The 288,358-nt window shown below is 36.1% G+C and overlaps 3 protein-coding genes across 7 annotated transcripts; 2 read left to right on the top strand and 1 right to left on the bottom strand.

Moving 5' to 3' along the window:
• The first annotated feature begins 14,219 nt into the window (after positions 1-14,219).
• Positions 14,220-68,439, top strand: LOC134528936 (uncharacterized). The gene is made up of 7 exons (XM_063362605.1): positions 14,220-14,363; positions 14,985-15,149; positions 18,026-18,524; positions 31,404-31,478; positions 36,277-36,455; positions 36,894-37,097; positions 67,881-68,439. Exons 1-7 carry the CDS (start codon positions 14,220-14,222, stop codon positions 68,043-68,045), a joined length of 1,431 nt encoding a protein of 476 aa, XP_063218675.1. The 3' UTR covers positions 68,046-68,439.
• A 3,038-nt stretch (positions 68,440-71,477) lies between these two features.
• Positions 71,478-77,992, bottom strand: LOC134529516 (uncharacterized). Of its 4 annotated transcripts, none has more exons than XM_063363683.1 (6): positions 77,276-77,989; positions 76,607-76,749; positions 74,844-75,242; positions 74,638-74,768; positions 73,326-73,462; positions 71,478-71,869 (listed from the first exon to the last, which is right to left on the bottom strand). In XM_063363683.1, the coding sequence occupies exons 1-6, from the start codon at positions 77,497-77,499 to the stop codon at positions 71,644-71,646; spliced, it is 1,260 nt and encodes a 419-aa protein (XP_063219753.1). In that variant the 5' UTR covers positions 77,500-77,989; the 3' UTR covers positions 71,478-71,643. The 4 variants fall into 4 exon arrangements, with proteins under 4 accessions (XP_063219753.1, XP_063219754.1, XP_063219752.1 ...); XM_063363684.1 differs by having other exon boundaries at positions 74,638-74,909; positions 75,033-75,242; positions 77,276-77,987; XM_063363682.1 differs by having other exon boundaries at positions 74,638-75,242; positions 77,276-77,992.
• A 38,844-nt stretch (positions 77,993-116,836) lies between these two features.
• On the top strand, positions 116,837-237,476 carry LOC134529515 (uncharacterized). Of its 2 annotated transcripts, XM_063363680.1 has the most exons (7): positions 116,837-117,372; positions 145,302-145,580; positions 153,151-153,334; positions 190,251-190,320; positions 195,121-195,270; positions 221,064-221,206; positions 235,041-237,476. In XM_063363680.1, exons 1-7 carry the CDS (start codon positions 117,275-117,277, stop codon positions 236,946-236,948), a joined length of 2,832 nt encoding a protein of 943 aa, XP_063219750.1. In that variant the 5' UTR covers positions 116,837-117,274; the 3' UTR covers positions 236,949-237,476. The 2 variants fall into 2 exon arrangements, with proteins under 2 accessions (XP_063219750.1, XP_063219751.1); XM_063363681.1 differs by lacking the exons at positions 190,251-190,320; positions 195,121-195,270; positions 221,064-221,206; positions 235,041-237,476 and adding an exon at positions 183,879-188,769.
• The last annotated feature ends 50,882 nt before the right edge of the window (positions 237,477-288,358 follow it).

The following is a 288,358-nucleotide window of genomic DNA, read 5'->3' as shown; positions in this document are numbered from 1 at the left end:
CAATCATTATATTTATTGACAATTTATTTAATGAATTTTGAACATGGTTTATTGAAATTATTATTTTTTTCATAAAATTAAACATTATTACATCGATCGAGGATCGAACCAAGGACTGGAGCGGATCGAATCGATATGTAAGTTAATGAGTGATTTTTTTGATGAATTTTGGATTTTTTCCCGCTTTTCTAGCTACATTATTACATGATTTCAAGATGGCGGCCGAATTTCAAGATGGCGGGGGTACCTCCGTAATAAATGATTACTGCACTGTAGCGGGTTAGAATAAAATTATCCAGATGGAAATGTCCTCTATAATACAAGTACACACACAAGATGGTGTACTCCAGCAGGTGGTAGCTCCTGGTAGCATGTACTGATCATAAATTGTCGGATTTATGATGGTCGACAAGGAAAATGTCAAATTTCAAGGACAAAGTCAAATTTCAAGGTCAAGGTCAAATTTCAAGGCCAAGGTCAAATTTCAAGGTCAAGGTTTAATTTCAAGGTCAAAGTTCAGGGTCAAGGTCAAATTTCAAGGTCAAGGTCAAAGTTCAAGTTCAAGGTCAAATGTGTGGTGACCATATAATTATACTAACATGGTATCAGCACACTCTAGCGGACGAAAACAAGATGGTGACCTCCAGCGGGTGATTTCAAGATGGCAGTCATCACGAAAAGTGCAACGGTGGTTTTAAGGATTTTTTTATTATTTAATTAGGTTCATTAATTTTTTTAAATTTTTTCCCGAATCTCTAGCATTAAAATTACGGATTTTCAAGATGGCGGACATGACGTCATGCTCACTGGCGATATATATGCTTTGAAAAAAGTGGTGGGAGACAGTATGCCAGCAGCCACCACGGGGGGAAGGATCGGTCGCCATTTTTATTTTTTTTGCCCTCGTCGGGTTCGAACCGAGGACTCCGAACTCCGTGACGTTAAAGTAAATTTTTAAATATTTTTTTATTCAAATTTTATTAATTGAATTTTTTTATAAATTTTAAAATTTTTTTTCATTAATATCGGATAATAAATAAAGATTTTCAATATGGTGGCCGTAACGGAAATTGCAACGGTGACGACATAATCCAAGATGGCTGTCATAATCCTAGATGACGTCAGAGGCTTAGCGGAGGCTTTAGACATGGATGCTTAAGCCTATTTTAGGAATTAGGGTTCTTTCTAGGGCAAAATGACTTTTGAGGATTTTCGAAATCCTGATTTTTGAATTGAGGAATTTTTTGATATTTTTTGGCGGAATTTTTTTTTACAGAAATGGAAATTTTGGCGAATTTTGAGGAATTTTGGGCAAATTTTGCCCAATTTTGGCGAATTTTGAGGGTCAAAGGTCAATGTCCTACTTGTCCCGTTACGCTGTGTCCCGTTACGCTCATCCAAGATGGCCGCCGTGACGTCACAATCCAAGATGGCTGACCGGCACCTCGCACCTTAGCCAGAAGCCAGTCCCAGCTCCGGCTATCCTATACTTCTTAGATAAATTTACATTTTCATGTCGCCGGCGGGGGAGAGAAGCTCCCCACCAATAAGGTCGGCTAACTGGCATCGCATATGATGTAGTGTCGTGTGGGTGTGCATTTTAGGCATGTTAAAATGTGTGCTGAAACTGCAAGTGACCTAATTAATCTCGGGTGTGGCATATAGTGTAAAGCTGTGCGAGCCGCACCAGCGATACCCATTAGTCAAATGCATGGTTAGAAAGCCCATATATGCATGTCACAGGTGAATCAGGCCGACACTTGCACAGGCATATTATCACGTAGTCGTGTTGGTGTCGAGTGAAATTTACATGGGTTAGTATCAATTGGCTGCACTAGGTACCGAAATTACTGCGTATCTGAGACAGGGCAAGCCAATATGATGTAGGGATGATTCCTTCCAAGAGAGGCTAGTAGTAGACCTGGAACAGAGAATATTTACATTTGAATGTTATTCTTGTGTTTTATGCCACGCCATGCGGTGTATACGCCGCGGGCGACACAGGAGAATGGCAGTGAAACTTTTAAACATATTAGTTTTGTTTAAGTTCATTGATTTTGATTGCGGATGGTAGAGAAAATTAATTCGGCTTGCATGGGTGTTAACTAGTAGGTAATCTTGGGTTTTCGAGATATCTGTAATGTAGGTATGGCTGGTTGTTTGTTTGGCGGGTGAGAGAGCCCTTGTCAACAAACAACAACCATTTTCATTAACACACAAGAAAAAATGAAACATTTTCAATCATTAATATAAATAGCCTATAGTAATTTTATTGTATATTAATATTTGATTACTCTATCAGATTCCAACACAGAGCCCCAGAGTGATTTTTACCTGCTTGAGTGCAGTAGAGTCAACCACCAGATCACCAGCTGTTTTAGTATCCAACATCTTGTCCACAGTCATATAGATAGGTCTGGAAACTTCCTATCCTTTGCCTTGGCGTGTCTCTTCGGCTTAGAGAAGCTTGCGGCGACCTGCGAACTAACGGCGCTAGTAGTATGTGTCATTGGATTAAATGGGAGTTTCATACAAAAGTAGGTATATTTTTAAAAATACTGTTTTGTTTTAAATAGTGGGTAAAGTTTATGGTTTTTAATTTATTTGGAACTTTGTAGGGTTTTAATACATTGCAATGACTTATAACTTTGCAGCAATTGTCAGTTAGTGTTTCAATATAACAAAGAACTATTTAACCGATATTTTTTCTTCAACTATGCGGTCAGTGGCGTGGTGTAGTAGTAAAATGCAGGGCCTGATCATCTGCGAGCACGGGTTCGATACTATCTAGGATTTTTTTTTTTTACATTTTCATTTTAATATTTCGCGCAAAATTAATTACAGGAATTGAATATGTTCAAACAGTTAAATTATAAATAATTACAAAAAGGTGAGGTTTTGAATAAAATAAACATTTACGAAAATTCTAGCAAGTAGCCTAATTATCTAAACTGCTTTTTATTTATTATCATAAGAAACATTACATTTTTTCCATTTTCCAATAAAATAATACATTTTTAACAGAAATTAAATATATGCAAATAGTTAAAAACGTATTAATTTATTGAAAAATGATAAAAAAAATGTAATGTTTCTTTTAATAATAGATAAACAGCAGAGTAGATAATTACTTGCTATAATTTGTTTAAATGTTTATTTTATTAAGAATCTCACCTGATTATTTAATTTAAGTGTTTAAACATATTTAATTTCTGTAATTAATAGTTTAATTTTGCGAGAAATATTAAAATTAAATTGTAAAGAAAACATCCTAGGAGGTTTCGAACCTGTTCCGCAGATTAACAGCCCATGCACGTTACCACTACACCACACCGCTGACCTAACAACTGAAGAAAAAAAATCTATTATCATCTTTGTTAGATTAAAATTTAATTGTCAACTGCGGCAAAGTTACAAGTTATTGCTATGTATTCAAACACTAAAAAGCTTCCAAATAAATTAAAAACCCTCAACTTTACCCGACATTGAAGTAGAAACAGGTTTTTTTTTTAAATTAAACCTACTTTTATGTGAATCTCCAGTTTAATCCAATGTTAATGAAGGGGACACCTACTACTAGCTCCGTTAGTTCGCAGGCTGCCGCGAGCTTCACTAAGCCGATGGAGAATGACAGTAAGTTGCCAGACCAATAGGCCTATATATGACCGTGATCTTGTCAGACATCTAGACCACCATCTTGTCGACCATTTTGGCCGACATCTTGAAAATATGTTATTACAAAAAAAACTGAAAACATTTTCAAAAATCATTAAAAATTTAAATCTTGTATTTTTTATTTATCCGATAGATTTGTAGGATATGTAGGAAAGTTATTAAAAAATAAGCCTAAATTGTTTCGTATTAAAATAATTTATTAGTACTTTTATCAAATATACATCATTTATACAATATGTTATAGTGTTTATTCTATAAATCCTTCTCCCTTAATTCATCAAGTATTTTCCATGTCTCATTGGTGATGGATACATTTTCAGAATGGAAAATTTTACCTCAAAACGGGAATTTTTTCATTGACATAGGGAATTTTTGGATTTTGGGAATTTTTTTACATTTTTTAGCGGAATTTGGTTCTTCAAAACTGAAAATTTTGACGAATTTTGGCAATTTTTGGCAAATTTTGAAGGTAAAAGTTAAGGTCAAAGGTTAAGGTCAATGTCATCCAAGACAGCCGCCGTGACGTCACAATCAAAGATGGCGGACATCGGTTCGAGCTCAACACTTCTACTTCTGTCTCAGAACCGGCTAAGCTATACTACTTGTAACAAATGAAGATTTTAATATTAATGACTTTGAATGAATTATAATTTACTAACATCATTAACGAAGACACTTTCTATCTTGGACGTGAAAATTTGTAAACAGGTTGGTTCTTCAGTAAGTTTAAGTGGAAGAAGAAATGTTGTGATAGGATTTAAGGTGATAGGTATACAACATGAGTAAGTGTTAAGTTTTTTTATTTTATTTTAGTGGCCAACATTACTAAAGACTAATGAACAGGTTTCATTTAGTACACAGTGCTGCATATTATTTTTATATATAGATGTTTATCTGTGGTTTTCTGTTAAAATATGAAATAAAGTTGTACAGAAGTAAACAATTTTGTCACGTATATTTTATTTTTAATATAAGATCAAGAAACTGCAACATATATTATGCTGAATACAGTATTTGCTGTATGCAACTGGTCAGAAAATCTCATTGGAGAAGTCAGTTTATTTTGAAATGGGTTTTCCTAAGATGGTAGTATGTAAACAAAATCATGAAAATCTATTTAAGGACACACGAATATGAAACGTCTACCATGTAAGCAAAATCAATTGATTCACGGATTATATGTGAAAACACCAAGGATTAAAATGTAAATAATGATGATGTGAGAGCATCTAATGCAAATCCTGTTGCATGTATGCGTGCCCTCAAAACAGCGCCGCATACCAGCAATGTATTGCCCCCGGCTAGTTCTAAGTTCACGATCAGTAAAATTAAAAAATTTGAAAACTAAAAATAATTAACTATGTTGAACTTAGTACCTATCGCCGCCGAAGCAATGCCAAAAAAGCTGAAACAAATTAACAAATTAACAAATTAACATATTAAAGGGATTTGAGTCATCTAGGCAAAGAATTCCAAAAATGGGTTTCGCCAAAATATTTATTCATAAAAACCAAATACTTAGTCCACTTGGAAAATCTGTAGGCAGCTAGGCACATATCCTAGCTTATAAACGATAATATACACGAATATCAATATCCAAAATTAACACCATCAAAAATATAAACATAATATTTATATTAGCAATATCGCCTAGAATTAAAACTAAGCTGTAACTATAAAGCTTCGAGTTCCTTATAAAGTTCGGTATACCGGCAATCAAACACTCTACACAAAATTTATGAAATTGTGCGAAAGTCCACGAGCTCATAAATCGCCTGCCCGATAAATTATTGAATAAGTTCTTTTAAAAGTTTATCCGACGCCGTCATTCCAGTTCATTTTAGCCAAAGTCTATTCAACTATACAGCCCGACACAGACGGGTAGAGGATCAATTACAACCAACGAAAATATCTTTCCCTCTTTCCAGGGCCCCTAACAAATTAAAGCTATGTTTAAGTACCAACTTGAGTTCACGAATGGTTAGATGTTAATTTTCGGCACAGGTTTTGCAATTCTTAGGCGAAAATATGCATGATATAAGTCTATTGCACAAAATGTCTGCAGGCTGTACGACCAGTGTAACCTGCCCTGTGCGCGTGACACACAACTCGACTGCCAGGGATTGTAGCATGTCTGCTACAGCTCTGGCCTGGATAAATGGTAGATTTTTTATATTTATTTTTTGGCTCCCCTGGTAATAGAAGTTATTTTGATTTACGTTTGTTATATTTGGTTTAACGTAAAAAAAAATATGAAACTGTAATTTTTATTTAGTCTTCTTAATTTGTTAATTTTAATGGACTTTAGTTATTATATTGGTCTGGAAGGTTCGAGAGCATCATCGATTGTATCGCTCCGCGGCGAACGCACGTGGCGGAAGAGCTGTGTGTCTGACGTCAGCGGACATATGGAGTGGGTCTGACGTCAGGGGACGAGTGATCGGGAGTCGGCCTGTGGGCCTAGCCGGTGGCGAACGTGTCGAAATAAAGCGGGTTGGGCGTGGTGATGCTTCCACTACGAAGCGATTATGAACGGCTTGCCCTTTAAACGGTTGGGGAAGCCGTATACGTAGGACGTGGGGGAGCGATGAAGAGGTTGGTGAATATCGCGAGCATGTTTTAAGGAGGAAATACGTGCGTCGACGACACCTCCGAACCAGCATGACGGGAACTCGTCGCAGCAGAAAATCGCAACTACGGCAACGTCTAATGGTGATGGTTCGCCATCATTTTACGCTCGTGAGTAACTGAGTGTACCAGGTGACCGGACTTCTCGACGTGGAATGCAAGTAAGTGCCAGCCATGCCACCGCCCCATTGACCCTTTTTTAATCACAGCAAGAAATGATAAAGCGTGGATTTTCCAAACTTACTACGCAATCTGATTGTCCAGCAGTTGGTTACATTCCGCGTGCAAAAAAACTATACTCGACAGACGTAGAAGTGAAAAGACCGTCAGCGTTAGACAATGACTTAAACTGTGAAAGGCCTTTTGTTTTAAGCCAAAATTTTGGAACTAGATAAATTTTTAAGATATTTATTGGGATGTTAATATGTGTTAATATGTTGTTACATTACGCTTATCAGATGCAAAAGTTTATCCTTTAATATTTATAGTTGTACTATGCCTGGCGCGTCAGAGGTTGTTTTAATATGTTATATATATATATATCTATAGTTAATATTTTTTTGGGGTAATTATATTAATTCTTCGGAACTCCGAAGTCTAAGATCAGAGTATACCGTTGGTAGTAATTGTTGAAGTATTTTGTGTATAGTTTAATAGAAATTTTTTTTAATATAATACAGTATGTATTGGAAGTGGTTCGCGCCGATTTGTGAGAAATTCTTTTATGATATACTTATCTAACTATTAAATGGTGCCATATAAATATCTCTTTTTTTTATAACTTGCTGTCCCCTCTCACTGTTCATAATCTTACTAATAGTGTTGTTGTGTCTGCTATCTGTTTGGATTCAAATATTTTTTTTGGGGGTTTTCCTGCGCTCGCGGTACGAGTCATTAGAGCCTTTTTACGGTGTGGCGAGGCGCGGGAGTTGTACGTGTTGGCTAGGGTCAGGGCCAAAACGTTACAAAGTGCGCCACTCTGCTTTGAGCAGTGACTGGAGGGCAGCAGGTGTGATGTTATTTCTTGTAGGGGTTATTGTGTTTGGAATAATAAGGGCTAGTATGGCAGTGAATGTGAGTTGGATTTTTAATTTGGAGCGCCCGGACTTGATAAACAACCTGGAAAAGGTGGGGATAACAGTGGAAGGGCAGGAGGACATAGAATTCCTCCAGGTGACGTTTATGGAATACGTTTTGCATGGAGCTGACGGAAATGTTTCAGAGGGAGAGGTTAATAAAAGTGATCATTACTTGAATCAGAAATTGTTTTTCGAGGCAATAAAAAATATTCCCTACTTAAAATATAAAAATCCGGAGGACTTAATCCAGTTTTGAAGGGGGGGAGGAAAAATTGCTGGAAATTAAAGAATGGGCTAGCGATAATAATATTTTGAAGAGTATTGTAGTTAAATGTTCGGGAGTAGCTCGCGCCGTAGTTATTGATGGATTGGTTAATAACCTTAGTTGGTATGAAGTAAATGAGGGTTTATGGGATGCCCTGTGTCCGCGGCGCCGTAAGTTACAACTCGTGCAGGAGAGAGTGTTTAGGTTTCAAAGAGAGGGGGAGAGAATGGGTGATTATGTATATGATATTTTGTTACAATTGAAAGTATTTGGTTTGTGTTTACCGCAGCAGGCCATGGTGGATATAATTGTAGAAAATATGAATCCCGATGTGAGGAGAGAGTGTTGATTTGTGGAAAGACCGAGGGATCTGAATGGACTGCGAAGGTGGTCGGTAGAAATAGAAAACGTGATGTATGCGCGGCAGGAGTACCAAAAAAATATACACGGGGTAAACAAAGTTGTCGAAGAGAGCGTAGTTGAGGAAATGTTCACCCGCGGGAAAAGGAAAGGGAAATGTTATACGTGTGGGGAGAAAGGGCATTATAGAGGAGAGTGTACTCAAAAGGGCAAAGACAAGGTCTTGAGGGTTAAGAAAAGGGGTAATGATTGTTTTTATCGTCACGAAGGGGGACATTTTCAGCGGGGCTGTCAATCAATTTCTAAACAAGGGTGTTTTTATTGTGGGAAGAAATCGCATGTGGTTCGTGTTTGTAGGAAAAAGGGGCGGCTAAATAAATTGCGTTTTGGGAATAAACATTTTTTAGTCGTGATGCGGAACGAAAATAATTTACAGGTAGACCTTAAAATGTATGAGGAGAAGGTGGTGGCTCTTATTGATACTGGGGCTACCCGAAGTTTTGTAAGTGAGGAATTTGTGAATAAGCTATTAAAAAGGGATGGGAAATTAAAAAAAAAATTAGCGGTCGCGAGTGGTATGGAATTTCAACTCGCAGACGGAAAAAATAAAATCTCTAAATTAAAGGCTTACTTACACATTAAAATTGGACCTTTTTCATGGGATCGCGAGTTTTGGGTAATACCTGATCTTATTAAGGAGGTAATTTTAGGAATGGATTTTTTGGTGGACACTCGGGCGGTTATCGATTGTAATAAGAAGAAGTTGAGTTTCTCCTTTGAGCCAAAGGTGAGTGTGAGGTTAACCAAGAATAGGAGTAAGACAGAGGTAGTCTGTGGTGGAATGCAGGGGGCTGAGGGTAGGTTAGATCAAGAAGTGGTAGGTCGAATTCAAGAAATTATCGAGGAGTTTGGAGATGTGATCACTGATAAAGTAGGAAAGTGTGAAATAGATCCTTATTGTATTAAACTAACGGATAACAAAGCAGTGAAGTGTGTACCATACCAGTGCCCCCCACCGAAGATGCAAGCCTTTAGACAGATAATACAGGATTTAATGGAGAAAGGAATTATTTGTGCGTCAAAATCTGTGTATGCGTCACCGGCCTTTTTGGTAAAGAAAAAAAAGGCAGGGGAATATCGTTTAGTCCTGGACTATCGCCTTTTGAATGAAAAAATTAGGCTAGATCCTTTCCCTTTACCTAAGATTGAGGTGTTATTCCAATATTTAGGCAAGGCCAAATATTTCACTATTTTGGATCTGAACGCGGCCTTTCACCAATGTGTGCTCGACCCTGAGAGCCAGCCGTATACTAGTTTTGTGACACCCTGGGGCCAATATGAGTGGAGAAGAGTACCTTTTGGTGTGAACTTTGGGGCGCAATGTTTATCCAGGATTTTAGGGAAAGTTTTACAAGAGTATCAATACAAGTTCTTACTTAGCTTTTTAGACGACATCTGTGTGTTTTCCGATTCCTTGGAAGAACATTTTCAGCATTTACGGAAAGTGCTGGAGAAACTACGAGAAGCTGGGTTTATGGTAAACCCGGAGAAGGTGTGTTGGGTAAAAAGGAAAATCAGTTTTTTAGGATTTATTGTGGGGGATGGATGCTTAGAGATGGATCCTGCGAAAATAGCTCCGATTGTTAATTATGGCCCACCTAAAAATCTGAAAGGGGTTATGCGCTTTTTGGGGATGCTGGGTTTTTTTAGCAGGTTCATACCCGATTATGCCACCTTGTGCGCCCCTTTAAATGAACTAAAAAAGAAGGGAGTAGCCTTTGTTTGGGGTGAAGCTCAGAATAAAGCTTTCCAGGAGTTAAAACGCGCCATTTCAAGCCCTCCGGTGTTGGCCCTTCCAAATTTTGATAAAAAATTTATTGTGCAAGTGGATGCGTCTAGTTTAGCCCTAGGGGCGGTTTTATTGCAAGAAGGAGAGAGGGGTTTACAACCTGTTATGTTTGCTAGTAGGACGCTCAATAAACATGAAAAAGGTTATAGTGTATATGAGAAAGAGGCCCTCGCTTGCGTCTATGCCTTAGAAAGATTTAAGTGTTATTTAGAACACGATGAATTTGAACTACATACGGACAACCAGGCCCTAACTTGGCTCTTTACTCATCCTAAGCAGCTTGGGAAGATTGAGCGGTGGGTGATGAGATTAAGTCGTTTCAGATTTAAGATTCGTCACATCAAAGGGCAGGAAAATAAAGTGGCCGATGCTTTGTCGCGCATGTATAATCCCGAAGAGCATGTTGTAGAAAATGAGGACCAATCAGACGAGAGCGAATGTGAAGAGGAGGACGGGGTGGAAGTTAAAGAATATTTAAATGTTTTAGGAGACTTTCCCGAAAGTTCTATAGGTATAGAGGAATGGCAGGAGAGGGATTGTGCCGTCAGAAATATTCGTAGTAAAGTAGGGGGAAAGGGGTATGAAAATTTCCAACTTTTTAAAGGAATTCTATATTGGGTGAAAGATGGGGTAAAAAAGGTATATGTCCCTGAGGGCTTGACAAGTGTGCTTTTAAGATATTTTCATGATTCTTGTGTAGGAGCCCATGGTGGAAGTGAGAAAACAGAGGAAAGATTAAAGGGGAAGTTTTATTGGCCCACCCTAAAAAAGGATGTGGATGAGTATGTTAAGCAATGTCATTTGTGTCAAGTGTGTAAACAACCCCGCAATAGTAAGGTGGTAAAATACTCGGTGGAGAAGATCGAGAGACCGTGGGAAAGAGCATTTATTGATGTTTTTGGGCCCTTACCACGCACCATGCGAGGAAATAACTGTTTGTTAGTATTAGTAGACGGGTTTAGTAAGTTTTGTATAATGATGGCTTTGCGGGACATGAAGAGTGTGCAGGTGATACGGGCATTGGTGGATAAAGTTTGGAGTTTGTATGGGGGTCCGGAGCTACTGGTTTCCGATAACGCCACTTATTTTATGAGTACCATGTTCCAACAAATGTGTTTCCGATGGGGGGTGAAACATATTACTACGAGCCCTTATTATCCCAAACCCAATTTAGTTGAGAGAGTAAACAAGAATATTAAGGTAGCCTTAAGCATTTTTCACCAAAAAGACCCCCGCCACTGGGATGATTCGGTGCCTTATCTGAACTTGGCGTTTAACAGTAGCAAACACTGTGGAACAGGTTTTACTCCTGGAGAAATTTTTTTGGGTCGAGAACTCTGTCACCCCCTATTAAATGTTTGGGGGATCAATCCGGAATGTTTAGAGGTACATAGTCCTAGACGACTGGAAAATATGTGGAATGAAGTTGCTATCAATTTGGACAAAGCTAGGAGTAAGATCTGCTCACAGTATAACAAAGATCGTATTCCTAATCCTTATCAGATAGGTGAAAAGGTTTTGTGCAGACAATATATACTTAGTAATAAAAAGGATTTTATTTCTGGGAAACTTCAGCACGCTTTTGCGGGGCCCTTTGAAATAACTAGATTTCTAGGTCCAGTCACGGTTTTGCTACGAGATGTTAAGAATGTGTATAAAGTAAAGAATGCGCATGTTTCGCAGTTAAAAAAATATATTATTCCAGGTGGATAATGAGTTGGGTAGGTTAAGAGTGGAATGATTTTTTTTGTTATGGTATTTGATTTATTTTTAAGTACTGTCGGTTATAGCGGTTAGTCTTTGTACCTTTGTTAATTGTTGGTGCTATCTTGTCAATACTTTGTTCCTTTGTTAGGTGACTTTGTGTAGTTTTCTCTCCTTTTTATCTTTATTCTTGTTCTTACTTGCCCTATTAATTGTACTTTAATTGTTACCTTTTATTGTTAGGCTATTTGGTCCTAGGATGATTACCGCTAAAACGATAATGGTTTGGATAAAACCTTTTCTTTAATTGCTTCAACAATGTTTTTTTTTTTTTTGAGCGGGGTGATTTGTAGCATGTCTGCTACAGCTCTGGCCTGGATAAATGGTAGATTTTTTATATTTATTTTTTGGCTCCCCTGGTAATAGAAGTTATTTTGATTTACATTTGTTATATTTGGTTTAACGTAAAAAAAAAATATGAAACTGTAATTTTTATTTAGTCTTCTTAATTTGTTAATTTTAATGGACTTTAGTTATTATATTGGTCTGGAAGGTTCGAGAGCATCATCGATTGTATCGCTCCGCGGCGAACGCACGTGGCGGAAGAGCTGTGTGTCTGACGTCAGCGGACATATGGAGTGGGTCTGACGTCAGGGGACGAGTGATCGGGAGTCGGCCTGTGGGCCTAGCCGGTGGCGAACGTGTCGAAATAAAGCGGGTTGGGCGTGGTGATGCTTCCACTACGAAGCGATTATGAACGGCTTGCCCTTTAAACGGTTGGGGAAGCCGTATACGTAGGACGTGGGGGAGCGATGAAGAGGTTGGTGAATATCGCGAGCATGTTTTAAGGAGGAAATACGTGCGTCGACGACACCTCCGAACCAGCATGACGGGAACTCGTCGCAGCAGAAAATCGCAACTACGGCAACGTCTAATGGTGATGGTTCGCCATCATTTTACGCTCGTGAGTAACTGAGTGTACCAGGTGACCGGACTTCTCGACGTGGAATGCAAGTAAGTGCCAGCCATGCCACCGCCCCATTGACCCTTTTTTAATCACAGCAAGAAATGATAAAGCGTGGATTTTCCAAACTTACTACGCAATCTGATTGTCCAGCAGTTGGTTACATTCCGCGTGCAAAAAAACTATACTCGACAGACGTAGAAGTGAAAAGACCGTCAGCGTTAGACAATGACTTAAACTGTGAAAGGCCTTTTGTTTTAAGCCAAAATTTTGGAACTAGATAAATTTTTAAGATATTTATTGGGATGTTAATATGTGTTAATATGTTGTTACATTACGCTTATCAGATGCAAAAGTTTATCCTTTAATATTTATAGTTGTACTATGCCTGGCGCGTCAGAGGTTGTTTTAATATGTTATATATATATATCTATAGTTAATATTTTTTTTGGGGTAATTATATTAATTCTTCGGAGCTCCGAAGTCTAAGATCAGAGTATACCGTTGGTAGTAATTGTTGAAGTATTTTGTGTATAGTTTAATAGAAATTTTTTTAAATATAATACAGTATGTATTGGAAGTGGTTCGCGCCGATTTGTGAGAAATTCTTTTATGATATACTTATCTAACTATTAAATGGTGCCATATAAATATCTCTTTTTTTTATAACTTGCTGTCCCCTCTCACTGTTCATAATCTTACTAATAGTGTTGTTGTGTCTGCTATCTGTTTGGATTCAAATATTTTTTTTGGGGTTTTCCTGCGCTCGCGGTACGAGTCATTAGAGCCTTTTTACGGTGTGGCGAGGCGCGGGAGTTGTACGTGTTGGCTAGGGTCAGGGCCAAAACGTTACAGGATGTCCAAACAACTCCACGCGCACCCGCGCGAAAAAAAAGGTCACTTTCCACGACAGAAGTGAAACTTCTCGCTTTTTAGGTATAGATAGAGATAAATTATTTTCATTCTCGATCAAATTATCCACATAGAAATTAATGATAATTATAAACTCAGTTGCACAAATCAATAACTCTTTTCCACACGAATAAATAAATTGTTAATTATTTAAGTAAAATAAAATAAAAATGGCAGCATCAATCGTCAGCCTTTACGAAAACTCAGGTGTAGACAAACACAAGCTGCGTTACGAGAGTTCCGTAGCATCACTGCTGCGTCATTTCTACCTCTTCCCTGCAGTCTCTCCTTCCGGCCATTACAACTAGCATGTAGCATGCTACGCTACGTACCTATACCCCTCCCTCCTTGCTGTCTTCCCAATCGACCGCTAGCGCATGCGTTGGAGTGGCGTCGCCGCTGAAACACTCTCCTGCTCTACCGGTTCCCCCACCACGTACATAACTATTCCCCTCATGCGATCGGAATTTTACTAACATTCGAAAATTGTTAACCCCTCAGTCGAGAAGTTTCACTTAAATAATAATACGATGAAAGAACAATATTTTTACGTGAAGATAGCCCGTGGCGCGGTGCACAACAACAAACTCAAACCTCTTTGTGTTGCTCTTTGCCCAAGTCGGGATGGCGTCAGGCGCAGACGGGTCCCTACCGCCGCGACCCGCCTATCCCTGCAGTATGGCGGGGTTACATCTGAGCCGCACGCCGCCACGTGTCACCCGCTCGAGGCTGCTACTGCGTCATCGCAGCTCGACGCGCCAACTCCAAGAAACAACCGCTAATATGCGAGTGCGCGAGTACGCGAGAGCACAAGAGCCCAAGAGTGCGAGGGCGCGAATGTTCAAATGTGCGATTGGGCAAGTGCGCAAGAGCGCGAGTGCGCGAGTGCGCAAGATGGAAAGAGCACAAGTGTGCAAGTGTGCAAAAGTGTGCCAAATTTTCCAAAGATATGCAAGTGTGCAAAAGTGTGCAAAATTTTCTAAAGGCGTGAAAGTGTGAAAAAGTGTGTGTTCAAGTGTGCTCAAGTGACTTCAAGTGTTTTCAAGTGTTTTCAAGTGTGTTCATGTGTGTTCAAGTTGTTCAAGTTGTTCAAGTGTGTTCAAGTGTGTTTAATTGTGTGCAAAAGTGTATACAAGTGGGTACAAAGGTGTATGCAAGTGTGTGAGAAAAGGTATGCAAGTGTGTGTATAAGTGTATGAAAGTGTGTGCAAAACTGTGTGCAAGTGTGTGCAAAAGTCTGTGCCATGCCGTCTCGTCCTCTGCCGGTCCCCCCTCCAACTTTCCAAACTATTTCCCCTCATGCGATCGGAATTTTCGTAACGCTAGAAAATTGTTACCCATTAGGCAAAGAAGTTTCACTCCAAAATTCATTGACTTAATTCCCTTTCGCTCAATGCCTAGGCTTGCAGGGATTCTCAGTCTGTTTCCTCGGCACCGAAAAACACTCGGTAAAGAAAAAATCACCAGTAAATGCGGGATAGTTCCGGGCCTCACGCCCAATCCAGTCGCGGCTCGTAACTTACAGCTCGGTTCCATGTGTCACAGTAGGCCCAGTCCTCGTCGGCCTCCTGGGCTGCCGAAGTGCACCAGCCGCTCGGGTCTCCTGCGTCCGCTCGCCGCCATGGTCAACCGTCAGAGTCCTCGCTCGTTCTCTCGCGCGCCGTCACGACTGAAGCGCTCGCCGCGCACCTGGCGGGGAAGCCTACAACTCACGTAGTTTCGATTCCCTACCAAGTTCGTGCAACTTCGGATTTCTCTCAAAAATTGAAATTTTAAAAAAAATCGAAGGGTTAGGTTAGGTTAGGTCAGTCACAACATGCTTGTTTTCATTGGAAACTTCTGATTTAGCGGCTGAAGTGGCGTTAGTACCAAAACGCAAAACTTCGGAAATCTTCGGAAATTCTTGTAGGGAACCGAAACTACGTGAGTTGTAGGCTTCCCCACCTGACGACATGATCCAGGCGCACCAACACACCCGCGGAGCTCGTTCCCTAACTGTATTAATCTTCCTAAAGTTGTTTCACTACTCCAGATTATAAACTGTACCATATTAAAAAATTAACACGGAAATAAATTTACAGTCAATATTGAAAATAAATTAATTTAACCATTAAGTTTCCAAACAAACATTTACGAATCAGCAAAGTATTCGAAAGCAACTGAGTATATGGAATTATATTTAAAAAAGGTAAAACTAAACTTAAAAAAAAATCAAAATACTAATTTGAACTAGGCAAAAAAAAATAGGCATTTGTGGAGCATAGCGCCACACTATTTTATCGTAATAACTTTATGTTAAAAATAAAACAATTTCTTACTATCGCAAATCGTATCCATTTTATAGCTTTGAAGTTCAATAAACATCTATGGTTAAGTTGACTATATATTATAAACAAAATTCAATACTTAAATTAGCCATTAATCAAAAAGTAATAATCGACAAACTAATAAAGTTCAAAAAATTTAAACAAACAATAAATTCAATTAGAATTTTCCTCTATCTATAAAGAAGTCGTGTACGATAACATATACAGATTACAACCCCAGCATGAGGCTTAAAACTAAAAAAATAATGCATTCACTGGTTTTAAACACATTTAACTGTTAGATGCTTTACTATTTCAAAGAAACAACAATGAATCATACTCCTGGTGAAATGATAACAACCTTTCTTTTACATTTTCTCTTGCAGCAATGCACAACATAATACAAAACAATTTTTATCAAAACTACCGCTATCAGTAGTTGTTTAGTGTTTACATTACTCAGCAGTTTAGTTGTTATTGTCGAGCCTTGGTAAATCATTTTCCCATCTCTATAATGAAGCTGCTTCTTTTACTCCACTGTGAGAAACTGCATTAAGTCCACAAACTTTTCAACAAAGAATGCACCTTAAATAAATGGTGATTCCTCGCAAGCTAGGTAACTGGATCCTTGAGGAGTCTAAGGCGGAAACGCAGATGTTAGTCTCGCTGTTCGGCAAGTTCACATGTAGTGCTTCTGTGAGCGGCGAAGAAACTGTGACTTTATCAGTTTATGTTCACCGCATAGCCATAGGGTACTTTCGTGTGTATTTAATTAGAAGGTTATATACTAGAGTATAGATCGACGCATGAATGTATTTCTTGAAGGTTGTTGATGAAATATTTATCAAACGCTAAATGTCTTCAACATTTGCATCTCGGCTAGCAAGGTCACGATGTTGAATGATCAGATCATTCGCCTCCCAACAAGATGATCCAGGTTCGATTCCTGACGAGGGCCAAACCCGGTGTTTACGCACCTGGGAAGCATGGCTGACGTTGCCGTGCGCCTGTGGCTTTTCTCGTGGGTACTACATAATTTCCCGCGCCAATGAATTCCATCGCTGCTCTATTTCATCGTTTACACGACTACTCCGTCTCTAACGGCCTTGTCATCGACAAGTCATGTGGTCAGCATTTGAATAGTGATGGTCAATAACAACACTGATAAATCTTTTTATCATCATCATCATCATCATCATCATCATCGTCATCATTCAGTGGCGTGAGAGCCTATCAACAACTCGAGCCTCCTCCAGAAGCCTTGCCATCGACCTCGAAGCTGTCGGAGGTGCACTCGGACATCGAAGAAGACCCTTACAGACTCTTGGTTTTGTTTTAGCAACAAATTTAATTTTTGCAGATTTGGGGAAGAGAAGGATCTAGTCACTCCTCCGTCAAACTTGCCGCCCAGTCTGCCGCCACGATTGGGTGCCCGATCTTCTATCAGAACAGGAGGTTACCGCTGGACACCTCAAGAAGCAATGTCTCCCTAAACGCGACTCCAGCAGATGTCTGGCGTATCGTGCCTCATTTGATTAGCATCATAACATTCAGGGGTCAATTAGTATATAGTATATGGTATTTTTGGTATCAGTAACAAAATGCCCATGGTGCCCAGCCATTTGGAATCGAGAACAAGCGAATTACCATTAAAAATATAAACGTAGCTCTCGTCTGTAACTATTGGAAAGTATTGGGATTTTGCAAGAATGTGTTATATTGTTTGGTATGAATTTATATGGTGATCATTGATATGTTGTTAATGAAGCGGGGAGAGCGATTTTTGGTTATGTGGCATGTTGTGAGACATTGGAAATACATTTTCTTGTTGTATTTTATCAAGAGCATCATCTGAAAATATTAAATTTTTAACTCTATGTAGACATGAATAAAAATAAAGCTATCTTGATTTCAACGTGTTTAGCATTTAATTTTTTTTTCTTCCGAAAAACTACATCGGTAATAAAACGGCCTAGATAGTGTAGTTAAAAACATTGTTAAAACTTATTATAAACAATGGCATACAAAGTAATAATTTTAATGCTAACCAGCCGGGTAGCGCGAACACGGCAACAGTGTGCGCTGCTATCTGAGCTCGGGACGGACCTGCCAGGTAGCGCGGGACCACAGCGACACCGAGAGCCCAAGACGTCCTCGGGCTCCCGGCGGCGGTGATGACCTGCCGCTCTCTCTTCCCCGGGCGCGGAGACAAAAGTCCAAGTGCTCGTCGTGCTCGTCGTGTTCGTCGCGATCACATGCTCGCAGCGGTGGTCGGTCTCAAAGGTTACTGGTTTAACTGATAGTGGCGCGGATGTGCGGAGGGGGCGAGGGGTGCCCTGTCCACGGCCGGTTTCCCGCGCGGCCGTCCATTGGCCCGCCGTGCCGGGAGGGCGGGGGCCCGGTGACGAGCTCGCCATAAGAGCGAACACGGCCGGGCCGGCGGCACGAGTGGCATCAGCGCACGTGCACGAGATGTTCCCGGCGGCGTGGCTCGTGCTGCTGGCGGCCTCGGCGGCGGCGGCGGCGGCGGCGGCCTGCCAGGGCTGCGGCGCCCGGCGCGCGGCGCTGGCCGGCGAGCAACTGGCGGCCGCGCGCGTCGAGCTCATCAAGCGCCAGATCCTGGACAAGCTGCGGCTGCAGGAGCCGCCGCGGCCGCGCGCGCCGCCCCCGCAGCTGCCGGCGCCGCTGGCGGGGGGCGGCCCGGCGCCGCCGCCGCAGGGCGACGGAGACGCCGACGCCTTCTACGGCCGGACGGACCAAGTCATATTGTTGCCCAAGGAAGGTGAGAGCCCGCTTCTCCCGGGGATTACCAGCAGTCCCCGGCGCTCGAACCTGACCATGATTTTCAAAACACCTCGGTGGTAAAAATAACATTTGGAACACCTCTGTCAAATATTGGCCATAAAGCAAGTAGCTATTGGTAAACGATATGAGGGACTTTCGAATAAAATACCATGTAGTACTTGTATGACATCAGATGTTATTAGTGTATTTAATATAGTATTTTTCTCAATAAGTTCACGGCTTTTCTTTTTAACACAGAGAGGATATTTGCATATAAATACTTTTTTTTTATTTTTAAAAAAAAATACTTCGTGAGGCTTGAACTAAAGACTTTCCGTTTGAGAATGGACGAATTTTTCTTCCAGCCCTCCTGAAACACGTGTCTATCCATTAACTTGTTATACAGGAACACTAAAATCTACTATTAACGTTTGTAAAATAATCTGGACATAAAAATTTCTCTTTACCGTGTGAAGCGGATGTTGAGTGATAACGCTAGGGAGTGACAGCCTGTAGATGAGTGACCTTGAAATGTGGCTTTTAATCCGAGAACACTAGCCTTCCTAGACGCCCGCAAGATATGCCACCGCACGAACACACACTGCCTGCTTGCGAGGAGTATAACATGGATGCGCATGCGGTGGTTAGAGTTCATTGAAGTTAGATTGAAAACACTTGTAGTGAAGTGTGTCATACTCAGTGAAATTTAATGTTTATTCCTAAAATCTAGCAAGATATGACTGCATAAAGTAATAGCATTTTCATTCTGAGAAATAATTATTCCTATAGCACAGGGTTTGTCAAATCGTGAGAGTATACGAAAATTCTTTAATATTGAAAGTTCTTGTTCTTAAAAAAAAATAAATGACACGATTAAGGAAAAATTAGTTTCATGATTTGGTATTGAAAAACTATGTTCTATAGAACATTTATAAATTTAAGTCTTGTTTTTTAACAACGCAAAATGATGGTTACTGAAAGAGTCTATGCAGTTGTATTTTTAATTGCGGTACACAATTAATTGATAGTAATGGAAATCTTTAAAAGTAATGCAACCATTATTACGACTCTGGTTGGCTTCAAATTGAAGCTCAAATAATATTTTGGGGAGTTTAGTTACATTGAGAAGTTGGACGGTTTAGGGGATTTTTGCTTCCAAGAAAGAGGCTTGAACAGAAGAATAAATGTGAAAATATCTTAGAAAAGAATATTTGTGAGTGGGAAATAATTATTCAAGTCCCGCACACGATGACATTATTTTTGAGGTTACAGTCACGAAATGAAATCACATATTAGGGTATTGTGTTGATTATTGTAATCGTGTTTTTCAATTAATACATGTTCCGATTGATTAGTGAGGAGCTTAAAAGTAGCATGATAAAAAACCTTTACATTTGCAGTAAGAAAACTTGGAATTTGAAAATTAAGAAATGATTCCATACTGTAAACTTTTCAAAATTATAGTCGATATTACTTCGAGCTTCTGACATTTTCGAGGAGACATCTAACGCTACTTATATATTTAACGATAAACTCACGAGCAATCGTAACCAAACTATCATTAGCATAGAGAGAGAAGGATCCAGGGACAGGGGGGTGGGGGTGGTAGGGTTAGAGGAGGCGCAGGATTGGTCGGCGGTTTTATTTTAAAACTACAAAAAGTGTGAAATAAAAGGTGAATAGGAAAAATAACTGCATACCATCTATTAAGATTTTGATTTTACTCAATATCAAAACTCATGTTTCAATGGAGATGTTTTTACTCAGTTTGCTATGAGTTTGCGCGACCTGCTTGCTAGGAGGTCATGGAGGATAAGTAATACGGGCGAAAAAACTACCATGAGGGGTTGCGTCACATTATTACGTCATTATTTTGTATTTAAGTTAAACGCTGGTAAACGTGTAGATTTTTTCAATGGTTTAACTTCCACTGAATGAAAACTATTTACATCGCATACTTACTGTATAGGAAGTTGTCAAAGTTAAATTTTTAACGATTTTGGGGCGTACAAATTAAAAGTATTAACTGGAAAACAGTACTAAAACTGTTTAACTCTAACAGCAATGCTACTGGCTACTTCAAGAAACGGTTTGAATTTATTTTTTAAAATTTTATATAATTTTACCTGGCCTTTCAAAATTCTCAACTATGTTAGGATTTTGACAGCTAAGTTTTATTTATGCAAACAAACCCTCTCATGAAGTGGCCCGTATCATTGCCTTTAAAACTAAAAAGTTGTAGTTCTGAAATCCATTTAATTATTATTATTTGTATCCCCAAAAGTATGTATATATCTTTGACAGCTAAATATACAAAAAGTATGCGATGCATATATTTTTGATTTCGTAAAAGTTAAACCATCTAAAAATTTTACAAGTTTATCTGTCTTTGACATGAATATAAAATCATGACCTAAAAGAGGAGGCATTCCCTTATGATGAGGGGAAGAGGGGTTGGCTCAGGCTCAGGCTAGACAGTGCGTAGTGGTAGGTTTTTATTAATTGGTCCGGGGGGGGGGGGGCCGCAGGGATCTCCATATCCTAGTTTATGCCCCGGGCGAAGGAAAGCGTAGACCCGTCCCTGAGGATACAATTAAATTGCTGCGCAGTGAAGATTCGAGCATAGTTGGCATATTTCAAGTATTTATTTAAGAGTAGTGTTTAAAGAGTTAAAACATCTCACACACGTCCATTATATATATGTGTGTGTATGTTCTTTCGTTTCAAATATTGTCCAACGGACTCGAGAGTTATAATTCCAACTGTTCAAGTGCATCCCCTCGACTTGAAATACAGAGTGTACCCGAACTCGTTTCTCCGCCCGACCATCTTGATTTTTGGTTTCCATGGTGTCTGTAAATCATCCCTGCTGATTTTTGATGGCCGGTAACTGTCTCCGATCACTTCCCAAATTCCCCAATCAACGAGACATTAAACCGGTGTCACATTATGCGATTGAACCGGAGCGGTTGCCAGTTTATACTCGGTGATTTATGCTACTTCAATAGTTCCTCGTGCATTGTTGAGAGACTTGCGTTGTGCTTTTTTAAGACAAGCTGTCGAAAGAATATTCAGCAAAAATAAGTTTCAGCCGCTGAATATTTTTTCGGCGGCTGAAACTTATTTTTTTCTGAATATTCTTTCGGCAGCTTGTCTTAAAATGCACCTAAACGGATAGTTTGACACCGGCCTAAGAGGTGCTTAACTCTGTTGTCTTAGCTTTTAAAATTTACTGACCACGGCTTGCTGTACATACGTATTATTTAATTATTTGGCTGTGCAACCACAGGACCTATATATGTGCCCCGGCCGAATCTAACATTCCTCGGCAAGATAAGTGTTGCATCATCTGCCGTCACCCACGTGGAACAACCAGTTATTTCTAGCTCTCGGCGCGGCGGTTAATGTTGGAGCCTGCGAAACATCACAAGACTGAATCAAAACATTATTTTGGACATACGCCATTACTGGTTTACGCTGTAAGTCATGGAGAAAACCGGAAGAATACGCAGACACACAGAAAACAAGTTAATATCAGCCGACTTCAAAGTTAAATATATAGACAGCACAGAAAATTCCGTGAAAGGAATTAGAATAATATCCCAGCACATATGAACACAGTGGGCTTACAGCGTCGGGACAGTCGTAACAAAAACAGTGAATACAGACAGGCCACAACCTTGGACAACACAATGACAGAGGATTTCAACGATGATACTAAACCGATAATCTAGACGACACAACGACAATACAGCGAAGCAATTACAGCGATTAAATTAAATATAAATTTTGACAAAACAACGACGACAGCTCAGACACCAAAATCGGCTGATTTTGGCTTGTTTTCTGTGTGTTTGTTTATTTGTTTTTTATTTGTCCATTCTTAAGGTTTTCTCTATGGCATACAGTATAAACCAGCAATAGTGTATGTCCAAAATAATGGTTTAATATATCTTCACCCCTGCAAAAATCATTCAAAGACGCCATACAATACTATTACAAAAAAAATTAGGATCACTTTGTTTCAATGGATTAACACAAATTCGAAACTGGAACATAAACTTGTTGGATAAAATATGGTGAAATATGGCCACTCTTAAGACACTACGCGAACTCCTCCGTTAGACATACACGATGGACCCTGGCACATTTCGCAGTGCTAGTTTGAAATATCGCCGCTCGAGGCGTCGACTAAGAGACGAAATCATCAAAGCAAGGTCACGGGTAAAGTATGTGTAACGCCAGGGTTGATAACGATCTCTTTCCAGGGACAGCAACAGCCGATCTTTCCGTGACCACTTGCCTGATAACCCCCCCATCCCCCTCCTTCACCATTCATAAACACACAAAATAACGAACGTGAAAAAAAAATACTATCGATTGAAACTGTGTGCACGCTAAACTATTAATTCATTTTAAACCCAGAAAAAAATTGAATTGAAAGTGAAAATAATACATATATTTTTGTGTTTAAATTAGTACAGTATAAGTAAAACAAATCCTGAATTTCTTATCAACGTGTGATATTGGTTTGATATTGTTTTACAACTCATCTAATTTTTTCATTCGATTTTAATTTTCAATAATTACTTTATATGTACTGTATTTTTAAAATAATAATGTTCAATTTATTAAAAAGTACGCATGTGCTTCTTTGTTTCGAGCTGGGGACTGTTTGTAATTTTGGTATATTAAATAACAAGGCTATTGATTACTTTATTTTTTCTGAGAAGTAATTTTCATATGTGTTTCTTTGTGATTTTTTTCTCGATATTGTAGAGCATTACCATTTTTAATTTAGTTTGTCATATTTTAAGAAGGTTTTTGGTTTACCTTGCAAACATGTATTGCAATTAAATATGCCAAGCATCTTATTATGTTAGAGCACCTTTGTTTTTGCATATATGCCATACGTGCCAACATTGCTGGGTTTGTACCAGACATTGAAAAAGTTATTTCCTTCCTAGTATATGAGTGTAATCTTTGTTACTTTACAATAACCAGAAGTACGTATATATACGCATTTAAAATAAGTACACACGTATTTCTTAGCTAAGTCTGCAAAATGAATCTTACGTTAAAAGAGTAATTAAATTTATTTTACCAAAAATTATAAAGGTTAAGTTTTCTCTTTCTTTAAATCTTAAAGGTTTTTGACATAATTTCGCTCACTTTTTTCATATTTCCGTTAAACGCTATGCTACAAGTAAAAATTTAAACTAATGAAATTTTACAAAATTAAAAAATGTACTTGTATTACCTATATATATATATATATATTACCTAATTAGTTTTCAATGTGTCATATTGGTCACTTGGGAGAATCTAACCATAAGAATATCTCTTTTGATTATAGATCTGAAAAGTTTAGTAAAAATAAAATTGAAAATTATCTCTCGTAACTTTATAAGCATTCAGTTCTCGAATATATAAAAAATTAGTCATAATTTTAATATCAAATCAACATAAAATTAAATTTAAGTGAGAGAAATTATTATGTAATGTGTTTAATCACCATTAGCATTGACTTCTAATTCTAAAAGTTTTGTATGTTTAATCCAGTTTGTCTTGCTATGGGTAAGTTAACAAGTACGTTAAAAATGTGACTTTGACAGACAACCATTTTACAATTTAAGACTTGTGACATAAAACTCCTATAGATTAAACAATATTTCTTGAACCGGTTTAGTAATGAGGTGAAATGTCCAGTGCAGTTCAGGAGAGGTGTTATTGGTGTAATGATTTATGTGAAAAAACATTGTATTTGTGTTTTTAATATAACTCCATTTTATTTTCGCTAGTGCTTCAAATAATTTATTTCATAATCTATTCAAATCCTCCTAAAGCAAAGCATGTTAGTGACACGTCAAATAGGAAGCTCTTGAACAATATTTGCAACGGGGGTAGGTTTCTGAAAGAAACATTTTTGACAAACCACATGTGTGCCGACTGCTCCTGAGTTTTCTGAGATATGAAAATCAACTTTGAAATAGCAAATACATCCATAAATGTCTATTCAGTCCAATAGAACTTAAACTTGTAGAAGGCTCTTTAAGAAAACTTGTTAAATTGTTCGTCCTAGTTTATTGGGCCGGTTTGTGTTGCCTTGCCCTCTGCCGGCGATAAAAGTGTCATAAACTAAGTACATTTTTTTTTTTTTAACTTTATCGTTGAGTATTGGCTTCATGGAATTATTTCCTCTTAAATATTCTTTAAATTACAACTATTTTAATTTTTTCTTATTTAATAAAATTTTTTACTAAAACAATTTAGCTTGTTTATAGTCCCAAGTTCGGAAGTATGAATCTTGCGCTTCTTATATGAAGTTAAGTTAGCAAGCACACTTGGAAACCGATATCCCCTCGACGATATGTGAAACGCTACCTGTCAGTGCCCCTTTATGGTTGTATAGAGAGAGGGAAATAGTCTGATTTCACCAGTTGTCTAGGAAATAGCTGCTGGCATGAAAATAGTTGACGCAATACATTAAACTCCTCCAACAAATTTGGCTCATTTCGTGTTATACTGGACTAACCTGTAATGATATATATATATATATATATATATATATATTTAATTTCATTATTGTTATTGCTTAGGGAGTGGACTTACAGGAAAATTTAGAAGTGGGAGTCCAGAAAAAGTTTCAAAACAAAGGCTTGTATATTTCTAATAACGATCCATTCGTAACCACCAACAATATGTCATTAATATATTATTTTAAATAGCACGAAATGTCAAGTTAAATTGTCCTCGTAAAATACTAAAGATGCCAGGCAAAAAAGGGAAAATCACCTGCTGATATTCCTGCAATGCACTCTTGCACTACTAGGCGAAGCCCCAACATCCACACACCCCTCCTCCTTTTCCCCAAGCAACTGATGGTCAGCGCAATGTTTGTTACACATCCAGTTGCTCCTGACACAGCTCTTCTCTTTGAGACAACATCGCCAGTGCACGACGTACCAACCTACAACTGAGCCTCCACCTGAACTCTGCTACAAGCCCATAGTGTACCTCGACATTGCACACTGCCTTTCACACCAAGTCACATATACAGAATGAGTCTGAATTTGACCGACGAACTTCGGCTGCAGGTTCATCACGGCAAAATAAGTTGAAAACGTCTATAGACTTTTGATCTAAAGTGCTTCCCGAGGTTGGTATACGTCTTTGAAATTGAAGTTGAACAACAAATTTATTGTAAATAATAAAAAAATATTCAAGATGGAACGCTAAGGGTCTGTAATATGTTTCTTTTAAGTATGATTTCATTGAACTTAGGGGGGATAATAACACATCACAAAATTATGTGGAAAATAATGGTGTTACCTTCCCAATTATTTAAATGAAATCATTTTACGAAAGCGACATTTTTTTCTGTGGTTGTAGAACTTTGTTCAATTAAAAACTATCCAGACGCTCATTGTTCTATCTAAAATACTTTCTCTATAATTTACTATATAAATGTTGTTAAACTTTAACTTCAAAGACGTATCCCAGCCTTGGAAAGCACTTTATCATTAGTCGTATTAAACGTTTTCAATCTATTTTGTCGTAATGCAGCCAAAGTTTGTCAGTCGTATTCAGACTCACTTTGTATACTGTGTCTAACGACAGTTGAAGGCTCAAACCAGCGGTATACACATCATAGACCCAGCATGAAATCACAAACTTGAGGCAAACAGGTCTTCACTAAGGGCGCGGTTACACGGGAGTCTGAACTACTTCAGGTGAACTTGTTCAGCTGTTGAGTGCGGTTACACACAGTCTGAACATATTTCGTTCGAGGCCATTTCCCATTTAACTTAAACAGGTTGGCAAAGTAGTTCAGATCGACATATCTTCTACATTAGCCTCTGATTGGCTGTTTAGAATATAAATAGTCTTTTGCAGAAATTCAAGATGGAAAGTGTTTCTGGCACAAGTTCGAGTAATATTTTACCGAATGCAACAAAAAAAATCAACAGATAATTATATATATATTTTTTAATTGATCCTGAACTTAATTTTCTTAAAACTGAGATAGGTACTCTCGCTCAAAAAATAATAAAAAATAAGTTAAAATATTTTACTGTGCATGTTGTTTGAATTCCCGATATGTAAAAAAATATTCAGCAATATGTAAACACATTCCATTTCTGCTGATAATGCTGTATAAACAAGTGAGAAAATCCCGCGTTTTCTGGATACAATTACAAAATAGAGATCAACAACACAGTCATTCGTTGATAGTAGACAATCGGTATTAGAGCTAAACACACTTTTCAGCAACTACAGTGTAACCGTACACTTTCGCGTTTGTAAACGTGTTTACTTAAACATGTTCACCTGAAGTAGTTCAGGGTCCCGTGTAACCGCGCCCTAAGTTACATAAATATCTTCGGTGAAATATGAGAAACGTCTTACTCATGAAATTACAATGATGTCTTTTCAACGGAATTTCGGTTAAAGCATGATCACGCTGAACCGATTTTGGAAAACAATTCTTAATCAACTGTTGAATGTTTACGTTACTCGGCAATGTACGAATAGTAGCCAAAGCATGGCATATTATCTTCCTGATAAAATAAACTATTACCCATTTATAAGAAACACGCAACACAACACTAAATCATATTTAAAAAGATATACTACAAAAGCTTATGAAATGTTAATGTGAACCACTCTAAGAGGCAAGTTGTTGACCTCAAAATGAAGTGTTGGCAACATCAACAAAGCTGGGTATTTGATTGGATCAAACAGATGACGAAAGGAATGACCAATGCTGTCAAAGTGTCAGAACACATAGCCAAATTTAAGCATTTATAGTATATCGAAATACTGAAATTTCCAATGTTTTTTCAAGTGATTTTCAGAAGGGTTTGCAGAGATTTACGGAGTAAGTAACGTATTATTCTGTGTGTAGGCCTACTCGTTTAATACATCCCAAATAATAAACACATCTGAAAATTAGTCAAAAAACACAACGGAAGTATCCCGTGCGGTATTGTGTAAAAAAAACTGTTAAAAGCGGTCAAAATTATCATTGAAGGATATACATTAAAAAAAATCTGTTTCATAATATGTTGCACATATAATTAGTACGTTCTTTGCGTAGCAAGAAATAAGAACTTGAGACAAAATTATGTTCATCAGTCGTGGGCGGGTTGAAGGTCTTCAAACATAAGTTGTGCTAAATCAGTGGTTTAAAAGGCGCAGAGGTTACTTCGCAGAAAACGACCATAAATTTCCTCCCAATCACGCCTGCTGCAGAAGGCAGAAGGCAACGCTTTCTTTGTTCGCCGAGTAAAACACGCAGCGCGCATCGCTGATTACGTTGCCGGCATGTATGAACGAAGGTTCCGACTTATCAGCGAATCTGACGTAACACGCGCGGTCGGTCACGTGCTAGGCGAGTGACCGTGCATCGTCCAACATCGGCCGTCCACTGCGCCCACACAACCCGCGAGCCCGTGGCCGCGCTGCGCGTTCGACGCGCCTGCACTTTTCGACCCTCGGTCGCTGTGCCGTGCACCACATGCAACTGCGTCTCGCAGAGTGCTACAATGCAGGTGCTACGAATTTGTCAAAGGTATTGGAAGAGTCCATATGGAGCGTGTGCTAGCCAAAGTGAGGCCAAACAAACATGGTGTTTCCCGACAACGACGGGACGGTTTAGGTTCCCAGTATGGCGTTCATAATATCCATTCAATAATTTCTTATAAACAAAAAATTAAAAGCAAACTTTTTTTTACATTATAGCGCAGTCAGCTTCTCTTGGCATCTATTACCCGGCTTTATTCTCCTCCGTGCAATTTCGCAGACTGTCAACTTGAACTTGCTTGCTTCAAATCATACTTCACTTATATAGAATATTATTTTATAATGAGCCAAAAAAAGCGCCTTCCTCATTTAAACTGCTTCAAAGTAAGCTTTCTCTCGCGAATATTTAAAAAGGAGTCTAGAATCAAATAAAATCATTACTTTTCCACACGACTTCATGTCTCGTTGGCAGTGAGGCCATGGGGAGAGGAAACACACAACCCAATCCAAGGGAATTTCGGCCAGGGTCTTTGGTAAGAACAATCCCAGCATTTACCAGCGAGTGGTCTCGGGGAAAACAGGGAAGACATTTAAAACCAAACTTCAGGGTGTATGGACGCGATTCCTTGGTGTGCATGTCCAGGAACTTCATAACTTTATGTCCTTGATGTGAAACGTTAAATATCCTTAAAGTGCATGGGCAATTGTGTTTTGCTTGCTCCTTGTCGCCATTTCCAGATGGTTCTATGCTGTTGTTGATTCAGAAGTCTACGTCATTCTGTTTTCTTGTCCTGTGGTTTCGTTCATTTGTGTCGTCCCGTCTTTTATTGTTTCTACCCATATTCGGGAATAGAAAACGTCAATTATATCCAGTCGATCAGTTGTATATAATCCACATTAAGAAACGTGTATTTCACTTGGAATGAATCAAAATTTGTTCCTATGGAATTTATAAGTTACTTTACATTGTTTTTTTTTGTATTTTTAACAGAAACACAAAAATATGACTCCTCTAGTAAAGAGGTAAACTTAATTATGTACCTGCATATTTGAGTCTTTTACAGCTACAGTATATAATAGTTGCTAGTTTGCTAAACAAATCTTGAACTACGATATAAGTTCACAGGCTCATGTCTGTGATAAAAGTAACATATTAAACATACAATAAATGCTATGTTGACACTATCGTTCAGTGCTATTCAGATAAGTGTTTCTTGTTAAAATACCTCCAGGGTGATGAAACAACTTGGCATCACAGAAATGAGAGATAAGGATAATTTGCGATTTTCTTTTTTAGACAGCAAGGAAATCACGTGGCTATCATTATGCATTCAAAGTCCAAGCGAAATCTATTCACCGTGGAAACCCGGAGCAAATCAAGATACGCCCACGAACGAGTTATCTCTTAGTGTAAGAGATAATTTATGAAAAAAAAATACGCTCCTTGACCCTTAAAACATTACTTAGTTGAAGAAACATTCTGTTTCAAACAGCCACATAAAATTTTTATGAAATGATAGACTTTCAGTTAGACGCACTACCCACATAAAGAGCTTCATTCTAATTGGTAACTTCGTGTCTAAATGAACTTCATAAAATTCTTTCTAAAGAACTTAGAAATAAAATGTATTCGAATTTTTTTATTATACCCTTCATTTATGGTAAAGCACAACACCAGTCAATACAACACAACTAAATATTTATATTATTGCTTCGTGGCTTTTACGAGCCAGAAGTGCGAGTATTTTCACAGATCACGGCTCACTAGACTGATTGAACCATCAGTAAGCTTCAAGGCCCGCGTGTGTAGTCCCTACCGTTATTAGCTCTCATGTATTTCCTAGATTAATTTTTAAAATCTTCCTCGCTTCTCTAGCCTATATAGCTTCCCTTACTTTTCTACCTCGTAAAGCTTCCCTTAATTTTCTACCTCGTATAGCTTCCCTTACTTTTCCACCTCATATACCTTCTCTTTTCTAACTTGTATAGCTTTCCTTACTTTTCTACCTTGTAAAGCTTCTCTTGCTGTACTACCTCGTATAGCTTCTCTTACTTTACTACCTGGTATAGCTTATCTTACTTTACTACGTCGTAAAGCTTCCGTCGTTTGAATAGTTAGCTTTCTTTTTGGTTTTATAATGTCTGTTGTTATCTAGTTTACATGACATACTTAGGTTATTCAACTTACCTTGTTTGAATAAATTTCTAGGATGAAGAGCCTTCTTCCCTTGTGTTTATTAAGTCATCCCTTGCTTACAGGAAATTTCATATAAGTATGATTTTTATTACCGTTGTTATGTTGAAATTTATTTGAATCTGTTAAACAAATTGCAAAATGAAATATTTTATCATGGATAGCATACAATTAAGTACATAATTAAAATTTTTGTAGTTGGTGAGCTATTGAAAATAATATGATATAAGTGTCAAAGTACATGCTTTAGTATAGATTTTCTAGACATTATTAATTTTTAAACCATTCATTATTTTAAACACATAGAATAAGTCATCAAAAAGTTTTGATTCTTAAATACATAAAGATCCAACTTGAGACAAACTGCTTAATAAAATGTTTGTGTTAGTTTTTAATGAATGGTTTGATAAACAAATAATCAGTGGCATACTCAACGTTATCAAAAAAGCATAAAGAGCACACAATAAACACTTGCGTACACACACACTTACTCGCGTGCATTTACAGCCACATTTCACTCACTTATACTTCAAAATACTACATTAAGCCTTTTATTTCAAAAGGAAGCATAGTAAAATTATATTTTAAAATACTTGTTTTGTACCGACAGTCTTTTTTTCAAGATACTGGCTGTTTACTGGGAAATTGGGAAGGACCATGACTTATCTTGGTCTCTGAACAGAGATGAAACTCGATTAAAGAATTTGTGTATTTTCTCTAACTAGATCAAGCTAAACTTAGCTCAGAAGACAACTTGTAGTTGATTTTAACTAATCCTTACTGTAAGATTCATTAAATGTACAATATATATATAATTGAATAGTTAGGCCCTACTTTTAGTTTATGTAATTAATTATATTTATGATATTGTGGTTACTGCATGTAAAAAGTATTTGTCAGATGAAATATAAGTACAAAGGTTTTTGTTTAAGATCATTTGAGTTCTGTTATTTAATTCAAATGTTTCTTAACCGAAATTATGGTATTTTTTCTTTCCAGTTAACTTAAAATGTGGTTCAGCGGTACAAAACCCATCTGCTTGTATGCTGTTTCAACTTCCTTCTGAGCTGGGATCAGAAGACGTACAGATAGCAGAATTATGGGTCCACAGAGAAAGAACAAAGACTGAAAGCCCCGACCACGTCTTTCTTGTTTCAGAAGTACCACATTGGAGCAATGAAGGAAGCGAACTGAGCAGAAAGATTTTCGATAGCAGAGAAAGTTATACTGAAGGTAACTATCACTACAGCGAATCTATATTTGTTCAAACAAATAATTTTTTTCATGTAAAATTATTGATATTCATCAATAAGAAAATCAACTTAGTCATTTATCAGCATCTACGTTTAAGTACAGAAAATGTTGAACATTTTGGTCCAGTTCTTGTAACAAAGGGCAATTCAACGGATAAATACGTAACACTACACATCCCCTAGAAACAGTTCTGCCAGCGTTAGCACCACTCAGTTTGTGGACTCTCCGGCACACATGTTAGTGGCTAGGAACGGTTGGGGCATGGATGCATCCCAGCATACATTGTGTCGCGTCTTGGAAAGCGAGGAGGTCATACCGCATCGCGGCTGTTGGCAGGGTTGTCTGGTGCCATGGCTGCAACTGTGTAAAGTGGAAGAGTCCATGGACGAAGGGCATGGAAAACACAGTAGGCCTCCTATTGGGTTGGGTACGGTAATAGTTGTGCGATAGGGTGGGCAGGGATCATGTCTGCACTAATCAGCATCAGTTACATGTTAGGGCATGGATAAAGTAAAAAATTAGTTAGCATCATTACAACGTGAACAAAGCGTGCTGTTGTAAGACTGACACTACACTTACTTACATTTTAAAACACAGCATTTTATATACACCGAAAAATATTTCTTACTGAAATTCTTGTGGGTGCATCTAATTATATTGTAAAAAAAATCAAATGTTAAGAGTGGCATGCCCAAAAGTATGCACTCTAGTAAATGAACTTGCTAATGGCTAGCACAACGCAGGAAAATGTAAAGTTCTTATAACAAAATTTATTTTAGTTTTTTTTTTTTTTGCTTTAGCATGCTTAATCACAGACATAGTTACAAACTCGACATTTGTTACTTATCACGAAAGTGAAGTTCCTTTGTATAGAAACCTTGCATTACTGTCACAAAAATATTAAGGAAGTGTTGATTGATACTATTATAAAATATTTATTGATGTAATTATGAATTAAGCTAATTACTTTTATTTACTTAATCTTTTTAATTTTGGTTCAGTACTCGAATACATTATTAATTTGCAAACTTCTGTTCTTGTGTTTGTGGCTTAAGAGATTGGAAACACGATTTATAACATAATATACAATTTTATGTTTGAGTGTGTCAACATTTAAGAAATTACAGTGATGTTTTTATACTGCGCTGTAATTTATATCATAAAATTATTTTGCTCGCTTGTATACAAGCATTCAATTAATTCTCATTACTGCCATATATTGGCAATAAAAACCAAATCTTCAAAAATTGTAGAACTTTAAATGAACTAGATGGCTTTGTTGCTCGCATGTACTTCCACTGTATGTGTACGTAAAAACACTTACCTGAAACCATATAGTAAATTAATTACAGCAAAGTAACATTTTAAGCTAATATTTTGTGATAAGTAACCCACGCAACAAGCTCGCATTAAGTGTATTTTCAAACTCTCTCAAAACAGGAACGTGGGATTACTTAATAGTTTATAGTACTTGTACTATTTGTGGATATTTCAATTATGAGCATAAAAATGTAAAACAAATTGTATCAGAAACGAAAGTTTTCAAAGACACGTACTGAATTATCTCATTAAGGTTATTGCCCTACTCGTAACTGCCACAATATTGAGCATGCCATAACTATAAAAAAGTTATTTCCCAAGACGGAAAATAAACCAGTAGAGGCAAATCACATCGTAAAAGTACCGACGGACGTATATTTGAGTAAAGACTAATCATATTTATAAGACAGTTTGACGGCGTGGTCGTTACCACAATGGATGTGGCATTGCGATTAGGTGAATAGAGAAGTAATTCAACGCTGTGGCCGCTTGGCTGGATGCACTTCTAGAAGCGTTAAGGGCGACACTGGCTCTCACATCATACACTTCTTCGCCTCTACGCGCAACTGGTGCGCAATTTTCTCGTCAATGCCGTCAGGGTTCAAGTTCTGCGCAAGCCGGCAAACATGGCGGGCGTTGCCGTGTGTCAGTGGATTTTCTCGGGATACTCCCGTTTCCTCCACCAATGCATTCCGTTGCTGCTCCGTCTACTCCTCCAACCCTCGTTCGTCTCCAACGACCTCGATGTCGTTCATTCATTCATTCATCCATCCATTCATTCTTCTCGTCTGCAACCAGCCTACATGAAATTTTGAAATGTGATTTTATAATTTTAATACAAAATAATAAATATGATGGTACATGTTCCCCGCCTGTACAACTTTCAGTATTGAGTACCAGATTTTTCATATATATATATAAAAAAGATTGCATAACACATGTTTAGTCGTTTTCACAGGTACCTAGATACGCATTAAAAATAAAACGAAAAAATAACGCAAAACCATTTTTAGCCGTTTTTGAATGAAACGTTACTTTTTGCAGCTTTGCACGCCGTTAAGAGACCCAGCCAAGCGGCCATCTTGAAAAACAATTAAAAAACTCTTTAACGGGTATACAAATACACTATTGGGTCCACGATTGTCAGTTTTAGGCAAGCATTACTACAGAGAGAAATTTGATGTGACTGTTTGTCGATTTTCTTTATTTGTTGTTGATGTAATAAAATATATTCTTTAGGAAAACATAAACTGTAAATTAATTTACATTAATTCTATTGACACATTCTTCATCATTTAGGTGAGTTTGGATATAACGGATGTAAATGAAAAAAAAGTTTTATATAGAACACGCGTAATTATATTAAAAGTGTATATTGATACACATAAATAATTATTTACCTGATATTATTTTGTTGCATCGGAAAAAGATTGATAACGTAAAAAAAATCTGAAAATATCGTACATATAATTTTAATTCATAGTGAGTTATGAATCGCCGTGGTTTTGCTCACTAAGTCTGAGCTGTTGACATTGACTGTTGGCTAGGTCTATTGAAATGTAAGTTCAATATCATACATGATAGCTGGATGATCTTCATGATGGATTAACCTTATTGCATTGCTTTGACCTTTGACCTAAATCTTGACGGTTAAAGACGTTTATAAAGAACGGTAAAATCTAAAATATTAAAAAAATAATCGACGTTTTAATTCTTGTAATTTATAGTTGATCACTTTCTGACTGATTTGGGAATTAAATGTGACAGTTGCAACAATAATAATGAAAGCTATTTATAACTCAGATTTTTCACTCGTTCTTTATTTCGATAAAGTCGTGCGCACCTTGAATGAAAGTTTTTATGTAAACGAATAATGAAACAAACCAGGAAAATGTAATGGAATTTGAAATATATTTGTGATTAAATAAATAAAGGCAGAGGATTTTTATTCTCAAGTAAGTTACGAAAGTTAAGATTTTTCGGGTGTGAGAATCGAATTATCAGCCATGAACTGTGGAGCGAGATGTCCTACGTACTGCTCAAGGCCATGCAGAAAATTTGCGTTTTCTCTAATTATTGCTTTTTCAGTAGATATTTTGATACCGTCCTTAGGAATAGTTTCTCTCACTCGAACTGAAACGGGTGTCCAGTGGGTTATCAAAAAAATTGTCGAGTTGGGCAATCAATCTGTGGCAGCATGAACGACACATTTTTTTTTATTACTTCTGAAGTGAACAAAGCATTGGATAATGGCGGAATGAACACCATCAACATAGCAGTAGTGGCTACTGACTTCTAAATACGTTGCCATACTGGGCCTACGGAAAAAATATTCGCAAAGGATAGAGAAAATATGTCTCAATTTTTTTTATGTGGATGTGTGTGTGAAAGGTGGTTTATGGACCTAGGTGGAAAGGGGAGGGGGAGTGTGAAATAAGAGACACGAGAAACAGACGTATAAAAAGGAAATGAGTATATGCTGGAAGAAGTGGGAAACGGTTAAGGAAAAATCTCATGTGAATTACGTAACGAAAAATTTAATGCCGAATACAATACAACCAAGGGGGGGGGGGGGGGGGGGGGGAGAACCGTATTTTATAATTTTCATATTTAAAATGTTAACGTTAAAGAATTTTCATCCTTAAACGGGCATTGCTGTTGTTATTATTTGTTTGTAGGCCTAACGTTAACAAAACACCTCAGGGTTTATGTGGGACCTCTCTAGTACTGTATCAAATTGGTAACCCCGAGTGGTGGTATCACTAAGTACCTACCATTTATCATACTACACTATGTCCATTAGTAACACACGTAGGGGCGTAGCCAGGGGGGGGGGGGTTTAGGGGTTCAACCCCCCCCCCCCCCTTAGCACCAAATCTTTAATTAATTTCTTATTCATCACTCAAACAAATTTCATATTAAAATTAATAAAAATTTTACCATTACAATATTTAAATTTAAGAACCGAAAAGTACTAAAATAGCACTATTTTACACCTTAAAACCAAATTTTCCCGGGGGAGGACCCCCGGACCCCCCGCTTTAATACGGGGGGGGGGCATGCTTCTTAACACCCTCCCCATACACAAATCCTGGCTACGCCACTGAACACACGTTATTGGTACACAACTTATGAGAATCAGGTGGCAAATCCGTTCGTATCTGTATTTTCTGATCACTAACCCATGTAACACAAAAGGCATATATTTACGAAATGAAACCCTAGGTTTATATAAACTAAATTTCATGTGGAGCTCAATAGTCTGTGAGTATGTGCCAGGTGCAGCAAAAGTTTCAACTGCCTTCTGGGAAATTGGTATTTAAAAAATAATTATACTTATGTGAGAACTTCATAACTGTGCTTGTATTTCTCTGTGTGTTTTCACAAAAAAAGTAATCGATATAATAAATAATTCATAGTACATAAATTAAAATTAGTGTATTTTTTCCTTCCACAGATGGGTGGATTAAGCTTAAAATGACGAGGATAGTGAAAGACTGGCTTCATTACCAGGAACGCTCTCATAAAATCCACATAGAGTGTACGACTTGCTCTAGAGAATCGAACCAAACGGCAATGTTCACTGATGAAAAACACAAAACTGTTCTTGCTGTTCATGTCAACGCTACGAAAAAGGTAAATAAAATAAAACATTCTATATTTTTTTAACTTCTTGCCATTGATGGTTTTGTATATTAGATTAGGCATAAGAATTTATAAATTAACAAATATTTAAAATATAGAATGATTTCTCAAGATTGTATGCGATTGTCATTTTATTAATACAGACAAATAATGTCATTAAGCAGTATTTTATGAACATGCCTAATAAAAAAATCAAGCTTGCATATTATGTGTCATATTAATATTTTTGTTACGATATTACTTTAAATTTACAAATTCTCTTTCTTGACTGTTTCACTTTCGGGGATGATTTTCTAGTGATGTATGTGTGTAATTCAAAGGCTTGTCGCGTTCTTTAAGCTAAACATTACGATTTATAAAAATTTACACGAACGTAAGGAATTAACGTTTTCAAATTTACGTGAAATATATTTTTTCTTTATAAAACAGAATCATCGCGTGAAAAGGAACATTAACTGCTCTCCTGGAGTGAGCGAGTGCTGCAGGGAAGAGCTGTATGTTTCGTTCGCCGAAATTGGCTGGGGAGACTGGATACTGCAGCCACAGGGGTACCACGCTTACTTCTGCCGCGGCTCATGCTCGAACGCTCCGGCGCTCACTGTCACTGGCTCCTACTACACCACTATCATTCAGGTATGTTGGTGCGTTGTGTTCTTTGCATGGGGAACATTGGAAACTACGTTATTTCCGACATGTGCCTTTGCTGGTTTACAATTTATGTCATAAAGAAAACCTTAAGAATGGACGAAAACAAAATACAAACACAGAAAACAAGCCAAAGCAGCCGATTTCAAATGCTAAACGTTCCTAAGTAGTATATCGATGGCCTAATTAGCAAACCTCGTATCTCACAAAAATGAAATTTTACAGGAGGAATGAAAAACTGTCCACAGTGTTCCAGCTTATAGATTTTTGGTAAATAATCACTTACAACACATTAAAATGCATACTGTAATTATAATGTGGTGAAAAATCCAATATTGTTTAGTTATTTTATTAAATAATGGAGTTAGAAGGTTTGCAAAATTATTTCCGTGGAGATACGAGTTTTTACATGCCACAATTTAACCAATAGCTTTGATGAAATTAAACTAACCATTTGCTTCAAAATATTTTTATTGATTACCATGAACTATAACAATTAGTTGTAGAGTAGTAATATTTACATTTTGTATGATAACATACGAAAAAGTTATTTTTAAACAGTAGAAATCATGATTTAAAATGTGTGCATGTAGGCCACCAAGTTCACAAATGGCTTAGACAAACCATGACGAAGCAGCACTCGTTCCTCGCTATTCGTCAAATGGAATATTATCATAAAAACTATGAAAATCTACCTCCATAGTTGCTTTAAGTGATTGTAGATGTTCGAATTTCAGTTTCTTCACTTTAAGTCGCTCTTTGTATAGCCTAGGAAATGATTCGAATGCCATGGCAGATTGATTTTTTCTTATCCGGTTGGGCAGAAGAGTCCAGTCATCTGAGAATTTCAACTTGTAGAGGATATTTCCATTTGGACAATACCTCAATGCTTTTAAATCAGTAACAGTAGGTTCTCCAGGTTTGCGTCCGGGTCTAATGTTTGAGTACAAGTGGTGTTGGTCGAATCGTCTGAAGTATTCATGGTTTACATACTTGACAACATAAGGTCTTGGATTCTTTCTTGCATTTTTGCACGCATGTACATAATCTGCTGGAACATTTATAGTCTTATGTTTCAGTTGTCGCTCAATTGTAGCATGCATGGAGTCTGCCTCCATTTGTGTGTGTCCCTTCTCCAAATATTTCTGTTCAATGATAACATTGTTTGTCATTGCGATGTGTAGAAGTGCATTCGACAGAGTAGTATTCCTATTTTGATAACAGCAACCGTCGCTGTACAGAATGAGTTTATTTGCATTCTCTGGTAAAGGCAACTGTGATCTTACAAAGCCTGTAATCAGTGTAGAGAATTCATTGGCTGTTAGGCCCCCTTCAGTCTCATTCCATAAGAAACAATATCCATCATGTGTCTTTAGATCAAATACTGTGAAATTGTGGACAGCCAGTTTAGTTTTGTAATATAAACTGGAAACATTTGAACGAGGACAAAGCAGTAACGACTGCAAGTCCATTGTGTAGACACACTCTTCACTAACTTTATCTGAATCCTTTTCCTCTCTTGCCTCTTTCTTTTTTTGCTGATGGATCTCGTACTGATCTTGAGATAAATTACCAGCTTTAAATGCAGCACAAAGATCACATTCATCTTTCTTAGGTGTGTACAGACTTAAATTGTGTTCTTCAAACACTTGTGAGAAAGTGCACGATGAAAGTGGCTCAACTTCTCTACTTATACACCAGTCATCCTTGTAAAACTTGTACAGCTGAATTTTTGACGTCCACATAGGTTCCAAATATTGTTTGCTGGATGATGCACGGCAGTAATGAGATTCAACTTTGCTTAATTTTGACAAAAATTCTTCTAATGATTTCCTTCCTTCTGGTTTGCGGAAGCTGTGAAGTTGGGGCACGTTTCTCTCTTCATCATTGTCTTGTGTTTTTATTTCCTTCTCAGAATCTTTCTGCCAATTTAGGGCTGTCCACTCTCCAATACTAAGTGTATTCAGAAACATCTTTTTACATACTCTTATTTTTTCTGATCCTCTCTTCAAAAAATATTTACAAGAAAATGTTCGTCTGGAAGTTGATGCATCTTTCCTATCTCTGTGCCGTTTAGTTGGGTTCATTTCAGTTAATAACCTTACAAAGTATTTCTTTTCCCCCCACTCCAGTGCCCAGTACTCCTTAAAATTGTGTTCCCTATCAGATTCTGTCAGTGAAAAACACATGTTGCTGCTGTTTTTTTTCCTTATGCAGTTGCACCTAGGCTTAATAGATTTTTCATTCCTTTGAATATCGTAACACCAATAACCATCTAATTTGCGCTTCCCTTTGTATTTTTGACCTAGTTTACGTGCAGTTTTTGACTTGTTTATCTTCCATGAACTACTTTTCACTTGATGACGCTTCCTTCTCTGTTTAGAAATTGTAAGCTTGCCTTCATGAACAGCAACTTCTTCTTCCATTGATGGTGGCATGTAATCTGGGTCTACCATATTACAATTCTCAAGCCTGGAACAATGTGGCGATACACCTTCCAGAGTGTCATTAACTTCCTTCTGTGGCGATGCTTTGGCACTTTCAACATTATTTAATTCTTCATTACTTTCCACAGTTATTTGGCTCCCTATGTTTAGCTCTTCTGTAGTAACACCCAAATCTTTGATTAAATTTTCTGTAACAATTTCATTGTTGCACATTTCTGTGTCAGTCGATGAAAGAAAAACTTTATTAAAAATACTACTTGTATCGATAATTGCAGATGTTAAAGAAATAAAACTTTCATCATGCATAGCTACATCACTTTCTAAGAGACATGAAGTCCTGTTATAATTCTTGTTTTCTAACCCTACATCTGGTGTAATCGGAAATAGAAACTGAATTTCAGAGTCGGTGTCCATCATTTGCTCTTGTGGCATAGTTTGACCAGAATTGCCAATTTTAGCAGCTAACTGTATTTCATTTTTTGTGTCCGTTTCATCGTTCAACAATGCATCAGAGCTTAAATTTGCGCTCATTGACGACAAAGTCCCATCATGGTTAACTTTAAATACTCCACATCCTTGGAAATTGCTCTCGTCTGGTGGCTGTAATGCCATAGCAACAATTTTTTGTGCTCTTGACATTCTGAAAGTAAGAAGAAAAATGTATTTTAGTATGTTGCAATTACCGAAATATCTTGCACTTTACGATTTTCCATGGAAATTAAAAACTAAAATTTGAATATAAATTTTGTTTCTGAAAATATTATCTGAAATAGAAGTCGTAGTAACACTGTAATAATTACTAATAATTATTATTAAAGTAATGCAGGGGTGGGAGAAAATAACACTATTAATACTTCAAGTAAAACCTCTTAACTCCATAATAAACCAATGGCTTTGTTAGTAGCAAACCTCTTAACTCCACACCACTACAAAATAACTCAACGATCATATGTAATAATTTTTGTATAGTACAATCGTAAGCACTAAACAAATCATTAAAACTTACTTGCTTGAAAAGAGTTTTTGTTTAGTGTTGCATTATATAATTGCAACAAACAATAGCAAAGAATGCAAGCATATCGTCACAACTATTCACTAACCATTATGTACTGAGGAGTTAGCAGGTTTGCCAACTCAAATATTTACATGTGGAGTTGAGAGAAATGCAAAAACATAATTTATACATGGATGAATTGTAACTGGAGTTATGAGTTTTGTTGTGCATGTCGGTACCAAGGTTTGTCACTAGATGGCACCAAAATATAGAATTTGACCAAAAGTGGAGTTACGAGGTTTGCTAATTAGGCCATCGATATATTAGTTCCTCCGGCACTAAGTTCAAGGCTGGGGATTGCGGATTGTTGGCGCCATCTTGGATTGTGACATCATGGCGGCCATCTTGGATGATGATGCTACCATTGTATATATTTCGTTACTATCGTCATCTTGAATTCTGATATCATGGTGGCCATCTTGGATGAACTTGACCTTGACCTCGGCAGCCATTTTGGATTCCGCTATTTTGTATTGCAGCCATTTTGAATTCTAGAACATTCCACCATATTGAAATCGAGCGCCCCACTCACTAAAATTGCAATTTTCGTTAAAGCCACCACCCTGAAAATCCGTTATTATTATCCAAATTGGATGGGAAAATTTTTCAAATTAAAAAAAATTAATAAAAAAAATTTAATATAAGTAGTATACGAATGTATTTCCGAGATCAGGCCTCAGGCGGTGGAGCCGAGAGCCGGCTCCGCCATCTTGGATTGTGACGTCACGGCGGCCATCTTGGATGGTTGTGACCTTGACCTTTGACCTTGACCTTGAATTTGATCCTCAAAAATCGCCAAAATCCGCCAAAATTGGGCAAAATTTGCCCAAAATTCCTCAAAAATCGCCAAAATTTCCATTTCTGTGGAAAAAAGTTCCGCCAAAAAATTTCAAAAAATTCCACAAATTAAAAATTTCTCTTTTCGAGGGAAAAATTTCCCGTTTCGAGGGAAAAATTCCCGTTTTTAGTCCTTAAAAATCCCAGCGGCTGAAAATTCCTAAAACTGGCTTAAGCATCCTTAACTCAAGCCTCAGTTAAGCCATTTCTAGGAATAAGGATACCATGACCGACATATTGGATCCTATTAATGCTGCAATTTTTGTTACAGTCGCCATCTTGAAATTTGGACGCCATCTTGAAAATCTTTAATTATTATCCGATTTTAATGAAAAAAATTCCAAAATTCATCAAAAAATTAACTTATTCGAATTCTGATTGATTATATCGATCATCGTCCTCGGTTCGAACCCGGTGAGTGCAAAAAAAACTAAAAATGGCGACAGGCTCCTTCCTCAATGGTGGATGCAGGCAGACTGACTCCTACCACTTTTTTTTCAAAGCATATATATCATCACCTAGTATGACGACATGTACGCCATCTTTTCTTCGTCCGCTGGAGATCACCATCTTATTTTCGTCCGCTAGAGTGTGCTGATACCATGTTAGTATAATTATCTGGTCACCACACCTTACACCTTGACATTGAAATTTGACCTTGACCTTGAAATTTGACCTTGACCTTGAAATTTGACCTTGACCTTGAAATTTGACCTTGACCTTGAAATTTGACCTTGACCTTGAAATTTGACCTTGACCTTGAAATTTGACCTTGACCTTGAAATTTGACCTTGACCTTGAAATTTGACCTTGACCTTGAAATTTGACCTTGACCTTGAAATTTGACCCTGACCTTGAAATTTGACCTTGACCTTGAAATTAGACTTTGTCCTTGAAATTTGACTTTGTCCTTGTCGACCATTATGGATCCGAAATTTTATGTTCAGTACAGGCTACCAGGAGCTACCACCTGCTGGAGTACGCCATCTTGTGTGTGTACTTGTATTATAGAGTACATTTCCATGTGGATAATTTTATTCTAACCCGCTACAGTGCAGTAATCATTTATTACGGAGGTGCCCCCCCGCCATCTTGAAATTCGGCCGCCATCTTGAAATCATGTAATAATGTAGCTAGAAAAGCGGGAAAAATTCCAAAATTCATTAAATAAATCACTCATTAACTTACATAACGATTCGATCCGCTCCAGTCCTTGGTTCGATCCTCGATCGATGCAATAATGTTTAATTTTATGAAAAAAATAATAATTCCAATAAACCATGTTCAACATTCTTAAAGAGACTTTAAATCATCTACTACCATCATCCTATCAGACATCAAGACCACCATATTGGAAATTCGTAATTGTAATGCTAGAGATTCGGGAAAAAGTTAAAAATTCATTAAATAAATTTGTAATCCATATAATGATTGATTGGATCGACTAATGTCCTTGGTTCGATCCCTGGCCGATACAAAACAACTTTAATCTTTTAAAAAAAGTACCACTAAAGTGGCAGGTTTGAGAAAATAAAATACACTACAAGTTCCTTTAAAAAAACTTTTATTACATACATACTACACTACTACAAGTACAAAAAAATACACAGACAAATTACTAAAGCCTTTTGGATTCCTCGATTCAAACAGTCTTCTTATTGTACGGACTAAGCCTTTTACATGACTTTAAATGTCTATCCGATCCGGTCATCACCGCAGCCAGAGACGGACTGAAGTTCATATCACTTATATAGTCTCATTAGCCGGTACAACACATGAGTCAAATCAATAACCATGTTCATTATAGGTCTCGGAGCATTTTTTATAATGACGATGTAAGCTATCGAGACGTGAAATTAGTTTATTGCACTTATTGCACTGAAATTGTATTCTTTGAACATTATTAGAACAACCGCTTCTTTCATGTCTGCGAGCATTTGAGGTGATAGTAAATGATGCACCACAGTATTTGCACTGATGCGAAGTACGCTCTTCATTAATTGAAGTATTCAATGCTGATGAAACTTCAGCTGATGGTGGAACAGCACATATCGAAGTCTCCTTTAGTGTTGTCAGAGGCGTTGCCAACGGGATCTGCTCCAACATCGTCGGCGCTGACGTCATGGTTCCCGTAGTCGATTCTACATCCTCCATCGAGTTCGACGTTAAAGTCGGTAAAGATGCCATCGAAGTCTCAAGAACAGGCAATTACGCGACTTATGCACCAGAAGAAACAAACTAGGTGATCCGTACACCGTCGACGGCAGTAACAAACTGAGCGTCCTGCTGTCTAGGACTCGTTTATATACATGCACCGGATGGAATAATACGCTAGTCAAATCAAGAACAATTTACTAAAATACTAGAGTCAAAACAACATTAAAAAAATAGAAGCACCATCAAAAAAGGAAGCACATTTGGAAGCACCGACAACGAAAAGGCAGCACCGGCATCGAAAATGAAGCACATTTGGAAGCACCGACAACGAAAAGACAGCACCGGCATCGAAAAGGCAGCACATTTAGAAGCACCGACAACGAAAAGGCAGCACATTTGGAAGCACCGACAAAGAAAAGGCAGCACCGCCAACGAAAAGGAAGCACATTCGGAAGCACCGACAAAGAAAAGGCAGCACCGGCATCGAAAAGGAAGCACATTTGGAAGCACCGACAACGAAAAGGCAGCACATTTGGAAGCACATTTGGAAGCACCGACAACGAAAAGGCAGCACATTTGGAAGCACCGACAACGAAAAGACAGCACATTTGGAAGCACCGACAACGAAAAGGCAGCACATTTGGAAGCACCGACTACGAAAAGGCAGCACATTTGGAAGCACCGTCATCGAAAAGGCAGCACATTTGGAAGCACCGACAACGTAAAGGCAGCACATTTGGAAGCACCGACAATGTAAAGGCAGCACATTTGTAGCACCGACTACGAAAAGGCAGCACATTTGGAAGCACCGTCATCGAAAAGGCAGCACATTTGGAAGCACCGACAACGTAAAGGCAGCACATTTGGAAGCACCGACAACGTAAAGGCAGCACATTTGGAAGCACCGACAACGAAAAGGCAGCACATTCGGAAGCACCGACAACTAAAAGGCAATACATTTGGAAGCACCGACTACGAAAAGACAGCACATTTGGAAGCACCGACTACGAAAAGGCAGCACATTTGGAAGCACCGACAACGAAAAGGCAGCACATTTGGAAGCACCGACAACGAAAAGGCAGCACATTTGGAAGCACCGACAACGAAAAGGCAGCACATTTGGAAGCACCGACAACGAAAAGGCAGCACATTTGGAAGCACCGCCAACGAAAAGGCAGCACATTTTGGATGCATCATCGAATAACGAAGCACATTTGGAAGCTCCATCAACTAAAAAAGGCAAAAAGGAAGCACAAGTTACGAGATCTAAGTCTTAGTAAGAAATCATAATACAAGAAATAAAAACATTACATTCTTATAATTTAAATTATTTATTTTATTGCTTTACATTATACAAATGCAAGTAAAACAAGTCAATATTGTATGTAGCCAGCATTCCTCAGTTCCTTGAGTATGAAGGATATTTCTTTGATGCACGAATAGTTTCCTGCACAAAGCGAACCATGTAGAAGTCTTAGCCGGTCAACCAATATGTTTGGATCTTTCCATGATGTGTAATCATTCTCTTTTACCACCATCTTCCTTGCACCTTTATAATAAATATTATGATCTCTGGTGTCTTCCGTTTTACCACCAACCTCAGGGTAACTTTCATGTTTGAGACGGTGATCATCACAAGCTTGATCAGATTTATTTAATATATCACGTCGTTTCCATCGTTTCGGTCTCAGGACACCGCCACATTCTTCGATCTTGGCAGCTTTAGATGCTTCATCATAGTCTATGTCTTTGTCAACAGCCTCAGAGTCACTGTAACAATCACCGTAGAAGGAATCGTCTTCACCCAATTTACCGTAATAATTCGATGTTGATGATGTTGAAGTGTCTTCATCGTCTTCATGCTTACTTTTTAGGAGTCCATCATTTTTACAAAGTAGGAAAGATCTACTTGAATTCGGCTGGAATATATTCTCACTTTTCACGTTAAGGATTCTTCCATTGTCTTCATTTTTCCGTAAATCATCAACCTTCTTCAATTTAAGTTCTTTGTCGAGATCGGAAGAGCCAAGAAAATTATTGTCGTAATGCAGATCACTCTTCCTTAGGCTAGTAGATTCATCGTTGTCCTCTAGCTTGTACGCAGGCTTGGCGCTACAAGTTCTGCCATGTCTTTTTAGGCTCTCTCTCCGCGTAAACGACTTGCTACATCGAACACAACTTATCATATTACGAAGTGGATTTTTAACACAGTCATTCTTCTCGTGTTGTCTTTTATTCTTTCTCAAGATAAACTCTTTACTGCAAAACTTACACCTATGTTCTTTCGATACAGCGTCAGATCCCAAATCGGAATTCATATTAGTTACTGAGACTAATGCCAGATACCAATTGAGTGTTTTAAATTAGATTCAATACTTAAATAGAAATTTTTTCATATTTCATCAGCGAGAATTAATATATCTCATGCAAAAGTACTTTATGCATGTAGTTCTGCTTTTCAACAACAGATGTCGCCACATGTTGCTTGCAGGTAAATAATATTTAGTTATTTTATGCGGGATGCGGGATGCTCACTAACGATCGCAAAAGAAGGATGGCTTCGTTAGACTCCAAGGAAAAGGAAGTTCGTCTTGCATGTTGGTGCTCCACAGATGTCTCATGGCGTAATATTAATTTGACTGAGTAATGATATTTGTTAATTCCACCTGATAAAAATATTGCAAGTTTTGATTTAGTAGCAGAAATTATCGAATTAAATGTAACTCCAAATAAAATGACATGTCTCATTAGAACAAAAAAAAAATCCATGCAGAGAGCGGTTTCTCAGAATAGTCAGAAACACTTGAAGAAACCACAGGAATGATTGCAAGAACACGGGAAAAACCATCAAAATATTGTCAAGAATAATCACGAGCACACTGAGAAAACCGCTATAATATTAACAATAATAATCGGAAGCACACGGAGAAAACCATCATAATATTGACCAGATTAATCGGAAGCACACAGAGAAAACCACCACATGTTTTCTTTGATATCATAAAATTACAAGAAAAAATATTTAAAAATAAAAATAAATTAATAAAAAATTAAAAAAAAAATGCATAAATTTCTGGCTTGTAATTTTATGATATCAAAGAAAACATGTGGTGGTTTTCTCTGTGTGCTTCCGATTAATCTGGTCAATATTATGATGGTTTTCTCCGTGTGCTTCCGATTATTATTGTTAATATTATAGCGGTTTTCTCAGTGTGCTCGTGATTATTCTTGACAATATTTTGATGGTTTTTCCCGTGTTCTTGCAATCATTCCTGTGGTTTCTTCAAGTGTTTCTGACTACTCTGAGAAACCGCTCTCTGCATGGATTTTTTTTTTGTTCTAATGAGACATGTCATTTTATTTGGAGTTACATTTAATTCGATAATTTATGCTTCTAAATCAAAACTTGCAATATTTTTATCAGGTGGAATTAACAAATATCATTACTCAGTCAAATTAATATTACGCCATGAGACATCTGTGGAGCACCAACATGCAAGACGAACTTCCTTTTCCTTGGAGTCTAACGAAGCCATCCTTCTTTTGCGATCGTTAGTGAGCATCCCGCATCCCGCATAAAATAACTAAATATTATTTACCTGCAAGCAACATGTGGCGACATCTGTTGTTGAAAAGCAGAACTACATGCATAAAGTACTTTTGCATGAGATATATTAATTCACGCTGATGAAATATGAAAAAATTTCTATTTAAGTATTGAATCTAATTTAAAACACTAAATTGGTATCTGGCATTAGTCTCAGTAACTAATATGAATTCCAATTTGGGATCTGACGCTGTATCGAAAGAACATAGGTGTAAGTTTTGCAGTAAAGAGTTTATCTTGAGAAAGAATGAAAGACAACACGAGAAGAATGACTGTGTTAAAAATCCACTGCGCAATATGATAAGTTGTGTTCGATGTAGCAAGTCGTTTACGCGGAGAGAGAGCCTAAAAAGACATGGCAGAACTTGTAGCGCCAAGCCTGCGTACAAGCTAGAGGACAACGATGAATCTACTAGCCTAAGGAAGAGTGATCTGCACTACGACAATAATTTTCTTGGCTCTTCCGATCTCGACAAAGAAATTAAATTGAAGAAGGTTGATGATTTACGGAAGAATGAAGACAATGGAAGAATCCTTAACGTGAAAAGTGAGAATATATTCCAGCCGAATTCAAGTAGATCTTTCCTACTTTGTAAAAATGATGGACTCCTAAAAAGGAAGCATGAAGACGATGAAGACACTTCAACATCATCAACATCGAATTATTACGGTAAATTGGGTGAAGACGATTCCTTCTACGGTGATTGTTACAGTGACTCTGAGGCTGTTGACAAAGACATAGACTATGATGAAGCATCTAAAGCTGCCAAGATCGAAGAATGTGGCGGTGTCCTGAGACCGAAACGATGGAAACGACGTGATATATTAAATAAATCTGATCAAGCTTGTGATGATCACCGTCTCAAACATGAAAGTTACCCTGAGGTTGGTGGTAAAACGGAAGACACCAGAGATCATAATATTTATTATAAAGGTGCCAGGAAGATGGTGGTAGAAGAGAATGATTACACATCATGGAAAGATCCAAACATATTGGTTGACCGGCTAAGACTTCTACATGGTTCGCTTTGAGCAGGAAACTATTCGTGCATCAAAGAAATATCCTTCATACTCAAGGAACTGAGGAATGCTGGCTACATACAATATTGACTTGTTTTACTTGCATTTGTATAATGTAAAGCAATAAAATAAATAAATTAAATTATAAGAATGTAATGTTTTTATTTCTTGTATTATGATTTCTTACTAAGACTTAGATCTCGTAACTTGTGCTTCCTTTTTGCCTTTTTTAGTTGATGGAGCTTCCAAATGTGCTTCGTTATTCGATGATGCATCCAAAATGTGCTGCCTTTTCGTTGGCGGTGCTTCCAAATGTGCTGCCTTTTCGTTGTCGGTGCTTCCAAATGTGCTGCCTTTTCGTTGTCGGTGCTTCCAAATGTGCTGCCTTTTCGTTGTCGGTGCTTCCAAATGTTCTGCCTTTTCGTTGTCGGTGCTTCCAAATGTGCTGCCTTTCTGTTGTCGGTGTTTCCAAATGTGCTGCCTTTTCGTTGTCGGTGCTTCCAAATGTGCTGCCTTTTCGTAGTCGGTGCTTCCAAATGTGCTGCATTTTCGTAGTCGGTGCTTCCAAATGTGCTGCCTTTTCGTTGTCGGTGCTTCCAAATGTGCTGCCTTTTCGTTGTCGGTGCTTCCAAATGTGCTGCCTTTTCGTAGTCGGTGCTTCAAAATGTGCTGCCTTTTCGTAGTCGGTGCTTCCAAATGTGCTGTCTTTTCGTAGTCGGTGCTTCCAAATGTGCTGCCTTTTCGTTGTCGGTGCTTCCGAATGTGCTGCCTTTTAGTTGTCGGTGCTTCCGAATGTGCTGCCTTTACGTTGTCGGTGCTTCCGAATGTGCTGCCTTTACGTTGTCGGTGCTTCCAAATGTGCTGCCTTTACGTTGTCGGTGCTTCCAAATGTGCTGCCTTTTCGATGACGGTGCTTCCAAATGTGCTGCCTTTTCGTAGTCGGTGCTTCCAAATGTGCTGCCTTTACGTTGTCGGTGCTTCCAAATGTGCTGCCTTTACGTTGTCGGTGCTTCCAAATGTGCTGCCTTTTCGATGACGGTGCTTCCAAATGTGCTGCCTTTTCGTAGTCGGTGCTTCCAAATGTGCTGCCTTTTCGTTGTCGGTGCTTCCAAATGTGCTGTCTTTTCGTTGTCGGTGCTTCCAAATGTGCTGCCTTTTCGTTGTCGGTGCTTCCAAATGTGCTTCCAAATGTGCTGCCTTTTCGTTGTCGGTGCTTCCAAATGTGCTTCCTTTTCGATGCCGGTGCTGCCTTTTCTTTGTCGGTGCTTCCGAATGTGCTTCCTTTTCGTTGGCGGTGCTGCCTTTTCTTTGTCGGTGCTTCCAAATGTGCTGCCTTTTCGTTGTCGGTGCTTCTAAATGTGCTGCCTTTTCGATGCCGGTGCTGTCTTTTCGTTGTCGGTGCTTCCAAATGTGCTTCCTTTTCGATGCCGGTGCTGCCTTTTCGTTGTCGGTGCTTCCAAATGTGCTTCCTTTTTTGATGGTGCTTCTATTTTTTTAATGTTGTTTTGACTCTAGTATTTTAGTAAATTGTTCTTGATTTGACTAGCGTATTATTCCATCCGGTGCATGTATATAAACGAGTCCTAGACAGCAGGACGCTCAGTTTGTTACTGCCGTCGACGGTGTACGGATCACCTAGTTTGTTTCTTCTGGTGCATAAGTCGCGTAATTGCCTGTTCTTAGGACTTCGATGGCATCTTTACCGACTTTAACGTCGAACTCGATGGTGGATGTAGAATCGACTACGGGAACCATGACGTCAGCGCCGACGATGTTTGGAGCAGATCCCGTTGGCAACGCCTCTGACAACACTAAAGGAGACTTCGATATGTGCTGTTCCACCATCAGCTGAAGTTTCATCAGCATTGAATACTTCAATTAATGAAGAGCGTACTTCGCATCAGTGCAAATACTGTGGTGCATCATTTACTATCACCTCAAATGCTCGCAGACATGAAAGAAGCGGTTGTTCTAATAATGTTCAAAGAATACAATTTCAGTGCAATAAGTGCAATAAACTAATTTCACGTCTCGATAGCTTACATCGTCATTATAAAAAAAATGCTCCGAGACCTATAATGAACATGGTTATTGATTTGACTCATGTGTTGTACCGGCTAATGAGACTATATAAGTGATATGAACTTCAGTCCGTCTCTGGCTGCGGTGATGACCGGATCGGATAGACATTTAAAGTCATGTAAAAGGCTTAGTCCGTACAATAAGAAGACTGTTTGAATCGAGGAATCCAAAAGGCTTTAGTAATTTGTCTGTGTATTTTTTTGTACTTGTAGTAGTGTAGTATGTATGTAATAAAAGTTTTTTTAAAGGAACTTGTGGTGTATTTTATTTTCTCAAACCTGCCACTTTAGTGGTACTTTTTTTAAAAATATTAAAGTTGTTTTGTATCGGCCAGGGATCGAACCAAGGACATTAGTCGATCCAATCAATCATTATATGGATTACAAATTTATTTAATGAATTTTTAACTTTTTCCCGAATCTCTAGCATTACAATTACGAATTTCCAATATGGTGGTCTTGATGTCTGATAGGATGATGGTAGTAGATGATTTAAAGTCTCTTTAAGAATGTTTAACATGGTTTATTGGAATTATTATTTTTTTCATAAAATTAAACATTATTGCATCGATCGAGGATCGAACCAAGGACTGGAGCGGATCGAATCGATATGTAAGTTAATGAGTGATTTATTTAATGAATTTTGGAATTTTTCCCGCTTTTCTAGTTACATTATTACATGATTTCAAGATGGCGGCCGAATTTCAAGATGGCGGGGGGGCACCTCCGTAATAAATGATTACTGCACTGTAGCGGGTTAGAATAAAATTATCCACATGGAAATGTACTCTATAATACAAGTACACACACAAGATGGCGTACTCCAGCAGGTGGTAGCTCCTGGTAGCCTGTACTGAACATAAAATTTCGGATCCATGATGGTCGACAAGGACAAAGTCAAATTTCAAGGACAAAGTCTAATTTCAAGGTCAAGGTCAAATTTCAAGGTCAAGGTCAAATTTCAAGGTCAAGGTCAAATTTCAAGGTCAAGGTCAGATTTCAAGGTCAAGGTCAGATTTCAAGGTCAAGGTCAATTTTCAAGGTCAAGGTCAAATTTCAAGGTCAAGGTCAAATTTCAAGGTCAAGGTCAAATTTCAAGGTCAAGGTCAAATTTCAAGGTCAAGGTCAAATTTCAAGGTCAATGTCAAATTTCAAGGTCAAGGTCAAATTTCAATGTCAAGGTGTAAGGTGTGGTGACCAGATAATTATACTAACATGGTATCAGCACACTCTAGCGGACGAAAATAAGATGGTGATCTCCAGCGGACGAAGAAAAGATGGCGGACATGTCGTCATACTAGGTGATGATATATATGCTTTGAAAAAAAAGTGGTAGGAGTCAGTCTGCCTGCATCCACCATTGAGGAAGGAGCCTGTCGCCATTTTTAGTTTTTTTTGCACTCACCGGGTTCGAACCGAGGACGATGATCGATATAATCAATCAGAATTCGAATAAGTTAATTTTTTGATGAATTTTGGAATTTTTTTCATTAAAATCGGATAATAATTAAAGATTTTCAAGATGGCGTCCAAATTTCAAGATGGCGACTGTAACAAAAATTGCAGCATTAATAGGATCCAATATGTCGGTCATGGTATCCTTATTCCTAGAAATGGCTTAACTGAGGCTTGAGTTAAGGATGCTTAAGCCAGTTTTAGGAATTTTCAGCCGCTGGGTTTTTTAAGGACTAAAAACGGGAATTTTTCCCTCGAAACGGGAAATTTTTCCCTCGAAAAGAGAAATTTTTAATTTGTGGAATTTTTTGAAATTTTTTGGCGGAACTTTTTTCCACAGAAATGGAAATTTTGGCGATTTTTGAGGAATTTTGGGCAAATTTTGCCCAATTTTGGCGGATTTTGGCGATTTTTGAGGATCAAATTCAAGGTCAAGGTCAAAGGTCAAGGTCACAACCATCCAAGATGGCCGCCGTGACGTCACAATCCAAGATGGCGGAGCCGGCTCTCGGCTCCACCGCCTGAGGCCTGATCTCGGAAATACATTCGTATACTACTAATATAAATACTTTTACAATTTTGATAATTGTCCTCCATATTGAAAATCTGTAATTTACATGTTATGAAAATAAGAAAATTTTAAAATTCATAAAAAAATTCACAAAGCCTAATTAAATTTTTATAATAAAATTTATAAAACAGTACTAGGTTAGAACTCGGCGAGGGCAAATTATTGCGTTGGATCCTTCATCCACGGAAGCAATCGGCAGACATACCTCCCACCACTAACTTCAAGGCAGATATTACATCGACTAGTATGACATCATGGCGGCCATCTTGTTTTCGTCTTCTGGAGTCTGTCATCTTGGATCCAACATGTTGTTTTCGTCTGCTATAGGGTGCTGTCGCTATATTAGTTTAACATTTACATGATAGGGTGCGGTAATTATTTATTACCATGGTGTCCATAATCTTGTCGGCCATTTTAGCTGCCATCTTGAAATTCTATAACTCTTTAACTAGTAATTTGGGGAAAATTCTAAAAATCAACAAAAATTCACATGTTAGATAAAGATTGATTATATCGCCTTGGATCGAACCTAGATAAATACAAACCATTGATTTAATTAAAATTACCAAAAAAAATGACAGGTTCGAAAGACAAAACAACAAAAACACAAATAAAAAATTTATAACATAATTTTCATCTACTACAAGGAAATTACTAGCAATTCTCGATTTCAGCAATTACTACCCACGACGAATAAAAACGAGCTGGAGAGCCCCACCAATTAACGTACTATCGTCCATTTCTTCGTTTGAGAATCTTCTCCACCGAGTATGTACCGGGATACATCGTAGGCTGAATCTCTTCGGCATAGAAGCCACCACGAATAGGCTTGTGGTCCAAATCTTCAAGGTAGTAGGTCCTACACTCAGATTCACGCACTTGGGTCACGCAGAAAAGTTCGCGAACCAATTTGCAGTGAAACCTTTCTCGAAGATGCCTTTCTGTTTGGAGATTCGCACAATGTCACCGATGTTAGCTTTAGGCTTTCGTGAATATTTTTTTTCCTTCGTGTTGGAAAACACTGTTCGAAGCAAGTGATCATCCTTTATGTCTTAAGGCTATATTTTGTGGTAGAATGCATCGTGAAATTGTATTTGCTTATACAGCCACTTATAATTTCCATTAGCCATTTACTGTCGCCACAACTTGGTATGCAAAGTTCTGTTAAACCTTTCGATAATTGAGGCTTTGGAATTACTAAACGTAGAGTAGTGTTTTATGCCAAACTTCTTCATCAAAGCCTTGGAGGCCACATTGTAGAAGTCTTTACCGAGATCCGTAAGCATATGCGATGGTACACGTCAATCGCGCGATATGTCTGTCATGGCCTTGGTTACATCGATTGCATTCTTCGATCTCACAGGTCTGGCCCAAGCGAACTTGCTATACACATCGATGACCGTCAACATATAGCTTTATTCATTTGGGAATATGGTATCATCTCAGCAAGGTTTGCCTGGAATAAATCATTAAGTCCACGCACTACGACTTTACGCCACATGTATTTTAATTTTGCAGGATTATGAAGTTCGCGAGCGATTCCGGTTCGACTCATTATATGTAGTTGGCTTCCCTCAGTTCTTTGAGAATGGAGATTATTTCGTCGATGTGCGAATAGTTTCCTGCACCAAGCGAAGGCAGCAGCAGTCTCAACTTGTCATTTAGTTCGTTTGGGTCGTCCCAATACAAATAGTCAAAGGTCTGACTAGTTTCTAGCTTTTTTAAAACCTTCTATGTGTACTGCTAGTTTACTGATAGTTTACTGAAGAGATTGGTGTGATTGTCGATTTTTTCATGAACTTTGTCTTTGTATATGCATATGTGTGTGTGTATATATAACTTTCTGGATCTTTATTACGAAAATGCGCATGAGTTAGTTATAAAAGTTATTTTGTACACTTGCAAAGCTTCGTGGGAATAGCCTTAAGGTTCCCTGTGAAAGTGCAGTTCGTACACACCTGAATTCCTGTGGTTTTGTACTCTTCTACACATGTGATATTTCCAGGATTTCTTGTTTTCGAGTGAGATCGATACTTTTTTTTTTGTATTTTAAGTCAGTCTTTTTGAAAGGCCGTGACATAACAGTAGTCTAGGAATGACGGTCCGGGGACAGGGTCCAGGGGGTGGAGCCGAGAGCCGAGCCACATCTCTGACGTCACGTCCATCTCTGACGTCACGGCGGCAATCTTGGACGAGCGTAACGGGACAAAGCGTAACGGGACAAAGCGTAACGGGACATAACGTAATGGGACAAGTAGATCACGGCGGCCATCTTGGATCCGCCATTTTGGATGACGTCATTGTATTCTAGAAAATTCCGGCGATGTGTTATCCGCCATTTTGAATTATGACGTCACCGTTGCAATTTTTTTCGTTACAGACGCCATCTTTAACTTTTTTTATTTATTATCTAATTTTAATGAAAAAAAATTTAAAAATTATAAAAAAATTCATTTAATAAATTTTTAATAAAATATTTATAAAAAATATACTTTTACGACACGGAGTTCGGAGTCCTCGGTTCGAACCCGACGAGTGCAAAAAAATAAAAATGGCGAAGGATCCTTCCCCCGTGGTGGCTGCTGGCAGACTGACTCCCACCACTTTTTTTTCAAAGCATCTATAACATCATCTAGTATGACGTCATGACCGCCATCTTGTCTTCGATGCTGGAAGCCATCATCGTTGTATCGTCGGCTAGAGTGCACCAACGCCATGTTAGTTTAATTCGTATCCGCTAGAGTGCAGTAATCATTTATTATTGCTGTGACACCCGCCATCTTGTCATTTGGCAGCCATCTTGAAAATCCGTAATTATTTAGCTAGAAATTCGGGAAAAGTTCCAAAATTCATTAAATAAATCACTCATTAATTTACATATTGATTCGATCGATTCCCGTCCTCGGTTCGATACCCGATCGTTGCACTATTGTTTAATTTTATGTAAAAAATAATAATTTCAATAAACCATGTTCATCATTCGTAAAGAGACTCTAAATCCTCTACGACCACCATCCTATCAGACATCAAGAAAACCATATTGGAAATGTGTAATTTTAATGCTAGAGATTCGGGAAAAAGTTCAAAATTCATTAACTAAATTTGTAATATATATACTGATTGATTAGATCGACTTAGGTCCTAGGTTCGATCCCTGGTCGATACAAAACAACTTTAATATTTTAAAAGAGTACCACTAAAGTGGCAGGTTTGAGAAAATAAAAAACACCACAAGTTCCATTAAAAAATTTTTTATTACATACATACTACACTACTACAAGTACAAAAAAATACACAGACAAATTACTTAAGTCTTGTGGATTCCTTGATTTCCGCATCAGCCACCCACGAATTAAAGCGAGGTGGAAAGCCCCACCACTTGACGTAGAACCGTCCTTTTCTTCGTTTTATAATCTTCTCCACCAAGTACGTATCGGGATACAACGTAGGCTGAATCTCTTCGGCATAGAAACCGCCATGGATAGGTTTGTGGTCCAAATCTTCGAGGTAGTATAGGTCCTAGGCTCTGATTCACGAACATGTGTCACACGGAAAAGTTCGGGACTCCAGTTCGCAGTGAAACCTTTCTCGAATTTACCTTTCTGCTTGGAGATTCGCACAATGTCACCGACGTTAGCTTTACGCTTTCGTGGACCTCTCTTCTTCGTGTTGGAAAACACTGTTTGAAGCAGGCGATTGTCTGTTACGTCCTTTGGCTTCATTTTCGTGGTAGAATGCACCGTGGAATTATACTCGCTTATTAGTTTCGGCAAGATGTCAAGCCACTTGTAATTTCCGTTAGCCGTGAACTGTCGCCACATCTTGGAACGCAAAGTTCTGTTAAACCTTTCGACAACGGAGGCTTTGGCGTTACTAAATGTAGAGTACTGTTTGATGCCATACTTCTTCATCAAAGCCTTGAAGGTCGCATTGTAGAATTCTTTCCCGAGGTCCGTTTGCAGGTGCGACGGTACACGTCCATCACGCAAAATATTGTTCATGGCCTTGGCTACGTCAGTTGCAGTCTTTGATTTGACAGGTCTAGCCCAAGCGAACTTGCTATAAACATCGATGACTGTCAACATGTACTTGAAACCTTTATTCAATCGGGAATACGGTATCATCTCAACAAGGTCCGCCTGGAATAAATCGTCAATTCCACGAACTATGACTTTGCGACGAAGGTATTTCCGTCTAGCAGGAGCATGAAGTTCGCGAGCGATTCCGGTTCGACTCATTGTATGTAGCCATCTTCCCTCAGTTCTTCAAGTATGGAGACTATTTCGTTGATGTGCGAATAGTTTCCTACACTAAGCGAAGCATGTAGAATTCTAAGGCGATCAACTAATTCATTAGGGTCGTCCCAATATACATAGTCAAATATCTGACCACTTTCTAGCTTCTTTAAACCTTCGCCATGTATTGTTAGTTCACTGAAGAGATTAGCAAGAATGTCGATTTTTTCATGATCTACGTCTTTATATACACCACTATCTGGATCGTTATCGCGAAAATGTGCATTGGTTAGCTCTAGCAGTTTTTTGTACTCTTGTAAGTCTTTGTGAGAATATCCTTTAGGCTCCCTGCGAAACAGCAATTCGTACAGACCCGGAGTCCCGCGTGTTTTGAACGCTTCTACGCGCACGATATTTCCTGGTAGAAAGTCTATTTCTTTAGCACCGCGGAACCACTTATTATGTTTTCTTTACACTCCGTAGGTCGTGTCTTTATTCCGGCTCGTAAACGATATCAGGTATGGTCGGACCATTGCATTAACTTGATGTCCCTTTTTCGGTATTTTTTTCTTGTGCATGGACTCTGTACTTGTTAAGTCCTCTTCTTCTCGATCTGGTTCATACTTTCTCTTCTTTACAGTTGGCATTTCATCTTCAACTTCTGTCTTCACAATGATGGCTGGTTCTTCCTTGTTTTTAAGTTCGTCGAGGCGACTAGTGATTGGTTTAAATATCTCCTCATTTTCCATCTCACGTGCAAGTCTGGTTCGTCTAGCAAGTAAATATTTTTCACGAACAGACCGTATAGCTCGATGAAGGTCACTGGCCAGGTCCGACATTGTACTGGCTGAAAAATTATTGCAAGACCTCCTTATATACTTTTTTTATTCGTTCGCAGAAACTTCTTTCTTGTGTTTGGCTAAATCTGAATTTGTTGACAAGTGAGATAGTGATGCTTTCAGACTACTTTGAAAAGTTCTCAAATCGTCACGTCTTTGTGCATTCGATACTTCGATCATGTCGCGAATGCGAGAATCCGAGGCTTCCACACGCTGGTCGATGGCAACGAGATACTCTAGTAATTCCTTTTTCACACTGTCTACTTTTTGAGCCAGTAGCGAAATGTATTTGTGGATAACGTCGTCATGAGACTTGAGAGCAGTACGTAAGTCTCGACTGCTACGACCGAATTTCGAAATGCTATGACTCATGTTTGGCGATAAACTGATCGAAACCTCGTCTGTACCTGCCCTTATATAGAGGCCAGTCCTTTACGATGACTATAAATCCGTGTTCTTCTTTCCAACACAAGGAGCACATGTCTTTGAATTCCTGGAACGTCATGTCGGTGTTTACGTGATCGTCATAAGCATGGCGTAAATTAAGTTCGTCCATGAGAAAAAGTACTATGACATTTGAGTTGTCTCGTAGGAGATGTTTTGGTATTCTACTGTACGTCTGACACAGGTAAATGCAGTCTACCTTGGCGTGTCTGCCCATGGAAAAGTACTCTTGTATTATGCCTTGTTTCTCGCACATTACATCGTCGAAAACACACACGGAATTGGCTTTTGTTTCACTTGGAGGTACCACATCGGTATTATCGCTAAACGGAAAATACTCCAGACCATCCACCGAGCGTAGAACCGTAGCTAGTCGCTGGTACTTTGGCTGTTGCAACGACTTGGAATACAAGTAAACGTTTTCGAACCGAAGACCGTTTGGTTCCTCTAGTAAACTCAGTAAAACACACGTTTTGCCGCAGTTTGACGGACCCGCCATTATGCAACGTACGGTAGAAGGCAACAGTAAGCCATGTCGTGATTCACGCGCACTAAATACATCGTCTTGCATAATGCGTACGGGCAAACACACGTCTTGCTTGACGACCTGTATTGTACTAAAGTAATTGTATAAAATCAAACACATTTATACTTTCTGGTCAGTTGTGCGTAATGACTCGAAGAGGTAATAACAAACAACACATCGGCGCGGGACTCGTGAACTCGCTGATAAACAACCTACCATTCGAGCTACACATTCCCGGCTACAGATTCTGCGGCCCCGGCACTAAACTAGCGAAAAGGTTAGCTCGCGGTTACGTGGGCATTAATTCACTCGACGAAAAGTGCAAGCAGCACGATATCGCATATTCATTAAGCAAGGACCTGGAATCCAGACACCGGGCCGACGAGATATTGGCACAGGAAGCCGAAGATATAAGCAAATCGTCGAACACGGGACTAGGAGAGAAAATCGCAGCGTTGGGCGTATCTAAAATCATGAAGGCAAAGACGAAATTAGGACTGGGTGCTCGTCGAGCCAGCTCCATCAAGCCAAAGACTAACTCACGCAAGACCAAACACAAGACTGGTGCAGGCGTGCAAAAAGCCAAGCAAAAATTACACTCTCTCGACAAGAAGATTATAGGAGGATTTCTTCCTTTGCTTTTGCCTGCATTGGGTGCTCTCGGCGGCCTCATCGGTGCAACGAGCGGTATAGTGCGGGCAGTCAACACTTCGAAGAATGAGCGCAAGCAGTTAAAAGAAGCACAGCGACACAACCCCAACATGGAAGCCATTGCCATCGATAAAAAAAACGGCGCAGGACTCTACTTGCAACCTCACAAGACAGGACGAGGCATGAGGAAGAAACGAATGAAAAAATCCTAAGTTCTTTGCCGAAACGTCCGCTCACAAATATAGATTTAATAAAGTACGCACGCAAACTTAAAATACCAAATTTCCGTGGCGTGTTTATGCGAGACACTTTGCCCAGCAAGCCAAAGACACGTGAGCGCGCCATAATTAATTTAGACACGTCGGCGGGTCGCGGCACGCACTGGGTGGCCTATGTAAAGACGGGGAAAAAAGCCACTTACTACGATAGTTTTGGAAATTTACGGCCTCCGCCCGAACTGCGACAGTACCTGGGTCGGACCACTACGATGTTTTACAATTACGAAACGGAACAGAGGCCTAATCAAACAATTTGCGGACACTTGTGTCTTCGCTTTTTAGCAAACAAAAATTAGCTGACAAAATAAAAATTGCTACTTAAAGGTTTTGCAGTGATGATAATTTATTGGTCATGTCGATAACACTTACATTTACAGGTCACGCATCTGAGCTGCGGGCGGTTCATTTCCCGCCTCTGGATTTAGACGGAGAATGGTGTATCGGACTCGTAGATTTTCAAACGTATAATGCCATACCGAACATTGACGAAGAAAATTGCAAGATCTGCTTCCTGAAAAGCGATGGGACCGCTCATGAAATACAGTTACCTGTTGGCTCTTACGAAATTGACGACATTGCAAAGTACATCAGGGATACGTTACCACAGGATGTAGACTTTCAACTGCGTGGAAATCCAAACACTCAAAAAAGTATTCTAACATGCAGGGAAAATGTCGACTTTACGAAACCCGGGACCATAGGTACGATGCTCGGATTCGAATCAAAGGTGTATGATACAGGAAGAACGTACGAATCTACGCGCGCAGTAAACATTTTGCCTGTGAATGTCATAAGAATAAACTGTAATTTGGAAAGTGGAACGTATCTCAACGGAAGACTAAGCAACATGCTGCACGAGTTTTCGCCGATGGTCCCGCCAGGATATAAACTGGTAGAAGTACCGCAAAGTATCATTTACGTTCCAGTCGTCGTGAAGTGCGCACACGAAGTCGTCGTCCGAATCGTTGACCAGCGAGAACGATTGGTGAATTTTCAAGACGAAGAAATTACATTATGTCTGCACTTGAAGCGATGGGCATAAAGTTCGTAACACCGAACAGTTATAAAAGAAATTGTATTGTCGTGAATAAGAACAGTTCTCTACCAGACATCGGTGCATTAACACCTGACAACATAAAGTATCTTCTCAGTATTGGACAAGTGCCGGATAAATATGGAAGACGAAATCCTCAACGTGGAAGATCCGGTCATTTTTGAGGACAGCATTACGAAAATGGAATTGCACGAGTACCAGCCTTTCCTGCTCGGACCGTACGCACTACCATCGGAAGTACGCATTGCAGTACAGCACCAAGATATTTGTACTTTACCTTCGCAGTCATTTCTACGTATAAGAGGCACGCTTACAAAAGCGGATGGTACGCACCCGACAACGACATCAATATCCTGCAATGGTATTCTTCACCTAATCGAGCGCATTACATATGTACTCAATGGCGTCGAGGTAGACCAGACGAGAGATGTAGGCATAACATCTGCTATGAAAAATTACCTTTCGCTCACGCCAAATGAACTGTCTGCTGCAAAGATGGCCGGTTGGGCTCTCGAGGATGAATATAAGCTTCCGGTTTATGCCGAAGGAAAGTTCGAAGTTTGTGTTCCTCTGTCCATGCTTCTTGGATTCGCTGAGGACTACAAGCATATAATCATTAATTCGAAACAAGAGCTCGTACTGCTTCTAGCCAACACGCACATTAATGCAATTGTCGCCGCTGCAGAAAACCCTCAAGATGTCTCGCTAACACTACAGTCTATCGAGTGGATGCTGCCCCACATCCAAGTGAGCACCGTTGAACGAGTCAAGATGTTGAAGAACATAGAAAATGGCAAGAACTTCGATGTGCCATTCCGATCCTGGAGCCTGGAAACTTATCCTGGCTTGCCTCATAGTCAGCGTATCAATTGGATAGTAAAGTCCAGCTTCGCTACGGAAAAACCAAGATACATCATCGTCGGGCTTCAGACCGGAAGACAGCTCAATGCAGGAGTAAAACGCTCCGTATTCGATAACTGTCAAATACGCAATGTAAAAATATTTTTAAACAGCGAAAGTTATCCGTACGTTGACATGAACATGGATTTTGAAAGTGGAAGATTTCTTCTAGCATATCAAATGTATGCCAAGTTTCAGCAAGCTTACTACGGGCGGAGGCAGTCACCGATACTAAGTCCCGACAGTTTCAAGAACAAGGCTCCGTTAATGGTGTTTGACGTATCCAAACAGGATGATCGAATAAATTCAAACATCATCGACTGTAGGATCGAGATAACGACTATCGGAAATATTCCACCAAACACCTATGCTTTTTGTCTGATACTTCACGATCGGCTTGCATCGTACAATTGTCGAGACAAACTTGTGAAAATTCTGACATAAATACCGTTTCGTTTTCGATAATAATTTAGTTACGACCGAGCATTGCTAGCGACAAGATGTACTGCAACCTGCAAGGTTTCCAGAGTCAAAATGGATTCGTGCTCAAGGAAATTAGCGTCACCTCCGGAGACAAGACTCGAACCCGCAGCTTCCGACCTCCGTATCCGTGGAAACTACTAGACGAAAAAAGTAAATGGTCGAATGAATGGCTATGTAAATATTATCACGGACTAGAGTGGGACGAAGGAAAAATTCCGTACCACCAAGTGAAAAACACTATTGAAAATTTACTAGTTCAAAACGAAATAATCTACGTTGCCGGACCGGAACAGAAGAAATGGCTGAGCAAGTTGTGTGATGCGTCAGTTGTAATTGTAGACCTACAGACCGACTACGGCTGTCCTTTCCTGCGCAAGCTTAGCGCAATATACGACGTGCAGCTACGTGACAAGTTTGAACGTGTCTGTGTCTGTACAAACTCGCAGTTAATGCAGAAATGGCACACACAGTGTTAGCAGGAGCCTGCATATATAAATGTCGTACCTACGTACGTGCCTTCAGTTGACGTTCGACCTGCAAGAAGATGTTTACGTTTCATCCTGCTAACGTGTACGTGTGCGCAAGACCTAGCTTCAGCAGTGTCGAGTACAGCTACTGGGATTCCGGGTATATACGTACATATACAGAAACCTGTGATGAAGGCGCTCAGCATTGGCGGTTTGCGCACTTTCCTGTGTCCTACGAACCGACTCATCAGCTGGTAGATTGTTGCGAACCTGGAAACTGTGCCGTCTATCACATGAGACCACACACAATCCTTCCTGCTAGCATCGCTGAGGTAGTCGCCTCGTCTGCATGTGCAACACCAAACATGGACGTGTTGCAACCTGTTGCGACCTGTGATGCTTCTACGCAGACTTCCAAACGGCGTGCGTCTCGTCGTCGCAGTTCAGGCAGTGAATCTGTCCCAACTAGCACTGAGCCAAAGCCCAGGCGTAGACGTGGTCACAGACGTCATCGACCATGTCTTGTCGGAGTTGTCAACGTCGCAGAAGATGACCAGCTGGAAAACTGTGTTCCTGATACTGTGGCCTGCGAACCAGTTGGAACCGGAGTCGACGAACCGGTTGGAACCGGAGTTGACGAGTCAGTTCATGCGGTATTAAAGACTTTGCTTGTGAAAATGCTTGATTCCTTAACCTAATATGTATTTGTGTACTTTTTATAAATAAATGTGTAAAACTTGAACTAGTGTGTTTTTTATTTCTACAATTTTTAGGTACCTAATAAAAAAATTTTCAATACAGACAATATTTTGACTCATGTAGTATACCAGTAGACCACGGGTATATAAGCGAGGTTCAGACGACTGGACCCGCAGTTCACCTCTGGCCGCAGTGCAGTACGGACGTGCTCTCTCCATTAAGTTTCGTGAGATTTAGTTATGTCGACCGGAATAGAATGTTTACCGACAGCAGCGGGGACCTCGATGGCAGCAACGATGATGGAGTCGGAGATCCCGATACCATTTGCAGAGGAGACCACGGCAGCGGAGAGCTCAATGGCTGAGGTGTCGACGGCTGTGGAGATCCCGATACCTGCTGCAGAGGAGACAATGATACTTGCTGTTCCATCATCAGCTGAAGTTCCACCATCTGCATTCCAGACTTCAATTAATGAAGAGCGTACAGCGCATCAATGCAAATATTGTGGCGCATCTTTTACAAAACCTACGAATGTGCGCAGACATGAAAGAAGCAGTTGTTCTAATAATGTTAAAAGAATACAATTTCAGTGCAATAAGTGCGGTAAACTAATTTCACGTCTTGATAGCTTACATCTTCATTATAAAAAATGCTCCGAGAAAGTTAAGTGCGAGTATAATGAACATGGTTATTGTTTTGACTCTTGTGTTGTACCGGCTGATGAGTCTATATAAGTGAGACCCTGGTGATATGGACTTCAGTCCGTCTCTGGTTGTGGTGATGAACGGATCGGATAGTTAGACTTGTATAACATAATAGACCTGTATCTAGCTATTCTTGAGAACTCGATGGCATCATTACCACTATCTACACCAACCTGGATCGAAGGTCTACCATCATCAGTGCAAAGCACGATGACAACGACGTCTACAGCTACACCTGCTCTCTCAGCACAGCAGGAGATTTCGACGCGTGCAACATCTTCCGCAGAGCAGACCTCAAAGGCTTCAGAAGTTAACATGTCAGCAGTGTTACAATGGTTGTCAACAGTTCCAGTGGCATTGATGAAGGAAGGAGCATCCAGCGGTGTTCCATCACCCGACTGCACGTACTGTGAGAAGATCAAAAACTTGAAATTACAGGATTATGTAATACACAATTGTAGTAATAACTCTGAATGCATTAAATATCAGTGCAACAGGTGTTTAAGCAAGTTTGTACAATATGGAAGATTAAAACGGCACCTCAGGAATTGTGATAGACTGGCTGTACATTCATCGGAATCAAGCTGTATATTTTGTAACAAAACATTGGCAAATATTCAAAGTGCACAACGACACGAAATGTATCACTGTCCTTTTAATGAAGTCGATAATTCGACTTTGTGTGCAAATTGTGGTGTACCATTATGTCGAGCTGATAAACTGAATAGACATTTAAAGTCATGTAAAGGACATAGTCCGTATAGTAAGAAGACTGTTTGAATCGAGAGATCCACGAAACTTTAGTAATTTGTCTGTGTATTTTTTTGTACTTGTGGTAGTGTATAATTTATGTAATAAAAGTTTTTTTAAAAGAACTTGCGGTGTTTTTTATTTTCTCAAACCTGTCACTTTAGTGGTACTTTTTTAAAATATTAAAGTTGTTTTGTATCGACCAGGGATCGAACCTAGGACCTAAGTCGATCTAATCAATTAGTATATAGATTACACATTAAGTTAATGAATTTTGAACTTTTTCCCGAATCTCTAGCATTAAAATTACGCATTTCCAATATGGTTTTCTTGATGTCTGATAGGATGGTGGTCGTAGAGGATTTAGAGTCTCTTTACGAATGATGAACATGGTTTATTGAAATTATTATTTTTTACATAAAATTAAACATTAGTGCAACGATCGGGTATCGAACCGAGGATGGGAATCGATCGAATCAACATGTAAATTAATGAGTGATTTATTTAATGAATTTTGGAACTTTTCCCGAATTTCTAGCTAAATAATTACGGATTTTCAAGATGGCGGCCAAATGACAAGATGGCGGGTATCACAGCAATAATAAATGATTACTGCACTCTAGCGGATACGAATTAAACTAACATGGCGTTGGTGCACTCTAGCCGACGATACAATGATGATGGCTTCCAGCATCGAAGACAAGATGGCGGTCATGACGTCATACTAGATGATGTTATAGATGCTTTGAAAAAAAAGTGGTGGGAGTCAGTCTGCCAGCAGCCACCACGGGGGAAGGATCCGTCGCCATTTTTATTTTTTTGCACTCGTCGGGTTCGAACCGAGGACTCCGAACTCCGTGTCGTAAAGGTATATTTTTTATAAATATTTTATTAAAATTTTATTAAGTGAATTTTTTATAATTTTTAAATTTTTTTCATTAAAATCAGATAATAAATAAAAAAGTTAAAGATGGTGTCCGTAACAAAAAAATTGCAACGGTGACGTCATAATTCAAAATGGCGGATAACACATCGCCGGAATTTTCTAGAACACAATGATGTCATCCAAAATGGCGGATCAAGATGGCCGCCATGATCTACTTGTCCCGTTACATTATGTACCGTTACGTTATGTCCCGTTACGCTTTGTCCCGTTACGCTCGTCCAAGATGGCCGCCGTGACGTAAGAGATGGACGTGACGTCAGAGATGTGGCTCGGCTCTCGGCTCCACCCCCTGGACCCTGTCCCCAGACCGTCATTCCTACACTACTCATAACACTTGCTATTTGATGTGCAACCTGTCATTTGTGATTTAAAATTATATTCCATGCTTTTAGACACTCAATCCTTTAAATAATAGTGGGATATAATATTGCCTTACATGTATTCAATAATCTTTACTGCGTGACATGACGAAACGTGGGTTGTGACTACAGAGTGCCATGAATTACCTCATTTATAGCTATTGAAGAGGCAAAAGCGACTGCAGATCAGCCGTGGCTACAAAAAGGGAGGGGGTTGGGGGTGATAGTACCTCCCGAGCCCGAATTTTTTATTGATGTGTAAACATCTTAGCTCTCGGTAAATGGCATTTGGTAGGAGTAATTTTAGTGAATGTAACGTAGTCGTTTGGAACGGAAATGAGTAACCACGGTGCTGCCATCTGTGGCGGATGGCGCGAACCAAATTTCACAACGACAAAGTAAAAATTTAGAGTATTAACTGTTTAATGAAATTTAACACGCTAGACATTATTTTAATAAAATTCCTTGTTGAAAATCAGGCTTAAAGTTGGGATTTAGTGTTTTTAAAAGTCTTTTTCGTTTTATCGGAGTCGTTTCATTATATAGTTTAATCTTTCGCTCTACAAAATAGAAAGGTTAGATAGTGGACGTAGGTGCTTCGGCAGCGAATTCTAAAGGTGGGTGCAGTAACTACGTGTTATTCGCGTCAAGAAATGTAGTTTAAAACATAATTTTCGTATATTATTCACGCTCGGCATTATTAAAAAAAAAAAAAAAAAACGTTAAATTTCGAGTCCGAGTTTCGTGTTGTAAGTTTGTTTACAACATGCGAACTTATGAATTTGCTCGTTGCCGAGGTGAAATGTTAACACATCACTGGCGAGTACTGAAATACTTGCTCACATTAAAAAAAATTGAAGGGTATTTTCATATTTACTTACTTAAATATTTAAAATTATGTGTTAATTTTTTTCATCAAAAGTTGTGTTTGAGACCATAAATGTCTAAATATGCCAAGGCAAATCTTCAACTTAGGTAATGTCATGTTTTCAACTGCAACCTTTATTTGTACTTTATTTGTACTATAGCCCCTCCAAAAACGTCTTACTGGAGCCTCCTCTGCTGCAAATAAAGATCAAACTAATGAGCATGTAAGAATGAAGCTTCGAAAGTCTCGATTAAATAAAAAATGTACTTAATTCAAGCTTGTTTGATAGTGCAAACGAATCAGTTATTGAAATAACAGGAAATAAATAACTATAATAGCGGCCTGGCATTTGCCTTCGCATGTGATTGTTACAGAATGACAAACATTTATCAAAGAGATAGTAAATATGCACTCTCATGATGACTACAACAACTCTCTTGAACAAAAAATATTTATTGACACTGTCTACCGAAAAATTTCTAGTTCAACCTTGCTGAATAGAAATAAGATTAAGCATTTGAAAGAGGTTTTCGATTTAATTGGTGGGTTCTGCTTCGTCATTTCAAGAGTTTTCACATCCTCGTTGAGAGAAAAAAAAATGCACTGCTATATTCTTAGACTGGAACAATAGTATTTCATGGGAAATTATAAAAATACAGAAGTTTGATTTATTTACTTTTTTAGCCTATTTTCCGTGATCTTGATATCATATTCCTGTTTTTTGTGTACGTGGACGTATTACCCCATCATTAACTTTGCTTTCACTAAACAAATTTAATAATTTTACAGCTGACAGTATAGACTTTTGTGTAGTTTGTTAACATCGGCTTGTAAAATCTTTCACTTTACTTAGTGGCATACCTAGCAATAACTTAAATAGTGCATCGCATAACAATTTATGTCTAAAAGTTTATAATGTCGGTTCTCGATTGGAATTGTTTCAGATAACTATTTATTTTCTCAAAATCCATCACTTATTTGTTCAGTTGAGATTTGTAAATTTAAATAAGTAAGTAAAAGTTAAAGTATAATGAAAGTAAACGTCTTTGTATAGGGAAGACAGAACCGTGGGGCAGCGAATATCTCGGGATATTAGTTTCTTTCTTCGCATTAGTTCCGTTATTCACCACCTCTTACCCGCAAATTTCTCTTTAGGTACTCATTTCTCGCACTTGTCAGGAACGCAAATATGTGCGCAGAAATAGATAGAGTATCTTTCTGGCTGTATGTTCTGCCAGACTCTTTACCTTTAAGTCGATCGTGTCAAAGTTGGAAGCAGCGTTAATATTTTCAGTTAATGTAAACATTGTGTAAAATTAAAATATATGGCCTGTTTCAGAAGCTGATTCACCGCAATCACCAACTAAACAGAGACATCGATTTATCACCATGCTGCACCGCTACCCGTCTCTCTTCAATCCAGTTGCTCTACATGGACGGAAACGAAACAATAACGCAAAAAACATTACCAAACATGGTAGTAGACTCTTGTGGATGCATGTGATTTATATATATGCGTGCACTAAAACATAACAGTATTTTTGGTACCTGCAGAGAGTAGGCTCAAACGTGCAAATTGCCACAAGCTGATCTTCAGTAAAATCTTCTGTGTTTAGATTTATTGAATTAAAACATACTATCTGAAAATTATGAACAGAATCTCACGAAACACAGGAATTGATTTACATACATTTGTTAATATTTTGGGTGATTTATGTATATACTGTAATACTATACTTAAAACAGTTTGTTTCATTAGTATAATTATAGTCTAAGTGTTTTATTTGGACAGCCAAATATTACAAACGAACTTATATTTTTTTACAATAATTTTTTTAAATATATTTTCTGCGGAACTGGATAAAAATAAACTTCGCAGTGTGTTTTATGTAAATATTATATTGACTCCTGAATTTACTGATGGTAAAAAAACAGTTCAGTTAATTGTAAAAATTGGTTGAGATAACGTTTCAAACTAACTAGATTAATGTATAAATATTCATCTCATGATCTTTATTTATGTTATTATTAATTTATTACTTTGTTTATTATGTTTTTAAGTTATTATATTTATGAATATTTATGTACAGAATTATTTATGAATCAAAATATTTATTTATAGTATCTATATTAAAATGATGAAATTGTGAACTGTGATATGAACAATGTATGTTTGCAAAAAAATGAGTTGTGTGTGATCAAATTAATAAATTTTGACATAAGTAATATGAAGTAGTTTTCATTATTAAACATAAATATAAGTTATAATATTAAATACCCAAATCCCCGTGTTCATTTTGCAGCACACTGTGACCAAAAAAGGCAACAGAGAACAATCTTCGTCAGAGGATGCTACAACCTGCTGAGGAGATATAAGTAATGAAAATTAATATGTTTAAAAAAAAGTGTCAAAGTAAATTTTGCCCCTAAAGGCAGGAGGCTCCTGCAATTGGTTAGTTCCTGTATGAAAGGAGACAAGATAAACAAGGAATTTAAATATTTATTCAAGTAGAAACAAATAATAAATTAATAAATAAATTCGTAGTTTACCTAAACATGTAACATCCAATAAGATGCATGTATCGATTATAATGTGAACAAGGCAATACGCTATACGTTACTCAAAACAAAATGTAAACAAATATGAAAAATGATCCATTAAACATTGAGGTAGACACGTATACGTTAAGTAGAACATAAGGTCTTTAAGAATGTGCTGCGGCTTAACCGATCATGTGCTGAGTAGTGACGTAGCAAAACTAAGAAACAAGTAAACTAAATTCTGAGCGTGGCGGACCAAAAGGAATTTAAACATGGAGAGTTACGAAACAAGTTACATGCTAAGCCACTTGAGAAAGACCAACAAACGTACAACTCCAAAGAAATATACTTAAACGTCCATTATCGATTCTGACACCGACACTAAGTATCTGCTCAAAAGTACTAAACGAACAAGAAGAATTGTTTTTCCTAACCTAACTAAAAACTAAGTGTGTTTGGGAGGGGTCCGGGTTAGGGAGGGACCTAAGCGCGTCGCAGGCCGAAGCCTATCACGCCTTAGTCATGCTGGGATTAGCCATGCAGGGAGAGGGTCGCATGCATCATGTGCTAGGAGGGGATTGGCCAGCCATGGCAGCGATTGTTGCCATGACTAACTCCCCTCACTCTTAACTCTAGTCTTAACTACTAGTTAAGTTGGGCCCAGGTAAAACCTGCAAAGACACAGGGAAAACCCTGGGCACTTTCATGCGGGATGCAAGTTTGCATGCATTAAACGTAGGAAAGGACAGGAGACAGAGAATTAGTCTGGATGAAGAGTTGGTCTGAGTAGAAAGTCTACCATGCGGGGGTTGGGCACTTGGACTCAAGGTCCGCTTTGTTGTCTTCTCCGGGACTGGAATTTGATGGCCAGGGACGCATAAAACTGACATGACCTTATATAACATAGAAAATGTATACCTCCGCAAAAGTAGATCTACAGGTGAGTGGGTGAAAGACACTACCAAAGAAAGGATTGAAGCGGGGCAGCAAGGGAATAGGATCAGGAAGGGGGAAGTGGGAGTGGAGGTGATTTTTTTTTTCTTAACCTAACTAAAACTAAGTGTATTTTGGAGGGGTCCGGGTTAGGGAGGGACCTAGGTGCGTCTCAGGCCGAAGCCTATACGCCTAGTCATGCTGGGATTAGCCATGCAGGGAGAGGGTCGCATGCATCATGTGCTAGGAGGGGATTGGCCAGCCATAGCATCGATTGGCGCCATGACTAACTTCCCTCACTCTTAAATCTAGACTATAACTAGAGATAGGTTGGGCCCAGGTAAAACCTGCATAGACACAGGGAAAACCCTGGGCACATTCATGCGGGATGCAGATTGGCATGTATTACGTGTAGGAATTTACAGGAGACAGAGGATGGTCTGGATGAAGTGTTGGACAGAGTAGAAAAGAGTCTACCATGCGGGGGTTGGGCACTTGGACTCGTGGTCCGCTTTGCTAATTGTCCAGTACTGGATTTAGTGACCAGGGACGCAAGCTAAGACAGAAAACAGATAAATGACTTACAAACTAGGCATTTCGTTACGAAATATGCAAACACCCAACTCAGGGATGGATGTGCAGTACTTAACAAATGCAGTTCACTTCAATATTTAATATATAGTCCATCCACGGTAACCTCCTACTTTTCTGAAGCCCTGCTTTTCACCGGATCTACTTTAATGTCACTATGTATCCTTCCGCCGTATGTAAACAAAAACATTGCCATGTGACAAATGTCAAATGGTTTGTTTACAATCACCAGCTGTCAAAACAATGTGTGTATGTATGTATATATATATATATAAGTAATTTGAATATGATCTAAGTATACATGTATATGTTCATAACATTATTTATGATACCCAATGGTAAAAATATTAAAAAATAAGTTTGTTAGCTAAAAAAATAACATATAATTTAAAGTAAATTTTTAGGAGAATATATAAATTTACAACATTTATGTAAGCAATAAATATCATCATTTAGTACAGTTCAACACAGTTTTCTGCATCTGAAAAAAAAAGTATTGTAAATTATACATATGGCTGTCCATCTAAGCAATCTGGAAAAGACTAAGGATTGAAGGTTTAATAAAATTAACAAATTCAGATGAAAACATTTAAAAATGAATTTTCTTCTTTTATTTAATAAACCCCTACCATTTTGCCGGTTAAGGCCACAAATAAAAATATGGTTATATACATTTTCCTGAGTATACTTATTAGACAAAATCATAATTTTATGAACAGTAAAATTGTGGTGAATAATTGACAGTAATTTCTATACCACTTATATGCATTATTTATTTGTGGCCCTGGATGGGGACTGGCTTTTTGTTTTCCAAGTAAGTTCACTGAAAAATGAAGACACACAACAAAATAAAATGTTTCACATACACCTATACGAATCCAGAAATGAAATTTATTATTAATTTCATAATACGTGTAATATAAAGTTAATACATAAAGTTCCAGTAATCAACATACTTAATGGGAATGCATAAAAGAAAAAAAAATGTTTCAAACCCCAATACTTACAGTTGCCCAGGTGTTTATTACATACAGACCTCAATAAGAACACCCGGGTAAATCATCAAGAGGAACTGCCAGTACTTCACTGTCTCCATCTACTTGCTGTGTCGTAACCTCAAATTCTTCGCTGTCACTGTCTTCACTTGAACTATCCTCGCCGAGGTGGATGATGAGTGGAGGAATGGTGCCGCTGTCTATGTGGACTTCTCTCTCCCAGTCTGCTTGAATTAGCTTCTCCACGTGATCCACACACCTCGCCCATCTAAAAAAATTAATGTATACAGTAAAACCTCTATATAAATGACCTGTTTATAGCAAAAACCACTCTATAACAAAATATGTTTGTTTCTGTCAAAACGGCATAGTAAACAATGCATGGCATGCTCTTTATTACATACAATTTTGAACTCACTCCACAAGAAACTATTTTTAAACACAACAAAACTCATTTAATGTGTTTTCCTCAACTATCAAAGCTATTATTTAATACTTGAAGTAACATGTTTTGTTTTATGTTATCTGAAAAAAAAAATTATAGTGGTTTATTCAAGATATAATAAAGCTGTAAATATTATATATGTTATCAATAAAGGCTTAGAATGCATATGATAAAATATTTATTTCATAAGTTTTGTGTTTGTTTTTGGTTAAAATTTGTCCCAGACAAAAACAGTGAGATATAGCGAAAATTTAATTTTTTGAATAGTTTTGATGATTTACTGTATATGTATTTCACTATAATAACATAACTTTTGAAAATACTAATGTGCAAGAACTACATGTGTAAATACCTATTCAAGTTCGCTAGATGAAAATATTCAAAATTCTCTACGTTGAAATTTTATCTGAATATTGAAATCTGCCTACAGCACTGAACCCACCATAACTTTAAAGTCATTGACACAAGATTAAGCATAACAGAAAGTAATATCACAATTACTAATAAATACAAAACTATTTATGGAAATGAAACAATTGCAAATGGACTGCAATTACAAAAAAAAAAAAAACCTTGCAAATAAGTCACCACTGTTAGATCTAGAAACTACACAGATATGTATGAATCACATGGGAATAAAATTACAAACACAAACACAAACACGAACACAAACACAAACACATACATGCAACACATTTTCAAAACGACAACTACACAAATTCAAACCACTTATTTTTACCAATTGTTTTAAAACTGTATTACTGGTATATGAATATACACAAAATGATAATCACACTATACACACACTAGCACACAAAGTTATCAAAAGGAATGGTAGGACCAGGCTGCTAGGCAACAATACTTACGTATTATGTAAAAATGTATGGTAAGGGTTTTGCTGAAGCTTGAGGAATGTTCTACAGGAAAATAAAACAATTTCTACTTCAAAAGGAATACCCCATTGGTCATGCAACATGAAAATACCTCTCTGGTGTGGAAGCATCAAGAGCCTCTTTCCAGATGGCTGCAACTGCATCATTGTCAAATCTCTTGGCCCGCCCCACGTTACTATTGTAATGGTGTTTACATTGAGCCCAAACTAGTTCGATTGCATTATAGTGGCAGTGATAGGGTGGGAGTCGTAGAATTTCGTGGCCATAGTTACGAGCCAACTCGTCTACCTCATATCTGAAAAGTGTGTTAGAACAAGGTGTATACGTAATTTTTTGCAACTATCTCACTTTTAAAGAAATGCTGTGAAAAAAACGAAATAATATACCGTATTCGGGGCTTGTTTTGTTTAGCTATTCTCAGCAGCTCCACTTTCAACAAATTATTTTCATGTTTTATCCCATTCTTCTCCAGCCACGCGATCAGTGCAGCCTTGGTCCAGTTCGTTGTAGGTGTTTTCTCAACCTACGTTATGCCAACATTTAACTAAATACTCAAGTAGCTGATAAGAATTCATGACAGTAGAACCCTGTTACAATTTTACTGCTTATAAAGTTTTCCTGCCTATAATGTATTATTTTTCAAGTCCAATATTTTCCCTATAAGGACAATGTATTTAATTCCTGGATATAATGTTTCACAAATTATGCGTTTCGTGCTTGTAATGTTCACTTCATAAAATTTTAGAAGACAAAAAAATTAAAAGCCTTTGTCTATACTGTCTATGTATATGTGTATGTTAGCAGTTAACTGCCTGTTGACACCCTTGGAAAACAAATAAATTCATACATTTTTAGCCATTCTGTGTGTTTTCAAATGTATTCACTTAAATCACATGTTCAAGTGGCAAAAGAACTGGACTTAAGCATTTCCACTGTAAACACTGTCGTGAATTATGACAATTTTACAGCAATGAGACAATGTGTAAGTAAAGACAAAGCAGATAGAAGCTGGAAGCACCATGATGTTAAAGAAAAATTGTTTTTGGCTTGCTACAAGCAAATTGGAGCATCAAATATATATTTATGCAGCTTGTTGAGTCCATTGGCAATAAATCCACACTAAAAAGTACTAAATTGAATTTCCTGCTTATGTTTTTTTTTCTTGTAGCCCCTTAAAAACAAATTATAACAGGGTTCTACTGTACTTATGCAAAGCAAACATGTGTTTTGGCATATTGTCGTAATGAATTTCTAAATTTAACAAAGCATGTTAGTTTAGTGACTAGAAATTTTTTTGAAAATATTATTTTAATTTATTAAGTAGGGCAACAGAGCATTTATAAAGTGGGTCCTTTTACCAAACAAGTAATTATGTCATTTTCAAATGCTGTTTGCAATAAAAAAAATTTATTTGGTATTTCAAACCCTCTACTAAATTAGTTTGCACTACAATGTAATTCAATTACATTATATATATATATATATATATATATATATCTGTGTGTGTGTGTATTCAATTTCAGCTCAAACATTATAGTTTATAAAAATGTAGTGTAGGCATACTATTAAGATAACAATTATTGCTGGCAAAATGTATTAGTCTCGAATATTCGTACTTATACACAATAATAAACACATGTAAATTTTTCACATTACAATTTGAGCAATAAAAAGACACTGCTTTACCATTGCACATACCTGGGTGCTGTGATATGAAGCATTGTCCATTATGATGACACTGGGTTCCTCAAGATGCACCAACATGTCTTCAAACCACATCAAGAAAGTTTCCCCATTCATCTCGCCATGGTAGTCTGCAGTCTTCTGACCTGAAACAAAAAGTAATCCTGCTCCTGGCACAAAGCCAGTGCGCCCTCCAGCATTAACAACAATAAACCTTTTACCATCTCCAACAGTACGTCTCTTCGCAGATTGTAGACTCTTGTCCTGCCATGACTTTGATACAGTTCCTGAAAAATATATGAAATGGAAATGAAATACTTTGTATTGGACCACAGAACAAATTTTCAAATAAATTAATGCCTTGCCTCTCTGGAAAATCCATGTTTCATCAACAAATATGAAATTGGCACCTCTTTCTTTTTCTTCTTTATACTTTCTCAAGAAATCTATTCGCTGCAATACTATGTTTTCATTCTCTATCAAAGCTTTTCGTCCATCAACAGTTGTCCATGAAAATCCCATCTTCTTTAACAATTTATGAAGACTTGATCTTCCACCATAATAATCTATTTGTCTTTCCCTGATTTCTTTCAAAATGGTGTCGACTGTAACATTCAAACCTGTAAATTTATTGCATACATTAACAATACATGAAATAACAGAGGTACACAAAACTAAGCGAAACCACAACCCCGTAGAAGATAATTTAAGTGCACAATTTACATTTATTAAATAGTTTTAATAAACTTACATTTCAAAAATACTTTTAAATTAATTTAAATTTTGTAGTTTGCTTAGAGGAATTCTACATTGCAGTATTTTTGTCTGCAATGATATGACGATTATATTGCGCGTTTGTATTGAAGTTGTGTAAAACATTAGTATTTCAGCATTCAATTTAGCAATCAATAAGTTACAAGCTCTACACTGTGTTGTAGGTAAATGTTTTGTATCGTGTATCCCATGTGATCCCTAGATCTTTATGCATGAACCTGTACATCCTATTGATCGTGTGGTGCATGCTTTTTTTCATTTATTCAGATCAAAGATCCTGAACATAATCAAATATTGTGGTATAGCAAGAATAATTATCATAAGTTTAATAAAACATATATATTTTCATTATTATTCAACTTTAAATCATAACTCATTACTACATCACAGGTTTTTAGTTTTGGTTTTGTACAGGATTTTTAAACGTAATAAATTAGAAAAGCAAGCATCATCAATCACAGGATCAATATTTGCAGGATCATGCGATCAGGATCAATGTATCGAATCGGATACGCGATACTAAACTTTTACTGTTTTATAACCTTCTGTTACTTCATACACTAACACACAGTTTGTCTGGCTAAGTTGTGTTTTCATATGATACTTCATTACAATGAAGTAGGCCTATTGTTTATAAAATAACAATACCCCTATATTTTCTAAAGGGTTAGGCAGGGCATGACACTATTTTGGAATAGAATATATATTGTACTGGACCCTGCCACACAGTACAATTTAGCCAATTAAGTATCCCAATTTTTTTTTAATAACCATGCTTGCTTAGACTACAACTCACTAATTTGTAACCAATTACTGCTAAAGCGCACAACTGGATATTATTGATACTGGAAATAGTCATTATTTAACCTTCTGATACATCATAAAAGTTGAGGTTATTTAATATGTATACTGTGTATAACGATATAAACATTACTTGTAGTTTTAGAATGTAACAATTTTCTTTCTATCTTTAACCTAACCTTAAAAGGACGTGTACCTATTTCATATGTTGCACAATATTCTATATATCAATACCATATCAATAAAGAAACCTAACAAACCACCCAAAAATGTTAAGTATTTTTAAAGGACAGATGATATCGGAAAAAAACTGAACCGGTCAATCTGCATATGGATATATGAAATGAATACAATTAAGTAGGGCCTACCCCAGTGATATTGAAACTACTCTTCAGTATCAAATTTTTACCTTCAGCGTACATCCTGTAAATTGCATTCCTGATTGCATTTACTGTGAAATCGTCGACTGTGTCAAGTGACTTTCCTTCCTGTGGCCTTTTTTTCCTCTTTTTTCCTGGTGTTGAAACTTCTTCAATGTCTTTCTTGTAGTACCTAACCAAAAAAAAAAACATTTGTCATAACACTTCCGGGGACCCGTTCACAATACGCAGTTAGGCAGTGTTCCAAATATGGCATTTTGTCACAAATATTTGCTTTGTGGTCACTAAATGGAAACATGACAGACTTTGTCCACGAAATTAATGAAGTGTTTTTTTATTTATTTTGTGATCTCCCAAACAGATGAAAAACTAATTAAATGCAAATTATAAAATCACTCCCTTATGTTATAGTTAAACCTATCATAAAGTTTATAAACATCGTTATAAACAAACGTGTATCACACCAATAAAAATACTTGAAAGTGCCTATATTGTTATTGTTAGGACCTGAGTAGGCCTAATATGATTTTAGGTTAACTTTTCAACAGAGACGCCACATGGCGGTGTTGTCTCACACCAAAAAATATAAATTGGAAATAAAACACAAAAAAACTCGTGAGTTAAAACACAGGCCGACAATACTTAGGACACAGTCGATATTTTTTTTACGTGCATGAATACGAAAAAAGCCTACTTACTTGAGAACAGTTGACTTTGCGATGTTGAGAAGAAACGCGGTCGTCTGCGTAACGTCACATTTCTTCAAGTCGCCTTTTCTAATTAAAACATATAAGTTCTGAGCGACGTTAATGATGTCCATCTGACGCTGCGACGAAGTAGCTTTCCCCATCCCGGAACCAATTACCATTACAGCAATCACAAGAACCACACAAAATATCAAAACGATAACAAATTCCATCATTATAATAGTAGATAATAAATAATATAACAAAGTTAAAATACACAATATTAACACAAAATCCTGAAACACAAACTGTACGTTATTTCACGGTCAGTAATATATTAAAACACACTGCAATATGGCGTACAGACTGCAGACTGCAGACAAACGGCTGAAAGAGAAAACAAACAAGTGACTATTAACATTATTAATGCGCGACCACGGTTTCGGCACGTAATATTTTTTTACCGTTAACATAACGTTTTTATTTCACCAGAGATTTAAAAAAATGTTCAAACTTAACAAATACCCAAACAAATTCTTAAATACACGCGGAAAGTCAAAAAATATATATTTTGGCTATGGAACTATTTCGTTCTAATCATTGCCAACACACCACTTCTCTCACTGTTTCATTTACACACATGCGAGATCATTAATATTAATAATATTGTACATAGATAGTTACTTTTTTTGTAAAATTTTATTTAACATCATTATACGGTAATTTAGTGTTAATGCATGTTTAATATGCATATGATGGAAAGTATTTTTGCAAACGAACCAAACATGCTGCATCCTGGTGTGTTTTTTCAAAGGTTCGTTTAAAAAAGTAGGAGGTTACCGTGGATGGACTATATCTATAAAGTTATGTTTACTTGATGTTGTTAAAGAATGTTCTCTTCCCCTTCCTCAGAACATTCGATAGAGTTAGTGTAATATTAATTTCCATTTAATTAATGTAAATTAATATACGTGTAATAGAATGTGAGGAGACATACCCAATATATATTTACGTGTACTCTAGTACTTGTCAACTTGTCAGGTCCTCATTAAATTATGTTACGAGGCTGTCAAAGGTGAAGTCTGGCCAGCCAGCCCGGCGCGTCAGCCTGTGAGATTACTACGGAGCAAGCTTCATGCAGGTAGCACCAGACCCTCCCCAACCACTACACGTAAATCCAATTAACGGCCTTTCCAAAGAGTCCGGAGCGCCTCTCTATCTAATCTGAGGGTTCTGCGGGTCCATACAGCAGTAGTGTTCAAATGTATTTTCTGTCCCAGGCTTCTAGGTTGGCGGAGCTTGGAGCTGACCGTCATCTTTGATTGTGATGTCATGGCAGCCCTCTTGGACTCAAAATGACTCAAAAATGCTCAAGAATTCTAAAAATGTCCCTATTTCGAGGGAAAAATTCCCGTATTAAAAGAAACTTTCCCGATTTATTCCTCGAAAATTCAAAAATTCGGAATTCAAAATAACTCAAAAGACATTTGCCTTAGAAAGAACACAAATTCCATAATGAGACTTAAGAATCCATATCTACAGCCTCCTTACGCCTCTGACGGCCATCTTGGATGATCTTGACATTGACCATAAAATTAAATTCTATAATTTTTGACCAGAAAATTCCAAACAATATTAAAAAAATACCTACTACAAATATTTAGTTTCATAATAGGTTTCGGTCCTTTTTTCGATACCCAGCGAGAGTGAACATGTAATTTATTAATAATAAACTAAAAAAAAATTCTTAATAAAAATAAATAAGTTATAAAAATTTCTTACATCTCACCCGCCATCTTCAATTTTGACCTAACTGCTGAAATTATCGTTACGGCCACCATCTTGAAAATCTGTAACTTTTATGCTAGAAAATCGGGAACATTTTAAAATTTATAAAAAAATTATTTAATAAAATTTTTAATAATTATTAAAATTGTATAAAATATTTTTTTTAAATTGTTAAAATATTTTAAAAAAAACACCGTTGCACATTTCGTTTTGGTCGCCATCTTGGATTATAGAAACGTTGCACATTATATTATGCCCAACAGCTTGGACATGTAAGACATAATCGTTGCGCGTTTCGTTACGGACAACATATTTGATTCTAGATCGTTGTAATTTCCGTTACGGCCACCATATTAAAAATCCGTAATTTTTATCAGATTTTAATGGCACAAAATTTAAAATTTATAAAAAAAAATAATTTATCAAATGGCATTATATGATTATTTAAAACACGCACTTACGTTCTTAGTTCGAACCCAGCGAGGGCAAAAAAAAATAACGACAGATATTTCCTCCACAGAAGCCACCGACATACTGACCTCCCACCACTAATGTAAAGGTACATATATCGACAGCTAGTATGACATCATGTTTGCCATCTGGTTTTAGTCTGCTGGAGGCCACCATCATGTTTTCGTCTGCTAGAGTGCGCTACTACCATGTTAGTTTAATTTTTGTCCACTAGACCTTTGACCTCTACCTTGACCTTGGTATTTTCCCTTGACCTTGGTATTTTCCCTTGACCTTGGTATTTTCCCTTGACCTTGGTATTTTCCCTTGACCTTGGTATTTTCCCTTGACCTTGGTATTTTCCCTTGACCTTGGTATTTTCCCTTGACCTTTGACATTTGACCTTGAATTTTTACCTTTACCTAGATTTTTGAACTTGATATTTGACCTTGACCATGGGGACCAACTTGGGTCCACCATCTTGAGTTCAGTACTCGCTATCAGGAATGCTAGTTAACATACATTGCCTGCTATAGGACATCACCACCATCTTGTTTTCAGTAATCGACACAAGGAGCACTAGTGTCACATAGGACACATGCTATCTGCTAGAGTGCATTACCATCATGTTAGTTTAATAGTTAGCCACTAGAGTGCAGTATTATTTATTAACGGACAGTTATCTCTCACGGTATCCACCATCTTTAAATTTGGATGCCATCTTGGAAATTCGTATTTATTGACCTAGAAATTCGGGAAAAATTTCCTAATCTATAAAAAAAACTTATTAAAATAAATGATTGATTCGATATCCGTCCTTGGTTCTATCCTTGATTGATGCATAACAATATAATTTCAGGTAAGAGAATGCTAATTTAATTAAAATTATAATAAAGGTTACAGGTTCGATCAAAAAACAACACACATTCAAATAAAAAATTTATTACATAAATTTTACAAATACAAACAAGTAAATTACTAGCATTTTTCGATTTTTACAGTCTTCTTGGAAGGCGAAGCGAGTCCTTTGCATATCTTGACATGTGTTTTCGAGTCAGTTATACATAACAGTTGATTAACCAGGCATGTCTATTCAGTAGCCAGGCACGTAATAGGTGTCCAGACACATCTAATCGGTGTTTAGGCACATTGAGTCCGTGGCCAGGCACGTATTTGACAGTCAGACTCGTCCAATAGGTGGCAAGGCGCGTCCAATCGGTGGTCAGACATGCACATTCAGTGGTTAGACATGTACTTAGCATACAGCCATATTCATGTTGTTGGCTAGACACATCCAGTTGGTGATTAGGCACTTCCAGATTTATTAGTTCAGTTTATATATACATGTACATATGAATATATTTTTTTATCTCTTCTAAGGTAGAAAATAAAACTGTACCCTGACAATTATAAATGCTTATATATAACATCAACCAAGATGGTGGGTGTAACAAAATATGCTACTTTTATATAATCCAAGATGGTGACCGTAACGATGAGTGCAACAGTGGTTTTTAAGATTTTTATTATTTAATTCGATTATTTAATTTTTTTAATGATTTTTAAATATTTTCCCGATTTTCTAACATAAAAATTACAGATTTTCAAGGTGGCGGGCGTAATGGAAATTGCAATGGTGACGTCATAATTCAAAATGGCGGAAAACAAAATGGCGGAAAGTTCTAGAAAACAAAATGACGTCATCCAAAATGGCGGATCCAAGATGGCAGATCCAAAATGGCCGCTGGGGTCAAGGTCAAGGTCTCACCCATCCAAGATGGCCGTCGTGATGTCACAATCCAAGATGGTGGACCGACAATCACAATCCACAGCCTGAAGCCTGTTTCCAGAGCCCCTATTACATACTACTTCTGACCTTCAAAATTTGTCAAAATTTGCCAAAATATTCCAAAATTGACTCAAAATTCCTCAAAATTCTCAAAAATTTCCATTTTTTTGAAAAAAAATCTCAAAAAACTTGTAAATTCAAAAATTAGGATTTCTAAAAACCTCAAAATACTTTTGCCTTAGAAAGAACACAAATTCCTAAAAGCGGCTTAAAAGTCCTAAGAGCTAGCCGCTCTAAGCCTCTGATGTCATCTAAGAGTATGATGTCACTGTTGAAATTTTCGTTATGGCCGCCATCTTGAAAATCTTTATTTATTATCCGATTTTAATGAAAAAAATTAAATTTATAAAAAAATTAATTAATAAAATTTTAATAAAAAATATTTAAAAAACACAAACTTCTACGACATGGAGCTCCTAGTCCTCGGTTCGAACCCGGTGAGGGCAAAAACATAAAAATGGCCACCGAACCTTCCTCCAAGGAAGCCACTGACAGACTGACTCCCCCCACTACTTATGTCAAAGTATATATATAGTCACCTAGTATGATGTCATGTCCACCATCTTGAAAATCTGTAATTTTAATGCGTGAAAATCGGGAAAATTTATAGAAATCATTCAAAAAATTAATCAATCGAATTGAATAATACAAATTTAATAAAATATTACTTAAAAACCACTGTTGCACACATCTTTATGGTCACCATCTTGGATTATAAAAATGTTGCATGTTTTGTTATGCTTGCCATCTTGGTTGAGTACGATGTCATGGTTACACTTTACGTTACGACCGCCATATTGGATCCCATTAAAGTTGCATGTTTCATTACAGCCGCCATCTTGAAAAACCATATTTATTATCCGATTTTAATGGAAAAAATTCCAAAATTCACCAAGAAATTAACTTATACAATACTGATTGATTCGATCGATTCCCATCCTTGTTTAGAAACCGGTAAGAGCAAAAATTAAAAAAATGATGGATCCTACCTCCATGGAAGCCGCCTAGACTGACCTCCCTCCACCAATAACAAGGTATATATCGTCAACTGGTATGGCGTCATGTCCGCCATCTTGTCTTCGTCCACTGGAGACCACCATCTTGTTTTCGTCTGCTAGAGTGTGCCACCATCATGTTAGTGTGATTTTCTGTTCACCATACCATTGACCTCAACTGTAGGCATTGAAATTTGACCTTGACCTTTAAATTTGACTTGACCTTTAAATTTGACTTGACCTTTAAATTTGACCTTGAACTTGGAATTTGACCTTGACCTTGAAATTTGACATTGACCTTGAAATTTGACATTGATCTTGAATTTTGACTTTGACTTTGACGACCATCATAGATACGACATTTTATGTTCAGTACATGCTACCAGGAGCTACCACCTGCTAGAGGACATTGTCACCATCTGGTTTTCGTCTGCTGGAGGACACCATCTTGTGTGTGTACTCGTCTTACCTTCATTACCATCATTACCATCATGCTAATTTTATTCTAACCCGCCAGAGTGCAGTAATCATTTATTATTACTGAGGTGCCAGCCATCTTGAAATTTGGGTGCCATCTTGGAATCGTGTAATTATTTAGCTAGAAATTCGGGAAAAAATCCAAAATTCATTAAATAAATTTGCAATTAATATACTTCTTGATTCGACTAATCCTGAGCGATGCAAATTATCTTAATTTTATGTAAAAAATATCAATTTCAATAAATAACTATCAAAGTCCTAAAAGAAGCATAGTTTCCAAATCATCCATCATCCTATAAGCCATTACGGCCACCATCTTGGATATTTGTATTTATTGACCTAGAAATTCGGTAAAGATTCCAAAATTCACCGAAAAAATAACTCATTAATTTACATATTGAATCGATGGATTCCTGTCATCGGTTAGCTTCTTGACCAGTGACAAGATTAACTAAATATTAAATAAATTATATATTTTGGTTTCCATTACCTCTCGCGGAGTTTATCAATCATTCACTCTACGAAAAAAAATCAAGACAATATACGACAATGTTAGACGAATTAAATACGATGCCGATAAACGTAACATGAAAGTCTAGTTTTTGATACTTAGAATAACCTCTAAACCGTTCATGTACAAAGCAATCCATACATATAGACCAATCATCTTCGGACCGCGAAGCCGGCTCATAAACAATGTCAGACGTATAGACCAGTTAATTCCGAACCTCACGACCTTCTTCATCGTCAGCTAATTATATTCAATTAAACCAATGTAACATGTATTTACGCTTACAAGAGGACAAGGATCCCATCAAAAAGGCAGCTCATTTTGGAAGCACCATTAACAAAAAGGCAGCACATTTCGGAAGCATAATCAAAAAGGCAGCACATTTTGGAAGCACTATTAAAAAGGCAGCACATTTGAAAGCACAATCAACAAAAAGGAAGCACATTTTGGAAGCACCATCAACAAATAGGCAGCACATTTTGGACGCACCGTCAATCAAAAGGAAGCATATTCTACAAAACGAAAGCTCATTTAACGAAAAGTAGGTAAATTCTCACGTACATTCAACTCGGTAGGATGCGATCGTCAATGTTAGGTTAGAATATAATGTCTCCATCAGTCTATGAATCCATAAGTTTTTAGTTCCATAAGTCATTGGCTCCAATAGTCATTGGCTCTATCAGTCATTGACTCCATCAGCTCCAACCGCTCCAAATGCTCAAAAGCTCCAACAGCTCCAAATGCTCAAAAGCTCCAAAAGCTTCAATGCTCCAACAGCTCCATAGCTCCAACAGCTCCAAAGCTCCAAAGTTCCATCAGCTACAAATGATCCAACTGTCAACGGCTCCAACAATCAATGATGTCAAAAGTATTTGACTCCAAATAGTCTTAGGCCTTGCGCTATTTGACTACAAGACCAAGAGGATACGAAGCTACGATACTACAGAACTGCATGTATACATTAGTACTTGACTACGAAGCTACAAGTCTACAAGGCTCCAATTGCCGCATCTGTCTTCGACGGAATTTTCTCTTTTGCTCCAACTGCTACGAGGCTCCAAGGCATCATGACTACGTGACTACGAACCATGTGGTTACGAGACTATGCGATTACGAGTCTACATGGTTACGTGATCGCGAGGCTACAAGACTACGAAGCTTCCAGAACACAAGGTTACGTGATTACGAGGCTACAGGACTACAAAGCTTCCAGAACACAAGGTTATGTGATTTCAAGGCTACTTGGTTACAGTGGCGGATCCAGGATTTTGGTTTGGGAGGGGCTTGACCCAGCTGAGGCTAGGCTTTATCAAGGCAAACACTAAAACAATAGTGGACCAAGATGCTTTTGGAGGGGGCTTGAGCCCCTTAGCCCCTCTGGATCCGCTACTGCTTGGTTACGTAGCTACAAGTCTACGAGGCTCCAATGTATCATGACTACGAAGCTTCCAGAACACAAGGTTACGAGACTGCGAGGCTACAGGACTACGAAGCTTTCAGGACACGAGGCTACGTGGCTACGAGACTATATGACTCTAACTGACTACAATAGCACCATTTAGTGGTGAGAGTTAATTTATCTCATGCAAAATAAACTGTTTAAAGTAGTGTCGATTATTGTCAACAGTTGTCACCACATGTTGCTTACAGGTAAATATTATTTAGTTATTTTATGTGGGATTCGGGATGCTCACTAACGATCGCAAAAGAAGGATGGCTTCGCTAGACACCAAGGAGATGGAAGTTCATCTTGCATGTTAGTGCTTCACAGATGTCTCATGGTATATTATTTGACTGAGTAATGGTTGTTTATTTTTTTGGTTCCACCTGGTAAAAAATTGCAAGTGCTGATTTACTAGCAGAAATTCACGAACTAATGTAACTCCAAATAAAATGTCATGACTCATTATGTAAAAAATCCTTCATGCAGAGAGCGGTTTCTCAGAAGCAACCAGGAGCAGATGGAGAAAACCATCAAAATATTGACAAAATAATCGGGAGCACACGGAGAAAACGACACACGCTTTTCTTTTATATAAAAAAAATCACAGAAAAAATTCAAAATAACAATAAAAAATAATAAATATAGATTAAAAATTACAAAAACATCTGGCTTGTGCTAATCTCTATCCTTGCTCAACAAATGAGAAGTACACAACCTGTCAAAAGCTGTTTTTTGTAATTTTTTTATCTATTTTTTATTTATTATTATTTTTATTGTTATTTTGAATTTTTTCTGTGATTTTTTGATATATAAGAAATTTGTGTGTCGTTTTCTCCGTGTGCTCCCGATTATTCTTGTCAATATTTTGATGGTTTTCTTCATGTGCTCCTGGTTGCTTCTGAGAAACCGCTCTCTGTATGAAGGTCATTTACCTAATGAGTCATCACACAGCTTGGAAAAAAATATCTTACAAACAATTTTTTTAAAGCACATAAAATGTTATTTTTAGTGTAGGAGAAATCATAGACCTAGCTATAGTAAAATTATGAAAATGTCTTTATGGTGTGTTCGAATGTGCATGTAATATTTAGATGTAATTGATAAAGTAATATGTGAAACATAATAATTATATCCTTTGTTTAGCTTTCGAACATCTTGTTTAGGTTAAATGTAAAGTCATGTTTTCAATTAAATATGTCGCTATTTATTCATAGTAATGAAATATGTTAGATATTAACAATATATAAAACCATATAAATGACTAACTATTTTATATTAATCTTTGTGGAATAAATAGAATGGGATATTGTACTAATTATGAATATTTCATAATCTTATATTTAGGAATTAAAAATCATTGGTCTATAATGGTTATAGTTTGTTTAAAACCATTGAAAATGAACAAGTACAAGGTGTATATATATATGTATATATATATATATATAATACTTTAATAACATCCCAAAACTAAAGTACCGTTAAACGGGACTACTTTGGTCCTTGTGGGGTTACTTTGGTCCAACATGTAAAAGAACTTATTATTTTGTGTACAAAACAAACAATACAAGATAAATAATAGTTTTTGGGCTTGAAAAATAGTTTTTACTCTGTTTGAGGGTTATTCAGTAGTTTGGAGTAAATTTAATTTTTTGTTATTGGCAACACTGGAGTTTTTTTTAACATTTGTTTGCATGTGAAGATTTTTATCCTATAAACTTTCTCCTGTGAAGCAATATTGAGAAGAGCTTAAAAGAAGGTAATCGTCAATAAACCTTTAGTAACCTGTTACCAATGCTTGATCATAGTTTTTCCTGAATTTTTGTGTTTTGACTGTAAATTTAAAAGTTTAACAAGCATAACCTAAAAACTAGGTTTTCGGGGTTACTTTGTGCCCGGCCTAGTTTGGATCAAAGTAACTCCAGCTACTTACAAATAACTTTTTTTTACCACGAAATCTTTTAAGACATGTTTTTAATAACTTTCTTCAAATGTTACTGTTTGTAAAATATTATTTTAGTCATTTTTGTTCCAGCTACTGATGACATCATGGCGAGAAATTACAAAAGAAAGGCTGGTTCGAGAAAATATGCCGATTAAAATGCTGAGACCTTGCAAGCTTGTTTAACGGACATAATAAGTGGAGTAAGAACACAAAGAGATGCAAGTCAGTATTATAATATACGTAGAAGCACAATAATAAATAATCTTCAAACAAATGAAGTGAAAAAACATGGCCATCCCACAGTGTTTTCTTATGAAGAAGAATGTTCATTTGAGGCTCATATCAAGAAGTTGGCTGAATTAGGATTTCCAATTACTGATTTAGATTTGAGATATTTCATGAAATGATTTCTTGACAGACAAGGGCGAATAGTAAATAACTTTAAAAACAATTTCCCGGGATCTGATTGGGCAGCATCGTTTAGGAAACGCCACCCAAACTTAACGGTGCTCACAGCAAGCAACATAAAACGAGTAAGAGCTGCTATTGATGAAAAAATAGTCAGTGATTAATTAGGCAACTTAGGAACTGTTCTCAGCGATGTTCCAGATGAAAATATCTGGAAATTTGACGAAACTAATCTAAGAGATGACCCAGGGTCAAGTAAGGTTATTTGTAAAAGAGGACAAAAGTATGTAGAGCACATTATGGAGTCTACAAAATCTTGTACTTCACTAATGTTTTGTGGAAATGGAAGTGGAGAGATGTTACCTCCTTATGTGGTGTACAATTCAGAACACTTGTGGACCTGTAGGTTGCTGATATAATAGAACCAAAAGTAGTTGGTTTGATATGTGTACTTTCGAAGATTGGTTTTCCTCAACCCTGCTTCCTCGGTTGAAGAAGCTTCCCGGAGACAAGGTTGTGATGGGAGATAATTTAATCTCTCATATCAACATAGAAGTTTTAAAAGCATGTGAGGAAAACCATATAAGGTTTGTGTGCCTACCCCCAAATTCCACTCACCTAACCCGACCATTGGATGTTACCTACTATGGTCTGATGAAGAGAGAGTGAGTAGTATATTGTCGCAAGGGCCCTCGGTCTCCGTCACGATCTACACAAATGTCACTCAAAATAAAAATAATAAGATAACATCTTAGGATTTGAAAATTAACATTAGGGGGGGGGGGGTGGTAGCAGTAGAGCTGGTACAGGGATTGTCTAACCTCCTTAGGACAGGGGGTGTAGGGTGTTGACTGAAAGAAAAAAAAAGTATTATTTATTCCACATCGTTTCAGGTTTTATTTCTGGTAAACTATGACCAACACAAAAGTAAATAATTAACTAATTAAATAAATAAATAAAGTCAATAATGTCAAAATACTCTGGTAACAATAAATAAATAAATACTCCTTTGAAATAAATAAACAATAATTTATCCTCTTCTTAGAACGAGTATTACTTTTTTTAAAATAACATGATTATTCTTAACGCACACCTCGACCCATCCTTAAGCTAAAATTAACGAAAGAAATTTTACATTACTGGATATCACAAACTGCCTGCAATCCTGGAAAGAATCAAAACGTTAAGTCATCCTAACACAATTTTAAAATACGCCCACAGATGTTACAAGAGGTGAAAGAAAATTACGAGTTCGCCATTACTTACAACACCTTCGAACGGCAGCACGCAGCTACCCGCCAGGCCGGGGCTCCGACAGACCTCCAACACCTCTCCGAGAAGACCCACACCGGGCGCACCCAGGGTGGCCCCCTTTATTAAATTCACTTCACATCGTCATCACGTCGAGAACACTCCACGCGAAAACAAAAATCCCGGCCGCGATTTCACAACACAACCGCCATTCTGCCAACCGACGCTATCCCCCCCCCTCCTCCGGTCATGCCAGACTCGCACTTCTGCCACCTGGTTGCGACACAAACACCAGCGCGTCAGGCGCGCGCCTGCGCGAGAACAGCAACGCAGCGAAACCAACCAGGGCGGCCAACGCTCCCGGAGATTCCAGGCCAGGATGTCGCAACCGCCCGCATAGCTGGCCAGGCCCTCGGGCGGCGAATCACGCCACCGTCCCAGAAAAACAGAAAGCGTTAGCAATCTACCGCGCCAGGAAAACAAAAGTCAATGCCCGAGTGTCGCAAACAAGTGTCAGGAACTCACGCGGGCTCACAAAGCACTACATGCGCAAAGCCAAGTTCAATAAACCCTACACGTAAAATTTTACCGCGTGACATCACTCCGGACGACGAGGGCTTGTGCCCCACAAGCCAAGAACCACAACATTAAATTTACAAACAAAGGATTGAAAGAAAATTTTACAATGTTAATTATTAAGATTACAAAAGAAGCCTGAGAGGCACGAGCCAATTCCTAAAAGTCATAGCAAGACCGGCCAGAGGAGAATCGATGACATAACAAACAGAGCAAAACTTAAAGACGGGTTCGAGGTATCCAAAGATTGATCCTATTGCTTACAACATAAAATTACAATTTCATATCTCCAATTATGAGTATACATAGTTGTATTGAGCTAAATAAAGTAATCTTGAGGTTTTCACTTAAACTGTGTACAAGCACATTTAAGCCTAACTTGACTGGCCTACAGCCGAGAGAGGCGAAGCATGGTGACAGAACAGCTCGAAGGGGCAGCGGGAGCCATGATCCCGGAGGACGATCTGCAGCTCGTCCCCAAGTCCAGGGCTCCACCATTTGGAGTAGCACCCCTCAGCTCCAGCCATCTCTGCTGCATGTTGCCAGCAGTGCCATCCATCAATACTGTGAAACTTTCATACCCAGCATCAGATTCATCAACAAAATAAACAACAACAAAAAAATAATCTTAGGTGATTCGAAAACACAAACTTACATAGGGGTAGCAACATACTTCAACAATAGAAAATGACAAACTCATAAATTTAACCTTTCATTAATGTCATTTAACAACAATGTCTAACATAGGCAAATCTCAAACAAGGTAGGTATGGGAATCCAAAAACGCCTAACCATTGATGAACCCAGGTGCCTGTTTACCCCGCGAATTCACTAATTAGGATACAAAACTTATAACCTACAAATAAAGGTTAACCCGAGCAAAACAAGAAATTTGCAACAAAATATCCTTCCCCTTTTAAGAGGACCGAGGGCAAAAGAGGATACGCTTCTAGGTAGGAACCAGAAGGTAGTTCAAAAGTTTCAAAGGTTAGTTGAAGTCCAAAATCTTCACAGAGTCGTAATGGCAGCAACCCGCTGCGGGATAGAACGTTCACCAAAATCACTAGTACAGAAATGTAGCACTGGCTTATCAACGTAGCAATGCCATGATAGCGGCGAACCCCACTGCGACCAAGCAGTCTCGTCTCTTCTCTTCTAGAAACTGAGAGTCCACACATACATGTCGCAATCAACTGGGGTCATCCGACGAATGCACTTCCACAGGAGTCACACACAGCCCACAACAATTCCTGGAAGGGATAACAGTTACTTTTTCCCACCACCAGGTACAGGCTGTATATCCCAGATCCTCGGTAATGAGGATGGACACGATGATTGATGCTATAACAGTTCATCTTCTACACTAGCACCACATGTCGAGTTTAAAGTTGGTTCTGGCTCTCCGAGTCCATGGAAATCTGGTTCAGATGCACAGTACATGACACTGGAAGGAGTATGGGAGGGAGGTAAAGGAGATAAGGAACTCTTTCTTGGCTTAACCTCCAATCCAGCATAACCTATCAAAATAACAGACACCTAGGGTCATCTCTGGTTAACAAACAAAATCTAAATCTTTATAATCAATACACCAATGTGCCCAAATAATTAGTCGTACTTACTTTGTCTTAAAAACATAGCTAATTCTTCATTAAACAACAAATACCATTTTGAAATAATTACAAACCGCGATAACAGTAAACAATTAGGATGAGTCCATCAATCAAAGAAAATTTACCTCATGGTTCGATAAGTGTGATGTTTACAAGAAATTCATCACCAGTGTTACTGGACAATTTGGCCTTTATTACATTTTCATTACGTAATCGTTCTCGTAAGTCCATAGCCTCTCCACTCGTGGATGCCTCAACAGGCGTGACTGGGGACGATATCTTCAAATGTTTCTGTGCACTTCGTTTAAGTTGAATACACTTCCACATAAGAAAAGCCATCATACCAATTACAATTCCCAATATAAAAACCATAACAGTAAGTTCAGCATTTAACATAGTGGTCTCATCCAGTGCAGCTACACGTGGGAACGTTCCAATACCCACAAGGTATGGATTTCTAATAATAATCAAAAATAGGGTACCCCCTATCACAAATAATGCAATACTCTGAACATGTCTGACCATGAAACTCAATACTTCAACCGGTTTATTCAAAGAAATGGGATCCAATCTAGTGAACCGAGAAACCGTGAAATTCAAATGAGGAATGGCAGAGGGCCAGTCCTCATCTAAACAATCCTCCAACGAGGGGAAAACTGTGTGGCTGGAAGCAGTCCGTGGAAAAATCTTTAATTTCTTTAACCTAGTCCAGGCTGCTGGGATCACATGAAGTAGTTGAAACTTTGACTTAGCTCTATAGTCACAAGGGTACAATTCATTAATTTTCAATTCACTATTCAGATACAATCGACAGTCACACGGAACTTCTATGTCCACAGCACCTGGTCGTTCTTCATCATCTATAAACAAAGTTTGGTTAGGATTCTTGGCACACTGTAACTCCACCTTGCCCCTAAGGTGAGTCAAAAAATAGCGTTCCGGCCCAGCCTGCGTGATCATGAGGTGAGTTCCGGAACGGCATTGAAAAGTACAAAGTTCTGCAAGTCTTTCGATTGTAACCCCCTGAAACAAAGCTTTGGGGCACAATGCACTTCCCATGGTGTCTCCTGAAAATCTAGGCACAAAACACAAATTCTCCTCCAAAGGCCGGCAGTCCAACAAGTTACGTCCTTGGATCGTCACTAGGTGGTTACCATCCACCGCTAAAAAGTTTGGTTCATGTTCTAGGTGACATGTATTATTCTTCCAATGAAAAGGTATACCAACAAACTAAAACAACTTCCAATTAGAGCTATAGCGTACAATAGGGATTTTAACTGACACATACAGACTTTCTTTAAATGCATTACATCTACAAATAGGCAAATGGAAATAAGCCTGAACTTGGGTACTACTAATTGCTAATTTATAACCATCTTTAACAAGGATAGCTTCCAAATCCTGCAATTTTTCCTGTAAAAGTGCCGGCGTAATCAAAACAGAAGGAATCTTATGTAAGCGGCATTGATCCAAAACTTCAATACGAGTTAGAGTGTGCGCTTGCTTAGCTAACTGAGCCGCTAATAATAATTGTAACTGAAAAGAGTGACCTATTTCTTTTACTATCCCGGAAAAACGAACTGTCATTGCTTCTCTAAAAGTTCTCAGGTAATCAGTAAGGTTAGTGAATTTCGTTTGAACTCTTTTCAAAACACTTGTCATGGCTTCATTAACAACACTAATAGAATTACTCAAATTGGCAAGCGCCACATGGTCATCTATGATTTGTGCTTCCATCTGATCAATATGCAGAGAAATCTGTTGCTGATTTAGAAATAAACTTTCTACTTGACTGGTCACTGCCACATCACAACACCATCTTACAAAATCGCCAATAAAAGATAAGCCTCGCTTTTCTCTATTAACCACACTGTCATACTCCAAATTCTCACCAGCTGCATCATTTAGTTTATTCAACAGCATATCAGAATAAAACATAACCTGTTTTAATTCCCGGAAAACTGAACACCAGTCAGAGGATGCGTTAGGGGGGCAAGAACTCAAAATTGTTATACCTTCATGAATTTCTGATAATTGTAATGGCCAGGGGGCCTTAAAATTTAAAGGTACCGATGAGGTATACAACATCACCTTTGGTAGAGGTTCAAAGTGGGCGCCAGCGATGACCCCCACTGTCTCAGGTTGGGACGGCGAATGAGGCGCGTCATCCCCTCGAGACAGCACCAGCATACCCATCAGTAGCCATCAGCAAGTTGTCTTCATTATGAGGGCCCGAGTGGCTTTGAGGGTATCTGAAACACTCTTACGGACGACTTAAAAAAAACCAAATCTTAAAATGACAAGTCACTATTAAACATTACCCCGGACCTAAATGAAATGTATCACAGGTTAAAATACACAACACATGAACACCAAAAACAAATACTTGATAGCCTTACAAAGAATCTAGACACAATACAAACAGTGCTCACAATTGACATCACCATAAAAAAAATATAAAAAAAAAATCACTAAATAAATAAACTCAGGCAGCAAAGAATGGTTTCATTCTTTCCACATTAGCTACCTCATAGCTAACTTTACCACGTTGACACTTTTTTAACCGATACAGATTATCAGATATTTTTTTCTCAACAACAAAAGGACCAAACCAGCGATGCAACAACTTCTCCGAAAGCCCCTTTTTCCGGATCGGAGTAAACACTAACACTTCCTGCCCCACCTTATAACTCACCGCTCGTCTTCGTTTATCGTACCTGCGTTGGTCTACTCTATCTGGCTTGGGATTGTTATAGCAAAACACATCATTAAGCAAAGAAACATTTTTGGTCCATCTACGTAATTTTGTCTTAGGTCCTGAAGGCATTAACCTGGGGTCAGACTGTTGCTTCTTAGTCAAATCAATCTTGCACAACAAAAACAGGTAATTCTAACGTTTTCTCTTTGCCCCTTAGGGTTCTACTACTAACTTCCTCTGCTAAATCATTACCTGCAAAACACACTGGAATTCGTTGATGCATCCTAGCCTCGTTGTGTGAATGCTCTTTTATCCTGACACAACCTAACCTCAAAGTAGGTTCTGATTCAATTTTGTTTACTTTAGGAGGATCATCTTGGGTTCCTGACTTCTGAACTTGGTTATCACAAGGGGGTGCGTTAATTTTATCATGTTTTCTGTGTCTGTCCTTAGCCTCCCTCACCTCTGCTCCTTGTACTGGAATGCCTGCAGTGGGATGGTTTATTGTAAATAAAGTATTTCTGTTTCCCTTACATGAAATTACTGCCTCAAACTTAGTAAGAAAATCACATCCTAAAATAAGACCACGGATTGGTGTCTCTACCAGTCCTACTGGGTGATGATAAAAAAATTGGCCTTATTTAAAACCCAGCATAACCATATGATTCAAGTGGTGGGTTTGTGCAGACACCCCTGCTACAACTCTGTGTTCTGCTGGTTTCCAAAAATGTTTAGGAATTAACTTACTATCCACTAAAGATACAGCAGCGCCGCTATCTATAAAAACGGGGATCTCTGTCCCAAAAATCTTAGTTTTTAGACTGAACACCCCATCGCACTTAAAAAGGGACATTGTGTTTTTACAGAATGCATTCCTAGTCTGTGCATAACTTTTCCTGCCTAGTTTCCCTGTTTTCTACATATTTGGCTGTGAGCGACAGTTCCACTGAATGTGTCCAGGCTTGTTACATCTAAAACAAATGGGTTTCCCATCAAAGGTCCTCTGGGGTCTAGCAAAGGTTTTAACACTTGCTCCTTGGGTTGTGTCTCTGGGTGTACTGTTGTGTTTCTGTTTGTTAAGATTATTTCTATTTTCTCTACTAGGTCTGAAATTTTGTAAGTGTATGGGCTGAACTAAGTGTATGGGCTGAACTCTTAAAATTTCCATTTCTTCACGCAGTTGCTTTAACTGTTTCCCCAACTCCATTAGTCTATTTTCTATTTTTGAATCCATTGTGTCTGCCTCCCTGATATTTCGAACAGGAACTTGTTCTGGTTTTACAGCCCCACTTCCCTTTAACCTATCATGACTCTTCGCATAGTATAGACCTGCCTCAATGTTTCTTAAATTTCCTAGCAACTGGTCTACTGTGTTGTTAGGAAACAGCATAACTTTCTCCACAATATCCGGTCGTAAGCCTCTTAATAAATATCTCACTTTATTGGCTTCTGGCATTTTGGGGTCAAGCCGATTACAAAGGTGGAGAACGTCGTAAATAAAAGATTCAAATGGTTCCTCCCCACCCTGTACTCTTGATTGAAGTCTTATTTCCAGGTCTTCTACCTGACCTACACGAACAAAAGCAGCTTTTAAAGCAGTGGCTAATTCATCAAAAGTTTTCAAATTTTCCAATGTTGACTCATAACTGTCATACCAGCGGCTAGCTGGTCCCCTGAGAAATGTGGGTAAATACGCAATACATTTTTGGTCATTCCAGCCATTGACCTTGGCTGCTCTCCTAAACTGTTTTATAAACTCATCGACATCTTCTATTTGTCTCCCCCAAAAATAGCTATGTTCCACAAAAAATTTTCCTGCCTCCATTGTGTCGTGGTGGTCTCCTCTAGGTGCTGAGTTTAACAAATGCAATTTTTCTTGTATCTTTACCAGGGGCTCCTCATCTGAACTACTATTTCCACAAATATCAGGTATCCCTGTCTTGTCGTCAGTACATAGGCTAAGAGTGTATTGATAAGACATGCCCAAACATTAAAAAAAATAAACAGAATACTCAGTGTGTGGACATACTTAAACTAAAAAAAAGAAAAAAAAAATCATGCTCCTGATAAACATTCAGCCTCCTCACAAATGCTACCTAGCCTGGCTTAAAAAAAAAAAATCTTAAATCAACTGCTTACAATTACACACACAATACCAAAAAAAAAATCACTTGAAATACTAAAGTGCAATGTTTAAAAAAAAAATTACTTAACTTAATTAAAATTTAAAATACTTAACTCTATAACAAGACCATTTCATTTTTACACTTATTCAGGGAACATGTAAGTAGGCATTCTGTCTCCACTCCTCTAATTAAAACCTGAAAATGGAAGGTATGCAAATTAAAACTCCTGAATATGTTGTTCCTTGCTGATAAACATAAACACTTATCTCAAACACTGCCTGTAAAATAAGAAAATGATTACCATTACAGAATAGGCCAAAGTTAAAAAAATAAATTAATAATAATTTCTCATGCTTAAAACATTAATAAATAACCTGGCTGTACCTTCTCGTGACCCCTGAAACAGATATGGTTAAAACCAAACATCACCATTACACCAAAAAAAAAATTAAAAATAACACACACCCTACAATTAGACATACCCTAGCCTCACACCATTTGTCGCAAGGGCCCTCGGTCTCCGTCAAGATCTACACAAATGTCACTCAAAATAAAAATAATAAGATATCATCTTAATATTTCAAAATAAACATTAGAGGGGGGGGGGGGGTGGTAGCAGTAGAGCTGGTACAGGGATTGTCTAACCTCCTTAGGACAGGGGGTGTAGGATGTTGACTGAAAGAAAAAAAAAGTATTATTCATCCCACATCGTTTCAGGTTTTATTTCTGGTAAACTATGACCAACACAAAATAAATAATTAACTAATTAAATAAATAAATAAAGTCAATAATGTCAAAATACTCTGGTAACAATATATAAATAAATACTCCTTTGAAATAAATAAACAATAATTTATCCTCTTCTTAGAACGAGTATTACTTTTTTTAAAATAACATGATTATTCTTAACGCACACCTCGACCCATCCTTAAGCTAAAATTAACGAAATAAATTTTACATTACTGGATACCACAAACTGCCTGCAATCCTGGAAAGAATCAAAACGTTAAGTCATCCTAACACAATTTTAAAATACGCCCACAGATGTTACAAGAGGTGAAAGAAAATTACGAGTTCGCCATTACTTACAACACCTTCGAACGGCAGCAATCAGCTACCCGCCAGGCCGGGGCTCCGACAGACCTCCAACACCTCTCCGAGAAGACCCACACCGGGCGCACCCAGGGTGGCCCCCTTTATTAAATTCACTTCACATCGTCATCACGTCGAGAATACTCCACGCGAAAACAAAAATCCCGGCCGCGATTTCACAACACAACCGCCATTCCGCCAACCGACGCTATCCCCCCCCCTCCTCCGGTCATGCCAGACTCGCACTTCTGCCACCTGGTTGCGACACAAACACCAGCGCGTCAGGCGCGCGCCTGCGCGAGAACAGCAACGCAGCGAAACCAACCAGGGCGGCCAACGCTCCCGGAGATTCCAGGCCAGGATGTCGCAACCGCCCGCGTAGCTGGCCAGGCCCTCGGGCGGCGAATCACGCCACCGTCCCAGAAAAACAGAAAGCGTTAGCAATCTACCGCGCCAGGAAAACAAAAGTCAATGCCCGAGTGTCGCAAACAAGTGTCAGAAACTCACGCGGGCTCACAAAGCACTACATGCGCAAAGCCAAGTTCAATAAACCCTACACGTAAAATTTTACTGCGTGACAATATAATAGGGGCTCCGGAAACTGGAGTCGGAGTGTGGAGCGGGGAGCCGAACCACCATCTTGGAATGTGATGTCACGGCGGCCATTTTTGACTCAAAAATTCCTCAAAATTCCTCAAAAATGACTCAAAATGACTCAAAAATTCCCGTTTGGAGGAAAAATTCCCGTTTCGAGGAAAACATTCCCCGTTTTAGTCCATAAAAATACCAGAGGCTGAAAATTCCTAAAACTGGCTTAAACATCTATGTCTACAGCCTCCGATAAGCCATTTATACGAATATGACGTCACTGTTGCAATTACCGTTACGGTCGCCATCTTGAAAACCTTTATTATCCGATTTTAATGAAATTTTTTTTAATTATAAATTTTAAATATAAAAATTTTAATAAAAATATTTAAAAAAACATACATTTACGGCACGAAGCTCGGAGTCCTCGGTACGAACACGGTGAGGGCAAAAAAACTGGCGACCGATCCTTCCCCCATGTTGGGTGTTGGCAGACTGACCCCCACCACTTATGTCGAAGTATATATCTTCACCTAGTATGACATCATGTCCGCCATCTTGAAAATACGTAATTTTTATGTTAGAAAATCGGGAAAAATTTAAAAAAAAAAATAATTAAAAAAATAATTAATAGAATTAAAAAATAAAAATTTAATAAAATATTACTTAAAAACCACTGTTGCACATATCGTTACCGTCGCCATATTGGATTTCATAAATGTTGCTTTTTTCATTACACCCGCCATCTTGTTTGAGTACGATGTCAGCGTTACACTTTACGTTACGACCATCATATTGGATCCTATTAATGTTGCAATTCGTGTTTAGTTCGCCATCTTGAATATCCATAAATTTAATGCTATAAATTCGGGAAAAATTCTAAAATTCATCAAAAAATCACTCATTCAAGTAATGATTGATTCGAAACTTGGTTCGATCCCTGGTCGATACGAAAAAAAATAATTTTATGTTAAAATACCGCAATAATGACAGGTTCGAAAATAAAACACCTCAAGTTCTTTCACAAACATAATATTTATTACATAAACTATATTTTACTACAGGATCACTTGCGGAAGCCATCAATTTTAGAAATATTTAGCCCTGCATAGGCGTGAAATGACTAATTCTTAGTTCCAATCGGTTTATACTAGACAGAGACCAACCAGAACCTTTACAGACATAGTCCTCCTCCTCTTGACAGATTTTCTGGATACCGTTTTTAACAGTTTGCTTCACATCGTCAGAACTGTAAATTACTGCAGCAGATGTATTGAATGCACACTTCTTCACTTTGTCATCGAACGGATATGGCTTTTTATATAAATGGTCCAACCACAAGTTATACTTCAAAGGTCCGTTTGTTGCTACGTCATCAGTAAGCTGATTGATTATGTTCTGTCTGATATCGTCAAGAAAATTACAAATGTCTTTCGTCTCACTAAACGTATTTAGATAATAGTAGTCTTTCAACGTTCCACGAAATACTGACTGCACCAAGTAGAAGCCATTATCGTTCACTTGTAATGCTCCGAACACAGTCTTAGGTTTAGTTCCATGTTCTGACGTCATAGCGATCGGTTGCTGCGCATCTGTTTTTTTGGTTGTACGCTTCCGTGTCTCCAATCTAAAGCGAGGAGTCGAAATGTAGGCAGGTAGTTCAGCAGTAGGAGCACAGACTCCACCTTTACATTTTTTCGCATGATGTCGCAAACTGTCAATTCGAGTAAACCATTTAAGGCACTCATCACAGCGAAACTTCATGCGAGAAGGATTCTTCATGCATTTGCTCCACTCATGTCTTCGTGCATCATGGGAAAATGCGAACGACGTATCACAGTAGCTGCAAGGATACCGTGGTGATGAAGTCGAGCCTTTCAGACCTGATCCAGATACTGGCGTTGCAACAGTAGTACCATTTCCAGGCATACTCTTATGCACATCGATGCAATGTTGTTGCATTGAAACCATTACTTTCTGCCGCACAGCAGGACCTTTGCATGTCTTCATGTGCGTTTTCATATTATATTTTCTGGCAAACTGCGTATGACATTTCTCACAAACAAACGTTTTACGATATAGGTTCTTGCACGTTCGCTCTTCTCGTGTCGTCAAGCATTGCTGTTGTTTGAGAAAATCTAGTCGCAGTAACAGCACCGATGTTCGTTAGTTGTTGTCAAATCAGCATCCATTGAAGTCTCCATCGAGGTCGTATCGTCGTTCGTCGTGGTTTCCTGCACAACCAGCACATTAGTCATTAAGCTCTCTTCTGCTGGTGGTATCACACCTGTTGAAATCACCTCCAATGTTGACGTCGTCGTTGCCAACGGGATCTGCTCCTCCATCGTCGTCCCTGACTTCAAGGTTCCCGTAGACGATGGTACAACATCCATCGAGTTCGACGTTAAAGTCGGTAAAGATGCCATCGAGTTCGCAAGAACAAATAATTACGTGAATTATTCACCAGATGAAATAAACTAAGTGATCCTTACACCGTCGACGACAGTAACAAACTGAGCGACCTGCTGTCTAGGACTCGCTTATATACATGCACCGGATGGAATAATACGCTAATCAAATCAAGAACAATTTACTATAATACTAGAGTCAAAACAACATTAAAAATAAAGCGCCATCAAAAAAGGAAGCACAATTGGAAGCACCATCAACCAAAAGGCAGCACATTTGGAAGCACCATCAAAAAAGGAAGCACAATTGGAAGCACCATAATCAAAAAGGCAGCACATTTGGAAGCACCGACAACGAAAAGGCAGCACCATAATCTAAAAGGCAGCACATTTGGAAGCACCGACAACGAAAAGGCAGCACATTTGGAAGCACCTACAACGAAAAGGTAGCACCATCATCGAAAAAGGCAGCACATTAGTCATTGTCTCCAATATTAATTGGCTCCAATATCCATTGGTTCCATCAGTCTATTGATTCCATCAGTCTAGTGACTCCATCAGTCATTGGCTCCTACAGTCATTTGCTCCAACTGTCTTTTGTCTCATCAACTCCAAATATATTTGTCTAAAATTCTACGAGTCTAAGAGACTATGAGGCCACAAGGCTACGAGTCTAATAGGATCTAGCTGGTTACGAGTTATACATGGCTACGAGACTGCATGGCTAAAAGACCGCATGGCTACGAAACTACATGTCTTTGAAGCTACAAGAATACAAGTCTACTCGGCTCCAACTACTCCAGCGGCATTATGTTATTAGATTGCATGACTACTTGTTTATGTAGCTACAAGTCTATGAGGCTACTTAGCTACATAGCTACAATTCTACGAGACTCCAATGCATCATGACTACGAGACTACGAGCCATGAGGTTACGAGACTATGCGATTGCAAATCTTCAAGGTTACGTGATCGCGAGGCTATAGGTCTATGAAGCTTACAGAATACATGGTTACGAGACTGTTTGACTAATTGGCCGCAAAGCTACGAAACTTCATGTCTCTAACTGACTAAAATAGTACCATTCAGTGGTGAGAGTTAATTTATCTCATGCAAAGGTACTTGTTGCAAGTAGTTCGCTTTTCAACAACAGATGACACCGCATGTTGCTCGCAGGTAAATATTATTTATTTATTTTATGCGGGATGCGGGATGCTCACTATCGATCGCATAAGAAGGATGGCTTCGCTAGTCTCCAAGGAGAAGGAAGTTCGTTTGTCCTGTTAGTGCTTCTCAGATTTCTCATGGTCCGCCATCTTGGTTTGTGACGTCACGGCGGCCATCTTGGATGGGTGTGACCTTGACCTTTGACCGAAACCACAGGAATGATCGCAAGCACACGAAAAAAACCATTAAAATATTGATAAGATTTATCAGGAGCACTCGGAGAAAACCATCAGAAGTCTAGCCAGGAATAATCAGAAGCATTTGGAGAAAACTATCAAAATATTAACAAGAATAATCGGGAGCACACGGAGAAAACCACCATAATATTGACCAGGTTAATCAGAAGCACTCGGAGAAAACCGCCACACGTTTTCATTTATAACATAAAATTAAAAAAATAAAATTAAAAATAAAAATAAATTAATAAAAAATTTAAAACAAAAAAAAATTACAAAAAATACATAAATAGATTCTGCTAGCTTGTGAACTTCTCATTGTTGAGCAAAGATAGAGTTCTAGTACAAGCCAGAATCTATTTATGTATTTTTTTATTTTTTTTTGTTTTAAATTTTTTATTAATTTATTTTTATTTTATTTTATGATATCAATGAAAACGTAAGGCGGTTTTCTCCGAATGCTTCTGATTAACCTGGTCAATATTATGGTGGTTTTCTTCGTGTGCTCCCGATTATTAAGGTTAATATTTTGATAGTTTTCTCCAAATGCTTCTGATTATTCCTGGCTAGACTTCTGATGGTTTTCTCCGAATGCTCCTATTAATCTTATCAATATTTTGATGGGTTTTTTGGTGTGCTTGTGATAATTCCTGTGGTTTCGGTCAAAGGTCAAGGTCACACCCATCCAAGATGGCCGCCGTGATGTCACAAACCAAGATGGCGAACCGTGAGAAATCTGAGAAGCACTAACAGGACAAACGAACTTCCTTCTCTTTAGTGGCTAGCGAAGCCATCCTTCTTATGCGATCGATAGTGAGCATCCCGCATCCCACATAAAATAAAGAAATAATATTTACCTGCGAGCAACATGCGGTGTCATCTGTTGTTGAAAAGCGGAACTACTTGCTACAAGTACCTTTGCATGAGATAAATTAACTCTCACCACTGAATGGTGCTATTTTAGTCAGTTAGAGACATGAAGTTTCGTAGCCTCGCGGCCAATTAGTCAAACAGTATCGTAACCATGTATTCTGTAAGCTTCATAGACCTATAGCCTCGCGATCACGTAACCTTGAAGATTTGCAATCGCATAGTCTCGTAACCTCATGGCTCGTAGTCTCGTAGTCTTGATGCATTGGAGTCTCGTAGAATTGTAGCTATGTAGCTAAGTAGCCTCGTAGACTTGAAGCTACATAAACAAGTAGTCATGCAATCTAATAACATAATGCCGCTGGAGTAGTTGGAGCCGAGTAGACTTGTATTCTTGTAGCTTCAAAGACATGTAGTTTCGTACCCATGCGGTCTTTTAGCCATGTAGTCTCGTAGCCATGTAGTCTCGTAGCCATGTATAACTCGTAACCAGCTAGATCCTATTAGACTCAAGCCTTGTGGCCTCATAGTCTCTTAGACTCGAAGAATTTTAGCCAAATATATTTGGAGTTGATGAGACAAAAGACAGTTGGAGCCAATGACTGTAGGAGCCAATGACTGATGGAGTCACTAGACTGATGGAATCAATAGACTGATGGAACCAATGGATATTGGAGCCAATTAATATTGGAGACAATGACTAATGTGCTGCCTTTTTCGATGATGGTGCTGCCTTTTCGTTGTCAGTGCTTCCAAATGTGCTGCCTTTTCGTTGTCGGTGCTTCCAAATGTGCTGTCTCTTTGTTGATGGTGCTTCTAATTGTGATTCCTTTTTTTATGGCACTTTATTTTTAATGTTGTTTTGACTCTAGTATTATAGTAAATTGTTCTTGATTTGACTAGTGTATTATTCCATCCGGTGCATGCATATAAGCGAGTCCTAGACAGCAGGTCGCTCAGTTTGTTACTGTCGTCGACGGTGTAAGGATCACCTAGTTTATTTCATCTGGTGCATAAGTCGCGTAATTACCTGTTCTTGCGAACTCGATGGCATCTTTACCGACTTTAACGTCGAACTCGATGGATGTTGTACCATCGTCAACGGGAACCTTGACGTCAGCGATGACGATGGAGGAGCAGATCCCGTTGGCAACGACGACGTCAACATTGGAGGTGATTTCAACAGGTGTGATACCACCAGCAGAAGAGAGCTTAATGACTAATGTGCTGGTTGTGCAGGAAACCACGACGAACGACGATACGACCTCGATGGAGACTTCAATGGATGCTGATTTGACAACAACTAACGAACATCGGTGCTGTTACTGCGACTAGATTTTCTCAAACAACAGCAATGCTTGACGACACGAGAAGAGCGAACGTGCAAGAACCTATATCGTAAAACGTTTGTTTGTGAGAAATGTCATACGCAGTTTGCCAGAAAATATAATATGAAAACGCACATGAAGACATGCAAAGGTCCTGCTGTGCGGCAGAAAGTAATGGTTTCAATGCAACAACATTGCATCGATGTGCATAAGAGTATGCCTGGAAATGGTACTACTGTTGCAACGCCAGTATCTGGATCAGGTCTGAAAGGCTCGACTTCATCACCACGGTATCCTTGCAGCTACTGTGATACGTCGTTCGCATTTTCCCATGATGCACGAAGACATGAGTGGAGCAAATGCATGAAGAATCCTTCTCGCATGAAGTTTCGCTGTGATGAGTGCCTTAAATGGTTTACTCGAATTGACAGTTTGCGACATCATGCGAAAAAATGTAAAGGTGGAGTCTGTGCTCCTACTGCTGAACTACCTGCCTACATTTCGACTCCTCGCTTTAGATTGGAGACACGGAAGCGTACAACCAAAAAAACAGATGCGCAGCAACCGATTTCTATGACGTCAGAACATGGAACTAAACCTAAGACTGTGTTCGGAGCATTACAAGTGAACAATAATGGCTTCTACTTGGCGCAGTCTGCATTTCGTGGAACGTTGAAAGACTACTATTATCTAAATACGTTTAGTGAGACGAAAGACATTTGTAATTTTCTTGACGATATCAGACAGAACATAATCAATCAGCTTACTGATGATGTAGCAACAAACGGACCTTTGAAGTATAACTTGTGGTTGGACTGTTTATATGGAAAGCCATATCCGTTCGATGACAAAGTGAAGAAGTGTGCATTCAATACATCGGCTGCAGTAATTTACAGTTCTGGCGATGTGAAGCAAACTGTTCAAAACGGTATCCAGAAAATCTGTCAAGAGGAGGAGGACTATGTCTGTAAAGGTTCTGGTTGGTCTCTGTCTAGTATAAACCCATTGGAGCTAAAAATTAGTCATTTCACGCCTATGCAGGGCTAAATATTTCTAAAATTGATGGCTTTCGCAAGTGATCCTGTAGTAAAATATAGTTTATGTAATAAATATTATTTTTGTGAAAGAACTTGAGGTGTTTTATTTTCGAACCTGTCATTATTGCGGTATTTTTAAATAAAATTACTTTTTCGTATCTACCAGGGATCGAACCAAGTTTCGAATCAATCATTACTTGAATGAGTGATTTTTTGATGAATTTTAGAATTTTTCCCGAATTTATAGCATTAAATTTACGGATTTTCAAGATGGCGAACGTAACGCGAATTGCAACATTAATAGGATCCAATATGGTGGTCGTAACATAAAGTGTAACGCTGACATCGTACTCAAATAACATGGCGGGCGTAATGAAACAAGCAACATTTATGTAATCCAATATGGCGACCATAACGATAAGTGTAACAGTGGTTTTTAAGTAATATTTTATTAAATATTTTTTATTTAATTCTATTAATTATTTTTTAAATTATTTTTTTTAATTTTTTCCCGATTTTCTAACATAAAAATTACGGATTTTCAAGATGGCGGACATGATGTCATACTAGGTGAAGATATATACTTTGACATAAGTGGCGGGGGTCAATCTGCCAGCACCCACCAAGGGGGAAGGATCGGTTGCCATTTTTTTTGCCCTCACCGAATTCGTACTGATGACTCCGAGCTCTGTGTCGCAAATGTATGTTTTTTTTAAAATATTTTTATTAAAATTTTATTATTTAATTTTTTTATATTTTTTAAAAAAAATTTCATTAAAATCGGATAATAAAGATTTTCAAGATAGCGACCGTAACGGTAATTGCAACGGTGACGTCATAATCCTATAAATGGCTTATCGGAGGTTGTAGACATGGATGCATAAGCCAGTTTTAGGAATTTTCAGCCTCTGGTATTTGTATGGTACTAAAACGGGGAATTTTTCCCTCAAAACGGGAATTTTTCCCTCATAAACGGGAAATTTTTCCTCCAAACGGGAATTTTTGAGTTATTTTGAGTCATTTTTGAGGAATTATGAGGAATTTTTGAGGCAAAAATGGTCGCGGTGACGCACATTCCAATATGGTGGTTCGGCTCCCCGCTCCACACTCCGACTCCAGTTTCCGGAGCCCCTATTATATACTACTAGAGTGGCATAAGATATTGACTTTGTGGAAAGAAAGAAACAAATAAATGACAAACTTGCCCAAGGAACAGTTTCCTAAACTCCTAAAACAGCTGGTTGATTATTTTTATGTAGAGAAGAAGAAAAACGATTTCTGGGTTCAAAAAAACAGGTATCGTACTTTTTGACAGAACCAAAGTTCTTGAGCGCTTGCCTCAAAAGGACATAAGCAACCCAGTAAAGAAACTGATAGGAGACTCTTTCTTGCAAAACCTTGAAGAAAGAAGGCAGGAGTTGACGAAAAAAAAATCCTAGTAAGAAACGAATGAAACTAAATGTGCCAGCTGGCAAAAGTGTCTGTTCAAAATTGTTTGGTGAATCGAGCGCACATGAAATGGACTTGGAAGGAGTACAGACATCTACTCCTAAGCCGAAAATACGGTGCCCACGTAGAAATCGAAAACCCGAAACTGAATCTGAACACTCCAGTTCTTACAATCTCCACGACGATATTCGTTCTGATGACGGCTCGAACGTTTATGAAAGTGAATCGGAAGATTTCGGATATGTTGGTACCAGTAGGCCTAGCAAAGAACATCTAACAGAACCAGAATCTCTAAAAAGTAGTTTAGAAGAAGGTGACTTTGTTATAGTCAGATATTCAGGTGTCGTAGTCCCGGATATCACCCCAGTGATGCGGGTTGCGTCGTAATCTCAGGGAGGGTTCAGGCCTCATGGCGGGGGGAATTGACACTATCCGAGCTACAATGATGTTTCGACAGTTTGACCACAAGTATTTATTGAGCCCTTCACGTAATCTAGGTACATGGGCAATCCGCGGCACAACACCCGTCCCTCCGCGGAGTGAGGCTCGGCTGCACATGTTTGGGGTTGGGTAGGCGCCAAGTGCGGACTGCACCCCCTGGTTCCGTAAGCGATTGATGAATTGTCTCTGCCCCTTCCCTATGATAGCGAGAAACCAATTAAGTTGGAACGCCGTCGCCAGCGACGTAAAGTCCGTCCCGTTGCAGCACGCACGTGTCTGCCGATGCGCGCAATGTCCTGCCTCAAAGAACCAAGAAAATACTTATTTTGACGTCGTACCTCCTCTTTATTTAAACAAAAACCCGCGTCACAGCCCTTTCCGCGGCACAATATTCCAGCCATGGCCCTGGTAGTGCCACCACTCGTCACCAGATGGCAGTTGTAAATATTAAGAGACAATGTATTATAGTTATGTTATATATATTATTATTGTAAATATTTATGAAGATTATTAAGTGTGTATTGTAAGTATGTTTTGTAGACTTGTAAATAATATTGTAAATGCAAAAGATCCAAAGGGATAGGAATAGGTATGTAAAATTTCAACACAAATGATTGTAGACGAAACGTGTATAAATTGTGCGGGCTATCTCGCCATCTCCCTGACAGCAGGTGTGCCGCAGGGGTCCCCACTCTCGCCATTTCTCTATAATGTTAAACAGCCGACATCCCGCGGGAACATGCCCACGTGCAATTATATATCAATCCACGAATTTGAAGTTTGCTTTAACCAAAGTTCAGAGGCAGCTTACCTCACTCGAACAATGGTACACTCTAGGGATGGGAAATATAGTTCTTTGGAAAGAACTAGTTCGTTCGGAACTAGTCACTTCAAAGACTAGTTCTTTAGGAACCGTTCTATTGAACTACATCGGTCGCGGACTGTATCGCGGTTTCCAATGTTTAAACAAAATATTCCATACATGACACCAACACAATCGTTACAGACTTTTTGTTTTATGGGCATTTCCTTTTCTATAAATAAAAGAGGCACACAGTAATCCGATGCTTGTAAACAATATCTCCCATTACAAATGAGCGACTATCATATTGTTTTTCTTTCACACACTTCTTACATTTTTGAATGTGTATTAATTTATTTTCTGCAAGTAAAGTGCTTATTTTCACATGTGTACAAAACAAAATAATAGTATAGTGTTTTCTCATCTGTGACAACCTAAGCTGTTTTTTTTCGTATTTGGTAAGTTTTATTATGTTTCTTTAAATTTAAGTGTAGTTTTGTAATGTGTGGTCTATGTGTAATTAAAGTTTAATTTCAGATTGTATAGGCTATCTGAAATTTAACGTAATTACACTTATTTACGAGACACGTTTTTTAATGCCAATATGTAATGTAAATGTCTAAAGAATATTAGATAAAAATTAAGAGTTCACGATCGTCAAACGATACATCATTGCGCAAGAAAGAACGAAACGAAAATAATGACCGACAGCCTAACTACACAATTAAATAAACTTACTGTGTGAACTATCTATGTCTTTGAACTAGCTAGTTCAGTGTGTATATGTACTCCCTTTCTCTTCGGTCTTCGTAGTTCAGATCAGTACTTGGAACGTCTCTGCTTGGAACTGACGAAGCGAGACCAAATAAAGAACAAACGTAAGAGAGGGAAGAAAGCAAGAAAGAAAGACGCGGCATATTGGGTGACAGTGGTATGATTTTGAGGGGGGGGGGGGGGTTATCTTTCGCGCATGCGCAGTAAGGACCAAACAGAGTAGGAGACGAGAAACACGCAAAGAACGAAAGAACGATTGTTTTTGGTAACAGCGAACTAGTAGAGGTGGGTTGTTACAGCAATTTTCGGTTTCTGTTCCAACCTGATACTGATACAGTAATGTACCTAGTTACAAGTATCTGATACTTTTGTATCAGAGTTTTAGCGGTCCCAGGAATAGAGGTGGGTTGTTACAGCAATTTTCGGTATCTGTTCCAACCTGATACTGATACAGTAATGTACCTAGATACAAGTATCCGATACTTTTGTATCAGAGCAGTAGCGGTCCCAAGATGAACTAGTCACCTAGGGATCTTTCGCGCATGCGCAGTAAGGACCAAACATAGTAGGAGAAGAGAAAACGCAAAGAACGAAAGAACGATTGTTTTTGGTGACAACGAACTAGTCACCTAGTTCGCTCGTCAGAACAGTTCCAAATGAACTGGTAGTTCGCGAACTACCCATCCCTAGTACACTCGCTGGCGCATTAAAATAAATGGAGCCAAGTCCACAACTATAATTTTAACTAAAAAATACACCGCCCCCGACCGCGAATTAAAATTTTTTAATCAAGCCATACCATTTGTTAAATCGGCTAGATATTTAGGTTTAACTCTAGATACCAGGCTTACCTGGAAAGTTCACACCACTAAGGTGACACAGTTTGCGCGAGGCACTTTGCGCAGCCTGTATTCAATGTTTAAGGCCCCCCAATTCCCCAGAAAGAAAAAATTACAGCTGTATTTACAAATAGTTCGCCCACAATTATTATATGCTTGCGAAATCTGGGGCTATGCAGCAAAATGCCATATCGATAAAGTACAGGTCACTCAAAATAAATTTCTTAGAGCCATTGCAGATTGCGGCTGGTACACCAGCACACTAGAAGTACACCAGCTACTCAAAGTAGAGTATGTAGAGGATTATATAAAATGGCAAAACAGGTCTTTTTATGGCCAGCTCCCTGAACATGCCAATACTTACATGAATTCACTTCCGGACTACGACCCTGCTGCACAGCGACAGTTTAAAAAACCGCGACTTGCCTAAGCCAGGTTATACTAGAATCCACACAACCCATGTACGCAGGGCAACTTAGCGAACATAGCAGACGTTTCTCTCTGGCCCGATGTGCCTGTCTACGTCCTGCGGTGCAAATAATCAACATTGGACTAGCCAATTATTGACATGCCCAGGACTCGTAAATATTGCGTCAACACTACTTTTGGCCCAGCGGGGCTTTATTTTATTGCGTCAACACTATCTCTGGCCCAACGGGGCTCTAATTATAAACCAGCGACAACTCGACCGCAGGCCCAAATTCCTTATCACTACCAAATCTTTCCTTCCCCCACCTCTTCTACTAGTCCTTGCTAGTTGTTTTCCCCAGCCATTATTAATTAATTAATTGATGTAACTTTTCATTTTCTTGCTAATTCGAAATGGTCCGAAGCATGCAGGTGTAGGTTTTGACCCACGTAGGGGATCACTGCCTGTGTGTTAGGGCTGACTCCCTATGCCTGAAGGGCGAGACCCGCCTGGCAGGCTTCACCTCCAGTGCCGGCCGCGTTTCGGAAGGCATGGGATTTTGAATTAATATAAAAAAAAAAAAAACTGGACGAGGGCATCTCTCTGCTCGAAAAATAATAGAATAGGATGACATTCATTTACTAATTTCACTCTCTATTTTTCAGGTTTAGATGACAACAGCCTGGGGGCTAGCTACAGCAATACTGGTTTAGCCTAACTTTGACCGAACTATATTGGAACGCAATAGTTCGGTCCTTAAGGCTTTTACCGTATCAGTGTCACTAATCAACCTGCACTCTCTCCTACACATCGGTAAACTTACACGATGATATGCCTGCTTGGTCAGCCGGGTATGTGCGGCCTTGGAGCTATACACTACACTCACACAACGAAATTAATTAGGCCATTTTTGCGCACACTCCACACGCCTCTAAATACAGACATCACGACACTCTCATGCATCAGTTAGCCAACTAACTGAGGGGAAAGGGTGACCTCCCCCCGCCTGACACCTACACTATTAAAAATAGAGCCAAGCAACATGCGACAGCTATTTTACTTCATCTGGACCGTGAGCCACCTTTAATCTTAAAATCGCACACTTCGCGCCCCACCGTCGTTTCCAATGATTCGAACAAAGTGACAGGGTCGCACTATTTATATTGGCACCCACATAGCGAGTTATGGGAACGTAAGAGTTCCCGGTATCGCTGTCACACGCTCCCGGCCGAGCATTTGAGGAAACGGCGGCGGCCCCCTCCCAGCCATTCTGGGAGAAGAAATGCCATTATAAGCTCTCCTCTCCCAGCCAATCTGGGAGAATAAACACCAACACAAGTAATAATGGAATTATTGGAATACCTCCCTCTCCCTCTCCTCAGCTAGCGACTCCAAGTGAAACTGCGGGCTTCCCTTCTCTCTTTCGTTCTTTCTTCCTACCCATCCGCTAGCGACTCTTTGAGACTGCGGGCAATCTTCTGCTAGCGACTCTTTGTGAGACCATGGGCATTACTCTCTCCCACTACCAAACTCTCCGCTAGCAGCTCCTTGTGAGACCGCGGGCATTCCTCTCTCCTGCTCCCAGACATTCCGCTAGCGACTACTTGTGAGACTGTGGGCACCTTCCTTGTCAGCACGTCCTCGGTCAGCTGCACTGGGCCGAACGGTCCACTCCCGCCTCAGAGTGTGAGGCTGCTCTACCCAAGAGCTGGCGCCGAGCAAACACCACGACTACCGAACGACCGAGTGACGTCCACCCTGTCTCCACATCTTCACCAGAGACGAGGCGGCGACAATTTACAATTAAATTAGTTACAATGGTGACCGATAGCATAACGCCCGTGAACGTGAAAGTCCTGATCGCCCGGACCCAATCTCACCAGTCGTCGCTCACGTCTCACTGCCGCACTCGTCTCGCTGTGTGACCGCCTCGCTCAGCCGCCAGATGACTACTGCCCCCTCCTGCCGCGTCTCTGCCTCTCCGCCCGTCCTCCCCCCACCACTCCGCGACACGTGCAGCACTCGGAGTGATTCCGGGTGTTGGCCTCGGCTTCGTCGCCCGGTTACAGCAATTAACATAATACTTTAGAAAAACATATAATTATAATGAGAAAAGTTTACGAAAAAATATAAGATATACAAATAATAAAAATGACACACGTTATTAAATATAAAGTATGTTCCGCATAACACACATTCACTGCACGGGGCAGGGGAGGATAAGGGGTTGGCGCAGCATAACGGACTTAATGAGCAGGGGAGACACTTGGGTCGACGTCACAGGAAAGTATTATCCTGGATTGATAACAAAACTGCCGAGTGAAGAAGAGTCAGGCCCTACAATAGACTGCATGAGCAAGACCAAAAAGGTCCTGGATATGGCCCGATAAGAAGGATCTTCTTGTTTACGAATGGGCTGACATCAAGAAAAAATCAACCCTCCCAAGATAATGAAACGAGGATATTTCAGTGTTGCTTGGATGGCTGATTATTATTTAGAATGAAAAGTTTAGCACTGTATAAATCATAATAACATATGACATGATTTTAGAAATTATTTTTCATGTTTTTCATAACTAAAGCTGGTTTACTGTGTTACAATATGATTAAAAAAATATTCTTAGCTAATTTGCGGTGTCAAATCATTAACAGATCCTTAAGCTAGGGGCTACAACTGTCCAACATATTAAATATATTAAATTTGTATGAAATCAAGTGAATGGACCAAAGAAGCCCCAAGCAGGGGCTACTTTGGTGAAAAACTTTAAAAATACTAAATAATAATTAAAAAGGAAAATATATCTTCTAAAAAATACTTTCAGTTTGTTTCTTCATTTCACGTTAATTGATTAAAACTCAATTTGGATGTTGTTAATCCAATATTATATTTTATAATAACAGAAATGTTAGTGAAAATGTGAAAAAGTGGTCGACGGTATTTAAATAAAAATTAGAGTATTATATGTATTTAAAAAAACTGCATGAAAGTATATTTGAAATTATTTCTTAATAAAAATAATATATACGACATTTGTTTGATTGAAACACAAGCTGACGCCATCCCTGCTACCTCCTATGATTTTTACGTGATTTTTGCTTGGGTTCGAGATCTCAGGGAGGGTTCGGCCTTGTGGCTAGAGGTAGGGGTTAACGCAGTAGGGCCCCCCGAGCTGTTATGGCCACTCGGGACGCCTGAAGAAGATCACAAAGTTTCTGGAGGATATTTGATGAATTTATTACGGCACAGCCCTATACATAGTGCTGCCCGTTCTGGCCGTAACAATTTTCCCGACGCAACTAGTCAAACGCGCAGCTCACTTACTCAGTGGTGGCTCACGATTTTAATGGGCATGAGGAGTGGACTTGTACACGCGATGCGGCGGTTACAAAATACACTCTAACATGACGAATTATATCTTGACGAACAAAACACTTCACTATTACCTAACACTTAATGGAATAGTGGCACGTAGGCCCGTGTCTCCGGCGACACAACGTGATACCTAGATGTGTTCCAGGGACTGATTCGTTAGTACATTTTGTGGCACGATACCGTGCAGCGGTGATACCTAAACTCTAACATGATAAATTATACTTTGACGAGCAAACACTTCACTTCTACATAACACTTATTATACTGGGCTAGTGGCACGTAGGCCCATGTCTCCGGCGACTCTACGTGATACCTAGATGTGTCCCAGGGACTGATTCGTTAGTACGTTCGGTGGCACGTGTCGCCTTCTGGCTGCCCCGTGTGGGCCAAAACTAAGTAGCCGGTAAGCTAAGTTGGGGCGTGAAGCGCCGACGTAAAGTCTCGTAGACTCCCCACAGTACTTACGTATTACGTAGAACACTCATCTTGGAGCACTGATTTAATTAAGTGAAATACCTCATGGTAGATTGAGGACGACCGCAGAACTGTACGTAAAAGATTAAGAAGATATTATACTATTGAAACTACATGTCGGTGAAAGCAAAGGTTGATGGTTCCGTGTTGCGCGCAGGCTGCCGGCCTCTCGGAGCTCCTGAAGGACATTGCCGGTGTCGCCACGCGCGACCCCCCTCCCCCGCCAGACCTCCCGTGGAAACGTGTGAATTTCGCGGGAAACTGAACCGGTCAGGTTCGGGACAGAGCGCACAGTGAGACATGATTTTGAAAGGACTGAAATATTAATTGATGAAAAATAATGTTTAATAAAAACCTGTGGAAAAATATACATAAATTAATTTGTTGTAGTGCGGCGGAGAGATGTGCCACACCCGGCCGGATCCTTCCGCCGACGTAGCACTCGTTGCCTGGCGTTCGCCTCGTCGCATGAACTACACTTTGCTGCGCGCACGAGCACGTTCGGTGCACACGCCTCTAGGAGACGTTGATGAGGCATAGCGGTCTATGCGACATAGAGGAGCATTGGCGGTCGTCGTCAAAGCATACAAGTAAATCAGTTTTCTCTAGAACTTCTGAGTAGAAGGAATTAGGCAGCGATGCTGGACGACGACGGAGAAGAATACACCCAGAGTCACCATTCTTACCACTCGTATTCCTTTGGAAAATTGCATGCTAAAGTGAGGAGCGAATCATCTTACTAGTGTAGATTGTCAGTCTGTTTTCCAAGGATCTCTTATGAAGAGCGTCCTATGGCGGGGGGGGGGGGGGCCGCTTGTCATGGGCAGAGGCAGGAGGCAACGGTATTGCTTCTCAGTAGTGCAGGCTGGTACTTACCCTTCCCTTTGCTGTGAGGGTTTTATGAACCCTTTCGGTCAATGGCTGTTGCCTTTGAGACTATTATTAAGAAACCTTGCTAGTGCTGCCAAGCTTCTGGCCAACATGTCTGTCAAAAATGTCTGGAATGTTCTAAGCGATAGTCGGTGGAGTTATGCTGGTTGCTATACCTCCCAGGGTAGCATTTTGGTGTGTTCCAGGTGGCAGATTCACCAAGGATAAGACAAAAAATTAAGTCTACACAGTTAATATAACCTACAAAGGAAAAGCTCCTTGACAATATTTAGATAAAAATTAAAATATTAACTTTTTTATTTAATAACAATCGCATAAATGTATACTTAAAAATATTACATAAATTAGCTTTATGGAAACACAAGCAAAATTTCACTTTCCTTTAGAACATTCTTTATCTAGTTAAAGACTTGCATTTAAATTGTAGGCATATCACAATAATTATTTGAGGTTATTTATATATTTTTTGTCATCATCAAATATCAGCTCACAATATTGTGAGGATATTTATATTTTCGATGTGATAACGTCTTATAAATCGATGAACGCCGAAAAAGCATGACTCATTGTCACGTTCCGCCTGAGCCGAGCGTGCAAGAACCAGCCAACCACAGTGCGAGAAAATCCTCTATAATATCAAACAGGTTAAGGTGGGCTTTCCAACTAATTGTTTGTGATTATATTTAAACAAATTGTTTAAATTAAATTTTGAAAAACTGTAAATAATATTTAAAAATTAAAAAGTATGCAATTTTTCATCAATGTTTTCTTATGACGTTATCATGTAAAATTATCGTCCGTAAACCGACTTTACAGACAACCCCCCTTTTTTTAAAAAAAATAACTATAATTCTGTTTAACAAGATGGTACTATTTGTGTTCTAAACATAGTTAAAAAGTTAAATGAAGAAAATTGGGCATTTAAAGTTATACTCTGTGTATTTATCTTAAACTGGAGTAAATATTTGGTGAAATGTAAATCGTTATTAATGATGCTCATATGTTGCTAAGTTATGCTTAAAATTTTAAATGGTCGTGGTGAAATTGGCTGTAGTGGAGCTTCTCGCATTCAGAATTTTTTTTTTCTAGATAACGATTGTTGAACATTACTACCAGGTCGCTTTTACTGTTCGGCTGGTATATTTATTTCGATCAGAGTCTATAATTACAGTCTGTTTTCATTTCAGTACCGGTACTGTGTTTCCTGTTTTGTACAGGTTATATTTCACATTTAAAGAGTACACTTTTATAACGATTTCTGAATAAGATCAAATCTCATGTGTATTTTTTCTTTGCTGAATAAAGATGACCTGAGAAGTGCAGAGCTTTACTGATCATTGTATAACCTTGCTGAGCTTTGCTGAGTGGTGCAGAACTCCACTGAGCATTGCAGAGATATGAGCTTATATTAGAACTGGTTTTAAATACTATTTTACTTTACAAGAACTTTCTTCAATATTCCCATCAAAATCTATTGACGGTCGATAATCCTACAACACTGCTAATCCAGTGTGGTTGTGCTCCCGAACTTGCCCAATTAAAGACCTTTTACTATTAGTTTAATGGTGGTGCAACTATGATCGAACTTTAAGTCTTTACTTAGGCTTGTGGCAAGTGTTTGATAATATATCAATACCTGTCATTATTTAGGACACTTTCTGCAATTGTTACATGACAAGTCGTCCCAAGAAATTGAAATGAGACAAGTTATTATACCAGCCATTGTGTAAAATACACTCTGCAAACTTGTTTCAAACTTAGGGCGCGGTTACACGGGAGTCTGAACTACTTCAGGTGAACTTGTTCAGCTGTTGAGTGCGGTTACACACAGTCTGAACATGTTTCGTTCGAGGCCATTTCCCATTTAACTTAAACAGGTTGGCAAAGTAGTTCAGATCGACATATCTTCTACATTAGCCTCTGATTGGCTGTTTAGAATATAAATAGTCTTTTGCAGAAATTCAAGATGGAAAGTGTTTCTGGCACAAGTTCGAGTAATATTTTACCGAATGCAACAAAAAAAATCAACAGATAATTATATATATTTTTTTTAATTGATCCTGAACTTAATTTTCTTAAAACTGAGATAGGTACTCTCGCTCAAAAAATAATAAAAAATAAGTTAAAATATTTTACTGTGCATGTTGTTTGAATTCCCGATATGTAAAAAAATATTCAGCAATATGTAAACACATTCCATTTCTGCTGATAATGCTGTATAAACAAGTGAGAAAATCCCGCGTTTTCTGGATACAATTACAAAATAGAGATCAACAACACAGTCATTCGTTGATAGTAGACAATCGGTATTAGAGCTAAACACACTTTTCAGCAACTACAGTGTAACCGTACACTTTCGCGTTTGTAAACGTGTTTACTTAAAAATGTTCACCTGAAGTAGTTCAGGGTCCCGTGTAACCGCGCCCTTATATTAGTATGATTGCATAGAAAACCAATTTCAATTTTAATGTGAGTTTTGCTGTAAAATAACATGAATATTGGGATGTTGTACCAGCAATTTTCTCTCTATATTGTTATTCATGTCAAGCAAATGCTGAAATTATTCCCGCGCTCTTCTGTACTAACTAGATATACTCTTTTGGATATGTTAAACTAACATTTCGAGATCCATTAATCACCTAACCTAAACAATTATGTTTCATTCCAAATGTTCTTGACTAATGACATTAGTACATTAATAGTTTGTGCTAAAGTATTGTTCAGGATGTAATATCTGTAAGTCTACTTTAGCACTTTAATTTAACTAATGTAGTAATGGAATTTTGTCAAATAAAACCTTAGGTGCGTAGGGATTGGGTGCTTTTGTTGTAAAGATATATTAGTGGTAATTTTTCTCGTGCAGTGTATGGTCACTTGTTCGTGTCGCTGCGGGCTCTCCAACAGACTAAAAATATAGTCGTAAGTGGTGTACTGAGTTAATACAAAAATATTTTTTGAGATAAAGTTTTTATATGTTTTATATTACAATTGCAAATAAAATAGGTCTGTAATTACAAAGTAAAAAATAATGGGTGTGTAATTGCTTTATGTTAGTTATACAAAAATCTTTATAAATATACATTTTCGTACTATAATATATACACACACACACGATATTTTCTTTTTGCTTTTAGAATAATTAAAGATATTCTTTTAAACCTATATTTTCAACGGAAACATTTTGAATGTTTTGTTCGCTCTCGCTTTACGATGCTAGCGTAACCTAGTAAAAATTTGTTATGTTTACAAAACTTGAAAGTTTGTAAAGGTGTTGAGTTCAGTATTTCTATGGTCTGTGTAAAAACATACGGTTTTGTTTCACTTATTCGTGTCGTTGCAACGTACGTTGTTTGTTCAGAACTTCTCAAATATTTGTTTACGAATGTGAATTATAGGCTTGTATTAATGTCAAATAACTGTGCAATTTTGTTAGATACATTGGTTTTTGCATGGCTGTGCTGCGAGTCTCAAACGTAAAAAGTGAATATATATTTTGCATCTTATTGATTTTTCGACTTCCTAACGGTGAACCAATAGTAGGCGAGCTCCTTCGTTTTGAAGGGTGAGGTTTCGATGCTCGCTTGGTTAGATGTTCGTAAATGGCAAGGTGCTAGATAATGGCTGAATGACAGTCATCTAAATCCAAGTTTTAAAAAGCGAGTTGAGTGGTGGCGTGTTACCTGCATTGCTGGAATAATATTCGAAATGCAGGTAGCTACGTTGTTTAGGGAGACAGCTACGCTCCTCGGAGCTAGCATGGAAGCCCAGGATACATCTGGCTCTGAGACACATAGCCTTAAATTGTAAGTAATAAAATAATAAATCGTAGTTTCTAGTTGCAGGGTTGTTACGAGGCTGCATACTTAATAGGCCTTGAACTGAATTTGAGTGTTTTAATATGTGCAGAGAACTTTTTCGTACTTGTTTCGTTCTTGTTCCATTCATGTTTGTGTATGTTACATTGTAGTAACAAATATATAGTGGCATTATCTTAATTTAATATGCTATCTTTTTTGTAAACGTATTTGAACATGTGTGTGAGATTAAAATTGTTTAGGCGAAGTAAAGGCTGTAATTGTTAACTGTTTAGTTAGTACAACAACATGGGAAAATTCTATACTATCTAGTTTCTATTTTATATAGTGTTAAATTTATGACAGATACTGAAACCTTTTTACCATCTAAATTTTTTTCAACTGTATAGGTCTTGTGCAGAGTCATTGTATTAAAATATAAATATTGTTTGTGTAAACACCAAACAAACTCGAATTATTTAGCAAAGTCTGTTACACTAGATGAAGAAAATAAATTGAGAAATTTGAAAAAGAATAAAAAATAAAATTATTTCACTGTGTTCAGTACTCACTAAAAAATGCGTGCAAATGAGTATAAATATGAATTTCATAATACCTTAAATCAGAGATAGGCTTTTACATATTATTAATGTTGCTTATGCAACCTAAAAAAACCTTTAACTTGGTTATTATTAGCCTTATTTCTTAGAAGCCACTACTCTGAGGTATTACCAGCAATGGCACTTAAACATGTTTAACTTTTTCACCACATGACCTGAGACATGAATGATAGTCATCATTTATCATTATGTATGAATGTTAACAGTGCTAAGAGGTTATAATAACCATAACACACATGCCTGGTAAACAAAAAACTTTAATGTTTAAAAACTTACAATCATATAACAGTATGCCATAAGGAAGCAACCAAGTAAAAATAGTAGATTTAAAAATATTTTTTTTTGGTTAGTTTTTTCATTTAGAAAAGCCTTTAAACTCCATATTTATGTTATATGAAAGAGGCAGTTTTGCATGGTTGCCCTCCTTTTATACTCAGGGAGCACAGGTAAACAAACTTGCATTCCAAAGAGAGAAAAAACTGTAACTCTGCAGTTTAGCAGTTTCTATGAAAAGAGGCAAACAATTTAAGTGTACGTCTGGTTAGGTTATATCAGCCACATTAATAATATATTTTACATATTATGTACATATTAAGAATGTGTTACATATTCAAGCAGCTGAACCTAACCAACATTTCACTTAATTATTATTCACCTTTTTTTCCCTGAAAGAACTTTGTGCGGGATTACTGGAAAATTACTACATAACTCTATAAACTATAATGTAGGTATCATACAACAATGGTCAAAACATTAACGTACAATTTTTATGATACAAAATCTTAACAGGTTACTTAGAACCAAATTTTGCTTATTAATTTCTTTAAACAAAATAGTAGATATTGTGAAGAATATTTGAAATTAAATAACTTAAGATAAATATATTTTTTGTATTTTTTAGCAAGGTATGTTTTTACTATATGTACTTAGTTATTCTAGAAGAATGATTGCTTATTATTTCTCCATAAACACACCATAAATGTTCGCTTTGTATTAGCATTTCTGATTTACATTTGTGAGGTTGTTTATCCCACTTAAACTAGTTTTTCTTTCATACTCTAAGAAATCCTGCTGCAGTATCTTAATATGATGGTAATATTTTCTTACTGTGCTTATTAGTCATTAGCTGAACACTGTAAAAAAATAGTAATGCACATAGGTGACTGAAAATAATTGTCTATGAAGTCAATTAGACTAGTGATTTCAAGGCTAAGCTTCACCTGTCAGTAGGGTTAATGAATTCCTCATCATAGTTTTTGGTTTTATTGCAGTTTTTACTGATGTAAACATCACATATTACTTTTTGTTTTTAATGTTTACACCATTTTTTTTTTTACAAATCATGTGTGTTTCATACAAAATCAAGCAATATATGATTTAAGATTTTACATCACTTATTGCATCATTACCTCGTTTAGGGTAAAATTTCAATGCGGATTGAACCTGGAGTGGAGTGAAGAATCTAGATTGAAATTTTACTTAAAACACTTTGTTGTGGACTGAAGTAGGAGTGAAGTGAGATAATCCACTCCACTTGTTGAGGTGGACTGGACTGAAGAATCCGGATTGAGATTTTACTTTGAACACGGACTGGAGTGAAAAGAAAACATGCACGAGCAAGCCGCCGCCATATTGCATTGTTTGTTATTGGTCTCGTTGCATTTCAGGCATAATTTGTGAAAATGGTAAAAAAAAAAAGAGCAGAGGAATGTGTGGACAGAAATGGAAGTAGAGTTTTTGTTGGACGTAATGATTGAAAAACATATTTTAAGATTGTTGTTCTCTGCTTTGCTTTGTCATCGATTAGATCGCACCACAACATTTTCAGTTCATGTTGACTCCAACTTCGATCTTGTTTACATTTCAATCTGGATTGTGATATTTACCATAAACGCATTTGGTCAGTCTATGTTCGTTACACATTCACTCCACTCCAGGTTCAATCCGGATTGAAATTTTACCCTAAATGAGGTACATGATTGCTCACTGAAAATGAGTTTTCTCTATAGCTGGGTAATGTAGCTTACCTTATACAATATCTACGTTCGTTAAATTAATTTTGCAATGGGGAAGATGGATTTTAATTTTTTTGCATATATGTCATTGCTGGTTATACTTTGTCATAGTTAAACCTCAATAATGGATAAAAAATATGAATACAAAAACACACAGAAAACATGCCGAAATCAGCAGATGTCAACATTTAAATGCATAGACTGCACACAGAATTCTGTGGAAGGAATTAATCAGAAAAAAATGTTACAACACAGACGAACACAGTGACTGATGAGGATTGTTCGTCTGTGCTATGACATTTTTTCTGACTAATATCTTCCACAAAACTTCTGTGTGCAGGCTACGCATTTAAATTTTGACATTGGCTGATTTTGGCTTGTTTTCTGTGTGTTTGCGTATTCATATTTTTTTCGTTATTGAGGTTTATCTATGTCATACAGTGTAACCAGCAATGGCGTATGTCCAAATTTTTTTTAAAAAAAAATATACCTTATATTACTTAACTTCTTTAGTACTTAAGCACCAGTACTTCTGTATAATTTTCCCATAGACCTGCCCCTTGATGTCACTTTCTTTGCCTTGTTGAGTTTGTAGAGCCTAAATTTCTCACAAAATTTGGGCTTTGATGAAATCACTTAACAGCAAACTTTTTTCAACTGCATTGGAATGAATTGAGGTTTTTTTTTAACTTTCTGGCATATTTTTACATAGTGTTTTTTATTTTTTTTATTTTCCTTTTTAAGTTTAATATATTTTTCTTCCATTTTCATACCGTACTTGCTACTCCAATATCTTTTCTTGTGCTGCTGATTTGTTTTTAAGTTCTAGTCTAGTAGGCTCTCCTTTTCCTGGTGGTGTATAATGTAAAAGCATACCTTACTAGTTTTCTTCTTTCATCACTCGGACCTATTGTATTGAAAATAGATTAATTTTCTTGACTGTGAACTCAAGCCTTTCTTACTTTTCTCAGACCTTCATATTTATGAAGTTCATGCTTGTATCTGCTTTTTTTCCTCTCTCATTTTGTCCTTATTTTTTTCTTATTTTGCTTATTAAGTAAATTTCATCTTATTCGTTAGTTGAGGCTCTGAATAAGAGTAATTTCTTTTCAATATTTAGGGTGGAGGCACCGTTTATGGCCACTTTAAGACATTTTTATACTTTAGAAATATTTTTTTATTACAAAAAATATTTATAGAAACTACGGAAGATTTTTAATATACAATTTGAAGTTTTCTGAATCTTGCCATATGGTAAAATGTATGCTATACATAATTCATGAAATATAAAAAAAAAATTTAATTTTCTTGATGTGTTTCACCACTTTTGGCCACTCTGTATTCAGTTATGGCCATCACTTTCTCCACTTATGGCCAGTCAAATTAATCTCAAAGTTGAGGTAACAAATTCAGTTTTATTAAATAAAAACACACCAAAATAAATAATATACTATCAAATTATATTCAAAAGGTATGTTGGAGGCCTTCTAACAGAAATAGGCTCTAAGTATTTAAGGCCTAAATGACACAAAATATATAATTATAAAAAAGTGTATCAAGTTCAATATACTAATTTAAAACAGGATAAAAAAGGCCTAGCTTAGTTTGAAATGATGACACTATCCTAGTGTTTTTCAACAGTTTTCACAGTGCCAGGAAATACATTTACCAACATCCGACCTTCTTCTTTGAGTAATGGATCAGGTAATTTACTGATAATGTTCAAAATATTGATTTGTGAAATGTTGTTCTCTATGATCACAAATTCAGTTTTTTTTTGAGTTTATCCATCTTAAACATTGAATATCATATTCACAGTCAGAAATTATTTTTGAAATCACACCTACATACTTGTACTCTGTCACACGGAGAGATTTTTTTCCTGCAAAACTAAATTTTGCCAAAACAAAATCTCCCACTTTAAGATTTTTCACACCACTCAACTCTACATCCACAGGATCATCTGAATCACCTAACTCAACATCATTTAGACTGTCCCCACTTTCAACCCATGCTTCATCTGAGCTGCTTGAACTGGATTTGGATGTACTAAGCTTCTGTGCTTTAATTTTTGTTCTCCCACAAGCTACTTTCAGTATCTTGCTCTCCTTTCTGTTTCCTATTTAATTCACGCTTAAATTTTCTTTCATTTTTTTGCCTTTCCTTCTCTTTCTTCTCCTCTTTCTTTAGCGTGTGAAATTCCAACCACTTATCACTTGTTACTACTGAGGTTATTATTTCTTTTTTCTTCTTACCTTTAGAGTCTTTACTATCTGGCCATCTAATCACATCTTTAAAAACTGTTGCTAGTGTTTTTGGAGGGGTTATTTGAATAGCAGTAGGTTCACTAAAGCTTTTTAATTTACTATCACTGGAATGTGGAGTACCAAATGCGGATTGTTATCCTGCGTCACTGGAAAGTGAAAAAGGCACAGCTGATGTCAAAGGAATATGTGAATCAATCGGGAGGGACATGAGACCAGGGGAAACTGTCAAATCTGATAAACTAACTGATGGTGACAAGACATTTTCCATAGAAACATTTGTAAATGACAGGTCAAGATCCACGCCTAAAGAAATATCATCAGTTGTAGGAATATTTTGGTCTACGACCATGAGCTTCCACTTGTGCAGCAGGAAGTAATGTGCTGTAATCATGATCAGAAACAACTCTTCCATCTGGACGAGCCCCTTGTTCATTCACTAGTTCATTACAACATGGTGTTTGCTGAGAGTCATCAAAAATTTATTCCCACACATCAAAAAGAAAAGTGGCATGTGGGTTCCCTTCCCACTCGTGAGTCCTTTTTTTTTGTTTGTCAAAATTGTTGAAACAGATCACCATCAATCTTAGACTCAATTTACTTTAGATGTTTCATGATCTCTTTTTTATCCACATTTTTATCTTGCTGAGAAGTTGCCAACTTACGAACAATATATTTTGTATAGTCAACTTTATCTGCATCAAAGGGATACAGACCTGTTGATTAAAATCCAGCTTTAACATTTATCTGCATGCCTGGTTCATCTATAATTTTCAAATTGTAAATAGACCTATGGTTATTTTAATAACAAATTCAAATTACTATCATAAACAATATGTGGCCATAAACAGTGGGTAAGTATATCACCACTTATAGCCACCTAGTGGCCATAACTAGTAAGTGAAGGATAATAATGATCCACTAATGGCCATTCATACTTTCCTTATATTCTTAAGGTTATGTTAGTTAAATTCATACTACACTAAAAAAAAAATAGATTGTTTTCCTACCTGGAAAGTGAGATCCATCTTTTGAGGTCATCAAATAAATTTTCTATGATTTTCCAAAAAATTTGTTACACTTAAGAAATATCATAAGAAAGTGGACATTTCAGAACATAAAACTAATAAATCATGATGTAACATCTGTTTGCATCAGAGTATGCATGGCTACTCGGTGAAACTGTAGCTAAGAGTCAGCAGTTTTTTATAAGCATGGTTTTGATTGGTTGAGGATAGCATTTTGTTTAAAAATGGACCAATAATATGAAAGTGGCGATAAGGGGAGCATTGGCCAAAACCGGTGCCTCCACCCTATCTTGTAGTTAAGAAAACAAATTCATTAACTAGCCCAAAAGAAATAATGTTTCTACCAAGAACCAGAGGGATACTACCAGCTATTAACACCAAGAGAAAGAAACCTATACTACACATTTACTATTATTTGTACAATTAATTGCTCTTATCCTTCACTTTTGGTTTGAAGATATTAGGTTTAAATAAAAAATTTCAAATTAATGCAGAATAACTGTAGAACTTCTATACCGATTATTTAAATCTGTTATATGTTTTTAATTACATATCTAATGTTTGTTCTGGCTATAAAACTTTGTTTTTATCTATGACATAAAAATTAATTCAAATAACAATCTGTAATAAATATAAATTATGGGCCAAATTTTAAGTAAGCATTTAAATAGGACAATTTTATTATTTAGGTTAATTACTAAGTCAAGAAGGTTTACTCAAATGTATCAAGGATTGTTAAATCCTGGAACAAATATGCTTACCCTCTGATTGTAAATAGTTCTAATTAGACTGAGTTAAAATATCTGTCACCTCATGTATTACAGGTCTGTACAGAAGTGACAAATCTCTACCATACTCTTAACTGCATGACATAATTATAGGTTAGGGTGGTAATATCCAGAGTACAGCCATTCCAAGCGGACGGGTGTGACATTTGGATGATGCTGTTTGGCAGTTTCATGCGAAATATGTATTCACATATTAGTCAAAATCTTAAATAATAGTGCGGCTGTGTAAAACACAAAATTATATTTAATTCCCTTTAGTATAGTTGCACAATTTCAATATTTACAATAGTAATCAAACATTTAAAGTCTGAGGACTGGTGTGACAAAGCATACACTTGCAATTAAGAAACAGGCTCATATCAAGAAAAATCTGTGAATTGGATAAAGTTAGAGGATAAATTTTTTTTTTACTTAATAATGACAAGTCGTTAATAATATATCTGAATAGAAGAAGTTGTTTAATTCAATATTTGTTATATTTTGAAGCCAAATCCATAGGACGGGCGTGACACTTCATCTAAAGACGGGTGTGACATTGTGAATTTTACTGACAAATCTACATGATGTATTTTTTTTAAGGAGGAAAATTTTCTTTGGGTCAGCTAGGAAGCAAACCCACAAGTCATGCATGTTACTAAAAATGCTACAAATTAAAGTTTTTAAAAAATATATATATTTTTGTGTTCATTCAGATTTTTTCACGGACATCAACACTTGTAGGAAACTCATAATACAACCTATCTCCAGTAAGTTTAATGGTTGGTTCTGGAAGAATACCAATGATTTGCTCAAATTGAACATAAGATTATCACTTTCATCCATTCTGAAAATCTGGGCCTTTACTCTATCACACACACTCAAACACATTACTTTCACTTCATCATCTTCTTCAGTTTAACCCTGACAAATTGCAGCGTATCTGTATTTAAACTCCTTCTTTACACTTCCACTCACAAATTCAACAAGTACGTAACTTCCCTGCTTCACATTTTCAGCATTTGCAGGCAAAAGTGTTGCATGTTCTGTTGTGTACTAATCCTTATCTGATTCAGAGTATACATCTTTATAGTGCAGCCTATGTTTTGTTGCCAAATTGAAAATAACATACGTATCATACTCAGAGTCAGCTGTACGACCAACTACAACTGTGGATTTATCCAAAGATCTGAAAAAAATGTTTTGACTGTAAACCTTGAATTGGTTGTACCGTTTCCCATCTATCATCCAGAAATTTCTTGTGTTGAGAAATAATTTCACTAGATAAGAACATAACTTTTACACCTTTCGCATTCTTTGTTGCATAGTGATACAAATCTTCAGCTGTATTTATCACTACACGTCTTGCCTTCACTTCTAGCCAAACAATCTTTTTTACTAACCCACCTACACCATCTACCGCTCCTTTTCCATGGGAAGTTGCAAAAAAATTCCAATCCCCATCTACATGAAAATCATTCTTTAAAAAACACAAATTTGAAATATTGTATTTATTCTTAAATTGTGCGGCGCAACCATCAGAAAATATTGAAATTTCTTGCAAGGATGTGAACTCTTCTTTCAGATTCTTGATAATTTCCTTGAGGAAAACCCAGACGGCATATTTGTTGTGAAGTAGGTCATTACTTACGATGGCGTAACATCTGCAACATTTCTCCCCGGCTGTGTTCTTAATCCAAGCGCAGCATGTAAAAATGGTGACTTTCTCATGGTTCCAGTGCGCACTCTGGATTTTGTCCTGGGTAACTGCTGCAAAATTTTCCGCAAAATCTATTTGAAGAACAGCATTTTCTTTTGTGACATCATTTTTTTTCCTTCTCAAAATGTTTGGCCTGCACTCTCTTTACAAAAAAATGAGTCTTGAAAACTTTCAGTTGTCCCTGCAGCTCAATCATAGCATCTTCAACAGAACCTTCCATTTCTATAAGTTTCGGCCGACAATCTACATCTTTCCACTGTGTCCATGTGATGTGTTTGTCGTAATCACAGTCTTCAGGCATTAAACTCTGAATTTCGCCAACACAGTTATTACAAAAGTCTGTCATACATTTCTCACAATTTAAATCACAACAGAGTTTGTTGAGCAGTTCTGTTGTATCTGCTGGAAAGCCGTTAATATTTCGTTGCAGTGCTGTCACAATATATGTAAAGTTTGCATGGAATCTGCAGACACATACGTTATGTGGCATTTCAGAGGAAGTAAGTACATACGATGGTCTGAGTTCGTAAAACTTTGACACCTTTAGTTGAACTTGTGGGTATTCATCTTGAAATAGAGAGTAGGCTTCTTTCACCGTCATGATCATGTAACTTTTTTTTTAGTTCTCATACTCCTGTCTTGGGGTTCTTGACGGATTTACATTCTCTCTTTCCTGGTGCCTGATAACTGATGTCATCTCTGTTGTAAAATTGGACTACCTTTTCTTTAGTTTCATCTGATGTTTTGTTCCATGGCTTTTTTGGGATCGGTGTCACTTTGAAAACAGCATTTTGGACATTTGATAATTCTGTGATGAGTTTTTTCACAACAGCTTGTTTTTTACTGGGGCTTGTCGGTAGCACCTTTTTCACTCTTTTAACAGCCTTGCCGAGTGACTGGACGCATTTGTAAGACCCAAGCTGAGACACATTTTTGACACTTTGCAGTCTATTTTGCCTATGCCTTCTTTGTCTTTCAGCATCCTTCAGTCTCTTCAATTTCAATTTGTTCTTGTCTTGAGATAAACAAACATTCTTAACTTCCCGCCTTTTCTTATCTCTCACTGTTTCCTTTAATAAGTGTGCCTGTTTTCGTTCTGCATCTTCATTTAATTTTTGTCTCCATTTTTGTTTTGAAACTCTCCACTTATCTGTTTCTTTATTCATATCTGCAATAATAAAACAAAAATTATTTAATTTTAACCTTCTAACCATCCACATTGTTTTAAATAATTCATAAATAGTGTACATAATACATGAAATTTGTATTTATACACTGAAACAGATTCTTTGTATGGAATAATTATCTTTTGTGGCACCTGCAACAATTTGAAAGGACGGGTGTGACAATTTTCTATCAATTATTTCTGTATTTCAAAAACTGAATAAGTTTATCTTACTTGCAGGCAAATTAATAAGCAATCTAACCTCACTTATAAAGAACTTACACTACATGTTCAATTTCATATTGCATAATAAAGTAAACTTCAGATTACTTTCATGGACGGGTGTGACAATTGGAAATGATAACACTTCACAATGCTCTGATTATTGATATAACATTACCTGCTTTCAGCATTCAGCACAAATATGTGGAATAACACTTCTTCTTTACAAAACACTAACCACTTCACAGGACTGTAGAAAAGGAGGGGAAAAGCAAGGCTGCCAACTTTTGCCCACTTTTATTCAGGTGGTCAAAATACACACATCTGATAGTTTCCTTAAGAAAATAAACATATACAAAATTACCAATGCTGCTAAAACTTTTTGTATGTAAAATACAAATACTGAAGACTTGTGTTCTTTAGTATATGACAAAAAATGTTCAAATTTACAAAATAGTACTTAGACACATTTTAGCATGGAATGGCTGAGTAGCGGCTTCTGAGAAATAAGGCAAATAGTAACTAAAGTCTACGGTTGGTTTGGTTAGGCCAGCTACATTTTTAATACATAAAATAATAGTAAAGATATTTTGATGATAAGATACTGAGGATTCAAAGTTCTGTTTCTTTACCTCACCATATTCCATCCGCCACTGCAGGACCAGCTCCTTCCAGCTGACTTTCAAAGAATGAAACACAGCTACATCTATAGGTTGCAAGGACGTATATGGGGGGGGGGGGGGGGGGGGCAGGGGGCCTGGGGCCTGGCCCCCCCCTAAAACCAGAAGAAAAAAATAAAAATTAATAGTGTAGGTAAATAAATAGAACTTGCATGTAAGGCTGATAACTAAAGTTTATAGTGCAGGATAACATTAATTAAACACTAAGGTAAATGTACCAGTAGTCGTCATGCTAAGAAGAGTTTTAGAAGAAAAAAAATTGTGTACATAACCTCGTAGGTGTAATACTGCCCCCTACATGTTTGTTTTTAACCTAAAACTGTACTCTACAATGCTATCCAACACTCTTCGATAAAAACAAATTATTTTAATAGATTTATAATTTTGAAAAAAGTGTGATTTCGAGCCAGTAGTCATCATGCAAATTTTCGTGTTTCCCAGTGTTCGTCACATTTTTGTGCCAGTAGTCGTTATGTGCGATTTCGGCTGCATTAGTTTTCATTCATAGATCCAGAATGATAGTATTGTACTATTTGGGCTTTAAATTTTATTTGGTACTATATTTTAAACATCAAAATGGCAATTCATAAAGATAGTTTAGTAATATAATAAATAATCATTATTTTACTTACAGCACTCACGGAACAAAGAGGGACTGCACAACTAACATGAAAATAAGTAAAGCTACAATAAAAGAAACATGTTTAAATAATACCTACCAACTCTTGCATGCTAACATTGAAAAAAATATAATTATAGCCATATTAAGGCAATTTAAACATAACAAAGGTAAACTAACATAAAAAGTATAAAGTAAATATGCATATTGTACCTATATAACATTATGCTTAAAAAACGTAATTACGAACGATAGTACATTACAAAAATATATTACTCCAACTATGACAATTTATGCTCATCAGTTATTGAAAACACCACTATAGTAAAAAAAGTACATATATATATATACACATACATATATATACACACACACATACATATATATATATATATACACACACACATATCTGAAAAGTTTGTAAAATTTACATTTGTAATATTACAATGACTTTAGAAAACATTAGAAAGCAATCACTTATTCAAACAAAATAATATTTGTTTCTACAACAATAATAGATCATTTTAGGGTCATCTTTTTTTTATTACCTAAACAGTATAATTAAAGAGAGAGAACATAAATTCAACTATTTTAGATGGATATTGTACAAAAAAAAACACTCTAATCACAACTTATATCTCAGCACAAAAATCTAGAAACATCTTACAGTAGTTATTTACATTTCAATTAAGCAATTTACAGCTGATTTTAGATTGTTACTAAAAAAAATTGTCATTTAAAACACACCTAAAAACTTAGCACAAAAATCTAGAAATATCTTACAGTGAATCAATTGTCACATTTCAAACACATCAACGGGAGCACTGAAAATGTACCTCATTCTGGCTCCTTGCTGCACCATTAGTGGTGAAGGTAGAATACAGTGAACTTGGCACACATTAATGTTCGAGACATCATCATCTTTTGCTACAAAAGTCTTTTTGGAACTATCTGTAGACTTCATACCCAATACTTGAAGTTCAGTTCCTTCTACCTTTTGTATGATGCATAAATATCTGTAATTAGTTACTTTTCGTTTCACTCCCTGAAATGTGACGAGGAAAAAGAATCCTGGTCGCAAGTTATCTTTGTTTGGCTCTTGAACATCAAGAATGCCTTCTTCACTGGATTCGCTGCACTCGCATGATGAGTCTAGTCATGGAGGATCATCTTCTGATGATGTGTATTGTTGGGATGATCTCTGAGCCTGAGCTGTAGCGGCCATCATAACTTTTTCCATCTTCTTCCGATTTCTTTTAGCAATCCTCTCTTCCTTTTTTTGTTGTGCTTCCTTCTTTTTTTCTTCTTTTCGCCTATAATATTCTTGCCATAGTTTTGAACTTGCCACTGTCGGGATGTTTTCTCTTGGTGCTCTTTTACTTTTCTTATGTTGAGGCCCAGGCCAAAATAAAGAGCGCTTGAAAGGAGAGGGGATTATCTTCCCACTTGTAGTCACAGCAGGCAATGGACCTGAGGAAACAGAAGGGCCAGGTACATTGCCAGATGTTGTGACTGCTTGATCAATATTTACTGATGATATTGAAGGACCAGTTTCAGCAACAATTGTTACAACTGTCTGATCAACCTGTAATGGTAACACTGAAGAAGAAGACTCATTAGGTTTTGTAGCTGCCTTTTCAACATGTTCTGGCAAGGCTGAAGGACCAGGTAATTAAATCTGTGGTTGCCTGATCAATATGCATTGGTGAGACTGAAGGATCAGGTACATTATCAGATGTGACTGGCTGAGCACCAAGTGTCAAAGAAAGAAGTGAACTTCCTGCTGCTATGCGATCTTCAAGTGGTGGTGTGTTGGAAGTGGTATTTTGCTGGTCATCTTTGTTCGTAAGATTTTGTAGATACTTCCATAATTGGAATAAGGAAGTATCCTCTCCAGACATCTTCAGTTTATTTAAACTGATGCAATTTCTCTGCTCCTAGGAAAGTTTCAAGGTGCTGTGAAACTGAACTAGTAGATTCCAACTGCGATGCTACCACTTTAACAGCAGCTTTTGGAATCACCTTAGTGACATCAATTGCTGAAGCATCCCATGGAAAAAGGCCCACATGCTCGAAAAGCACTTTCCAAGTCTTTTGACTGTTTGCATTTGTTGATGGTGTCGTCTAGCAATTTCGCAAAGTCTTTCTTTTTCAGAGTTGTGTCTTCTATGTTTGAGATTCTTTCTATTCTCCATTCGTGAACTGCTTTCTTCCACCCACTCTTCAAAGGTTTAAACACACCAACATCCATTGGTTGAAGAATGTGTGTGGAATTGGGCAATAATGCTACACAAACAATACTGTGTTGTGCACAAAATTTACTAGTGTGTGTAGAGTCAGGTGCGATGAGTGTCCATCAATGAAAAATAAAACTGGTAAAACAATATTTTCCTCTACCAGCCATGGGTAAAATATGTTGCTCATGTATTCAAAAAACACCTCTCCCGTCATCCATCCATTGAGAGATTTCCCAATGCCCCAATGTGCAGGCATTGAGGAAACAATGTCTTGAGGAAGACGTTCATACTTGAAACAAACTAGAGGGGGACATACTTTTCCTGCTGCAGTTCCGGTGATCAAAACGGTGAGGCATTCCTTGTTGTCTGTATTTACTTGCTGGTAGATACTTTTGTCACCCTTTTGAGCCAAAACCTTGCTGCCTTTTGGATTTAGAAAAAATGCTGTCTCATCTGCTTTAAAAATTCTGTTTGGGTCTAACAATGATGATTGCAGCCCATTTTCATTTACATGTCAACCTCCTGAAACCAAGCCTTTATATTTTCATGGGCAACACTCGCCCGACTTGCTGTTAAATTTTGGGGCGTTCGTAATGAGAGGGTAGGATTTCTTTTGATAAAAGAATCACACCATTTCCTTCCTGGGCGGCCTCCTTTAAAAGGAATGTCTCGTTTCAGTTCCTTCACTAGTTGCTGAACACTGTTCTGCAAGTCCTCTCTTGTGACAGGAAAACCTGCTTTAGCAAGTGTAACTGCCCATTCCACTAACAAACCGTCTTCCTCTTCTGTTAAAAATTAATCTGGGCCCATCTTCCTACCCAAGGGCGATTTGCCTTTGTGTTTATCGGACAATGTGTTTCTTGGCACACCATTGTTTTCCGCTGCTCGTTTTATACCTACTCATACCATTCGCTACATCTTTAAGAGCAGCTTCCATGGCTGACTCTTCATACAACAGTATTTTCCGTTTGGGCATTTTGCCCTGTAATTAAAGAATGAGACACATTATAATGTTTAATTTACTTATTAATGTCAAAATATGTATCAAATGACCCCTAAATTAATGTAAACAACAATGCCTACACAATTTCTGCAATCAATAAAGTAAATTAATTTCTGACCCAGAAGTCATCATACACATGCATCGGAAGTCGTCATAGGGTGTAACTTAGCACAACTTTAAATAAAATATCAAATTTACCAGTGCTCGTCAGGTATGACGATCACTAGCAATACAAGGTTTTTATTGATCCAGTTTTCGTCACCCAAACTAAATCATACAAAGAAAATAAATTTTTTTAAATAAATACTTTCACCTCTTCAAGAACATTTAACCAACACATTCAGCACAAAACATCACGAATAAACATGAAAAATTACAGAATTAGAAGTAAAAATGTGCATTTACCTCCTTAGTGTTTTAGTATAGGAATTCCCCTATTTATCTTCACTGCTCCACCAACTTTTGATGCATGGACGTTTTTTGATTGAAAATAGGGTGTGTTCCGAAAACTATTGTGGTAATTTCAGCTAGGAAGTTGCTAGTGACGACCATTGGAGCAGTGACGAGTACCGGTGCACTTACCTTACACAAATATTTTTAAGAAAATGAAACTATTAGAATTACATATTTTTCTAGACCCTTATAATGTTTCGTGGTTTCGTGGTTGTGCATCAGTTTTTTCAGGCAAAGTGAAATTTTGTTAGACAGGTGATACAACTACCATTTAGGATTCCAAATCCAATAATTAAGTTACATAGAACCCCGAATTTACGTATGCTTAGGTTTTACGAGGGGTGGCAAGGGGAGACAAGATGGTTTGTCTCTTGGAAGAATATTAGCCAGGGGATGGAGAGGTAAGTCATGTCATGATGACGCCGGCCGCCGTCGCGCCAGCCAGCCGGACTAGTGTCGTGCGCCCACTTATTTTGTAGAAGCTACCATCGCCACATTTCTAAACACGTCAGATTTATTTTACTCCTCTTATAGGAACATAATTTAGAGTATTAAAGACCATACAAAATAAATGTTGTGCGTTAGTGAATGCTTGTGAGTAGGTGTGGCAAAAATAAACCAATGAAAACATTAGCATTCACTTGTGCCTTTCTTGCGTGTGCTGTAACTTGTCCTCAATTGTTTTACATTGGACTCTCCGTTCTGTGCCCTCCCTTTTCTATGGTTCATTCTTATGTAGTTGGCTCGTGTGTTATAATGCTTTATCTGCTTGTCTGTCAAGTTGGTTTATCTGTATCTGTAGCTGTGTTTATTGAGTTAGTGAATGTATCTGCGATCATCTGAATGTTCCTGTTCTGGAATCTTTAATTTTTATTAAGTAAACTGCATTAATAATGAAGAGACAAGCTTCTATTCAAAACTTTTTTTACGAAAAAACAGAGTGTAAATAGACCTGTTAGTGACAGTGCTGACGTTGACTGTGCCAGTAACAATGTTTCTTCTGGTGTCGCAAGTACTAGTGCCGTTGATCCAGCACCAGCTGCGAAAGACTTCAAGCAAGTAAGAAAAAAAATATATTATATTGGAAACTATTGTCAAAGCAATTCCGTTCGTTCGTTAACGAATGAAGAAAAAATACGCTTGTAGAAAATATTTGGAAACCTTATCCTGTATACAAATTTCCTTCTACTTCTAGTAGTTCTTCTAGTTCAAATCATACTAGATCTTTTCAAATGAAATGGCTAGAAGAATTTGAGTGGTTAGCTTTCTCTGAAGAAAAATCAGGGTCTTTTTGTAAATATTGCGTAATATTTTCGCACTCCAAAAGTGTAGGAAAAGGAGATCACCAAGAAACAAGGAAATTTTTTGTAAACACGAAAATTGCACGTACCATGAAACATCATTTTCAATTGCTGAAAACACAAAATCAATTGTTACAAAAAAAACTGAGTGTGTTATATATCAAGTCAATCCTCAAAGGAGATTGAATATTGAAAAAACAGGGAAAGACTGATCCCTATCATAAAAACAATAAGATTTTGCGGAAGACAGCAAATCGCACTAAGAGGTCATAGTGACAGTGGACGTATAAGCCTAGAAGAGCCTGAAAATAATGACGAAAATTTTCAATCACTGCTGAGATACAGAGCAAACAGTGGCGATAATGACCTAAATGACCAGTTAATGAACAGTGGAGGGAGGAGCATATACACTAGTTCTTTTATTCAAAACGAACTCATTTACACGTTTGGTCATTTAATCCAATCCCAAATTGTGAAAAATGTCAGGAAGTCTATTTTTTATTCCGTTTTAGCAGATGAAACAACTGACATTGGCCAAATAGAACAGTTTTCTCTTTGTGTACGGTATGTTGAAGACCAATCATACAATATTAGAGAAGATTTCCTAACTTTTGTCCCTGTTTATGACGTTACTGGTGCAGGCTTAGCAAACACAGTGTTAGAGACCTTGTCAAATTTAGGGCTTGACTTAAAGAAAATGAGAGGTCAAGGATATGATGGCGCTGCCACAATGAGAGGGCAATTCAGAGGGGTACAAGCTGCTATCAAAGGAAAACTACCACTAGCTTTGTACACACATTGTTCTTCACATAGTCTAAATTTGTGTTTGTCAGATGCAAGTAAAATTCCTTCTATAAGAAATTGTATGGGCGTTATCAAAGAAGTCTGCGGAGGCTTCCATATGTCAGCTAAAAGAACTGAAATATTGAAATCAACAATATCTGACTGTTGTCCTGAACAGAAAAAAAAAAGAAACTTATCTCTTATGTGAAACACGATGGGTGGAAAGGCACAACTCAGTGATTTTATTTAAAGATATTTTAGAACCAATTCTCTTCTCTCTTTTGAAAAAAGAAGAAGAATCAAGTGACTCAGCACCTAAGGTACATGCTCTTAGTAGTTCTATCAGTCAATTTCAATTTCTTGTTAAATTTTTTTTTGAGCCAGATGCTGTCAACTACACACATCTGTGAACCTTCAAAGAAAAAACATAGATCTTTCTCAAGCCATTGCAAATGTTACAAGTGTCTTAGATCTGCTATCTAAACAAAGGGAAAATGCCAATGACAACTTCAAATCCCTGTATGCTCAAGTAAAGGAATTTGCTACAAAACTCGACATTAATGAAGAGATTCCTAGAGTTTGTCGCCTTCAAACAGCCCGCAACAACGTCCCTTACAGCACAGAAGAATAGTACCGACGAGCTGTTTATGTACCTTACCTTGATGATTTTTGTAATTCACTGAAGGAACGCTTTGAATCTCACAAGGATACAGTTTCATCCTTACAACAAATCCTTCCAGAATTTTGTATCAAAACAGATTTATGTTCATTGGAAGCTGTTTTCAATTTCTACGAAGATGATTTGTCACATAGAGAGGTCGTGCAAAGTGAGTTTATGTTGTGGAAAGAAAAGTGGAGTCAGGAAAAATCAGAAAATCTTCCCAAAACAGCCACTAGTTCTCAAGAAAAGTGTGACAAGACTTTCTTCCCTAACATTTATAATCTCTTGAAACTGCTAGCAGTTCTGCCTGTTTCTGTCGCAACCGTGGAAAGAAGTTTCTCAAGCTTAAGAAGATTGAAGACTTACTTAAGAAATACCACATCAGAAACTAGGCTTAATGGATTAGCATTACTTTCAATCCATAGAGACATTAAAATAAGCAATGAAGAAGTTCTTGATAAATTTGCTAGTATACCAAGAAATCTGGACTTCGTTTTGTAAACTTTACATAAAAAGCGAATTTTTAAAATGAATTTACATCATTACACCCTTTTCACAGCTCCAAAATAATAAACCAACATTCTTTTTCATTGTACAAAATTTACTGTTGTTGGGACAAGAGGGAAAAAAATCTTTACTAAAAAAAGGTAACACATTAAGTAAAAAAAGAAAAAGTAAAGGAAAAGGGAAATTAATATAAACGTGAATACAATTAAATGTTAAATACACACGTTTTTCAAAACAACGCACATTTTTCAAAACAACGTGCTATTATATAATAAAGAATCAATGCAGTTCTGTTATAAAAATAACCGAAAACATAAATAAATATAAATAATAAATATATTGTATAGTCCTAAAACTTTCCTCAAAACCCTTTGTGAACTATACATAATCATTAAATGATAGTTGATTAAAAAAAAAGCAAGCATGAATAATGGTAAGCTCGGTCATATTGCCCCCCCCCCCCCCCCCCCCCCCAAAAAAAAAAAGGTAGTATAAGATGAGTAGCATTAGGATACAAGGCCACCAACTCAGTACCATGTTCTGAACAGAAGCGGCTGACTTCCAATGACAAATGTGATGCATGACCATCCACGAAAAAGATAACAGGCAGGGGTATGTTTTTTTCAAGGAGCCATTTATGAAATACATTTGCCACATATTCAAAGAATAGTTCGTGGTTCATCCACCCACTTTCAGATCTACCAATAGCCCAGCTTTGCAGAATACTTTCTGCAATGTGGGCAGGAACAAGAGTGTATCTGAATACCACCATTGGGGGAGCAAGAGTGCCTTCAGCATTACCATTCATTAAGACTGTCAAACATTCCTTTTCATCATTCCCTACACCTTGATAAACATTGTTATCTCCCCTACCTGCCCCTTTCCTCCATTGAAATTAGAGGTAGGAAACTAAAGCACAATGTGCATACAGAGTTGATTATTGTATTTTTTCCATTCATCTAAATTCATCCTTTAAGGGGGTGAAAATGGGTGTAGTTTGGTTTATCCCTTTCTTTATATTTATGCCTCTTTTTACGATCATGTTAACATCTTGAACTCATGCATTTTTTCATGTAAACTGCACCACCAAATTTTTTGCTTCCACGTTTGATGGGCAAGCGACGAGATCGTCTTCTGAACAAGCCGAGAGATGGTTGCTCTAATATTTGTTGCTACATATTACATCGCGTCTCGCTCAGTGTGGCCATCAACATAACACATTGTTTTACTCCCAAGTGTCTCGTCATGTCTTGTCTCATCCAGTGTGGTTAAGCCCTAAAGCAGTGATTGCTGATAAAAAATTATTGTATTGAAATTGAATACTTTAATAATTTTTTCATGTTGGGTTAATTACACTATAAGATTGTACCTGTCATACCCGTAACAAGAGAATGGCCCCATACCAACATACTGTAAAACTATGGCGGGCCGGATATGGATAATGACTGGCTGGATTGGACCGTTGTTTGCCCACGGGCCATAGTTTGGAGGTCCCTTTTTGAGAGTTATGGCTTGAAGTTTTAAAGATACGCTAATACTATCACTGACTTTTATTCTTTGTGCATAACATCATGCAGTTACAAAGAGAATAATTCTGTAGCCTTTTCTAGAGAATGCTTTAATAATTTCTGTAATTTGATTTTTCTTTGCTGTTGTCACAGTGCATTATGAAAGTATGATAAAACTGTAAAAATAAATTGTTAAATATATTTTACGTACTAACCATTGCCTTGAAACATACCTGTTCCTAGGTTTTCATCAATTAAAAATTAATACAGAATAAAATACATCATAACAATATCAAGAATAATGTTAAATTATATTACTGTGCATTTTCCCCGTAAACTAAAGTGTGTAACAAACACATGCAAGTGGATGAAGCATAGTTCCCTAATTTTTTTGTAATTACACAAGGCAATTACATCTCTTATCTCCCTTCACTGGCTGTATATTATTCCATTATTCTTTTCAGAGTTAATTTTACATAATTACATGATAGTTCACGGCATGGTGAAATACTGCAATGTCTACATATGAAATAGTTATGCAGTATTTAACTCTCTGCTACACAGCACCCAGAGCATTGCATGCACAAAAAACACACACACACTACACGTCAGTTTATTGTGCTACTTAGCTTTGTCTGGGTCTGTGTTGCATCTCAGTGCAACTGCACTTGTGGCCAACAAATTTCCAATGCTGGTTCACAATTTTCCTGCAGAACTATATGTCTTGTCATGCAGTACATTACAATAAAAGTGACTAGTATTGTTTACAATAAATGTAAGCATCTACCTATTGCATACTACTATGTAAACAGTTTATTATTGTTAATGATAAATATGTTGCGTACTAAGTTACTTAATAACTCTCATATTTGCAACTGTTTCAAGAGTTATCTGCAAATGAATCGCTCCATTTAAAAAAGAGCCTTAGTTAAGATTTTACGCAAATTGAGTTATTACCAGATACATGCTCCTTGAGAATATAACAGTGCTCTACTTCAAAGATAACTCAGTCTCATGCTCTGAAAGCAGATCACAGACATGTCAGTTTCACGATTACATAGAAAAAGGCACTCTGTGACTGAGGCCTTTTTTATGTATACCATTGGCAACACTACAGCAGTTATGTCGCAATATTTGTTTTGTTTTTGTTCCTGCCAAAACTTAGCTGTTAGATTTGTTGTTTGTTAGTGAATGGTTAATATTTTATTGTATTAAATGGAAGAAGATTGTCTCGGGTGCAAGAAGTGACTGCTAGATCCATCATTTTTGAGTAACAACAAAAGTAATCATTCACGATTAAGGTCCATGCACAAATTCAAAGAATAATACTTTTAGCAGTAGTAATTTGTTTATTCTTGTCAAAATGTATTTTGTCATTTGAGATTGATAATGTTCCACTCTGATTTAATCAACTGACGTATTGCAAGTTTGTTTTGTTCAAAATACATTTAGCCATTAATAAAATAAACTTTTGCATAGAGGAAAGAAAGTTTATTTAAATCTTTATGTCTGAAGTGGTGGTACAGTTTTTGATGCTTATTGGTTTTAAATCAATGCAGTATACTACTATTGATCATATGGCATTAGTCTGAAGTGTATTTGATAGCATTTTACGAGAAAAAGTTTCTAGAAACGGCAGTTCTGCTTGGTGCATGGGTGCATGACACACCAGGTTTTTGTTAGGTGATCTGGTTCCCTTTGTGGTGCACTGTGTGGCGCTGGCTTTCTCTGTGATATTGTGTCTGGCATTAACTCCTAACAATGCTCCCATTTGTCATCATATCGCTGCATCTTTCTCTGGCCCTCGCATCTCTTGATTTCTGGCCACTCCCAACCATAAAAACACGACCCCTGGCAACATCTAGGTGGCAGATAAATAACATCTGTTTACAGCATAGTTGGATAGCTACGAGATCTTTCCTCAGCCACTCGCACAGGCTATATAAGTGCATCAGCCAATCAGTTTAGACAGTTTTTGTTTCAGTGATACTTGTGTGTTAATATGACTACAGTCTCAATGCGATGAGAAAGATAGGGTTCACAGATGATGAGAGGAAGGCGTACAAATTGGTAGTGGTTAAAGAGTCTTCTGGGACTGTTGCAGAGACAAGGACCATCAAGCTAGTGAGTTGCTGTCGAGTCAGACTCCAGTAACATTTGTAAATAGTAGCTTAGTTAGTTAATTGAACCGACTTTGGACCAGATTAAATGTATACCTAAGCAAGATATTGAAGAAGATTGTGTAAATATTAGTGAATTAATATACACATATCCCTAACTTAGCACGACTAATTCATTCCTAAAAATGCTTGTGTTATTCGAAATCTCATATTCTGAAGCATTAGTTTACATAAATAGCAAGGCTAATTTATTTAATGTGGTCCAAAATTCTGTAGGAAAATATACTTTTTGTAATATAAATGCATTGAATAACACTCAACTATAAATATGTCACACCGTTTATCTTGATATACCTCCCATCGCACTTTGTATGACAAATACGACATCACGTAACGGGAGATATGTGGTTATGTACTTTATTGTCAGTCGGCTGGCTGAAATGCCTACCCGGGCATGACCTTCAACTCACGTCGCGTACCTTTCCAAACCATCCTTTACTGACAGTGAAACCGATATTACTGTCTGGATAGTTACATTTTAATTTTTCAAAAATTAAAGTGCTTATTCCTGTATCACCACCTGGTTCACACCAATCCTGTCAGACCAATGATTAATTTTTTCATTCCATCATTCATTTAACAACCTTTTCCACGTGAATCATCTGTTCATTTCTGTTCCGGTATCTAATGTCAAATATATTCCTGCTAATACAACCAACAGCATCAGACTTATACAAACTTTTGGTAAGAGTCCTTATTTCGTACGATTGTGTGCACAGTTGACTTGCTTGAAACTAAAGTGCAACCAACATAAGCGCTTAAAACTAAAGTGCGACCAACATAAGCGCTTAAAACTAAAGTGCGACCAACATAAGCGCTTAAAACTAAAGTGCGACCAACATAAGCGCTTAAAACTAAAGTGCGACCAACATAATCACTTAAAACTAAAGTGCGACCAACATAAGCGTGGCCTTCACGACAATCTGCACGCCGTAATACTTCTAGTTTTGTCTCAAATACTTGAACACGGTGCATTATGAGTGATAAAGCACGTACAGTTACCAGCATCTGAATGGGCAGATTTTGCTTTTCTTTGAGTGAATTCCCTGCCACTGGCTAGACTGAGTTCACGGCCCGGTTTTTGGCCAGATGACAACGGTACAGCACAGCACGGCGGCATAAGCGCGGACGTAAAACATTTGGTCCTTTACACTCCATAGCTGCAATTTAACTTGCCATAGCTGATGTTTGTACAACAGCCGATAGCGTAGACAGACCTGCACGTGCATCTCTTCCCCCCTTGTTTGGCTAACTGTATCCCACGGCACATCTGTTTACAGAAGTTGAAACAGACTTTGTGGCGTTGTGCTGGACTTTTTTTTTTTGCCTGCCGATATTTCGTGCTAACTGAAATTTACAGACGTGCTATTCAAGACTGGGGCAGTAAAATTCACATAGCGCTAAATGAATCCGCGCTATTGAAGAAGTGCTAATTGAGGGATAGGTGTACAGTAGTGTCTCAGTTACCCTTATCCAAACCGACCTTGTAGATTATTTAGTCTGTAGTTCCTATTGAACCCTAACTTTAATTAAATACATAAATTTTTATGCAAAAATTCATATTCCGTTCTTTCATTTTATTTAGCATTAGATCTAAATTATAATAATGTTCAGACCTGAACCACACCACATCTGATGGTGATAAAATTGAAAGTATACAAAATAAACTAATTAAATTTATTACTCAAAAACATTTTTCTAAACCTATTTTAGCTTATGTTTCTGAACACAGAACATATTATTCACTGTTTGTATATAATTGTTATAGCTCTAAAAATAAAGTGTAAATATTTTTTTGATAATTACAGGGCTTGTAACAAGTCACTTTTTTCACTTTTTTTCCCCTTTTTTTGCGTGTGTCACTTTTTGTCACTTTTTCACTGCATTGGTCACTTTTCTTCACTGTTTCCAGTGTATATTGGATTGGATATAATATTTTATTATGTAAGTATAAGGATAAGGTACATGGAGGCTTGCTGTACTTCAAATATGCTCAAGTAAGTAATATAATATTCAACTTCTATGTACGTAATTTGTTTTGCCCCAATGAATGTTTTCTGAGGGGCGTATGCTCCCATGCTGTCATAATCCAGCATGGTGTAGCATTTTATTTCAGGACTTAACAGCTATGCTGAATTAGTAAAAGACAAAATAAGCCCCTATCTTACATTTTAAACATTAAGTAGTAAATTGGCTACTGTAATATTATAATACTAACATTTTCTTATTCATTAAAAACTTGCATTAAATTGAAAGTGAGTTATGTATATGTTTTGTTGGGCAACTGTGGTGTAATAATACTTAAAATTAATGTGTTTACTGCTTTGTAGATAGGGCTGATAAGAAAATTTTTGCATGTGCAAGTGTAATGTGTGTGTTTAAGTCTCTTGATTTTCTATCACTATTTACATTTTATTGTTATAGCTCCTTATTATAGCTAATTTATTATAGTATAGATAAGCCTGAATGAATTGTGGTGTTGTGTGTTTTAACATTATATCTTCTTTGTTTCAGATTTCATAATTAGTGTGCTGAAGTGGCTTATAATTTGAAATGGGAAAGTGTAAATTTCAATCTTCGTGGCTGGAAAGAGATGACTCTGAAGGACATTTGGTGAAAGAGTGGGGAAAAAGATGCAGTGATAGTGAACTGATGTGCATAGTATGTGACAAATCGATAAATGTGAGCAAAGGTTTTCAGGCAATAGCACAACATGCATCCATGTTAAAACACAGACAAAATTTTAAAATCAAGCAGGCATCTAACCAACTTCACCTCACAGTTTCACCCCTATCCTGTTCATCTGCCCTGTCTTCTTCAAGTGGTGGAACAGTGCTGTTGTACAATAACAGAGACAGAACTACAGCAGCTGAGCTTATGTGGTGTTTAAAGTGTGTTGCTTCTGACTATTCATTTTCTTCATGCAATGGACTGCAAGAAACATTTAAAGTTATGTTTGGTGACAGTGTGTTGCAAGACTTCTCGTTAGGAAATAACAAGGCTCATTACTTGGTTAGTGATGCTTTGGGTCCGTACTTCAAAAAACTTCAAATGCAAGATATGGTAGGTTCCTACTTTACTTTACTTTATGACGAAACCACAAATTCGTCTGGAATGAAGGAGCTCCAAACTGGTGTGCGGTATTGGTCAAATACTCAAAACAAAATTGTTTTCAGTCATTTAGAAACCTTTTACATAGGTACAGCAACTTCTTCAGTCATCGTAGAAAAGCTGAATGATGCTTTGAACAGTTATATGCTTCCTTTGTTCAATTTGCTGATGCTTGGATCTGATGGTCCTAATGTCAATAAGTCAGTTGCTCGAAACTTTAATGACACCTGTGTATTGAATAAAAGAAAGCCATTGATTGACATAGGTACCTGCAACATCCACACAATCCATAATGCATTTCTTAAAGGCATTTCGGAATTTGGGGAAGATGTTTCAGAACTTGTTTTGGATATACACAATTTTTTTGATGGATGGCCAGCTCGGAGAAGTGATTTCATGGAAATGCAGACATCTTTGAAGCTCCCAAAACATAATTTTGTAAAGCATTGCTCAAGTCGGTGGCTCACATTATGTTCAGCAGCAAAAAGGTTACAAGAGCAGTGGACTGCTGTGCGTAAGTATTTTTTGAGCTACATCCCCCCAAAAAAACCAAAATTAATGGAAACCCCACGCTACTTGAAAATTGTCCGTCAAGTGAAAAAGCCTACAATCAAAGCTCAAATATTGTTTGTAATTTCAAGTGCAACATTGTTTAACAGTGTAACAGAGTTTTTTCAGAGAAATGAACCTCTAATTCATCTGCTTCATTCCCGACTTGAATTATTAGTTACTACCTTACTTGGAAGAATCTGCACCACAGACTGTCTAAAGAATTTAAAACTAGACTGTGTTGAAGATGTGTTTTGTACACATAATTTGCTTCCCATTAATGATATTGTTGTTGGGGATGAAGTCAGAAATGCCTTGAATGGTACATCTGAAAAGGAAAGGAGTTTATTCTTCTTGGGTGTTCAAAAACATTTCACTGAAAGTATAAAGCACATTGTCAAAAAGTCATCACTTGGTTCTGCTCTTCTCAAGATCTTATCCTGTCTCAATCTTGATAAAAGATGTTTACCAGAGAGCTATCATAGCCTACTTGAAATATCACGAGCTATGCCATGTGACGTCCCGAATGACTTGCTATTGGACGAATGGAAACTACTGCAAAGAGAGGAAGAAACCTCAACTGCATGTGTGTCGGTGGATGTGTACTGGACACAGTTCATGGAGCTGAAGAATGTATGCGGCAATGGTCCAAAGTACCCTAACGTAACCAAAATTGTGAAAGCAGCACTATCACTTTCACATGGTAGTGCTGATGTAGAAAGGGGGTTTTCATCTTCATGTAGGACTTTGACCACTGATCGGGCCTCAATGTCTGAAAGAACGTTAAATGCAATAATGACTGTAAAGAGTGCACTGAAAAAGTATGATAATAAACCATATCTGGTCCCTATTACGGATGAGCTCTTGAGAATGGGACGTGTTGCTTACAAGAGTTATAATGCCTACCTAGAAGAGAAAGAAAGGAGAGAGAAAAAAAAGTTACTGGAAGAACAGAAAGATCTAGAAAGAAAAGCAGAAGAAAAAGAACAATTAGAGAAGTTGAAAACTCAGAAAAGAACAATTGAAGAGGATGAGCAAAAGTTGAAGAAATGTAGGAAGGAATACGAAGAAATTGAAGGAAGTGGCTTAACACTTCTGGATGAAGCAAATGAAAGACTCATAAAAGCACTGAAGAAAAGAGACTTCAAAGAAGTTGCATTGGCCCAAGCAATGATTGAAGGGGCTAAAAAAGTCCAAGTTCAAGCTGCTGAAACAAAGCGTGTACATCAAACTTTGACTACATCAATAGAGAAAAAAAAACCAAGTTGATTAAAGACTTTTTTCAACAGTCATTAAAAAAGAAAGACTGAAGTTTTGTTTTGTATAGAAAATGTGTAAGTGTATTAAAATAGCTTTCTGTGTTTATGTATTTTATATTTTGAATTTTTATATTAGCCTTTCAATTTGATATATAAGTACTTGGGGTTTTTTATAAATTATTTTATATTGCAAATACTATATGCTTTATCTCATTCACTTGAATAAAATCACAATTGTTATTGAAACAATTTATTTAGGTTTCTATCTGCATTTGTATACTTTGTAATGGTTTATTAATAATAATGCTCTATAATAGTTCATATGTAATAATTAATGTATACTGGAAAGGATATTGTGTGTATTTGAACTCAATTGTTACAATGAAAACAAGTGAATAATCTTTAAGGTTGCTCATGTATGCAACATTTTAAATCATGTTGTTAAATGTATTATGTAAGTAATAAAACTAAAAGTTAAAAAGTAAATAAGGAAAATGGCAAGGGGTGGTTGGGGAGGACCATTTTCTTTATTTTGTTTTGTTTTTACACATATCACTTTGTCAATTTTTACTCCTTGAAAAGTCACTTAAAGTCACTTTTTTAAAAATCTGAAGTCACTTTTTCACTTTTTTTTAGCCTTTTACCTGTTACAAGCCCTGTAATTATAAATTGAGAGTTCTTCAAATCAACAGTCTATTATTGTTCTCATTGTGTTCAAAGCATAACAAAAATGATATTATTTATAGACTCATCTTCAGTTTTAATAAACTTGATTAAATATTTTGTTCTTTAATTCAGTTTATTTCATAAGTAACTATCAGTATATTATTTTTAAATGATGAATCATTTTTACAAATAATTTTAACCTTATCTATAGGTAATAAAATCATGCATCGTGTATGACCTTTTACTATCCATATATAATGTAAATTTGTGGTTATTTTAGTGTTTGTATTGTTTGGTGTAGTTCCTGCAAGTATGTGTAATGGCTGCTTGTGTGTGTTGACTATTTGCGTGCAGTGCCTACCTGTTGGGGTGCTTCCCTTCAGGTGGTGCCTGCCTGCTCAGGATGCCTGCCGGAAAGCAGTGCCAGTGACTACATTGTGCTATCGCTATATATTTTCTTGTGTCTCGTCCCAACTGTGGATGTGGATGTGACAAATAAAATAAATAACTAAAATAACTTACTTTGATTTGTTAGTGTGCAAACTGAGTATTAATAAAATTTACTGTAGAAGCATTATGTCTGTTTTGTTGGTATGTGTTATATATATGTATTTATTTTACAGCAGATCACCATTTTCTGATAGCATCATCAAGCAAGAGGTTCGGGATGATGGCTATGAAACATGTGGCGATCTAGAGCTACGATCTCAGTCGGATGGTCACAAGCTGATGAACCACCTCCACCTCACCGGGAATATGGGTGTCAAGTGCGAGCCACCAGAAGACCCTTATAGTTTTGTAGATGATGATCCAACACCAGGGCCTCAGCCTAGACCTCAGAACGTAGTCTCACAAATAATGCCCAAAAAACGAGGCCGCAAGAAAAAAATAATTCCAGACAGGTATGCTAGATTTTTATTGAAATTATTTAGTTGTTTTGTATGGAAACCAATTTATGATCTGCTTTTTTTGTATTCAAGAATTTGTGACTTTGTAGAGAAAATTTGTTTATAGATTATTTTAATTTTTTTTTTTCATGCACCTATGGCATGTTAGATTGATAGTACAATCCTTGCCAATAAATTTTCTTGACATGTTCAAGAAAAATTTGAAATATTTAGTTATAATTTGCAGTACTTGGAGTAGAAAATTTGTAATACATTTCATATCTAAACAGGACATAGGAAATTGGGTACAGTCCAACCAGTTTGATATTTTTATTGATCTGCATGAAGTAATACATGATTTGTTTCTGGTGGTTACAAGCTGTTGCCAGTTAATTAGTTTGCAAACTGTAACAAGGTATGAACCTTGGGAAACTATCTTGCTAAAAGGGTGGGAAAATAATCCAAATGGTAAATGACAGTAAAAACCCTTAAATTACAAAATAGAAGGTCGTGTTTTCAAAAAATGTTTCATAGATTGCTTTTTTCTAAAAGTCAATTCAGGACTAAGTTTTAACAAATTAAAACCTTTAAACCTAAGAATTCCATAAAGCTTGTATATTTTACCTAGAAGTTTGTTCAATAGTCAGGTTTTTGCTGAGTCCCCTAGGCAAGAAAATTTGCATTCTACTAACAAATTATAATTTTATTTAACAGTTTTATATGTTCTTAGCAATATTCTTATTAACTTTACAGATATATCAATAGCATTGGCATGTTATGAAGCAGTGTTTTAAATGTTTCCAAGAAAACAAGATGATGCGTGGTAATAAAACTGTTATGGTTCATTAATTAGATTTGCTAGTAGGACTGTGCGAGAATGCATTTTTTTTTTTTTTTTGCTTGAAGCTGGACTCAAAACTGCTGCTTTAACCCAAACCAAACTTAAGTTGTTTTAAAATAGGCTCAGATGTAATAGCATTTTATTATGAAACATTATTGAAACAACACAGTTAATTTGAATCATTTACTTCATATCTAAACAGTTAACTACTATTTCTTCAGAACCAACTTAGTATACTAAAAATTTGCTTCAGAAGACAGTAATTTTTGATTTTTTGGCATTATTTTAACATCTCGTTTGTTTTATACTGTTAGATAGAGTTGCTACGTAATACGTAAAAGGGTTTGGTACAGAGTGTACGTGGTAGGGGCCAAATAAAGATTTAAACATTAGGAAATTATGAAATTATGTAATTTCCGCAAATTTTTAACATTACTGTTTATCTGCACTGGCCATAAAAAAAAAGACACACTGCAATAATTAAGCTCCAGGATATTATTTTTTAGTATGACATTACTATGCAAAACTTATAGCAAGAAACTATCACATCATTTGTATTCAGTTGCGTCATTTGTTGATGTCCATATACTTAACTCATAAGCGAGCTGATGTAACAATGATAGGTTACATAAATTTTATTCAGCTGCTGATCCCCAAAATTTTAACTTCGATAAAAAAAAAGCAGATTTAAACACAAAGTTAACTGGAAAAAAAAATTATATTAGCTATTTAATTTTATCTTATGTTTTTATCACTATTAGACATCTGTACATAACTAAAAACTATTTTTCACAGGAATGAAGCATCATTAAAACGTAACATTTTTACCAGGGCTGACTCATTTACAAACTTCGTAAGTCAATACAGAGAACACTGGAGGGAGTTAAACGCAGGAGCCTTGCTATCAGGTTTTTGCAGCTTGGTCTGCTGCATGTTGCTTCTCTTATACTTGCCCGACGACTCTTAAATTTAACTAGTAGCTTGACGAGTGCACATCTAAATAAATTTGCTGGTCTCCGATATAATGTCACACACACAGATTTGTACCAGAAGTTTTTAGCACGGCCATGGTACACGTCAACTGCGGGTCTCAAAGATCTTGTGGTATTGATGTGTGCTCAATGCTTACAAGGAGGTAACTGCCTCAGAACACCAAGCATGGTGATGACATGATTAATTGGGCACTCTTTTGCTGTTTGCTACTGCGTTAGTGATGTATCGGTTGGTTAATAATTTATGTATCTGGGAATAAAGAGTAGTGCAAATTAGTGATTATTAAAAAAAAAATCTAGTTTGAGTTAAAAGAAAAATCACAATTTTGCAGGATACTCAACCTAAATTAGTTAAAAAAAAAAAAATATTGGAATTTTTTTAAACTCTACAATTAAATATTATTTATTCAATTGCCAAATTTGAAAAGAAGAAACAATTTTTTTGCAGGTTATGCAGAAAAAATCAAAGAGTAGTGTCTGCATTAGCAAAAGAAAACTGTCTTGCTGCTTCTGTGTGCATAATGACCATAAGGAAAACACTATATCCTTAATTGTACTACTTTCTATCAAATGAGAACTTATTTAGTTATGATACCGTAAAATTTTAAAACATATGGCTGTTCCATTTGAAGTAATGCCTTAATAGTGTAGATATAACGAGCATAACAAAGTTGTGTCTCTTAAAATATTTCTCACTGTTTATGAGAAATTGAGGCATTATTTGGCAGTAGAACATTAATATTTTAAAGGTATACATGTTACTGTTTATCAAGATATGCAAATAAATTATTTCTTGACAAAATTAGCAAAAAACAGGACCTGAATGACTTAATATATTGCTTCAAACCTAGTACTTACGTGCACTACACGTCCCATGTTCACTTTTCCTATGGTGAAACAGTTTTTTATGTTGTTAAATTGTAACAGATAAACAGGTAAATGTCTTCACTTCAAAATCATACCTGTTAGTAAAGATATGTTCATTTGTAGTATAAAATAATTCAAACCTCAGTATGTATGGGGAAAATAGGCATTTGAAAACAGGTCTTTGAAAATAAGGCAGTGTACACCAATCCCTCATTTAATACGACACCGTGTGACGGGAGATAGTAGTCAGTCAGCTGGTTGGCTTGCCTGCCCGGGCGTGACCAACTCACATTGCGTAACTTTCCACGAACTTTCCAAGCCATCATTTACTGGCAGTGAAACCAATATTATTGACTGGATATTATATTTTAATTTTTCAAAAATTAAATTGTTTTTTCGCATATCACTGCTTGGTTCACATAAATCCTATCAGGCTCGTGATTATTTTTTCATTGTACCATTCATTTAACAATCTTTTCCATGTGAATCATCTATTAATTTCTTTTCCAATATCTAATGTCAAATCTATTCCCGCTAGTACAATGAACAGCATCAGACTTATATAAACGTTTGATAGCGTCCTTATTTCGTACGATTGTGGGCAAAGTTGACTTGCTTAAAACTAAAGTGCGACCAATGTAAGTGTGGCCTTCATGACATTCTGCATGCCCTAATACTTCTAGTTTTGTCTCGAATACTTGAACACGATGCATTACGCTCTCACTTGGAAGCCATTATTCCAATATGATTCCAACTGCAAGTGCTTGTGCAAGTACAGTTACCGGCAGACGAATGAGCAAATGTTGCTTATTGTTTGTACGTGCAGTTCCTTGCCACTGACTACGGGCCTGTCACGGCCCAGTCTATGGCCAGGTGACAAGGGTACGACCCGGCGGCATACGCGTGAACGTAAAAACATTTGGTCCTTTACACTTCATAGCCGCAACTGAACTTGCCTTAGCTGATGTTTGTACAATAGCCGATAGCATAGTCAGACCTGCACGCGCATATCTTCCCCCCCTCATATAGCTAACTGTATGCCATTGTACATTTGTTTACTGAGTTGAAGCGGACTTCATGGTATGGGCATCATGCCTGACTTTTTTTTTTTTGCCTGTGTCGATTTTATGCTGACTGAAATTTACAGATGTGCTATTCAAGACTGGGGCGGTAAAATTTACATCGCGCTAAATGAATTTTGGCAATTTGAAGACATGCTAACTGAGGTATTGGTGTATTATGGAAATACTTGAACATGTTCACATGTTGTGATAAAAATGTCATAAACTCCTAAATTTAGTCTAGCCTAGAACATCATTTATAGTAAACTAAGTAGCTTACATATCAGTTACAGTTTCCTCTGCGCTTATAAAAACCAGGAATGAGTAAAGATCAGTGAAGGAAAATGTCTGTTAACACAGACACTGGAGACCATTGTGTCAACTTTTTTTGAGTTTCTATAGTAGTATACTGCAGGGTTTCTACAGACAGGGAACATCTGAAAAACTCAGGAAATTTAAAAGTTTTCTTCAGAACTTAGAAAATGTTAGAAAATTGACAAAATGAAAAAAAAAAAAAATACGAAACTGGATTAGTAAATTTTTAATGTCTTAAAAGCAGTTCTTTAATCACAAATTCATGTTTAGTTGAAAACCGATCTATTATCTAAACATAAGTACAACTACTAATGAATAAACTGTGTATTGATTGAGTGATTTGAATTTCAATCAAATGTTGATAGTCATTCACCTAGCCACAATCAATAACACTATGCAACATGATTTTCTATGATTCTCTGATCTTAGGTGTTCCTAAAGTATTTTATTGTGCTGATTACAGATCTGCAATCAGTTTTTTCCTATCACGTACAGTTTTTTTGCAAATTGAAAAAAAAAAAACTTTTATTTAAACATAAATTTTACAAAGAGAATTTTCATTGTAAAATGGGAAAATTAATTTTGGTAAGAGGGAATAGTTGGCAACACTTGTTACATCCAGCTGGTTTTAGGAGGAAAACAGTAATTCATTGTTTACAAGCTGTAGTGTGAGGTTATAGTTATGAAATGAGTTCCGTAAGTGTTTAAATAACTGAAACGTGTTCAGTTATATTAGTGGTAGTTATGTAACTGCTAAGCAAAGACAAGACATCAGTAGTTTTGTGAGAAATGTCTGTTATGCTTACTTCGGCATAAAGCTTGGTGATTAAGACAAAAACTGGGCACCGTACAAGGTATGTCGTACATCTGTCGAGGGATGAGACTATGGAAAAATGGTGCAAAAAAAAAAATCAATGCCCTTTGCAATTCCAATGGTTTGGAGGGAGCTACAAAATCATATTAACGACTGTTATTTCTGTATGGTTAACTTTCAAGGTCATAACACAAAAACTGAGGAGGACATACAATATCCGAACATTCCTTCGGCCATAGAACCAGTTATACATTGTGAATCTCTTCCTATCCCAGTTCCACCTCCCGTTCTCGAAGAAGTGCTACAAGAGAGCAGTTCAGAAAATGATTGTGATAATGCTGATGATTACAAGTCCGAAGAAAATTATGCGCCAAAATTATTCACTCAAAATGAACTTAACGATTTAACTCGTGACTTAAATCTGACAAAGGATGCTGCTCAATTGCTGCGAATCTCGGTGATTTCAGTGAAGAACAAGAACGTTTTCACCAGGACATAAAGGACATGGAAAAGAGATACCAGGGAAGGTGGGATGTAAGATGATGGCAGACTACTGCTTCATGCTTAAAAGAGATGGCACTGCTGAAGGAAGACAATTGAGGAAGAGAAGTTTCAACCCACGTCAAACGGTTCTTGAAGTGAAACTAGCAAAGACAATGAATTAAATTGTCAGATACCGTTCTTGTTTTGTAATAGTCATAGAATTTTATAAAGTGAGTATAATATATTATACTTTTGTCCACTGTAATGCAAGTGCATTGTAATTTCATACTGGGTTATAAAATACACGACTTTTAAATGAAACTCAAATAAATTGTTCATTGTCCAAAAACTTAATTTACTTGAGGGGTTTTATTTTATTTACTCCTGGTCTGAACAAGTGTTTTGGGATGCTAAATAGCACATATATTGTTTGTAATACTTTTTTATAATTAAGAGTTAGCAAATTTAGATAATAATGTTCATGAATTATTAAAAGTGAAACCATTCAAAAGTAATATGTTACAAGAGAGAAAATTGGTGAAAATCAACCCTGTCCTGATAGATAACTAAATGATAGCATGTGTGTAAGCAAACTGTGCAAGATGAGATACAACATGGGCGTGGATATTGGTGTGCAACATGTAAAGTAAACATGCACATTGCCTGGTGGGGTGGGGAGGTTCTGAGCTTGCATTGTTGCACCTGTTAAAAAATTATGTAACTGCACTTTTAAGTAAATTGTGTGTTTAGAACATTTTGCTAGATTCCACATTAATCTTTATTAGAAAAATTTTATTTGAACTTTGTGAAGAGCATTGTCTACCATGAACTAAAAAATCAGTATGATTAATAGCAACAAGACTTATTTAAAAAAAAGAATTGTTCATATTCTTGTGTAAGTTTTTTGAAGTTTCATGGTTAAAATATATAAATATATATTATATATAATATATTATATATAATATATAAATATATATTATATATAATATATTATATATTATACATATAATTTTGGCTTTTAAGATTAAGCTGTGTGTAAGTGGTAGATTGTACAATCTACCACTTTGATGCGGTGCAACCCCCAAAGTCAAGATAGTTTATTTAACAATAGCTGTGAAGGCCTGTCATTTACTATAAGCTATATATTTATATATTTGTATACACAAGTTGAGTCTGAATTTGACCGACAAACTTCGGCTACAGGTTCATTATGTCAAAATGATTTGAAAACATACATATGACTTATGGCCCAAAGTTCTTTTCAAGGCTGGTATACATCTTTGAAGATGGGGCTGAATAACATTTATATCGTAAATAATACAGAAAGTATTTGTGATAGAACACTGAGCATCTGAATTATGTTTAATTCAGTGATGCTCTACAACCACTGCAAATTTTGTGGCTGTAGCAAAATTATGTCATTGAAGTAATTTTTGAGAATAATGCAATTATTTTACATGTATTTTTGTGATGTGTTAGTATCCTCATTTAGTTTAATGAAATATTTAGCTACAGTGACAAATTTTGCACTGGTTGTAGAATTTAATTGAAATAAATATAATGTAGATGCTAAGTGTTCCAACTTTAGTACTTTCTCTATTATTTATAATAAAAATGTTGTTTAGCCCCAACTTCAAAAATGTATACCAGTCTTGAGAAGCACCTAAGACCATTATTCATATTGATGTTTTCAACTTATTTTGTCATGATGAACATGCAGCCGAAGTTTGTTGGTTGAATTCAGACTAACGCTGTATATATAATGTTTAAATGACTTCTGTAGATAAGTGATTGTAACAGCATATGTAAACCCATTATTTTGCATGTTTTTATAAACACATTTGAAGTTTGTCAAAAATCAGCTGATAATCATCATTAACTGGTGCACCATTTTCAGGAGGCAAGTCCTATTGTTTTACAGGAAACCATGTTTGTGTATACACAAATACATATATGTATATTGAATTACCATCCGGCCATCTTGTTTTTATTTATCCATTAATCACTCCAGGCAAATGCTGGGATGGTTCTTAACTACCGACCATGGTCAAATATTTTCCTGCTAACATTGGTTTGTATAGTTGTCTGTAGACCTAGCTTTCAACAAGACATTAAGCACGAGGAGAATAAAAATATAAACTGTATGATTTGATAACAATGTTTATAAATTTTGATTTTGGAAAAATGTTTGTATGTTATATTCTTGCTTCAGGTTAGAAGACACTGAAAACTTAGTTAATGGGGAAATGCTTATTGGCAAGAAAATGAAAGATGAAAAATTCACTCCAATTTTTAAAGAAAGGAAAAAGCATGATAGATTCAATGGAATGCCTGAAGAAGAAGTTTCCAAACGAACTCTTCCAGATCATTTAGCGCTCAACTTGGATATTGTCATTGTAAGTTGTTTTTTAATTATCAGTTTTTATAAGTAAATATGTTATTTTTATATTCAGCTCAATTCTAAATATTTTTTATAAGGATTCAATAAAATAAAGTGATGTTTATGCTTTTAGCCAAGACACCACTAATTGGAAGAATATAATTTTTACTGTTTGTAAAGATGTAATCATGTTATAGAAACTAAAATTTGGGTTTCACGGCATACACTCAGTCATAATTTACTAAAAAAAAAAAAAAAATAATATAATGTAATTGGATTTTGGGATATGACAAAGGAAACTTTTGGTTTTTTTTTTAACTGGTAGGTTGGGAGTGCCATGAAAATCACATTGAACACATGTTAAAGGTGTGATCATTTACTAATTTAGACTTAAATCTGCTACATAGACTATTTAAAACAAAACTACAGAACATCACTGTGTCACACATCTGATAGTGTGCCGCAGATTCAATCAACACAACTGCTCTGGGTGCTCACCAAACACTTTCTTCCTATCTAATTCTCTGGTACGTGTTGGGCAGCCCCTCTGCTTACTTGCAGGCTTGGGCAAAAATCTGTGGGGTTCCCTGGGGGGCACAAAATCACTGTTGTCATTCCCATTCCTCAGTTTCGATTTTGAAAGCGCAAGTGGGCCCCTTTAGAAGAGGCTTTTTCATTCCAGGGGGTGCCTGGGCTCCCCAGGGGTGCCTGGGCTCCCCAGGATATATGCCCATGCTTGCAGACATGTGTACTCATGCTTAAACAGAAGGCTACATGCATTCTGGCCTAGCCACAAATCACTAGTACATGTGCAGCACTCACCAGTACATTACTGTAGTTCCAGACATTAGACAATGTTTACAGAACACAATAAAAAACATCTATTAAGAAGCTTTGAAAAGTTGATTTGTTTATTTATTTATTAAGTTATACAGCTGAAGAGCTAAAGTGGTAGGCACCATACATAATCAACACAAAACAAAGACAGGAAAAAAAACAATTATGACATAGCAAGAAATACTTAGACAAACAAGATGTACAACATAAAGTTAAGGAATTAAAATCTATTTAAAATATAATACTACAAATTTAATGACATTGGACAATTACTGGACAGTAAACATAAGATTACGAACAAATAGCATACAGTTTAAAAGAAAAAAAGTTAATATGTACTTAAATTAATTATAATATTACTTTTTTACTAGTTAGAAATCAATATTAATTTCTTTAATTTAATATCTAAAGATTATTCTAATCAAGTAAGGAACTAACACTGATTTAGTTTCTAATAATGAAAAAAACTATCATATTGGTTATAGTTACTCTATATAACATGTCATTCTTTTTACTAATGGTACACAATAAAGAGTGTGTAAGAATGTAGCAACTTTAACACCAATACTCTCTATTAAATAATTACAATACAATTTGTGTTTGAAGCAGTTGATTTCAAAATTTGCAACTAACTAAAATATTATTATTTATTAATATTATTAATAAAGAGCCTAGAAAGGAGTTTAAATCTGTATTTTGATTTGTAATTTTTAGGCTTATAATATTTATTTATTTAGTTTGTACTTTATCTATTTCATCACTGTTAGATTTATTTAGTTTGTTTCAGATAATGGAATTGTGTTCTCACCAAGGAAGTATAGACACACATAATTGAACCAATATTAGAGGCACAATAAGTAATTTAATATATTTAATGAGGGCAAGTGTTATATTAGCATTAATTATAATCTTTTCATTGTGATAATTAAAAGGTAATTTAGAATCAAGTGTGAGACCTAAATCTTGGACCATTTTGCTCTTGACAAGTTTTTGATTTCCTAATTATAATCAAATTTAATATAGTGAAATTTTACATTTGAAGATTATTACAGTAGTTTTCCCATGGTTGAGATTTAACTAAATTTAATTTGCATCATTCACGATTTAGCAGTTGCATGCAAATCATTTTGGAATATAACACAGTGATGGAAAGAAGTTATTTTTCTATATATTTTTAAGTCATCTGCAAACAGTAGACCATGAAAATGGTTTAATACTTAGACAATATCATCAATAAAAATATTAAATTGTTAAGGCAATAAAGTACCTTGTAGAACATCAGAACTAGCTACCTGTATATCAGAATCTATATTGTTGATTGAAATTTAAAAACTTATTTCCTTAAGGTAACTATAGAACCATATTAAGTATTTACTTATTCGTCCTAGATTTGGTAGTTTTTCAAGTAATTTATTATGATTGTGTCGAAAGCTTTTGAAAGATAAAAATAACAAGCATCAACCTGGCCTCATGTTATTACTTCAGTATAAATAGGTTTAAGAAAAGATAGAAGGTTTGTTTTTGTTGTTTTCTAGTTCTGAAACCGTGTTGATTATCTAAAGCTTATATTTTAAGTTGAAGCTAAGATTCCTAAATATAATTTTATCAAAAACTTGGGCAAATCTATTCAGAAGTGATATAGGTTTATAGTTGGATACATCAAATTTGTTACATCTTTTATGTAGCGGTATAATTTTAGCAGTCTTCTATTTGTTGTGATATACACCACTTTGGATACATGAATTAAAAATATACTGCAAGTAAGGCGCAATAAGGTTCGAACATCCTTTTACAGTAAAGTTTGAAATAGCATTTGGACCAGTAGACATGATGATTATAAGGATTTGATACCCCAAAGTACATTATCCTTGTTGATATTAAACAAGGGAATAGAAAAATTCCATATGTTAGAGTTGACAAATTGGTGATATTGTTAGAAGGAATATATACACTAGAAAAGTAGTTTGCAAAGCAGTAGAAATACATAATGGATCATTAGTGACTATTCCATTTATGGTCAGAGATAACGGTTTATATCCATTTCTCATAATTTTCACATAATGTCAGAATGTTTTTGGATGTTTAATATTATTGTTAATTCTTTGGAGCCAAAATTTTTGTTACAAGTAATGAGAGATTTTACCTCTTAAGGTTTTTGAGAGAGCTCAGCATAGTAAGTTCAAATTATGTTTATATAATTTATGGTAGTGTTTTTTTTAAATTTAACATATTAATGAGTTGCTTAGAGTACCAATGTGAAAAGTTAGTTGAGGTTTTCTTGGATATGGGCATGTAACAATTTATATAGTATTCATTAGATCAGTTTAGTAATCAACCATTAAGTTGACATATTTCAGTTTATAGAAAGCCGACCAGCCATGCTTATTGATAGTATTGAAAAGGCCAAGATAGTCACCCTTTTTATAGTTTTTATATGAAGAGTAAATTAAAGTTTTATTGCTTATGATATCAAGTTTGATGATAGTAACTAAAGATGGATGTAGTTCATCTTATTAAACTAGTGGATCCATGACTCTTTAACAGAACAATACTTCAGATTAGTAAAACAGAGGTCTAACAGATTTTTTGTAGATTGTATAGAGTTGTATTGTGAGAGACACTAGAAATGAAATTAATTAAGGCCTGAGCTTTGGTTTTAGTAGTGGTTTGAGAAATAGTCAAAGTATGCAATATTACACAGCCAACCCCTGGAATATTAAAATAACCCATTATAGGAATATCATCTCAATAATTTGCAAATTTATCGATAAGATTCTCAAAGTAGAAAGCATAAATTAAAGGTGAGGTCTGAAGAGGAATATAAATGTTTCCAAGAGTTAAAAATTTTGATTGTGCCATTTTTTTGAAAATCCAGAGTACTTCAATACCTTGATAATCAAAACTGTTTTGCAGTAACACAGTTATAATTTTTTGTTTGTTAACTGCAATCAGTACTCCTCCACCTCTGACCATAAGTGTCAGTGTTGGATTTCTGTCTGTTGTAAAAATATGGTTATTTCCATTTAAATAGTGTGAATTAATACTGCACCGATTAAACCCTGTTTCTGTAAGGCAAATAATGTCATAATCTGTATGTACAAATTAAAATTCAGTTGATTTAGTTCTTTAACTCCTGCCACTTTGATAAAAAAAAATGTCACACACATAAGCTAGCAAGTAAAATAGGTGTTTCTCTGACACCCTTTAGTAAGATATCTAGGTGATAAGGACCACAGTATTAGAATGAAGAGCACTGACATTCTGATTAGAGAGATGATACATAGACAGTATCTCATTGAACAGAAACTCATGCCAAGCAACAGCGTCAGTCTGTTCCTCCAGGCACTGATGTGGGACTAGACAGTAAAAGATCCTCATTTACTTTTGAAGTAGCAGATGTCTGCAGCTTTGTGAGTTTTGTGCTATCTTTAGGATTAGAAGTTTGATTTCTGGCTTGATTGTAACCAAATATTTGTTCATTGTAGAATCTACCATGAAACTCAGTAATTAGACAGCCAAAGGGCCAAAAACACAGTATTATTTAGCCTATAATAGTCATTCTCGTAGACTTCCACATAAAATTAGGGGTGTCATATTTAGTCCTCAGATTAATCACTCAAAGATAAGATATGTCAAGTTCACTTTTAACGTAAGATTAAGACGATATGTTAGAAGACAAAAATTTTTTCATGTATTATTGAAACTATTCTCTGGTTGATTGTTTGTATCTTTGGTTCTTGAGATAACATTTTACTTATAGCAAAAGTTTTCACTAACTTCAAAATGCTCAATTTTATGATGTTATACAGGATTTCTGGATATAGGGAAAATCTTGAAGACAGGGAAAACTCATGGAATTGGAAAAGGTGTCTTCAAAATCTGGAAAACACGGGGTAATTGACAATATTTAAGAACAAAACAGTATAAGTAATTTTTTTTATTATGTATAAAAATATATGAAAACAACGTATTTTAATCAGAAATTTTTGTGCTGTTGAAAGTCTGATTTTAACAAAATTAATTAAACATAAAGGTGTATTTATTTGAAGCACAATCAAATATATATAATTCTTCGCATGATCACAGTAAATAATGAATTGTTTCAAAGTTTGAACATACATGTTTGTTTATTTTTCTTTCTGATTGACATGATGGTTCGTTATTTTGATAGAAATAGTAACAGTGCAAACTGTATATTATGTAGGAAAACATATTATAGTCAATTTTGCATGTTATGTATTTTTATTGGAAATTTTGAAATGTGTTTTTATAGTAATTTGTATTGTAGTGTATCTGTCAGGTATAATGATGAGACAGGAAAAAACGTTAGATGAGGCAAGGCAAAAAAAGAAAACTTAGGGAAATTGGTTTAAGTAAGAGAGTGGAAACCCTGTTATATTTTCAATGTGTATTAACTTAGCAAAATAATTTACTTTTAGCGGACAAACAGGCACAAAACCACTAGAATTACTACATGTAAATATTGTCTGTATTTACTTTAACTTATTACTAACTCTAGAATGACCATATACCATTGTTTCCTAAATGTTTTTGATTGTGCCCCTGAATAAAACATTTTACCGTATCAGGTACTGGAAGTAGGCCCTCCCCATGGTTTCATAATATCCAGTTGTTATATTCTTGTCTCCCAAGACCCAGGTTGTGGACCTGAAGACTGGGTTTGGGAACCACTGACACAAACCTTAAACAACACAATCACACACAAAAGCTTCATTTCAGTCTTTGAGTAGGTGGGTTGTAGAGACAGAGACAGGAATGCTCTGGTGGTGAGCTTCTATTCAGAGTTTTCTTCCTAGGGTTGGCTTGTGCTGTATTGTGTGCTGGACCGCATAGTTGCTTCCTTCTTTCTTGATCTGCCAACCAGTCTGTCTGCTTCATTACTGAGGTCAGAAACTAGAGGCACCATATTGTACAGTCAGTCTGGAAATATGTTTTTACTTTCAATGTTGTGGGTAGCTTAAAAAGTTTAGCAGGGCTACTTACTACCTTTGCAGTCAATATTCTTGACCTAACCTTTTTTTTAGCATGAGATTGTTTTATTGATATACTCCCCCAATTTGTATGTATGCTCTGCTGACTGCCTTCTACCCCAATTTGTATGTATTCTCTGCTGACAGCCTTCTTGTCATGTTCAGCTCTGGTTGAAGGAAAGCATTGTGATTTTGTTGTAACACCTGTTTCCATGCTTTCTGTAGCTTTTCTTACCAGTTAAGTTGATTTCTGGTGAGTCTTAAAATCTGGAAAGGTGGTAGATTACACGAAGCATGTGAATCTTACAACCGTTCCTGAAATTCCAATAAGAAAAAGGCACCAAATACTTACTGTTCAGCTTCATATTTAATGTTTTCATTCATAGCCTGAAAGTGTTATGAATTTTGGGAATCCTGTCAGCCAATTCCTTCAACTTTTCCTGTTAAGTCATACAAATGTTTTTTAATTGCTCTTAGTAGAAGTGGCTTGTGTGCATGGGCTTCAAATGCTTAATAATAAGTTTCCTTACATGTTGTATCTGACAAAATGAATCTTAAAGCTTCTCCCAAGTTTAAAGAGGTCACACTTTAAATAAAAAGCCTGTTCGGCTACAAGACTGCCATTGTGGCAACAATGATACGTTCACCAAATTTTGTAAATGACAGTTTTTTTTTTGTGAAAAAAAAAATAAACCTATTAGTATTAGTTATTTTACTGTTGGCACCCTCCATCCCCTATTGTGAGAGAGAAATACCTGTGGCAATGACAGCACTAATTTATTGTTGCCACCCTGCTGTCTTTCTGCTACATATAATGGTAGATATTAATTTCCTATCACTTCGATACAGTAGTGAATAAGACCTGTGCATGAGATATATATGATTATTTTCGAGGGTTCAAATCTTTTTGTTAATTTTCTTTTTTTTTAATTTGGGCTATCATAACATTGTTTATTTGTAATTCTTAACATGTTTATATATATATTTTTTAAATTTATATTGTAACGGTTCTTTACATACAAAAATAAAAAGATTTAAAGCGCCGATTTTAGTTTTGTTTTTATTTTTTCAAAGTAGAATGCTGCACTGACAAATTCAATCACTTTCACAGTTTTACTCACTCGTTCAACACGTACATCTGCCTGTCGAAAAATGCTCGCAGCTTGTGCGATGAGAATTAACGAAAAATAACGTCCTTCAGTAATATTCTACTGTAAGTACACAAAGTCAGTGCAGCCTCAAACGTGGCCTCACCCAGCGAGAATGAACTTCGCCACGAGCCAAACGCCGACGTCGGTAGCCGCAATTTCTAATTTAATATATCCAAAAAGTTTCAAAACAAATGATTATTAAACGGCATGGCTCTAGCTACCGACGTTAAATTCTCTCTTCACAATTTCTACATAATTTGGCGAGAAGCCACTGAACGCGCCATACTGGTGCAGCGGTCGACAGACAACTGGTGAAATCCTGCCACCGTCTCCTCCATGCAGGGAGGAGAAGTTACATGACCTCACCGACCAATCACACGCACGTTTCATTCACACTTACAGATACAAGCCAATAGGAAAACAGAACACACATTGAAAACAGTTTTCTATCCATAGAGCTAGGGACTTTACATTCTCCTTCTCTCTCCCACACCGTGAGACAGCAGTTATCACACAGTTCCCACGCAGTGGGGGAATCACAGCTTTTGTCTCTCTCTTACTGGGGAATCACTGTTTCTTTCTCACTCGTACTTACAGGCCTCTTATGCCTCTTCTTTCTACACATCACCCCAGACACGGTCCCTTGTCCTATAACTATTATGCAACACGTTAATGAAAATTAAGAACAGCAATCATAATATAAATTTCTTTACAAAATAAACTTATTTAGAAAAAACTTGAAAAAGTAGGCCAAAATATGCAAAAGTCTAGTACAGCGACTTATTTGTAAATAATTACATAAAAAATACTAATGATTTAAAATGTCTGTTAAAATACCAGGGACATTCTTAAAACACACAGAACGTGCAAATAACATATATTAATATCCATAACGTCTGATTCTACGGTTTCATAACATATACACCACTCAAAAAACATTGACTTATTAATATTTACATATACAAAGAAGTTTAAAAGAAAAACATTTATTTGAGAGGGCAGGGTCTTGCAACGTTACAATATATATTTATTCAGTTTTGCTGAATGCAAGCAAATTGTATTGGGATGTTAAGTCGAAAATAAAAAAAGATTAAAATTTTAACCTTGTAATACTATTTTTATAGTATGGTCCATACTGGTAATGGTTTATATTATAAAGGAATTATTGTTTTACTCCATGATGAACAAGGTTTTTTGAACATGATCCTTAGACGGTTTGTGACTCGAAAAAGATTTGCAGAAAATTGTTAGTGCTTGTTTTTGACATAATTATTTTTATTTGGGTGCTGGAACTTTGGAGCAGTCTATTGCCGGGAGAGGGGTATCTAGGTTATGAGATGCATTTGCAGTATGTATAATAAACTTTAATAGTAGTTTAATGCATACCAGTCCTAACTAGTTCACAGCTGCTAAGTACACTTATGTCATGTAGTGCAATCATTACCCATTTAGCCCTTTGTTTTTATACTGCCAATTTATTTAACTTGACAGCATGGTCTGTAGTCGTATGTTTTTATTGCAAAAATTTCCGTTCGTCTTTTGGTTGTTTCAGATAATTTTGAATGTATATTCGGTAAATGACTAGGCCGGTTAATTTCATAGAGCTTGTCTCCGCGAAATCGCTAGCTGCTGACTGGGTGCGTCATCAGGAACACTGCACTGTGACCCTGCGCTCTGCCTCACACAATTAACTTATATAGAATGCATAGGCTGATTTAGAGGGGGGCATGGGGGCATGTGCCCCCCCCCCCCCCCCATAAAAGGGTAAAATATACACTGGATAATACGACTTCTGAAGTAAGAAACAGGTAATAAACTAGGTCCCTACTACCTGGATCTGCCCCTGATTGTTTCATGCCATCTCCCTCTCTATCTTGACGATCAAGGCATGACGCAAGTGTTAGTAACTGGCGCTGTAGTACCAATCTGACAAATGAAAAATAACATTACACCAGTATTACATCAGTAGAATGACATCACTTATTTTCAGGGTCCCGCAGACAGGGAAAATCTGGAAAACAGGGAAAACTCAGTAATTGAAAAAAAGTATCTTTAAAATGTGGAAAACTCAGGGAAATGATCAAAATGTCAGTTACCAAACTGGAATAGTAATTTGTATAATATGCACCTCCAATCGCTCAAATTCAAACATTTTAATCAATACTATTTTATACCACGGATTAGCAGTGTTGGTTGCATAGTATTGAAGGAAATGATTGTGCAAACTGTGTATTGTGCAGGAAAACATTTTATGGTCATTTTAGATGTGGACATAGTTTTTAATATTGCAAATAAAAATTTGGGAGTAAGTCATTTTAGAGCATCTATCTTAGGAAAATAAGGCATCATATTTTGGAAGTACTAATTTTCTTTAAATTGTTTAGATACAATTTTTTATTAAAATCTGGTAAGCCCTTAAACTCTATCATAGAACACCCAGGAGTACATTAAGTATTTAAGACCATAGCTAGTTTTCTCAGTTATAGCAATGCATAAACAGACATCAGTGAAGGATAGTCTATTGCATCACCATAAAAATATTTATTACAAATTTTGATGGTGGATACAGATATTTTAACTTGTTACATGGTAATAATTGAATAAAAGCAAATGTATCAGTGAGCTGTGGGTGATGAGGTACCAAGCTGATAGATGTGTGCAACAGTTGAAATACATGTAAACTGTTATGCCAGGTATTCAAACTTTAATGGGTGTGCCTCTAAAAAATTTATGTAACTGTGGTTTTAACTAAGTACTATGTACTTAACCCTAACTTTTTGGGAATTATTTTATTTACAAATTTTTAGGGTATGATAGTTCACCATTGCTGCATTAATTATATTCGTTGTAGTACTGGCGGTTTTTGTTTGAATTTAGGTACTGTTGTTTTAGTCTACTGTGTTTGGGTCAGTTCATTGTTTTTAGAATGTTTTATTGATAATAGGAATCAGCAGTAATAAATTATAGTAAAAACTAATTAATAAAAAATGTCTGAATATTGTTAAATGTTGACTGATGTATTCATAGTTAATATTTCAATGCATAAATCGGTTTTTAGACCAACCCAGGAGCATGAAGATATAACTTTTCAGAATTTTTAATTATTTTTTTTGTTTGACACTGGAAATTTTTTTCTAATCTGTTTGTTAATAAATATTTTGTAATGCAGTTACTGCTAATTAATCTGGCATGCTATGGTTTGGCACATTCTATAATCCAGCAGCAATTGAGTTGCTCATGTTCAGATATTTTTTGGTGGATTCCAGTTATCTGTCGGGTTACATATCTCATTTGCACAATGCTACAACTTTGTACCTGCAGTGTAAGCCGTAGAGTAGCCTATTACAGCTTGTTTTAAATATCATTGTACTGTATATTAATTTTTCATTGATTTTCCCGTTAGGGAGTCTACAGGTCATGAATGTTCTGAAAGTCATTAAAAAGTAACAGAATTGAAGGACTTGTCACCCAAGTCACGAATAAGCTCAGAGTAAACAGTTACGGTGCTGGAAGTCACAAAAATTTAATTTCCTACTGTGGATTTAATAATTCTCATTTGGTTTTTTGACCCTCATTTCAGTTTATAGTGGCACATTTAATATAAAAGTTTAAGACTGTCCACTTAAATCACGAGGAAATTATTACTGAAGACATTTTAGGTTTCTAAGATAAAAATCAGCTCATTCCTGGGAATAATGATCTATTTGGTATTATGTTTAATGTAATATGTATAATTAATTTTTTATAAAAGTTGTAAGAAATGTCCTTAATAGGTTCGGAAAAGTTCTAAAATCGGTGTACTTGGTACTTGTTGATACCCTGCCCGTTAAAATTATATTGATGTTCGATAATCCTACAAAATCGCTAATCCGCCATGACTGTTGTCTTGAGTGTGCCAGATTGAAAAAGCTTTTACTGTACTTTTTAACAACTATTTAGAATATACTAGAAAGGATGTTGTAGAATGAATTTATGTTCAGTAGAAGTAACATACATTGCCTTATGTGATTGCTTTAATTATTGTCATTGTCCTGAGAACAATGCATTTTTGAAGAGAGAGTTTTACGCCTAGATTTTGGACCAGGGTTCATTACGAGAATGTTCACTCTTTTAGTTTTAACCAGGTTAATAGCCGGGAAGCAGGAGTCAGAAACCATTTTTGACTCGTAGCCTTCTGCAGTGAAAGACCTCGCTGATCATCATGGCAAACACATGCAGCAACATCCTTTGAAGCTGGGTCAGAACAGTAGCCAAAGACAAGTTATTGAGATTTTCATAGTTTCTTTTCACTGTGATGTAGGCTGGATATACTGTTTTAAATGTTATGTTTACGCTGTCCATCAGCTGATTGATTTGTTCAAGTTACCTGCTAAATTTAGAGTTTATGAAACTATTTAATAATGAAATAATGTGGGTAGTTCCTTTTCTCTTATAGGTTTAAAAATAAAATAATTACTTTGCATCTTCTAAAAAGTCATTGCTAACTTCTAAAAAGAGATTGCAAATTTGCATGCACAAAATTGACATTCAGGCATTTGTTGCATTTGGCAACTAGTACTTGAATCCAGCATGTATTCAGTGTAATCAGGGTAATTTTTTAAATTTTACGGAAGTAGACAAATTTGGCCATATATTCTAAGAGGAGTAATATCAACCACGAGACATATATTTTACATAACATGATCGGGAACCTTGAAGACAATGATGGAAGAACACTTGCTGAGGGACTCTTCAACCATCGATCATCAAGCGACATCCTTGGCTGGACCCACAGCTAAATACAGCAAGTCACAATTTTTTTTTATGCTTTCTTCAACTTTTTAATAATGATGATGTATTTCCTGTTCCCTTTGTTATTGCTATCTCAAATTTAATGTCTAACTTATTTTGTATGTTCTTCCGATATGATGTATATATGCTTGTGTACAGCACAACTAGTCTTAATTTGAAGGAATTTTTTTAAAATTTTGTTAGTGGCAAGGAGTTCCTTTAATTTGATAGTAATACTTAAGACAAAAAGGAAGCCAGAGTATATTCTTATGGTACTGTTATCAAATCAGATAGGCCTAGATATTGTTAAAAATGAATAATAATTTAACTTTATTTTCCAAGTGTTGCGTCATATTGCTAACGATGTAGCTATATTTCATCAATCTGTGAAACAAGTTTTCTTTATATTGAAGGAAATAAAAAAAAATGGAGTGATGGTCAAGTTTTAGTAAGTAATACATTGTCTAAATATACTAAGAAGATAGAATAGTCCTCATGAAGAGACAAGCATTAAAAGGTGGAAAATGGTGGCACAATTGTTTAAGTTTATGAGTGTTGAATTCTAACAACAGAAGTCAACAAAAAGAATAAGATAATCTCTTTGAAATCAAAAATAAACAAAATAATTTGAATGTAAAGTTAAAAAAATCAAATAGTTCTTAATGACATTTGAATTTACATCAATGAGCATGGCATGAGCATTTATATGAGAGATGAATTCAAAAGAGGCAAAGTAGTTTTGAAACTTCTTTTGAAAGGGTCATGGGGGAACGTACATAAATAATTTCATATTGAGAGGGTCTAAAAATAAATTTGCAGGTTAGGTAAAGAATGTGTACTGGAATGGTGAAGGAAATGGTAATCACACAGTTCTTCAAGGTATTATTGGCATTAGGAGGAGCAACTATTTTCTTACCTTGGACAAGTGGAATTATTTACAAAAAAAAGGACAAATATTTTTTAGACTTAGTAATAAATTATACAAATTAATATATTTTTTTGGAGTTAACTGTTATGATCTCCATTGTCAATAGACTAATACAGTCAATGAAGCAGCCCAATTGATAAATAAGTGTTAGAATGAAAAACATTCCTTTAGATTAAATGATCAGTTAGGACTAGTCATGCTTTTACATTTTATAAATTACATTGTAAGTAAACAGAATATTGCAATTTTTAATTGAAAGTAAGGGAAAAAATTATTTATTACAGCACAAAACCTATCATAATTGATAGATAAGCTTATACAGAGTTCGTATAAACTTTACGACGTTCCCAACCTTTATGTATCATGGTAAAAATGCCAAATAGCATGTTTCATCGTTAAATCATGGAAATGTTAAGTTGTATAGAAATATGTACTTTAAATATTATTGATGTGATTTGTAACAATTATAGACCTGGAAAAATTTTCAGTAGCATGTCATGAAATTTCTTGGGTTAGGGAGAACAAATCTTGTGTAAGCAAAAAGTTTTATATGGGAGTAAAGTTTATCAAAAAGTTAAAAAAGATTTACTTTGTCATATAATCGTCATGATGGACTATTATACTAAATAAAATATGTACATAGAAAAATCATTTGAGTTATTTTTAATGATATGAAGAAATAGTTAATGATTATTGGAGCTCGAATTTGTTTTGCAGTTTGGTAAAACAAAGGTGAATGTGTGTGTGTGCATATGTGTGTGTGTGTTTTACAGCCAATATTTTGATACAGAAATCAAAATTTTTGTTAATTCACCAAACTGAAAAGAAAAAGAAACCCTAGTTCTAGCGCGCTAAAGTCTCCATTCTTTGGAATGGTGATATTTACTGTGTTTTGTTTTTTACTTAATACTTCATTTATTTGTAAGATTCATTGTGCAATCATTTTCATTTGCATGCAAGTAGGTCATGAGAAAAATGCATCCAAAAGAGTACTATTTTGAACAGGAAGCAGTATAACCCAATTGTTTTAGTTCTCATTCAGCGAGTGTGTTCCATTTGCTTGTTGGTATGTAGTGATAATTGGAGTAGCTAGTTTGCCCTGTGAATTTCTGTTTGGTCATTTGTTTCAGTATTGGCCTCATGAGTAATATTTTAGACCATTTTTCAAAGTTAAGAATAGTTCCTTTCCATAAGCTTTGCCAAGTGATAAAAAACTATGTAACATAGATGATTGTTATAAAAAATGTGAGTCTTTCAGAACTAGCCATTGATGTGGAACATCTCACCTCGATAACGAGCAAATTCATGTTGTTACACTCCAAAGACCGCCGGACTAGCTCAGATGTTTTACGTTTTGGTCTTCGAAGGTTAACTCACAAGGTACACTTGCATATTCGGATGCTGAAAAAGTGAGGTTATGTTTCACTCAGGAAAATAGTTACGGGCGATTGTTGAATTTCAATTATGTCTCTCGTACACAAAATGTTTTTCACTGATTATTTATTTATACCTTACTAATTCACGAGACATTTGCCACCATCTTGCGACGACATTTACAAGTTGAAACAGTATTTTCCTTACAACGAATCAGCTTCATTAATTTGGATCACACACTGACTGGCCGAAAATTGAATTAATAAAACAGTTCGAAATTAAGTCCCGCAGTTGCACTCAACTTTCGGTACAATGCCGAAGGACAATGTCCTCGGAAATAGTGACAAACTTTGGTAAGTCCTGTTTTGGGCGATTACCGACGACTGTAGTCAAAAAATTCTAATTGTCCCAAAAAAACGAAAATAAGATAGATTATAAAACCGGTGATGCCCGGACCACAGCCGCGAAATTTACTCGTCAAAACTTCATAGTTAAGTTGTGAGCCACCTACCCAACTAACCACCTCCTCAGTCGCTGTTCAGTAGATGACTAAAGAACCAAAACGATACACTGGTCTCAGGAGAGACCAAGGATTGCACCATGACGTAACTTTCGGCCAATCACAGCACAGTATCAAACACTCCCTCCAACACCAGCCATTCACAGAACAAATTACAACACATGAAAAAACCCTGAACACACATAACTCGGGGCTTCCCTTGATCAGTCTCTTTTCAATTTCCCATCAAAATCGGGGACTCCCAGAATATTTTCTCACGCTAGTTTCTCTGTCTCTCTCTTACACAGGATGCATCATTATCGTTTTATCGCCTCGGCGTCACTGTGTCGACGCACGACTTTCTTTCTCACTCTAACTGACATGCAACTGGCTCACATGATTTCATCATCCCATGGACAAATTTACAAAAGAAAAATATGTTACAGTGTATTTGCGCATATAAACAAAATATTTAAAGCTTAAAAAAAAAACATTTTAAAACACATAAAAATGTAATTATTTAGGTAGAATTCGGTAAATTTACAGTTACATGGCTGTTTCATTATAAAGCAAATAGGCTTAAACAATACACAAATATTAGAAACGGTAATTAAATGAGAGTACATTAATAAAACATAAGGAAATATAAATATTAACATGGAAAACAATTATAAACGGTAAAATATTATCATGAAAGTTATTTCAAAAGATTCATTGTAAGTTTCAATGATTTACTATATGTACCACAGTTAGGTTATGCCTGAAAATTATTTAAACAACTTACATATAGTATTACTATTAAAACATATTATTCATAAAACTTAAAGAAAAATTGGGGAAGGCACTGTCCTGCAATGCTACATTACCCCCCCAACTTTTCAATTAAATGTACAGAATACAGTTACTTGAAAAGTTCCACAAAAAAATTGTATCCTTATAAAATATACAACCATAATATAACTAATTAAATCACATACCTTTAAGCATCAATTCATAATAGTTATTTATATAATATTCCCTAATTTGAAACAAAAAATATATAGTCATAACATTCTTATTTACTTTTACAATACTCTTTATCACAAACAATTCAGTTTTTTTCAATTAATTTTGTACTGTAAACGATACACCAATATTGATTTTACTTTACAATGTTATCCTTATTTTCAGTAATATGTAAAGACATTATTCTACCTTGTGTGGGTGTTTGTTAATTTCCTTTACTTAATTTAGTAATTCTACAGTACTGCTTCTGAATAAAAATATTTTTTCCCAAAACTTTGTGTTGGACTATTCTTAAATTGTTGGTTGCCATCCATACCTTGTATTGTATGTAACATGCTCAATTATAATCTTTCCCATGTGTACTTCTTGGTGTATTCAGAATTCACATCATAAACTGTTTTAGCAACAACAAATTATCAGTGTCATACTCATGAGGGGTAGGAGCAGCAAAGGAGCAAGGGACTTTAGCAGTAGCCTTGAAAAAACCATCGGACTCTTACGCGGACCGGAAACATTAATATTTAACCTCCTTGCCTCCCAACTAGCCTCGACAAAATACAACAATAACCTCTGCTACCTCGGCAGGAACCAAACAATGTGAAACTTTAACCCTTTCTGCACATCATTAGAAAACAACACTCTTGAACTAAATCGTACAAATACATTACAGTACTTTACAACGCTACAATCCTCAAAATGGTTCACACTTAGTTGAATTCCAAAAAAAAAATTTAATTTAATTTCAAAAGAAATCTTCAAGATAATATCTTAAAAAACAATTTCAAGGTCTGTGCTCTCGAACTCTTTGAAAGTTATCACAATATCCAAACAACAAAATGCTGTCAAAAACTTAAAAATGAACACTTACGATACGCGTAAACCATGATATTGCCACTTATATAAAAAACATACACAATACAATACACTTTTCTATATACTACAGTTGTACATTTATCCTTTTCATTTTAATTTTTCATAAAATTTTCCATGGTTTGAGTAATGACACATGCCAATTGGCACCATTAACTTTATATACATTATGCCCTGCAATTGCTTCTACAACATATGGTCCATTGTACAGTTCAAAAAACTTGTGTATTTTCTGATTTATAAGGGATGATATATTTTGAGAGGCAATTAATACTTCATCTCCTTGCTTAAAAACTACTTGCTGTATTCTTTTATCATGTTTACTTTTTCTGGCTTTTGCCTTAAGTATCAGCCTTTGTTTGACATTGTTACATTTCTCATTTATTGACACATCATCAGTTGTAGGAAACACAACAACATTTTGCAATTGAGACTTAGGCATAGTTTGTTTCATCAGTTCAATAGGAGTGTATCCTGTGCTTTCATGCCAACAATTATTCACTAGTGTTTCAATGTCCTGGACCACATCAGCCCATGTCTTATGATTTTCACTACAATATACCCTAAACAAACGTCCCAATTCTCTCATCACTCTCTCCACAGGATTAGCAGATGGGTGATACACCGCAGTGTACCGCAACTCTATCCCTAAAATTCCCTGTAATGTTTTCCATAGCGTTCCCCGAAAACATGGTCCATTATCAGAAATAATCATTCTCTGTGTCCCCACTTCTTTTATGAAAACATCAAGGATTTTCTCAGTAACCACCAGTGAAGTGGTTCTCTTAACAGGGTACAGTTTTACATATTTTGTGAATACATCTAATACTACAAAGATATACTTGACACCACCTTTACCCCTTGGCAGTGGGCCAAACAAATCAACACATACAACATCTAGTGGTTTAGAAGATAAAACATGTTGCATGACTCCTTGGCATTTTCGGTTGGTTACTTTAGTTTTTGCACATAATAGACAATTTCCAATGACTTTTGCTACAGTTCTGTACATATCCTTGAAAATACACAATCTTTGCACACATTTTACTGTTTTTGTTATCCCAAAATGACCAGCTTCTACATGTAATAAATTTACAATTTCTTTACTCAAATTCTGCGGAATACATAACACCCAGTGGTGTATGTTCGTACCAAGGTTTTGAAATAAGAAACCATCACGTAGTTCAAACCTTTCCTTGATTACCTCCCGACATTGTACATCTTTCAGTTCGGTTATGACTTTCTGTAATCTTGTATCAACATGAATTTCATTAACCAATTTCTTAATAAATCCATCCATCCCTTCTTTTACTTGTGTCATTTGCTGGCGCAGATTCCTAATTTGAAATTCCTTTGTTTGTATGGCTTGTGTGTCTGATACCCCCCTAGACAAAGCATCTGCAACTACTTGTTGTTCCCCTGGAATGTGTTGTATGTGCAAAGTATACTCCTGTAATGCTAGAATCCATCTAGTGATTCTTCCATGTAAGAGTTTGCAAGAATTTAAATGGCACAAAGCCTTGTGGTCTGTAAGAACTGTGGTGTCTTTACCATAGATGTATGTACGAAATTTTGCACATGCAAACACTATACTCAGTAATTCCTTTTCTGTGGTAGTATAATTAATTTCAGCTGAATTTAGGGCCCTACTGGCAAAACTAATAGGAATTTGTTCCCCTTCCTGGTTTACTTGAAACAACATTGCACCCAATGCCTCATTCGATGCATCACATGCGATGTAAAACTTCTCATTGAATTTAGGATGGTACAGTACAATTTCTTTCTCCAATGTCTGTTTCAATGATTCTATTGCTTGTTCTTGTTCTTCTCCCCATTCCCAGTGTTGACCTTTCTGTAATAATTTCCTTAATGATCCACAAATCTGACTAAAATTTGGAATATATTTACGAAAAAAGTTAAAAAACCCCACTAACCTTTCCAGTTGTTTACGGTTTGTAGGAGAAGGACATTCCCTTATAGCTTTGAGCTTTTCTGGGTCAATATGAATGCCCTGTGCATTTACAACATTGCCTAAAAACAAGACTTCCTCCTTTAAAAATTCTGACTTTTTCAAATTTGCAGTCATATTGCCCTCCTGTAGTTTCTGAAGTACTAGCTGGATAATTTGACAGTGTTCTTCAAAAGTCTTGGTAGCAATAAGGATATTGTCTACATAAATAGTTACCAAATTGAGCACTTCTGGTCCTAGCACTTTTTCCAATCCGCGAATGAAATGGCTGACAGACACATTTAACCCAAAAGGCATTCTTTTGAAACAGTAAGTTTTCCCTTGGTACACGAATGCTGTACATGGCCTACTTTCATTAGCTAAAGGTATTTGCTAGTATGATGCTACCAAATCAATCTTTGAAAAATAGTTGCAACCCTTAAATTTCTGTAGCAATTCTTCCATGGGTTCAGGGAATTCTCGGTCTGGAATAATGACTTGATTTACCTTTCTAGCATCTAAACATAACCTCACCCTCCCTGATTTCTTTTTAACTACTACCATGGGGTTCAAATATTCAGAACTACGTCTCTCGACAATGTCAATATTAATCATATTCTGAATTTCTTCTTCAACTGAAGGTCTCAGATTATATGCCACAGGATAGGGCCTTTGAACAAATGGTTTGTGGTCTCGCAAGTGTAACTCACATTCATATTTATTATTTAATCCTGGGAAATTTGCAAAAGCCTTTTGTTCCTTTATCAAAAATCTGTCTCAATTGTTCTTTCTGTCCTGTACCATTTGGCAATTCAATTTGTTTAACATCTGTTTCCGTCATATACTTTTTCTCCAAAAAATTACATTTTAGTTCTACTTCTGGTTCGAAATCTTTTCCTACCACTAATCGTAAACTGAATGATTTTGTTGGTTGGTCTGTTTCAAACTTAATCCTGCTCCCTGACACTTGGAAACACAATTTTGAATAGTCGATAATAACTTCATTTGCCTGCAACCAATCAGCACCCAAGACAATATTTATATTTAACCCTTTGACTACTAAAAACACTACCCACATAGCTACTTCTCCGAATTGAACCTCTAAAAGAACTTGTTTGCTTACATTCTTGTTTCTTACTCCTGTGGCTCCTATAATAACGTTTGAGACTGGTAAAACTGCCAGGGATTGTTTTACTTTACTTCCCAATAAATGAAAATATTCCTCCAATATGGCAGTCACCTCACTACCTGAATCTACAAGCATATTTACTTTGGTTTGAGCTTCCCTGACTTCTCCCTGTATGTATGGACACATTCCTGTCTCCCTGTACTAGCGGTATTGACTCATCAGTATCTTGTAATAAATCCACAATGTCATGCTGAATTTCCCTTGTGGAACTGTTCTTTAACATTGTACATTGCTTGTTTGCCCCTTCATCACTTACCTGGGTAGGATTTGAGGCTCGATCCTCCCCCTCTACCGGTTTAAATGCTGGTTATCTTCTCGCCTGCCTTGACCCCTCTCATCTCTCTGCGGTCCTTGAGGTAGTTGTTCCTGCCTGCCGTTTCTTTGACCCTCACCTTGTTGCTGTTGTTGCTCCTGCCTCCACCTAGGTGGTCGTTCATTCCCTTTTCTCTCCTGCTGCTGCTGCTGCTGCTGCTGCTGCTGCTGCTGTCGGTGGTGGTAGGCCCCTTCCTGTCGTTGGTTACCTGGCTGGTGGATTCGTTCCCTGGGGGGTCCTTGTGGCCGACCCTGGTACTCTATCTCCCGACCTCTCAGTCCTTCCTCTCGCTCATCCCTGCGATCCAAAGTCTCGAGCAAAGCCACCACTTCCTCAACGGTTTTAGCTCTGAGACCCAAAATACAGTTTTGTACATGGCGATTGAAATGGTGTACTACATGTGATATGAACCTCTCATTTGAAATAGGGTTGCTCAAGTACTTGGCTTGGGCGTACAATCTCTGCACATAATGGGCCATGGGGCCATCTCTACCTCTGTGTTTTCCTGAGAATAAGTATTGCAAAAAATCATCCTGAATATATACCCCCCAATATTTGTCCAAAAATGCCTGTTTTGCCTCTGCAAAATTTTGCCACTCACCCTCTTTTTGCATTCCCCATTGTAGTGCGGTACCCTCTAATCGGTTTAAAAACAACTCTACTTGTTGTTCCTCGGATACTTTTAAAAACCCCAAAACTTTGTCACATTTAGTAATAAATTGTATTGGTGTGGCCCCCCTGTGATCTCCGTGAAATTTAGGTACTGTTTTTTCAAAAGTGTTTATTTCATCAACTGTTAACACCGAACTACGAATATTGCCACTAGCATCACACCTAATTTTGTTTAATTTCTCCTCAACTTACTTTAGACATTCGATGCCTACTTCATCCCGAAATTTTTCAAATTGGTGACCGATTTTCCGGTTTTCAATCAATACTCTTTCTACATTAACCTCAAAATTGCTTTCAACTTTTTCTATTTTCTTTTCATTAAGAAAAATACCCCTCGCATTGTCATGGACTTTTCCGTGCACCTCAATGAGTTCATTGTGATCTTTACCCAAACTGTTTTGAATCTGATTTAGATTGTCCTGTACCACAGATATTTTTTCCCTATTTTCCTGAATCTCGTTTCCCTGAATTGCAATATTTTCCTTCAAAATGCTTATTTCTTCCACACATGTTCCCATCCCGGCTTGCATTTCTGCAATATTGTTTGCACATTCATCTACTTTGTTTGTATACGTAGCTACCTGTTCATTAATTATAATTTTAAAGTCATCAATTTTGTTTTCCACCCTGTCAATTTCCTGTCGCAACTGTGTAGTTATTTCGCTCCTAACCTTCGCAATCTCCTGTGAATTTGCCTCAATTTGGTTGTTGATTTCTTTTTGTCCCTGAGCAAGTTCATTCTGTCCCTGAGCAAGTTCCCGTTGTCCCTGTTCAATTTTCTGTGTCATGTCCCGCATTATTTCCTGACTGTTTTGTTTCATCTCCTGCCTAATTGACAACAGTATTTGCATAATTTGGTCTGACTCCCCCATGACTTTATTTTGAACCTGCAGGATGTTCCAAGTTTCCAGGAATTCCCGGGAGACATGAAAAATCCATATTTTCTTGAGGGTTTGACAAATTTTCTCCCTCTAACAATTCCACATTTAAAATCGGCAATGCTTCCCGATTTTCTGTGTTTTCAGAAAAACCCAGAAATTCGCTACTACTTGCAGTGCTACTCATTTTCTTACACTTTTTCCCTTCAAAACAAAAAACATGTATCTAAACTCACAAAATACAACAACAAAAAAATATCAAAACACTTACTTAGAAATTTTCTCAATTTAAAAACCTTGCTGAATTTGCTGTGAATCAGTGTCCCGTCCCTCGTTGCGACGCGAAGCTCTGGAAGTTCTGCGAAGTCAGCGACGCACCTGTCCCGCGGTGATCTCGTACTGGGTATTGGATACTGGATACCTGGAACCCGCTGCCGGCGTTCACTCGTTCACTCGAAGTTCACGAAGTCTCGGCGAAGTGCAGGCACTTCTCTCGTTCACTCAGCCAGGCGGTAAACAACACAGCCGACGATCCTGCGACACCTTCACAGTAATTCCCTGTTCCGAAAATGTTTCTCATTTGCCGAATTTTGTACCAAATTTTTCTTCGTAATTTTTCCAATTTTTCTTCTCAGAGCATGTTAAATTCAGGCCCCACGTGCGGTCGCCATTTGTTACACTCCAAAGACCGCCGGACTTGCTCAGATGTTTTACGTTTTGGTCTTCGAAGGGTAACTCACAAGGTACACTTGCATGTTCGGATGCTGAAAAAGTGAGGTTATGTTTCACTCAGGAAAATAGTTACGGGCGATTGTTGAATTTCAATTATGTCTCTCGTACACAAAATGTTTTTCACTGATTATTTATTTATACCTTACTAATTCACGAGACATTTGCCACCATCTTGCGACGACATTTACAAGTTGAAACAGTATTTTCCTTACAACGAATCAGCTTCATTAATTTGGATCACACACTGACTGGCCGAAAATTGAATTAATAAAACAGTTCGAAATTAAGTCCCGCAGTTGCACTCAACTTTCGGTACAATGCCGAAGGACAATGTCCTCGGAAATAGTGACAAACTTTGGTAAGTCCTGTTTTGGGCGATTACCGACGACTGTAGTCAAAAAATTCTAATTGTCCCAAAAAAACGAAAATAAGATAGATTATAAAACCGGTGATGCCCGGACCACAGCCGCGAAATTTACTCGTCAAAACTTCATAGTTAAGTTGTGAGCCACCTACCCAACTAACCACCTCCTCAGTCGCTGTTCAGTAGATGACTAAAGAACCAAAACGATACACTGGTCTCAGGAGAGACCAAGGATTGCACCATGACGTAACTTTCGGCCAATCACAGCACAGTATCAAACACTCCCTCCAACACCAGCCATTCACAGAACAAATTACAACACATGAAAAAACCCTGAACACACATAACTCGGGGCTTCCCTTGATCGGTCTCTTTTCAATTTCCCATCAAAATCGGGGACTCCCAGAATATTTTCTCACGCTAGTTTCTCTGTCTCTCTCTTACACAGGATGCATCATTATCGTTTTATCGCCTCGGCGTCACTGTGTCGACGCACGACTTTCTTTCTCACTCTAACTGACACGCAACTGGCTCACATGATTTCATCATCCCATGGACAAATTTACAAAAGAAAAATATGTTACAGTGTATTTGCGCATATAAACAAAATATTTAAAGCTTAAAAAAAAACATTTTAAAACACATAAAAACGTAATTATTTAGGTAGAATTCGGTAAATTTACAGTTACATGGCTGTTTCATTATAAAGCAAATAGGCTTAAACAATACACAAATATTAGAAACGGTAATTAAATGAGAGTACATTAATAAAACATAAGGAAATATAAATATTAACATGGAAAACAATTATAAACGGTAAAATATTATCATGAAAGTTATTTCAAAAGATTCATTGTAAGTTTCAATGATTTACTATATGTACCACAGTTAGGTTATGCCTGAAAATTATTTAAACAACTTACATGTAGTATTACTATTAAAACATATTATTCATAAAACTTAAAGAAAAATTGGGGAAGGCACTGTCCTGCAATGCTACAATGTGTTCTTATGTTACAAATACACTTAAAATACGAAACATGTACACAAAATTTAATGTAGAATTCTTTGACATGATGCAGAGCATGATAAATATATGCAAATTGTGTTTCAACTACATTTCTGTATGTGAATCACACGTCGTTTCCGCACTCGCCACTAGAATTCGCTGCCGGAGCAGCTACGTAGACTATTGAATCATTTGATTAGCAGACCGAAATTTTAAACTATATAATGAAACTGTCAATAATAGTGAAAAATACTTAAGAAAATACTGACCCCTGGCTTTGGACCTGATTTTTGGCAGCAAATTTTATTAAAATACTGCCCATCTTATTAAAACATTAAACAGTTAATTTTATAAAGTTTTCCTTTTTCGTTGTGAACTTTGGTTTGCTCCATCCGCCACAGATGGCAGTACTGTGGCTATTACACTTTTCATTTCCTTGACTTATATTGCATTCATGAAACCATTTCCACCAAATGTCGTATACAGAGAGCTAAGATGTTGCACATCAATAAGACTTGGGGATAACTCTACAATAAACACTGTAAATGTAATAGATTGACAAAATACCAAATCAGACTTAATTATATTTTTAATTAATTCATAAAATAATATTTAAAAGCTATGGGCTGTGTTTCCAACACTTTTTCATTATAATCACATAGGCTAGTAACATTCACATGCATGGTAAAATACATGTAGGCCTGTTTATAATTAGCTGCTCGCTTTTCATGCAAGGTAAAATGGGGACTTTAAAATAAGTAATTCCATTAAATGCAAAGTCTTATGACCCCTTGCATTTGTTATTGTTTCACAAATATTTTCAACAGAAATCCACAGAATCTTATATATAATGTATGTAAAATGTTGTGCAAGTGTTCATACTTATTATAAGTTGTGTGACTTTTTACACCCATTTTATTACTTTTTTGTGTATATGTGTTGAAAATATTAGTGACAACAACAAATTGAAGAGAGGTATTATGTTAAAATTTCAGAAATAACCCTTGAATAAATGGATAAAAACCAAAATGGCTTATGAGGATGAGTCTTAAATGTATGAAACAACTACAGTTATTCATGCAACATGTGAGTTTTGGTAGTTCAGTGAAGTGGCAGCACTCAATGCTGCTATTTCTGTATTTGATTCTAGAGGCAGTGCAAAATTTGCTAATTTTGATTTATAGCTTTTAGATATAAGTTTCAGTTTGGACAAACTTAAAAAAAAAAAAAAACTGTTGTTATTTTAATGTTCATATCTCACAGCAGTTCACATTATTTTTACTATCTTGTAGACCAATTTTACAAAATTAAAAATTATAGGGACCAAGGTTTCAAGTATAAACAAAATTACAACTCTATGTATATAATTCTCCAACAGTTCTAAAATAATCACAAACAACTAACATGTTCAAGATTTTCAAGATACATTTTATTATAAGACCTTATTCGTAATATGTAAACATACGGAAATGTATTCATTAATAAAATACTTTTTGCTAGAGTGACCTACATCCCTTTCAGTTGAAAATCAGTGTAGGTTTTTTTTATATACCAATTAATTCACCACCTTTTGTGTACACACAAGAATTTTACCTTCTTTGCTTTGTTTTAACATACCATATTTACCCGAAAATAAAGTGACTATGAATGTAATGCACCCCCAAGCTTTTTGATTATGAGTTCATAAAAAATATTTTATGGATTGGAAATTGCAATTCAAGTACATAGCACTTGAAAATTATTTAAATTATTAAATTTAGTCCATATTTACTAGACACTTTCTCGTGCCACTTTAGTCAGGAGAATGATTTACATGGTCTCTTTTGAAACACCAAGCCTCAGTTAGAAAAAAATTGTGTTTTATGGCTGTAGTTGAAAAGTGGCAGCTGTTCAGAAAGCAAAGAATGTGGTGATGTAGCATGGTCATCTGGAGGGGGATGAGGAGGGCAGCCACAGTGAAGAGAAGCAGAAATAACCCAGTCACAAACTCCATTTGCACCCTCTCCTTCTTCCTGCATTTCTCATCTGTCTCACCTATGGAGAGGTTCAAGAAGCCCCGAACTAAAGTGGCATTAGAGATGCAGTTTACAGACAGAGCCTGTAGTTTTTCAACTAAGCTGTTCTCAACGGCATAATACAAGTTTACGATTATAATGCAACCCCCACTTTTAGTTTCCACAGTTTTGGTAAAAATCGTAGCATTATGTTCAGGTAAATACAGTATAATAAACTTTACAGCTTATCACTTTGCTGCAGGATATGATCTAATGTTCCCATGGTCCACGCTGAAACAATGTTAGTACCAACTTGTGTGACCGCGTCATGTACTTGCAGCAAATAGGAAAATATTTTCATTGTTTGTGGTTGTATTGAAAGATAATTTGATAATCTAAGTGAGCACTGTAAAAAAACTTGGGATGTTTATGTTTTACAACATAATTATTTTAATGATATTGGCTAGAATTGATCAGATTTTCTAAGAAATATGCTGTTTATCCTTAGTATCCATAAACGTATGCTCACCTTATTCAATGGTGTTTATTTCAGAAAAGGCAGTTTTGAAAACAGTACCTTCAATTTATTTTGAGTTATCACAAACTGTTTGTTAACATACGTATCTGAAATAGGCTCCAGGACTTTCTTTTGCTTGATCTACTGCAATCTGCAAGTTCAACTGTTTAACCTTGCTGTAACACTTAAGCAAGTCTTCTTTTGTGGTTGGGGTACATCTGTGAGCTGCACACTGCCATTCTTATGAGCAGTGGGCCTTTTTAACATGTAATAATTTACATCGTCTTCTTGATGTTTCTTTAATGTTTTTGAATTTATTGTTTTAAAAATATTTTGTAGTTTTTAGTATGCTTTGGCACAGTCTTTCCGATTTTTGTTTTCTTTTAACTGTTTGAACACATTGACTGATTTGAGAGATATTTTTAGCACTTTGTGTGTTTCTGTACAGGTATAAATTTTTATTTTTTATGCTTTATTGTTATAGTATATTTAAGTAATTTAATCTTTTATTTTTCCTTTAATTTTTTAGTCAATTAAAAATCTTGTGAGTGCTAATAATGACATACTAATTTGCTCCATCCATTTATTCAATTTGCAGAACTAAGATCTCGTCGTTCTTTTGTGTACAAAGGAAAGTATAGCTTCTCCTTCAGTTACTTTCTTTAGCTGCTCAAGGTTCCTAAAACATAAATGAGCCTCCCATTTATCAGTACCACTCAATAGATGTCAACTAAGAGTTTCAGCTTAACTAAGAATGGGAATGGGGGAAGAAGATAGGTTTTAATTAGGTCTCTTCTAAAAATTGCTTGAAAGTTCCTTGCATTTAAAACATATGCATCACTGAAATAAAAACTTGATTCAGATTTGAACAATTCACTAAATACATGAGGCCAACATTTAACAGGAATTTTCATTTAGCAAAACCTTGATGAATCACCATAAAACCAAATTGTTTGTGTGTTTTGTAGAGTCACTGACAACGGCAATTACCTAAATGTAATATTTACTTTGCTGTTCTGAAAGGCAACTAAAGTTTTTTTTTTTCCTTCAAAGTTGCATTAGCTTGCTCCTTATGTGTGGTTGTCTACACTGGTAAATACTGCATGGCATTCTTTTTTGGACAACATTCTAGTGCATGCACTTTCTGAAAGCAGCATGACCTGCCTTGCTTACTCCATAGATGGGCTGATATCTTCTCTATTATCATGGTAGGAAATATAATTTTAGCAGAGAGATTGTATTTTTTTGTAATATGTGACAAATTAAACATGCTTCAGCAGACGGCCAGCCAGAATGATAGATAGTGTTTGCACGGAAGTTAATAATGGTGGATGTTGTGTGTGTCTACTGAAGAGAGAGTACAGTAATATGGCATGTACTGTACATTTGCAGAAAAGAGGGGTATAAATGGCTGAGGATTCTATACTGTGGAGTGGATGCAGGGAGAACATTAAAATGGCTGGACCAATTGTCCGACCTAAATCGTATTGATTTCTACTTATGGGATAATGTATTTCACTCAGGTTGCTCCAAGTTTATATCCTTGAGCAGTGCACTGTGAATTTATTTGAACACATTCGTGCCAACCCCAAGGTTTTAATTAGGGTAAGATTATCCTTTGAAGGATGTCTCGGCTTTTTTGATGTAAATAGTGCATATTTTGAACATTTTCTGTAGGAGGATGCACATTTTAGGCAGTGAACTTTATCCAACTCCTAGAATGTACACTTTGTCTGCCATAGAAAGGCCACCAATCTGTGGAAGGAAATTACTCAGGATGGAAGCCAAATCAGCCATATTTCAATTGATATTTTTTTGGTCATATGTTACGTACAATATAACCTGTGGAATCCATGTTTCATGAAGTGTGTATAAATTAGACTTTCTATACAAACAAACATGGTAGGCCTATTTTATCTAGAGTAAGTTGATGATTATTTGGCTCAGGTATTCATTACAATATACCATTAATTTAATGCATATAATATTTTATAATATTGAGACAGAAAATCTGACACTACAGAATAACAAACATTTCGGCCCATTTGTGAAAATTTTTTATCTACACTATGGTCACCCTTGTATTTAATTATGTTTACGCTGTGTTTACAGCTCACATAGTATCCTACTTTTCTCCATGGAGTTACATAACTCTGGAACTGCCTAAATTTTTTGTGGAAGCAGATTCAGTTGAATAACAAGTCTGCAAAATTGGCAGCTGTTCCAAACAAATGTGTGAACAAGTTCAGGTTTTGTATTGAAAATAAATTGACTTGACATAAACATATTGTTTAAGCTCAAAAATGTAATAAGTGGTTGTGAAACATGTAGCAAAAAACTTGGTTGCACTTTTATATTTGTGGGAGCACCAACAAAAAAAAATATCTTTGTTTCATGTTATTTGGTGTCTGAAAAATTTTCTGTTATGTGGATAAAATTCTCATGTGATGTGTAAAATGTGTGGATAAGAATACTTTTTTAAAAATTTGTAAGTGTATAAGGGATAAAAAGCACCAAATATAAACTTTGAACATAAAAATGTGTTAATGCTTGTATTTGCTTGTACAGTACACTCCCTATTTAACGCGGTTGTCGGGGGACATAACTTTTACCCGCGTTGTTGCATAACCGCGATGTTTCGATGTGATTAAGGTCAAAAGGCATAAAACACCGCCTGTGTTCTAATAGGTCGGCAAGCATGCACAGTATAGACGGCCCGCCGTTGTGCGGACTTTGCATCCGCAGTTTTCACTAAACGCGGGTGAAAAAATAAAAATAATAAATTTTAAAGATAAATATTAAATGTTGAATTGTTTTTATTTTTCCGCGTGCCGCGCACAGTTTGTCGCACGGCCTACGAGCGCGCCACACGCCGCCATACACACGTGCGGCGCACAAGCTGCTGCCAGTCTCGTGGTGTCAGCCACAGTATCTGCTTCGTCAGTGTCCGTAACAAAGTAAGTGCAGTGTGTGCGGTTACACACGATTCTGTGGTCGAAGTCTTCTAAAAGAAAGGCCGTAGTGATAATTCAAACCGAATATGAATCGCAAAGTACCAAGTTTGATTGACAAAATAAAAATTCTATATTTACTTACAGATAGCTTGTCTTTTGCAGAAGTAGGCTGCAGATACAGGAAAAAACTATTCTAGCATTCGTACAATAAAAAATAAAGAATCGTCTATCGTGTCAAGTGGTTAAACTTTATTATCCATGCTTACAGTAAATTATAAATGGTCACGTGTGGGAAACAAAAATTGCGCCAATTTAATTTTAGCGCAATCAGTGACGCCGTATCAAAAACCGTGTTAAACTATGTCTTTACTTATTTCACCAAACACTGTGTCGAGTTGCTGAGTGTGTGTTGCTCGGATTGGCAAGTGTTATATTCCCCAGCCTCTGTTTAAAGGTCGGGAGACCGCTACACATAAACATTTCCGGGACTTGTTTACTACCTCACGGCAAAAGTGGTACAGTATGGTTCACGTAAATATTGGACCACTGGGAATTCCTGGGCAAAGATTAAAAATACGCTAGCTGATTTACTTTACCATTTAATGTTAAAACATTATACCAAAGTAAAAAGATGAACGTGTATAATACAATGAATTACCCAATAATATTACGTCTGTAGGTTTAAGTTGTAACAAAACATTTATATACAGATGTCCAGTAAAGTACCAATTAAGATTCTGGAGTGGAATTTTAAACACCGGACTACCTGATTTTGCCTTGTACGCAGGGACGCTGCTCAGTCAAGTGACTCATGCTCTGCCTGTGTGCTGCGTGAACACATTCCCTCCCCCACTCCACCTCGTGTTTCTGCCCGCTCTAATCTCTACCTCTCTCCATATTCTCGGCTCGCCTCTCCCTACCCAGGGCTTGCCGACAACCAAGCCTATCCAACATCAATCCCCAGCCGAGTCACGCTGGATAATTTCGCTGGACGGTGGGCTTTATCAGGTCCCCTGCTTCATTTGTGAGATAAAGCGACGTTAAGAACTAGTCTTTCAGAAAATATCACTGGGCTGGATTGGACCATAATTTGAAAACCCTACAAGATAGAGGAATAATGTACGGAGATATCTTGTTTAGAATTTCACTGCGGACATTTTCTACGCCTAGGCTTTTTTCTGCCCGATGCTTAGTTTGTTAGTTACAACGCAAAATTATCCTAATCGGCTATCAACCATGTATTCCATTATTATTCATTTCTGACTGGAGGACATGGTTTGACCCGCGATATACCCGATTCCGCGATCAATCGGGGCGCGATATACCGGGAGTTTACTGTATATACTTTTTTGTCCATTTGAGCATCAATAAATTTTTAGGTCTCTAAGTAACATAAATTTTACTAATATAAAAATTAATTTAAGTTTATTGTGCAACATGAAATGAAAATGTGTGTTTGGAAGTCTTAAATATTTGTATGTATTCCTACGTTTATTTTTATTTTTTGTTGTATAAGTCACAACAACATATTGTGAATAAAATATTGTTTCCGTTTAATGTTGCAGTGAACTTTATGTGTATGTTAACAAGTGTGGAGGAGGATTGGCTGAGGAGATGCGTTGGAAGTACATTTATTAGTAAGTTGATAGTGAAAACCTGCAACTATGAGGTAAAGAATTTCATTTCATGTTAATTATTTTCAGAAATTACTAATGAACTGTTGTATTTGAAACAAAGAGCTTCTAGTGGTGTGATGTAAACTTATCAGTAAAGGTTACAGATTATTTTGTTGCTGTATAATTGTAAATGTAAGCAGTCATCAGAATAATAATTTATTTATATTAATATGTAGAACCTGTGACAGCGAGTTTTAACTATTGGAAAAATCTCTGGTATTATGGTGTTTTCTGGTAATAAATGTAATGAAACTGTTTATGAATGTGAAAGTGTGTAACTCCTTATGCATTAAATATTTTAATCAGTTTTGACAACCAAACAGAATGGGTTGATTAGTGAAGGATCAACAAGTTTTTACTTTACTGTAATGATACAACGATACGAAATGACTGTATTTTCAATAACATGTTCATTTACATACATCAGATGTAAAGACAAGGATTTACAGTATTTACTTGCATTATTGTGGCAGCAATTTTACCAAATTTTATGGAAAAAAAGTGAGGTGCGACCATTATGGGAGGAAATATTTAAAAAAAATTGTTAAGTAAAATTTTTTAGTAAATCGCTTGAAAATGCTAAATTAAAGAAGTTAATATCTAGGTACATGGTACCTATACGTAATATTTATTTACAATACGCGCAAAATAAACAAAACTACTTTTGGTTACAAGAAATTTGGCAAAATAAAAATATAGTATAAACACAAAATTGCGAAAAAATCAATAAACAAAATACATTTCTAAAACACATTCAATCTGAACACTCACCAAGTTTATCTATTCATTGTCTGAACCAGATTCTGAGGCATCAGATTCATTTGCCGGGACGTCAACGTCATCTTCGTCGCCGCTGTCGTCACTGTTCTGACGCTAGATCGTGTCGTCCTCCGTACCGTCTAGCGCGCACGAGATGCCAGTCTTCTTAACACTCTTCACGATTATCTCATGAGTAATGAGACCCCAACTTCGCATTATCCACTCGCAAACCAAGAGCAATGATGGTCTCTTCAGCTTATTCCCTTTCGTCAGTTATTGCGTCCCACTGGCCATCCACTCCCCATACAGGCGACGGAGATGTCCCTTGAATGGCTTGTTCACGGAGACATCTAGGGGTTGCTGAGCGCGGAAGCTGTCCCACACCAACAAGGCCTTTTGTTTCAGGAGACACCCTGGCCGTCGCTCCCACACAGTCTTTACCCAGTCCTTAACGAGCTCAGCGTCCATCCAACCCTTTTCTTGAGCACGGACATGTACGCCTGGAGGAAACTTCATTCCCTTAGGCAACGTCTTCCGCTTGAAAATTACGTAAGGCGGCAACTTCTGCCTATCGGCCGTCACTGCAAGCATTACTGTGCAACGCATCCTCTCATTCCCAGTAGTGCATATTATTATGCTTGACTACCCCTTCTCATTGACCTTGGTGTTCTGCGGCATGTCAAAATAGACCGGCGTCTGATCTGCATTAGCTATCTGCGAGAGGAGGTAGTCATTTGTTTGTCGCATCCGCAGAACGAAACGCTGGAACTTGAACACTTTGTTGTCAAAGTCCTTCGGCAACTTCTGGCAAAGGGATGTCCTCTGCCGGAGTGAAAAATTTTAAGGTCACATAAATCTCATCGCCCACCCACGACTGGCCCATAACTGGGCGTGCGGTATGCCCCGCGCACGTGCTTCGTCTCTACCCTTGCACATGATCATTTCTAGAGAAACACTGCACGCGTTGTTCCTTAACTCACGAATGTACTCAGTCACTTGCGCATCCACTTCAGGAAACTTCCCACGCTTAGGCCCTCGGAAAGCTCACATAGATGAACTTGTGTTATTCAAGTTGTCTTTTTGTTTTCGTCAGTCACGAACAAGTTTTTCACTTACTGAAAATTCTCTTTCCGCGGCCCGATTTCCGTGCTCTTCTGCAAATGCGATTACGTGCAACTTGAAAGCAGCAGTATACGAATTGTATTTACCCATATTCTCACAAAATGAACTTTCTCAAACTCTGCAATTACCGGTACTTTCCACTCCAACGCAAACGAGATAAAACAATGGCATCACAGCATCTTATCTTCCACACACATTTCTTCCTCCCACACGGCCAATTAGGACACGCCGCTCAAGGTTGGACCAATGATAAGCGCTACACGCCACGTGAAAGCTAGCTGTTCCATTGTGTTTACGGCTGTTCCGATCGCGCCACACGCCACATGAAAGTAGGCTGTTCCATTGTGTTTACGGCTGTTCCATTCGCGCCTCAGTCGCCATCAATAAATTAGGGTGCGACGATTATGGGGAGAATCTTAAATAACAAATTCATTACCTGAAACAATGGGTGCGACGATTATTCGATTAAATACGGTATATTTACAAGTAAATTATATAAGCAGTTAAATATAATATAAATTAGTGTACACAACTATTATGCATTTGAGTTATGACACATGCACAATTTATAGTTATAATCTATTATCGTATTCAAATATATACATCACCATACTTTGTAGTTTTTAATAGTAAAAAATTTGCATATTTGCATACACAAATGTAATTTACTTTCTGTTGCAGTGACAAAATATAAAATGTAATTTTATATTTTGAAAAGGCCTTAGTCAAAAATTTTACAATATATTCTCACTAATCTCACTAATTTTGACCAGTGAAGTGCCAATTACTAAAATTGTTTGATTATTTAAAGTTAAAAAAGGGCGTTTAAATTATAAACTTCTGTATACTGTACTTTTTTTAAATAACTACAAAAAATCAACTGATGTACAAGTGTGATTGTATAATATTTATACATTTCAAAACTTAAATGAAGTATTATGATAGTGGTGTAATTGTCCATAAAAAATCAGTTCAGTTATATTTAATAAAGAGGAATTATTTCTTTGGAGTCAAAAAACAATCAGTTATATTTTGTGTTTTTGGCCTTAAATGCTTAAAATCCTTTGTTACTTTTCTCTGGAATCTGTTTGTAAAGCAAGAATATCGTAAGCAGCTGCACAATTTTCCTGAGCCTATTTAATGGAGGTAGGGATGGCATCATTGCACTGCTGTCACTTACCTATTTGAACAGCTACATTTTGTCTTCCTCTTATTTTTCTTTTCTTTGCATGCTATTGATGATGTTGTCATCATTGAATAGCCAGCTATCATCTAGGGTCGTATCTCCTGGCTTGTCAAAAACATAATTGTTTGCAAGTGGGAAAAATAGGAGATGTTGCTGTGAGCCAGTGAGTTTTATCGACAACTCACGTTCCCTTACCCTGTCATTCCACTGATACTCCATTTTCATCTCATCCCACCTTATTGTCTCTCATGACTCTTGTCAACATTAGGATGTTAAGCTCTGGTTGATTAATTAATATATTAATTAAATTCAGTAATTTTTGAAGGCAAGAACAATACATGGACAAACCATAATTAGATATGTAATTATTTTCGTCAATTTACCTTGTGTCACTTTAGATCTCCCAACTAACTCAACATTTGGTCTAGAGTGCATATTCATGACCACTTGCAGAAATAAGTTGGGCACTAAAAAATACGTAAGTTCCAAAATAAATGTTACTGTCAATGTTTGGTTACTGAAATAACATCTCTTGGACACAAACTGATATTAACATATTTTTTTGATACTTGAAGAAAATTCACAATCATCATGGCCACCATCATGTGACCACGAGAAAAAATACATTTAGAGTATACAAATTGGTCTCCTAAAACATCTTCAATGATTCCAGAAAACCAATTTTACTGTTCATAGTACAGAAAAAAAAATAATTAATACAGTTCGCACATAAATCCCGTGGTTGTTTGCAACTTACAGTACAAGCCGATGCACTCTGTCCTCAGAATAATGGCGAAGTTACTCACTCATTGCTGTGGGCTAACACCGATGACTGTGGTCACTGAATTCTACATATAGTTCCAAAAAAATGGAAAATGGTTGATCATACATGGTAGTGCCCGGATCACAGCCCCAAAATTTTCTATTTGACTCACATTAAAATGTTATTTTTGAGCCACCTTCTGGTACAAGACCTACTTGGTAGCTCGTACAGACGCTGACTGAACTCTGTGTGTCCATGGTCGTCCTTCTTGCTGAGCAAGGACAAATGGTGCTCATGTGACAAAACTCTGTGACCAATCATAGAAATGCACAGAAAAATATCAGCTAATACTAGTGCATGGCAACGGTACTTTGACTAAGATACAGATTCTTTCTCATTGTTACAGAACTCTCTCTCTTTTAATTCTTACGCAACTGCCCAACTGACAAATTATTGCATCAGTTCGTCCAAACAAAGAACCCTGGCAAAAAAATACAAAAGAGTATTACATTAACGCATACTTACAAATTTAGAAGAAACAAGCAACACTTAAAAAATAGGTAAAAATAACTTCCAGTTGCTTATTCACCATAAAGCAAGCAAATCTTCAGGAACAATTAAAAAGTATGAAAAGATGTAAATTATTACTATAAAACATGACAAACACACAAATACTTCTCAAGAGAATAAATAGCTGGTATTTAAATCATATAAAAAACCTAACCATAGTGCTGAACATGATGGGACAACACAAAAATCGTTAAATAAACCATTTAACAAGTGGGGAGTCTGGGTTGCTACAACCTTTGACAGCTATCCAAAATTAGCTTTTTTTTTTTTTTTGCGAAAAACTATGATTCAAAATTTTTTCACTGACTGTTCAAATGTGAAATGAAACTATTGTTTAAAAACTGATTTTGTCAGCCACACTCTGTTTTAGTTTTTTTGTACGTGAGGAAGATTAACATTTTTAAATGCCCATTTATTATTTGCTATATTATTCATGGAAGTTATAAAACATTTGTGTTCAATTAAGGTACTTCTTTGATTCTGTCCTTAGCTATTTTTCGTCCTTGGGCATTAATGTTTGTTTTTTAAAAGTCACCTAAACAGTCTCCTTTCATTTGCATCATATGGTTGGTCTGGATGTAGACTAGTTACTTCAATAATTTTTCAAACTTTTATATAATGCAGTATTTGTGAACTTGAGTTTATGTTTAGTGTTTATAATTGTATTATGATTGCATGATCACATTTTGAATTTACAGATACTCAAACAAACCACACTAATGAGACACACACAATCACGAATATTCACAACTGAGGTTAAAATTGGCAAGTGCTCAAACTGTATTAAATGTTAACAGCCAACTAAAGAGCTAACAAAAGCTTTGTGCTCAGAGACATCCAGTAAGTTTTGTCCCCATTCCCCTCCACAGTTACATGGAGCTATGACTGATTACAGGATGGACCAGAGTACAGCACTGGTGGATCATAGAGAGTATATTTGTTTGTTCTGTCATGCGCCCACAAGTAACAGTTTGCTTGTAACATAGTTTGCAAATAATAATGATAAATTGTTTATTGGCACAGGATGGAAATCACCCTCATCTTTATTGCATTTTTGTCCTTGCTCTTTCTGCTTTTATTTCCCTCTATACCACTTCATCTTTACTGCTTATCTTCTTATCTCCATCTCTTACTCTCTTCTATTCACTTCCCATATTTCTTCACCTTTATTTGTTTCCTATGCCAATGTTCCATTACTTAATCTTCATTACTTTTGTTATAAATATTGGTACTGAATGTGGGTGAATGGTGAGATCATTTTCTTCCACCAAGAATATCCGGGTTCAATTCCTGTGTGGGTCAAGCCTGGAATTTTTGACCATATTGTAATATATTTATTAGTTTAGCTGTTCATGTTATCGCACAAATATACTCCTAGTTCTACAACATTATAGGGTCAGTGGTCAAATCACTCGCCTCTCAATACCCAGCATACCAAGCCCTGATTTTTCACAAATGAGAATAGGTTTTTTTTCTGGGTATTCCTGTTAACTTTAATGAATTTCATTGCTGCTCCATCTCATTGTTTCTAATGACCTTGATGCCAATGAGACACTGAACTTTAATTATCACACACAATTATATCAGTGTGGGTTGGCCTTTAAGAATTGTGTTGGTCAGATGAATAATAATTTAACTTTAAAGCAGTGGAGTCTTAGTCGAAAATATCTGCTGTAAGAGCCCTTCTTAATTGTTTTATTCTACAAGAACACATCAATAGATCTGAACACATTTGCGGGATCATTCAATGTTGTGATGCCCAAGTGGGGCAGTGTTTCAAGCATTGCCTGTAAAATGCTAGTATTTGATGAGAAGTAATTTGATGATGATGTTTGTGAATTATGTTTATTGAATTTTGCAGATTGGCATTAATCCGGGGTTGTTTGCTGCATACAAGGGTCATCATTATGCAGGACCTGGCAACCACTTTTGTAAGAAACTTATGGATATTTTTTGCTGTTTTATGTGCATGCCTTTTTTATGCTTTTATTCAATTTGTAGTTCATTGTAGTTATATATTTCTTTGTGATACTTAATAGGTATTTATAGTTTCAAAAATATAGCATGTTCACATCATTATATTATGTTTCATGTTCTCTACAGTAAGCTTTCAAAAATTCTGATAACACTTTCAGTGTGCCTAATTATTGCAAAAGTAATGAGAATGTGCAAGTATTATGAAGTCTGGTGTGTCACTGAAGCATTAAGAAAATTTTCCCAATGCTAAATATACATTGTAAAAATTTATTATGGCTCTTCCATTATCATTTTAGATAGATTTAGTAGGAGTCTGCGAGTACACCAATCCCTTACTTAGCATGACTAATGCATTCCTAAAAAGTTCATGTTATTCGAAAGCACTTATTCTGAAGCATTGGTATCCATACTTATAAAGCTAATTTATTTAATGTTCAAAAATGTGCAGGGAAATATTCTTTACATAATATAAATGTTTAAAGTTACACTTGACTATGAATATGTCACATCTTTTATCTTTCTAAGCCTACCACCGGTTACAATATATGACAAATATGACACGGTGTAACAGGAGATAGGTGGTTATGTACTTATCAGTCAGCTGGTTAGCTTGCCTGCCCGTGCAACCTTCAACACATGCACGTGTGTCTGCCTGCTGTCGTAAGCAGCTGGGCCCTGTAGTACATAGTTGTTATTACAAAACTGGAGAAAATAAAACCACTTTTATGAAACTAGAAACCAGTTTTATCTAACTTTAGAACACAATGGACAGTGTAAACATTTAACTTTTAACTCTTATATAAGTTGCTAAAAAATCAGTAACAGATGAGCAGATTTTGATTTCCCCCGTAGCACAAACATAACATGAAAGTACATATGTACCAAAAAGAACATAAAAAATTGCTTGTTTTTTCCTTGAGTTACGACGCAGCTAGAACCCAGAAGCCAAGCAAAAGCGTGCTATCTTTACTAACAAACCTCTGTGGGGAGGATACTGTCATATTAACTAGAAAATTTGACCAACTTCTTAGTTATTAGTTCTCTGGTCTTCATGAAAAAATGCAGAGATTACAAGGTGCTTCTCAAGTTCACACCATTCCACCAGAACTTCCAGACTCCAGCAGCTCAGAAAATTTACCATTGAGCCAGCTCCTCTATTCTGCGATAAAGAATATTTCAGACCAGAAGAGACTTGCACTTTAATGCGAATGAGCTTTTCGACCTGCACCTGAAACTTGCCAGCAAACTATCACCTACAATTTGGGATACTCTGGACAGAATCACAGCACAAAAAGCCTTCAAAACCCTGTGCCATTCAACAGATCAACACAGCAAAAAATTCTCGGAGCTTCACAAAAATAAAAGGCCACCTGCTTTGGAGATAAACTGAGTTGTCAACCTCTCAAACAAACAACTGGATGAAGCTTGTGTTTCTCTTCTAGCTAAAAGCATATCACAGTTGCACCGAAGAAATTCCCACAGAAGATATTGTCTGTGGAGTAGAAGATGCCATTAGTCGCCTGTCTCCAACCACAGCAGACGAAATACACTCGGAGACAACAAGAGGACTTCGCAAGGCCAAGCTTCCCCCACACAACATCAGCAGGCAAGAAAGAAGGGTGCTGAAAGAACTTCGCAGTGACAGAGATGTTGTGATTTGAAGATAGACAGTGGAAATGTGACAGTGGTCATAAATACCTTTGACTATAAAACCAAAATCTACAATCTTCTCACCGAACCTACAAATACAAGAAAAATCCACTTAAACAAATAGAATCAGCCACAAAGAAATTGGTTGCTGAGTCAGCCTTAGAGGAAGACACTAAAAACATCTAATCGTCAAAGATGCCAGAACCCCTACATTCTATGGGCTGCCAAAGATACATACAAAGGACATTCCTCTTTGTCCCATTGTTAGTGCAATCGGCTCTCCTACTCATGCACTAGCCAGATACTTAAATAGAATAATCCAACCTTTAATTCCTACTCTAGCCTCTCATGTCAGAAATTCTGCATATTTCATTTCGATTCTCAAGCAACTATCTCATCAACCAACAGATCTCCAGGTTGGCTTTGTTGTGGTATCGCTCTTCACCAAAGTGCCTGTCCCAGAAGCCCTTCGAATTCTCTTCACACACCTGGGAGAAGACAACCTGAGCAGAGACATAGTGAAGCCCACAGAACACTGTGTTTCTTCCACTTTCTTCTCGTTCAAGGGGCAGATCTACAAGCAACAGGAAGGCACTGCCATGGGTTCACCTCTCTCTGCCCTCTTAGCCAATATTTTCATGGCAGAATTTGAAGAGAAGGCAATAAATTCCAGTCAGGTACGTAGATGACACCTTTGTGCTATGGAGCCATGGCAAAGAGAAGCTGCAAGACTTCCTTAAACACCTGAACAGCATCCATCCGAACATACATTTCACCATGGAGGTGGACATAGAAGGAAAATTACCTTTTTTTGGATGTATTGGTCACAAGAGGAGAGGATAACCACATCGGCTACCACAGTGTTTACAGAAAAATAACACACACAGACCGGTATCTACAGGCGAGTTCACACCATCCACCACCTCAGAAGAGAAATGTTATTTCTACATTGATCAACTGAGCTAGAGCCATTTGCGAAGAAGATAATATTGAGGAAAAACTGAAACATTTAACAACTGCTCTTCAAGCAAATGGCTACTCAAAATCAGAAATTAATAAAGCCATAAAGCCACCTCAAGAGAATAAGAATGATCATCTTCCTAACAAAGCTTTCATTTCTTACTTCATATTTATTTCAGACAATGTGGCAAGAATTCTCAGGAAGCATGAAATACATGCTGTTCTCAACTGATAAACAAGATAGAGGGGTCCCTGACAGGAGAAAGGAAGACTCTGATTGGCTTACAGCTGCAGCCAATCGGGAAACACTCCCCTCTCAGGCGAGAGTATTAAAAGACAGGAGAACTTGTAATAACCTCAGTAGATAACTGCTCCCTGATGGCGACTGCAACGTCGACTGAAACGTCAGTGATATCTTCGCCTTTAACGTCACCACAAACCAGAAACCAAGCAACTCTTGAAAACATATACGTATTTGTTTCCATTTAATCACACGTACCACTAGTGGTAAAAAATAGAAGTCAACAAACATGGATGCAATTGCCATTAAAAGACGTGAATGTGATAATTGCAACGGCATGTAAATCAATAGTCACTATTAATCTACCACCGTGCAGCATAGTAGCAGCTTACTTGCTGTATGTATCTCTGGTGAAACAGATATTGTGAATATGAAAAAAAGAAGTAAATATTAGTTCCAGATTGTATAGGAAATTATCAGAAAATGTATTTGTTATATTGCTGAGATAAACTATTGTTTAACTGGCTGCCATTAACAATAGGAATGTGTTAATATCTTGGGATTAAATATGTAAATATGAGCTGATATGACTATTTCACAAATACATTAAAAAAATGTATTCATGTTTTTTGGAATGTATCAGATTTTAACTGTATTTTATGGTTCGCAAAACTTTTCTGAATCAATATTTAGAGTAGCTTTATCTGGGAGATAAGGCAAATGAAACTTGAAGTGATACATTTTTTAGGTTAGGTTAGTTGCATAAAAACTTTTTCTTTTAAAATTTATATATTTTAACAAACATTTTATGTATAATTATTCCAGCTGACTTAACCTAGCAACCATTTTCTTCAGTATTTTTTGTCTATTATCCCAGATCTACATATTTACCTTTTTTATTTCCCTACGTATTTATTACGTGAAACAAATATTTTTGTAGGGATTTCAATTATCATTCTTACTATTTGAATTTGATATGCATATTCAAAAATAATTTGCTATTACGGTTCAGTTCAAACTAAAAAACTTATATTCACACTGGTCTAATTCATATTAAATGTGGTAGACATTGCAATGAGACGTTTGTTTTCTCAGGGCAAAACATTAGAATAAAGAGGCAATAAAAAGTTTAATAGAGTTCAGTACTTTATTTGAAACACTGGAAATTATTCTCTACACTCAGGTAACAATAAGAACTTTTAATTATGCTATAAAAGTGTGTCTTTTTTTTTGTATTCACATGATACACAACAAACCAGTTAAACTTCTTGTTAGTGAAAACATATAACCCTATTAGGCATAATGAAGGTAAGTTTACCGGACAAAAAAAGTTAGTCACCCTAGTGCACACACACAGATGGATCGTTAAGCCATGGTACAGATAGCGCAGTAAACAAGTCCCATGCTTAACCGCACACACACTGCCTCTACGTGAGCATAAGGCAGTAGCGATCAGTGAGACATTGATTTTTCAAGTAGACAGTGTACGTCAACATGGGTAGATGTAACTATGAATTGGTCCAAAACTTATTTTTATTTTGCAGCTAAGTCAATTATTAGTTAATATATTTATGATCTTCAACACTGAACGCCTTTATTAACTGTTTACCTCTTTTAATTTTCAATCAGATGTTATTTAAGTGTGATAACCTAAGAATGACTTGATTTCCTAGCCAACTGCATCTTAGTTTACTACTATAAACACACGCTCTGGAGATAGGTACAGTAATGATGATGAAGCTTTTAGTTTTATAGTTGTGTGGATTTAATGGTTCATATAGTTATTTTTTCATAGTAATGAAATTTTTTTCCAAATGTTTGCTCTTTATTAAGTTGTTTGGTTTTTATTGTATCAAGTATTTATAATTATTTATTTAGTATTATTAATTACTATCTTTTTCAGGGAAATGCTTGTACTTGTCAGGCCTTACCTCAGAACCAATGACAGCTGATGATGACTATAAACTACTTCAGGTTGGCATAGGTTTCACAAACATGGTAGCAAGGGCTACTAAAGGAAGTGCTGATCTAACCAGGAAGGAAATAAAAGAAGGTAGGTAATATAAATTTCTTAAATATTTTTTGCACTTAAAACATTTGCAAGTGTTTAGAATCAAATATGCTTTTAGCCTTGCACAAAAATGGAGGCTGTAGCTTTAATATTTTAATAAATAAAGTCTACTTTATTTTATGACTATATCAATATATCTGTGCAAATGGTGAAGCAAAAAAAAATATATATATATATATATATCCTTTTACACAAATTTTTGTTTGTGTGTCTGGTACAAATAAAACACTACCAGACAACTTAAAAAAAAAAGTGTGCTTATAATTCTGTACATGCGTTAGAAGTTATATTTACTTGGCATAGTAAAAACAAAATTTAATTTTGCAGGCAAATAATGGAAATAAAATAATAAATATCTTGAATGATATAAATACAGTTGGTAAAGTGTAAATCCAATCAAATTTAAAAATTTAAATAAATATTTTATATTCAAAATTAATATGAATATGTGAGTAAAATTAATAATTTAAGTTAGTAAAATAATTGAGAATATTTAATTAATAATGAAATTAATTTATATGCTGAATAATTAATCTTATTTATTAATTTTATTTCTTTATAAAATAATATTAATAATAATCTAATAGTTTATAATGCAAATAAATTATACACATGGGAACATGATCTCACTTATATAAATTCTTTTGAAAATAAACTTGAAATGTTTATATCGTCTGTCATTTGTAAGAAGGGGCTAACCTACAAAACATAAACTTTTCAGGAGAGCAGAAAAACAAAATGAGCACACTGTAATGCATCACTGTATTTTAATTATTTATGGTTAGCCCCTGTCATATCTTAAAAACTATTAGAGATACAGTTATCCCCTTCTTACAGACCATGAAGGATGAAAGAAAACATGTATTTCTGCAGTTAACTCATTTTCAACAAAAATGTAAGATGGCCCCTTCTTACAAATGACAGACGATATACACAATTTCTATCACTAATATACACAATAAATATGTTTTTTTTTTTAAACTGTATCGACCCGTACTCAATATCAATCACTAAGTATAAGATTTAAAAGCTCATATATAATTTTTACTTGTATGTAGTATTTTTTTTTGTTTGTAGCTTTTTTTTCCTCCTCAATCCTGTGAAAATTTTGTTGCATGGTGCGTGCACATCATAAAAATTCATCATCATTTTTACATATTGTGCCTAAAGAAGTATAACTCTTTAGTTATATTACTAGTTGTTATAGGTTATAGAATATAACTTGATTATTGAGCTAAATTGTAAATCACTGTAGTTTTGCAGTGTTGCTCTCAACTAGTGAAAAATTTTGGAACTGATAAAACGGTGAAATTGTGTTCCTATCCAGGTAAGGTGATGCAAAAATTACGATCAGTATTTTAACTGTAAATATAGGAACAGTTTTCTGCAAACTACAGGGTCATAGTTTTTTTAATGTGACCTACATTGTGGGTGAGTAACAATGTATTGAAGATTTTGAATAGAATAAAATCATTATCTTTGAACTTGTTTTTAAAATACGATGTTAAAATTCCATTTAGGGTCAATTTCACCACAGAAAGGTTAAACTTTAGGTAACTAAGTTTCTCTTAAAGTTACCCCATGATTTTAAGCTTAGATTATAGTTTTTCACTTCGCCCGACATTTCTCCTCATTTAGTTACATCTATCTTAAATTGATTTATGTTCATTAGAGACATTTACAAGGTGGTGGCGATTCATTTTATCACACCCCAGATCACCCAGCTAGCAATTGGACATACATATTTTATTAACACTTGCAGAAATAACTTGGGCACTGAAAATTATATAAGTTACTGAAAAAATACTGTTACTGTCTCGTTGATTGGTTGTTGCTGAAATAATGTCTCTCAGACACAAACCGAGATTACTGCTTTTTATTGTCTTTTAACAAAAATTCACAATAGCCGCCATCTTCCAACCGTGAAAACAAATGTACATTGAAGCTACAAACAATGCGCACATAACCTCTTCACAGACTCAAAAACCAAACACGTCGACTGTTTGCAGGTACCGAAGGATGGATATTAAAATATAGTTAGCAATTAAGTCCCGTGGTTGCATACAAACTCACAGTACAGGCCAAAGGACTACATCCTTGGAACAAAGACTAAGTTCACTCGATCCTTGTGGGCTATTACCGAGGACTGTGGTCAAAAATTCTAGTTGAAAGTTCCATAAAGTGAAAAAAAGTTTGATTATAAACGGTAGCGCACAGACCACAGCAGCGAAATACTCTCTTCATAACAGTGATATATTATTGTAAGCAAACGACCGACACACGACCTCTCTGTACCTCGTTCAAACGCTGACTAAACGAATGAGACTACGCAGCCGCATCTGCCCAAAGGAAGTTGCAGGTTCATGACCTCTCTGACCAATCACAGCACAGCTCTAGCAAAACCATAGCAGTATTCAATTCCCTGCACCTCGCAAGGTTTTTACAACAGAGATTACACCAAGTAGAAATCACAAAATCTGGAGACATCATTTTTTAATCAATCTCAAAAATACGTTTAAAAATTACCAGCCAATTCTGGCACATGGCAACAGCACTCCTGAGTCCTTTCTCACAGCTACCGAACTGTCTCTCTCTCATTCTTATGCAACAGGTTGACTATTGCGTCAGCTTTCCTTCAGACTAAGACTCATGCCGAGAACAAAAAAAATTAAAGAAAATTATGTTAACACGCAATTACAAACAAAGCCAAACCAAGCAGCCCTTAAAAATTTCAGTGAAATCACATTAAAACATAAATACACAAATAGGTAAAACTAAAGCCTAGGGGCTTACTTACTATAAAGTAAGCAAATTATCAGAATTACTGTGAAAGCATGAAATAATGTAAATTACGATCATCCAATGTACAGCAAACACAGGAATACTTCTTAAAACAAAAGAAAAAGATGTTATTTAAATGACAGAACCTAACCATAGTACTGAAATACAAGAAATAATAAATTGCTAATTAGACCATTTAACAAGTGGGAAGGGCAGTAAACTGGGTTTTTACATTAGCCCTCCAACTTTTCAATTAAATGAACATAATATTTAATTGAAAAGTTACAATAAAAAGGCAACACAATAGAGAAAAATATTACATAACCAATGCCAAAACCATTATGGGAATCCAAATACACACACTATTACACTAAACAAACTTTGCACATGAAACTTTAAATTTATACTCATGGACACACATGAAAATGATCCTAAATAAAATCCTTTTTAATTTTCAAATTTTTAAATGCTGAGTTCCAAACAAAAAAATTGAACATCAACTCTTATTTCCAAATTCAACGCCAAGCAAATGATTACATCAACTTCTTTCAAAGGTGTCAGCCCTCAACATCATCTTCATTTCAATAATGCATAATAAAATTCATTTCAACACTTGCCTCATTACAAGCTTCAAACTGAACCTTCCTGCTCTACAAAGAACACCATTAAAACTTATTTTATAAATTCAGCATCAACTATAACTGCAATTCACCAGCTTCATCAACTGCAATGACTTCAACATTGACTTAGAGAACTTCAATTTCATAAACAATTGCAACTACTTCAAAATCATGAGGGGGGAACGGCCAAGGAAAAGGGATCCAAACACCCCCACAAAAAAAAAACCTCACTACCAGAAACGTTCATTAAGATTAACATCCTTGTCTCCCAACAGTCTCACAATGATGACGACGACAACAACCACCACAAAAAACTTTGCTCCCGGCAGATAACTTTATACCTATAACTTGGCCAATCTTTCCACACTTGTGAAAATGTGTTTACAAAACATTGGTAACATCCCTGCTCTCTTTTAGTATCATACACAACCACTGGTCAAAATCTGCATAAATCTTTGTAACTCAAAAACAACTCATCTCTCATTTACTTATGTGGCATATAAATGTGTACAATGTTAGAATCTCAACAAAACATTTATCTCTTTCTTTTACTCCAACTTTGTGACTTTTACCTTAAATTTTACCTCAACACAAACTTGAAGACAATACAAAATTTTAATGCTTACCTTTTTTAAGCTGATGCATTTACTTCTCTTGATTTAAAAACTTGGTAACAGTATCTTCAATAAAAACCATATTTATATCGGTACCTATTCATTAACATAAATCACTCCAATACAATTATTATACATTATTTTCTACACACATTTCCCTTCATCATCATGACACTTCCTTTGTCTACCATGCCAATTAATCTAAACCCTGAGCTTGCACTCATTTACAGTCCCTTTAGGCAGTAATCTGCCTCAGCTAACTATTCAGTACTAAACATATACTTCTCTCCTTCTATATTTCAACTCGGCCAACTCTCAATAAATAAGTACATTTTACACAATAAAACAATATTCTTTTTAATTCTTTACGTAATCTGACATGGCCTTAAAAGTGACACATTGCAATTTGCACCGTTTATCCTGTATACATTGTGTCCTGCTACAGATTCTACTACAAATGGCCCATCATAGAAATTGAAAAATTTGAGGATTTTTTTATTTGTTAATGACGATACCTTGTTTGATGCGATTAACACTTTGTCACCCTGTTTAAAAACCCTGGGTTTTATTCCTTTATCAAACTTATCTTTTCTCATCTATGCTTTTAACAGCAGTCGCTTTCCTGCCGTTTCCATCTTGTCTTTGAATTGTACAGTCACACTGTCAGGGAAATCAATAATCCCTTGGAGTTTGGTTGTTTGTAGTGTCTGCTGCATTAATTCAACAGGGTAGACACCTGTGCTCTCATGCTACATATTATCAGTCCCTCTTCTTAACTCGCTGCATTAGCCCACTGGCTGTGATTATCACTGCAATATAATCTAAACAGTCTTCTTAACTCCCTCTTTACTCTCTCCACAGGATTTGCTGCTGGACTGCTTTGTATCCCAACTCAATATCTAGAATACCAGACAGTGTTTTCCACAATTCTCCCAGTAACTGGGGTCCGTTGTCCAAAATGATTTTCTTTGGAGTCCCCACCTCATTTACATACACATCTAGAATCTTTTCAGCTACAACCTGTGAAGTAGCTTGTTTGATGGGATACAATTTTACATACTTAATAAAAACATCCAACACTACAAATATATACTTAACCCCACCCCTCCCTCTAGGCAGTGGCCCATATATATATATATATATATATACACACACACACACACACCAATACGTGTTTAGGGCCCTATTCGAGGACCCCATTTGTTACCCTTAAATAGAGGACCTGAATACACAAACACTAACATAGCTTCCGAGGACAATTACTTTAGCAAGCATATCAGAGGACCTGTCAGACTGAGGACCTTTACACAAGGTGTGTCTGGTGCTTTATCCGAGGACTGTAAAGTTTTACAGTTAACTGCAGGACTAGCAAAATCAGTATACATGTTTCAACAAGACAGGGTTCCTGGTAGTCGTGTAGTCGAACCAGTGGTCCTTGCTTAGGTGATACGGAGTCGATTCTCGGGGTTCTTCCGTTCTCTTCCCTCGATAATCCCGCTGCTGCTCCATTTACATTTGACTTCGCTTCATCGTTACTAAATAACTTACCTATATTTTATAATTTCCGTAAAAGTTTTTTTGTTGATAAAAACAACTCATCCGAATTTGTGTAAACATACAAAAACACATATATATTATAACTGAATTACAACATATATTTCGTTCCAATAACTTCATTTATTTAAATGATATTCACGAAAAAGTTGTTATGGTAATTAATTTTTCTATTAATTGATTTTTTTAACTATGTATTACAACTCAATATTTGTAAGAGAACCCGTAGAACACAGTTTTTCAGTTCTATATGTTCCAATTCCGATATTAAAAAAATGTTTTATTTGAAGACATCAATTCTGCTGGTATTTAACGAAGGTAAAACTAGTGATTTAAGAACAAAAAGTAAGACCTATATCCTACTTATCGTATTAAAGGAAAAATTTAATTTTCATACATATTAACATAGAAATCTCAACATATAAACTAATTAAAAAAAAAATTCTCAACAAAATGTTTAAACAACAGTGATATCAATAATAAGAGTGATACAATTAGAAAAATGTATTCAGTTACATTTTATTAAAATTTATAAAATAAAAATATAATAAGTTTTTGGTAAGAGAATAAATACTTTCCGAAATTCTTGTCCATTACGATTGTTATTAGTTTCACGAAGAAACTGAATTACGAAATTAAATAAGAACTATATCATACGAAAAACAATGGACATAAAATTGTTTAGAATGATGTTTCATGTTTAATATGAGGACCGCATGGTTATATTTACACACCAGTTTAAATTCAATTCTTAACCGAAGACAGTGTATTGCACCAATCAATCTAAGGACTTTTACACAGTTTGATATATACTATTCCATATTTAATAAGAGGACCGCTTGGTCATTTACACATCAGTTTAAGCTCAATATTTAAACGATGACTGTGTATTGTACCACTCAATCTAAGGACTTTAACACAGTTGGATATATTGTTCCATGTTTAATAAGATGACCCCATGGTCATTTACACACCAGTTTAAAATCAATACTTAACCGAGGACTGTGTATTGTACCACTCAATCTAAGGACCTTTACACAGTTTTATATGTTTTCCATGTTAAATAAGAGGACATCATGGTTTTATTTACACGCCAGTTTAAACTAAATACTTAACTGAGGACTGTGTATTGTACCACTCAATCTAAGGACCTTTACACAGTTTCCAGGGTGGAGAATATACCACCCTGTTGTTTTTGTGTTTCTGGCGCCACTTCCCCCCACCCCCATCCACACCGCTATGCCCGCTCCCCAACATGCTCCATCGCAACTTGCAATTCGTGGAAACGTGCGACTCTACACAAAATCAGCTCAACACGTGTGTCTTCTCCAGTGCTGACAACTTCTTCGTCGCTCAGTGGCGGATCCAGCTTCAAGTTTAGGGAGGGACCGATGACCTAATACCTCCTACTTTAATTGTGCGTCCGAAAATTTCGAAAACTAACAGCTTCTCAAGAGGCTATTTGAACACATGTATGACGTCACGTAAACTAAACAAGTATCACAAAAAATTAAAAAGTATTAAATTAAAATATTGAACCAAATTCTAAAGGTAAGATGCGGCAGGGAGCCTTTTATATTTTTTCACACTTCAGTTTTCCCATAGTTTTTTTTTCTTTCAATGTGAAGTAGAGGAAAATCATAAAACGTTACCTGGTCCTAATCATCACAGTGAACCGATATTTATTTCCAAACCTGGCCTTCCAACGTGCGCCAACGTACCACAAAAACTCATACAGTCCCCTAAACTTTGTATTTTGAAATACCTAGATTCCTAATCTACCAATTTCTAAAAATACCAAATAAATATTAGAATAAAATGTACTTATAAACAAAGTCTTCATCATCAGCTTACATAAATTAATTTTTTACATGTCAGATTTTTATAATAATCACATACCAAATTGTATTTTTGTCGCCATAATTTTATTAGTTTAGAAATTTCTCTTGCTTCAAAAGGTTGAACCTTTTTTTTTTTTTTTAAATTGAGAATGTTATGTTTTTTGTGCATTTTCCATTTGCATCTCCTAAATGAAAAAAATTATAGTTTCCTTTTTTAAAATTTATTCCATTGTATAATCTATTCTCCTACAAAATACTAACAAATCACAGACAATACTTTAAAGGTTCTGTCATCATGTAGATGAAAAGAGACATAGATAGATACGTCAATTTCTTCAATACCAACTGGAGACTGTTCAGTCTTGAAAAGAAAGACGTATGCTCATATGTTTAAAGACAGAGAACACTTATGAAACTGATTATACGGTAGAAAATTTTTGTATTTATACATATTTAATGCACGTATGTATATCTGTACAGTAAGTTTAGGCTAAGGTTATTCTTCGAATAACTTTTGTTTCTGCTTTGATCGAAAACTTTTGAGGACGAGATACATTCCGGTAATGGTATTTATGTTTTTATAGTACTTCATGAAAGTTGTTTAATTCTATGTGAGTGAAATGTACAAATTAAATATACGAAACATATAAAGAATATCAACTTGAAAGTGTTAAAAATAATAATAAAGTTTTATAAAAAAACTATGTGATTATCACTATTTGTGGCCTTATGTGTTCTTATTTTATTAGCATGCCACTGTTTTAAATAAGTAATGAAGATGGTGTCGGTGAACGTTAGTTTAAATGTTTTGCATAGCATATCAGGATATATGCAAGGAGGTTGGGCAAAGGGGCATTAGTTCAGGTGACTTGTCAAATTGTGTGGGTTGGGGAGAAGTGGGTGGAACTTTGTGTATAAATGTTGTTTATTTATTTATACACAAATAAAAAAATATATTTTATATTGCATTACAACAAAAGATAGCGTACAAATCGGGTAAACTTTCGGCACCGGAATAGTTAAATAAAAAACACATGCCGATCCTAAATACCGAAATATGATGTAAATATTGGTAAATTACGTATTTTGTGATGTCATTTCTGTAATAATATTTACATGAAGCGCTCAGTTTATCAGTGAAAACCGCCTACCACAAACAAATTTTAAGTTCTTACTTCCAAGAACCGTTAATGAAAGTAGCATTTTTCGTGGCTAGTCAGGAAAAATGTATATCAGGTGAGACATAATATACCTAGTTTCCTTGAAACGTGTTTATGTCTACTCGAAGCGTTGAAACCGTAAACATTTCAAGCGTTGGAGTAGGACGAGGGAAGGGGGAAGGTGGGTGGAAGAGAGGGAGGGAGGGAGGGAGGGAGGGAGGAAGGAAGGAAGGCAGGCAGGGAGGTAATGAGGTAATCTCAACCCATTCTTAACCAAGTGCAACGTTGCCAAATTAGCGCAGTAGCTGTGTGTGGGATAGCTCACTTGAATTTTTCCAACGTTGCCTGAAACTGGTATCAATATACACGCCAACAAAATAAGAGATATATTGTATGTGAGCTTGGAAAGTAAGAGAAATTAGAAAGGGAAAAAAGATTAACTGTTACTAAAATACTATGTACTCGCAATGATAATTAACTTTTTTTCCCTTGTTTTAATACATCTATAATGATGAGGTGGAAAGAACATGACATACGACGTGTGAAAACATGATAGCGATAAATAAATAATATGTTTGTTCGTATTTATTTATTCATAAAGAAACACAAATCTACGCATTAAAATCAAAAATGTTTTTTTTCAAACACTTTTGTATTTATTTACTTACCCAGGTACCGAAATGTATGACTCTGAGTTAAGCTCAACAAATATAAAATAAACTACCTTGAAAACCCCAACTTGTAAAAGTGTTAATTCACAACTTAAATAGTTAGGGTTTCTATTTTCGCGACAGAATGGTCAGTTCTTAAAACCAGCATTTATTTATAGTCACAGAAAATGGCATCGAATAAAGAAAATCTGAAATTAGAACTGGAATAGGATATTTTTCATAGTACAGGTAACTAGAGATGATATTTTATTATATTTTTGATATATGTTTACAGAAATGACTTAACAGCTGTCTGTAAAAGTGCATAAAATTTAATTGCGATACCCACCTTTTGTAATTATCGTTTTTTAAACAGCATGTTAAAGACTTAAGTAGATAATATAATGTACCAATGTAAGAACGCAATGAGAAATAGGTCACACAAAATTTATACCTACGCGTGAGATAAAAATGTATAAGGCCGTAGTTTCATTTTTGACTGAAGTCAATCGATAGTTAACTTAACAAAACTAGTTTTCCGTCTGCTTTAAAATAAATGTGTTGTTTTCTTATTATAAGCTTATCTCATTCCTATTTTTTATGACCTGAAGATTGAAAAACATTTGTTTAGATAAAAGTCAACTTGTTACTGGTTGTAAGGTTCACACGCTGTGAAAAATTCTGTTTGACGTTTTGACCAAGTCATGATTAAAAATAATCTACTAATAATCGTATCCAAAAATTTTCCAGTAACAATAACATAATAAGTCTAAATAATAAATAAATTCTGATCAGATAGTTTACTTAGATTTGAAACTAGGACTAAATTATCATATAATAATAAAAATATTTTAGTTACAGCTGCGGAATAACACTACCATTGTAAAATGAAAAAAAAATATGCTAAGCAATGGAGCCTTTTAATAGAATACATGTTTCATAATTTTGTTAAGTATATTCTTAAACTTCAAATACTACGAAAGGTCTATTGCATGACTAATCATTTAGCTTTTTCCAACCGTGTGTACACATAACACTACATACATAACACACATACGCACACTTCGTCCACAGTAACATGAATGGTATTGGAATTATTTCAATTTATTGTAACAGATTTTGGAAGTAATTTATAACACCAATAATATTATGTTCATTTTAGTTCAACCATTTTAAACTGCACAGTATGGATAGTTTACAATTTTCATTTGTTTATTTATTTTATATTGTTACGTAAAATAAATCATAAATAATATTAATTTTATTTACAAATTTAACTAAATATCTACATATAACGCGTGTGCTACGTAGTTTTGGTGACGGTTACTTATGAAGTTCATAAAAATCAGAGTCGCTAAAATTTTTAAATAGTTAAAAGTTCTTAAAATGTAACTTATATTATATTTTTTATTTCAAAGACTTTTTAGATGACTTGCAAACTTTCACATATATTACACAAAGATAAGAGCGTTTTCACGTGACACTGTAACAGCCTGGAGGGGAACCAAACGTGGAAAGGAAAATGTGATTTGTCACCTGCTGTCAGACATGGCGTGAGTAAATTTGCGAATTATGGTTAGCTGGTAAAATGTGCTCTATACAAAACACTGACTGGCGAATGCGATTAAAATTGAGTACATGCACAAAAACCTATGCGAATGACTTGCGCGTTTCACACTCTTAGTGTTTAATGTCGTGAAATTTATGTGAAAAAATTGAAAAAGAAAGTTTGATTTTTGTGCTTCAAAGATTACACACAATCCCTTACAAATTAATAGCTATAATTCATCCCAACCTATTTAAACAGAGGCATAATACAAAACCTCACTCTATTGACGAGGAATCCAACCCATGCCCAGGACGGATCTAGGGCTTTCCTTCAACGGGGTCAAAAATGTGTTTGCGCTTCCCACTCACAATGTATTACAGACCAACAGCAAAATTATTAATTTGCGTCCGTGTACATTATAGTCCTAGTATAAAATTAAAGTTAACATTCGTCTAACCCGTGTACTTGAATTTCATTTCACAGGTTTAAGTATAAAAAAATTTGGTTTGATGAAGCACGGACTGGATAAAAATTAGTAATTTTCCTAACTAACAAATGTGGTGAATGTAGCCGACGCTCGGTGGGTTTACTTGGGGCTCTCTCGTGTTTTATCACCCCTTGAGGAAAATATATTTTAAACAAATAATAACAATTTTGTCACTATTTATTACATACAGCAAGCACTACGCGGCTTTCACAAGGGACTTCCAGAAAAAAAAAAAATCTGTCGCTCTCATCCCCACCCTGCTTTTCCTCCCGCGGATCAAAACAACTGCATTCCATGGTGAACACACCACAGATTGCACAAGTCACTGGTGATGTTCTGGCTTGCGATGCTCGAGCCGATCCCCCAAGAGAGACTTCACTCCTCACAGCACCGAGTCGGCACACAAGTCACACAAGTGATTCAAAGCCCACTATCGCCAGGCTCAGGCTTACATGCTATATTAATTCTTTACCCCCCCCCCCCCCCCCCCCCCCCGTAACATTTTTCATTTTCTCTCAATAAGTATTGGTCAATAGGTAGTACTGCTAATTGAATATTATATTTCTTTTGCGTGTGTTGTTCTGTCACAGATATGTCCAACTGATATTTATAAAGTGTAATATAATGGGCGTAAAATGTTGCGTAAATGTTAATTATTAGCAGTTTCGCAACTGTCTACGCTCATTTTGTTGTAGCAGAACTACAAATGCAAAAGAGTTCTAAAGATAAAATCTACAGAAATAGCCCTTATAGTAGAGAAATGTCGTAAAAATGAAGTCATCAACATATGCAGGCCGTGCTCGGCTTGGCTTCAAGGTCACAGGTTGTGGATTTAAGACGGGTCCTGTTTTTTTTATGAAATATAAGTTTATTGTGTTGGTTGGGGGAGGGGAGTGGAGAGGTTTGTAAGCTGTCACCAGCTTCCTACCCAGTAGCAAGATAGGCACACATAGTCTAGCCGTGGTTTTATAACGCTCCTGACTGTGCGACCGGCCGAACCAACAGCAATTAGATACGGCACGCGGCAGAAGCACCACGAACTCTTCGGCTGTGCACTTGATTTGCGCTGTAGGACGCAGCAAGCCTTGATCTTTACATTTAATAACCAATCCCCAGGTGCTTAGTCGGAGGAATTAGATTAGTTTTTCTGAGAGTCCGCCGGGATTCTACTCTAAATTAAAAATGACAAAAATCTCTACAGAAATTTGTAACATAAATTAACCTGCCATCTGTAATAAGAGACCAGCATTTAGTTATGAAGATACCTTTATGAATACGTCCTGTTGACAGCGACGAGTTTTGTTATGACTGCAGAATTTTTGAAATTAAACTTTATGCAGACAATAAACGCATTTATCCTTAATACTTGTCCAATAATTTGCAATAAACGATTTGTTCATCTCCAACTTAAAGGCGTATATAATACTTGGAAAGCACTAATAACCATCAGTTGTATATTTTTGGGTTATATTTTCGTGATAAACCTTCAGCCGAAGTTTGTTGTTTGAATTCTTACTCATACTGGATAGCATCAGTTCTTCTTCATTGCACTAACGGCACAGATATCCATGAACTTAAATCCTCTCTCTATTAATAGACGTAATTTTGTCAATGAAGCAAAATTTCCTTGAATACACCAGCAATAGTCTCTAAAAATAAAACACTTACATAGGTTGGTTACTAAATGAGATTTTCTCCATGGTATCTCGGCTTCCTACAGATAAAGAAGAATATTATAACAAAGTCATAAATTACAAATAAATAATAAAAATAATTAATATGGCTTAGGAAAATATTACCTATTATAGATAATATCAACACATGTAATAAATATTTTCTTTCGTTTCACAATCATAATCCTTGATTTATCTTCTCTTTGAAAATTTTATTTTTTACTTCCAAAATTTTCCTTGGCCCTGTATATGATTTTACTTATCTTTGTAAATGATCAAATCTATAGGGAACAGTCGGTTAAATTACTCGTTTCCTTCGTTTATGCGAAGTGGAAATGAGCAGAAATACCGGCCTTCCTAATTAAAATCACTGTGGTTAAGTAACAAAATGTACATTGTGTGTACCTATTTTAGTTAGAATCTGCTTTTTTAACAGTTTAACTATAAAAATGCGAGTAATTAAAAGCACGTTTTTAAATATTACTCTTAAAGTAAATAATTTTATGATAAGCGGGGGTGAATATGTCAACAGCACTTAACAGATCAATATAGTTGCTAAGTTATTTAAATGCACTGTATTTATTTCAGTAACATACTTATTTTTAGTACATGTTTTAGTCCAATTACTTATAGCGTGAGTGTAATAAATACTATTCATTATTACATCATTTTTTAGGGGCTAGTGTTAGAAACCAAAAGGTTATGCAAGTTTTGTTTCCAACAGTTAACCGTATTAACACGTCCGTATACCACAACATTCTCTAGTGAGAAGTTAAAAACATAAATTTCAACAACAAATATGTTTATTGGTTTAAATTTTTTAATGGCTTTTAAGTAGATAAGTTTATTACATTCTTTACGATTGGTATATTTCGTGTCCATTTGCAGGCTATAAACAAGAGCGATTATAATAACAAATAAGTAATTTATAGACAATATTCCATTATGATTTTATAAATTATAATTTTTTTCTAAACAACTATTATTTATAAATTAATTTAAAGAGAGGTAAATAATAATTTTAAATACATTCCTAAGAACTACAGCAGAAAATTTAAATGTGTAAGTGAAACACATTTCTCAAACATGCATGTTATTCGGAAAGTCTTAGTTATGCACCAAGCGCGCAACGCGTTAGAAGAAGACGTGAGAGGATGACCTTGCGAAAGGGTTGGTAACCTTCCAGGAAGGAATTAGCAACGCAGCCGGCCTACGCCTCCTCTCCTGCTGAGACTGCGCCCAGACGCGTGCTGGAGCCTCGGGCCCTCTATGTCTCCATTAGAAATGTGCTTGCTGTGTTTATTCTGTGTTTTGACTGTTAAGTTGATTAAATTACTAGTCTGGAACCTATACTATTTTAAAATTCTTCATTTTTAAATATAAAATAAATATTTACGCCATTCCTCTACAAAGCTCTTGAAACTCTCAGTTTTTTTAATCACAATGGTGATAACGGTGCGAAGATTTATTTTGCATATGGATACCTGTCCGGCAGCCGGTCTGGATTCGAATGATTCAACCATGCGACTTCGAAATCTTCTTAAGAGGATAGGAAAAGTAGCAACGTGCATTACTGACGAAAATATAAATACAAAAATAGAATTTGAGCGACCTCAAAGAATACAACGGGGTTTGTTATGTCGTCTAAAGATTTTCATTATGGTGACCTGAAGTACAGAGAATGTAAAAAAAGACAATATTTAGTTTTAAAATTTTTAACTTTCTTCATAAAAAATGGGCTTTAAAATAAAATTACATGGAAAGAAAAAATTGATTGTAAAGTTATAAAAATCAGTTAAGTTAAACCTCTACAATAACCAAATAAAAGAAAGAAATTCATAACTATTTTCGTTTTCAATTTTTAAATTAATGTGAAAATAATTTAAAATTATTATTTTGTTAAAATGTTTAGTAATTATATTGCTTTTTCTTTTATGATTCCAATAATTTTACAGTTATGTTTATTTCATAGATTGTATTTTTTTCTAGGGTTTCACAAGCCATTATTTTATTTTAAAAAAAATCGACTAAAAATAACAATACACTCCATTATTTCAGGAAATCCAGGTCTCCATAATGAAAAGATCTAGTAGGCCAGATTATATATATAGATAGATAGGTAGATAGATACGATAGATAGATAGATAGATAGATAGATAGATAGATATATAGATAGTTTCTCAAAGATGTTTTTGTTCAGTTCGCCATATCTTCCTTACAACTTCAAAATTAATGATTTAATAATGTAAATAGACAATTTACAAAAATTAATGTTTTGAATTAAATTATTATAAAAACATGTTTATAAAAGCCTTATTTTGGTCACAAGTCTACGCCATTTTTGAGATTGCCGTAGCTATATAAATAATCTTACATGCATGACAGCTGTTGAAGCAAATTAACCGAAGTAAGTTCCACATACTTTTATAACTTAATTTGTAACATAACTTATTTAATTTTTTCATTACTTATTTATATAGAGTTTGCAATGTTACTTTATATTTATCTAAACCCCAATAACACTGATATTCTGTCTGCTGTTAGGCTATATATTATTTCTCATAGGTGTTTCTTTGCCGTTACGCTAAATCTCCCATTGTACTTCATCAAAATGTATGATTTGCATTTACACAGCAACTTTGCTCATAGATTCCGCATTATACTCACAATTTATTATACAACTTTGTATTTCCAAATGATGAGGAATGTATTTCCAAATGATGAGGAAATAATTTCCAAGAAAAGTAGGCATAACAATGACCATTAATAAAACACAAGGTCAGACGCTTTAAAGGGCAGGTTTATATTTCCCAGAACCTCTTTACCACATGGTTTTTTCACGAGTTCGTATATTCAAAGGTAGGCCTATTTATGTTTGTATCAGGCACATACAGCCAAAAAGTAAACGATTATCACATTATAACTTCTAACATTGTTATTGAAGAAGATTTTAACTGTAAGAAGTGTAAAAATAAATATTCGATACGGCCAAAATCTGTTGGTACTATATTTTCAATACTTTGCATTAATAAATACTTGCATTTACATACTACCCCATTATTATATTACCATTCGATGTCTGATCAAGATAAAATGTTATATTCGCACGGGTAAGTTATTTGTTTTTATATTCTCGTCATTCATCCTTACAGCTCCCGCACACTAGGCGACTAACCACACAAATGACATGGTCTGCATCCACCTTCAAGTCGTAGCGACACGCCTGAGCCTGGCCGCCGCGGACAAGTGTGTGCTCTCTCAGTAGTTGCCACGCACTCTCAGGTCACGGCGAACTGGCCACGGCAACTTGGCCGTCTAGTGCGGGAGCTGTTAAACATTATATTTTAGGATTGGCATCCATGTTTTCTGGACCCGGCCACAGGCTGAAAGCAGTGATGTTGTTATCCATGCGGTGTCATTATTGACAGTTGAAATAACCATAAAGCCATTAATTATTATCTCCTTTAAAGAGTTACTTTATGTGATTAAATACTACATATCTCAAAATAAATAAGCTACTTTAATACACGTGCTGTTCTGTTAAAACCAAAGTTAATACAATTGTTGATATCAATCACTTCACCACTTGATGCCGGGAACATAAAATAGGAACGTTTTAAAAACTGATCTCATCTAACTTACGTCAAGTACGTCACAAACCATCTCCCGAATGGTCTTTTGCTATAAAATACGTAAAGAGGCCGGCAAAAATGTGTTTAGTTCAAGTCGTACAAACGTTCATGGAAGTTACTTAGTTATATATTTGAGTTCATATTATGATACGCAAACACAAGTATCTATAGGTGTAATTTTGCAGAACTACACAGCGTTGTCTATGTCATTAACATTAAACTAGGTCAAAGTTATTCTGTTTATTTTACCAAGGCGTGAAAGTGAGAATTTCTCAAGAATATCTGAATAACTGTTTATTTATCCTTACATATACATTTATTATCTCAAAGGCGGCCATATTGTGTTTTCGCTACGTATGGCCACATGTGACACAACGCTAAGGCGGAAGAATACTTTGTGATCCTTACGGTGTTCCCGAGCCGTGATAAAACAGTCTGCGTTTGAACTTCACTGTGAGAAACGATAGCAACAATATTCACTGAAATATCATTTGCAAGTTTCATAAAAATTATAATTTGTCATCATTATAAAACTATTGCAAGTAGTGTTGTACGTTTTCTCGTAAAAATACATATTTATAATCAAATTCCCATGAACGCAATGAAACACGCAGTAAAATATTTTCGGGGCGGTAAATTAATCTTAAGAAATATGTTGTTCAATAATAAATTTTTTCCCAAAAAATATATTTGTTTAATGAAACAACGTAGGTTACGTAAATTATTTTTATTTATTATCTAGGGATGAGCAGTATGATGGAGGAGGGGGGGGAGGAAGCAAATTGCCAGAAGTATTAAAAAACATTGGTTAAGTCAAAGCGTTCAGAAGCATAAAAAAAGACTTTATTTGATGCCCCTGACTTTTTACTTACTGACATCGCCGATAAAGTAAACGTGTATAGACGGTTGCAGTGAATGTCCGAAAATATTCGTGTATGGACTGCACTACACGAATCTGAAATAACAACTAAGAAGGCAAAATTAGTTTGTAAAACAGCGTTTTATACATTCCAGGAAAACGCAAATTTCAGCTCTTGTATTCAAATGGTTGCAACTTTTATGTTTAACCGCATCCAGTAGGCAAAATTGAACAAGCTTAAAATGTCCACACACCATTTGGGTGTATATATAGGTACATATATATATACATATGTATAACATATAAAATCACTGTTCGTACAACATACAAGTCCTCGTTTACCACCAGAAAATGCAAGGCCCTCTGATAGCAGTGTAAATACCAACGTGTGTGTGAAGCTATAGGTCCGCACTTCATATGGGTATATTTATATAATATTAACACACTGTGCCTCCAAGTCCTCGTTTAACACTAGAATATGCAAGGTCCTCCGATTGCAGTGTAAATGCCAACGTGTGTTTGAAGCCATAGGTCCGCACTTCATATGGGTATATTTATATCACATTAACACACTGTGCCTACAAGTCCTCGTTTAACACCAGAATATGCAAGGTCTTCTGATTGCAGTTTAAATACCAACGTGTGTTTGAAGCCATAGGTCCTCTTTTCATATGGGTACGTTTATATCATCTAACACACTATACTTACAAGTCCTTCGTTTAACACCAGAAAATGCAAGGTCTTCTGATTACGGTGTAAATGCCTTTGTGTGTTTGAAGTTATAGGTCCGCATTTCACATGGGTGTATATATATATATATATATATATATATATATATATATATATATATATATATATATATATATATATATATATATATATATATATATATATATATATATATATATATATATATATATATATATATATATATATATATATATATATATATATATATATATATATATATATATATATATATATATATATATATATATATGGTTTGGCACCGACTTTAAACCGATTAGTAGGTAGCACCTACCAATTATAATATTTTATTAAAATTATAGGTAATAATTATGTTTGGACAAGAACTGTCACATCGAAATTTATTGTATTGTTTATACAATTTTATTGTTTATACAATTTTATTGTTTATACAATTACAATGTAAAAATTCGTATCCAAACATATTACCTATAATTTTAATAAAATATTATAATTGTAATTATTTATTTTTCGATTTCTAGTACCTATAGTATTTTGTTGTGTTTTTTTAGGTCCGTTTGGTTTTTTAAAAATATTATTTTTATGTTTTAATCTTCATGTTCGAAGGCTTAGGGTAATTATGACTTCCAAATAAAATTAAAAATACATATTTCTAATAATACATATTCCTACTAAGAAGTTTATGAATTGAATGTAAGATAAAGGCTGTAAAGTAACGCGTAATAAAGAATTAAATGTTCATGTAGCACAGCTTACATGTATACGCCTGAAATGGCACCCAGTTAAGGTCCTCGGATCATGCGTCTGTGGCTTCGTAATGTGTGAAATGAGAGACGTCCACCACGTCCTCGCAACCAGCGTTAGACACTACGGAGATGTGTATTAGATGTGTGTAAACTCGAGCGAAATGTCCTCGTTTGGAGCGTTGAGAAACATGGGATACACACAGTATGTAAAGGAGTGTAAGTGACAACGATACTAGCGCGACGTGGTGGTAACACACACGCACTACATACTTGATTCTCTACGGTCTATCCGAGGACCTCAAAAAAAAATTTAAAAATCATGTTTTCACACACTAGGTTGACAGAACAGCGTGAATCCGAGGTCTTTTAATCCGAGGACCTGGGGGAGGTCCTCGGATTGCCAAAGGTCCTCGGATCCACGCTGAAATATCATGCGCAAGTCCTCGGATGATACCCTAAGTCCACACACACACACACACACACACAACAAGGTCCTGTTTCCAATATATGTTGCATTGGTCCCTTACATTTACTGTTTATCACTTTGGTTTGAAAACATAACAAACAACTTTTGCAACAGATCGGTACATGTGTCTGAATATATTGTGACGGGACTCCGCCAGACATCCCACGTACTCCTATACATAAAACAATAAATAAGCTATAACATTGGGGGTTCATTAATATGGTAGAGCTCCTGTACCCGAGACCAAGTCTTCTCCCCATACAGGGAGTGTAGGGTAAGATTTATGCACTGAAAAGAAACATTATTAATTCATTCAAGCACAGATTTTATTTACTAGGCCACATACTAGGATAGCAATAATTAAACTCTGGAAAATGTTTAACAAATAAATTAATAACAAATAAGTTAACAAATAGATTCATGAATAAATAACAATACGTTAAATTACTCTAGTGTACTCACTAAGCACGCTTTACTGCGTAACATGGCTGCCCGCTAGCCATTAGCACCCACTCAGATTAATTGTGCTACAACCCGGCACATAACTACTCGCAGCAACCAGGTACCGCGTCTGTTTACCTTTAACTACATTACCAAAAACAAAAAATAAAAGATAAGACTAAAAGCTAAGTTACTTTAAACTACAACATTGAATTTAGAATCGGGACGGAGACCGCCCGGGAAAAGATTGTGGCGGACGAGCCATGGCTAACCACTTACCCTCTGACTTGAGACGGAGAAAAGTTGTTTCAAACCGACGTGGACCCAGCTTCCAGAGAGGTCCCCAGGCAAAAAGCCTAGGTCCCTCCCTGGAAGGAGGTTTTAACTACAAAACTAGGCCACTCCGAAAAACAGCAGCAGCGCAAACAAAAAGCCGGGAGAGGTGCCCGACCCCCTCCACAAGGAAAAACAAAAGTGCCACGTTCACAGTCCCTAGCTGTGCGAGCGTACCTCCCCACTTCCCCTCTCCTCTTTTGTTCGAGCTGAGTCTCTAGAACCGGCCGATGGATGGCGACACTTGCCCGGTGCAGAGTCTCCGGGGCGCGTTCACAAAAGGGCAACGAAGCAAAAACGGCAAACGGCAAAAAGAAACAGAACGAAACACTGGCGTAGCTTAGCGCGAAATTCAGGACGACGTGTGGCAACAACCCGTCGAGCCCTGGCCAGTAACCCGTAGGATTCACCAACCTCGCAGTCCTGTAATACCCGCCAAGCTCGCAAACTACGGACGTAGCAACCTATATTTTATCACCCGAGTGTCGCAAACACACCGCCCGGCACGTAAGCGAGAACCAAACTGGAGAACTTTATCCAGACGGGATACAAAACAAAAAGAATTTGTAAAAAAAATAAATTAACGGAATTTTCAAAACGTGACAATATACAAAAAAATACTTGAATATTTACATAGTTTTTTTTTCACACCGAAATGTCCAACTCTATATGCATTAGTGTGCAAATTTCAGTTCTTGAATCGTTAGGCACACACAACATCCATTTTGACACAATACTATTTACAAATTTTTCCTTACTAATATCTGCAATTAGCTGACTCCAATTCTTTCACAATAATCTGTAACTTAGGGTCCTCAGCAATCTCATCCTTTAATTTCTTAGAAAATTCCTTTAACCCATTTTCCACTCTTTCATCTGTATAAACAAAGACTCCTTATCTGAAATTCCTTTGCCTGGGTGGCCTCTACATCTGCAACCCCTCTAGATGAAGCATCAGCAACTACTTGTGTTTTCCCCGGAAAATGTTGTATGTCCAAAGTGTACTCCTGTAATGTCAAAATTCACCTTGTAATTCTTCCCTTATTACATACAACCTCTTAGAAAACCACAGTGATGATAATAATAAACTTTGCCATAGCCAGAACACTTTAGTATGAACTTTTTTGTGTATTTTGCATAGTGATATGCGAAGACTGCTTTTGTATTCATTTTAATTGCACTCGTTGGTAGTTAATTCTTGAGCATATATTCCTTTGTTTCACTTGTCATCTCTGAAGGGGAAGGTGTATTTTGTGCTAGAAATATTCTGTGGTTCGTTATGAAAGGTGTGTTTTGTAAGCACAAGCATATTTAAAACTCTTAACTGCAGTATGTTATTCAAACATGCTTACTGGTATGAGGTGGCTAGATAAGACATTTTTTGTAATCAATTTTTGCATGGTAAAATACATAATCAAGTTCCATTTTTAATTTACTATAGCTGTCATTTCCATCATTGATCCTTATAATTTATAATATTTAAACAAATTTATGCATTTAATTTATTAATTGGTTTTGAATGTTTTTACACTTTAATTTTTTTAGTTTGTGTAATTTATATTATTATTATTATTATTATTATTATGTGCATCTAAATATTTTTTCTGTAAAAGAAATAATTTTAGATTGTGAAAGGATGCAAGGCAGCAGTGTCTCAATTCACAAAGAGCACACTCCCACACTTTATATCAGAGTGAGCTCTTTTGCTGTCCCAACTCGAAGCAGAAAAGTCTAAAGGGAGAGAGAGCAATAATTTACAGCCGCTGCACGCATTTAGCCATTTTTTAGCAGTCATTTAGGCTTTTGAAGTACAAATAAGCATTTGTTATAACATGATCTAGGTTATTTTTACAATACAATAAAATACATTATAATACAATACATAAATTTACTATAAATTCCAATTGCCATCATTATCAAACCAGAGCAAGCCACCAAGCTTTTGGTTATAAAATTCAAAATTCTAGTCTTTTGCAATAAAATATTTTTAAGCACTTTTGGACTAAAAAAATATTACAAATATAGTTCAGTCTAAACCACGTTTTAACCCTAGTCAAATAGGATTGAATTACAGTGAACAAACTGTGTTTACACAAGTTGTTAGTCGCTAGCACAGAAAAGGGTGAGCATCTCAGTTTGTTTAAGAGTGAGCCAGTGCGTGCTAGGAGAAGAGAGCAAAGTATGAGTGAGCACCTTCTAGAATTGGTACAGCCTTGACCTCTTTGTTTTTGAAAATAAACAGTCTGTGTGTGAACAAAGGCTGGGTATCTGTTAACATCATTTCTAATTAATACTGGTCTCGTATCATTAAAATGGCATAGTATATACAGCTTATAAAGTTACTTAATAAGAATTTTATGCTTTCTTGGCCATTGTCTGAAGTTGCTTTGCCTTTTGGGTTCTAACCGTATCGAAGGCGGAGATTTCACCGATGTTTCAGTCAACCTTGCAGTCTCCATCTTCAGGGTAGCAGTTACTTGCTGTAGTAGGTATGTCTGTAAAATCTTCGCCTTCGACGCGGCTAGAACCCAGAAGCCAAGCAACTTCATAGAATGTTACTTTTAGAGTCTTGTGGTTTTATAGTTATCATTTACTATAGTAGTTGCATAATAATATTATCAAACCCATTTTATTTTAATTTTTTTTATCAACTTCGGGCTAATTTCTTTAACCCAAATTAAAAAATTGTTGACTTTTACTTTAATTTATATTAATTATTCTTTTATATATATCTGTTTAAATTATTCTTATATATTTTTGTTATTGAGTTTTTAAACCAGCTTTAGGTAGGTTAACATGTATTTGCAGAATAAAAACGTTTTGTGACGTTGCCTTTGTGTTGGCATCTATATACCACCAACAACCACCCTTCAACTTCCCAAACGTCAGGCAAGTGTCAAACACAAAATAATCATTGGGCTTGAATTTATTGGATGTAGTTTTCCAAACCAATCTTTTTATTTGACTCTCACTCACCCCTACTTAGATTGCAATCAGTGCTCAGGTCATCAAAAATAAAGCTACCTTATTGAAAAATCATTAAATTTTAAAAAAGGAAATACTAAAATAAAATCCAAGTGTGTCAGTATGATGGATGCCATTCCACTTTGATTGTTCCTTTTGAAACTGTTTTAAAATCAAATTGTGTTTTAGTGTGTGCAGATTGAGGATGCATTTTAAATAAAGCAGGAATTGAATTTGGTAAGTTTTTTTTTTTTTTTTTGTAATTTTTGTGATTTTTGTGATTTTTTTTGAAGGTTGTGCATACTACTATTTTGAACTGTAGTGGATATAACTTATATTTCTCAATCTCTTAACTGCTATACTTAGCCAGAGATTGAGAGAGGTGGCACAGTGTTTAGACACTGGATTCACTTCCTCAAGGACCCTAGTTTTGATTCCAGTCTGTCCATCCTGGTTTCGATTTTTCATAGATAATCGCTTCATGCAAATATTGGATGGTCCTTTATTGACCATTGCTGATTATCTTCCTAGTTCTCTGATTTTTGTTGTTGGTAGTTTCTATCTCTAAAAAAACTTGCTGTCAGTGAGATGTAAAACCAAATGAATATATAACTAGAGTAGTTAGGTGCTGCCGTTGGGGGGAAGCGAACACTCATACACGTGAATATATTACTTTTTTTCTCTAGTACCATTCAATTAAAGTCATGATGTACATGTAGGTAATATTTCAGTACCATCCCATGTTTATATTTGCACACAACTCTTAAAATATATTCATCAAAATTATATTAAATAATTGACATAATCTTAAACATATGAGCGTGACGTGTTTGTTCACTGAGTACATTCTGAATTATAAATGCCAGAGAAACCTAGCTTCTCAAACTGTGATGATTTTATTACTAAAAATGTATGAATGTTGTTTTAAATTTCTGGGAAAACATATTTCCTTCTTTGCTAGTTAGACAGGTTACTTGTCACGGGTTTTTATTAAAGTAATTTATTTCTTGACAAGTAAAGGTTCATATTTATTTTAATGTATAGTGCTAAAATTCTTGTAAAGTATACTTCATATTAATCATGTTAGTTGAGCCTAGGAAAAAGTTGGATTAGAAAATAAAAGTTTTGAAGTGGAGTTTAACAAACCTATTAATGTTCTTTGCTAACTGTGTAGTTGTGCAATAGTAATCTTTTTTTCTAAAATATTTGTAGATTATTATGACTGAATACCTATTATGCAACCAAAATCTGACAATCATCACAGTAGTGAGTGGTTTATGTAATTTTTAAAAAAAATATGTATTTGATGTCTGGTAAATGAGGTCATTAGAGACAGACAAAAACTATACAAGTAAGGAAATAGGGTTCTAAACTGGCCGTGGCTTATAGTAAGGAACCAATTCAGCATTTTCCTAGGGAGTGATTTCTGGAAGCCATGAAAAATAGAAACCAGGATGGCCGGACTTCTGGATTGGAATCCGCATCCTCTGGAAAGCAAGTCCAGTGTCAGCAGCTCATGTTTTTAGTAAGTTTTATAAAGTATGAAAAATGTAAACGGTTAAAATAGTTTTGAAACGCAGCAAGGATAAGCAGAAAACGATTATTGAGTGTGTGGTAAGAAGTGTTCCTGTTACATCACTATTAGGGCCACGGTGGTTGAGTAGTCCGGTCGCTTGCATTCCACCAAAGCGATGTGGGGTAGAACCCAGATTTCTTGCAAGTGGAAAATGTAGCAAACATTGCTATGGTGGGTTTTTGGTGGGTTTTCTTGTGATACTCCTGTTTCCCTAGCCACTCATTCCGTCAATTCTTTATTATCATTTCGTCATCTTTTATCATCTCTAATAACCCGATGTCGATGAGCGATGAACCTTAAGTTATTTATTATTTCATCTCTATTGCTGCAGCTATTGTTTACCTATAACTGCTACAGGGTTCCTGTAGACAGAGAAAATCTGGAAAACTGGGAAAACTGAGGGAATTTGAAAGATGTCTTCAAAACTTGAACACAGGGAAATTGACCAAATATTAGTTGCTAAACTGGAGTATTAATTTCGAATTCTAAGGTGATCCTTTAATGTCTTGAAACTGGTCGCAAATTCATACGTATTAAAAAACCCATTGGTTATGTAAGCTAACAATTAATGAATCAACTGTGTATTAATTTAATGATTTGAAGCAAGATCAGATGTCAATTTTTATTCACCTGATCACAGTCAGTAATGTATTGTTTCAAAGTTTGATCAGATATTGTGGTTTTATGTTACAGACTGGCAGCATTGGTTTCATAGCATTAATGGAAATGATAAACAGTGCAAACTGTGTATTGGGCGGGAAAATATTTTATGGCCAGTTTGACATATTAAGTGTGGTTGAAATGTTTTTCAATTAGTGTTTGTAGTTTACAACATGTATGTTATCTTGCAAGATTGATTGATGAGTTAGGAGGGGAAAAAATATTTGTTTGGACTGCGAAAACTTGGGGAAATGTTCTAGAGTAAATTTGTGGGAACCCTGTACTACTATGCTGTTAAAAACTGAATCATTTATCATTTACTTTTAATGTATAAATTAAATTTGCTTTGTTCATATAGTTTCATGTTTTTTTTTCCTTGAACAGTAGTTGTATTTGAAATTATGGTTTTATCTTTTATTTACCATTGTATTTGCTTTCAGGAAGTCAGATATTATTGGAGAAGCTGCAAAAATTCAAGCCGAAGATTGCAGTCTTCAATGGGAAGCTGATATTTGAAGTATTTTCAGGGAAAAAAGATTTCAGCTTTGGAAGACAACCAGAATTTGTTGATGGAACAAATACAGTATGTTACTAATTTATTTTTTATTAACTAGATTATAGAAGGGTGGATTTTTAGCAAACAAAAATTTAAGTTTTTATAAATAACTTGCTGATAAAAATAATGAAAATAATTACCCATAGAAAAAACACACACATGCATGCACACAAAAAACATATAGTGTGTGTGTGCTTATATGTGTTTGTTTTGAAGTAAACTCACTTAAATGACACTTTGTTTTAGTGATGGCCCGATATTCGATATTCGATATTCGATATCGGAGATCGGTAATATCGGCACATTTTTCAATATCGGACATCGGTAAATACTTGCGATATTTTGATAACCAATGTTTGCTCTCGCCAATAATACTTCTCACATAACCTTAACTGTAATTCCAAGCTTATTTTCCGCGGGCGTAATTTATCTTTCTTAACGTCACCATATTACCTAGTAATTCCAAGCATATTTTCCACTGAAACAATTTCAAGCCTATTTCTTCTTTTTGATACTGCAATGTATCCCGACGGTACAATTCTTCCATGTGTACACAAATCCCAGTCATTAGTGCATATTTATTTGTTTCAGATATTTGCAAAATGTTTTTGCTTGATGAATTTTCGAAGTTCACTAAGTGTACATAAATTGAAAACATAAACGAAAATAATTACGATATTTAATTTAATAAGTGGTGTAGCCGTAAGTAAACATGAACAAGAATAAAGTTGCTGCTTGATATAACAGGCATTTTCTTTCCGTGTCATTTAATGGTCGCTAACTGCTGTTCTATACAAAGACGTTACGTAAGTTTTACAAAAGCTAAAATATGAAACGTGTTTAAGTAGGGCAAGTTGCAGCAAAGGTATTATGTTGGCTATATTGAGTGCATTGCCAATAACATAAATAAAGATGTGTGGTTTTATAAACTCTGCAGTACGTTTCAAATTTGTATTGAAATTACTGTTCATGTATTTTTAACGTGTTTTTGCACCAATAAATGGAGTGTTACACTTGAACAATGGTCACAAAATTTGCTAATTGAAGACCTTCCTTTCTAGCGTGTCGTTTACCGTGATGAAATTTTAAAAAGGGTACAAAAGTTTGATGTTTTTCGGACTGTATTTATCGTAGATTACAGCTGAGACACGGGAATAAGTACATGGAGTGACTCGTGAATTTGAATTTAGAGTGCTTATTTGTAGGCCATTATGATAATTTAATTACAGTAGAACCCTGTTATAATGTTTTTCAAGGGAGCATAAGAAAAAAACATTATAAGCAGGAAATCTCAATTTAGCACTTAACAATGTTCAAGCCTTGTACCAATGGACTCACCAAGCTATGTAAACAATGTTAAAACCAAAGATAGTATACTTGATACTGTACATGAATTTTCTGAAAAAAGCTAACAATTTTTCAACTTTGTCTTGTTCCCTGGTTAAATTTTGTTTGTCTTTAAAGATACACTGCCACATTTTTTGTAAAATTGTCTAACGATTCATGATGACAACATTTAGAGTGAGAATGTCTACTCCTTCGCCACCTGAAAATGTTTAATTTTGATTCCTACATATGAATGGAAAAAAAAATTATTTGTAAGCAATAGAAAACACTTTCAGTTATGCCCTCGCTCAATGGTTGGCAACTTAAATATCGTAGGACTATGTACGTGCATCTGAATACCCACTGGAATGGCAAGGAAGAGAAGAGTTGACTAAGGGTGCCAACTGACAAGTAACTATGAACATTGTGTACCTTCAGTATATTTCATAAAATTGTATTTTAACAAACTTCATGTATTGTATGGCAGTGATTGTAAACATAAACATACATAAAGGAAACTTTTTATCGTAAGTGTTGGAATTATTTGGTTTTAAAACATTTTTTCCCCATTTATTGAATGTTAGAAAGCAAACAAATATAAGCAGGAAATTACACTATTTATGAACGTTATATGCAGGAAATAAATACATTGTCCTTATGGGGGAAATATTGGGACTTTAAAAATATGACATTATAAGCAGGAACATTATAACAGGGTTCTACTGTATTATCTTTCATTTAATGTGAATTTACAATATTTTACAATTAATAAAAATAATATACATTCACATAAGTATGTTTTATTAATATTTAACATTTTTCATTATTGTCTCTAACAATACTCCAGAACCACAATTTTATAGAATCAGTATTAGAAATGAGATAGGCCTATTATCGGAATATCGGGTATCGGATTGGTAAATGTGGAAATATTGGAATCAGTATCGGGTTTTTGGATATCGGGCCATCACTACTTTGTTTTATACTTTACTTCCTGAAATTACCTACATCAGTACATGCTTAAGTGTCCAAAACTTTCATGCAATTTTATCACATGAAAATTTTAATTTCATTCTTCATAGTTAACAAGATGCTATCCAGACAACTTTATTTACAACTCCACTGCTGTGGTACTACTTAAAACTCTTATTTTCTCTTTGAAATATATATGCCTTTAATCAAACATTCTTTACATTTTAAGGTTGGTTTTATTTTCATTGTCATCCTACTGCATACCACATGTGGGTGTTGATGGTCTGGATGGTATGATGGGGTGCCAACTATTGTAATGCGGAATGCCTAGGCGCTAATCCATTGTTAGAGCACAAGTGGTTTCATGGTGTGACGTCACTTTAGTGGCAGGTTTGTGGACAGACAGAGGTAACCCAGGGTGTTCATGCCCCCCAGGATACTATGCTAATGATTAGTGATGGGAAAAAGCGGTGTTATTTTTATGCCAATTTGGTTTCAATAATCAACAATTGCTGTGTTTTGTGTTTTTATAGGAAAACATATTTTAAAATGATATTTTAAAAAAAAGAAAATTTTTTACTACCGGTAATTACAACATTTTCTTGAAAAGTTTAAAGCACCGTACTGATGATCACAAATTTAGAACAAAATTTATTTGTGCACTCTTACGTTTCTATTATTCTGATTACGAACAATTAAAAATTAAGAAATGAATGCTGTATGTACAAAAGTTTTTTTTCAATAAAAGTGGTTAAACTTTAGTCATGTTAACGCTACACACTTCAGGTCTTGTTGTCTTGTGCCCTCGGCACCTAACCTCACTTTCATATGATGCTTACTAGCAACATGTTTGACAACAGTGTCTCTTCTCTCGTAATCAACTCGGCAATTGCACCATTTGCAGAACAAAATGTTGTTGGAAACGTACAGCCCTTCCAATTTAAATTCCGTTGCCCGCGATAAGCAAGATGTTTTAAATTTTGGCATCGCTATATTGGGCCTAGCAGTAAATAAGTCGAAACCTACAAGGATTCTTGTTTTACTTAAAAACTGCCTGCCCGTGTAAACTTTTGCAAAAGTATAGAATATTAATGAACACGGCAAATTAACTAGGTATCCTGAAAGATAACACACGTCACGCGTTGTTTTGCTAACGAAAAATTGGTACGTTGGTACGTATACTATTGCTGTGCTCGCTGCTAGCGCATTCAATTGTCTTCCGTTGCAATCTGGCGTCAACGAAAACAAAAGAATATCGAGTTCAGAATTCGGGATGGCGTAATAAATGTTTACAAAAACATTATATAACATTTTTTTGGTACCAGGTATTCGAAAAGAACTAATTAAGCAGCGGAGTAAAGCGATGAAAATTTTAATCAACGGAAAAATTATGTTGTATTCTATTGTGAAGCGAAGGGGAAGGAGTAAGGACTGCTGTGTGTAAATATGGAGGCTGCCGGCTGAATACTGCAATGGATAATTTTCTGAATTGATAGGCGTAATATTTCTGGCAAATGGAAGATGCTAAAAGACAGCTAAGGTGTTTTAAAATAAGTGGTATTTCCAACCTAATGTGTGAACATCGTATTTTGTGACATTGCGCACATAATCTTTTATAAAGTCGCAAATAATTCATATTTTAACATTTTTTTCCGGAGATTTTCAGAATTTCGCGTTTTATAGTTATAAAAATCTTTTTTCGCGGAAATTCACGGAAAAATTGGTACACCATTTTTTCCCATCTCTACTAATGATATACAAGTATTCTGGTAAGAGTGGGTTTTATTGTGCCCCTTGACTGATCATCTGGCTGGTTGTGGCTCAATAGCCATTGCTCGTCGTGACACTTAATAATGGTCACCCTCTGGTGACAAATTGGTTGGTGTTAATGCTTATTTCACTGACTGAGATACATGGGGTTTCATTGTCTGAAGGTGACTACAGACTACACGTACAAATACCCTAAATCACAATGGCCACCACCCAGACATATGACCATGTGAATTCAAAAGTTATCCTAACACATGTCTGGCACATCCTGCCAAAACACATACACGTGAAGTCAACACTAAAAGCTATGAAGCCTTAAATTACAACAAATTCACTGTTGGAATTACTAGTCCATAACCCGTAATACATGAAACACTGAAGGGGTGACTAGTGCAAAAGTTGTCGTGAGGGCTAGCCACGGTGCCGGTTGTTAGATGACTTATGGACTTAAATTTGTGATAAATGAAGGCGGTAGTCAATAGCTGAAGGTTTCGTGGTGCACAGAGCGGTGAGCCTCAATGTTGGTTGAAAGGCAACTGCCGAGGAACTCTAATGGCCGATTGTTGTGGTTCATCTTCCACAGAAATGTGTTGGGAGTTAAACGTCTGGTTGAGGCCAAGTTTGAAAAGATTATCGCACCAGACACACATGATTGTATTCATTACCTACATAAAGTAAATTATATTAATAGTCATATGAAAACAGTTTTAAATTACACGAGAAAGAATGCTAGACGATTGTCACCTGAGCAACAATTGATTCGCTGGTGATGGTGCTCATTCGGTGTGTTGTACACGTTTTCCCTACACTTGTTCACGTCACACTCACTAGTAGGGCATAGATGTAGCATAACAACCTGTGTGACCAGAGGGAGCAGTGACGAATTTCATCAAAATTAAAAATCTATTTTATACACATAATAATATATCGCATAATTCAGGCAAATTTTTATTATGAATTTCTTAACAAATTTTGTAACAGAGAAATTCCTTTACTTTTAGGTATTAACAAAAGTTTTGAACTAACCAGTTTTGTTTGAAGGAGGTTTAACTGTTATTTGCATGGAGTTGTTGGTATTTTGTTTGTTATAGTTAATATATTTTAGTTCAAGTTATTGGCAACCAGACCGATAATGTTCAACCCTTCATTCATCCCTGTCCTGTGCTAAATTTTTTCATCTGATTATAACTATAATTTCTTAAATATGCTGTTAACTGCTTCACAAAGTTTTGCCATAAACAAAAAGACCTTTAATTCAAGTTCATGCTGTTTATGTTTTCCTGCAATTATCACATTTTTCTTGAGGTATAGTTTATTTAGAATTTAAATAAATGTTACACATTCCCTGAAATTACACTGCCTGGAAACCTAATTCCCCAATGTTTTTAAACATTGGAAATTCACGACATTTTGGAATGAAAAGCTTTCGGTGTGTCATGTAAAACAGTAAATATTTTTAAAAACACACATAAACACACACACACACACAGATATATATATATATATATATATATATATATATATATATATATATATATATATATATATTCTTCTCAATGTCAATTGATTCCTTCAATAGTTGACACAAACTGCATTCACTGCTCTTTAGCTGTGCCTAGTTACAAGAATGATACGTCTTGTATCTCCACATCTTTGATTACATAGTCAAAGTCCAAGACAGTTTTGTTATTGCAATGCTATTTGTTTTTTTCACTTTGTTTAATTTAAAAAAATTTTTACTTATACGTGACTTGACATGTGAAAATTCCAAATTTTGTGAAAAGAAAATGGTGGAAAACGGGCAAAATACTACTGAGTTAAACATTGTTCCGGTTGTTTATATGTACTTTGCATTTCAGTGATTATTTAATTTATTTACTTTTTATAACACATCCATTGAATGGCATTTAAAAATATACACTAGGTTATTTAAACAATGTCACCAACATTAAAATATTATAAGGTTTATATCATGAATGTTGCAAATACTGAAGCTATGTGCAACTCATACTTTTTCTAGTGATCCCTTGGTTAGTGTAAATTAGGCTACAAACTTGTAATTAAACTGTGTATTTTTATATAGCTGTGTGTTCCTTAAAGTTAAATTTTTTGTATGATTACTATGGGAATTGAAATGATTTTCATTGAAAATTTCGGATTGCAGCTATGATAGGGTACTTGTGTACTACCATGAACAGTACAGAAGTTAGGAAATTGGATTTATTCCTTAAATGTGTTTATGCATGACGTTACTGATTACAAAATGCAAGTGGAAACATAAAAACATAAATTTTTAGCAGCAGATCAATCTCAAAATGTTGAGCCTGTTAAAGCTCTACTCAACCTGAAACCTTAGTTGAATAAAATCAAATTATTAGGCTTTACAAATCAATTTAAATTCTAATGCATGTATTATGGTTTAAGATTGAATGATACAACATTGTATGTAAACAAAGTCAGACAGTTCAATTTCACCAATGTGTACCTACTACATAACCTGTAACAAACATTTGATTAATTTTCTAATACACACATCGCCATAATCACTAAAGAAAAAATAATATTGACCTGGATGCAATATTGCCACCATTTTACTGTAGGGACCACGAAAGTAGCGAATTGCATTCCATAGTTCCGACAACAAACATTGCTCGGCATGGATCAGCAGAACAAAGCGGCGGCGGGGAAACTCACATGGAAATCGGCCCGGCCCAGTTGTATATTGGGCATTCTAAAAATATGCAGCGCAGTAATGAAAATGCAACATGTAATTTTGTATCTGTGAAAACGTAAAAAGAGGAATAATGTCACGTTGTTACACTGAACATATGTAAATAGACACTAATAATTCTAACATGAAGTGATGGTAAAGAAAATGTGACTAAAATTTTGGAAACTCACCTTAGTGAAGGCACTGTTGGTTTGATCCACAGCTCACGTAAACCAAGAGTGGTAAAACGCACCTCTCAGTCGTACGAAACGAGGTGATATGGAAACATAAAATGTTACCAGATCTCGATAAGTCAAAGAATAAATACCAGCTCTTACAAAGGCTGAGTGAAACACGATGTAGCACTGTCAATATCACTATTTTAATCACTGTTGTCCGTTACTCTGTTACTTGCTGATTAAAGGAATTCGTCATCGTCACTGTTGTCATGTAAATTTATTAAGAATGATCCATTGCCATGACTATTATGCAATCCCTCTTCCAGTATTCATCTTCTAATTTTTCAACATGATTGCGGTAGCCTACCCAGACGTCCTTTGTTACAGAGTTAACAGCATCCAGTGTGTGCGTCTGAAGTGCATGCTATTACATTCCCGAATGCACCTCTTTATCTTTGCCCACGCTAATTCAGTAGCGTTGAACTCACACTTGTATGGTGGGAGACGAATGACATGATGTCCTGCATTTTTTAAAAGTTGATCAACAGGAAATATTTTCTCCTTTTGTTTGTGTTTTTCTATTAGTTCCATCAACATACATTTCAACATTTTTTATCAGACTATAAACTTCTGCATTTTAGCCACGTAATCATTTTATTTTTTGTACTGTATTTCGAATGAGGCTTATCGCTTTGTTTGGAGTGATTTGGCGTATTCTCCATTACTACAACAGAAGATGGCGGCAAGTTTGGTAGAACACTTTTGGTCAGCCATTTTTCAAAATTAGTAACATTCATTTCCCTGTGATAATTCCCGACTATCGTACCCGACTTTTACTTCAATAATATCCCTGGGAGAAATCCACATCTTGAACCAATATTAGCCTTTTGGTTGCATTTCCTTTAGTTACCCCCTGATGTCATTTTTGCGTTGCCAGCATTTCTGAAATGTGAGATTAGTATCCACCCATGACTCATCAAGGTAAACACTTCCTTACCTTCAGACCTACACTGTCTAATTTGTGTGAGGTACTTGGAGCACCATGCCACTATATTAGCTCGTTCGATTAACAAATGCCGCCTGTCTTCGCATCGTTTCCAGACGAAGCCCATACTTTGCAGTAATCTCTTGAACGACGAAGGACTTCACTGCCAACCTATATTTTCCTTTAATACTGGAATCAGTTTGCGTACTGTAGGAACAACTTTTTTAACCGCATAGAATTCCGGAATTGTGTCTCTTACGACAAGTTTATCGAAGGTGTTGATCTCAAACATGCGTTTTTTTCATGGCCTGCACATAAAAATTATGCTGAAACATTCTTAGTAATAAAAAAATAAACATATGCAAGACTGTTATATTTTGTACACTAACATAACCAATGATAATTAAACTTTTTTTGACATCACTGATACACATTACACATGTATTAAGTGTATGGCTTACCTCATTTTCCCTAGTGTTGTATGCGATCTTTTGGCATCGCAATTTGTTTCTTCCGAATACACATCACTGTTGCTTTGCTTACATCTGTATGATTTGCAGCACATTCCGTTGCTTTGTGAATAGGAATCGAAAGGCATTTTTCACGAGCTTCTTAATCAAAGATTGATATCACTTTACTAATTATTTCTCTCTCTTTGCTGTGAATCACTTTATTACCTTTCCTACGCTTTATATTCGGCTCTATTACTCGTCGCACACTACCTGCCAATATACTTCAAACTGTTAGTAACGCATAAAGGGAGACAGAATCCCCCTCTGCATTACACTCCCTTCCCCTTCAATCCCTATTTCCCCTGTCGTCCTTTATCATCTCTTACCCCTTCACCCCCGCGCTGACAGCTCGCAAGATTTCTGGCCTGTACTATAACAGCAGCAATGTTCAAAATCACAATTACATTAAAATTAGTGCTATATTTGAATTTAAATCCATAGGAAGGAATTGGTGTAAATTCAAAAATTTAAGCTGAGCCGAGCATCTGCTCTTTAAATTGGCTTGTAAATCCAACTCACTTTCACCATTCCATTTTCTTTGGTTCGATAGTCAAGCCAATTTGCCAAGCTTTTTATTTTGTAGCCTTCACTACGATCGCACAGGCATTAACAGAATTATTTTTGATTTAACATTTAGGTTTGCTCACTCACAAAAAAAGCACACCTGAAATGTTTATAATGTTACGCATCATTACAGTCAATGCTGGTTAGGTACTTTTGAAAGTTACCAGTCAATATTTCATAATTTTTCCAATGCTTAAGGTGAATGTTTCTGCCATATTCTGCACTGTGTGTGCTTGTACAGTTCTGTGTTCGTTTTACCATATTGCTACTCTCGTGTACACATACAGAGTACCTGCAGACAGGGAAAACGTGGAAAAGAGAGAAAAATTAGGGAATTGAAAATGTTTCTTCATAACCTGGAAAACACAGGGAAATTGAAAAAAATGTTATTTCTCAAACTGTTGTTACACTCCTCAGTCCTTACAGAGTAAACCAAAGTTATGTTATTACTTTGTTACACTTCACTCTCTCTTGATGACTGGGGGTAACCAGTGGATCTTTTAGTTTCAGAAGGAAAAATAATGATTTTGTCTAGATATTAGTACCTCTGTTTTTATTTTACTTTTGATGATTTTCACAGTACTATTTTTTATAAATTGATTAACAAATGTGTATATATATATATATATATATATATATATATATATATATATATATATATATATATATATATATATACACATATATATCATGGATTTGAAATTACATTATTAAAAGAATGGGCCGGCCCTTATTAGACAATTTCATTGATCATTAACACAATTTAAATAAAATACGCAACAGTAAACAGATTCAGTTCCTTTTACAATATCGTGGCTTAATGTTATTCTGAAGATCTAAAAAACTGAAGAACTGGAAGTTTGACGATGGCTGGCCAAAGTTATGCTGCTAACGAGGCGTTCGGGCGCCTTAGTCATCCCCATTGATAGAGGAAGGACTCGAGAGTGGAGTGGTCAGTTCAGCATCTGGTCCTTGGAAACTTGTCCGTTCCTTGGAAACTGTCAGGTACTTGGAATCTGTCCAGTTCTGGGAACTGTCCGGTGCTTGGACCCTGTCTGTGAACAGATCCAAAACACATATGTTCAGGACTGATTCACAGACAGTTGGCAAAATAGGCAGAAAATGCCTTCTAATCACAATGATGGTCGGGGAGTAAAGGTTGTCAAAACTCACCAAACAGGGAGATGGCTTCCAGGATCAGCCAGGGTGTTGGGCTCGCAAACTCGCGGTTGTTGCGGACGTTTCCATGATTAAAAAAAAATTAATTAATAAATTATAATGAATAAAACATGACTACTCCTACGAGGTAGACCTACACGGACTGACTAAATGTTAATCACTAAAGTTGTGGGAATCATATCCCTTTTCTAGCTGATTACGTCTTATAAAGAAAAATGGAGAGACGTCCTGATGACAGAGATACGGAGTGGTCAGTCCGGAATCGCGGCGCGCAGTAAATTTGGGGCGGCAGCGATTTGTAATTAAAAGGCGAAGTTAAACAAAAGAAAGGGGGAGGCTTCGGCTTCCGGACCCAAAGGTTCTGAAGATTACCGAGGGGCTTGTGGAGAAATACTGACTTCGATATCTCGAAGTTGGTGGTACTGGCCAATGTCAGCACGACCTACTGAGGTGTGTCTGAACCAAGTAGAGGTCGACTCACACGAGGCGACTGCTAGCAGCATGGGGCTTATGGAGCAGACTAGGCCAGCGCTCTGGTGGTCTGGGAAGGAACTACGGGGTACTGGTTGTTGCGGGAGATGCCAGAGGGCAGGCGTTTAGCGGGTGTTCAAACACCCAGGGGAAGTGATTCGCAAAACTGCCACTAGGTGGCATGAGCATGTACTTTTTGGGACTGGAGTCGTGGCCTTGGGACAGGCCGACCCTGGCCGGGGTTAGTGGCCGGTCAGTGCTCTGGCCAGTGTTCCCAGGAAACCTTGGAGGGGGGTGGGGGGGTTAAAACTGCGATGACAGTGGGAAAGGGGCTCTACTTAGCTCAGTGGCGTAACTTTACGTTGGTGAAAATGACTCGATCATGCCCTGAAATGCTCACGTCAGGGGAGGTCTTTGAAGCATTCGGCCATGATAGCTTGCAGGACATAGCAGCTCTCGTCACAGCTCAGAATTGAGCCAAGGCGGGAATAAAAAAATTCACAGTCTGACTCGCAAAAGGCTCGGAAAATCTGATCTAGGGCTGGGAAAAATTGGGGAGGCAGATCTGACAAAGATTAAACTGGAGTGTACAGTAGGAGGAACAAGTTTAAGTTCTTGCAGCAAGCAAATAAAATGACTGGCGGCATTATTTTTTTAAAAATTCAATTTTAAAATTGTGCCAAAAATATTAGTTGGCGGCACCCTGGGTTAGTAATTTTAATTCCTTGTATGTTCATTTAATATCTTGAGTTTTTTTATATCACAAATCATGTTTCTTTGAAAACCCATCTGTATTCATCATTAATTAAACATAAGAAAAATTATCAATGCATCAACCATATTGACGACACCTGTCGTGTCCCTCCCGGTCCCTAGGCTCGCTGTTGCCCATCACCGTTTTGTCCTGGCACATGTGCTTCGAGTGCTTTGGGAGCTTCGAGTGTAGATAATATTTACTGACTAATTGGAAGTGTATTTGTCATATTTCCTGTATTCCGTGTGTGGTTATGTCGGGCGAGTTGACCCGGACCGTGTACTGTTTCCCGCACACCTCGTGCGCCCCCTCCCCTGCTTCCCCCCTCCCCTGCTTCCCGCTCACCGCGCGCCGGTGCGTGGGAGGCAGTCACTACTCGTCTCTCTTCCGCAACGAACGCGCTGGCGCCACCCGGTACGGGTCGCCTCACTAATAGCACCGCTTTTACTTCCAAATGGCGTCTCGAGCAGCCGACAGCTCAAGGGGTCGCTGTTGTCCTGGCCCGAGGTACAGCGGGTCGGAGGGTTTTCCGAGGCGACGAGGACACCTCGTGGCTGCACTCTGAAGCGCGGTGGTCTGGTCAAACTACCGGCGAACAGTCTGCCGACGAGACCAAAAGTTGGTCGTAGTACGGGGAGAATCCACCATGTTTGAATGGTGCCCCGCTGAGGTTTCCTCTAAGGCCCAGGATTCTTGTTGGTAAGGACTCATACTTGGGAGTGGTGCCCCGAGTGCTTTAGGGGCAGGTATTAGGGTTCCCTAACCCTCTGATGTGCCGGCGTGTTGAGCGACGAGAATTGCTCCGGTTACCAGCCTGGTCAGCTGGGAGAGGTTGGGTAGGCCTCCACCGGACCGCGGGTTCGCTGGGTGATTGAGGAGTCCCAGTGTGATGCGGGAGACTGGGGTAGGCGCCAGAAGTGATGACAACTCCGGAGGGCTAAGGGAGCATCCAACTTTCTGGTTAGCTGAGTGGAGTGGGGGGCCGGAGGTGGTGCATAAACTGAGATGGGTAGCCTCAGTCCCTTTGCATAGCCAAAAGCTCTAACACTCTTCCTGGTTGCGTTTGCGGCGTATCCGCATCCACGCCCGTGGGGGCCCCAGGGCGGTAGGGCTTTCGCTAAGAGCGCTGGGTTACCAAAGAAAAGGGGGGGAAACTCCTGTGACAGTCAATGTTGTCCTGGCCCACTGTAGTAGCCACATGGTAAGGACCCTTTTAATACCTGAGTTTTAAAGCTAGCTGGCACCCACGGCTTGATAGAAAGATTCGTTACAGGGCTTAGAGGGCCAGGTGTCATCAATATATTGATTCAATGATTTGAAGCAGTATCAAATGTCTATAGTCATTTACATGGTCAGAATCAATAATGAATTATTTAAAAGTTTGATCAGATGTAGTGGTTTAATATTACAAACTGGCAGCATTGGTTACAAAGCATTACTGGAAATAATAACAGTGTATTAGGTAGGAAAAGATTTATGTTCAGTTTGACATGTTATATGTGTGAAATGTGTTTCGATATGCATTTGTAGTTAAATATTCAGTGGAGTCCCGCTAATCAACTTTAAATGGGGTGAGACCTGTTAGGATTGCTATATTTTCATATTAGCTGAATAATTGCTGTAGTGCAACGTGTGTAGTAAATTACATCCATATATAAGCATTATTTTACCATATAACAGAGACTGTAACACTTTAAAAAGCACGAAATCACTAAATATGTAGATATTTGCCTCAACACATTAAAAAAGAAATGTACTACAAAAATTTATACTTTTTTTTTAACACTTTTCACTCTAAACTCTTTCAGATTAGCCAGTTTTTCAGATTAGTGGGGTTCAGATTAGCAAGACTCTACAGTAATTATATTATCTTGCAATATTGATTGATAAGACAGGGAAAATATTTTTGGTTGTACAGGGAAAAAAACAGGGAAATTTACTAGAGTAAAAGCGTGGGAACCGTGACAGATTGAAAACATTTGTCCATTAATTCATAATTTGGGGGACAAAAGAAAATAACCATTACCAAGCGTGCAGTTTTCTCCTCAGCATATTTTTATGTAATTAGTTGTCAGTAAATAAAAATAAGATTTTTGTTTATAACCCTGTGACAACATGTTGAGAGGACTAGGTTGAATCTAGTCCTGAAAAGAATTTGTGTCAATGTTTTTTTAAGGATTAATAAAATTTGTGTATTATTTTATAAATGTGGAAGTTTATATTAACCAGGAGTTGTTAACATTGCTGGTTTAAGTTCAGCCCGACTAAATTTTTTTTAGAAAGATTGAGCAGCTCGGTTCGAGTTGTAAAATATCTAGTTTTTGGTTATTGTCTTATAAAAACAGCTGTACATAATTTTACAGTTGGTTTTTTTGCAGTGCATAGTAGTTAATTTGTTCCAGTATTGTTGATTTATTCTTGTGTGTATGTTTGTTTTAGTACATGTGGGTGATGCCATCATCAAGTGCACGATGCGCTCAGCTTCCAAGAGCAGCTGACAAAGTTCCTTTCTATGCTGCGCTCAAGAAATTTAGAGACTATTTGAATGGCATAATTGCAAATTTAGATGAATCAGAGGTAGTGTTCACAGATTCGAAACTTAAAAACTATTTTGAGCCTGAAATCAAAGAAGAACCAAAAGATGATCATGGATTTTATAGCTACGGTCGTCTTCAGTCAAGTGGTGAACTAACAGACTTGAGTAATGCGATAGTAAAGAAAGAAGAGGAGCCACCTGCGAAAAAGAAGCGAGGGCGGCCCAAAAAAATCAAATCTGACTGTCCAGAAGTGAAGAAAAATAATTGTGAAACTCGAAGAAAAGAAGTAGAAAATATAGATGTACCCAAAAAGAAGCGGGGTCGGCCAAAGAAAATTAAGTCTGAAGATGTTATGCTTCCAAGCAATAATGCTTCAAATATTTCAAACTGTTTTTCTCCCCCTATTCATTCACCTAGTAATTTTGGTCAAAATATGGCTTCATACAACAATCAATCTCTAGCTCAACCATATTCTCAGAATCAACAGTCTCATTCTCCAAGCGATTCCATTAACTACCAATCACCTGTTCAATCCCATCATTACAATCATTCTCCTCAACCTTCGTCTCAGCCGTTTACTCACTCTGACCTGTCGTCAGAAATAAGTGCAGCTATTTCTTCTGAACATAACCTAGTATCACCTCCTCCAACTTCTCCAAGTATAGGACCTCCAGATTTTGAACCTCCCACTAGTATGCCTGAAGACACTAGTAATGATCCTCAGAATTCTTCCAGAGGTATAGGCGAAGAGGTTTCTCCAAACAATCTTCAAAAGCAGAACGAATGCCGATTTTCCAGTCCAGCACCATCAAATGATTCAGCAAATATGAACTATCAGGGTTATAGAAATTATCCAACTGATTCAGAAACGAATCATTCCATAATTGGATACAGCCAGGGCTCTACCGATTATAATGCAAAACGTAATATAAACCAAGATGTTGCTTCTAAAAGTCTGTCAGGCCTGGAATCTCTAGTAGATCAGATTCCAAGTATTGCAGAAGGAGAGGCATCTCATGGAGCTGTAGTTAACAGCAATGGAGAGGAGCAGTTTGATTCTAGTCATGTACCAACTAGCCAGTTTAATGATGAATCTTCCTATCTTGGGGTTTACCCAAATAGCTCTCAGTACAATAATGGTTCCAGTAACAGCAATTCTAGTCGTTATAGTCCCCAATATACCAGTTCAAGTGCAAATTATTCAGTCAGTACCTCAAACAGTTACTCATTACATCAAAGCAGTGCAAGCATGAACTTTTCGGTCACATCGCTAGCAAATAGCAGTGCTTCTGTTAACCATGAGGTTAGCAATCAAGTTTCGAGTTCTTTTTCTGTAAGTAGTTTAGCTGCATCAAATTTTGCTTCGATGAATTCAAATGTGAACTCATATTCAAACTTAATTAGTTCTTCCCACCCAATGGGTAGTCATATGATGGGGAGCACTAATGGTTTGGGTGGGGGAATGTTTGGGGGTGGAAGCATTGTTGAGCGAGCTTGTACCATGGGAAGCCCTGTAGGGAGCTTAGGTTCTACGGTCGGTCTACCAAATCCCATGAGTGGTATGAACATGAGTAGTTCATCCTTGCCCTACCCGTACAGGCAGTATTCTCATGGCGCCACTTCATTTGCTGCCGGACCAACCGGAGGGTTTTCCTATGCCTCAGCTCACAGTCTCCACATGCCGAGTCCAAATTACCCCTATCCATCTCCGTACTCAAACACCACATACCCGCAACCTAGTTATCTTCCAAACCATGTGTTGGACAGAATAAAACAAGATCGCATGGATATAAGTTTCGGAGGGTTCTGATAACTCTATAATTGCCAGACTGAAGGAGCATTATTTTAGCATTATAGGAAAATGTGTATGCGAAGTGGTTGTGTGTGTTAGTGCCACAAAATAACGGGATTGCTCGACCAATAATCAGGAACAGAATTCAAGTGTGATTGTAATTCATTGTTTGTTGTATTCAGAAATAGTTGTGTTAATTTTTTGATAATTTGAGTGAACTATATTGAAAAGATGCCACGACAAAGTAAGTGTTTGATATAGACCTATTATGTATAATTCTTCCTTTAACAAGAAGAGGAGCCACTAGTGCACAGTCTATTAGTGACTCAATATTAATTAACTGCACAGGGTACACGAGGTTACAAATTTCAGCCGATTCATTGGCTGAGTAGTGTCAAAGGAAACTGTCAGATGCTTTTGTCTTAACATTTGAGTTAATGCGATGCATGTCGGTATTTTTTGTACGAATGATACAGCTCTTGCTCTGCTTAAATAATTCAAAGCTCTCTTACATTTTAGTGCAATATACCTAAGTGAGTGTACAAATTTGTGTTTTATACATAACATGTTATCTTTGTAATTCCTTTTTAAGTTTAACATACGACGTTACTAAAGTGCAGAATGCTTGAATTTTTGAAACTATGGTTCCGTGTGCAAGTTTGTGTGCTAGAGTGTGTATGTATAATGTTTTAAAATACCCTTTTACGTGAAGCATATTAACAGAGTATTTGTCCCAGTGTTAAATTGTTAGCTAGCCATGTTGTTTAATCTATTTTAATGTTGATATATTTTTGTTGGTCATGCTTGACCATAATTCAAAAAAATTCTTGTTGTTCATTGTGTATAGTCAAGCAATTCGGATCCTTCCATATCTTCATAAAGGTTTTGTCAGTTTTGTACAAACCTGCCAAGGTGTGCATTTTAACCTTCTTAATTTTATTTCAGATGCTATCTCTGTTTGGTCAGTTTTATGCAAAATGTTGCCAGGTTAAAGAATTAAATAGTGTTACTCCATTGAGAGACAGCAATTTTTATTTTCCGCACCGAACAAAATGTGATTTTAATGATTAGCATTACTTGTGATTGCTGCATTATTACAGTCTGCCTGCTGTACTTACTGTACTGATAAGGTAGTGTGCAATGACTGCCGTCCATTTCTCTTTATAACAATTCAACACTTACTTTCTAGTATAGATATTCTCAAATAACAGTGCAGTTGAGTACATTTAGTATTTTTTTTTCTTATAAAAGTAAAATATGAAAAGTGAAAACATAGCCATGATTCTTCAGTCATTCAGTTAGATGTAAGTAGAACTAATGCCAGTGATGCTGAATGGTTGTCTTTAAGTAGTTGTAATATATATTATAAATACTGATGTGACTTATGTTAAAATAAATGTTCTGGCTTTTTACACATGCCAGTTTTTAAAGAAACTTGACTTAATAAAATGCATTGATTATGCTAATTGTTTCTGTTTACCATGTTAAACCACAATTTTTAATATTACAAGTTTATTGATTAAAGTTAAAATCGTGCTGGATAATTTAAATAATTATGTGAATAAAATTATGTTTTTATTTTCTTCTGTTGAGTAAAAAAGGATACCAGTGAACAAGGTCATGTATGTGTGTACTATAGGGATGTTTAATAGTAGTATTTGAATAATGGGGTAGTTACTCCGCTTGATGTTAAGTTCAATGATTAGCCCTGTAAAGTTAGTGATTCTAAAATATTTTGAAGGAAAAATATCCCAGTATTCCTTTGAATGCCTTTTAAGCCCACTACTTGGATACTACTGACTCTGGGAAGTAAACTTGTTACTGTATTTACCTGAATATAAGGTGATGATTTTTACCAAAACTGTTGAAACTAAAAATGGGGGTCGAATTATAATCGCAAACTTGTATCTTGCCATTGGGAACACTTCGTTGAAAAACTACATGCTCGGCCTGTAAACTGTGTCATGTATGCCACTTTAGACTGCTGTTAATTACTGCCTCCTGAAACCTCTGCCACACGCTCTGCCTGTAAACTGTGTTACTATGTTGCTTTAGTCCGGAGTTTTCTGAACCTCTGCACAGGTGTAACAGATGGAGGATAAACTTTAAATGTGGAAAGAGCGAGAGGGTGCAAATAAAATTTTTTACAGCGTTCCCTGCACTTCTCTTCATGGTAGCTGTTGGCGAAACCACTTCCCGCCCCCTCCCACTTCCCCCTTCCCCCTTTCCCTTCCCCCTTTCCCTTCCCCCTCCCCCCTTTCCCTTCCCCCTTTCCCTTCCCCCTCCCCCCTCCTCCTTTAACACGTTTGCAGGCAACCACTGTATTATTTGCCTTTAAACGACAATTACAAACCACAATTTGTTTCTTCTAACTGCAGCTTGGTGTTTCAAAAGAGGCAGTGTCAATAACTCTATTGGCGAAAGTGGCACCAGAAAAGTTAAGTAACTACAGAATAACTTTTCTATTTTAAATAATTTTTAAGTGCTATGTGCTTGAATTGTGATTTTCACTATAAAGTCTTTTTAGTAAACTCATTATGAAAAGTTTTGGGGTCACATATATACAGTCACATTATTTTCAGGTAAATACGGTCATTTAAAAAAGTTATATTAAGAATTTATTCTAGTACCGTACCAGTTAGGCTAAAATTTTCTTCACAAGAAATATTTATTTGAATTAATCATATCTGTAGGGCTCATTATTGTCATGAAACAAGTTCTCACTGGCTAAAGATTAATTAATGAAAATTAACTTATAGTTTCTATTTTAATGATTTATTATTTTGACTCACTTCTACTTTATGATATAAACATTTTAAATGAAGTGAAAGTCTTCAATTTTGGTTATAGTACATTTAAGGATGGTTTTGCATTTATCACCAATTTAATCTGCCTTAATTTACCACATGACTGAACATTTGTTCTGTTTGTTGCTGTTGATCCAAAATTTGCTTTATACAAAAATGGCCATACAGCATCTTTTCCTTACCTATTTGAGGCAAATAACCTTTGTTTGAAAATCTATGGGTCACAGAATCTGAGTGGCTGTGCTGAGTTTTGGAAGCCTTAGTTTTCCAATTTCAATTTTTTTTCCATTGCTGTGGTTTTAACATATATTAAGTTATCTTTTTGCACTATGATGTTGCATCAGGCTCACCAGCTTGCACCCTTGGGATGCCATGCCCCTACCACAAATTACTGTCATGAAAGAAATTTGTTTTCCCTCAAGAAATAATCTTTTGTTATATTTTCTGTTATGAAATGTAGAAAATGCACTACCATCCACAGTCAGTTCACATATGTATCATATTTTATGCAGAATTTTTAATGTGTTTATTAACTGAAAAAAATAAGATTATATATTTATAAATTGATTGATAATTTCTGTAACTGTCATAGTTAACACAAAAAATATATAAGCTTTGGTGTGATGTTAAAAGTCTACCAGATGTTTTTGGGCCATTGTATAAACTTCTGTGAGTGATATAGTATGTTACAAGAAACAAATTTTGTTTTTTTTTGTTTTGTTTTTGGAGCCATCTATCTCATTACAATAAAGTTTTTTAACAGGCCCTTTTCATCAGGCATGTAGGACTATATGCTACAGGAAAAAATTGCTTGCTGCCTACCTCTCAATAAATTTAGTAGTGAATTTAACACATTTTCGTACAAAGTTCAAAAAAAGTATAGCCTACTGATTTGCCAGAATCACTACACCAATACATTGACTGGCAAACACATCCGAAAATACTAGGAGTTTCTAACGTGGTCGCATACCACCCACCGGTAACCTCACAGTGAAGATATTGTCGTCATACACAGGCGTAGTTTACACAGAAGACTGCAGTGACCATGACAAAAAGATGTACAGTCTACTGGCAGATAGTGTCTAAGGCATGAGAGCTGCATTCAGTTGCACCACCCAGTTGATATCTATCTCTTGCTTCTAGGGGTGTGCAAATAGTGGATTTTGGTGGTTGAATATTTTTGAATTGAATAGTAACATTTTCTAATTAATTCAAATAGTTTCGAAGTTGAATAGATGTCATATTTTGCTTTGGTTCAGAATACAATTGAATAAAAAACATTCACAGATAAAGTTTCGGGTAGCAAGGCTAAATTAGTTTATACAGCAAAATTTGCTGTTCTTGAATCTTAATTTGAAAGAAACCAGACACCACAGTGACCAAATGTTTTTTTCCTTAAATGTGATTTAAGAAATTCTTAAATGCTAATTGAACTATAATAATTAGTTGAACAAATTGACGAAGTTTATAAACAATGGCATATCAAGTTATACCTCACTGCAATTCAGTAGTTACTAAATTGTTTGGTTATACATCAAGTGAATTGTGAATTCAAAGAAATGAAAAAATAAAATAGTAACCTTGGATATAATATTTAATCATAAAATCATGTTCAAAAATTTTTAAAGCAAAGTTGGAGTTTTCAGAACATAAGTGACACGTTTAACATTCTGCCGTTTGTTTGTTGTTGGTAAAGATGTAAAAGATTCCCCAATTGATTTAGATGTCTTTGGTTTGTCATGTTTCAACTCTTAGAACTTGATTCTCCACCACTTTTCACAGTAGCTATTTATGGTAATGAAATTTGGTGAACTTCATTTTAAAAATATAAATATCATTTTAAAAATATAAATCTCAGTTTTTATTTTTATGTTTTTAACGAACGCAACAAAGTTTAGGCCTACCTAGCACCCAAGGACAATGGCTGACTACATGCATAGATAAATATTACGTTCAAATCCATGTACCGTGGCAGATTTTATAGTTTTTTTTTTCTGTAATCAACGAAACTACTAAAAACTTTAGTTCCGTTAATAGCAATTTTTGCATGTTAGCAAACCACGTACAAATTTCCATCATAAAGATGACATGAAAGATTTTTTTATTGTTTTTGTTCCATTCGTAGCCCAAAATACCAACTGGTTAACAAATCAGTGGTGACTGATAAAACTCCATTATTAACTGTGATAAAAAAAAGAAATACAGAGAAGGTTATTCTCAAATTATATGTTTTGAATATTTATTTTAACATTTTACGAATAACAGCAAATGTTCATAAAAAAAATACGATAGGTGTTGGTATTCCTGGTAACGTTTTGTTTCATTTGGGAATGGCATTGTGTTTATCTATTACCGTCAAGCTACCGCAGTGTGTTGATTTAATTAAAATGGTTCATTTTAATTTCTCAAAATAAACTTTTTAAATGTACATTGCTGTACACATTAATATGAATATTTTGGTAGATTAGAAACTACATTAAAATTTTGTGAAAAACTAATCACTTTAAACCACTAGGAAACTAAACACGTGCTTGTAAATATTCACAATTATTATTTTTGATATTTGACCTCTGAACGCAAATAGTATATTGATTTCTTTTCATAACTATTCATGTTAACAAATATTTGCATACTCCTTGTGTCCTTCCTCTTGACAATGCATGCTGCTTCTTCATAGCTGCCCTAGACATCCAGTTCACATCTGGCATTCACCTAGATTGAGTTTCATTCGACTGACTCGACATTGACGATTACTTATCCTCAGAATTAATGGATTTGTATAGTGAAGCTAGTGGTTGTATGTACCCAGCAGGTTGTTTTCACCAGGAATGCTTACCCAAAATACAGCAACCTTGTCACACAATGTTTGAGTCTCCATCAGCAACTGTACAAGTATGGGTCTTCCCATCCACCACCCAGGCTCATATGCTCGTGATAAGCACACTAGTCCCTTCTTGTGGAAAGTTCTACACGAGCATGACATTTATTTCATCTGCACTGGGATCAGCTGACATGTTGCATAGTGGCTTTTGCAGCAGGGTTTGTTTAGTTAAGTCTTTCTGCATAACTATTTGATGTAAAACCTTACTTGTACCTTTTAGTATGGTGTTACACTAAAAACTTTAGAGTTTTGTTCTTGTGTTTTATTTCCTAATGGGTTATTTCAACACTTATAATTGCTTTATATCATGTGACTCAAAATTTTTGGTAATATCATGATTAATATTTGTTCATTTTGCAGTTATTGCCAAGCCACCTAGCACCACACATCAAAATGTTAAATAAGCTACAAATATGCACTTGTTATATCAGCTGTTTTGAATCACTCCTCTAGTCCTCTAGTGATCAGACACATCATAGTGTGCAACAGTCATGTTTAGGTCACTAGAAATAATTTGCATGAGAAGATGTAGGATTTAAAAAATGATACATTTAATAATATTAAAATAGTCTTTAAAAGAGAGATGAGGTGAGAAAAAAATGCATAAACTGCTGTAAATTGTAGAATTATATTTTTAACCACATGCTGGGCATCCATATGATAATAAGATACTACACACCACTTAAAACTAATTGGATAGTAAATTTAATTTGAGTCTAAAAATTATTGTATTATGGAGAGTTTGAAGAAATACTACCTATTGCAGTCATTATAGTGCACTTTCAGAAAATTTCTACCTAGTTTTATGATTTTTGGTCCCTAGATTCCAAAACTATGTCAATTCAAAAGTATATGTATGCACTTACATACACACATTTATGGTACCATAACTACCATAATTTTCACAAATTACTTCCAGGCTGTTACATAAAAAATAGACATGGAAAAATCTCAGTTGAGGTTGTTAATGGACAAGATTAGGGGAAGAATGGGAAGGTTTTTTAAAAAACTGGAAAATCACCCTAACTCACTTTGTATGCAACTATGCATATGTTTAAATTTGTTACATCTCCTAAGATTAGTACCAAAAAAATTATATTGAGAAATATTTTTCATAATGCCAACCATTATCTCTAGGGGTGAAAAAAATAGGAATTGAAGGACAAAAAAATACTTAATACCTTCTAAATATGATCTATAATGTTTGGCTGAAACCATTTTTGATATGATCTATCCTTACTACAAGATTAGACCAAATGAGGTCACCTAATAAAAAACCTTTTCTGCTTAGCCTACAGGTTTCTGTAGATTTCAAAGTTCATGTTTATGTATATTGCAATAAACCCCAAAATACATTTTAACAAAATTTCAGGAACATTATTGACTCTTAAAACAAATTTGAGTGTGTGTCACTCAACTGCCAATTGGTAAAATCTGAGAAACCGAACCCATTAGAAATCATATGATCACTAAAGAAGTGATTGATTTCAGTATGCAACAAAGTACTCAGAGCTCATTTCTTATTTCAGTTTTAAGTGCTAAGTTTCTTTGCCAATGACTGCATGTAGGAATAAAATCTTGAACATTATAATCCAAAATATATTTTGCTCACTCACGTACCAATTTTGAACTACTCTGCATTCCACTGTGTGCAACATTTTTTTCAGTGAGAATTATGAGTGGCATCCTTCCAGCCCAGTTAGATGGCTAATGTTGTCTTAGTGTGATAAATCCCTGTTGCAGTTAACACTTTGTTGGTCACCATGTTAAGATGTTTTCGTGACAATTGTAAGAGAACCTGTTCCATGACCACATGGTCACCGCATCTTGTACCACTCGGTTTCTTCCCAGGGGCCATTTCGAGGGTCCGGTTCACATCTTGCCTGTGTGCTCACAGTAGCCTTTACAGTGAGGATACAAGGAGGCATGCGACCAAGTTAGGAAAACTCCTGCATTCAGGCTGGTGGCCACCAGTTGGAGCATATGCTGTAAAATTTTGTATGAAATGTGTTAAATTTAATAAATAAGAAACAAATGCATACTCCCAAACTACTATCACCACTTTTGTTACCTGAGAGCAGACAGAAGGCTCACTGTCTACCTGCCAAGCATGCAAGACTGTTAAAAATATACATACATCTTGTAGTGACAGTATGTCCCCAAAAATAAGTGTTCAGACAAAATTTGTTTTTTATAACACTGTCTGCCATCCCAATAAGTTGGATGCATTGATGCAGACAATAACCTGTACATAGCCAATGGATTAATAACTGAAGTTCTTAATTATTTTCATAAAAATTTAAGTGAAAAAAATTATGAAATGGTACATCACCTTACATTTGACATATTTATTAATGACGTGAGTGATTTATGTACAATTATGATGGGTTTAGTACAACCAAACCATAGTAAAGCAAAGATTTATTTAAAGAATTCTTTTTCTTGGAAGGAACATAAAATTGTGTGAAAGTAAACAAAAGAGGTGAGAGAGGTGTTGTAATTTGGAGTGTCCTGTATGTGATACTTTTGATAAGACACTGGTATCAGTGATAGTGTTCTGTCACAGTAAGAAATTGCTATTCTCAGTTTTCCTGTATTTCTTGCATGGAAAAAATTTTCCCACCTCATTAATCGTGCCAAATTTGTTTTTTGTCCATACCTGTTATATAATTATTTAAATACAAAGTTTCTATATTTTGGTGTCATCAATCTTTGTGCTATAAATTCCATTTGTGAGCTCTTCATGATTAATTGGATAACTGTAAATAGATGTGCAAAGATATTGTAAATTAAACTACTGCATCAGAAATCTATCTTATTACTAAGCAGGTTTTTGCCAGTGTCTCAAAAAAAATAGAACTGTAACATCTGTGTTTAAAAGATTAAAAACCATTTTGGTCTAAGCATTGAAAATGTTTTTTATGTATATTTTTTATCAACCAACCACAACATTTTATTCTTAATGTATGTAATTATGTTTTTTTTAAAATTGATTTTACCATTATGTTAATTTGTGTACGTATTACCAGGATGAATTCTATTTCTGTTATATTATAGAACCAATATTTTGTGTATTTCAAATCCCTTTTCTGTGCATTTCTTGTTTGATTATTTGTTTTTATTTTTTGTATTCTGGGCTGGTTAAACTGAGATCATGTTAGTGTACTCAGCTATCTATGTTTAAGTAATCTGTAAGTTTTTTTATTTTGTGTCAAATGATGCAACCACAATTAGTGTGCTTCTGTATATTCATCATGATATAACATCTTTCATGGAAGATTTTGTCACAAAAAATACATATAAGGCGAGGATAGCAGTTATTTTCCACCAAGCCTCCACGTTCTGACAGAGTTTTATTTTTATTATCATGGATGCTGGAAATGGAGAAAAGTTGGGGTAGCAGAATTGAAATCTGAGAGAACCTACAACTATAATTTTTATGTTTGTGGATCAATATTTTTCCTTACACCCAATATCTAACAAACCAATTTTTTTATGACTTAAAAAAAAGTAATACCTGTACACAAGATTAAATTTCTTGCATGGACGTACACAACCACCATTAAACCAAATATAAGTTTAGTAATATTTTCAGTTGAAATTTCAAGTAAATTGTTTCTAATGTTATCTTTAAAGGGGTTAGTGTAGCCGGAGTTGTAATGGTGTTAGTGAGACAGAATGGTAATTGCAGTGCATGCTGTTGTTTCTAGTGCAGTATTGCTCCTGAAAAGGCTTTGAACTGAAGCGCAGTTTTGTCATCATCAGTGGGGTAACTATGATATTTGGAGATGTGTCAATAATAATTTATGGCTTAGAAATGAAGCTATAGGTGTAAAACAAGTCCTTTGGTGTTTTTCATGAATTTGTACCTGGAGTTTCATACTTAAAAATAATTCTGTAATCATCCGTTTTGGGCCATTTTTCCTCTCAAAAAAATTAAAGCATGAAATCAAAATCCGAAAACAGAACCTCCACTTTGACATAAATATATTCTTGAGTGCTTTTCGTAAACATACTTCTTGAATTTTTAGAGCAGTTTTTATAAGATTTTGGAAGCTCTGCACACCATGTTTTTGCCAAGGTAAATGAGGATCATCATCCATTAATTCATTTGTTGAATTTATTTATTATTGGTTTAATGTCTCATTGCCAGTGAGGTGACTGGAGATGGGTATACTCTACATCACAGTTCAAGGAAATTCGGGAAGTTATCTGCCATGACCTACAGTTATAACTAGGCCTGTGCGAATATGAGTTGTTGTTGTTGGTTTTTTTTTTTTTTTTTTTTTTTTTTTTTTTTTTTTTTTTTTTTTTTTTTTTTTTTAGTTTTAATCGAATATGAGATAATGAGAATTTGAATCCCACAAAAAAAAAATTGTCATGTAAAAACTTTGGAAAATTAGACGAATAATACTAAAATGAAATTTCAATTAAATAAAGTTAGCTACAATAATTATATGGAAAGTTTGTTAAAATATTTAAATTATGAAATAGTTTTTTAATTATGCAGCTAACTTAACTTAAATTACCCTACCCTAATCAACCACCCAACCTTTCATTTCAGTTCCTATTTGCCTTATTTTCCACAACCTGCTGCTATATTGATTCAGAAAATTTTCGTGAATTGAAAAACACAGTGAAATCCATTGCAATCTATTTTACAAAAAATGTGAATCTTTTTTAAAAAGCTGTATTCCCAAAATAGTGATTGAATAAGCTTATATTTACATATTTATTACTTCTTATAATGCCCATCTGAATGGAGTGTCTGTGTTTTGTGGTGTTGTAGTCCATGGTAGTTAACTTTTATTTTTTCCCCACTTGTAGTGTAGTGCGTGTGATGAAAAGAATACAAATAATATTTTGTTTTCAAATTTTAAATGACAAATATGCTGTATTTTGAATTGTTTACACTATTTTTTCCATTACTGTTTAGCGAGATGGTAGCGAAAAAAACTTTTAATACTTGTTGCATGTTTGAAACTTCACTTATTGTTTATGTTTTTGATTCTGAAGTCCCATTAAACATCGAAAAAGGGTATTTATATTGTACAAAGGACTTAATCTCACCAGTGAACGTTGGTATATGACATACTCACTAGGTATATATACTATGTCATGTATTCGTAAGCAAACAAAAAATTTGTTATTTCAAAGTGTTAGTATTCGAGGTCGAATCAAATACGAATAGTTTATTATTCTTATTTGTATCCAAAAATTTGAATACTTGCACAGGTCTAGTAATAACCATCCCAGTATTTGCTGGAGTGATTTCAGGAAATCATGGCTGGACCAGGATTCCAACCCAAGTCCTGAAGTGTGAGACGAGTGTGTTACCACTGTGCCACCTTGTTCCATATCTTTCAGTCCCAAGTGCTATCAAACTACTAAATTTCATTCTGCATTTCATAAATTTTTGATGCATAAATATATTATATTTTTATACTTATCAGAAGGTATTGAATTCCAAAAAAGGGATTTTAACTGAACGTACCATATTTTGGCATGTACAGGCTGTGTGTGTTAAGGTGCTACACAATTTGTATCTCCAAAAATTAAAAATGTCAAAGGCAATCAGATGCTCATGAAGTGATCACAGATGTCCTTGATTACAGCACAGCTTGGCTTTATGGGTTATTTATAGCTGTCGCCCTCACCCCTTCCACTGTAAAAGAGTTTTATCAAAAGATTCTAAAAAGTCCGTAATTTTGTTCATCCTATATTTGTAGACACCCTGACGAACTAGCTGTTGAGAAAATAATAAGTCATTGATGAAAAGCATGAATGTGATGCAATGAAAAACTACTTTATATAAAATATTGAAGAATAATACTTTGCAAGGTAAAAAGTACAAATACTATTTCTTACTGGTACTATGAGTTTTTTCAGTGTGTGTCAACACTAGGCATAATGGATTTTCTGTAACCATGGAAAGATACTAATGTTTAAATAAATATAGCAGAATTACTAAGGAAAAGAATATTCCCATAGGTAAATTCGAGGCAAGCTACAGATTATGGCTGCAGTTTTATGAAGAGGCATGGTTTGAACAACCTCTTTTGTACCAAAACTTACTCTTAAGTCTCAAGATAATTTATTTTCAAGAAGTACATTGTGATATTCAGATGTCTGCACAACTTGCGCAGTCAGATTTGTTATGCTTATAAAATGGTACTTAGTTTTGATTTACTAGAATTAACTTTAGCTGAATGTGCTAGAGCACATTGTTAAAATTGTAATAACTGTAGTGGAGTAGCAGAGATGTAACATCATGCTAAGTATGTGTTATTGAAAATGGGAGAAAATCACTATCTTACATTGTCCTGAAGCAGAAGACTACCAAAATAAAAGTTTTCACCTGATATAATTGCAGGCCACAAAAGAAGATTCCTGACAGAGGGAATAGTGAGGGACATGGCCCCCACATTTGATTACGGGCCCTGGACCCAGGATCGTGACGGGCCTCCCACCCCCAATTTTAGTCACATGCTACATTATAATTGTATGGTTATTTCTTACCTACACACTTTTTAGAATGTTATTTAACCTGAAAATACAGGGTATAATTATCATTACCTTTTTATATTTCCAAACTAAGCTTTATTTATAAAATTATTTTACTTTGAAATAACCACAGGGAGTATGACTATTTAATGCACACGCCGAGATAAAAATGAAAATATTTACAGAAAAATAAAACAAGGATCTATGTAAATCATAGACACTGGCTACAAAATAAGACTTTTTTTACTTAACAGTTTTTCGAGCTTTCTTCTGACTAAAATTATCAATTATTTTGGAAAAGTAAAGATTCTTGGCCAATTCATTCTCAATTGCTAAAATTGTTAAACAGTTAAGATTACTTACTTTAGCCCATTGTGCTCCTTTGCCAAGTTTTTAAAGAGTTCGCAAGTCTACTAAAAGACCTTTCAGCCGTAGACATTGTTACTGGAATTGTACAAAAAAAAAGTCTAATTGCAGAACACAGGTTCAAAAAAATTGCTTGAAGGTTTTTCTCATATATGAAATTGAGAGCTTAATCGAGTCCTTTTCTGATTTGTACTATATATGTTCTTCATGTGTAGAATTTCTTCAACTAAACTGTCTGTATCTGCCAGTCTGAAGGATACTTTGAGACCAGATTGGTAGTTTTAACTTTCAGTTCGTCATTTTCTAGGTCCATGAAAGCTAAAACTGGTGAAAACTGTTCACAAATTTGTTCACAGCTCGTAAATTTTATTTTCAAATCTGTCATGACAAAATCCAAAATAGGAAGAACAACAGAAGATTTGAATTCATTTGATGCTTTTAGTTGAAGTTGTTCAGGCATATATTCATCTGCATTGGGTTTCCTTTTGATAACAAAACTCTGGTGAAATGCCAACTTCCTGGACAACAACTGTTGCTTTATTCAAAATCTCATTAAATAAGTTTTTAATAAGTTGCGTCTCTACGTTGAGGGAAATTTCTTTGCTCTGTATAATGACGTTTTTCTGATCAAAAGCAGCCAAGATCTTGTACCAAAATGATGACATCAAGAGGCCTTTGAAAGATCCAAGATAATTCTTGAGTCCCAAAACAGTATTTCTTGCTGAAGTGGTTAATATTGGGTATCTTATCCTCCAGGAGCAGGTATAAAACTTTGAGGATCGAAGGATAGTGCTTCACAATCAGGCGCACAGCTTGTACTCTTTCACTCCATTGAGTTTCAGAAAGGCTTCGCAAAGACAAAGGGACATGCTGTTTTAACAATTCCCAACAACCAGGGCTGCTAGAGAACAAAAAATAAAAACTTTCAATGTTTTCAAAAAATGTCAGAACATCATGATTCAGTTTAGCAGCATTGACACCAACTCTATTCAGTGTGTGTGCTTCACAGTGAGAAAAAAAAAGCAGAATTATTTTTTTTTTCCCCAAGTATTCTTGACTGAACACCACTAGTGTGACCCCGTATGTTGGAGCCATTGTAATATCCCTGGGCACGACAATCTGCAAGTGGTACTTCAAGAGTTTCTAATATGGACAGTATTTCATCAGTTATTGCCTCACCTGTTTTCATGCTAAAATTCAGAAATTCAATTAATCTTTCACAAACTTTGAATGAATTTTTAATATATTTTGAAATATGTAGTGCAGAATGAGTACGTTCTGCTCCTGGTGGAAAATGTCAGGAGTTGCATCAACAATAATTCCATAGAAGACAGACACACTTCTCTTTGATGTAAAATGGTTTTCAAAAGATTTTCACCACACAAGAGAAATAAAATCATTCTGTGAGTATCATGATAGATAGTGAACTTGACCTATCATACTTTTGTTCATCACTTGGCTTTCTTTTACTTTGGCTAGATGTTCAAGAGTTAGTTTATTATATTTTCCAATTCCATTATGAACATCACCAATATGAGAATTTTCCCCTTGAAAAGCCAAACCTCTACTACTTAAAAATAAAGTTGTGTCCAGAATTCTTTGTAATATAGCTTTCCATCTTGTTGCTTCACAATTAATCATCTGTTGAAGGTTACTGTCGACACCATGTCCTTTCCATTATATTTGAAGATTCTAAGTAGTGTTTTCAATGCTCACAAGCTTTTTTCGTACATCTGTAACAACCTGTAAATTCTTTTGTAGGGAGATTTTTGTGGAGAAAACCCTTCTTTTGCAAGTTTACTCTGATTTGATTTCAAAATGCTGCAAGGTAAACAATGAATACTGTTTTTAGACTCGCTCCACATTAACCATTCACGTGGAAATTATTTACTTGCTCTGTTGTTAGCTGTTTTCATGTACATCAGTGTCTCATGAAAACATTTCCCTGAAAGGTCTGTTGTAAAAGACTTGGATCTGGTCTGAAAAGCTGGGAAACCAGCATAAGAAGTCGCTATTTCCTGTCGCTGTTTATCACTCATCACTGGAGGCCAAATACCAGGATCGTCCAAAATACAACTGTTGCTGTCATGAGTACTCATACAAGATATAGATTAGCATGTTTTTCGTTACTTTCTTGACATGCAGCAAGAGAATCTTTGTCTTTTTTTTTGTCTGCTTCAATTAGTTGTTCAGAAGCCAAAGTATATTGTTTGATTTCTTTTTCATCTTTTTGGTCTGAAACCGATTGAACAACAGAGCACAAATGTTGGCTATCCGGGGCTGTTGTAGATTCTGACATATCATGAGGCTGAACTTCTTGTAATTCTTCTTTTTCATGAAACTTCAAAAGTTTTGTAATTGTTTGACAACCCTTAGCTACTTTTTCGAATTTGTCATTTTGGAGCTTTCTTTTTAGAGCTCCATATTTATGTTTTTAGCTTGACATCTTAATTGCAAATTGTCGTCATATGCAATCTGAAACAATATACTCCAGCTAAAATATATTTCGTCTTTGATTTTCACAACGTAACCTAGAGCAAACCACAGCTTAATGCCCTTTCACACAGTCAAATATTTTTCTCTATCTATCTATATTTCCATTACGGTGCTGGATGAAATATTTGAATTAGTTATGTTACATATGCAAGTTTGAATTTTTTTTATATATATATAAGTTTAACTCACAATAACATTTGTTACATAAAAATGAATATTCAGTAATTTTTGAAGTGCTAGAAACATACATTTTTTTCACATAAAATTATTTTGCATATGACATTCATATTAACATTATTTTAGTTATTTCACTTTTATAACATTTTTAATCACCCACGTGTTCTTAGTCATTTTAAAGATTCGTTGTGACGGAAACGGATGTAATTTCCGTTTTCGCTAAGCACGATTTTGATTGGCCGATCGCATCCAACATCCAACATATTCTGTATGAAAAATATTTGATGGAAACTCAGTCATCCAATTTGTCAAATAAACATGGCTGCATTAGTGACATTTTCGGTGACATCATAACCTTCCAACTTTATTTTACACAACATATTGGTAGGTGTGGGAAGCGAAAATTTGACAATGTGACGGGGCATTTACGAACATTGAGGTTAGAAAGGTTTGATGGCACTGACTGCTAACCTGCAAGAATATTTATAAAATAAAACTGTATAGATAAAACGTTAGTGAAATGATGTACAATGGACAATAAACCTACTTACAATATTTACCTGAACAGTTATATTTCTAAATGAAAATATAAAATATAATCAATAAACACGCATAGCAAGAAACGCAACCTACCACTATCTGTTGGGTGGGAACGTAACTACTAGCGAAAACAAAAACTTGGGCGGGAGTGTTAGCTTTATAATAATAATTTAACTACACGTCTAATTGTTTCGTAAAAGTGATTTAAACTGTGCAAATAATACTGAATAATCTGTTGAAATAAAAAAAAAAATCTTGTATATCAATGAGTATAAAATGAAGAATTTCTGGTCTCCTACATTACAAAATATGTAGCTACGAAAACAGAGTGAATTAATATTCACTGGATTGTTTGCCTGATAGCTGAAGCATTATCCAAACAAATGTTATCACTTTCAGTAGCAGGAGACAAAAATGATAAAATACAACCCACGTCACACGGAGTTTACAGGTGGACTGATAAGCGATGTCATGCGTCTATTTTTAGAACAAAGAGGAAAACGGCTGGAAAAAAATAGTCAAAGCAGGAAGGGAGGTTGTGGAAGTTAGAACAAAGGGGGAGGGGGCAGCGGAAAGACATAATGCGCTAATAGCACACAACACACACAATGACAATAACTACCAGCACCAATTTTATTAAATGTTTATCATTCATATCTATTTTAAATTTTAACATATAATTAGCTGTAGGTGTAGAATCTTCTAAAATTTCATTGGATAAAAAAATATTCAATATGCTTTTCCAGTTTGTAAAAAATCAGAATAGTAAAACATTTAAAAATAAACAAGACTGGGCCCGGGCCCTGGACCCAGGGGTACACCCAGCACCACCCTTGTGGGGGCCATGGTGAGGGAGTATTTATTATAGCATCTGTTGCTAGCAATCTTATTGTTCTTATAAAACTGTAGTCATTGCTTATCTTGCCATTCTAAGAAAATGTGGAAAGAATTCTTCATTGCTGAAGGAATAACCAGAATGTTACAATTGCATGGTGTATTAAACTGTGCATTCAGAACACATTCTGCATGTGTGCAATTCTTGGGCTCGACTGCTCGAGAGGCCACAAAACAGGACATGTGAAGAACACATAATTTGGAACAACGTGTAACTAGATTGTAGGGTGTGTTGAGCTAACTTTGAAGACAGAAAGACTCAGATCTAGTAATTTCCAAGATGAATGGTACAGAAGAGTTTATCTTCTGTGGAGAGAGGACATTGAAAATTAAAGTGAAGTTGAATGGTGATGAGTAAACAAAGAAGTTATGAAGCAAAATTTGTGGGGAGGAATTTTAGCCATTGTGTTTTTCATTTCGCTAGAAGTAGACTGAGAAGTAGACTGTTAATTTTTATTGTGTGGATTTAGTGAAGAAGTTTGTGAGATGAAAATACTGTGATTTGTTAATGTGGTTTTTAAAATTAAAGTTTTCATATAATTTTTCGTTCAATATGATTTTATAGCTATATGTAGGATTTTAAATTTCTACATATTCTTATTGTAAATATGGATTCAAATTTTGTTTTACATTTTGTAAAAAGTATTTGTTTATTATTGCATGTGGGTAGACTACATAAATGGCACCACAGGCAGCTCACAGGTATAAATTTGCCAGCTGTTAGGAGCAATAGCTGATCACTTTATATGGTATATGAAAAAGTGCAGTCTATACACACCAAAATATGGTAGGCAAAAGTTACAGGACAATGCTTAAATCAAAAGATCATATTATGTTCACTGATGTTGCACATTGTTAAAATCAATAAAATTATACAAAAAATACATAATTATTATACTTTTATCAATTTTTCCAAATCTGGTGTCATAATAGTTATAATAAAACTTTTTTTTCCAGGTTATCAGATAAATTTACAATCTTACTGTAAAATATGTATTCTTGGTAGTTTTTCTGATTTTGAGTGGTCTAAGAATTTACTGTAAAGGTAAATGAACTCTGGTAACTTCGAAAAATGTACAATAGTCAATGATGGCTGTACTGTTGAAAAAATAAATGCAATTTTTACTAAAAATTTAAAGAACACCAATTTGCTTGCCGATTTTCAGTTTCAAAATTTTAAATATATAATAGACTCAATGATTTCTTGTATGTGATTAACTTTTGCATGTTTCTTTACTGAACATAAAGCCTCAGTATATGTTGTTTTGACCAATCTTTAAATTTATACAACTATTCTGTTATTCAGCTACCTGCTGATGTATACTAATGTAATCTCATTAGACTTTTTTAATTTTAAATATAAATCAGTGTGGTAAAATACAGTTATCAGTAGTTTTTTCTTAAGACACTTATGGAAGTCACTATTAAGATCATTTCTTCTGCCAATAGTGATGAGTAGCCTATATGTTGTTTTTACCCGCAATAAACAGAAGTTACTTTTAGAAGGGTAATTATTAGGAAAGGTTTTTAAGGGGTTTATTGTTATATCTTAGGCTGTAGAAGTTCGAGCAATTCTTATTTTTACGTTCAGTTTTCGGAATCTGAGCTGTCTTAATGCACATTAATTCAGAGTGTATTTCCAGATGTTGAAATATTCTTAGTCAGAGCTGCCCCCCCCCCCCCCCCCCCCACACTATGACTCACAACCCCCCCCCCCCCCCCCCCCCCGAAATTTTTTATGTCATTTTCTCATTGATGTATTCAATTATTTTATAATATTATACTTTTTTAGTATTATATTTTATCACATTTTGCATTAATTAAAACTGATTTTCTAATAATAATTTTGGTCATATCAGGTAATATTTCCATCCTGAACCGACAGATGCCAAACTGCTTTTGTTGAGGAAAGTGCGGGGTTGCCAATTTGATTTACAAGATCCCTTTCAATTATCAAAGCACCAGAAACGTATTTTCACATTATAAGCTATAATTATGTAAATAATATATACATTTTTCTCGTCTTTTAACCACCCCCCCCCCCCTGGAATTTTAATGACGCAGTTTGCGTCGTTACCCCCCCCTTGTGGGCACTCCTGTCTTAGTGTGCACACACACATAATTTACCATCACTGAACACTATATACTTTGAGGAGTCAACTATTTGGAAAATGTTTGGTAGAAAAATTATTTAATCTGTTACCCCTGCTACCCTGGTTTAAGCATCCTTATTCATGATTGCAGTAAAATTATATATATTTGTGGTTTTTTATGTTTTACATTGCATCAAAAAAAATAATGCCTACCCTCTTGAGGGAACATGATGCTGTTGGGGTCCTAAATATTTTGTCAAGAGCATCACAAAACTCTCTAAATCATATGTGTTTTGAGCTGTATAAATTTTTATTTTTTCACGTTCATTGCATATTAGTGTTTTTTTTTATGAATAATGGGACATTTAAAAGTATGTTTTAATGCGTAGTTTATTTATTTACTTTAATGTATATGAGGTGTTCAATATTGAACATATTGAAAGGCATTTGCCATTTTTAGATTTAAATAATTTTACTTTTACTGAAATTTTTTATAGTAGTGTGAATTAAGTTAGTCTTGCTTTCTGTTATTGTTGTTATTATTGTTGTTGTTGTTGTTGTACAGTCAGTAAGTAATAGGTGCAGAAAACAATGATACAAAACATTCATGTTATAATTAACAACATTGTTCCTTAAAATTTTTAAGTGAACATAGTTGGCAGATGTAAGAAAGCTGTTGCTTTGAGTTTGAAAAAGAGTTTGAAAATAAGTTCCTAGTTAAGCTATAAATAACTTGCATTCATTGTTTTTGTTAATTTTTTAATACAGATGATGCTAAAGAATGTTTTCTTTTCTTCAAATTAAAAGAACTGTACATCAATAAGTTCTGTTGAATATAATGTTTGTTTTGGTAATCTTTAATTTTGTTAAATTATTGTGCATTTTAGTTTAAAGTAAGTTTTCTGTTAGAAACATATAACTTTTATGATTTTTAATATAATAGAATATTAGAGGACTCATTAGATAAACATTTGAAAATGATTCATGCTCTGAAAAATTTTTTGTGAAAGGTATGCTGAACCTTTTTTAAATTTATAATTATAGATTCTCCAAGATGTATCTCTCCAGTAATATTAAGGGCGTGCCTCCCATTTCAGGTCAAGATTTTATATTTACAGTTTTTACAGATAAACTTGTAGACTTTTTCAATTGTTTAACTTTCACGAAATGAAAAATATATGCAGCGCATACTTTTTGCATAATTAGCTACCAAAGTTACATTTTTAGCATATTTGGGTTGTACAAATAAGGAGAATTTAATTTATTAAAAAAATGAAACTTTTTAGGTGTAACTGCAATGCCACTGGCTACTTCAAGAAATGGTTTGAATTTCTTTCAGAAAATATTAATTTTACCTGGCATTTCAAAATTCTCAAATTTGTTACGATTTTGACAGCCAAGAAACATGAAATGAGTTTTTGTGATAGAAATGCAAACCATATCATGAAGTAGCCAGTGGCATTGCAGTTAAACTAAAAAGTTTCAGTTATGCAATAAATTAAATTATTCTTATTTGTACAACCCAAAAAAGTTAAAAATGTAACTTTGGCAGCTAATTATGCAAAAAGTATACGCTGTATCAATTTTTCATTTCGTGAAAGTTAAAAAATTGAAAAAGTCTAAAAGTCGATCAGTGATTAATATAAATATAAAATCATAAACCTGAAATGGGAGGCATTCCCTTAATCACAAGATGCAGATACCTAGATAGTAAAATTTTTATTATTGACTTTGTTTTCATTCAAGCTGTGGTCAAAAGTGCTGCACTATATCCCAGTTCTGTATGAGTTTCAGTTCATGAGCTAGTACACAAAATGTAACTTTTTTTAAGTAGTATACATTATAGGATGGGGTAATGCTTCTTGATTACCACGTAGTGTCTTCTTTTAGATACTTTTGTAGCAACTGATTGTAATTGTTTTTTTTTCTCATCTTGTGTGCACATAAGCATAGAGAGAGAGATAGAGAGAGTCAGTGATCTTTGATTGCTACCCACAAAATTGAGTGTCATGTCAGTAACCAAGTAAGTACACTTTAACTAATTAATCCTTATCTTTATATTTTTTGTGCATCAGTTTTAAGACTTTAAACCCAATACATTATTTGACTTGACAGAAGACAACAAAGTGCTAGTCAGAGCTAATCTTGCCATTTACATGCAAGATTTTGGTCAGAACTTTGGTAGTTTGTTGTATTAAATATAGCAAACTGTCTTACCATCTCTTGATAGATGTTGCCATGAGGTCACTTTGTTGTCTGTTTTACCGACAGGTTGAAGTCGCAGGTAACGAAATATACCGCAGATAAACATGGGGATGCTCAAACTGTATCAAAAGCTTTTGAAACAAGTTTAAAAATTTAATTTTTCAAACCCATCTTGAATTTTCTTTTGAGATGTTTCTATTTGAGACTCATTTCACTGCAATGAATATCAAGTGAGATAGAAACAGGAAATAAACTTCTATCATGTAATTGAGGTTCAGAGGTAACTATAGAGATGAAACTTTATATTTTACAGTGTTTTTAATTTTAAAACCCAGTTGTGACATAAATTGATTTTTACCATCTCTATAGTACATTATAATTAAATAAAGTATCTTAGTTGAACCTGTTCTCTGTTAATATTGCGTAAGAAAATAAATCTGCATTGCACAACTGTCTACATAACTAGCATGCTACTGTAATTTACATGAGTTTTTATAAAATATGCATAATTTAATGTAGATGAAGTTGATTCAATTTTTGTACACAATGATGAATTTATTTTACACAGCAAACCAATTATTCTATAGCTTGTTTATTTTAATAATATTGGTGTGAATTTTGTGGGTGTTTGTAGATGGATGCCATTTTCAGGGTTATGAGTTAAATCTTTGTGTAGCTTTATTCTGTAACAGACATGACTTGTAGGCTGGGACAAGGTTATGTTAATATTGTGATAGAGGGGGGGAAAATGAATGGGTAATTTAGATTGAACTTATTTTCTATTTGGAATTGGGCGGAAGTCATTTGAAGTTTGTTTTAATCATGGAATAAATTATTATGATAAAAATTTGCATGTATGACAACCAGTAGTTTTGATGCTATGAAAAAACATAAAGACTTTTTTTCATATTAAAAACACATTAGAATTAAATTATAATAGAAGCTTGATGTAGGGCAGTTCAGTATACCTGGGAAGAATTGTGTCCTCTGCCAGGATAAATAAGAACAGTGGAATAGTGTCTAGTACTTGCAGCAACAATTATGGGTGCTCACCTACCTCTTTTAGCACCAACTGGATGGGAGGGAGAGGGAGGGATAGTCTGTCTCTCTTTACTGGTGCTGGAGATGGCAGTCAGCTCCTTTTGTATTTGGTTTGTTAGTATTGAGCAATGTCACATAAAATTAAAACATATTGAGTAGATGATAGCTGAATAGTAACTTTGCCTAGAAAGAGAAGACGAAAGCGAGAGCCAGTAATATCATGGGCGAGTGCTAATGGTTGTAGCCGTTAAGTTGACAGTCAGAGGTTTGTTAGTTGATTATACACATTTATTTGTTTATCCAGTTTAAGTTGTGTAGGGCTGCAAATTTTTTGGAAATACTTGCAGTTCATGAGAAGTAGACTGTTCTAAACTAAAGTTATTTAATTTTAAAATAATTTTTTTAAATGCATATAATCTTAGCAATGATATCCACGTGTTCAATCTTATAAGAAATAATGCACCAAAAACGTGAGTTTATATAAGCTTCTTGCTAAATCATTTGTTATATACGTTCATAATTTAATAAATCAATCTTATGGGGATAAAATATATTTGAATATATGTAAGAAATAATACCTAGCACTTCAATAAGTAATAGCATAAGAACAATTGGGTTTACAGCATTAAAATTGCAATAATTAATTTGAACCTAAAATTTTGTTGGCAACAGCTTGTGGCAAATTGAATATTGTACAAGAATGAACTATTCTAAGATAAATTTCAAAGTATTAAAAATGTGTCGGTGACTGAAAAATATGTTCTCAGTTTTAAGAAAAAGAACTTGTAATGAGTATTCCATTGTGTTTGTTGTGCATGAATTTAACATGTATTGGTCGGGGCAGTGCCCATTAGACAAAACTCTTTTGCTTGCATCACTTCTCCCACATGACACTTCCTGTCAGTCATATCTATCCTTCTGGGCCAGGTTAGCGCAAGTTTTTGAAAGGGGAGGGCAGGTGGCATGTCGCTGTCAATTTTTGAATATTTACTGTTACTTCCATGTCTTACAGGGGTGTGTAGATATTATCTATTCCGTGCCGCTTGAAGCAAAGTAAGACAGTGTGTTTCCTGTGCTCCTACGCTCATGCCAGATGCATATCACACTTAAACATGTTCGTTAAAGCTTGAACAAATATTTTTGTAACTGGGTGGGTTGACTCATTGATAAAACGTGATAATCCATAACACTGGGGTAAGTTATGTCCCTCCATAGCCACATTTTACCGAAAGTCTACCGTTCTTGTAATAATATTTACAAAATACAATTTACTATTACATGTATTCCTTCACAACAAACACTATGAAATTTTCCACTTTTTTCGTGTCAGATTTACTTTGATAGCAACATTAAAGTATGCTCATTATAGAATTTTGTTCTTTAAACTATATATATATTTATTTATTTATTTTAGAATAGTTTGTTCATTTACAATATGCAATTTCCTACAAGCTGTTTCCCATCATAGTTATAGGTTCAAATGCATATTGCAATTGTAATGCTGTAAACCACACTTTTTCTTAAGCTATTACTGATTGCATTGCTAGGTATTGTTTCATGCAGGGTTGTAATCTGTTTGATTCACGAGTAGGGCCCGTGAAAATTCAAGGGTGGGGGCATAGTTTGCACGTGGGGTTAACCGACACAAGTCGTCTCTGGATAATGTTGATAAGGAGCAGCTTATGTTGTATACTTCCCATGTTTTGGCCTATATGCTTGCATCAAGCAGAAATTTTGAAAATATACAGACAGTTTTCCATAAAACATAGTTTTCACATCAAACCCATTTCACAGTCACGCTTTTCCAAGCACAGGCAGGCCCACCTCAATGAGGGGTTTCTTAATTCCAGAGGGGGCTCAAACCCCCCTCCCCCCCCCCCAGATCTACACCCATGATTTATTGCTTATATTCAAATACGTTTGGTCCTTTGAGATTGATTTTAAAAAAATTGTATGAACACGTACAACATACGACTCAGCAATAAATTTATATCAATTGGTGTGATTTGGTTAGTAAATAATTTAATAATATTAGGTTTTTACACCATATTCTGTGGTTCATACAAAAAAATCAACCATTTGATTATTAAAAAAAAAATCTTCATGTTCCCACATCATTATCCAAATATAAAAAAATATACGTTTATAACACCCTAGGTAACATTTTCTCGCACACACCACCATAATTCAATTAAATTTCAGGACAATAATTCAAATATAGGTGTAAAAAGTTTGGCAAACCAACATAAAATATAAACAGAGTACCAAAAATATTTCATTGACATTTTGAAACTTGAGATGGAAAACTTGAAACTGGTATCAGACAAGTAAGAATAGAGAAGCGACAGACTGTTAATACACCATCCCATGCATAAAATCTGTCGCAATAAAAACTGCTGATAATGCATGTCATCATTTTGTCGATTCAATTATTACTAGTTATTTTCATGTAATAAATTTTTTGGTTTACTAGCCAATCAGAATTTTCACAGTATGTCCAAACTAACATAAATTATCAACAGGTTCCAGAATATGAATACCGGTGTTAGGACACTGTCAGGTAAACAACCCTCAGGGCAGTTGCCACTAGGTTTCCAAGAGAATAGTAGACCTGCACTTACTTTAACAGAAACCTCAGTTGTAGTCATGAAGTCATCCCATGCTGGAATTATAATCATAATGATTTAAATCATTTGTAAATCATTTTTACTTAAACCAACAAAATGACTTTATATCAGTGCATTGGCTTTACAACAAATGTATATATGACCCAAAAATGACACAAATTGAATGTTTTAACTTGACACAGACTAATTCTGCTGTGATGTCACAGCACAGTCTTAATGGATTTGTTGTCATAAATCAGTTTACTATTTAAAGAAAACATACATGCTACTTGAAATTGTGAATTTAAAAGGTGTTTTTATAAGTTAAAGTAGAAAAAAAGTAATCATTTATAAATCAAATTGATTGTTTTGTCATATTCATTTCTGACATTTTTATGTGTTCTTTAATTTTTTTAATATTATTTTTTATCAGAAAGTGCAATTTAGTAATGTTTGTAACCATATAAAAACATATTTTTAGTAGTATTAATTTCAATTTACTGCTTTTTATTTCTTCAATTTAATTAAGTTTTTGAAGTATTTTTTTTGACTCCACCCCCTCAACACCATCCTTTGACTACAGCTCTGAATGAACCTGATACCACATAGAATTAAAAAATTTTTTTTGCATGTTTCAGTGTAGGAATGTCAAAATTATAATACTGTTTCATGAAAATAAATGTTAGTGATAATTTGCTGTCTTTTCTCAGTGGTTGAACAGCATTGTTATACAATGAGTGTCAAAGTGGATCAAATTGTATGGAATAGCCCCAGCTCTATCTTGGAATGTAAAAGAAAATTTTTCCTACCGTTATAAAAGTTACTTCATTCCACACTAATATATATTGTATATTACAAGAAAGATAAGCACTTTTTACAGGCACATCACACTGTACTTCAATGCTGTCATTTATGTTGATAATGGTAGTTAATATTAACCCAAACTTAGAATTATTTTATCTTTTGCTGCTAGGTTATAGGTGAATGGATGAAAAGGGCATTTATACATCTTCTACTTTAATTTCAAAGTTCTGTAGAAAATTGCTTCTGATGAACTGCCCATTAATGAGAGTATCCATATAGTTTATGGTCTGAAGCTTTTAATTAAATAATTGTTTTATGTAACTAGCAGTACATCACAAAGGAAAGAATAGATGGTTAACTTTTTGTTAAGTTTTGCCTTTATTTTAGAGTATAATGGGAAAGTCCATGTGAATACCTCAGTACAATAATGTTAAAAAAACAAAAAATTTATAAGTTTGAATTGTAGCATTATTCTATGTAGGTGGTGATATTATTAGATAGTTTCCTATTTACTATTTCAGTAAAGTAACATAACAACTTTAAATATGTGTATGCTTGAGTTGCAACACTTTTGTATTGAGATACAGAAAAAAAAAAATTTTTAAATGTAATTTGTCATTCCTGGGTAAATATATTAATAGTAGAATATATGCCATTGTTTTAAAAATATTTTCCTTATTTTATTTAATTGTTACTTGAAAACCTTTCTGCACTTATGCAATGTATGGTAATTTGAAAGTTGTGCTGTTATTTTCTGGTGCATGCAATAAAAGCTGTGTTTTAACATGTGAACGTAACAACTTTCTGTTTTGAGTACCTATACCATACCTTTAAACATAATCATATGTTTATAAAAACAAAAAAAAAACATGAGCTCATGTGCTTTGAAAAGTTAAATGGTAAGAGCATGAGATGTAAAATTATGTATTCAAGTTTATTATAATTTTATTATTTACATATTGTTGTTGGTGTATTTACAACTTAAATACTGTTCCAAATACAAAACAAATATTAAAAAAGAAAAAACATAGATCTATGTATGTCTGTGCTTCTGCAATAAGTCTTTCATCCCTATCATTTTCTGTAAAATTGTTTGTAATGTGTGTTATTAAGCACACTGTTAATTTCTGTAAGCAGTTACCAGCCTATAAGAAAAGTCAGCAGGCCAATAATGTAAAGAAACTGAAATGTAGTTACTAAAGTTCGCATTATTTTTTGTTTGTCACTTGCATACACCATATAGTCATTATTCATTTCATAAAGTTGTTCATCATGTAGCTATAGAAACCCAGTATTGTTAATGGTCATGTTACATCTATTAAAAAACTCTGTATCTTATTCAAGTTTTGTAGCAAGGTGTGAAATGAGTTATTTTTTCATATATGAAAAATTTAGGTAGGCTACTGAGAATCTGCACCCCTGACATTTAGCATGGGTGCTCATTGAGAAAATGTTTAGAAGATGGGAATGGTGTGACTATTTTTCGTGTTTCTGTAGTTATATTGTCATCCATTTTTTTTTCCCCAAAAAACTGATTAAATAAAGTGGAAATAGTAATGAGGTTTGATAAACGTGGGGGAGCTACGTGGCATATGGTGTACTATATTTTAAGTAAATCATCTCTCACACAAATTATTCACACACACACACACACACAGGTTTAGCTAATTCAGATAGCACTGTATTGATAAGTCTTAATAGAGTAAAAAGTGAATGTAGCTAAAACAATTGACATCTATTTGTCCACTAAGTAATGTGGTTAATATGAAATGCAGCTCCATCATTCATGACATTATTAATTATACCGTATCCAAGTTCATTGACCATGAAACTTCCAGAAACATGCAGGTTCACTACTTATTTCTCGCAAAATCTGCTCTTCCCAAAAAAGTTGCATTAAATTTTTTTTGCAGCCACAGTGAATTGCTAATAATTCAGTATACATCTACAAAGCAATTAAATGAGGAAAAGTATAGTGTTGCAAGAATCATTGGCGAATAACAACAGAAATTGCTGGTGTTAACAAATACATGTTGGCTGTAAATGGCAGCAATAAATCTGTCAAAACTCGTTATGCTTAGAATTTTTCCTTTATTTATTTATTTATTTATTTAATATTTGTTGCATGCCTACCTACAGCTTATGGCCTTGGGTGGTAGGCACGATACAAACAACACATATACATACAGACAGAACAAAACAATACAAAATACAAGACAACAAAACAAAACAAAATTATACACACAACATGCAACATTTAACAATTAGTAAATAATTTATTTGTAAATTTTATAATGTAGAAAATAAGAATAACACAAAAAAAAACTAACTTGAAACAATATGATTATTAACCACAAGAAAGACAAAAAAAAAATTAAGTTAGGATTAGTTGTATTTTTTTAAATTTTATTTTGCTATCTAATTCAGGAAATAACCTTGCATATTTATTGTAATTTTTAGTTATTCTGTTTAATAGATCATTAGTTTTACTTAACGTACAAATTAAAGATTGATTTCGACTATTGAAAGTTGGTATTCTAAATCCAGTGTTGTGAAGAAAATAGTTACAATTAATTGTATTTTTGTAACAATTGTGTACAAATAATGCATCTAATACTTCTCTTCTTAATGGTAAGGAACCAAGAAGGGAGTGTAAATCTACATTTAGATTAATGTTACTTTTTAGGTTTATAATTTTGATCAGTTTGAATTGTATATTATCCAATTTGTCACTATCTGATTTATTAATGTTATTCCAAATCAAAGAACCATATTCAAATTTAGATCTAACCAAGGATATATAAAGACTAAGTGTTGAATCTAAATTAGATGCATTAAATGTGACATATTTAATCAACCCTAGCATTTTATTAGCATTTGATCTAAGTGTTTCAATATGATTGTGAAAGAATAATTTTGAATCTAGCAAAATACCTAAGTCTCTGACACAGTTTGATTTTGCAATAGTACGATTGTCTAGTTTATATTCAAATACAATAGGATGATATTTTCTTGAGAAGGTTATTGTGGTGGTTTTACTGTAGTTAAGTTTAACGAGATTAGTCTTACACCATGCAACAGAAGAAATGTCATGTTGAAGTAAGTGACAGTCATTTAATGAAGTAATTTTTCTATATATTTTTAGGTCATCTGCAAATAACAGACCAACAGAATAATTTAGTGCTTTGGTTATATCATCAATAAAAATGTTGAAAAGAAGGGGAGAAAGGGTACCACCTTGAGGTACTCCAGAGTTTGCCATATGTAAATCAGATTTAGTTTTATTAATAGAAACAAAGTATTTCCTATCTTTTAAATAGCTGCCAAACCATTTGATATATTTGTCGCTCAATCCCATAATGGATAATTTGCTGAGTAATATCTGATGGTTTACTGTATCAAAAGCCTTTGCTAAATCAAAATAGCAAGCATCCACTTGGCCTCGGGTTATCACTTCAGAATAAATTGGATTTATGAAAGTTATCAGATTGGTAGTAGTAGATTTGTCAATTCTGAAGCCATGCTGACAATCAGATAGTTTATTTTTGAGATTGAAATCGAGGTCCTTAAATATTATTTTATCAAAAACTTTAGCAAATCCATTTAAAAGAGAAGGCCTATAATTTGTGACATTAAATTTACTACCTTTTTTATGTATAGGAATGACCTTGGCAGTTTTCCATATATTGGGGTAGATGCTGTTTTTAATACTGCTATTGAATATAAACTGAAGGATAGGAACAAGAACCAGAGAGCATCCTTTTATTATGAAATTAGGAATACCATCTGGACCTGTTGACATAGTAGATTTCAAGGATTTGATCCCCCAAAGTACAAGACTCTCAGTAATAGTGGACATAGGAATGGAGCAAGCAGTATTATCAGATATCAAAGGAGTGCTGTTATTGGCTGGAGTTACATATACGCTAGAAAAATAGTTCGCAAAACTGTTTGCAATACAAAATGTGTCATTAGTGACAGTATCATTGACCTTGAGAGAGAATGGCTGATTGTATCCTTCTTTCATGATTTTTATGTAACGCCAAAAATTTTTTGGATTTTGTTTGATTTTGTTGTTCAGAGTTTGTAACCAAAAATTTTTGTCTCTTGAAATGAGATATTTAGCCTCTTTACGTTTCTGTGAAAATAGAGCATAGTAATAAGATTCATGTTTCTTTTGTATAATTTATGGAAATGTTTTTTATGTTTTAGTGTTCGTATAAGTTGCTTTGAGTACCAATGCGGGTAACTATAAGTAGTTTTCACAGTGACAGGAATGTAACTCATAATATATTGATTAACTATAGTAGTTAGAATGTCTACCATAATATTCACGTCAGTAGTGTTATATAATATAGACCAATCATGATTTTTAAGAGCATTATACAAACTTAAGTAGTCTCCTTTTTTATAATTTATAAAGGTTGTAGATGTATTTTCTTTTCTGATTATTTGACTTATTTCAATATTAACAATAAGAGCCGGATGGAATGTGTCTTCTTTAATTAATGACTTTAAGGCTTTACTAACCACACAATGCTGTAAATTAGAAAAACATAGGTCCAATAGGTGGATAGGAGGCTGAGTGACGTTACATTGGGACAAACCCAAACCTGAGATAAAGTGGAACACAGCTTTAGCTTTGGATGTCATACCAATAGGATTTACGTTTTTTGAATGTAAGTAAGACCAGTCAACACCAGGCACATTAAAGTCACCAACAGACCTGCCAACTTGTACGATTCTGCCGTAATTTGTATGGGTGATTGCAGTTCTTACGTTTTTACGGGGAGCGGCATTAATTTTACGCATTACGTTTCTTCTGGCCTGAAATTCTACATTGACTCACGGGGCACGGGCTAGCGTTTTCAATCTCGTGCCATAAAATAGTGTACTTGCATCGGTAAATACCATATATACAGTTTTTGTACCGTATTTTTGTTGGAACAGTGCCGTTAATGTCACGTACAATACCACAGTTTTTTAATGGTTTTTACGGCAAGAAGAAAGGAAGTACCGATTTTAACGTGCTGCAAGATTGTTTTAACCGCATTTTGTGGTACATGTACTGTAGTTTACAGTACAGAATACCATATATTTGCACTGACCCGGCGACATTTTTTGCCGCGCTTCCACGTTACTGCGCTGTGGTGAATACTTTAGAAATCATTAGATTCAGACATCAGACATCGTAATTGTAGACTGGACAGTCGTATGTGCGACATGTGACGTCATTCTTTCACTTTAAGATAGTAACCTTTATCAATGGGATAAGGACACGGACCATCCAGAGGCCACAGGTTCGGACTGTTGTAGATGGGCCCGTCGTGTACGAGATTGCAGGTTATGTCCACGCGTGTAGTGTTGTGTTTGATAACAAATAGTGGTTTGGTGTACATTAATTAAAAACTATAGTGGTTCAGTTAAAGCAAAATATTTACGATACAGTTATGTTTGGAAGTGTATTTGAGTTTCACATACATTTCGTTATGTAGTGAAGCAAGAAAGAAATAAAGTTGTTTGAGTCAAGGCGTCGATTATTTTTCTTAATATAGTACTTATGTGCCAACAAAAGGTATAAAATGTGCTTAAATATGTAGTTGAGCGGTATTTGCGAAAAAAAAATATTAAAAATCTGAAAATACTTTTATTATATGCTCTTTAAATTCATCTTTTCATTAAAGCCGGCGGACCATTTTAATTAATTAGGCATTCACGAACACACTGCAAAATAACAAAAATGGCAACGGTCGAATGATTACACACATCTTCTATAGCATAATTAAGAACGGCGATATCTCATAAAGTATTTAGAATTTCTTATCTTCGCCGGCTTTAATGAAAAGAGGAATTTAAAGAGCATATAATAAAAGTATTTTCAGATTTTTAAAATTTTCTTTCGCAAATACCACTTAAGTACATATTTACCCACTATCCATATCAAGTGTGCGAAACATGTAAGTAATTTCAAATACCAACAGGATAATAAAAAGATATAACACTTACTTTGGTACAAATAGTGTTGAAAATGAGGTTATTCAGGCTGAGTGTTTGTTCACTGGTTATTTTGTGGAACACAACATACCCTTCAGTGTTGCAGATCATATTGGCCCACTGCTTAGAAAAATGTTTCCTAAGTGTGATGTGGCTAAACAATATAGCTGTGGTAGAACTAAGACAACTGCCATTGTTAATGAAATGGCTTTAGATGTAGTTTCTAATATTGTTGACCGTTTGCAAAATGGGCCATTTTGCCTTTCACAGATTCTTGTTCCAAACTTCATCCCCTCGTGGTGACATATTTTGTTAAGGTTTTACAAGTGTTTGCATTGGCATAATTTTAACTTGAGTGTGGCAAAATTCAGGGGGGAAAATAACAAACATCATACAAAAGATTGGTAGGTAAGTTGGTTTTCAAGAATTCTTAAAAGAAATAGTGAATTTTATGTTCAGCATAAGAAAATTAAGTTTTGAAAATTACTTTTCATCTTGTTTGTTTAAATTACGGAGAATAGCATTCATTTGCATAATATGTGATGTTTGTGTGTAAATATGTGTATAACACATGTTTCCCACTTATTTATGGTGAACAAATGGTGTGTATAACTGACATGAAATGCCGCGACCTATTTACGCACTTTTCGGAAAATTTTAAAATCTTACTGATAAGCAACTTTACAAGTTGGCAGGTCTGGTCACCAAGAATAAGGATATTATCTTGGCATGTTGCAAACGTTTCTTCGAGCTCTTCAAAGTAGGCACCATACACTGCAGGTGATGTATCCGGTGGAATATAAATATTACCATAAGCACTAGGGTATTTGTTTGAGAGGTTTTAACTTTAATCCATACAGCTTCAATTCCTGTATGATCGAAAACATGGGTTGGGTAAGCATATTTAAATTTATTTTTGTTGATAGCAATTAATACCCCACCTCCCCATTCCTTCATTGTTAAGGCTGGATCTCTATCTGTTCTAAAGATGAGGTATTTATCATCAAAGTAATGCGAGTTAATGCTATTATTGTTAAACCAAGTTTCAGTAAGACAAATTATATCGAAATCATTAGCTGCTAAGTTATCGTAAAACTCAATTGATTTTGATCTTAGACCTCTCACATTTTGATAATAAATGTCACACACGCACGCATACGGACTAGCCAGAAGAGAAAGGGCCAGGCGCTCCTCCAGACGCTGACGTGGAAAATGATGATAAGGGCGCCTCGTTTACTTCTGACGACGTAGCAGATGACTGCGGTTTTGTGGGGTTTGTGCTATCGGTAATGATAGATGCTTGACTTTTAGCTTGATCATACCCAAATATTTGTTCATTGTGGAGTCTACCCCAAAATTCCGTAATTAAGCATCCCGAAGGCCAAAACACAGTATTATTAAGTCTATCATAGTCCTTCTCGTGAACAGCCACAAAGAATGATACGTATGTATTGTATTTGGTCTTGAGCTTGGCTACGCGAAGGTAGGAGATATCAAGTTCACCTTTAATATATGCTGTGACTTCACTTTCAGTAACTGAGGGGTTGAATCTAGAGACAAACAGGGCTTTAGATTTAAACTGCCTAGGGTTCGTTACGGTTTTCAAAGTGGATGTGGTTCTAACACCAATTTGCATTTCACGTTTTTTCTCGGAATGCTGCGCCGTTTTTGCTAAATTATTTTTTGATTTTTGGCGATACCTTACTTCAGTAAATCCTTCTTCATCTTGCTGTGTTTTTGTTAATTCATTTGCTTTAGATAATACTGAATTGATCTGAGCTGACGGACTATGGACTGGGTGATTTGTACACTCCTGGCATTCTGTTTCCGCTGCGGTGACGGTAACCGGCTATTGTTCACTGACCTACTTACCGCTCCCTGTTGTGTAACACAGCTGTAGGTCGCCTTGCCTGGAGATGCATTAACAGGATTAATGTCATGTTTCTGCTGCGTTACCGGAGCATTAGTGAGCTGCGATAATTCACTTCTTGTGTCATTCAATAATGTTTTTAAAATACAATTTTCATTTCTCACTTCTTCCATTTGTACTGAGAGTACATCCAGCTTGGCGCATATTTTTTCTAGTAAAGATTCCGTTCCAGGAATGACATTATTCAAAGATTCATCAGTCTGAACGCCTATCTCACAAGCAGTTACACACATCTTGAAAGATAAATTTAGGTCAGTGCCCTTTGCGGCGGCTGACTTCTGTTTCGATCCTTTATCTTTATTAGAAAATAAAGCAGAAAGCGATCCAGCAGTGGAACTTGGATTCATGGTTTGAACAGTATTAGTAGTTTGGCATTGAGAGCATAAAAACGTCTTTAAACCGTTATTTATATTAAGAGTCCCTGCTCGTTCAGCACAGTTTTCATGACATTTAACTGAAGTGCAGCCCGCACAATTGATGAAAGGATTATATTTACCTTTTCTATTAGTGTTGCAAACACAACATATCAGTTCATTTTCACATGAAAAACCCCGGAAATCTAGCGAATCATCGCACAAACTAACGTTGAGCATGAATTGCCAGTAACCTAATTGCGTAACACGAGCTAGAAGCAACAATACCGTGGAGCTCGCACTAAACACGTCCGTCCTCTTGGGACACACGGCCGCGTAATATTATATATAATTTGACACTATATATAAAAATATGTTTGTAGTTACACCTCCTGCCGCTAGGTTATTTTTCACACTCTCGCCTGTGTTGTTATAGTATATAGCTGTCCGGTGTTAGTCTCTAGTGTATTTGATATTATGTTGCTATTAAACAATATGCAAATATAAGAACATCAGTTTTAAGTTTTTACATTAATTTTATAATTTGGGTCTGCATTTGGCATTATTTTTGTCTGTTAATTACCCCATTTCAAAGTCCTATAATATCTGTTCCCCTGGACCTCTTAACAATCTTCATTGTAAATCCCACTGTATTTCAACTTTGTTGCCCTGATACAAGCCACAATTGTTTACTTGGCTTTTATTTTAAAAAGTAAATTTGACAATCACATCATACAGGTTAGGTATGTGCCATAGCACCTAGGCTGAAATCTCTTAATAACATGGCAGAAAGTTTTGTTTTTTGAAGGAACCAACAAAATACCAACAAGCAACTTTTTTTCATGAAAACTAATTTATGCCATTTTTCAGCTTTGTGATGACATAAACTGTACGTAATCTACACTGTTTTCAATAGCTGTAGGAGGAATTAAATGTCTACCTTGTGCCAATAATATGCATTATAGGCAACCTTTTTTTTTAATTCTATAATAATTGAGTTTATTTAATTTTGTAAACTTAAATTTATTTGCCCACGGCCTGTTTAGCCGGTTGTACGGTCAGGCCCATTCCTTTTCAGAGAGGCCTCTTTCCTATCCACCCCCCTACCCACCCCCCCCCCCCCCCCCCTACACCGTGACATTCCCAGCCTCGGCTACTCTTAGCGAAGCAGCCCACTCATATTTTTCCCAATTGAAACCATGCTCCGGGTGTGGGTAGCCAACACCTGCAGGACTCAAAAAATGCTGGCCGAAGGCAGCTCGCCACCCACCACCCCCTCCAAGTGACAGCCTGACATCGGTGAGATTCGCGAGCAACACCAACACTGTATTTGTTTTGTGTTTTTGTGGGTTGACGTTTCCAAGGCCTTTCCTTTTACTCATTAATTTATTGAGTGTATTTCTAAAGCCTAGCGTATGTGACAACCTGAACTAGAGGAAGAACCTCCACTGGGCTCCTGTGAAGAAGCCTCCTGTCCTTTGCTTGGGTTGCATCTTGGAGTCTCCTGTGTAATAGGTGTGCTTGGAGCTGTGAAACCATTAGCATTCAGAAAATTAAAATAATTGAGATCAAAGTTGCAGTTATATATCAAATGTGTAATACAAACAAATCTGTTTTTACTTTACTTAAATAACATTAAGCCTACAATTAACATCAATGCAATATAAGGCATTTTCAAAGAGCAATCTGCCAAAGTAGGGTAGGTTTTTTTTTTTAAATTAAATTGCTTTCCTATATATTATGCCGATTGTATAAGGGCCGTTTTTCTTGTTATGGTGTGTATAATGCTATTTAAACTTATGCCGACTGAACAAGACGTTTGGAACACATCAGTGTGGAAACTTAACCTACGCTAATTAAAGATTACTTTCAGCTTTAATTTCAGACATACCTCTTAATGTCATGTTATCCGTCAGCAATCCAATTTCTCGTAAAAAGTTGCCTGGAATATCAGCTTCTTCTTCCTTCCCTACAAAGTTGAAACTGCTCGTCATGTCACATGTACAAAAATTAACACCCAAAAATATAAACTCATTTCAAGAGATATTAGTAGTTAGTTACTTACCACAAAGTAATACTTTGCAGCGAAAAAATTCCTTTGCCGACTTCTTCACCAACCTGTAATACATAAAATTCCTCGCTCATGTTTGTTTATGTATTTGTATTGCTCTGAAAACTAGTGATGGGTCGTTCGTTAACGATTCGTTCAAAAAGAACGAATCTTTGAGAGAACGAAATCTTGCGATTCGTTCGCGATGTAAAGAACCGGCTCTTTGAGAGCCGGTACCTTGAAAGATTCGGTAGAACGAAAATGCGGAGAGAACGAGAGAACGAGATGAGAGAACCGGCCACGCGCCCGGTCTGATTCGTTCGTGAAATGATTCATGACGTCAGGAGTCTGAAGAATTAGTAATCACAGCGTGAGCATGTTCATAAGAGCAAACGATAACTGATCAAATAAAATAGGGTAACATGAAAAGTATCTATACCTGAAAATGTCAACTGTTAAGTAGTGGTTTAAAATTGCGTTTTCACATTCACATACACAAATTTGGGGGGAAAAAAAAAACATGAATTAAAAATAACAGGGAAAGTAACTACAAATGTTCACACTTACCATTTAGGTGTTAATTAATGTACCTACTTCATTTTTCTCTCTTCATACTGAATCGCAGTAGTAGTATTCAATTTTTGTCTTTTTTTCTCTAAATGTGTTGGTCTACATGTAAACACTTTACTCTCTCTAGAGTGTAAATAGCCTGTATATTAATATTTGTAACTTAAAAAGTAATACAATATAAATAATCTTGTTTCATATACGCAACTGTGATTCACTGGCTACGAAAAGCAATGTTCAAGTACTAGCTATAATAGTGCGATTACAAATTAAAGTTAAGAAAGATCACTTTCGTACCTAACATTCTTAGATTTAATGCTCCCGTATTATATAGAATCACTGCATGAAGCATTTGCAGCGATCAACAGTCAATAATTTTATAACAGTCAGTATACAACTAGACGTTTGAAATTTCATTTACCCATGCAGAGTAGATAAAGATAACCACCCACGCGATCCAGCCTCCTCTCGTTATCGGGTCACGCGATAACGAGGGGAGGCTGGAAGCAAACACGTAGCCAATACTCTAAAGGATGAACGAGTTACGACACCTGATAAAAGAGCCAGATCCTATTCACAGAAAAGAACGAAATGACCGAGATGAACGAATCGTTCTGAACGAATCTTTCACGGAACTGATCCGAAAGTACCGGATCGGTCAAAAGAACCGTTCTGCCCATCACTACTGAAAACTGCGTGTTCCAATATCAACAACACATCCAGTGCAGAATCGATCACACTCAGTTCGTGCAATGACATCACAGTTGCATTTTTTCAGTGTACGGAGTAATCTACACTCAGTGTAGTTCAGTGTCAAGTAATTGGATGACGCCATAACATTGTGGCAGACCACACTAGCAGATGAAAACCAGATGGCGGCCTCCAACAGACGAAAATAAGATGGCGGACACGATATACTAGCTGGCGATATTATATGCCTTGGCATTAGTGGTGGGAGGATCTGATGTTTTTTTTCCTTCACCGGATTCGAGCACAAGACTCCTGATAGATGTTAATTTTTTTTAATAATATATTTTTTAATTTTATTAATTAAATTTTTTATAAATTTTAAATCTTCTTCGCATTAAAATCTGATAATAATTATGAATTTTCAATATGTTGATTGTAACATAGTCAAAGATGGCGACCACAACTAAACAGGAAGCCTTCATTTCACAGACGAGAGAGCCACACCAGAAGTTCCCCAAATTTCATGCTCGCTTTTTTTTCTGTTCTATCTATTTGTATAACCCAGTGTGGCATTAAATTTTGCGGTCGATTAGGATAGGTTAGCTACATTACATATAAATACTTTAAAACATTGTAGATGGTTGGTTATATTAGGTAAGTATAGCTACATTAAAAATACTGTAAAATCATTTTATGGTTTCTTAGCAAATAACTTTTTAATATGTAGCTATCCAGGGCTAGGAAACCGTTTACATGATTTCACAGTATCTTTAATGTAGCTATCCTAACCAAATCAACCGTCCACATTGTTTTAAAGTATTTATAATGCAGCTAACCTAACCTAATTCACCATTAGTTATCATGAGTTACAATGAACAAAAAAAAACCGAAGATGCACGATCGGGCGTTTGGCTCTCTCGTCTGTGAAAAAAAGGCTTCCCTAACTAAACATGCAACAATGATGTCATACACGTTCAAGATGGTGGGCATGACGAATTGTGCAATGTTTCTTAGAATCCAAGATGGTGACCATAAAATGTACAGTGGCATTTTTTTTAAAATAATATTTAATAAATTTTTTCATGAATTAAAAATTTTTTCCGAATTTCTAGCATAAAAATTACGAATTTTCAAGTTTTTGGCCATAACGAAAATTGTAATGTTTCTAGAATTAAAAATAGTGGGTGTGATGGTAGAATTATTTTTTTAATAATTTATTTATAATTATATAAAAATTACATGTTTACTCTCGCCGGGACTCAAACAGAGGACCGAACGCGATTAAGTTATTAAATATTTGAAGGAAGCAATTTTTTTTTTATATAAGGTAGGTTGCCCTAAGTTTGCCAGTGTGCCCAAATTCGCCACTTGCCCAAAAAAAAAAACACTGATGTAAAACAGATGGCAGCAAGCATATATAATTACACCTCCAAAGATTTAACCTGTACAACTTCTATGGCAGTTCCATTGGCAGTGTTGCAATAGTCGCCATCATGGCGGGCTATCTCTTATGGGAAAACCGCTTACAGTGTAATTAGTTCGAGGTACACCCACGTGAGTGCATTTGAGCGCTAGTAGTCTGTTTTGTTTACGTTGACTGACATTATTTCCCGCTTAAATGCTTATGAACTGTGCACAGTTTAGTTAAGCTTATTCCTGTTGATCGTGTAATTTATATTTAATGTTTTTGTCGTACTTGCGTTTTGTCAATATGTACTACACTAAAAACTGTTGTGTGCCGGGTTGTAAAAACAGATTTCCTCGTGTTTGTGACGTGGAAAGATTTCAGCACTGGAAACGTGTGATTGCTTCGCCGAAATTAGCTCTAATTAGTAATGAGCATTTATTTACAAAGTCTAAAGGATATGCAACCCTCCTATTGCCAGGTTAGAAATATCGAGTTATGCCCTAGTATCATCTGTTTCTGTTACCTACTACAAATGTATTCGTTCATGTCGGCATGTTTTTTTCAACCCCTTTCAGCAATTGTTCGTATTATCAAAAATTGTTTCATGAAACAGTTTTAGATACAAATTATAAGATTTATAAACAATTCGAACGGTTTTGATTGTGTGCCTAATGGAGGAGTTATGAATTTTTTTGTTCTTGAACCCATTTTTTCTCCCCTACCAAAAATTTACAACAGAAACCAAATAAATACAACAGTAATTTCAGTGTATCCTGTTGTATGACAGATGAGATTTCAATGTATTTTATTGGATCCTGTTGGGTTTTGTTGTAAACACACTGACTTCATTGGGTTTCAGTGTATTTTGTTGGGGAAAATTTACACACACACAAAAAAAATACATCATTGTATTCTAGTGGGTTCTGTTGTCAAAGCCCACTGAATTCATTGGTTTTTATTGGATTCTGTTGTGAAAGATACTGGAACAGAAAGTGTTGGGTTTTGTTGTTTTCTGTTGTAAAGCAGTCTGTTGGATTCTATTGTATTTTAGTGTTTATTATTGTATTCTGTTGGGTTTTGTTGTTTTCTTTTGCAAAGAGTTCTGTTGTATTCCAGTGTTTTTCATTGTATTCTGTTCGGTTTTGTTGTTTTCTGTTGTAAACAGTTATGTTGGTTTCTTTTGAATACCAGTATTCATCATTGTATTCTGTTGGGTTTTGTTGTTTTCTGTTGCAAAGAGTTCTATTGTATCCTAGTGTTTTTCATTGTATTCTGTTGTTTTCTGTAGCAAAGAGTTCTGTTGGATTTTGTTGTATTTTAGTGTTTCTCATTGGAATATATTGTTTTCTGTTGCAAAGAGTTCTGTTTGATTCTGGTCTATTTGTATGTTTCTCCTTGTATTTTGTTGGGTTCTGTTGTATTCTGGTGCAAGAATTTCTGTTGGTTTCTGTTGTATTCTAGTGTTTTTCATTGTCTTCTTTTGTTTCCTGTTGCAAAGAGTTTTGTTGGATTCTGTTGTTTTCTAGTGTTTCTCATTGTAATCTGTTGGGTTTTGTTGTTTTCTGTTGCAAAGAGTTCTGTTGGTTTCTGTTGTATTCCAGTGTTGTTCATTGTATTCTCTTGGGTTTTGTTGTTTCTGTTGCGAAGAGTTCTGTTGTATTCTAGTGTTTTTCATTGCATTCTGTTGGGTTTGTTGGTTTTTTTTGTTTTTCTTGTTGTTCTTTAGTGATTTTTGTATAATTGTTTTTTTTTCCTTGTACATAACCTGTTTCATGGCGGATGCCTTCGGGGGTAATGCCGATCACAGTGATCACATTTCCCACCAGTGATCGGCATTACCCACATAATTTTTGGCATTTTAGAAAAACGTTTCTGTTTATCGTTTACATATTTTATTTACCAAGTTTGATTAGTGTAAAATTACCATTGGATAATAATATTTCTCTAAATACATTTTTCATTAACTATTTAACACATTTTTATGGCTCACTCTCTTTGTACAAGCTGGGACACACTGCAAGGTTACGAATGTGACATTTGTTTGCTACGAAAGTGAATGAAGAAATTGGCAAGAATTATGATTTCTTTTAATATATATTTAGGGGTTATATATAAGATTTATTAAACATTAAGGCTTGCAGCAAGGATTGACGCTTGGGCTTGGATGCACAGTAGGGAATAATGTATATTTTTGTTTGTTGTTATTTATGTTACATTGCTTTAATATACCCAAATAAAAAATATGCTTTGCTGTTTTAGTTGATGCAACGTAAATAATAACAAAAAAAAAATGTGAGTCCCTACTGTGTACCCAAGCCCAAGCGTTAATCCTTGCAGGGATTTTTTTTTAGCAGTATGGAGGCGCGAATTGCCAACGTGTTACGTCCGATAGCACATAATGTGAAGTATAAAAGAAATTATAATCTTTATTCAGGTTACGGGGGATCAAAATGTACAGGGCCAAGTGATAATCTTGAATACGCGATACAGAACTTTTACATATTGATATTATATCAGTATTAATGTACGGGATACATGGTGATGGTAATTAGACTTTACATATGTGCTTCAAAATTATCAGCAAAACAACAGAATACAATGAAAAAGACTGGAATACAACAGAAACCAACAGAACTTTTTGCAACAGAAAACAACAAAACCCAACAGAATACAATGAAAAACACTGGAATGCAATAGAAACCAACAGAACTCTTTGTAACAGAAAACAATACCCAACAGAATACAATGAAAAACACTGGGATACAACAGAAACCAACAAACCACAACAGAATACAATGAAAAACACTAGAATATAACAGAAACCAACAGAAATTTTTGCAACAGAAAACAACAAAACCCAATATAATACAATGAAAAACACTGGAATACAACAGAAACCAACAGAACTTTTTGCAACAGAAAACAACAAAACTCAACAGAATACAATGAAAAACACTGGAATGCAATAGAAACCAACATAACTCTTTGCAACAGAAAACAACAATACCCAACAGAATACAATGAAAAACACTGGAATACAACAGAAATCAACAGAACTATTTGCAACAGAAAACAACAAAACCCAACAGATTACAATGAAAAACACTGGAATACAACCTAAACCAACATAACTCTTTGCAACAGAAAACAACAAACCCCAATATAATACAGTGAATAACACTGGAATACAACATAAACCAACAGAACACACTGCAACATAAAACAACAAAAACCCAACAGAATACAATGAACAACACTGGAATACAACAGACACCAACATAACTCTTTGCAAAAGAAAACAAAAAAACAGAATACAATGAAAAACACTGGAATACAATAGAAACCAACAGAACTCTTTGCAACAGATTGATGTTGTACCTCCTCTTTATTTAAACAAAAACCCGGGTCACACTCCTGTCCGTGGCACAATTTTCCGGCCATGGCCATTGTAGTGCCACCACTCGTCACCAGATGGCAGTTGTAAAATATGAACAGACAATGTATTATAGTTATGTTAAGACATGTTATGATTGTAAATATTTATGAAGATTATTAAGTGTTTAGTGTAAGTATCTGTTGTAGCCTGGTAAATAATATTGTAAATGCAAACCATCCAAAGGAATAGCAATATGTAAAGTTGTAACATGAATGATTGTAGAAGGGAAATGTATAATATCATGCGGGCTGAACAAGCTTAGACAGCGCCCTCTATGCAACATAAATCCTAACAGAATACAATGAAAATACTGAAATGTCATACAAACCAACGAAACCGAACAGAATACAATGAAAAACACTAGAATTCTTTGCAATAGAAAACAATGAATAACACTGGAATACAACAGAAACCATCAGAACTCTTTGTAATAGTAAACAACACAACCCAACAGAATACAATGGAAAACACTGGAATACAACCAAAACCAACAGAACTCTTTGCAACAGAAAACAACACAACCCAACAGAATACAATGAAAAACACTGGAATACAACCAAAACCAACAGAACTCTTGGCAACATAAAACAATAAAACCCAACAGAATACTTTGAATAACACTGAAATGCAACAGAAACCAACAGAACTCTTTGCAACAGAAAACAACAAGACCCAACATAATACAATAAAACCCACAGAAAATAACAGAATCCATTAGAATGTTTTGCAACAAAAACCAATAGAAACCACTGAAATACACTAAGATTTACAACAGAAACCAACAGAAAGCGGCCAATTCCCGCATTAAATACAACAGAAAATCCTGTTGTATCCTATTGTATTTCAGTTTGTTTCTGTTGTATTTTCTGTTGTTTTCTGTTGTAAATTTTTGGTAGGGTCCCCTTGCAATAAATTTGATCGTATAAAAAAACTGTTTCAGACGAAAGTTGTACACAATAATTCAATGTTTAATAATAAGATTGTATTTAAAATCTTACATAGTTCTGTACTTACGAAAGTTTATTTATATTCAACCCCAGTTTTTTAAACCCCTTTCTGCAATGTTTCGAATTATCACAAATTGTTTTTGATAAAAGTTTTAGATAAAAATTATAAGAATAATCAAAAAATTAAATGGTTTTGATAGATTGCCTAATGAGGGAGTTATGCATTTTTTTTGGTCCAGGGAACCCTGTTTTTCTACCCCTAGCAATCATGGTTGGTTGTATAAAAAAATTAGTTTGGACAAAAAAGAATTGTGTTTTCACTACAATTTATTATATGCTACATCGGATGTGATATTCATCATATTATGGGAGTTATTGCAATTTTTATGTTTTTCGAAAACCCTCCCGATAAATATGTAGTTGGGCGGTATTTGTGAAAGAAAAAAAAAAACAAATCCGAAAATACTTTTATTATATGCTCTTTAACTTCCTCTTTTCATTAAACCCGGCGGAGATAAGAAATTCCAAATACTTTAGGCGATATCGCCGTTCTTATTTTGTAATACAAGACCTGTCCAATCATTCGACCGTCGCCAATTTTTTATTTTGCTGTGTGTTTGTGAATGCCTAATTAATTAAAATTGTATATTAGGTCAGGTCAGTTACATTATAAATACTTTCAAACTAAGCGGATATTAAAAATAATATGAATTTATTTTAATGGTTGTTTAGTTTTAAAGTATTTATAATGTAACTGACCTGACCTATCAAACCGGGACAAAGGATGAATAGTAGGAACTCAGGTTTTTTTTTTTTTACTCATTATTTGCGCAACAATATCAAAATAAGAAATTAAACATTAAAATTCAGTACAATCACAGTTTCTTCATAGAATTTGTGCTTTTATGGCACAGTACACCATATCATTTATAGTGTAGGTACTAACTATTTTACAATTCTGCAATGTCAATAAATGATGCAACATTTTTTGCTAGTTATATTTACATTCCAATAAATAAACTATATTGTATACAGTTATGTAGTTGCTGGTTTATACATTTGGCAATATGTTTGCTCTATGCTGCTGCAAATGTACAATCTTAGTGCTTGTTTTTGTAGTCACCAGTATCATTTATACCTATTTTTTTTTAATAAAGTTATTACGATATTTTATCACAACTAACAATTTACATGCACACATGTGGTGGGCAGTTCAAAATGCACTGTTAAGGCTTGTAATTCAACTCATAATGTTTTTTTTATGTTGTTTTCCTTTTAACAATTTATGTCAATGTTTATTAAAATTTGCAAACAGGACATTCATTTATTGTGTATACACTGTAAATGGAATGTATTGTTTGTAAAATTTAATTACTCATTGGCTCTTACAGTTAAGCAAATTCATTGATGGAGTTGGAATGCAAGTCTCAATAGTGCATTTTGAACTGCCGCCACAGTAGTTTTTTTTTTTTGGTTTAGTTCGAGGTCCAGCCACCAGGAGTGCTGTAAGCACTGTCAATGTTTGCTCTATGGAAGATATCCATCTATCCCCTCCCTTTTCTATGGTCGCCATATTGTGGAAATTCATTTAAAGTTCCTTATATATTTTAAAAGAGTTTTCTATGTACTTTATGATGAAATAAATAGTTGTAGTGATTTATAAAAAAATGTTCAAAGGTTTCATTATTTTAGATTATTGTGTATGTGTTCTTAATTTCACCACCATAGCTTGGTATGTGGCGAACTTAGGAACAGCATGACAAACTTACCTCTGTCAGTTATTCAATACCTAAAAAAGTGTCGAGAGGTTTGAAAATCATTTTGCATATTTCAAACCATTTATTAATTTAATTTAAAAATCCTGAAAAATAAAATAACTCATAATTTTGGATAAAAAATTTAGAGGTGTACTTATTTTAAAAAAAAAACATTCATGTAACTTTCATCTTACTTGTTTCTTTTTAAAATTATAAACTTCATTATTTTTTGCTGGTATTTAAAACATTTTTTCAGGCCATGGATATAAGTACCGACTCTGCGTGGAAAATATTGCAAATGGTCCGAGGAGTATTTGTACAAGGCTTTGGTCATGATCAGAAGCAAGGAGATCAGTATATTGGGAGCAAGTAAGCGATATGGCATATCACGCCGAATATTAGGATGTTATGTCAAATCTCAAGTTTGGAACAAAAAGAAAACTGGACGCTCTCCAATCCTGACAGGTGAGCAAGAAACATAGTTGGTTGCTAGACTAACACGATTACCAGATGTGGGCTTTCCTTTGACTGCTTAAGTCTTAAGAAAATGTGTTTACGCCTTTTGCGAAAAAAAAAAAGGGATAAAGCAGCAATTCAATGTCATAAAAGGGTATGCTGGCAGGAAATGGCTTAAAGGTTTTCTCCAGAGACATCTTGAAATCGCTAGAAGGAAGGCCCAACATCTTAATGAGGCTCGGGCACAAAAAGTAAATAGGTTCATAGTGATTAGTGAATGATTACTTCCGAACACTGAGGGATGCAATGACAAATCTTGATATTGCACACATGCCTGAACGACTTTATAATGTAGATGAGAAAGGTTGTCGTCTCAGTTTACATCGACAACCTTTCGTGCTTGCCAAGACAGGTTCTCGGAGAGTACATTTCCATGGTAAAGAACATGGTGAAAATGTAGCAATGCACTGGGCAATGTTATACCGCCTATGATCCTATTCAAGGAACAATGTTTGAAGCCAGAGTGGGTTGACAACTTGCCAGCTGGAAGTGTAGTAGAAATGACAGCAAAGGGTTCAATGGCATCTGAAACATTTGTGAAGTAGCTGCATCACTTAAGCCGTTAAAAGTCTGCAGGACCATGTCTTCTAATCAAGGATGGAGCCAAATGTCACCTAGATTATTCCATAGTCGAGGCGGCTGACAATGTGGGTGTTTCACTGTTATGTTTACCTAGTAACACTACCCACGAGCTTCAGCCGATGGACAAATCAGTTTTTGGCCCATTCGAAGCTTACTGGGATGAAGAACTTATGAACTTCTGGACAACATATGCGGATCGAGTATTTAACAAGCAGCGCTTTGGTTATGTGTTTTCACCAGTATGGGAGCAGACTACAATTCCAAAAAAAAAAAAATATAAAAGCTGGATTTGAAGCTTGTGGAATTTTCCCATTTAATCCAAACAGAATTCCGAACAACCTTTCGCACCAAGTTAAACCACCAAAGTACCAATAGAAACCTTGCCTCCTTTTTCTGAGCCAGCCCAACATCAGGAAGCCATACAGAACCACCACGAGGATGAACCACACAATTACTCTGAAGAAACAGACATAAGCAGTGCATGGGACAGTGATAACTCGAATGAAGACAATGGTGCTCGGAACCAGCAATCGAATGTCTTATTGACATAAATACTTTGTACACCTGCCAGAAATGGCCTACCAGCCAAAATAAACCGTCCAGCAATTAACAGTCGAGCAGTAGAACTGAAAAAATTCGTAATTTGTGAACTCAAACAATGAATCCATTCCCTGCAGCTCCAAAAATGTCCATCTCTCAGCATCACCAACAGCACACAACCAGAAGAATCCTCCCAAGAAGTCCAAAGCTGTTCGGTCAAAAGAACATCCAAAAAAAACTGTACACTTCACCTCGAAGATCTTCTGTAACTAAGAAATCACAACATCAAGAAAGTTGGTACTGCTTTTTGTGCAAAGAAGATAGAGTGATAGACATGAGGGGTTGCAGTTTGTGTAAGCGGTTTGTTCACGAAGAGTGTGTTGGACTTACCAAACATGACAAACAAGTATTTGTGTGACCCACATGTGAAGTATAGTGGAATGTTTAAGTAACAGCATGTAGAATGTTTACGTACTGGAAGTAGTTCAGTTTGTATGTTTTATATTTGATTTATCATGTGGCGATATTAGGGTACATATGTACCCTAAGTTCTCCATTTGCAAACACTCAATTTTAAATTTGTATAACAAGTGCGCATACAGTATTCTTTGGCTTCACATCCATTTTATGGTGCCTTGATATATTTGCTTTACAATTAAATACTTACATAGTTTGACAATAAATTATATCAATATTTTAAAAATAAAAGTTTCTGAAGGTGATGTAGGTACTTAGGGTAACCTACCTTATATGAAGATTTTTTTACAAGTAAATAACAGCGGTAATATTATAACCGTACATATCCTCTAAAATGGTGCACTTCATAATGCAACTTTGTCCAGTGTCGAGCAGTAAACCAATACTTGTTATTTGCAAATATTAATTTTTTTAACTACTAACTACTATCAAGTCTTATCTTTGACATTTAAATTTTTCCAGGACATTAAACAATCAAATGAACTCGTTAAAGGAAAAAATATGCTTGATATAAATGTAACTCGTTAAGTTACTTTCACAGCACAAAATTTAACTAACATAACTCGTGATTGAGCAAGTCTGTCGCACGATTCTCGCCACATGAGCACGACGCCTTAGCGACCACGCCACCTTTTTTTATTGAAGACTAGTACATGCTCATTACAGTACACAACAGAGTAATTTTACACAAAAGTATTGGTTACATAGTCCCACCCCATCACACACACCAACAAAACAACACGAGCCCTTACATATTTTCAAAACACAAAAAGGTAATGCCCATATCTCCTTCTGAGTGTTTGGTTTTTGACCATGGCCCATCTGTCATTTCGTAACTGGGAAATGAAGTCCCGCAGGAAGTACGGCTCCGGAGTTGTAAACACGAAAGCGATCAGATGCGACGTCAGCCATAAGGCAGCCCTCCTCTTCACGGACGGGAACGCTGTCAAGTCAATGTAGCACATTCTGTCCACACATACATCTCTTGGTGATACGCCCAGTAGTCTTGCCAGTGTTCTTTGACACCACACCCACAGTCGGCCCGAGGAGGAGCAGACGTACACTCTATGTAGAGCCGTGTCACAGTAGCCACAGATCTCACACAGGTCGTCCCGGGATAGTGCGATTCGTTTCCTGCAGTATTTGGTAGGGATCAAATCATTCACGAAAGCATAAGTGGCAGCCCAGAGATGTGTGGGTAGTTCAGGATCGGAGATTTTTTTTCATACGTGGGCCCAATGCAATTAGAGTACTTTTGTCTGTACGTGGGGTGTCGTGCTGCTCGCTCTGCGATGAAAATCGTAGAGTTGACGAGTGGACACAGTCGTACGGTCGGGAAGTTCGGAAATGGCAGTCCTTAATGTCTGGGCGGCTGTCTGTACTGCCGGGGGAGGTTACCCACCACTTCCCATGCTTCACTGTACAAGGCAGCTGTACGGCCACCCGTCAAGACCCGCTGTATGGAGGTCTTTTGGAATAAGGTGCTGGCCTTTTTCTCATGCTGGATGAGCCCTAGACCTCCTTTCTGGACAGGCAAAGTTAATTGGTCTCTACTGACCCTGAAGAGGAAACCCGGCCATATAAACCACCCCACATATTGCCTGACGCGGGCAGCAGTTGCAGCTGTCATCGGAAACACCTGTGCCATATACCATAACTGAGACAGAGAGTATGTGTTGACAACATATACTCGTTGCAGGAGATCTCAATGTCTCAGGCGTGCTTCTAGCAGGCTGCCACGCACCTTTTGCACCACCTTGTTCCAATTCTCTTGAAGTGTTCGCTCGATGTTGTTTGTGAAAATAATTCCCAGTGTGCGCAACGTCTCTGTGGGGTTGAAAGGGTGCGGTGGATAGATAATGTCGGGTGCAGCTTTCAAGTTCAACAAGTGCATTTTACCGAAGTTGCATTTAGCCAGTGTCGCTAGGTGATACACCGATAGGATGTCGTGGGCGACCGCTAACTCCCTTTGACTGCGCAATATGACCGTGATTTCGTCGGCATATCCAACGTACATCAAGCGATTCCGATTAACACTTAATCCTGAGAGCATGGTATTGAACCTCCTAACAATGGGCTCAATGTATATCACAAAAAGTGTCATGGAGAGTGGGCACCCTTGTCGAACCGATGATAGGATCGGGAAGGCATCACCAAATCTTATATTGATGGATAACTTCGAGGATAAGTCGCCACGGAAAACCCGTAATGTCGTCCTCACTGTGTGCGGGAAATTCAGGTGCTCATGCACCCTGTCCAGGAATGCCCAATTCACCCTATCGAAGGCTTTTTCGAGGTCTCTGTTCAGAAGGGCGACAACACCATGCGAGTTATGTGCCATTATCTGTACATCCCGAAGGGCAGTGGTGGCATGCGTAATGGACGTACCTGGCACAGCACAGTGTTGATCCGGACCAATGACTTGTGAGAGCACGTCCTTAATGCGATGAGCATATACCCACGCAATGAGTTTGTAGTCCGCGCATAGAAGGGTGACTGGCCTGTAGTGAGATATTTCTCGTGGGCGTGTTCTCTTGGGAAGAAGAACGATAATGCCTTTCGCTTGTGTGCGCCCAAGGCGTCCCCGTTGTAGAACAGTTCGAACCATTTCACAGAATTCTTCTCTGATTGTCGTCCAAAAATGTTGGTAAAATTCGTATGGAATGCCATCTATGCCAGGAGACTTTGCTTTTGGAGCCCGTCGAATTATTTGCGTGATTTCGTCCTCCGTTATTTCTGTCCTCCGTGCATCTTATGCTTTGTCCCCAAGGCTGCTGTCATATGAGTCCAGAAACGCTGTCCCTGCATCATAGTCGATGGCATGTTCCGCATATAGCTTCTTGTATTCACTGGTAAACACCTTCAGTATTTCATTCGGATCCATTATTTCCGTTCCATCTTCCTTCGTTATCGAGCTAATGTGTCTCTTCATTCGCATCTTCCTCTCGCGCATGAAGGAATGTTTGCTAAGCCGTTCGTGTTGGAGCGCACTCTGGGTGTTACTGAATCCGAGTCTGCTTTCCATGTTAGTTCGGTGAATGGCCATTATTTTCCCCTTCAGTTGGCGTCATCTCTCTCTCACATGCATGTCCAAAACTGATTGGGCACTCAATTCACGCAGCACACTTTCGTACAAGTAGAGGATTGAGTCCTGTTCCCTCCGGCAACTTGCGCTATGATGTTTATAAAGTCTGGTAATACCGGGCTTAACACAGCCTTCCCACCACTCTACCATGTCCGGGTAGTGCTGCTTGCGTCGTAACCACTGTGTCCAATGCTGTCGGAAATCCTCACCCACTTCCGATTGCCCCAACAAACGTGTCTGAAGTCTCCAATAATTCCTTCTCGGGGTTGGTGAGACTTCTGAGGCCGCCACTGTGCAGACCACCATGTCATGATCGGTAACCGCCACCGGTACTACATCATAGGTGCTTGCATGTTGCCGCAGTGATCTGGACAGATAAATCCTGTCCAGACATGAACTCGAATTATGTGAGTGAAACGTGAAGTGCGGTGTTGGTATGTTGAGGAAATCCACCACATCTTCTACATCTATTGCTGTAACGAGCTCTTGAAGTGATCTGTTGGTTGGGTAATGGCCGCCTATATGATCAATTGGTTTAATTACACAGTTAAAATCGCCGCCCAGTATAATACTTGTGCCATCATTCCTAATAACGGGAAGAATTTCCATTCGAAAAAATTCTTGCCGCTCCGATATGTGTTGCGTACCTGATGGAGCATAGACATTAATGCATTGGCCAAGAACGCTCCGTCCAGAACCACTGGAAGAGTTCAGTGCTACAAGGGTGCCCGAGAGTATCCTGCTAGACGTGTGTTCCCTAATGTTTGTAAGTTCTAAATGCTTATTCGTGACAATTATAGTGCCTCTCCCATTAGTTCCAATATTAGGGTATACATTGAATTGATCGAAATATGGCAACTGGGCCACGACACACACTTGTAGGAATAGTACATCTATGGCTTGGGCGCGTACAATGCTAAAAAGTGCATGATATTTGAACGACGCTTCAATGGCACAGATGTTTACCGTCGCAATCATCAGGACCTTGTTCATGTACACAACTACTGTCCGCCAATTCACCACCCCCACCTATGCCCCTCGCACTGTCATTGCCATCTTTGCATTGTGCTATCGCTAGTTGCGCGACGCGAAGTGAGTGCTCCCGTTGCGAACGGGGACTGTCTGGTGTAAGTGTTGCCTGGCCCGTGGGGCTGCGACTCTCATGACGAGCCTTTTTATCTTTGTGTTCGCTCGGAGGCCTGTCTCGACCCACTGTCTTTTTCCTTGCAGTAGCTCTGGTTTGCATCCCATGGACACACTCAGACATGTCGTCGTCTACAACCGTAGGTTGTACTGTGTGAGGAGGAGGAGTAGTCAAGTCCTGTAGCACCTGTGCAATAGGTTGCTTAGCATTCGCGGGAACCATAACAGTGAGTGTAACTGTCTCATGGGACGTGTCCATCTTGTCGTCCAAAGACGAGGTCTGTACCGGTCTCCGGGGTGAAACACCTGACGTGGCAGGACTGTCGCATGGTACGCATGTTTCTGTCGAGGTACTGCTCTGTGCGCCGCCCTGCAGTGTCTGCGCCCACGTGCGCGGCGCTGCCGCCCGCTCACGCGGCAAAGTGGGGCAGACCGCGCGGTGGTGTCCCGCCTGCGCACAGAGGCTACAAGTCTGCAATTGTCCGTCATGGTCCACAAAGCCGTGGTGCCCTCTATCGTTATCTGTGAAGGGATGTGTT

This window comes from Bacillus rossius, chromosome 2, assembly GCF_032445375.1.
Source record: "Bacillus rossius redtenbacheri isolate Brsri chromosome 2, Brsri_v3, whole genome shotgun sequence".
Taxonomy (NCBI): Eukaryota; Metazoa; Arthropoda; class Insecta; order Phasmatodea; family Bacillidae; genus Bacillus; species Bacillus rossius.
Note: the sequence above shows the minus strand (reverse complement) of the source record. Positions and strands in the feature narration are given on the sequence as shown.

What these genes read in the sequence shown, in the direction of transcription:
- LOC134528936 (XM_063362605.1), top strand. Translation starts at nt 14,220, where the DNA reads ATGCGAGTGCGCGAGTACGCGAGAGCACAAGAGCCCAAGAGTGCGAGG. An exon ending in CGGGGAAGCCTACAACTCAC is followed by an intron (nt 15,150 to 18,025) that starts GTAGTTTCGATT and finishes TCGGTCTCAAAG; the next exon opens with GTTACTGGTTTAACTGATAG. An exon ending in CATATTGTTGCCCAAGGAAG is followed by an intron (nt 18,525 to 31,403) that starts GTGAGAGCCCGC and finishes TTCTTGTTTCAG; the next exon opens with AAGTACCACATTGGAGCAAT.
- LOC134529516 (XM_063363682.1), bottom strand. Translation starts at nt 77,499, where the DNA reads ATGATGGAATTTGTTATCGTTTTGATATTTTGTGTGGTTCTTGTGATT. An exon ending in GCAAAGTCAACTGTTCTCAA is followed by an intron (nt 76,750 to 77,275) that starts GTAAGTAGGCTT and finishes TTTTTTGGTTAG; the next exon opens with GTACTACAAGAAAGACATTG. An exon ending in CAAAACAAGCCCCGAATACG is followed by an intron (nt 71,870 to 73,325) that starts GTATATTATTTC and finishes TAATTTTTTTAG; the next exon opens with ATGGGCGAGGTGTGTGGATC.
- LOC134529515 (XM_063363680.1), top strand. Translation starts at nt 117,275, where the DNA reads ATGCAGGTAGCTACGTTGTTTAGGGAGACAGCTACGCTCCTCGGAGCT. An exon ending in TCAACTTGGATATTGTCATT is followed by an intron (nt 153,335 to 190,250) that starts GTAAGTTGTTTT and finishes TGAATTTTGCAG; the next exon opens with ATTGGCATTAATCCGGGGTT. An exon ending in CAGGAAGGAAATAAAAGAAG is followed by an intron (nt 195,271 to 221,063) that starts GTAGGTAATATA and finishes ATTTGCTTTCAG; the next exon opens with GAAGTCAGATATTATTGGAG.